General features: G+C 38.2%; 12 protein-coding genes and 3 long non-coding RNA genes across 27 annotated transcripts; 7 read left to right on the forward strand and 8 right to left on the reverse strand.

Moving 5' to 3' along the window:
• Window positions 1–33,121: 33,121 nt before the first annotated feature.
• npy8br (neuropeptide Y receptor Y8b) lies at window positions 33,122–52,863 on the forward strand. Its single transcript, XM_017467063.3, has 2 exons — window positions 33,122–33,299; window positions 45,989–52,863. Exon 2 carries the CDS (start codon window positions 46,112–46,114, stop codon window positions 47,243–47,245), a length of 1,134 nt encoding a protein of 377 aa, XP_017322552.1. The 5' UTR covers window positions 33,122–33,299; window positions 45,989–46,111; the 3' UTR covers window positions 47,246–52,863.
• A 21,679-nt stretch (window positions 52,864–74,542) lies between these two features.
• kctd9a (potassium channel tetramerization domain containing 9a) lies at window positions 74,543–83,632 on the forward strand. The gene is made up of 12 exons (XM_017468371.1): window positions 74,543–74,731; window positions 75,977–76,098; window positions 76,265–76,308; window positions 76,448–76,544; window positions 77,337–77,395; window positions 77,506–77,634; window positions 78,809–78,876; window positions 78,954–79,049; window positions 79,141–79,290; window positions 80,044–80,149; window positions 80,524–80,657; window positions 81,617–83,632. The coding sequence occupies exons 1-12, from the start codon at window positions 74,684–74,686 to the stop codon at window positions 81,731–81,733; spliced, it is 1,170 nt and encodes a 389-aa protein (XP_017323860.1). The 5' UTR covers window positions 74,543–74,683; the 3' UTR covers window positions 81,734–83,632.
• A 120-nt stretch (window positions 83,633–83,752) lies between these two features.
• On the forward strand, window positions 83,753–85,734 carry LOC108265734 (progonadoliberin-1). The gene is made up of 4 exons (XM_017468372.3): window positions 83,753–84,673; window positions 85,228–85,345; window positions 85,474–85,566; window positions 85,653–85,734. Exons 1-4 carry the CDS (start codon window positions 84,603–84,605, stop codon window positions 85,683–85,685), a joined length of 315 nt encoding a protein of 104 aa, XP_017323861.3. The 5' UTR covers window positions 83,753–84,602; the 3' UTR covers window positions 85,686–85,734.
• A 757-nt stretch (window positions 85,735–86,491) lies between these two features.
• On the reverse strand, window positions 86,492–103,083 carry LOC108265735 (fibroblast growth factor receptor 1-A). 2 transcript variants are annotated; one of them, XR_008396418.1, is made up of 14 exons: window positions 102,911–103,083; window positions 101,756–101,902; window positions 98,305–98,495; window positions 98,028–98,172; window positions 96,762–96,935; window positions 96,546–96,623; window positions 95,646–95,818; window positions 94,805–94,928; window positions 93,526–93,716; window positions 92,869–93,013; window positions 91,747–91,946; window positions 90,741–90,885; window positions 87,758–87,876; window positions 86,492–87,418 (listed from the first exon to the last, which is right to left on the reverse strand). XR_008396418.1 is itself a non-coding variant. In XM_017468370.3 (13 exons), the coding sequence occupies exons 4-13, from the start codon at window positions 98,140–98,142 to the stop codon at window positions 87,854–87,856; spliced, it is 1,368 nt and encodes a 455-aa protein (XP_017323859.1). In that variant the 5' UTR covers window positions 98,143–98,172; window positions 98,305–98,495; window positions 101,756–101,902; window positions 102,911–103,083; the 3' UTR covers window positions 87,638–87,853. The 2 variants fall into 2 exon arrangements, 1 of the variants encoding a protein (XP_017323859.1); XM_017468370.3 differs by lacking the exon at window positions 86,492–87,418 and having other exon boundaries at window positions 87,638–87,876.
• A 2,223-nt stretch (window positions 103,084–105,306) lies between these two features.
• LOC108265119 (uncharacterized) lies at window positions 105,307–108,377 on the reverse strand. Its single transcript, XR_006982525.2, has 5 exons — window positions 108,321–108,377; window positions 106,900–107,128; window positions 106,679–106,812; window positions 106,351–106,485; window positions 105,307–105,961 (listed from the first exon to the last, which is right to left on the reverse strand). It is a non-coding gene; the product is annotated as an uncharacterized LOC108265119 (long non-coding RNA).
• On the forward strand, window positions 107,236–108,744 carry LOC124628173 (uncharacterized). Its single transcript, XR_006982526.2, has 3 exons — window positions 107,236–107,555; window positions 108,274–108,475; window positions 108,551–108,744. It is a non-coding gene; the product is annotated as an uncharacterized LOC124628173 (long non-coding RNA).
• A 603-nt stretch (window positions 108,745–109,347) lies between these two features.
• Window positions 109,348–130,287, forward strand: kdm5c (lysine (K)-specific demethylase 5C). Of its 6 annotated transcripts, none has more exons than XM_053680137.1 (28): window positions 109,348–109,521; window positions 113,179–113,329; window positions 113,667–113,744; window positions 114,493–114,615; window positions 114,957–115,127; window positions 115,747–115,881; window positions 117,290–117,346; window positions 118,068–118,188; window positions 118,946–119,187; window positions 119,371–119,529; window positions 119,733–119,852; window positions 119,989–120,147; window positions 120,475–120,656; window positions 120,942–121,104; window positions 121,350–121,469; window positions 121,678–121,872; window positions 122,011–122,192; window positions 122,288–122,412; window positions 124,521–124,753; window positions 124,980–125,362; window positions 125,505–125,643; window positions 126,230–126,412; window positions 126,622–126,744; window positions 127,000–127,767; window positions 128,014–128,062; window positions 128,160–128,359; window positions 128,528–128,692; window positions 129,227–130,287. In XM_053680137.1, the coding sequence occupies exons 2-28, from the start codon at window positions 113,183–113,185 to the stop codon at window positions 129,233–129,235; spliced, it is 4,731 nt and encodes a 1,576-aa protein (XP_053536112.1). In that variant the 5' UTR covers window positions 109,348–109,521; window positions 113,179–113,182; the 3' UTR covers window positions 129,236–130,287. The 6 variants fall into 6 exon arrangements, with proteins under 6 accessions (XP_053536112.1, XP_053536111.1, XP_017323314.2 ...); XM_053680136.1 differs by lacking the exon at window positions 109,348–109,521 and adding an exon at window positions 109,577–110,031; XM_017467825.3 differs by lacking the exon at window positions 109,348–109,521 and adding an exon at window positions 109,577–110,031 and having other exon boundaries at window positions 126,233–126,412.
• A 1,531-nt stretch (window positions 130,288–131,818) lies between these two features.
• On the reverse strand, window positions 131,819–142,009 carry renbp (renin binding protein). 2 transcript variants are annotated; one of them, XM_053680141.1, is made up of 11 exons: window positions 140,669–140,822; window positions 140,269–140,374; window positions 138,832–138,907; window positions 138,489–138,564; window positions 137,950–138,128; window positions 136,749–136,973; window positions 136,433–136,514; window positions 135,324–135,499; window positions 133,860–133,991; window positions 133,549–133,636; window positions 131,819–133,309 (listed from the first exon to the last, which is right to left on the reverse strand). In XM_053680141.1, exons 1-11 carry the CDS (start codon window positions 140,769–140,771, stop codon window positions 133,233–133,235), a joined length of 1,320 nt encoding a protein of 439 aa, XP_053536116.1. In that variant the 5' UTR covers window positions 140,772–140,822; the 3' UTR covers window positions 131,819–133,232. The 2 variants fall into 2 exon arrangements, with proteins under 2 accessions (XP_053536116.1, XP_017323315.1); XM_017467826.3 differs by lacking the exon at window positions 140,669–140,822 and adding an exon at window positions 141,791–142,009 and having other exon boundaries at window positions 133,035–133,309.
• A 608-nt stretch (window positions 142,010–142,617) lies between these two features.
• On the reverse strand, window positions 142,618–144,416 carry LOC128632879 (uncharacterized). The gene is made up of 2 exons (XR_008396500.1): window positions 144,115–144,416; window positions 142,618–143,908 (listed from the first exon to the last, which is right to left on the reverse strand). It is a non-coding gene; the product is annotated as an uncharacterized LOC128632879 (long non-coding RNA).
• A 1,321-nt stretch (window positions 144,417–145,737) lies between these two features.
• Window positions 145,738–147,659, reverse strand: si:ch211-218o21.4 (uncharacterized). The gene is made up of 3 exons (XM_017467832.3): window positions 147,579–147,659; window positions 146,784–147,027; window positions 145,738–145,853 (listed from the first exon to the last, which is right to left on the reverse strand). Exons 2-3 carry the CDS (start codon window positions 147,016–147,018, stop codon window positions 145,738–145,740), a joined length of 351 nt encoding a protein of 116 aa, XP_017323321.2. The 5' UTR covers window positions 147,019–147,027; window positions 147,579–147,659.
• Window positions 147,660–150,340: 2,681 nt separating this feature from the next.
• zgc:162200 (uncharacterized protein LOC558638 homolog) lies at window positions 150,341–174,191 on the reverse strand. Its single transcript, XM_017467833.3, has 10 exons — window positions 173,959–174,191; window positions 172,510–172,784; window positions 164,942–165,154; window positions 163,471–163,623; window positions 162,019–162,480; window positions 160,071–160,922; window positions 158,654–158,827; window positions 156,510–156,661; window positions 154,648–154,990; window positions 150,341–152,814 (listed from the first exon to the last, which is right to left on the reverse strand). Exons 2-10 carry the CDS (start codon window positions 172,726–172,728, stop codon window positions 152,809–152,811), a joined length of 2,574 nt encoding a protein of 857 aa, XP_017323322.1. The 5' UTR covers window positions 172,729–172,784; window positions 173,959–174,191; the 3' UTR covers window positions 150,341–152,808.
• A 3,626-nt stretch (window positions 174,192–177,817) lies between these two features.
• ren (renin) lies at window positions 177,818–189,233 on the forward strand. Its single transcript, XM_017467268.3, has 9 exons — window positions 177,818–178,028; window positions 179,822–179,975; window positions 180,948–181,071; window positions 181,177–181,295; window positions 182,934–183,130; window positions 183,431–183,553; window positions 184,267–184,411; window positions 186,324–186,422; window positions 187,327–189,233. Exons 1-9 carry the CDS (start codon window positions 177,973–177,975, stop codon window positions 187,486–187,488), a joined length of 1,179 nt encoding a protein of 392 aa, XP_017322757.1. The 5' UTR covers window positions 177,818–177,972; the 3' UTR covers window positions 187,489–189,233.
• A 3,492-nt stretch (window positions 189,234–192,725) lies between these two features.
• On the forward strand, window positions 192,726–202,685 carry csf1b (colony stimulating factor 1b (macrophage)). 2 transcript variants are annotated; one of them, XM_017467060.3, is made up of 9 exons: window positions 192,726–192,818; window positions 192,921–193,029; window positions 195,863–195,976; window positions 197,282–197,344; window positions 198,349–198,519; window positions 200,489–200,687; window positions 200,947–201,083; window positions 201,692–201,735; window positions 202,230–202,685. In XM_017467060.3, exons 2-9 carry the CDS (start codon window positions 192,979–192,981, stop codon window positions 202,291–202,293), a joined length of 843 nt encoding a protein of 280 aa, XP_017322549.1. In that variant the 5' UTR covers window positions 192,726–192,818; window positions 192,921–192,978; the 3' UTR covers window positions 202,294–202,685. The 2 variants fall into 2 exon arrangements, with proteins under 2 accessions (XP_017322549.1, XP_017322550.1); XM_017467061.2 differs by lacking the exon at window positions 192,726–192,818 and having other exon boundaries at window positions 192,829–193,029.
• Window positions 202,686–203,501: 816 nt separating this feature from the next.
• Window positions 203,502–212,174, reverse strand: rbm39b (RNA binding motif protein 39b). 4 transcript variants are annotated; one of them, XM_053680144.1, is made up of 17 exons: window positions 211,853–212,172; window positions 210,895–210,952; window positions 210,615–210,684; window positions 209,569–209,855; window positions 209,399–209,448; window positions 209,124–209,309; window positions 208,700–208,753; window positions 208,415–208,532; window positions 208,135–208,287; window positions 207,909–208,052; window positions 207,689–207,754; window positions 206,470–206,674; window positions 206,211–206,291; window positions 205,126–205,222; window positions 204,919–205,024; window positions 204,737–204,815; window positions 203,502–203,947 (listed from the first exon to the last, which is right to left on the reverse strand). In XM_053680144.1, the coding sequence occupies exons 8-17, from the start codon at window positions 208,475–208,477 to the stop codon at window positions 203,847–203,849; spliced, it is 1,095 nt and encodes a 364-aa protein (XP_053536119.1). In that variant the 5' UTR covers window positions 208,478–208,532; window positions 208,700–208,753; window positions 209,124–209,309; window positions 209,399–209,448; window positions 209,569–209,855; window positions 210,615–210,684; window positions 210,895–210,952; window positions 211,853–212,172; the 3' UTR covers window positions 203,502–203,846. The 4 variants fall into 4 exon arrangements, with proteins under 4 accessions (XP_053536119.1, XP_053536118.1, XP_017323902.1 ...); XM_053680143.1 differs by having other exon boundaries at window positions 209,399–209,855; XM_017468413.3 differs by lacking the exons at window positions 209,569–209,855; window positions 210,615–210,684 and having other exon boundaries at window positions 211,853–212,174.
• Window positions 212,175–215,975: 3,801 nt separating this feature from the next.
• slc12a5b (solute carrier family 12 member 5b) lies at window positions 215,976–286,337 on the reverse strand. 2 transcript variants are annotated; one of them, XM_053680142.1, is made up of 27 exons: window positions 286,081–286,327; window positions 249,373–249,476; window positions 248,836–248,967; window positions 245,215–245,361; window positions 241,576–241,630; window positions 241,059–241,189; window positions 240,488–240,735; window positions 240,046–240,257; window positions 236,362–236,529; window positions 235,414–235,512; window positions 235,200–235,257; window positions 234,807–234,981; window positions 234,596–234,714; window positions 233,665–233,763; window positions 232,430–232,549; window positions 231,998–232,102; window positions 231,349–231,517; window positions 231,010–231,205; window positions 230,083–230,252; window positions 228,974–229,105; window positions 228,762–228,869; window positions 228,395–228,520; window positions 227,418–227,605; window positions 226,984–226,998; window positions 226,479–226,598; window positions 217,698–218,016; window positions 215,976–217,598 (listed from the first exon to the last, which is right to left on the reverse strand). In XM_053680142.1, exons 1-27 carry the CDS (start codon window positions 286,133–286,135, stop codon window positions 216,609–216,611), a joined length of 4,560 nt encoding a protein of 1,519 aa, XP_053536117.1. In that variant the 5' UTR covers window positions 286,136–286,327; the 3' UTR covers window positions 215,976–216,608. The 2 variants fall into 2 exon arrangements, with proteins under 2 accessions (XP_053536117.1, XP_017323900.2); XM_017468411.3 differs by lacking the exons at window positions 215,976–217,598; window positions 217,698–218,016 and adding an exon at window positions 221,587–225,879 and having other exon boundaries at window positions 226,465–226,598; window positions 286,081–286,337.
• Between the last annotated feature and the right edge of the window lie 2,021 nt (window positions 286,338–288,358).

Raw genomic sequence — 288,358 nt, forward strand, 5'->3', positions numbered from 1 at the left:
GACCCTGAATGACTTTCATATTAATCTTTGTAATTAACAGTGGCATCCAAGATTTATTTTGTAATGAAATTGCCTTTTTTTTCTTTCATCAGCATGCTGGTCTATTTTCACTACATTACCCACAATGCCATTTGACTACTTGCTGCTAATGGTGCCAGTAGGATTTAGCCCTCAAGTATTCACTATTTAAAGAGTGATACAGCAGAGCGTTAGAAACGCTTCTCTTTTTTCAGCCCATACAAGACTTCGTTTAGGTTTTTTTGTGATTGTTGCAGCCAAAAGTGCTTGATTTTGCTGTGCTTTAAAAAAAAAATTCGATGCAATTTGCAAAGTTTTTTTTTTTTTTGCTGAAAACTTGAATTGGCGAAATTGCAATTGCACGGAATTGTTTTACACAGTCTTTCACAGTGATGTTTGTTGGTAAATGAGACCTTTTTTTTATCTGTACTCATATTCGATACATGTCAATCAAATAGGTCTTTGGCTGAATGCACGTTGCGACGATGCATCTTGACCCAAATCTGTGGTAATTTTGAAAAATTGCAAGCTCCTCCAAATATTTTGAGTTCTTTTCTGTGATCGCAAAATCACAAAATCCAAAGGATCTGTTTTGTGTTGTCCTTGATGTTCGAGATTGTTAAAATTTTCTCCTATTAAACATCGTTGTAACTGTGCTAACAACGTCCTACGGTAACATCCGTGTGGCACACCAGCACTAACTTCTCACAGGAGTAACAGAAATACAGCACCAGTAAATTAACAATGTGGATCACTAATCACATAGTATATATTTCAGCATAAAAATATTTAATGTGTTTCAGGATGGACTTTTCCTTTGATGAGGCATCAGAGTTTGAAGTCTGGAGTATGTTCACAAACCACAGTTTCAAGTCTCTCATTAAAGTCTCCTCATGAACATCTTCACAGCAGAAGAGCAGCTAATTTGCCTCAAAATGCGACTCAAGAGAAAACAGTTCTGAATTAACTCTACGTGAGATGAAGCTTTATGAAGCATTGAAGCTTTCTAGTCAACTGTGTTGAAGCTATTTTAGATGACAGCACTGTTACAATGCCAAAGCTGATTATTTTCCAATAATAGCACAAAGCTTTATTCCACTTATACCACAGCAGTTTGCCAATAGTTACCATTTTTATTTTATTAATTATCACATCATGCTTTTTATATTGTTTATACGGTTGCATTTCATGTTGTGGAATGTCTGTTAAACTAGTTAGTTTCAATTATCACTGAGGTAAAGCAGCTGTAAAGAGTCGTTCCCTCACCAGCTTCTCTTTTATACTGACACTGGAGACTCCTTCCAAAAATGTTAAACACATGTCTCCATACAGAAAATGGTTATGCTTTACTTTTAGTCCCTGTGAATGGGCTGTTATTGATATAATCATGTCTGTAAGATTAATATTCACAAAAGAATAGTGTGCTTCATGTGGACCATGACAGTGAACAGGGCAGTAAGATTGAATAAGCTTGTACATTGTTGGAGTACAGACTATCTGAAACAACCTACCAAAACTAGGTCCATCCCTAAACGATGCTTCAAGTCAGGCTTCAGTCTGACTGTCTCTCTCTCCTGTCAGTCACAGCAAGACTAGTCAATCGTGGGCATCTGTGAGCTTATGTATGTGGAAGAGGGTAGATAGCACTTTCCTCCAAATGTGTTGCTGCATGACCAGGTAAAAAAAATTGCGATTGGCTGACTGCACATGTCTTGGCGGATGCACTGTGTTAGTCTTCATCCTCCTATGTTGAAAGCTGTATGATAGGAGAGAGCCGGGGGAAATTTTTTTGTGTGTTTATTAGGTAAACTTTGGTGAAAAATTGTCCAATTAAAAAAAAAAAGATTATGATACAATTTCACGGGACCGTGGCTTATTGGTTAGCATATTTGCCTTGCATCTCGAATCCTGACTCCGCCTTGTGTGTGTGGAGTTTGTATGTTCTCCTCGTGCTTCTGGGGTTATCTCTGGGTACTCCAGTTTCCTCCCCCAGTCCAAAGACATTTGTTGTAGGCTGACTGACATTTCCAAATTGTCCATAGTGTGTGAATGTGTGTGCGATTGTGCCATGCGATGGGTTGCCACTCCGTCCAGGTTGTCCCCTGCCTTGTGCCCAGAGTCCCTTCGAATAGGCTCCAGGCTCCCCATGACCCTGTGTAGGATAAGCAATATAGAAAATGGATAGATGGTTGGATGGAAACAATCTCAATATTTTTTGCAGTTATTATGGTTTATTCATTTATAAAACTTGGGTTGTACAGATGTCGTGAAGCATTTGAGGATAATCAAAAAAGTAAGCAAACATACCAAAATAGGCTCAGGGAGATCATTTCAATTGCCAAGTATAAAGGATTAATTAGTAAAGATAAATGAGAATGGTCTGAGTTCATTCAACAGGTTGCTCTGGCTCAATTTCAGTCAATCACCAAATACTTTATTGGAAACCTGTCACATTTTATAGCACCCTGATCACTTCCTATCCACATAACACTTCCCCATTAAAATGGCTTATTTGCTGCGTGTAATTTGATGTCTGTTAATTGTGTGTTATTGCAACCCATTTACTCTTAATTACTTCCAAACCATAATTTGTAATAACCAAAACCCCTTGTTTTTTTGTTTTTTAACCAGTATGACAGTTAGAAGCCTGTACTGATGTATATGATTATAGGATCTGATTGCAAACAATTTCAGCGAAAAGGTAAATATAGCCTGATCATTTATCTATCCATATTTTCCTCTCATCTGTATGCTGTCAAATGACCCTTTTTAAAGGAGAGTGGTGTCAACAGATTGAACAAAGACACTGGTACGCTGTGTAATGAGTTTTTACAAAGATAAGCATTGTGCTATTCTGTCCTACGTTAATGACCCAAGAGCTCATTGAATTAGCTCAGTCCATGGAGACTGTGCTCATAAAGGCAGAGGATAAAAAAACAAAAAAAAAAACTTTCAAACGGGTTAAGCAGCATCAGGAGAGTGTTATGTTTTTGTTCACGTCATCCTCTCACCCACGAATGAATGCTAGGCTAATTTTACATGTGACTAGCTGGCTGTTTGAACAAAAACTGCGAAACTGTTTTTCCAGTGGGTTTTTATTGTCTGACTGTCACTCGAGACAAATCTCGCTTCAATATTAACTTGGCCTCAGGCTTAAGAGCACCTTGTGAATCTTAATCTCTGTTTATTAGCATGCGGGAAGACTTTCCAGAGTGATACTGTCTTCTGTCTTTGTCCTGAAATGTAGGTAGCTCTTGGCTCTGGCTTTTTAGTTGATGCAACAGCTGTGATTAAATAGTTGCAACATTACTTCAGACACAGGTTTACTTCAGGCGCTAAAATTATTTGGCATACATGGTCCTGTTATGCAGCTGGAAATCTGCTTTATTGCTCCTGACTGACAGAAAACAGTCTGTTTTTTTCTCTCTTTGTTGGTACATTCCTGCAAATTGGACATCAGGGAATAGTAGCTAATGCATGCTACAGAACATTATTTATTGTTTTGCACTGTTTTGCAAGAGAGAGAGAGAGAGAGAGAGAGAAGAGAGAGAGAGATGCCAGAAATACTGTATATCATGATACTTTAAGACAAACAAATCATTACTTTAACATTATTACTTAAATAAATAAATAACACGAAAAAATGTTTTATGCATACAAATTGATTTCAACATGAAAACAAAGAAACCAATCCATCCTTTTTCTGCATAACTTATCCTACACAGGGTCGCGGGGAGCCTGGAGCCTATCCCAGAGGACTTTTGGCACAAGGTGGGGGGACCTCGTGGCCAATCCATCGCAGGGCACAATCGCACACACACACACATTCATACACCTCTTCACACACTATGGACAATTTGGGAATGCCAATCAGCCTACAATGCATGTGTTTGGACTGGGGGAGCAAACTGGAGTACCTGGAGGAATATAACTATATATATATATATATATATATATATATATATATATATATATATATATATATATATATATATATATATATATATTTTTTTTTTTTTTTTTCAGTAATTCAATCTAATCAGAAATCTAATCAGTCACTTGTAATCAGTAACAAAATGTGTGTGTGTGTGTGTGTGTGTTCAGCATAGGTCAGGGTACAGCAATCCACTATCCGGTACCACTCATCTTCCTCAGGCAGGAAGGCCGACACTTCTGTTTTTTATTATGACCTTAGATGAATTTATATGTTTCATGAACTCATAAAGTACAGCTTCCTACAATGCCCTTGGTACACCAGCGTATCAAACATATTTTATATGCTTCTGATGGGACTGGCAAAAAAACAACCGGGGACACAAGTCCCTTTTCACGTGTGATGGGGTTATAAATTCCTCTTTCACGTTAAACTGCTTTCGATTCACGCACACCCACTCCTCTGGACAGCCTGCACTCCTGTAATACATCACTAACCGGGATGTAATTGGTTTTAGATGGAGCTGGGCGATTACTTGTTCCAAACACTCTGGCAACTTCTTTCAAAAGCTCAGGTTCAATTGAGCAAACATGGAGAGATTTTGTTTTTTTTCCCCAGTGTTGAAACAATTGGACATTCTCTCCTGTAAGAGGATTTTTTTTTATTGGCATTATATTGCTGTTGATTTAATGTTGACAGATAAAATCAATACCCGACTCCCAGTTATCTTGAGACGTTGTCATGCTACACGTTTTCTTATATTGTAGGAATTCACAAGTATTAAAATCTAAAAGCAAACTCAGGAGTTAAACTATTCACTGATGCTTAAATGACAAAGCTTATATCCTTATTGTATGTCTAAATTTGACAATTTATATATGTTCATGTAGAATTAAATTCTAAAGCAGCCTAAATGTGTTGAATGTCCTCATTCTTAGCAGTTCTTGCTAACATCCACCAGACCCAGGGATTCAAATTCACAATTTGATTACAAAGCCCCACACAGTCAGAGTCTTTTGTTTAAAACTATTTTTAAATATTATATAAATACAATTTTTTTCAATCTATTTTTTAGTACCTGTTTTAAGAATAGTTCTCAAAACCCAGTATGAAGAGTTATTAAGAATTGTGTACAGCAGCTTTAAGATTAAGTATCTACCTGCTCTATTTTTTTTCTTCAGCAACACAATGTTACCTGTAGAAAACACATGACGTGAGTCGTGTTAATGTTACAGTGAAAGGGTGAATGATGCAGAAAACTACTTAAATGAATATCTTTCTCCACAGAGGTAATTTACACCACCTTGAATGAATGCCGTATACATAGCTGGAGAGGGACAGGAGCATTAGATAATAGCAGTCTTTATTGATATGTGCACATGGTTAATACTGACAAAGACTTGTGAATCTGAACCTGAAAAAGCAGCAGGTGAAACAGATGTCTCATGATGGTCTCCATTAAGAAAGAATGCGCATAATTAGGGGACAACAGCATTAATTAGCTCATAACCAGCATTGACAGTCATGATGGCCCAGGAGGTGCGCAGTTTCCATGCCAACTGTTCCTTCTGTCACAAGCTGAACCAGGGGGTCACCCAAGAAGGGAATGGCCTCGGGCCTGAAGACCTCGGCTGTCACGCCACTGATTATTTTAAGTTGGCGAAACAACGTGCTATAATAAGTGCTATCTTACCCGACAGCCACTCCTCATTTTCATTTTATCTCTCATTCGCATTTGATGAAGCAGGTGCCCTCGAGGGCATCCCGCTAAATCCAGAGCTGTATTAAAATCCTCATAAGTGCCTTGATCTGTTCATTTCTATTCATAAAAGTGGTTGTATTTAGGAAAAGGGTCCAGAGAATGGAATGGAAGGAAGTTGAATATACATAATACAATTAATTCAAGTTTAATTCAAAGTGAGGTTCTTTAGTCAACTATCCAGAATATGTCAAGTTTTTAAACTTGACATGTTTTCCTTCACATTTGGAAAATATTCTACACTAATAAAAATGGTTCCTTAAGGGTGGTGTGGATAGTTAGGGGTTCTGCGCTGCCTAAAGTGTTCTTTCACTTTCTTATCAGAAAAGGATTCTAGATTTGATCAACCCATAGTAATTATAGCCATGTATGAAAAACTAGTAAATAGAAATTATGATTGTTTGACGTTTCAGTATACACTCATAACACAATACAAACATAATTAGATGCTCCTTTACATCAGAATTTACAAAGAGTGTAATTAACATCTCGCTAATTACCGTGAGCTGTGTTTCTCTGATCCATCCCAATTTATCATCTTCCCACACATCATCTTCACTGATAACCGTCATGTTATCTCCCATTGATATTTGTGTTTCAAACACATTAAGCTTTCTATCGATTTACTGAGGCATTTATTACTGAGAGAAGCTATCTCATGGCCTCATGTTTACTGCACTAAAAGGGGCCACCAATTTTGCATCAATCTGCAGTGATGTTCAATTTTAAAGTATTGGAACAGCAAGGCTAATCCTATTATTTTTGGTATACATTGAAGACATTTGGGTTTGAGATCAAAAGATGAATATGAGACAACAGATCAGAATTTCAGCTTTCATTTCCTGATATTTACATCTAAATGTGTTAAACAAGTAAAAAAAATGGCACCTTTGGTGGCAGATAACTCAATTTGTAGATCAGAAAAATTAAAGGAACAGATAGTCTTCACGTAAATGAACGTAAATGTCCCTTGCTTGCAATAATTGCATCAAGCTGGTGACCCACTGACATCACCAAACATTTTTCTTTAGTGTGGTTTTTCCAGGCTGAACTGCAACTTCTTTCAGTTGCTGTTTGTTCAATGTCTGGCTGTTAGCACACCAGTGGTTTCCTTCTTTTTCAGGACATTCTCAATTGTTGTATTGGCTATGCCCAATGTTTGTGCAATGGCTCTGATGGATTTTCTCCTCTTTTTTCAGCTTCAAGATGGCTTGCCTTTCTCCCAAAGACAGCTCTCTGGTCTTCATGTTGGTTTATCCTTTTTAACAAGAAATACAGTCTTCACAGGTGAAACCTAGGGCTCAACAGAAAACAACAGAATTGGCCGTGCTGTTCCAGTACTTTTGGAGGAGACTGTACGCACTTAAATTAAATAAAATAATGTCAGATTTCTGATCCTGGTGCTTTCAAAGACAGATAAATGAAACATATTTGAAATCTCTTACATAAAAATCACATACGTTTCTCAAGTGATGATATGTTTTTCCTGTGTGATTATGTACGTAATATGTATTATGTATATTACACATGTATTACAAGTGTGTAAAGTACACACTTGTAACATCATGTGGCTAATATAATAACTAAAACCACATGTCCCAAATGTGAAAAATTAACATATGAAAATAAGTGATTCATGTGGGGAAAAGCACATGAGAAGATAAATCAATATTGTTAAAAAAATAGATGTGAAAATAAATTAATTGTGAATAAAAATCATGTGGAAAAGAAATTTTAATAAAGCATGTGAAAACAAAATCTTGTGTAAAAGAACACAAAATGAATCGCAAACAATCACATGAAATTAACGTGACTCGTGTAAAAAAAAATCACAGGTGGAAATAAATGACTCATTTGTAAAAAGTCACTTGTGAAGAGAGGAGAATGGTGAAAAAATCAAGATCAAATTAATCATGAAAAAATGGTGAAAATAAATGAATCATAAAAAAAATCAAATGTAAAAAATCTGTAGTATAAAAATGACAGGAGAATGAATGAAAAGTCTAAAATGGATTATGTAAAAAAAAAAAATCACGTGTAACAGATAAAAACACATGCACTAATGAATGAATGAAACAACATGTGAAGAGTCTATAAACCAAATGTGTAATGTTTGTGAGACTTTTCTGTCTTTCTGATTGGAATTTCAAAATATATTCCTACACGAAATGAAGCAGATGAGTCAGTTCAGAAGAGAACTGATTCGTTTTTGTGTTTGATTTTACTGCACTTTATTAATCATGTCAGGAGGTGGCCTTGATGGCCGAGTGACCCTGACATGATTTAGTTTCTGCTTTTCATCCAACACCACCGTGTGATCGATTTTCAGCAGCTGACAGGGGGAAAACTAAATGGTTACAGTTCGGAGAAGCTGACATTTGTCAAGGGTTCAATACTTAGTCTTTTCTGGCACTTTTATACCAACACGTAAGTCTTGCTTTCATAATGACTGACCAAAGATTTTATTTTTGCTCTGTTTTTTAAAGCCCCCATCTTCCTTTTATTAGGCTAGGCATGTTATTATCAAAAGCAGTAATCGCCAGTACTACCAGTTATGTTTATTACTGGACTGGGTTGAACGCAAAATATGTTTTTTTTTACAGGCGAATATGAAAATGATGAGCTTCCCAACAAAGGCTCGGGTAACCTCATGATAAAAATGCCAGAGGCAGAAGTGAAATGATCATCTCCACCCACAGAAAAGCTCTGATATTAAAATAATGGGCATGCAGTGGGTTGTTCCATGCTGTACTTCGATGCTGAAAAAGCTAAGCAGAGGTCGGGTAGTTCAGCTGTGTGTTCCAGCCTATTTAAAGACAATAGAAGAACAGTACAAAGACAAATACAGATCCTTCTGCATATCCCAGATGATCATTAGCTGTCTTGGAAAGCTATGATCTTAATCCTGAGATGCACATATGGTATTGTGGATCTACCCATCATGAACTTTCTAACATTCTGTAGTATTGTAACCTGGAACTAAAATGAGTTGGGATTAATTGTGATTATAGGTCAGGAATCTTTGCAAAATACACCATAATAGTTAAGTAGGGGGAGGTTATATACAGTTTAATATTATTTACAAATAAAAAATGTACAAATTGTGATTGCCTTAAATGCGTTCTTAAATTAGTTCCTAAATTATTGTGCAATTGATCACACACAAACTCACTCTACATACACCTATTGAAGGCTGGCAAAGTATCTATCTATCTATCTATCTATCTATCTATCTATATATATATATATATATATATGTGTGTGTGTGTGTGTGTGTGTGTGTGTGTGTGTGTTTTTATATATATATATATATATATATATATATATATATATATATATATATATATATACACATATACTTGTTCCTACCACCACCATGCTTCACTGTTCAATGCCAAGCCAATGAAGTCCATTTTTGTTCCAGGTTCTTACACTACTAAATATGGAAACATTTAAGCCGGAATATTATTATGCAAGCAAGTATTTAAAAAAAATCAAAAGACAGATAAATTAGTTTGAGACAAGGAAACACAACCTAATATTCAGTTTACAGGATCAGACGGTTCAGAGAACAATATTTTGTTTCAACAGTGTAGCTCCCTATTTATAGTGACAATTCACTTTGTGAATGATCATGAGTGTTATTAAAATTTTAATCCATTTACTGCCTCCTTTATGGTTATTGCAAATAATTACATAGCAAATTAAAGGCCTCTCTTGAATGAATTCAGTTCAGTCCGGTTCAGTTCACTCCTGTTCAGTCCTCAAAACGGCAGCGATTATACAATGTTTGCATACAGTAATTATGTAATTAGTAAGAAAAATGCAAAAAAAAAAAAAGCTACTGAGAACTATAATGAAATGACTACGATGAGCAGTGAAATGTATGTCTTTTGTAAGGCACAAAATCATGGCAGATCTATAACAAAATAAAAAATTCTCCAGGGTTGGGGGTTCGAGTTTGCATGTTCTCCCCATGCTTCGGGGGTTTCCACTGGGTACTCCGGTTTCTTCCCCCAGTCCAAAGACATGCATTGCAGGCTGATTGACATTTCTAAATTGTCCGTACTGTATGAATGGGTGTGTGAATGTGTATGTGATTGTGCCCTGCAATGGATTGGCACACCGTCCAGGGTGTCCCTCACCTTGTGCCCAATACTCCCTGGGATAGGCTCCAGGTTCCCCGGCACCCAGTAAGTATAAGCGGTACAGAAAATGGATGGATGGATGGATGATCATAGAGTAAACGATCATTGGTAAAAGATCGAATAACAAGTAAAAGATCACTGGTCAATAGAAAGAAACAGCACAGATATCAATAACCACCTGTCTGCTCTGTCTATGTGAATAATATTTCATCATTGTTGTTTAGGATATAAGAGCAAGCAGAAAATAAATTCCACATACTGTATAGTTAAGTTTTCTTATTTAATTACTAATATATATGGACCGTAGAAATAACAGTGATTTAGTTTTATACCATCTTTTTTGCAATCAGTAAGACACATGACTTACTTCCAGAGAGGCAGGGGACTGAGGTCTGACCGTGAGAGCTCTGGCCCTCTCTGTAAAGGCCAGGGTAATTAAGTAGGACACAAGAGCAGCAGAGGGGACTTTGGTAAATACCAGAGTCATTCTTAAGCGAGTCTCCTGACCACAGAAATACCACCACACAGAGTAGTGTTGTCAGGTATGAATAAGAAATGATTAATATGAAGTGGCTGTACAGCCAGTCAGCATAAGACCACTGTGTTTAAGAGTGGTGTGTATACTGACAACCGACATAAACCTCTATGTTAGAGATGTAATGTAATGACACTATTTGTGTCTGTATCTGTGTCTAATTCTGGCTCTGACAGTACCTCAGCTACATCAGTCTAGTTCATAATTGGTCTCAATTAGACAAGTGTGTGGGTTATTTTGTTTGTACTTGGCCACAATATTTTGAACGAAGCTAGTTGGTTCTATTTTCCAAAATACCAGGAAGAAACTAAGGATGAATGAGCATTCTTGTTAATGTTCATGGTCTTTGTTTGTTCCACAAGCTTATAGCTGCTATCTGATCACTTGCTCATGCTGGATTTCCCAAGGGAAAAAAAAATCTGAATAATGTATTTGTATTCGGTTAGATCCCTAATATGTAGCTTTATGAACTACCCTTAAGTAAGGTGTTACCCAGTTTCGTTTCCAAAATCTTCTACATAAGACAATTTGTTAATCTCGCAAACTTTGTTTGACTCTTTTATAGTCAGATAAATCTCTGCTGAACCAAGCACAGCTTTATTTGGACGTGTTTAAAATATGGCATGTAAAATGGATTTCACAATGGGAAAAAGATGATGATAATGATGCAGGCTACCTCAAAATATAATTTGGCATGGGCAGAATTGGGAAGCCAAAGCTCCATTACCTTCTTAATCATGCATATCTCCTTTAATATTCATAGAGCATAGCCTGGCTGGCAGTCGGACCCAGATTCATTTCTTACTCCCTCATCCCAACTTTCCAATGCTGATCCAATTATGAGAAAGCTCTGCACTATTCTGAGCTACTATCTATCTGTGGAGGTAAAGTAAACCAGACATGCCTTAACAGCCTTGTTAGCTGTGTTCCTCTACGTCCGTCACTTACTGTCTTCTCTGTAACTCGCCACTCATCAGGCTTCTGCCCTTTTTCCACTCTGGTCTGATTAGCTCAGATTTGAACTGTGGGGTTTAAGATTTGCCAGTGGCCCACTGATCTGAGTGTGCATTGTTCTGATTTATACAGTCGGTGGGAAGGACCCCTTCGAGGCTGGGTAGGTAATAGCATTTCCCCAGTGAAGGGAGAATGGGAATTAGAGCCAGGCTGATGCTGGGGTTTAACATGCTGTAAGCTGAGGATGGAGCATGGATCAGGCTTTCATATGGGAGTCTCTGGAGTTTCTGCTCGGCGAGGAAATATTGGCCGCTGGGAGGTTAACGACTCTGCAAGTGGGGTGTGCATGAATGAAAGTGGATGTGAAGGAATAAAACAGTGAGTGAGGCTCAAATCCATCTTTATACACAGCATTAAAACCACCTTCTCAGTGCACAAAAATAAAATCCTAACGGACAGGCCTCTGAAAATAAAAAAAAGCAGAAGAAGCAAAGAAGTCTCCGGTCCTAAATCCAATAGACACCTTGATCCAGTGTTATATTCAATCCTGCTGTTTGATCACAGGCTTATTTCAAGTATCCCTCAAACCTGCAGATGCATCAATAACTACTTTTCACAACAAATAGTGTGTATGTGTATAGCTATGTATAATAGAACAGCCAGTACTGTGCAAACACAGCATGGAGTCCGTTCTGTCAATTCCATCCAAAAGCAATAAAATGCTTTTTATTATTCAGAAGCTGTCCTATAATTCGGTCTGCTTCAAGCTTTTTACATTACATTATATTACCTGTCTTTCTGCACTACATGGTATTCAGGTTCTATTCAGGCCTCTGTCACAGCATCTCATCTAGATCCATGAGCTGTTGCAGCACATCTACTCCACCAAATGAAATCAGCTTTTAATAAGACTGTAGTAATGGCTGAGGCAGGCAGTAGCAGCACACCAGAGACTCTATCACGCTGGGATTTGTCCAGACACATAGGCCTGTTCCTGCAAGGCCATCAAATTTGACACTTTAATGCTAAAACAGATCCTAAGAGGTCTTTTACATGTGTGATCTGTTAACAGTTCGATATGTGTTGTATAAAATATTATAATGTTTTATATGCAAAGATTAGGTGGTACAATGGGTTTTAGCACATCTAGTTTCATGTGATCTCTGGATTTATTTTGACTGACAATTTAAAAGTGGTTAATGTAACCCAAAATGTTGTCGTTTTTTTTTTAATTATTATTGATTTGTTTTTTTTAATTTAGGGAATTAATTTGATTGTGCGGACTGGATAAAGTGTGAAAGTGCATCAGTTGTCTAAGGCTGCTTTCACATATGCAGCATTTAGTCCATTTGAGTGGACCCTAATGTGTTTTACCTCTCACTGTGGTTCTTTAGGCAGGTGAGAAAACAGCAGTTTCACTCAGACGTGGACCAAAGATACGACCCGAGAGCGTCTGAGCGAGGTGGTCCCGGTCTGCTTCCAAGTGAACTCTGGAGTCGTTCAATTGCAGCAAGAATACAGTTTGAGTTTCAATCAGCCAGACTGCGAGGAGTGAATTTAAAATGCGGTGTATTTTGGGTTGTGGGCTGCATTTTTTTGGTTGCTGCAAACTCCTAAAATTAGCCATGATACTGTTTTCAGCCCTACATACCCCTCAGCCAGTGTTTTAAAAAATATATATATTTATTTTTTTAATTTGCATTTTAGCTCCTTAAATTATGTGCAGTGTGAAACCAAAATAAATAGTAAACAAACCTAAAGTATACATTTTGCTCTGCTTCGGACTAATAGGTGTGAACATGACCAGTGAACAGGACGGATCTAAAAATTACTTGAGTTAATACTGGGCAGGCGATTGATGTAACAGATGAGTGTTATTGCATCATATAAGATAAGAGCCAATTGCATCCCAGTATGCAAATTCAGGCCATGCAACACCAGTTTACCAGGGGATATTTTCTCAATTCATCAACAGTATTTCAGTATTGAACATATAAAAATAGGATCTTAAAAATCATTACGTTTTATTCTAGGCTGATGGGTTTAGTAACTAGCTCTCATTATTATGAAATTCAGCATATTTTTGTGATGGAGTAGTGCTGGTTTGGATGCCTGAAAACCAAGCTCTTTAATAACTTTTTTCTTCTTGTTAACAACAAAGAATGCAACTAATGCTATTTTTGGACCTATCACTGGCTTTACAAAGGTTTGACTTTTGCTAGATTGTATAATTTTGGTACAATATCAGAACCATCATATCATATGATAAAAAACCACCTTACATTTGCTGAAGTCAATGAGGCCAGCATTTGTTTGTATTTTAACAACCTTTAATCTGCATTACCCTTGATGCACAAATTATGCAAATATGCAAATATAAATACATTTTCTATTTTACTCTGCTAGGCATCTCTTTCAGATTGAAGCTCATCACAGCTATTAAAAACAATCAGCACATTCAAACTGCATTTAAATATTATTATTATTGTTTTCACTTCTTTGTATGCCATTTGTATTCTGTTATGCCATTTGCTTAATCACCTGAAACTATTTATAAAGCAGGTGTTTCTCGCTTCATGCACATTACGAATTGCCTAACAGGGGAACAGCAACCTGATAAGTGTATCCTGCTCCTAAAATGGTAAGACGCTGCTAATTGATCACACAAACACACACTCTCTCGCTCCTTTCCACTCCTCTTCTTCTTTCAGCTAAGGTCTGCCTTCTTTCTCCTTGTAGGCTTCATAAAAGGAAAAATGCATCATCTTCTGTTCTATTTTAAATGTCTAAACCAGCACCAGTACATCTATGAAACATTGCTGTCATAGTGACTACTTTCAGCACATTGTCTGTTGGCCAATAATAAGATTTTGCTTCTCCATTAAAATGTCATTTGCAGTATGGTAAAGGATCCTGATTCAATTGCCTCCTTATGTGGTGGTCTCAGGCTCGGTGCAGAGAACGATTGGTACAAGTGCATCAAGAATGCTCAGTTTTCACAAACGCATTACTTTCACTGCTTAAGTGGTTCTGAGCGAAAGCAGAAAGGATGCAATAAATAAAGACATATGAACATAGAGAGAAAGAGAGAAAGAGCTAGCGCTATGCTTGTCTTTCATCTTCTTTACGTTGTATCCTATTAAACACTTCTGTGTTGTTCTCTAGGTTGTGCTTTGCTTTCAGACAATGGTTTTGAAATATTGAAAGCATCATGAGCTGAAAAACATGACCAATCACTACTACTGAAACTACGTTTTTCAATAGTAGTGATTGGTAATAATCAGTAGTAATTCAGTAATAATCACTACTGATAACTATTTGTTTTATTTCACCCTTCCTAACCATCAGGGGCGGTGAAACTCACATTAATATCTTCTTGTGCATGTGGGCACGCAGGCCAAGACTTTCCAATTGTAGCTTTCTTTGCCTTTCTTTTTCTCACCTCATTCAGTTCTGACCTCATGTACACCTTGGACCTATCTGCATGCTTAACAGCTTGTGACTACAATACTTGGTCCTCCAAAATTAGCGACAGTCTCCTATTCAAATCAATTCAATTCGGTTTTATTTGTATAGCGCTTTTAATAATGGACCTTTTCACAAAACAGCTTTACAGAAACATATCAATTAAAATTTTTTATATATTTATCCCAGAGTCGACACTGGTGAGGAAAACCTCCCTGTGACGACATGAGGAAGAAACCTTGAGAGGAACCAGACTCAAAAGGGAACTCGATTTTATCTAGTTTTTTCTTTTCCCTTGCATATAAAACAGTGTAAAAAAAAATCCATATTGTACAATAAACATTTTTGTAACCTCTTGACTGTAACAAAACACTGACACTGGAGACTCCTTCCAAAAATGTCCATAAATGTCTCCTTATAGAAAACTTCACCATACCAATGATTATACATGTCTTATAGTTATAATTGTGATTAAAAAAATTGTGTTATTAAAGAACATCATACGTTTTATCCTTTTATAGTTACAGTTAATGTTGTGGAATGCCTACAAAACAAATTTCCTATTATCACTTACATTACAGCAGCTATAAACAGTTGTTCTCACACCAGCGTCTTTTTTTCCCTCACAGAAAAAAAACCCAACACAACTTGTCATGTTATCGAGAAACCGCAAAGCACAAAGGAGAATTTATACACTGTGTCACACTGCTGACACCGGAGACTCTTTATATAAGTGTTAAAAAATAAAAGCCTCCTCATAAAAAATTAAAATGACAAATTACTTTTAGACAAATTAGACACTGTTTTTATGACTCAATGAATCTTGAGCTTCATGTAAAGGTTAACCTAATTCACAACTGCCACCAGCATTTTTCCATCTAGCGTAATTATGTGGCATATAATTTTTGGTCTGTCAGCTGGTCCCATTAGTAACTCTTCAGAAAGGGAATTCATTTAGTAATAATTGTAATACAAACGTCTGCCTTGAATGTTCTTCTTTCAAAGTCTGAGCAGGAATTAATTATAGAATGTCATTTGGACCACACCATTAATATTCAGAAACATGCTTACAGACATTTCACCTCAGGCATGATTTGTGATTAGACATACTTTATTTTTGATTCAGTTGGATCCAGGTTGATCTATGAAATTAAATTTGTGCTAAAAGTATTGTACATAACTTTTCAAGAAACAAAGAAAAATATACAAAGAGAAAGAATTAAAACACTCTGAAACTGAAAACAGTGAACCCAGTGGCAAAAATGTAACATGGTCTTCAAATAAACAGCATTCTTCATTAACAGTTTTCTAGCCTTTGTTTTCACTAATCATGGTCTATGAATGCGCTGCCAGAGTTTTCATTTACGCTTTCAAACTTTTGTTTATGCTAAGTAAGTTTACGTTTGCCATTCTGGTACAAACCTTACATGTGGGCAGGCTTCACTGTTTTCAGTTTTAGTGTAGTGTTTTTCTTCTTTCTCTTTGTATATTTTTGTTCATTTCTTGAAAAGTTACGTTCAATACCTTTGGCCCAAATCTAATCCCATACTGATCCACCCACTGTTCTCCCTGAAAATTACAAACTAAAACTTCACAATCTGAACTTGCCTTACAGCTATGTGAAAATAGTGTGACAGATTTTCTCATTCTTTTTAAAAAACATTTTCACAATTTTCAGGAGCTCAGTTATCAAGATGCGAATTCAAACCAAATATATAAAAGTACCTTATTTTCAAATATGTGGCTGTAATTTTGTTTATTTTTAATGTGCACGGTGTAATTGGTCACATGACCAAAATAGTTTACATGAGGTGTGTCCCTGAGAAGAATGTCATATGCATCAGAGCTCTATAGGTATGTAGGTATAGTGTCCTCTACTAGAATTGTCTTCATTGTTTAACCTTTTGATCTTTTGTTAAAAAAATTACAAAAAATACTCAGCTCTCATGGATACCAAACAACTGCAAATACAACACAAGATTATCTAAAAAATATATCTTTTTAAATATAGGTGTGCAACAATTATTGGCACCCCGTTGAATTCATATGAGGAAAAATATATTTGAAGTATATTCCCATTTATATTTGACATTTTTTAGTACATGTGGGTGACTAGGAACAGGAAAGTGTTCAATCGTGACTTCCTGTTTCACAGGGGTATAAATATGAGGTAACACATTGGCCAAAATCCCATTTATAACAATGGGTAAGACCAAGGAATATAGTTGTGATGTGCGGCAAAAGGATGTGTTGAGCTTCACAAAATGGGAAGTGCCTAAAAGAAAATTGCACAAGCATTGAAAATGCCTATTTCCACCATCAGGGCAATAATTAAGACGTTCCAGTCAACTGGAAATGTTATGAATCAACCTGGAATTGGACGCGTGTCTATATCGTCTCAACGCACTGTGAAGAGGATGGTTCGAGTGGCCAAAAAATCTCCACGGATCACAGCTGGAGAATTGCAGAAGTTAGTTGTGTCTTGTGGTCAGAAAGTCTCCAAAACTACAATCCGAAGTCACCTACATCACCACAAGTTGTTTGGAAGGGTTTCAAGAATAAAACCTCTACTCTCATCCAAAAACAAACTCAAGTGTCTTCAGTTAGCCAGACACTACTGGAACTTCAAATGAGATCGGGTTCTATAGTCAGATGAAACCAAAATAGAGTTTTTTGGCAATAAACACCAGAGGTGGTTTTGGTACACAGAGAGGTAGCCATATGGAAAAGTACCTCATACCAATGGTTAAATATAGTGGTGGCTCTTTAATGTTTTTGGGCTGTTTTTCTGCCAGAGGATCTGCACAATTTGTTAGGATACATTGCATCATGGACTCAAATATCAAATATCAACAGATGTTAAATGAAAAGCCTCTGCCAGAAACCTTAAAATGGGCCGTGGTTGGATCTTCCAGCAGGACAATGATCCAAAACATACATCAAAATCAACACAAAAATGGTTTACTGACCACAAAATCAAGGTCCTGCCATGGCCATCCCAGTCCCCTGACTTGAAACCCTTAGAAAACCTTTGAGGTGAACTGAAGAGTCCACCAGCATAGACTTTGAAATTTGAAGGATCTGGAGAGATTCTGTATGGAGGAATGGTCTCAGATCCCTTGTCATGTATTCTCCAACCTCATCAGACATTATAGGAGAAGACTCAGAGCTGTTATCTTGACAAAGGGAGGTAGGACAAAGTACTGACTAAAAGGGTGCCAATAATTGTTGCACACCTATATGTAACAAAGATTTTTTTTTTTTTATAAACCTGTGTTTTGTTTGCAACTGTTTGATATCCATGAGAGCAAAATAAAAGTATAATCTTTGATATGGTGAAGTTTACTGTAAGAAGACATTTAAAGCTGTAACTTTAAGCCTATCACCACAGGAAATGTTTTCAGGACAGAAGACTTTTGCGCTTCTCATATCCTTGGTAACAAAACAAGACGAATTTCTGTCTTATTAACTTTAAGAGAGAGAAAGAGAGAAAAGAAAGGGCGGTGAGCGAACAACACAAAGAAATGAGAACAAGAACTAACTTTTTTGCAGATGTTCCACAACATTAAAGGGATAAAATGTACATCATGACATTCATTACTGCTAACTTATGACCTTTGTTATGCCTGAAGCAACTTTTGTGAATCATGAACATACAATGTATATAGTTTATTCCACAGGGAGTACAATTCATTTTAATCCCAAATTTGGGATTAAATTAGTTAAACATAAACAGAGAGAGAGAGAGAGAGAGAGAGAGAGAGAGAGAGAGAACAGAGAGAAGAGTGGGACAGATACATGAGAGAAACAATAGAGAGGAAGAGACAGAGAAGGGAGAGAGAGAACAGAGAAGAGAGACAGACCAGTAAGCGCAAGCGAGAGAGGGAAAGAAGCTATTCAGAACTATCCAGGTGTAAAGGGCTGATGGGAAATTGAACACAAATGGAAGAAATTATTAAAAAAACCAGGAAGGAGTTTGGCTCTCAGCCAGTCAGTGATCTGGAGTACACTGACAGAGCAATGCTGAAGTGGGCAGGAGCAAAGGAACTAGATGTCCAGAAGTGGCCCCAAGTCCTGATAGTAAAAAATCTGTTTAACCTCGGTAGCAAAAGCTGATGATTTCTGTCCATCACCCCAAATAACTCAGCACAGCTTGTGCAATTGTGTAAGTACCAGATGGGCAGATGTCGTTCTATCTCGAGTAAATGGAGATTTAGGCAGAAAGACTGCTGGCAGAATGAGCTTCCAGATGGGTTTCATCAAAGGAGTGTGCTCGAAATTAAAGTTTTAGTGTTGTTATTATATTGTTTGTAATTGTTTTGCTTTTTTTTAAAAGTCTCTTAAGATGAATGCACCAGCTGTGGTTTATTAAAAGGACACATCATTTTTTAAATAATTTTTTTTTGTTTTCACTTGTTTTCTGTTTTGTTTGCTTTCTCTTACAGAAAATTCATGAGCTTCACATGATTCACATGTAACATTTACTTATATGGTGTTTAGACACTTCACCTGTTATGTTTCACATATTTTTTACCTGTAGGCATGTCACATGTAGTGCATGTATTTTTATTTTTCTATGTGAATTTATTTGATACATGATGAATTCATTTATTGTCGTGTGATTTTTTTGTTCACATTTTCACTGGATTCTTTTACACAATTTATTTATTTTCAAATGTTTGACATGGTAAATGGTAAATGGTCTGTACTTATATAGCGTTTTATTAACCTTAGCGGTTCCAAAGCGTTTTATATTGTGTCTCATTCACCCATCCACACACACACTCACACACCAATGGTAGCAGAGCTGCCATGCAAGGCACTAACTTGCCATCGGGAGCAACTTGGAGTTCATTGTCTTGCTAAAGGACACTTCGGCATGTGGAGACATCTGGGCCAGGAATCGAATCACCAACCCTACGATTAGTGGACAACCCGCTCTACCACCTGAGCCACAGCCACTCATGATTAATGATTACATGATTAATATTACATGTGATGACATGATTAATATTACATCTGACATTATTTTTTAAATCAACAGGTAATCAAAGGCAAAGTGCACACAGAATGTGTGTGTGTGTGTGTGTGTGTGTGTGTGTGTGTGTGTGTGTGTGTGTGTGTGTGTGTGCGTGTGTGTGTGTGTGTAGTATGCTCTATAAATTTTTATATAGAGAGCAGCATGGATGTCAACACTGTTTCTTCTGTTCATTGTTCAAAGTCAAATGTTTAACCTTTAGCCTGCTGTAATGGGACAGTGTGAGTCAGAGAGAAACATTCATCTCCTGACCTACCTTATTTTCTGTTTTATAAATCTTCTATACGCTATACATACCGATATATGTTAGTTTGTATTGTGCCACTTTGGATCTGAAAAATGAATTAATGAATGAATTGATGGATGGATGATGATGATGATGATGATGATAAGCATTGCCAAGCTGCCACCATTGGGCCCTTGAGCAAGGCCCTTACCTCTATCTACTCCAGGGGTGCCGGATCATGGCTGACCTTGCTCTCTGACTCCAAGTTCATAACAAGCTAGGATATGTGAAGAAAAGTATTTCACTGTACTGTAATGTATGTGTGAGAAATAAAGGCTTTTTCTTCTTCTTCTTCATGATGATGATGATGATGATTATAGTTATATGAATATGGATGAATTCATGGATGGATGGATGGATATGTGATGCCTGGCTGGCAGGATAAATTAATGGATGGATGAGTAGATGGATGGATCTATGGATTGATTAATTCATTGATTAATTAATTAATTAATGGATGATGATGATGATAGTCGTGGTAGATAGATGAGTTAATGTATGAATGGATGGATTAATGAATGGATGGATGGCAGATGGATGCATGTAAGTATGGATAGATAGACAGATTATGGTTGGATAGATGGATGCATGGGCAGATGGATGGTTGAATGATAATGTTTGTGATGATTAATGTAGGCTATGTTTGGATGGAGGGAGGGATGAATAGACAGAATTTCTAACATTTTTATAGTATGTTTTGTCAGCATGGTTTTTCCAACATATTCCATGCAGGGTTTGGGAAGTAAAATACTGTAGTTTCACTGACGACCTGTCCAAAACCATGATGAAATTATTTGGAAATGTGAAAATTATACAGCTATAAAGATCTACATTGTCCTGTTTTGTGACTATTTTAATGTGTGGTATATTATGGAGTACTTCCAGGTTTCAGTATCCCACCGGGTATTCAAATGGCACCTGCTGCTTCAGGCTGAAACACAAATCAGTAGGAGGACTCGCTCTGTCACATCCATCCCTGTGCCTACTCATGTGAGGACTGCAACAGACAGTAGGAAAAAAAAAGCTGCAAATATGCAACAAAGGGGAAAAAAGAAGTTCTTGAAATGCAATGATTTCTGAACCAGCAGAAAACATGGATGGATGAATGGATGGAAAGTTGAATGATGGTATATATCTGCATGGATATGTGTGATTTAGCTGGATGTATGGATTCATTTCTTAATGGATGGATGGATGGATAGAGGAATTGAGGAATGGATGGAAATGTGGATGGATCAGTGTCTGATAGATGGATAGATAGATGATGGTTGGATTGCTGGATGTATAGAGGATGGATGGATGATGGACTAATTTATAAGTGGATGGTTGGATGGCTTGCTGCTGGATAAGTGAGTGGATAGATTGCTGAATTATGGTAGTTGGATGGATGGATGGGTGAATGGATGTATATATGTATAGACAAATTACAATTAGCATTTAATAGTATATTTTTTCAGCATAGCTTTCCAAGTATATTTTCTTTCACATTGTGACTAAAAACTGTTTGACCTACAGAATACCTTGTTGCCAATTATAATTAGTCTGCATGCCTCACGAGAGAAATGAAAAATCGAAATGAACAAATGACTCGCTGAAAATAGGTGTAGAACATTTTTCACAGTCGTTATTGCCATTATTGTATTTAGTGGAGCGTAACTGAAGAGATGCAAATGTGTTGCTTCATTTCAGAGCCAGTGCACAGCTGTTCACTAAAATAAAACAGTGCAGAAAATAATGTGAGCTGACTGCTACAAATCTGAACTGGTCATCAAATTAAAAAAAAAAAAAGAAGAAGAAGAAGAAAAATTTTAGATAATGAAGTGTTTTAACCATGGATTAGTTTTACATACAATGTTAATATAACATTCTTATAGCATTTATTTTGCTCGAGTACATGCGTCACATTTATCTGACCTGACTATTTTGACCTTGAGCTCAACCCAAAACTCACTGGAGGTCCCCTGAGTTTGTTAGCAGATTACAGGGCTTCAGTCAAACTCCTGGGAGATACACGATCCAGTTCTGGGGAATAACAGGTTTCAAGTTGGATGTACACAGACTCTGCTATCTCACACAGTAATGTATGCATTTAAAAAACTAAATAATAAATTTATATAATATGAAAAACAGAAAGAAATACATTAGACAAACAATCACAATCATGATTAATGTCCCAGTGTAAGGAGAGAACCCCATTTCAAGGTTCTCAGAAGTTCATTCCAGGAATACGGAACAGGGTTTCCGAAAATCCTCAAATATTACAGTGTGTCAGACAGAGTTCAAGTATTGCCTTTGGTTGTGTGCCAAACTAAATGTCCTTCTTCACCAAAACTGATCTCACATCAGCAGCTGCACAAGACCTGTAATATGAATAACATAAAATCACCCATATAATCTCCAAATAATTGTAATGGAACTAAAGGTCTAAGGCATGTGCTTTTAAAACATTTGAGCACCTTAAAAGATTTTGTTTTTAAAACATCCAAACTGGTGTCTCTGTTGTTTACACAACCTGTCCGTGCACTTTCGTGCAGTCATAACATCAGTATCTTAGTTATTCTTTTGCGGCTCGTTTCCAGTGATAAATGGGGACCTCCAAGTGTAGAACAGGACAGTCGTTTAAGCTTTTGAGTTGCATCCAGTATAAAGATGCCTAATGATTATATCCTCTTTTGCTGCTTTTGTGAAAGTAAGCAGAACAGCATAAAAGTAAGAACAGTAGAAAAGTACAAGAAACATACAAATAAAGTGGTCGACTAGTCATCTTTACTATTGGTAAAACTGATTCAGGATATCACTATAACTGTCAAATTTCACATCAGTAAGCTATACAGCTATACAAAGGCTACAAATGAGATTTTCAGCTTTTTATACCACGCTGCTAACCTTCATTTAAAGGGCAAAATAGGATAATTTTTTTTACTAATCCAACTCAAGTCTTACTGTCCCATGGCACACCCGTGACTACTCAAATAATAGATCCATACATCAATCCATTTTTCACATCGTCAAATATTTCCACATCAAAATAAAGGCACCTGTATCGCTTGCCATGCTGGAAAATGCAGCGTGAGCTAAGGGGATTCATGACACTTCTATACATCCCCGAACTAAGCTTATGTGAAAATCGAGAGATGTGAATAAGACTAAAATACTTAAATTGTACTTTATAACCTGCACCAATATGTATAATCTCTTAATTATAAATCCCCTCCAGGCCGGTCCATCTCATAGTTCATAATTTTTTTGAGATAATACTATTAACAGTGCAAATAATCATAGAGAGACAGCAAAAACCATTTCCACTTCCATCCAAAGGGCTTTGAGGGCAGCCAGCTTGCTCTTGTCAAGACATGTTTATTACTAGCAAGTGGGTTGGTGACCTGAATGCTGAGCTCTGCAAAGTCCCTGTACTTAAATTAGAATGGCACACTAGATACAAATGACAGGTTGATGCTTTTATGAGTTGTAACTCCTCCCTGAGTACCAACCTTCAGTTGGAAAATCACTGTTTTGTTCCCTTCTGATTTAACTGAAGTGATGTGCTTTCAGTGGGCTTCCTTCCTTCTGTGTTATAAATAGTGCATTGATGCCTGGTGCGCTTTGTGCTTGTGTGCTTGTGTGTGTGTGTGTGTGTGTGTGTGTGTGTGTGTGTGTGTGTGTGTGTGTGCGTGTGTGTGTGCGTGTGTGTGTGTGTGTGCTGGCTGTGCTGTGTGGGAAGAAGGTGCCACAGTGCCAACTGTCAGCTCAAACTCTTCATTAGTGCTGCATTGATTTCTGCTGGTGAATAACAGTTGGGTGTTGGAACCAAACCCATCCCTTTCCAAACGATCATTCTGTCACACGCTTCCTTCTCTTCCTTTGGTTCCTGGCCCAATGTGACATTTTCATTCTCCAGGCAACAAGTCATACTCGCCATTACTATACTGATTGAACCAAAGTGAGATCAGCACAAGAGTGAGTCACAGAAAGAATCAACTCTATAATTTCCTCTGATTCAGTAATATCTTTTATGTACTAGCCAAAATTCTTGAAAAATACAGGAGTACTGATCAGTTTGTATGTAGTAAAGAAAGGCTCATTTGGTGTTATGAAGTTGCAATTAGTTACAAGGTGTAATTAATTTTTACACAATTTTCTCGCTTAACCTCCCCCATTACCCAACAGCCACTAATTCATGATAGGTGAGGGCCTATGTGTGGTTCATAAACATGAAAAGATGCCTTTGGATTGGCTACTAAATGAAGTAGGTTATCACTCCCACCCATGAAACCCTTAACTTGGTGAAATGTTAACATTTTCTCTGATATATAGTTTTGAAAACTAGTTTTGAAAACTAAAATATTCCAGGAACCCCCTCAGTACAGCTTTATTTAATAAACTATTTAAATATTAGGCATTACATTATTCAAATGTGTACAATAACATTCTGGACATTTATTGGAGCCATAAAGCTGTTTACTTCTGAAGCTTCCACTGAAAGAACACATTAGGTCCGAGTTGACATTATTTATAGGCTGACTTGTTTATTGAATTATTGAAGTTTGGATTGAAATAAATTGACCAGTCAAACACAATAATAAATATAAGCTTAATATAATATTTAAAATAGTGGTTTCATCTGGTGCAGCAAAATAATTAAAATAATAATAAAATTTAATAAATTAAAAAACACACAGACCTCATGGTTATCTTTTACGGAGCCCTGGGGATCCCAAGACCCCACTTTGAGAATTATGTGTTTAAGTTTTTGAGTTCGCTTGGCTTAGTCCTATCAATTAACTGATCACCTGACCCCTTTTTGACTTTCACTTTGTCTCTGCCTTTTGGATTTGTCTGTTTGGCCGGTAAACCTACATTTGCATCCAATCCCTTGTCCGTTAATGACATCTATAGTCACATATGTACTTATTTAGCCTCTTGAAGAGTTTCAGTCTAATAGTTTCTAATATATGTTAACATGTCAATGATAAAATGTAAAACTTGGGAACTACAAATTCTAACCGTCTACTCATGGTATTTGGAGCTTTTTAATATGACAGATTTCGATGATTGTTGTTCTATAATCTATTATAGTTTCTATAGTGTCATTCTTTAATAAATTAAAACTTACAAAAAGCTGCGGAGTAAGAGGAAGCACTTCAATACATGCTGTTATAGGAAGATAATCAACATCAGGTTGGTAATAGTAATGCTGCTCTACATCAAGCCATATCACACTGCCCTGTCATTGATTATTTCCCTATAACAGCACACCCCCAAGTGCTTTATTTCTTACACAGAAATAGCAGAATTTGTGGAAAATGACTGGCTGAAGAGCCAAGAAATGATATACCCTGGGACAATCTGAGTCTGTGAAATTGGAATATACAGCTGGTGAGTCGTGTCACTTAGGTCATAATCTCTTGTTTGGCTGAGAATTGTCAGAAGCAATTTTAGATGGAAGCTTTTATGGATGTCTGCTACCACATTTAGAGAAAGGGCAGAACAGATATCCTGTTGTTTAGACTGTGGTCAATATTATTTTGTCTGTGTTTCACCCTGATAGCTGATGCTTTTTCCACATTTATTTTCATCTCATACCTAGCTGTATGACACAATCTTTCCACATGTTTCTTAGAGAGAGAGAAAAAAAGATTTTGTTCTTTTAGCAAAGGTATAAAAGAATGGGTGATTTCTGGTGAAAACATTAGAGAAGACTAAGAGCAGACTGTGTTATAAGCAAGACAGACAGTTGAAATAATAAAATATGTATGATGACGATGATGATTTACTCATTTAGAAACCCCAGAACATAAAATTATAGCTTGATATGAGCACTCATGCAAAAAAAAAAAAATCTATCAGGCTACAGATGCAAAGCAATGCAAAGTTTTCTAATCTTCTCTCATGATGTTCCCTGCATTTATTTACAAGGTGAACAAGGGTCATTTTGAGAATCAGTGTCATTTCATGCTTCTCTCTTAAGTTTAAATCCAGGATTGAGGTTAGAAGAGCAGATAAATATTTATCTTGGGCTGCAATTTAAACTGTGAATATAGGGATTTGTGGTAAAGCCAGTCTACAACATGAACTATTTTTTTACATTCTCATGAAAACTTAGATAATTTCTCCATTTAACAGAAATCATCAAGGTGATCTTGCTTTCAAGGCTTCTAATAGAAAGTAAGAGATGAATGATGAAGTTGCATCTGTCTTGACAGCAAAATCGTTCTGAATATTGAATCCCTTACCTAATGTGACACTTTATTGACACACAATACCTTTGTCTTTCTGGAGAAACACAAAAACGTTCCGGATAGCAAGTTGATCCGAGAATCGTAGTGATTCCTGGGGGACCTGTTTCCCAAGTTTCCATCATGTGGAAAGAAGCCATTTCTCAGCAGTGGGAACTGAGTAGTCACAAGTCAGTCACAAGGTCAACTTCAAATAAACTGCTATAAAATATAATAATAGCTAACTTGAAGCAACTATTTAAAGCCTTTAATAAGAGGCTGCTAAAAAAATGCTACAGCTAACAATGGCATATTTCACAGCCACCTAACAGGGGTATACATATTTTCCTATGTTTTAGTGAATTTGATATATTTTGAATGCCATTTCAAAGAGCAAAGCAGTGTCTCTGCCTGCCTGTCTGTCAGTCATGCTGTTTCTTAGTTCAGAAAGCTCCTTCGCTTCCATTAGCATTCAGATGAACGTGTGCTTTGGAGGAATGGTTTTTCAGGGAGTTTGAGTTTCAAAACAGCTAGCAATTAGAGCTATCACTGCTATTGTAAGGGTTGAAAGGGTTGTTGTTCAATGGGTTGGAATAGAAGCTCAATAAATGAGAAAATGGTGTTCTTCATTTTGTCAGCCTTAAAACTAGTAATGGCTGGTCACAATATTGACTGGGAGGGCTAAAAGAAATTCTACGACAGTTTCATAATTCAGCAGTACTATTATGATACCATTATGGTTGAACTGAAAGATTGATAGACAACAGTATTCATCAAGTGTTTCAAGCTCAATTAATCAAGTAATCATGTCATGTCCATTTTGAAAAGCAAGCACAGTAAACCGAAAACAGCCCTTTGTGTAATCTGTACATTGATTGGACGATGTTTGCTTAATCTATTTACAGGCATTTTACAAAATCAGACACTACCATGTTCATGTTTATTATATGCTACTTAATTGCCAATGATGTGCTAAGGATATGCCAACAAAGCACACTTAAATAAATTAGCCCTGATCTACAGGGTGGATTCACACAGTGTAATCATTTGATTTGGCTGTCAATGATACACTGCATGTAGCTACAGACTGGGCTAGAAAAAAAAAAAAAATCAGTCCTCACTTCTACTTATAACTTATAACCCTTGTTGGTGCTGTTGTTCTTGGCTCTTGGCCATTTTTTAACAGCAAATAAGATGAATAATCAAATTGAGCTTTATTTTTATGTGCTTTAACATTAACGCCCAAATCCCCATTTCTCTTCCACTCAGATGGAGTCTCAATATTTTGAAAGCTGTGCAGTTTTTTGTTGGATACCCTAGGCCTTAGACTAGCATTCAGTAAGCCACTAAAACCCCGGCTCCAGGATTGCCAAATCTGTCTTTAACCCTGTTATGTCAGATCTCTGTGACTTTCTCATCTGTTACGCAAATTGAGAACGGATGAAACAATTACATGTCCTAATGGAGAAAAGGAGCAGTCCAGTGGCTGTTGCCAATTTTGCTGAAACCAGTGAATCAATGGGACAAAGCACAAGGACAGGAAATGTCAATTATAAGGGCACTTGTTTCACTTGAAGAATAGACTTTTCACTTAAATACACAGGTCAGCTCAATAACTTAAGGTAATTCTGCTGGAAAACACAGCAGGGCTTTATTCAGTAAGACTTGGTCATCAAATCGTATGCTACAAAGTTTCTTCAAGGGTTCTTTTGATAGTTAAGGTCTATTTGTATCATAAAGGGATCCAACTTGTAAAATGCTTGTAGGGAAATGTTGTTGCAGGGTGCTACATATGGTATCCCGAAAGGAACAAACCAAAGAACCCTGATTAGTTCTAGATTTAACATAAGTCAGTAATGTGACAGGAGGATTATCATTTTTGCCAGCTCTGCACCTAGAAAGGTACAAAGGGATTTGCAAAAATTAATCTATTTAAACATAATGTCAGATTTCATGACATCTCCAGTGATAAAAGTTATACAATGTTACACAAACCATTAAACAGATTAGTCTCTTTGTCTCGGAAAGTCATGTTTCATTCCAACTGTAACTAAAATGGAAAAGCTGGAAATTAAAATGAAAATTAACTGCCAAAAATCTTTAAGCGGAAGAAATAGATGACATTAAGGCAGAATTATATATATATATATATATTTTAAATCCTTGAATGAATTCCATGAAGCCCCTGGCAAAGCAATTTAATGAAAGTTTAATGAAAAAGACCAGGTGATGTTTTTCCAATCTTCCAATTTCAGTGAGCCTGTAGCCAAAGATTCATGTTCTTAAGAGTAGTAGAAACTGACCTGTTCTTTTGCACTTGTTGCCCATATGCCTCAAAAGTTTGTTATGTTGTGCATGGTATGATGCTTTTCTGCTCACCATGGTTTTAAAGAGTAGCTATTTTTGTGCATATTTCTAATGTCAGAGTGTTCTTCGACAGCAGCAAAATCAGGTAAGATTTAGGTCAACTCCACTTTGACTTCTCACTTCTAGCTAGTTTAAAAGGCTACACTGATCAGCAGAGCATGACAAAACGACACATACAGTATTCAATCTGGTTTAATAAGATAGATTCAAATGAGTTTTACTCATTTTATTCTTATTTAAGTGTCCACTAAACTGAAAAAAAAAAAAACTCGTTGAATTTACTTAATTCAAATGCATACATCGGTTCCACGTGATTGAATTGAGTTACATTAACATCATTTGTTTTCGTACATCCAACATGATTTGATCATGTATTTTCAGTGGCCTGAATAAAATCAAACTCCAAACTTCACCTGAAGGTCGAACCAAGGTTACCGGTATTCTACGACTGCTGCGCTATTCTACCACACACATTTCAATCATGTCAATTTAATTACTATAGCTATAGTACCTGTCAAGGTCAACATCCCCACAAGATTTCATAATGTAATTGATTTGTGTTAATACTATGTGAATTGATCACGCTCACTTTACATAATTCAATCTAACTAGTTAGAAATAAACTTAAATTAAGTTTAGCATAAGCAAATCACATTTAAATCACGTTTTGATGAGAAACAATATTTTTATGTAAACCATATGTAATATTTTTTCATGAATCTAAACGACCACATATTACTTTTTCTCAGTGTATCACATGGTTAGAGTTGTGAGTTTAGCAGTGATGCTTGGCAAAATCAGATTGTCATATTTTTCTATTTGTGACTTAAAAAAAATCATTTTGTTTCTATTATACATATGTGTTAACATGTTAATTTGATAAATACAGCTTGCCTAATTTTTTACACTACTACGTGTAGGTCATGATTATCTCAATTTTAGTTAATTCTCTCTCATATTTACCACTTTACCAACAACACAAACAAAAAACGTATGGTGAAACTATTACAATAGTTTATATGAGATTGTAACAATTTTAAACTAGATGCAGTTTTTCTCATAGAGGCCACATGAGCAGGTCCCTGTAATTTTGGTGGGTAAAAGGGCAGCCTACGTTAGCTGGTTGCAAATTTTGATTGGTACTCTGATTAGGAAACTTGATGTCACTTTTGCAGTTGACGGTAAATTCAGCACAGAAGCTATAGATAACAGTAAGCAGCTAATAATGAAGATGTGTTGACAGGATATTTAAATGAATATTAATATGAATACGCTACATATGATTTATTGAATGTGCTACACTTCCTGGTGTTAAGTCAGCTCTTTGTAGACAGACAGTAGCAGTTTGATACTCCTTCCAAAAAATAAACAAATATAATTTAGATTAATCCTATGTGAAATTCTACATGTGTACTATGTGTTCACATTTAAATGAGTTTTTTTTATACACTAAGGCCCTATATCAGATTTAATACTGTAGACAGTTAGACAAAAAAATGACAACCTATTTGAAGAGGTTAGCATATGGCCATTACACAGTCTTCACCTTTCAGTTATATTTGCTGTAAATCACAACTTATGTGACATTATTTAATACAGAGGTTTGGAAATACGTTGGGTTCTTGGAGAATGCTTCCTTCACTGTGACAGAAACCAGGATTTCCACAGGATTTAAGATATCTGTGGAATGACTAAATATTATACTTACAAGTGCTTTTGAAGATTAAGAGCTCAAATCAGCATGGCTTCAATTTGTTTATAATATATGGAGATATAAAACGTCTGGTTTAAAGGTGATTTCTAACAGCTACTATGTGAAATTAAAAGAGTCCAAATGGACTAAATGAAAGTTTCATTTATTTATTTATTTATTTATTTTACAGATTTTAAATTAAAAACCCCTGTTTTCGGTATCGGTTTAAGACTTACTACTTTATCTCAAGTAGAAGCTAAGAAAAGCTTCTATAGTTTGATTTGTTCTTAAGTAAAAAATGCCTGTAAGAGTTTTTATAAAGTTTCATTAAAAGTTCACAATATTATACTGTATTACATTTACTACAAATAGACTCTTATAATGGATTTATTAGATAATTCATTACTGTTTTTGTCTGTTAAACTAATTCTACCTCCAAAACTTTTTTGTGCAATGGACCATCATTTAAAGGTCTGTATGGCTGCATGATATTCAGCAATCACATAACATTAAAGAAACCAAGTGCTTAAAGTACCAGTTAAACCCTTCTTCTGGTCTTTTTTAATCCAAATGGACAGGAGTTTGACCTTGAGCAAGTAGATAATTTCCTGTCTTGATTTCTATAGTTGTTACAAAGTTACATGGAGAATTGGGTCCAATGTAAGGCATGATTGGTTTTGAGACAGGCATGAGTGTATATTCAAATATATTCATATATTCAAAGCCATGTGCACTTTGCTCTTTATGACTATAAAGTATGCCCAAAAGGTTGATTTTATGCCCGATATAACTTCCTCACAGTGATTGGGGTAAAATTTGCTCCTCCAGAGGAACGGTTATAGACAAAGACGTTTCACATGTCAATCTTAAGCCTTTTGATTTTGCAGACTGATCTGTTCTCGGAGAGTCCTTTTAAAGGCAGTAGATTAGCTCTGGGGTCTGGACTGTGGCTATGTCCAAAATGACACAAAGCATCGTCATGCTTCTTTTATGCACCCTACAAACTTCACTTATATTAGTTATTCACATTTTATACCACACTGCTGTGAATTCTGAATTCTGATTAGTCAGAAGGTGTTGATTATTATTATTTTTAATAACAGCAGCTCTGATAGTATTGCCAGCTATAATTCTAATGACAGTTTTCTATTAATGTGGTTGTTCTAATAGTTAGGATTTCTCAGCACATTAACAGAGGCTTGTATGGCAGATGTGCTACATAATCTAATACTAATAATAAATGTTTTTTTTTAAAAAAAAGGTTGTTATTTAACAAAGAAAAACATATAATCGTTGATATGGTGAAGCGGACTGAAGAGTCTTCAGGACAGATAGCAGTGTGCTTTCCACTTTCTTCGTAACATGATAAATTATGTTTGTTTTTGTCTTTCTTTTTATGTTCAAATGAGAAAGAAGTGAGGCTATAACAAGCCTTTGATTTAGATTTTGTCACTTGTAGACTGTTCAGAAGTCCTTTTTAAAGGCCGTATATTATCTCTGGGGTCTGGTGTAGCTACCTCCAAAATGACATGAATGTGGTGTGAACAATAGATCTGACTTCCCAGGGTCCCTCAGTGAAAAGGGCACTTTTGCATTTTCAAGAAGTGGGAAGGAGACCCACAGAGACAGGCATCATCATATGTCTTTTGTGCACCCTCCATACTTGTTATTCACATTTTATACCACAGCGTTGTTCAATGCTCAATTCTGATTAGTCCTAAACAGCTAAAACAGCTAAAAACGTAAGAATAGCTAAAATATAAGCCATGTGTTGTGGACATTTCGCAACTTTAAATGTAACTATAAATAGATTGTAAAAATATGGTGTCATTCTTTAATGATTAATAACTGCAATCATTGGCAAATTGCTGTGATATCTACAGTGAAGAAAAAACAAACAAACAAACAATAGAAACCCTCACAGAATGGTTTTAATAGTTATGATGTGAATTGTATTGGCTTTAATGGAAAGTGTAATGGTTCCTATGGGTCTCTACTGATAATGTGTATTTGTTATCTTTTATTGGTGGCATGTTATGTCTAGTGGATTCTATTAAGGCCCAATAATGGTAATGGTTTTAATGGTTAGCTGATGGTTTGTAAGGTGGGAATTGTAAGGGAAACCATTAGAATTTCTGTGATGGTTTCTATTGTCCCCCCACCCCCAGCAGGGACAAGAGGCATAAAATTCTTTTGGACATGCTGTTATTGGTAAGTAATCAACTTCAAGGAGGGTAATGCATCACTTCACCACATATTTGAATTATTTTACAAAATGGCACACACCCAAGTGTTTCATCGCTTACTCATGAGGCTTATTACATGCAATTTATTATGGTAGTATGAGATTTGGGCTTGAACCCAAGAGCCACCAGGACAGTAGGCATCAAGACAACATCCTCGACCAGCATGACTTGCAAAGATGCAGCTGTGAGACAGATTGCTCAGAGTGAGGCAGATCATTTCCCATTTAAAAACAGCTGCTCAGTTTTGGCTTCCTCCCACGTCAGGTTGCAATAATGGTCATTAACGACTTATCTTATTGATTCGATTCTATCTAATGAATCAGTTTCAATTTAGCAAGCCTACATGAGTTAGAAGTATTGTGTAGGTTTACATTTTGACCACAGTCCAAATACCACGTGTAAGACGAGTAAATTAAAACGAAAACAAACAAACAAACAAAAAGGAGCCAACGTCGATTCGTTAGTGCTTGAGAATCGATTCGCCCGAATGACTCTCTTAAAAGGAGTCGTTCAAACAAAACGATTCGTTCACGAATCTCTTGATAAAGCGCTTTCCGTTTCGAGCGCGCGCTGCTGCAAAACATATCACTACCCCAGGACACAGAGGAGAGAGGACTGACTACCTGTCCGAGAGGTGAATGGTAAGGAAAAGGGAATGAATCTTATCTTTTATTTTCTTTTACATGCATATATATTTGGTCTACATACAGGCAACAGAATGATGATAGTTTTTATGTCGGTAAAACGGTGCACGAGAGCGTGTGCATTTCTGATAGATATATAGAGACAGATTTATTTTTTGAATGTACAGGTTAGATGTTCATCTGTGCACACACGTGATGTTTTAGCAACGACTTGTGGGTTTACAGTGTGCATGTGTTTTGGAATTCATGCAGACATCTGACAGAAATAGGATTTGGTCGCGCGCAAATGTTATGTCTCATTTGATGTCTACAAATATAACGTTTTGCATAACAATTCAAAATAAATAAATAAATAAATAAGCTTGGTAAACCGTACTAATAAATAAAATAGAATAAAAAAAAAGTTAATGCACACATCTCAGGCTTAATAACTTCTCAGGCTCAAGTTTTATAACCAAAATACTGTACAGAACCTAACATGTTTTTGTTTCCTATGCATACAATACAGATGGTTGGTCATTTTTTGTATTGTATATTAGTTTGCATCACATACCTTGGTAATATGAAAATGCATCCATGGAGGACTGCATAGAAACCCCCCATCCACCTTTAACTTACAAATTTGTCAAATGCATAGCTTAAAATGAGCAGAAATTCATGCTTAGTTGTGGCAATCTATTGCATGTGTTGATGATGAATATGACTCATATACTGTACACACACACACACACACACACATACAAACAAATGGCTTTTTCATTACAGCTTCCAGTTTTCAGAGTATTTTTGTTTTGTTTCCTGCACCTAGAACACATTATTCCCTCCACTTACAGAAAATCGCTAATAAAACCAGTCATTAAAGCGAGAACAAGAAGTTTGAGGGATGCAACAACACAGGCTTTGATTCACACTTGATGCCTTCACACGTCCTTGTGGAAGAAAGTGAGAGAGACAGTGTTTGACAGGAGCATCATTTCACGCAGCGTCTCGGCTTGTTACAAACCAACACACAGACACACACACACACACACACACACACACACACACACACACACACACACAAACATGCAAAAAATTATGCCATGCTGCGCCACATAAAACTGAAAACAAAATCTGACGCATGCTCCAGGAAGCAACCATCAGCCATCTTGACAAGAACCGCAGAAGATAAAGCAAAATTTACTAAGTCAATTAGCCTTGTTGGTATTGTTACAGTGGACATATGGCTTCATTACTGTTATTTACTTAACCAGATACATTAAAAAAAAATCTCCCTTAGCTCTCTTTGTACACCTTATGTGCTGATAGATCTGTTTGAACTGGGGTTGCTTATCACACATTAACAGGTGTGGACATATGCCCTTGCTTCAGATTTCAGAATTATGTCTTTTATCCTTTTGTGTGCATGACCAAATGCAGCAGCTCCTAAAATCTATATATTTTTTTTCTCACAAGGGAGCCAAGGCCACTTGTCAAGAGGGCAGCGGTACGGCCAAGGCTTCAATCTGAACCTATAAAGCAGATTTTTCAATGGATTAACCTTAATATGGCAGTGTGAGGGTCTTTAGGCCTTTAGTGACATTTCTGTCTAAGGTGAAAAAGCGGTCTTTTATCATTCAGCTGGAAATCTGGTGAACGATGTGATGAGGTGGTAATGGCATGATTGCAGGAATTATGTTAATGCCAATACTAGATTATCTGTGACAGCTAATCTAGACTAAAAAAAAAAATAATAATAAAAAAAACATAACCGTGCACTCTCAGCACTCTCAGTTAGAAAATCTATCAAATTGATGGAAGAAAGGATACACTGCTTTAGAAATGATGAGATGTGGTAATATATTTCCATTCAAATTTCGACTGGGAATCCATTCATTGACTAACAGCTTTACAGTCTGCTTTTTGGTTAGGACCAAGGTATAGATTTGGCTGGAGTGGATGTAATTGGTGGTGATCGACAAAAGGAAGCAGTAAATCCTTCCTCTTTATATACAATACCTAGATTGATGATGGCTCAGAAAGCTTTAGACTCCACAAAGCCAAATTTTGTGTTCATATTTCTAGTTAGGTGTATAATTAAATTTAGTGATGCATGGATGGCGATCTGGATGCATTTCATGATTAACGATGACTAATAGAGTAAATCAGACTCTAAACTGTGCTCTGTGGATATCACGAGAATGTGCTACTGAATCTTCCTACAATAAAGCAACCTGATAAACCCGTATGGCGTTTAGACAGTATCTTTAATACAGAGTGTGAGGGTGGCTGAGTGTGGTCATTAGAAATGAGTGCATGCTGGCGTGAAAAGGTACACAAAGTTTTCACGAGTGCAGAGCAGTGAAGTAAGTGCACAGAGATACTGTGTCACATGAGAGCACTTCAGTTCTGCGAGCACTGAACACTAAGACATGCACACTTCCGTAAGCCAGGGTCTACATTCTACACATATACTAATAACTTGGTGGAAATTGTAAATGCTTTTAAAGCTGTCCTCAAGGATTTCTTGGGCAGTTTAGGGTTCTGTCTCTCAAAAGGAATACTACACGGTGTTCCACAAGTCTCCGTATATAGGGGAGTATGTTTGCCAGCACCATGTCGGTTGTGCCTTCATCAGTGGATGTTCGGGGACGTCCACTTCTCAGTTGGTCCGCAACACTTCCAGACTTTTTGAATTTGTTAATAAGTTTGGTAGCAGTGTCGTGTTTGATGTGCTTGCCATGTTTTCTGTTAAAGTCCATCGCGACTTTGCGACAGCTTCCGGATCCAGCCATGAGAATGATTTCAGTGCGTTCTTCTTTTGTCAAAAGGCGTTCTTAAAGGCTATAAACCTTGTGATACAAGAACAACACTATCTTCTTGCTCTGGTAGGAAAACATGGTTTGCATGTGGTCTTGTGTTGCTGTAACTGAAAGCAGAGAAGGCTTTTTTTTTGCGCTGTTCCTCTAGAAGTTTGGTTAAGATCGCCATGTTGTATTTTTGGCAAAATGTCACTTAAAAACAATTTTGTCCTGTTAATAACAAACCAAATTACGTTCCGGGGCTTCAAAAAGTATGTCCCGAAAAACAGGAAATAACGTAAAGGCGTAGAAAGTGTGAAAAACACATCAGACAGAACTTTGACTCTAGTTTAAGAGTTTGCCTTGTATACCACGCTTTTTGTGTATTGCTGTTTGTGTAAGTCATTATTATGGTTAAACTGCACTAACAGCCAATTTTTGTTACAAGAGCTAAATGTTTGAATTGTGCATATAACTATGTATATGTAACTCATATATCATGCTAGAAATGATGACACTGAAGGGTACTGTAACAAGAATATGAACTCTAATAAGAAAATGAATTGTTATGATATGAAAATGCATATTTTATACGAAGTCTGCAGTCTGTTTATTTGTTCTGTAGTGTCCTCAGGGAGAAAAAAAAGCAAAGAATGAGTTTCCCAAAATTAACCCCAACACACCACTTCCTCCATTCAAAAAGATTTATGGGAGACATGTGTGACTTATGCTTTGTTCTGAGGCTGAGAACAGGACAAATATATATATATATATATATATATATATATATATATATATATATATATATATATATATATATATATATACTATGACGATATGAAGGTTTAACATCTCTCATTAAAGTCTCATTTATTTTAAATTTGAACATGTACCAGAGGGTTTCTATTGTTACCTTAGACAGCAGATCTGCTTGCTTGGCTTCAGCTACTGTACACAAACACAACACATTACCAGTAATGTGTCTCAATCCTTCAACTCTCAGTGGTGCTGTTCATTCCTCACACTTTATGGTTTGCATCGATGCTGACTCTTGTCTTCTCTCAGTGATGGACACAATCAAAAGCGAAGGCTTATAAGCTCATTATGCAATCTGCAATCATTAAAGGCATCTCATAGCCATTGCAATAATTTTAAAAAACATTTTATATTTATGAAGGCTTCTGTGCTTTATGGCAGCTCTAAAGAGAAAAATGTGGAATTTACTGCGGGGTTTACGGCATGCTGCATTTTGAAATATGGACAGGGTGCCAATCCATGAGCAGGACACAATCATATAGGCTAAACACCCATTCATACACTACGGACATTCCAATCAGCCTGCCATGCATGTCTTTGGACTCAGGGAGGAAACCCCTGTAGTACGGGTAAAACATGCAAACTCCACGATCTCAGGGCAGTGGTGGAAATCGAACCACCAACCCTGGAGGTGTGAGGCAAATGTCCTAACCACTAAGCACCCTGCCATGTTATAGAGAAACCACAAAATGAAAGGTGCTCTGCCTTGAAGACTTGCTCATGGTGGAAACCGTTCGGTTTACCTCAGCTGTTACAAAGTGCTGACACTGGAGACTCCTTGCAAAAATGTTCAATAAAACATCTCCTCACAGAAAACAGTTAGTGCAGCATTCACTATACAAGTCAAAGCTACTGTTATAGAAAATTATTCAACACCTTCTGAGCAGTCAGAATTGACTGTGGTACAATTATTAAACATTATAAAAACACAACAGCCAATCATGCTCCAATATGAAAATGCTGTCGCTCCCTTCAAGATGAGTTTACCAGGGCAAGGGGGTGGGGCTTATAACTGTGGGGGCATTTTACATTTAAAGCATTTGGCAGACGCCCTTATCCAGAGCGACTTACATTTGATCTCATTTATACAACTGAGCAGTTGAGTGTTAAGGGCTTTGCTCAAGGGCTCAGCGGTGGCAGCTTGGTGGTGCTAGGAGTAAAACTCACAACCTTCTGATTGATCACTACTGAGCTACCACCACCACTTTTTTTTAAATTTGCATAATTAGAGGAATGTGATTTCTTGATGAGGATTAAAAAGTAAAGGTGCTTCTGTTACCAGTTTTCTTTAGTAAGCATTTGTCATTGCCTCGGATGACACGTAATTGTTGCCACCTCAGTAAACTTGACAGGCCTCAAGGAAAGTCAGTTGATTCTGGCTGTGGTTTAGTCATTTTATACTGTAATTAATAGCATGGCATGGACCTTTTTTTCCAGACATAGTCATGCATCTTTGGCCCCTTTACAGGTTATTTCTTTAAGTCAAGGACTGTGGTGAGACAACAGAAGACAAGAGAAACTAGCAGCATTCCAGGCTTATCCTCCTCATATTTGGATGAGCTTCTTGAGTTTGATGGATTTGTAATGGATTCACTCGCATCCAGTGTGCTTGTTAATCTTGTTATCTGCTGCCTGATAGACGTTTCGCGTTTAGCGATGTCATGAATTTAAATTTCTGGGAGAAGATGGATCAGAAAATGTCCTCATTTGTTCCAAATGTCGGCATTTTGTTCCATCTGCTCATTATAATGGAACGTTTATGCACATTAGCATTAATGTTAGTGTCAGGATTCGTTTTAGAGATAAATGAAAATATTCATCTTCATAATTAACTAGCCTAATAGAATGAAATGTTAAATATGCACTCACTGGCCACTTTAGGGGGCGCACGTTCGCCTCACACCTCCAGGGTCGGGGGTTCGATTCCCAACGTGACCCTATGTGTGCGGAGTTTGCATGTTCTCCCAGTGCTGCGGAGGTTTCCTCCGGGTACTCCGGTTTCCTCCCCCAGTCCAAAGACATGCATGGTAGGCTGATTGGCATGTCCAAAGTGTCCGTAGTGTATGAATGGGTGTGAATGTGTATGTGAGTGTGCTCTGCGATGGATTGGCACACTGTCCAGGGTGTACTCTGCCTTGTGCCCGATGCTCCCTGGGATAGGCTTCAGGTTTCCCCGTGACCCTGAAGGAAGGATAAGCGGTATATAAGATGGATGGATGGCCACTTTAGGAATAATGCTGAGTCATGAAATTATCCAAACAGCCAATCATGTAGTAGCAACACAATGTATAAAATCATGTAGATACAGGTCAAGAGCTTGAGTTAATGTGATCTTAGTGACTTTGACCGTTGGTGCCAGACGAGCTGGTCTGGGTATTTCAGAGACTTCTTATCTCCTGCGATTTTCATATAGGAGTGTCTAGATTTGAGTGCTGTGAAAAACAAAACAAAAAAAAAATCAAGTGAGTGTCTGAAGATGGACATGCCTTTTTGATGAGCGAGATCAGAGGAGAAAAGCCGGACTGGCTTGAGGTGACAGGAAGGCTATGGTAACTCAAGTAACCACTCTTTACAACCACGGTGAGCAGAAAAGCATCTCAGAATGCACAACACATCAAAGCTTGAGGTGGATGAGCTACAACAGCAGAAGACCACATTATTAGAAGATTACATTTCTGTCAACCAAGATCAGGAATCTGAGGCTTCACTAGGCACATGTGCACAAAAACTCTACAGTTGAAGATTTGAAAAAGCCATGTTTTTCCCCCCTAATCCCAGAAGATCAGCAGTTTCCAAAATACTTAAACCAGCCTGTCTGACACCAACAACCATGCCACGGTCAAAGTTACTGAGATCACATTTTCCCCATTCTGATGTTTGATGTGAACATTAATTGAAGCTTTTGACCTGCCTGATTTATGCTGCTACATGATTGGCTGATGAAATAACTGCATGTGTACAAAAGTTTCTATTAAAGTGGATGGTGACTAGATTTTAGCAGAGTAACTCCATGAATAATTCATAGAAGATAATTATCGTTATTATCATCAGGGTGTTAATGTAATGAATTAGATTTGATGTTGCACACACCAGCTTGGGAAATGTTACATTATGAATGCCCGTAGCATTGCCCATTCCTGCGGGGATGTTTTTTTCTCTTACGCTCACGCACACACACACACGCACAATTTGCAGTCTCTAAAAGGCTAAAAGGTGTCCGTTTAAATGCAAATTCCAATGTGTGGTTTGTCATGTGGACACCAATTCTGCAAGGACTCTACAAGCGATGCAATAAATCACAAGTTCAGGACACACCATCTCATTAAGGCAAGGTGTATGGACGTTTCATGAGAATTTGAATACGTCCTTAGGGATCCTGTGAATGTAGGATAAATTTAGATTCCTGTCCAGCATCAAACTATCTTCCTTAAACCACTTATCACCTGCTGATGTTTTAGCATAGCACTGCAGAGCACTTTGTTTTTCCCCAAGTTGTTCTTGCTTAGTGTGTTTTTTTTTTTTTTTTCTTCTTATAGAATTCAAGTTTAAATTACTCTTACACAGAGGCAGGGAACTGCAGGTTTCCTTGAACTGATTTCATTATCTATGAACTTCACATTCAAAAAGGGAAAGAGGGATTAGAGAGAAAGAGTAAGAGAGTAGATTAAAGAGAGCAGAGTCCCAGCTGAATGAACTGGCCCTCCACGCTGATTATAAGGAGTGATGCGTTTAAACTTCGATCCTCGGCTTTGGACTTCACAGCTGTCACACTTACACAAAGGATTCTCAAGGAAAACTCTATACTAAGTCTAAATCCTAAGACTCATATCAACATGACTTTATTGATCCGTCTTCAGTTTGCTGTTATTTAAAATCTGAATGCAGGAGAACTAATTTGGAAAAATAAAAATTAAATCCCTGTTCTGTTACAATAAAATATGACCATATAAGAAAATGACTTTCAGCAAGACTAATATCAGCAGATTGGACATTACATTTTACATTGTTATTCTTCAAAAATCTAAAACAACCGATGCTGAGTTTTTTAGGGTTTGTTCTGGCCAAAAATACTTGATTTGGCTGCAGATTTTAAATTTTTTTTGTGTAAAACTAATTGAATTGTTGAAATTGCAATTACACAAAATTGTCTTTCGCAATCATGTTTGTTGGTAAATGAGACCTTTTAGCTGTACTCATGCTCGAAGCACGTGAATCGAAGAGGCTTTGACTGAATGAGCGTTGTGATTGCGTCACATGACGTGTCAAGGCCCAAAGCTGTGGAAAATCTGCGGTAATTTTGAACAGTTGCGAGAATTTGCTTGATTTTGCCTTAATTTCTGCAATCGGAAAATCCTGGAGGGGCTGATAGACATTTTCAGAATTTCTGATTTAATTGAAGGATTTTTAAAAAATCTGCAGCTGTAAAGTCATTTCACTTGACAACCCATGTATTTTTATGACATCTTGTGCTTTCATCACCAATCACGTGTTATGAGTTCCGTATTGAATTAATGCTGGGAACATTGGACAGCTGTACCCCTGTCTATTTGTTAAAACATTTCTATAAGGCAAGACAGAATGAGCGAAGGCTTTAGCATTTGGCAAAGGCTAAATATCTCTCTAATTATGCACATTTTAAAATGACTGACATCTATAAAAAAAAAAAAATTATTTCCTTTTATAAATAATTGGCAATCATACTGAAAATAAATACAGTTATATAGCAGCTTTTTTAAACCCATGTTCACTTTAGAATTCGTGGGGGGGGGGGGGGGGGGGTAGGATTCAACGGCATGAATAGTGACCAAAGTCAAGCAAATAGGCCATTGTTCATAATAAACTCTGTATCGTGAAAAGCATTAAGCATAGGGGGGTATTGTAATAACACAATCTGTATCCCTTTCTTCTTCTTTCAGCTGTTCCCATTAGGGGTCGCCACAGCGGGTCATCCATCTCCATTGTGGAAATATGTTTTATGATCTACATTTGATTTTGCACAGATTTTACACTAGATTCCCTTCCTGACGCAACCCTCCGTTTTTATCCAGGCTTGACACTGGCACTGAGACTGCACTAGCCAGTCCCTCCAGGATTTTGTGAACATAGAAATTAACACAAAATCTACTCTGCAATATTCTGAGGAGCTTGAAATTTTTCAAAATTGCCACAGATTTTCTGCAGATTTGGGCTAAGACGCGTCATGTGACATCATCACAACGCGCATTTGCTTCAAAAGCCCTCTTTTCTTCAAGTGTGTTGAACATGAGCACAGCTAAAAGGTCTCATTGACCAACAAACATCACTAGGAAAGTCAGTCGCGCAATTGCGATTTTGCCAAATTCAAGTAGTTTCCCGTAAAAAAAAAAAAAAAACACAAAGAACTTCGCAAGTTGCATCGCAACATTTGAAAAAAGCCACCGCAAAATCAAGCATTTTTGGACACTACAATCACAAAAAAAACTCTGTGAAATCCTGTACGGACTGATTAGCCTTTTCAACCCCAATGGCTTGACTGGGTTTGGTGCCCAGTGTCACGGCAAACTAGTGACTGCATTTCCCAGAATGCACCGTAAACTACAAACATGGTCGACAACTACAGCTCTCAGAGCTACACACAGACACGTCACCTTATCCTGAGGACTAATCAGACACACCTGTTCCCAATTACACACTCAATCACACCACACATAAAAGAGACTACTCATTCACTAGATTTTCATGAAGTATTATGCTCAGTTGCTATTAATCTCTGTCATTTACCAAGCCTTGATTACATGTTGTTATTCTGGTTTTGACTTTGTTTACTTTATTGACCTTGCTTCTCTGCCTTGCCTGTTTTGTACTGTGTGCCTGATTGTGTGACCCATACCTGTTTTGATTTCTGGCTATACCTTTGGATTTGTTTGCTGATTAAACTGCCATACCTGCAATTGTTTCCATCTCATCCACCATTACGTGACACCCAACATGAGGCTCAAACCCACGATCTTGAGATTTAAAGTCTCACGCTCTACCAACTGATCTGAGGTGGGTGTGGCCTAAACCTGAAGGTTAAAAAAATAATAAAAATTATTAATTAATTTAAAATATGAACCCTACCATTATGGTCCAGGAACACAGAAAAACACCTAAATGTTAGCAGTGTCAATATGGTCTGTGACTCAGCTACATCACACAAGATGTTTTTAATCCTGCTCATGCAGTTATTTTTGTTTTTCCTGTAGTGCTTAATGTTTACAGTACGGGTGGTTTACCGTATTGTCCATTTCATAGATTTGATTCTGTTGGGGTTTTGTTTTGTTTGTTTTTTGACAAATGACTGAAGTCTCATGTTGTCCCTTGTTAATTGTAGAACCATGATTCTGGGGATCTGTATTTTGTTCCTAATGTTACAGCTGTATGTGATGAAAGCACTGGCAATATAGCCTATTCAAGCTTGCATGAAAGTATGTCATCCATCTGTAGGATGTTGAGTGTACTGTATGGTGGGTGGTTTCTTTGTAACCGCGAACATGCTCAAGCCTGTGAGTTTATAATGGTTAACTTGCAGAATGACAACTTGTAATTATTGTTTTTGTTGTTTTTTTGTTTTTTTAATCACATGTCAGTTTTACTGGCATACTGAGCTTGATAAAGCCTTGTATCAGCAAGAAAGGCTGAGTAGAAAAAGCAAGATATCAAGACATTGCTATTTCTCTCTGCTGAATACTTGATGGGTTGAAGAATATGAAACTACATTGAGTTGCAAATCACATTTATTGTCTTTTGCACGACTCTCTCGTTACTCCCTGCTGTATGCCTCTAGACTGTGTCTAATAATTTATGATATTGTGTTTCTTCCTTCAATTCACCCGTAACCATATCTGTACAATGTGAAAGAACAAAGGGAAAAAAATCTTCGCAACCTGAAAAAGAGCCAAGTCTAGTTTTCTATCAGTGCTACATTAATTGGAAAATTCTCTTTATGGCCAGATGTGATCTTAAGACTATTCAGGAGATATCAAAAGAAAACGATTTAATTGGATTTCACATAAATGAAGTTGTAATAAAACCTACAACCACCAACACGGCCCTTCACTATAAACGTAACCTTTCATGACCACACTTTCAATAGTGATATGGCAAGTAATTCTGGACTGTAAAAGGGAGAATAATGAGAACTTGGTCTGGACTTTCTTCAGCTTTGTACTAGATAGCCAGCAAACTACTGGGAATAGCTAGTCTGGAAGTCTCTGTGCATCTGATACCATATCTTTTCTGGCCACAAGAAAAGATGTTCAGAATCTTTCATTGCAATCTGATAGGCTATTTGCATTTCCATGTAAACACACCTCTGTGTAGTGGTTTTTGACAAGAAAACAACGTTTAAACACTAACACAATTTCCATTGTTAAAAGGTATAAACAGTACGTGGTCATCAACCGGTGGACTGTGGTCCAGATGTGGACCAGCAAAGACTTTGAGTTGTTCAGCAACTTGTTTTCCAAATATGCACCATCACGTGCATTTATATTCATTATTTAGCTGAAGGCAACTCATCGAACCAAAACCTCGCTACAGGGCTAGAGACATTAGCTCAGTGTAAGCAATGATGACCAAGTATGCTTTTCATTTTTCTGCGTCACAATTAAAACAAATGTGTCTCATCTGTTCAGAGCCCTTGCCCCTAGTCAAAACTGGTAACATAAATCGCCACTTTGACTTGTCTTTTTTATAGTCAAAAACAAATCATTAACTGATAATTCAATTTTTACCTTTTAAAACCTTATGTTATGTTAGTTGCACTGAATATGATCTAACAGGACCTTTACAAATTGTAGTTGAATGAGTGACTAGTAGGAAGGGGCCAGGAAGGTAGGAAAACTGGGAGAGAAGGGAATTTATAAGCTATCTAGACGAAATAAATTTATTTCAGAACTTATTTATTGAAACTGCAGTGTCTTTGGAAAATAAAGTGCATTTATATCCAGGTGGTTTTACAGTCTCAACAACCAATATTGAGTTCTGTTACTGAATTTGTAGACCGCCTTCTGTCAGGCCATTGGCCATTGGGAGAATTCCTGGTGGCTTGACAACTGATTTGGCCCACTGCCCTGCCGTTTTTTTAAATGTTTTTTTAATGTATTTATTATTTTATATTATTCCGTGTCCTTTGTACTCAAGTGACGCTTTTCCGACTTCGAAATTTTATAATAAATCAATAATAAATCATGAACTTGTTCATTTTGACTTGCAACGGTACCATTCTCCTCAGCCGTGGAGAATGGTTTCGAACAGAGTCATCATTGCACAGAGCGAGGATGGAGAGGAGGCGGCCAGGTGGAGAAGAGAGGGAAAAGGCACCCAAAAAGAAAGGTTTAAACATTTGTTGTGGGTGTATGGGGTGGCTTGGATGAGTGTGAGACTCCCGGCCTGAACTTACGTCCCAGTTGGGCCATGCCTTCTGTAAGCCCTCCACATACTCTCCCCAAAGTGTTTTTCCCACCAAATTTATGGGTATGTTCAAAATAAAATTGTTCTTAGTCTTGTTTGCAGCAATGATATTTGATGTCCGTCTGACGCAAATCAGTGCTTGAATGACAATTACTGTCTCTCTTGTCAAGTGTTTTGGAGACAGATTGTAATAAGAAGATATTCTCACATCCAGAGAAGGTGTTATTCTGTCAAGTCTAGTTTATGATGTTGAGGAAATAACAAAACAAAACTTTCAAAACGTTGGGCTATTTGGTGGAAAATACCTTGGAGTGGCTTATGGGAGATAAAATTAATGGAGAAAGCGAGATAGTGGGAATGGAAAAGTACATTACAATATGACAAAGAAAGGATTTAAGTACAAAACAATAGAACAGTCAGACATTGTTCCTGAGATCCTGTAAAGGTCTGATTCTTTTGCAAGCTTAATTTAGCATAAGGGTAAAATAGACAGTGCTTTTGGGTCATTCTGTCATATTTCAAGTTTCCTGCTCTGGTTAATAATCTGTACACCTTCTGTCCCTGTCTGACTTCCTCTGTTAGTGAGATCTCATGCTTTAATCATGTCATAGATCATCCTTTTGCTGCATACGCTAATAATCTTTTCTCTTACTCCAGATCGCTCCAGTGTTCTGTCAAGGACTTCAAAATGAGACGTCTTGGGAACTGCGATTAAATTAGATCACGAGAACAAGAACTGCATATACTGTTTGGTATTTGATTTGGATCAGCGTGTGTGGTATGGATGAACAGTTGGTGATGGAGGGTGCTCACAACATCACGCAGCCCTGGTTGGGGTGGGAGGAGGTTTGCTCACTCTCGCTGGGTGGCACCACCTTCCTGATCATGGCCTACAGCACCATGCTGGCTGTGGGTCTCGTGGGAAACACCTGCGTTGTCCTGGTTATCCTGCGCCAGAAGGAGATGCACAACGTGACTAACATCTTCATTGCCAACCTTTCCTGCTCCGACATCCTCGTGTGCCTCATATGCCTGCCCAGCACCATCACCTACACACTGATGGACAGGTGGATTCTAGGTGTGGCTCTTTGCAAATTGACTTCGTTCGTCCAATGTCTGTCCATCACGGTCTCCATCTACACCTTGGTGCTGATCACACTGGAGCGGCATCAGCTCATCATCCACCCTACTGGTTGGAAGCCAGTGCTTGGACACTCGTACCTGGCTGTGGCTGTCACCTGGATTATGGGATGCTTCGTCTCGCTGCCCTTCTTTTCCTTCACCTTGTTGGTTGACTTTAAATCCCAGAACCTCAGCATTCCGATGAATCCCTCCGATTCTCACCTGGTCTGCATGGAAAAATGGCCATCGGAGGGGAACCGCTTAGCGTACACAACATCACTGCTGGTGTTCCAATACTGCCTGCCTCTTATACTCATCAGCATCTGCTACTTGCGCATTTTTCTGCGCCTCAGTCACCGCAAAGACATTATCGAGAGGACACGGGATGCACGTCAACGAAACGCTAAACACTTCAAGCGTATCAACGCCATGCTAGCCTCCATTGTGGCCCTGTTCGCCCTCTGCTGGCTGCCGCTGTACGTGTTCAACGCCATTTTCGACTGGAACCATGAGGCAATCACATGGTGCCACGATGCTGTCTTTTCAGTGTGTCACCTCACAGCAATGGCTTCCACATGCGTCAACCCCATCATCTACGGCTTTCTAAACAACAACTTTCAGAAAGAGCTGAAGTCACTGCTGTATCAGTGCCGATGCTCGGGAGTTCCCCAGAACTATGAGAGCTTCCCGCTGTCTACCGTCAGCACCGATGTGACGAAAGGCTCCATTCTCAGCAATGGCTCTGACACCATCGCTGTCTCACCGCAACAGCAAGAGAAAGAGTGTTTGTAAATAAGCACCTCAGACATGTGCATTAGACTGAGTTACAGTTGTTGGCTACATATGCTCAGTTCTAATCAATAAGTCATCATCAGCCAACTGCTGGGTCGGATTTGAAGATGATTGGTAGCAAACCAGCATTTATTTTGAACAGACCTCACGTTCAAAATAATGTAACCCTTATGATTTGAGGGCACTGTGTAAATATTGAAGATTATTTTTTTCTTGGCTAGATGACATATCTCTCTCTAACTTTGGTATTAAGTATATAAAGGCCTTAAAAGGTAACTTTCACCCGCTAGTCACAAGGTAATGCACCATACACTAAAGTAGGTTATGTATCACATGTACCTCAGAAATACACTGTACATATGTGTGATCTTGAACACATATTTACAGAAAAGTTGGCAGAGGGGTTCCTTCTCAGTTTTGGGGTGAGTCAGTGTGACTGCTGGAAACATGTCTGTCATCTGAAGACAGTAACATTACAAGAAAAAAGGAAAGGAAAACACATTCATGACATCCAGTGGTGGAAATTTATGGACCAATCAAGAGGATGTGTTCATATTGGAGAGACAATTTTCACAGTGGAGTTGGGAGTTCACATAATATGCTGCGTTGGTGTTACTTGACTGGTAAGCAACAGTGTTAAGTTACGGGGTGTGGCTAAACATCAAAACGAAGTTCTCTGCATGAGTCAAGTATACAAAGCAGCTTTCTAAAAGATTTCTGAGGGGCCTTTATGTCAGGCCTTGATGAAAAACACAACAAAAATGTGAATGTAAACAAAAGCCACATTTGTTTTATTTCAAAACTATGTTAATTCCCTTTAAGTCTGCTTCACCTCTTTTACTTTGCACAGTGCGTGACACTCGCAGTAACACTCGCAGATTAGTAGATGCCTCCAAGGTCACAAGGTCAAATGTGAAGCTAAACTGTAAATAGTGACGCATGCCATTAGCTGTAATTAGAATATTTTTGATACATGTAGACGGATTGTTAATACTGTAATAACATTTAGTCCCCCGAAATAAAAGAGCTCTGTTTGTTCTTTAAGTGATAGTGAAAGTTGAAATAGTGAAAGCCCTTATTTATTTTTTGAATCCAGAGTGTCCACATTGCAAGGTGACCAAATCTGATTTGTTTGTTTGCATTGTAATCACATTTGCTTGAATATTCAACATTGGGTTTTGTGGTAATGGAGCAGGAGTTCGAGTAGTCTGGGAGAGAGGAAAGTTAGCTACTTAGCTTGTTAACACCAGATTTCAGTGTGGATTTAGTTTTCCATAATGTGCAATGGGGCTCATTTATCAATCTTTTAGTAACTTTGTGTGTAAATGTTTCCATAGGCCAAACCAAACTAAAACATCCTGCCAGATTTACAAAAGCTTCAGTAACGATGATTTTCTTAGCAGTTGCCTGTGTATAGCCACGCCCACAAACCTCAAGAAAAAGCAAAGAGCTGAAAATCACAAAATGGCTGTTAAACAGTGAAAGAGTACCTCCTAAGCACAGCATCCACTAAATCTTGCAGTAATGCAGCGTGTCGTTTACCGCAGACACAAACTAACTCGTTCTGATTTTATAGGTCGCCATTAATTTCGTCCTAAATGAGTATCTAGTCTTATTTTTTTGTCTTAATTTATGGATTTGTTTTGGAATGCTTTCTTTCAAGTCATTAATATCAAACAACCAACAAGTGTCACAAAATGTTCAGCAAATTTGTGCACACGATTGAAATAAATATGCGGTTTAAACTTGCGATGTTTATATAAAATTGCAGCTACTCACCAATTATAGATTATGATTTGAAGCCAGTCGATTGGAGTCCACATTAATGCGTCTCCTTATACGTAAACTTTACACAAACACAGGGGGTCTCAAAGGATGCACATATTTTTCTGGATTTTCAGAAAAATGAATACATTCGTTCATATCCCGTTTGTTAAATGAGGCCCAATGATTCTTGTTGCTTTCGCTGCGTCCATATTGTTGTTCTTTCAAATTTCTAATGATAAGAAGGGCCACGCTGAATGATAAAAAAAAAAATTATCCTATTTTTCAGTTAAGCAAAAATGTAATATTTGAAAAAATGTTAATTATCATTCTTAAATTAGGAAAAATGTTATATTTGATGTCGTAATGGTTTAAAAAAACGAGCTGTAAAATGTGAACCAAACATAAATAATGCAAATTATAACATCCAAGAACCTGTAAGCACATTATATATTTGTTTAGACAAAAAATACCTGTATTTTTTAATAAGGAAATATGTTCAGTTGGAGTGGCACACTCCTGGGCTTTTGGTTTGAGCCTGAGCTTGGGTTACTGTCTGCATGGAGGCTTTACTCCATTTTCTCTGAAAAAGGTGGTGTCTCACCTCCCAAAAAATGGCAGTAGGTAGACTGGTTACTTTAAATTACTTCATGCACTGTGATGGATTGGCGTTTCATCTAGAGTGTATAGGGAGACGTGTATATGTTAAGACAAAAGCATAGCAGTTCTGTTAGAGCGTTTATGAGATTATAGTTTTATTGAGCATAGAGAATAAGCTGTCGAAAAAAAGAAACATTGATAACAGTAATTGCCTGCTGGCTGCTCTGCTGTATGTGAAGTATATTTTAATTGTACTTAATTGTAATTGCCTTTATAGTGCTTAAACATAAATGTTATAATATTGGGGGGAGATATAACACATTATGCCCCATCTAGGGTCTTCAATATTATTCATGCATACACCTGTTCACTCTCATGATTAATTCACCATTTAAATCTGCATTATTTTTCTTTATCCATACTTATTTGGTGTCTGTGTGTGTCTGTGTGTGTCTGTGTGTGTCTGTGTGTGTCTGTGTGTGTCTGTGTGTGTCTGTGTGTGTGTGTCTGTGTGTGTCTGTGTGTGTCTGTGTGTGTCTGTGTGTGTCTGTGTAATCTGCCCACTGCTTGTATCACAAATCTCTGGAGTCGATCGGGCACATCTGTCGGCTGAGATGGATCATAAATGGTGTGCAGTCCTTTAATGCACTCATTAATTTGCCACCCTGTCATTCATGCGCTGGTTATTTTTGGTTATAAAACTTATTTTTATGCACAAGCCACATTCCCTCACACACAGGCCCTGCCAAAAAACAAATACGGCCCTGGTCCCTGCACACCACTTGAAACAGCCACGTTCTCAGGATGGACTCTGGATCCACCATGACCCTGAAAACGTGATTACTGAAGAGTAATGGAATTGATTTACAAAATGCTTTTTACGAATGCTGCAGTATAGCTACCACAAGACTAGATTCCTGTACTAGTTAACAGGAACAGTAGTTTACAGTAGTTGTGGTATATTGAATATAATATAATGTGTGTAATATTAAACTGAATGTTGTATTAATAATAATAATAATAATAATAATAATAATAAAAATAAAAGAAGCTGCCTAGAAGTAGAAAGCGCCACTTGGCATGGGCGATATGACAAAAGTATGATAGCACGTCTCTCAAAGACTTTTCTACGATATACGATATGCTTTGCATTGTTGTGTAGATTTGGTAGATGTACTGTGTTATATTTCGATATAAATGTTTTATTATTTATGTTTTATGTGTTAAGATACTATGATATAATTTATCACAATATCGATATTATATCAGCATATCACCCAGCCCTAGTGTGAAGCTTGGTACTGCCATTTTCTATACAGTCCAGATATCTTTTCAGACATATGTATTCAAACAGACATGACTTTAGACTGGCTCGATTCAGCTCTTGACAGGAGAGGAGGAAACAGTGTGTGTGTGTGTGTGTTAGAGTCTGTGTGCGCGCGTGCGTGCGCGCGTGTGTGTGTATTCACTTAATGCGAGTGAGTGAAAGATCAGGTCTATTTCATTGCGGTGCTTTGAAATATTTCTGTGCATTAACAATTTATGTGCCTGCTTATCATGGACAGATATCTTATTTAGCCTGACTCAGTCTTTCTGTGTGCAAACATAGGTGTGTGTGTGTGTTGCTATACTTGTGAGGTATACACTGAATGTGAATAAAACCTACTTATACCTACTTTTTTGTACCATAGCTCACCAAGCATGTGTTTTCTCCACGAATCCCCATGATATAACGCATTGCTCAACTCCAATAATTTCAACGTCAAGCTGTTGATAGATACATTTTAGCTCTCCATCTAATATCTAGTAAAGTTCCGATTTTGATCGTTAGGTTTTGGTTACGTATAAGGTCCAAGTGAAACTAGAGATATTTATAGTGTCAGTGGTGTAGTTTCAGAGGTTTATTTTCCCCCGGAAATATTTGATGACAGTTCCAAATGGTTATTTATGGCTGGTTTACAAAACACCATACATACAGTGCAGGATTAACCAATCAGGATTGTTCCCATTTCTGTTCGTAAGCTAATTCTCTGCATTATTCCCAGGATACTTCCCAGATCCCATGTACAAATAAAATAAAAATAAAAGACTTGAAAGAACAAACTACACAGCACCATGAGGAAAAAACCTGACATTAACGAATAACGTTGCTCTCTAAGCTCTGGGAAAGTGTTGTCGGAGAAGTACTGGAGTTTTACTGCAGGAGGAGAAAAAGCTAAGATATATCCATCCATCCATCCATCTTCTATACCGCTTATCCTCTTCAGGGTCACGGGGGAACCTGGAGCCTATCCCAGGGAGCTACGGGCACAAGACAGGGTACACCCTGGACAGGGTGGCTAAGATATAATTTCCCCTTATTACTACTGCAGAATGTTATTTGAAACATTTTCAGTAGAACTGTCATTAAGATATAGTAACATTATTAATATGCCAAGATTGGTTGACAGGACATGGTGCTTTTTATAGAATTAAACAACAAATTCTGAATCCCATCACCGCTCCTACTGTTGTCTGGCATCCTCCCAAAGTACATGAGCACATCGTTATCAATTCAGTTGCACATTTCCTTATCCTCCCCTGAAATGAATTCCTGGCTACACCACTGTAGTGTATACAGCATATTATCAGAAGTATAGTAATGCAAGTATGTGTGTGTGTGTGTGTGTGTGTGTGTGTGTGTCTTTAGTAGTCATTATAGTAGTCATTATGTCAGCAAAATTCATAGTAGTCATTATGTCAGCAAAATTCAAAAGACATTTATACGTTACACAGTGAAATTGTACAAAACATATGATTCCGAAACTCCATATAGATATCAAATATATTGTGCAAAAACGTTGGTTGTTCATTTGTCAAATATGAGCAGATCTCTTCCATAATGCAGCTCTCACATCAACTAATTATAAATATGCGTCATTCTGTGGTGATTTCTTTGAGGCCTCCATGTAAAATTTGGATGTATGCATGAATGGTGAAACAGCATTTGTTGTTAATATGCTTTGTGATACATGTGACTAATATAATTCATCATTATTGCTGGATTTGTGTCTGGAATTTTTTTTTCTCAATAATCATGTCATGTGACAACTGGTAGAAAGGCCTTATTGTGTAGGTATCATCATCATCTGTACTATGAAATATTCCAGAGAGTGTATATAATATAATGAAAAAGACCCCATTTTGTAATGTCCTGTGCTGATGGCTTTGATTCTTTAATGTGCTTAAGTGTTTATTAAAATGGCTGACCGCGATTGATTTTTTTATCCCTCTTGAATTCTTTCAATTCGCCATTTTTAAAGCGCTGACATTCTGAAATGACCGTGGCTGACTAATGCGACATTTCCTGCACTGTTTCCTAAGCCCGGAAGGTGTAGAGCGCAAAGCAGTCAAGCAGCTAATACTTAAAACAACCTAACATTGAACTTCCAGACAAATATTAGCCATCACAGCCGGAATGCTTCAATCCGAACAAACACACAATGCTCTCTTGGATATTAAACTGGATGAAAGCATTTATTGCAAATAAGCCCTTTTTTCCCCCCTTGTGTATCTTGTAATATGCAATTTATCCAAACATACCCTAGAGCAATACACAACCGCAAAACCATGGGACGACTCAGATGTATTGGACAAGGAAATGTACCGGAACATTCTGGCTTCTCAAATATTTTGTTGCACAGATTAACTTTATGCAAATAATAGACATTTTTTCAAGTATTAGCCACATTAGGTAAATATGTACCACTATGTTTCTTGATTTTCACCCACAGATCCAAAACCAGTCACACTGTGTTTAAAGATTCAAACTGTTTTGTATCATATTAATGGCACTTTTCCTTTTCTTAAGCTTTTTATTAGACCCACTTAATCAAAATGGACTTGATTAGGCGTATAACTAAATAAGTTAGAATAACCTATCCATGCATCCAGCATAGTTGTGCCCTACATCTACACATCTACCTTAAAATATAAAAATTCAGTCCTGTAAAAGTCTAGTTATTTGTTGGCAGTAACGCGTGGATCCATATAACATCTCGTGCCTGATGCTCCTTTTCCATTATAGGTTATTAAAAATGTACATTTTAGTTCAGCATACACTCGATCTTATTATCTGAACACATACACCCCATGAAGGTCACATGCTCAACAGGAAGTTGCATCATCCAAATTTGCTGAAGATGCTGGGAAGAAGAAAAGTAAGTTCTCTCTCTTTTTTTCATTTTCAATGATATTGCGATATTGATTGATAAGGTCACTTTGAAATACAACTCTGTTATGCAAATTATGGCTTGAATGTCCATTGTTAATTTATATACATTTGTTAATTTTATTAGCTGATGCTAATGCTAAAAAAAAATGAAATGCTGTTGTCTGAAATGGTTTAAAATATTCTGAATGTTTAAATGCATTTTTTTTTAGATCCAATACTGAAACAACTACATTAGTGGAATCACCCAACTACTGTCTCATTTAGTCTAACAAACAGCCACACTTTGTTGAAATGGGCTGATTCCTGTTGATTAGTGGTGTGGACAGGAAGCTCCAGGTCCAATGTACTTATGAAGATTTTGTGGCTCCAAAAAATAGCTTGAAAAGAACCTTCTTGAAGTGGCACATAAACCTGACGTTGAAATCCAATATGGCGGGTCACACCTCACCATACCTCACCCGACCTCACTCTCATATTCACATCTCCTCTCTATCAGTTACACTGTAGATCCTGAATAGAATTTTTTAAGATATACACTTTATGGCAAAAAAATTGTGGACACCTGACCATGACACTACGTGCTTATTGAACATCCCATTTCAGATTTAGTCCCCTCTTTGCTGTTTTAATAACCTCCATTCTTCAAGGAAAGCGTGGCTGTGGGGATTTGTGTTCATTCAGCCACAAGAGCATTAATGAGGTCAGGCACTGATGTTGGGTGAGGAGGTCTGGTGCACAGTTGGTGTTCCAGTTCATCCCAAAGGTGTTCAGTGGGGTTGAGGTCAGGGCTCTGTGCAGGACACTCGAGTTCTTCTACTCAGACCTGGGCAAATCATGTCTACATGGAGCTGGCTTTGTGCACAGGGGCATTGTGATGCTGGAACAGGTTTGGGCCTCTTTGCTCTGGGGAAGGGAAATTGCAATTCTACAGCATACATAGAGGTTCTAGATAATTTTGTGGCAACAGTTTAGGAAAGAATCACATATGAGTGTGATGAACAGGTGTCCATATACTTTTGGCCATATAGTGTAGTTGACAATAGCCAGGTAAAAGTTTGGTCTGAGTGTTTTTGTTTGTTTGTTTGTTTTTTAAATAATTAGCAGTTATGGTTATGCTTAATAATGAACAGTTATGGGACATGGTTTCTACTGGCTCATGCCCAGGGTCTATTCCCACCATGACCATGACCATGACCCTGACCAGGATAAAGTGGTTACAGAAGATGAATGAATTAATCAGTGCAATAGGCACACAAACTTGTATTTGTCTTATAACCAGAGGTCATAAAAACAAGGAAACAAAAAGCAAAATAAAGATCTGCAAAATATGCAAGCCAAAATGCGTGGACGTGTCGGCATTTCACAGCTCAACATCCAGCTTGTGGAAACGTGTATAGGTAAGCCCTTAGCTAGCAGAGTGAGGTAGACTAGCTGGTCAGACATTTAGTTGTTTTACAGTATAAGATTTAACATGTCACTTCAATGTTAAGTAGCGATTTGCTGTTGTGTTAAATATATCTCAGGATAATGTGTAAGACGCTTATTGTTTACCTCTTTGCTAGATAGCTAAGTAATGTCTGTAGCTTGAAATGAACATTACCTAGCTAGCTAAGGAACCTACTAAGCCAGAGGTTCCCAAACTTTTCCACGGCAAGGCCCCGACAAATGGCATTAACATTTCACCGAGGCCCTCCTTTTGCAAGATGTCTTTAAAACACATTAAAAATACAGGCTTCTGAAGATATCCCCCTTTTTTATTATTAATAATTACATCATACATCTTTACAGTACATTAGGAATTGAGTGTGTGTGTGTGTGTGTGTGTGTGTGTGTGTGTGTGTGTGTGTGTGTGTGTGTGTGTGTGTGTGTGTGTGTGGTTGTCTGAGAGTGAGAATTTATTTTTCATACCAAATTGTTGAGGCCCCCGGGCCCCCCCTTTGAAAACCACTGTACTATGCTACAGAAACACCAACTGCATTTGTCTAATTTAGCTAGCATGCTAACTTCACCTTTGGTTATATTCTGTTGATAATGGAGGTGGTGTTTACTTCAGTGGCACTCACTTCGTTAGTTACTATAAGAAAGGAATATAAAATATGAAAACATTTCCAGATTAGCCGTGTCCATTGTAGACATATGAAAAAGTAATTCTTAAGTAAGTTTTCAGCAGATGACATTTATTCTTACTTGAGAAATTTCCTTGACTTTCCTTTCCTTGACCCATTTATCTCTGATTATCATTTTTAAAAATCATTTATCTCTGTAAACATTTATCTTTCTTTTTACCATCCAAGTACCCCTGTCACTCATAAATAAGGCACTCATTTAGAGTCCCATTAGGACCTGAGTAGCTATCCCCAGTCCACAAATACTTCGAGCTCTTTTTGAGGAACACCTGTTTACTCTTTTTCTTATTTAATCGCCATTCTGCACCTTTTTGCTTTTTTCGTCTGTGGTGTTAAATGTGATTTCACTCGGATAAAAAGTCCAGGCGTTTAAAAACCTGGCCTGGCAGTGTATCAATCATATCTCAGACCTCTAACATCTTTCTTTGTCTTTATTCATTTCCACCAAGCAATTATAAAGATGACCGATAGACTGGTGGCCTCATTTTCAATCTCTAATGCAGCTCAGAAATGTTTTCAAACATCATTAAATAACTGCATACTCAGAATTCCTGATAGATCTGAGGCAGCAGAGAGAGAAACAACTGTGGGCTTGAAGTGTCGAATAATTAAGATGCTGCGATGCAGAAGAGCTCTGAGAGGGAGAGAGAGAGAGAGAGAGGAAGGGGAGAGCAGGGTGAGATGACACACATATCCTGATTTGCGAGACCCCCGCTGTGACTCAGATCTCTTATACACAAAGCAGAAGAGCTGCAGGTGTCTGCTACATCAAAAAAGAGAGGAACACCCCAACACACACACACACACACACACACACACACACACACACACACACACGCACAAACAAACAGGAGACTGTGCTGATTTTTTACTGCAGTTACAGTGCTGTTTAACAGCAGAAAAAAAGTTAACAAAAATAAGGGCTACCAATCAGGTTTTGCTGTTAACTCCTAAAAACAAAACTTCTGTTCTGACTCACCGTTTTTCAGCAGTGTTCGATGTCATATTAATGAGAAATGCGATATAGAAGTAGAAGTAAAGACTGCAAATACTAGACTCAAACTTCCAGAATGCAGAGCAGAGTGTACAGATGAGGAGATGAGAGAGCTGGACACACTAAAGGACTAAAGCGCTGCTGCATCACTCTCTTTAGATAATGATGAAGTGAGGACTAATGCTGTGTTCGACTGAATCTTGTAACTCAGAATTTCCAACTAGGAAAACCCAAAGAAACATAACTGCATCTCGGAATTCCTACTCAGAAAGTCAAGCAGGTCTCGTCAACCCCCCCATGTTCAGGAACTGACATCAGTTAAACATGGCTGCTGAGTTATACCTCATTATATGACATATTAGCTCGTTAAATCTATAACACTGACTGTACAGTTCACTGTTTTGAGGAGATAAATATATATCATGCATCACAGTTAGCTGCTTAGATCGTCAAGGCGTCTGTGTCTTTTCCGACTTTGTAGCTCAAGGTCAGAAATGACGTAAAAGTTTTGACTTCCCACTTGTGAGTTAAGTTAAAGATAGCATTAATCCCACTGGCATCGCTATGAGCAGGCAGTCAAATGGTATTGTGGGTAATATAGAGAAAAAAAATACTCAACACCATTGAAGATGAGATCTATCCATTTTCCAGACTGCTTATCCTACACAGGTGAGTCTGGAGCCTATCCAAGGAAACTCAGGGCACAAGGTGGGGGACACCCTCGACCAAACCACCGCAGGGTACAATCTCACACACACTCAGTCACACACCTCAGACAATTTGGAAATGCCGATCAGCCTACAGCGCGTCTTTGGACCTGGGGAGGAAACCTGAGTACCTGGAGGAAACCTCTGAAGCACAGGGAGAACATGCAAACTCCACGCACACAGGAAGGAGACGGGATTCAAACCCCCAACCCCAGAGGTGCGTTGCAAACATGCTCACCACTAACCCACCATGAACCCCTTGAAGATTGCACGTCAAACACATACATACACACACAAAGTGTGTAAACTCTCATCAGGCAGCAGGGAACATGTTTTGAAGTGGACACTCGCTCCTAATGAGTGTAAAGACGGCTTCAGCAACCCTCTGTAAACCACCGGCGCAGCAATCAGACACAGACTTGTGAGATGATACAGCGATTCGCTAAAGCAGAAACAGTAAGGTGTGATGAATTAATCAGGTCTTGTGTCGTCCCACTCTTTCTCTCTCTCTCTCTCTCTCTCTCTCTCTCTCTCTCTCTCTCTCTCTCTCTCTCTCTCTCTCTCTCTGGCTGTGCTCAGCTACTGCCTACTGCCCGTCTGTCCGCCTGCATCTTTTTCTCTCCTTTCCTTTCCTTTCCTTCTCACACCATTTGCTGTCACTCTCTTCAGAGTCATTTCACTTCAGAGTGCATTAATCCTCATTGTTGAATCCCTCAGCCATTGCCAAAGAAGGCAATGCTTCAATAATACACAAATCTATGCTGTGAACTAAGCAATTTTATTGCTAATCTATAAAAATTCTCCAGGTATTTATCAAAGTGTCAGGATTATCACCTGCAAGGCTTCCTGGAACATGTCTGCTGTAAAATCTAACTACTGACTCTGCACTTGTATTTGACAGGAATTGTGTGGTGTGTGTGTGTTTTCTTCGTGATAAAATGAAAGAGTGATACAGTGGTAGGCTTTTCTAACAGCACAGTTCAGCAGTTATGCTGGATAATGAGCAAAAAAAAAAAAACCAAGCTGGCTAATGCTAATACAGCAAAAATACTTTTAAAAGGCTGAGGCTAAAAATTAACATGAAACCCAGACCCATAAAACATCACAGAAAGATTATACATGCAGTTCTCCCTCTCTCCAGTGGCTAGGATAATCATATTGTTGCGCTGCTCTTGGTAAATAAGCCCTCTTCATTTTGCATAAGATTATGTAAACTAGCTAATTTTCTTCACATCCTCACAGAAGGCAAACCAAATTGAACACAAGGCAAATCTAAATCATGAACAGAAAAAGAATGCATACTTCAAACTTGTTGAGGGACATTTTCCCAAGTGCAGTATCATTCATAGAGCAAGCTATTATAAAAGACATACAGTCCCCTCCAAAATTATCGGAACAACAAGGCCAATTAATTAGTTTTTGCTGTAGACTGAAGACATTTGGGTTTGAGATCAAAAGATGAGTATAAGAAGAGATTTGAGAATTTCCTGGTATTTATATGTAGATGTTAAACGACATAGAAAATAATACATTTTATTATGTTACATAAGAAAACCAAATTTTTAGGCGAACAAAAATATTGAAACGTGACTGACAGGTGTTTCTTGTTACCCAGCTGTTTTCTGTTAGATTGACTGTTTAAACAATAAATAGCTCTGAAAGTCTACACATAGTTTTAGCCATCAGTTTCACATGCGAAGACTGCATTTGTTGTTAAAATAAGAAAAACAATAAGCCAACATGAAGATCAGAGAGCTGTCTGTGGTAGAAAAACAAGCCAATTTGAAGTTGAGAAAAGAGAAAAAGGAAAATCAATCAGAGGCATTGCACAAACATTGCGCATTGCCAGTACAACAATTTGGAATGTTCTGGAAAAGAAAGAAACCCCTTTTGTACTTAGCAATAGACACTGAATGGGTCGGCCAAGGTAAAGAACAACAGCTGATGACAAGCATTGTGAGAGCTGTGAAGAAAACCCCCAAAACATCAGGGTGAAGGTATCACAATCTACCGTTTAAAGAAGACTTTGAGAGCAGAAGTATAAAGGCCATGTAACAAGATGGAAACCTCTAAGAATCAGAAAGCCAGACTGGAATTCCCAAGAAATAGAGAGATGAACCACAAAAGTTTAATGAACTTTTAATTAACTTCTACCAAAGTGATGGAAAGGTCAACGTGTGGAGAAAGAAAGGATCTGCTCATGATCCAAAACACACAAGCTCATCTGTGAAGCACAGTGGAGATAGTGTCATGGCTTGGGCTTACAAGGCTGCTTCTGGAACAGGCTCACTAATCTTTATTGATGATGTAACTCATGAGGTAGCAGCAGAATGAATTCAGAAGTTTACAGGAACATTTTCACTATGTAGTGTATTTCCGTAGGTTTTTTTAATTATTATTTGATAGGTTTTTGAAAGTAATGTGAAAGTAAAGTAATTAGTAATCTGATCAGTAACGTAATCAAATGTTAAACATAATAACATATAATACAATGTTAAAGTAGGAGTTAGTAATCTGTAGTGGATTACTTTTTTAGAGTAACTTACCCAACACTGCAAATAAGGAAATGAATTACAATTAAAAATGAAAAAAGGAAAAGCTATTAAATTAACAAAGCCTTAAAAATATGCACTGTAGAGCTGAATACTTTTGAGGATGGAGACTAAAAATAGTACTTCCACCTGGAAACAATTTCCGTAGCACTGTTATATAACTGTGCTTAGTGAAGAAGAAGCTCTTGAATGTGATTAATTAATAATGTAGCTACATCTAGCATTCTGAAGGGTTCTTCAGTTTGTCTCTTTGGAATAACGATTTAAAGAACCCTTTAAGAGAAGAATTCCCTTTCAGAAAAAAAGTAAAGACTTTCTTTTCACCCTTTCATGCATAGTGCCCACACTTATGGACAGTCAATTTAAGGCTCGTTTTAATGTTTTATACAAATATACAATGTAAATCAAAACAGCATTAATGTAAATTAGCATAAACTAAATAAATTACAGAAAAATTTAAGTAACGAAATAAAGTTTTCGTATCAGACTCTACTTAGATTTATTAAAAACTAATTTTTGTTTGTTTTTAATGTGTTTTTTATTTTTTATTTTTATCTCCTTGCATCATGCAACAGTCCTAAACTGTGTAAATATTGTATCTTCAGAAAATACTTTTTTTTAAATTAAATAAAACTTTCTCTCTTCAACAGTATATATTTAAGATAACATTTTTTTATTATTTCAGGCATACTGTCTTAGCATTTTTTACTCATGGACAATCCATTTACTTTTTGATATAAGTAATATTTAGACAGAAACTAAATTCATACATTATACAAGTTCAAGTAAAACAAAAAAAGAGAATATATAAAAGAATCTAGATATGCGTATACATAATTTATGCAGGAAAGTGTTCAAAGGATAAAACCATTAACCTTTTAAAGAACCAGTGAGGAACTATTATTTCTATATGTGTGTTTTTTTTTATTACAATTTAAATTTTATGTCCCTTTTGTTATATGTCCTTCCACATTGTTTTATCCATGTTGTCTGCCCAAGACGTTGTCTTCAGCTGATACAACACTAATGTACTAACTGCTACTCTTAATTCTTATCAAAACGATGCAGAACTTCTATTTTACTTTGATATTCTCTGTTTTTTATTGATTGATTGATTGATTGATTGATTGATTGATTGATTGATTGATCGATTGATTGATTGATTGATTGATTGATTTTAGAAGCAGGCTACCCTGTATTAAAAGAAGACTTTGTTATTTATACCACAATGCTGCTGAATTCTTGAATCTGATTGTTCAGAAGGTGTTGGTTAATTTTCAGCAGTCTGACAGTAGTTCTGGTTGCAAGGCAAATCACAGGTTTATATTAGGTTTGTATGAAGGTGCTCGTACTAATGCGTTATCTTTTCTAAAATAACAGGTAATACACAGTGGCTTGTATTTTTTGCAGCAACTCTGTTGTTGATTATTTTCCTTTAAGCCCATCCATACATTTTCTGTACTGCTTATACTACACAGGGTTGCGTGGAGCCTGGATCCTATCCCAAAGGACTTGGGGCTCAAGGTGGGGGACACCATGGACGGGGTTCCAAACCATCACAGGGCACACTCACACTCTACGGACAATTTGAATATGCATGTCTTCAGACTGGGGGAAGAAACCAGACTACCTGGAGGAAACCCGTGAAGCACAGAGAGAATACGCAAACTCTGCACACACATCATGGCGGTGGGAATCAAACCCCCAACCCCAACATTAATTATGGCATCATCTATAAAAAAAATAATATAGAACTATTTTAGATACTGGAATCTGGAATGTTATCTAACACCAAGATGCTCCAAAGCAGTTTGAAGATCTAACTAAGAATTGTCTTGTTTATAGTGTTCTTTTTTGGGGCCCTTCTAATAAGAACTTAGTCTGGCTGTGATATTAAATATTCATGAGAAGTCTGTAACACTGCATGGGGTGCCAAATTCAGCTGGCATTTATTTGCTGAAATCCCAATTAGCCAGTTGGGATATGAAATGGGGGGGGTGTTTGTTTTTTAGATAGAATAGAAAGAATTTGGACTAATGAAAGGATTTGTTTTGAGTCTGCAATTAACCTATAATCCCCCAACAACTCTTATAGGTCACATTCTGGAAATCGTTTGCTATTGATTGCTGCCTGAAAGGGTATGTCATGACATCTCTCATCTCTCACACACTTACTCATAAAAATGTCCATGTCAAAAAATGTCAATTTCCTTGCTTTCCACAGTTTCAGACCATCCATTTGAGACTTTCTACTGTGTCTCACCTGACAGGCTGAATTCAACATTTCTTATCTTGAGGGTATTCTCAGGAGACTGAAATGATTTACTTCCATGATTTACTTCTCTGACCAGAATACAAATCCAGGCATTACAAAATACCCAAAGCAATCTGCTGAATTTGAAAATCTCCCATTGCCTTCAATCCTCATGGTCCAAACCATACCCACTTACTAAATCGGCATTTATTTTTTAACCCACCTGTGCAGAAATGACTTTTTACATGATGGTGTAGGAGTGTAAATTTTGTGAGCTGGGGATAATAAGGTTCTCTTCTGTGTTTTGAGATATCAGGCATCATCTTGACTCGGGTAATCCTAGGATAATACGGGCACACTTCACTTTTAGACTTGCAGCTGGGAACTATTATCAGAGATGCTGCTATAGAAAATGAATCATTAATAAAGCCTTAATGGCCAATCAGTGCTGTGGTATGACAGCTTCTATAAAATGGGTAAAACAAAAATAGGTTTATGTGCACTACATTTAAGTTAATAATCTAATATTAGAAGTAGAAATCCCAGTTGGTGGGATAGGAATATGAAGAGCGGGTTATAATGTCATATAGTATTAATAGCATCCTTTAATATCTTGGCCGTGTTGTGGATAAGCAGCAGCTCGTTCTTGACAGATGTTTTGGAAAATTAAGATAAGAGAAGGAGAGACACACTTTATCATTTATCTCTGGAGGCATTCATCTGTAGCTGACAGTTTGCACATTAGATAAGATGGATGGAAGTGTATTTGGCTTATAAGATTAGGAACGAATGTTTCCTGAAGACTGTTAAACGTGAGCCCACTGTGATTGATTTGAACCACTGTGCAAAATACTGGACTTAGTTTCAGTTTCTCAAGTAAATCTTTTTTTGTCTTGCAAAATCCCCGGATGACTCTGCTGTTGTGAATAGGATTTAGATTTTTGGAAAGGAGTGTATGTGCCCTGCAATGGGTTATCACTCCGTCCAGGATGTCCCCCACCTCATGCACCAAGTCCCCTAGGATAGGCTCCTGGTTTCCCGTGACCCTGTGTAGGATAAGTGGTAGAGAAACCGGTGGATGAATGGATGGATGGGTGGAAAGGAGTGTATTTGTTCCTTTAGATTTCAAGGCTGAACACCTCAAAGGGTTATCCATAACGGTTGTATAGAAACGGTCACATGGTGGACATATGGATTAGAATTTGGATATCACATAAGCTATGTCAATACGTCCTTGTAAATGTGCTTGAAAAATATGCTTTGCGACCTTGCAAATGAAGGTGCTGGGTAAGTTACTCAGAAAAAAGTAATTCCCGAAAGATGACTAATTACTACTTTAACATTGTAACTTGATTACGTTACTGATTACTGCATATAAAAAGTCATCAGATTACTAATTACTTTACTTTCACATTATTTGCAAAACCTATCAAACCTACAAAAATACACTATAAAGTGAAACTCAGAGTTCTTTCAGTAACTTTAGCGCGTGTCAATGTATGACATGATCAGAAAAAGTCGGATTTATCATAAAATTTGCCTTGGGTGTTGTCACTGTTTGTAGGATTACCAGACCGATAAAATATAAAAATTTTCTAACTATGCTAGTTTGGTGTCTCGGGCCAAGGGAAGGAACAATTAAGCTGTCATTGTATGGGTTTAGCTGCTACAGTGCCATGAAGAGTACATTATCTTTCCTTATGTTCTGCTCATATCACGTTCACGTAAACTGGAACTCATATAGGTGTGGAACTCACACCTTTTTTTCCTGCTCAGCATCAGAGGATGTTACTGTTTCAGTTTCCCCTTTACCGATTAAAAAAAAAGCCATATATCCATTACACACGTATACACACTGAATGTGTGAGCTAGCATTTGGCAGAATTGAGAGCTGTCAGCCAATAAGACACGAGTATCTCCACATATTTTCCTGTAAACCCTGTCTGATTGGTCTCGTCTCCATTGACTGAAGATATAAAATTACAGGCTGTCTTCTTTTACGGACGTTCAGTTACGTAGTGACATACCGCTCCAAGTGGAGAATTACTCGGGTCTAAAGAAAAAATCTTCGGGGCAAAACGTGATTTATTTTTAAAATGCATTTTATTTAACATTGTTTTCATAACAATAAATGTGTAATGCAAGTAACGTAATTTTATTGACATCAGTAAGTGTAATCAAATTACATAAATTCAAAATGTAATGCGTTACATTACTGCATTATCAAAAAAAGTCATTAGATTACAGTAACGTGCCACTTTGTAACACGTTATACCCAACTCTGGCAATTGACCAACACAAGTTGTATGATACCACACCTTTGAATTTTATGGTCTCCGCCTTTCCATGCTTACCCTGTTTAAAGGCAATAAAAGAAAAATAAAGGCCCTTCGATTTATGATGTTCCTGGTGGATGAGAAAACAAACCTCCCAAAGCATACAGTTTTATGGGTATTACATAAACCACATTTTGTTTATTAATAATGACCGTGACACAGTTTATTTGTAGGAATTCTAAAGAGAAAGTTTTGTAAGAAAACCTGAGATGGGTAAACTCAGCCCTTCACCCTACTATAAATATTTGTAAAATTCTATGTTGCATTGCTTGGTGTAAATGATGAATTTATGCTTTTATAATAGTGAGATGATGCACTCATTTCCGGTTCTGATAAGTTCCTTGCAGGAATCTCTACAATCTTGGCCTTAGTGAGTGCCAAAGATGTAGGTCATTGTTCATTAAAGTCAATATTAATAAAAGAATAAAGTCAATAACAATAAAGGAATAAAACACTGTTTCTTCCTCAAGGTTTCTACCTCTTAACATCTTAGGGTGTTTTTCCTTGCCACCGTTGCCACTGGCTTGCTCAATTGGGATTAATCCACACACTTAAAATCTGTATCCTGTATTTATATATTTCTGTAAAGCTGCTTTGAGACAATAACTATTGTAAAAAGCGCTATACAAATAAAATTGAATTGAAATTGAATTGAATTGAACTGTGAGGCATGCTGTTATAAGAAAATAACAGATTAGTGATGTCATCCATCCATCCATGTTCTGCCTGGACAGGGGGTGCAGGGTGCAGTCACACACATATTCACACACTACGGACAATTTGGAAATGCCAGTCAGCCTACAGCGCATGTCTTTGGACTCGAGGAGGAAACCGGAGGCACGGGAAGAACATGCAAACTCTGTGCACACAGGGCAGAGGTAGGATTCAAACCCCCAACCCCACAAGTTTGAGGCAAACATGATGAAAAATACTTTGTTACTATATTTATTTCATAAATATTATTTTGCTGCATTTATTTTCTCTAGCTTATTGAAATTGAATACTTACTTAATTACATTTCTTTATATTTTTATTTTTATTTTTATTTCGTACTTGTTACAAATCTCAAACCTTTCTTCTTCTCCCCTCCAGCCAATGACTGAATATTATACATAGAATGTGCATTTGATTATACATTTCAGCTTAAAGCATCCAGTTCATCAGTGAAGACAAAAATGGCAAGAATAGTGACAATTCTTCATCTGCGGTGACCTTCTCATGCTAGATAATGTAGCTAGCATTATAGCTAGCCATGTGTGTTTGATTATGGAAAAGCCACCAGACTGCAGTGTGGAACTTGAGGATGAATGCCCCTGGCCCTACCTCATAAAATGGTGTCTCTTTTGCCTCCTTAGAAGGCATGACCTCCATGTAATTTGAAAAATCAAGCTGAGGCATGTTTCACTAAATTTGCTAACATTAACTGGCTATAGTTAACTAAGTTAGTCTGTTTTCTTTGCTAATGGCAGGCTGTTCCAGTAGCGAACATAATTGGCTAGGCAGCTAATCAAATACTAGCTAATGGTAAATATTGGTTATTTACAGGGTATTTTACTTCTGGATTAATTCATTAATCATGCATATGACCAGCAAACTTACTTGGCGAAGTTGCTTTTCACATTTAAACATGACATTACTTCAATTTCATGAGCTATAAAGCTACATTTTACTTTTTAATACTTAAATACATTTATGGCCCTACAGTCTTAGCTATAGGCAGGGACAAACTGCCTTGTCTCTTTGACTGAGACTGCTGTAGTATTTATTTATTTCTTTTTTTCTGACAGATGGGAGATGTGTGCGCAGTGTAGATTTTCTCTCATCCCTAAAGCAAGTTGAGATACCTGAAATATTGATCATAGTCTCTAACTGACAGGGCAAACAGAACTGACAGTGAAGATGAAACATGGAAAAGATCCAAACATTGAATGAATAATAACTAATGCATTAGCCTTAATCACTGTCATATCAGCATTTCTTTACCAGCTTGTAAACCAGCTTGTGTTAACGTTTTACAAGCAAAGTATTGTTGTTTTTTTGTTTTTGGAGAGTCCTAAACCTCGATGAACAGCAGCGATTTTTTTTTAATAGTGTTGACCTTTACACGGTGTTCAAAAAAACATACATCTTTCATCCACCTTCAGTAAGCGCTTTATCCTGTAAGGCAGGAAGGGATGCTGGGTGGGACGACAATCCATCACAGCACATCACACGCATGCATAAATATCATTTTCACACTCATTCACACTTTTTACAGTCACCAAACCATGAACCAGCATGTTTTTGGGAGGAAAACAGAGAAACCAGAGGAAACATATGTGGGATGGGGTGTAATGCAATGCCAGTATCGGTAACAGGTTTCAAGTGTTTCAAATATCAAATTCAACTATGTGTATCTATATTCAGATTTAAACCTGAAGTGGGCATGGCCTAAACCGGAAAGTCGTCCCCCCCTCCCCTTTTCCTACCACTATACTAGCACAAACCCTGAAAACTGTGAGGTACAAATGGCAGCATTGTTAGCATGGTGTCTGATTTCTACCTGTGACAGTTCTTTAACCTCAACTACATCATTGAAGTTCATAATTCATCTCAACTATAGCCGTTTTTATTCCCGCTCCTGCAGTTCTTATTTCTGTACGTATATGTCCACAATATATTCTAATGAATTAGTTGGTATTTTAACGATTCTTTGAACAATAGTCGCTTTTATTTCTGACAAATGTAAACAAACTAGTAGCTTAATTTTAACTTGGGATGAATCGAACACCGTAAATGCATTGTGCAGGTTATTATGTTAATTAAAGTGGTCTTTCGTTGTCCCATGAGCTTCATATCAGACCATTCACCTGGCCCTTGTGAAAGTAAAACTCTCTTATTTAAGCAACTTTTTTGGCCTGAGGCATACCAAATAACTTAACCAATGATCTGTGAACCTGTGAAAAAAAGAAATAGTGTGCCTCCTGTTTCTATTTGTATTTGTTCACACCAAATAATGTATTCATATTGCCTAACATGGACATGCACAACATCAATGACTTGAGCTCAGGATTCGAACCCCAGACCCTGGACCTGCACCACCCTGCCTCAAAGATCAATGTTTAATAACAATTTGTTGCGTATGATCACATTGACTGTGAATCCACCCATCCATTTTCTATACCGCTTATCCTACAGGGTCGCAGGGAACCTGGAGCCTATCCCAGGGAGCACAAGGCGGGGTACACCCTGAACAGGGTGCCAATCCATCACAGGGCACAATCACATACACATTTACACACCCATTCATACACTATGGACACTTTGGACATGTCAATCAGCCTATGTATGTCTTTGGACTGAGGGAGGACACAGGAGTACCCAGAGGAAACCCCTGCAGCACGGGGAGAACATGCAAACTCGACACACAGGGCAATGGTGGGAATCTAACCCCCAACCCTGGAGCAAGATTATGGTCTGGTGCCCTTTCTGATATCACCCTCTCTCCATCTGTCTTTCCTATCTCCCCATCTATTTCCTCTATCATGTATTCTCCTTCTCCTCTCTCTCAGTCTTTCTCTGGAAATGTACCCAATTTCCTCACTTCTCACCTAACCGAGTTGCATCTATTATTTATCCACTTCGTTTTATTTCACAGAGGTCCTAAAAAAAAGGCAGCAGTGGCCCTCCGTGATGCTTTATTCATAAAGCTGTGGTTTGCCATCATCGATGTTTCTAGTCATGGAAGACCAATTGCTGTTTCAGGGGCTGCCCCCGCACACCATTTCACACTTTCTGAATGTTGCAGGGAAGCTGCACTGTGACTTTTCCCATCAGCTGCCTAATATTGTTGCTTTATCTGATTAAAAAGTCAATGAGGTATTTGGCTTTTATCTCTTTGTTTTGTCCATACACATACAGTTGCCTAGTAACAACTTAAACCAATGAGCACACACTCCAAACACCTGGTGAATACTCCACACTTCCCCTGCTAGAATCCTCCATATTGCATAAATGATAAGGCAATAAGAGTATACTTCAGGCTCTATCATGAAATTCTGGGAAGTATGTCTATAGAGTGTTTCAGTAGTGGTTTTAGCATTAATGTCTCCTCATAATGTCAACAAATTCAAGTTAATAACCACTAAAATAAATTTTCAGCCAAAAAAATAGTGTAGCTTAAGCAATTGTCTTGCCAATGCGTACTGTTTGTTTTCCTCAAAAATGTAAGCATCTAACCAAATCTGAATAGATTGTTCAGATAATGTGTTCTAAACAGATATAAATACTAAGTTTTTTTTGTTTTTTGTTTTTTTTCATGCGGGTTTTGTTCAGTATAAACAGCGGGAGTCATGCCGATCACATAAAACAACACCATATGTTTATGTATAACTATCTGTGTGACTTCTTGCCTATGCAGAACTTCCCAAGTGAATTTGGTTTGCTCTGGGGAGTAAAGAGGGATTATTGCTGCAATATGGTTTCTCACTCACAACCTTTCTCGTCTCCCAGAGTCAAATTGAAAGAGGGAGAGACGTTTCAGTTTTATGACTGAAGTAGCAAAGAGATCTATCACACCAGCTGTCAAACTCAATCTTTATCAAAGTAACAGCTATTGGGTTTGGCATTTTCCCTCCAACAGATTAACTAGGGGTATGGCATGATGACATTCCATGAGAAAGAAATCTATACTGATAATTAAGTCAGAAAAATATTGTCTCAGAGTTTGTCTGCACTGCATGTAGATTTAGGAGAAAATCAGAACAGTATTTTAAATAATAATTCAAGTAGTTTCTACAAGTGACTACATGCAGAGATTGTCATTTATCTTCATTCTTTTAATAATAATATAAAAATATGAAAAGGAAATATTGTGAAATCCTGTAAAGTATCGCCTTGGGGGACACAATTCAACTCCAATATCAACCCATACTCTTTCAGTAGGCTCTCTAAACTTGCTAGAATGCTCTAGTTGAATAGCGATTTTCTTGGGCCAAAGTAGGCCTAAACTAAAGGCCCCATGTATAACCAGGTACAGAAGAGGCTGAGACACATGTTATATTGTGAGCTTCAACCTGACTCCAATGCAGCAGGGCATCAAGAGCCCAATCCTGATGTTCCTCTGACTGAAGGCTTCTTAGTGAGACCTCTTCTATGCGCTGGGTTGAATGGATAATTCAGAAGGGCTGTTAATCACTCCACTGTTTGGCATGGCCAGGGTTTGTAAGATCTCTCACCATTCAAATGCTCTCTCTATAAACCCTGACATCAAGATGAAAACCATATCATTTTCAGGAAGAATGATAACCAATCAACAGCTTAGGTCTCTTTTAATCTAGAATCTGGGCCAGTATCTCTTGAGATGCTCTAAAACTCCATTGCTGGATTTTTTTTTTTTCATTACTTAAGGATCCACTATGCAACATGCAGTCTTACATAACACTCAGAAGCAGGAGAGATAGTCCATCCATCCATTTTCCATATCGCTTATCCAACACAGTGTCACGGGGAGCCTGGAGCCTATCCCAGGGAACTTGGGGCACAAGGCAGGGGCACCCAACCCACCGCAGGGCACAATCGCACACACATTCACACACTACAGACAATTTGGAAATGCCAATCAGCCTACAATGCATGTCTTTGGACTGGAGGAAACCAGAGTATCTGGAGGCAAAAGTCAACCACTAAGCTGACTTGTCCCCTTGAGATAGTCCTCATTAAAAATGTATTAGTAACCAGCCCAAAATCTCCAATATGGGAGACAAGCATGACAGAACAGAAAAAGACAGAGGTCATAAAAAGTGCAGATAAAGCATTGCAGGGATTCCAGAAATTAAAAGACTAAGGGAGGCAAGGAAGATTAAATAGCAAAAGGCAAATCAGGGCTTTACAATGAAGAACCAAATCAAAACTGTTTAAACACACCAAGAAAAACCACAAATTAATTAAAAATAAATTTTAATTAATGGCAAGTAAGGAAATTAGAAGGCCAAGGAGGTCAAAAAAGGCATGTCGAACATGGGAAGCCATGCGAGTCAAAACATGGGATTTTTAATCTTGCTAGGAGAATGCTTCTCTGAATTAAGCTCATTGAAATACTATGCTTTTTAGTCCATGGATCATTTGTATACCTGTTTTCCAACATTAACCATAGCATAAAGAATAGCTCATTTTTAAATACAGTGAAATGCCACAGCTGGCAATATGAACATGCTTTTTTTTGGTTAATATTCAGCTATTATCTATTCCAGAATTGTTGGAACCATTCATTAAAACCAACAAACCAGCAAATACATTATTGTATTTATGTACAAATAATAATTCTCATGAGAATTTTTTCATAAAAAATCTATTGTCTGTTGGGATTTTTTTTTTGTTTTTTTTTTTTGTTGTTGTTGTTTTTTACCTGCACACAACAGATTTGGCAGAAACTGGGCACCTAAGCAATTGAAGGGAGATTTATGGTATCATGAAGATATAATTTATGGAATTAAGATTTTTTTTTAGCCAAAAATCTGGTTACCGCTTCCAAAAAGTCAAGCTATAGATGGATCTTAGAAATTAGACATTTTCTAATTTCTTAGATATTAGAAAGCTTAAAATGTTCGGCATGGAGGAATTCAATATCCTTTTACGAGTATCCTAAACCTTCTTAGACACTGAGGAAACGGCTCAATGCTGTTATTCTCTTTAGGGAAGGGTTCACCAGATGTTCACTGTGTGGTGCCATTTTTTTTTTTTTTTTTTTGCTCAAAAGAACACATTTTTACTAAAAGACACAATTTATTTCTAAGATAATATTTAAATAAAACTATACAGCCTCCTCATATTTTCAACATCATTGCATGTGTTCATGTATTAATTTTTGCTCATTTACTTCAAAGGTGCCAATCATTTTCTAATTGACAATAGATGATGTGAGTAGGTTAAGTAGGTTTATTTAATATCACATGTTGTTTAAGAAGGGGACCTGGCTTCATTGGAATAGATTCATTAGATTCAGCCAGGGCCATTTCAATGTTTGGCTGAGCATTTATGGGAAGGGAGGGCTGTGGATGTGCCAGGAATTCACGTACACACTCTTATCTGCTCTGATAATTGCTATAAACTGTTTCGAAGAGCATTATGAAGATGTTCCAAGATGAATTTTTTATTAAGGTAATTTCTACACTAATATTGAATTCATGCGAAATCCACTGTTGTTCCATGTTGTTCTAAACTTAGATCATTTAAGCCAATGGGGGAAAAAGTGATACATGATACATGAAGACAATTTACTCCATGCTGAGTTACCATGGTATTAAATGCACACTGTAAGAGTTAATCAACAACACCATGTTTCGCTGTCTAACAAAAGATTTTAGAACCATTTGAGCGGTCCAGCGCTAAACCCAGCTTGCAAACGGGTCAGTCAGAAGCCTTTTTCTTGGCACACCATTTGTCCATGGATCACCTTATCTAATTTATTCTTCAAAAACATAATACTCGGCCCTCGTTACCCAAACATGGAGACATGCACAATGGGAAACTTCCCTACATCTGGTGGCCAAATTGTCAACAATGTACACAGACGTGCGATTATCGGCTCCCTGTGTTTGCAGACCATGTGAGCAGTCACAGACATGAAGTGACATTTTGAAAAGCAACATTTTTTTAGCAGAAGATAAGATTATGGTCACTATGTAAGACTCACTCAGCTGTAAACAGGATATTATCACTCGTTGCCTGTTTAAAGTCTTTCATTAACTCGATTTCAGTTTGTCAAAAAAGTGTGTGTGTGTGTGTGGTGGTGGTGGGGGGGGGGGGTTGGGGGGTTGGCAGCATAAGTGCAAACAGTCTTGTTTGACATTTAATTAGCTTATTAGTTGTGGCTTATCTGGAACATGTTATTAGGCCAAATGGCCATTGGGTAATGGGGAACTACACCTGGAAGCAGAAGTGCAGTCGTGGGTGGAATTGTGTAAAAATTGCAGCACTTTGATATCTCATGACTTACACAATGCTTTGGAAATATTAGAGTTTAATGATTTATGCAGAAATTAATTTTCCCCTGTTATAATATTGTGTCACCAGTTGCTTTCTTCATTTGAGCAATAAAATCACAAGCTATGGCTTTTAAAAAAAATTTTTTACATTTGTATCACTACACCCATCGACCTTGTCCACTACGGTGCTGCAAGCAAAGAATTAGATGTAGTTTACCTTTCTTTTTTTAACAATACCCAGTATTTTGAATTTACGTAGGCTTTCATGGAAACTCTAACCTAGCTGTAAACTTCATAATGATTTATGGGATGTTTAAATAAAATCAGCCTATACACAAAGCCTATGTGGACAAAATGCAATGTTTAACTAAGCAAAGATGAGATGTTTTTCTTCCTTTGGCACTGAATAACAAAAATGGGATGTTTCACTGAGAATTTATGGTGAGACTGAACAGTACCCTAAGCCTATTCTAGTTCTTTATATTCTCTTCCCTGTGTGTGTAAAAGCCTTTCCTGCTCCAAAACACTTAATATTACTCAAGTCTGATTCAAGCCTTCATGAGGTGTTTTTTTTTTTCCATAAGGATAAAGTAGGCTGTGCAAATTGAGCAGAGCAGTTTGAAAAGAGAGTGCTGGTCAATAATATGTTCCCATCTGCCATCTACTGGAGAAAACCCCCTGTTTTGCTTGATGTCTAATAGTACTGGGTAATTATAACATTATTGCATCATTATTATACCACAGAGCTGTTGAATTCTCAAATCTGATCAGCCAGAAGGTGTTGATTCATTTTCTACAACAGCAGTAGTTCCCACTGTAATGTTTATATTAATGTGCTCGTTCTAATATGTTACAACTCTAAAGATATTAATAAATGGATTTAAAAAAATTGTGTAACATGCAAAGTCCTCTGTCTTGAAGACTCTTGAAAACTAACTGTTATAAAGCACATAATAAACCATGTTTTTTTTTTTTTTTTTTTTTTTGTCTTATTTACACCGAGAGCAAAAAATTGAGGCTTGTGAGGTAACCACTGTTTATAGCTGTTATAATTCTGAAGTGACAACAGAAAACAACATTATTTAGCAGATGTTCCACTACATTAGATGTAACTATAAATTGATTTTTAAAAAAGTCTAGTAGGCCATTCATTTATTTTATTTTATTTTTAATGTCAACTTGCTGTGGTTTGGGACGTGCAGTTATTGGAAAAGAATCAGTTTTGGGGTAACAAGTTCCCTAGCTCAACCACCACACCAGCACATAGCTGATTATTTTCCTAGAACAACATACCCCTGCATGGTTTATGCCTTACTTATGACTGAAAATCTTCATAACTGTTAATGACTCATGCTCCTGTATGTGATTCGACATATTCAGTGACTTGTTTTCATACAGCATACCTATTTTTCACTTTTTAACCAAACAAAATAAGGTAACTCATAACTTGTTTTGGTTTTCTTCATGGCACTGTACCCCAGTAAGCCTTATTATTTTGATATTATTCCCTATTTATTAACTGTATTTTGAGGATTGTGTTGTGAATTCTTCTCCCACTATACTAATTCCCCATTCAATATCCGTGTAGCGTTAAGAAACAGAGGAAAAACCGGCTGAACCACCACTCCCACACTGAACAAAACTATTTCCCTTGCAAATTCCTCACGAGTGAAGTTATACCACAATTGTGTCTGATTGGTTGGCGTAGCACTTCCGGCTACGAAATGTTGCATTGTCATTGGTGCGCTGTTTACCTCGGTAACTATGCGAGCGCTCTGATTGGACTGCCGCCTCGTAATCGGAATACATGTAGGTTGTTGCTGTGAGTTTTTTCGTCTTCAATAGGGATGAGTTTACAGTAGCGAACTCGTAGATGATAAATTGTCCGTGTATTCTGAAGACAACCGTGTAAATCATTTCACGCAAATAATGCGAAGGGTTACGCTTTTTGTCAATGGGACCTCCAAAAACGGCAAGGTGAGTTAGCTGTAAATTTCAAGTTCATTCTTAGCGGGCTCTTAGAGTTAGCTTAGCACTTAAACTAGCACTAGCACGTCTGTGTTTGGTTAAGTATACTGAAATGCACCAGCTTTTCTGTCTATATTATGGGTGTGAATACGGTTTAATTTTCCAGTTCGCCCATTTGGGAAAATGATGGGCTATGTCCTGGTTTAAGTAATGGCACCTTTAATGGCTAACTGGCTTAATCACGTGATTGTGATAACCAAGCCTGTTAGCATAATCAACGTGCGTGACTTTTTTCTTTCTAAATGTTTCCAAAATGTCTCCACTGTCCTCCGAATTAAACCAGCTACACGCCTTCCTTACCTACGTACCTTTTTTGTTTTGCCTGTTTTATAGCTGTTAGCTAGCTAGCTAGCTATCTGGGTAACAGGCAAGAGCTCATTTTGTGAAATCTCGGGAGATTTAAATAGACGTTGGCCGAGAGTCACGTTCCCTTAGCAATACATTCCCTGTATATGGATTACTCCTTGACGCATACTTCCGTACTAAATAGTACTCCAGTAGGTAGGTTCCCATAGAGTGTTGAACATTTTTGGAAGGAGTCTCCAGTGTCAGCGCTTTGTAAGAGTCAACTTAGTTTTCCGTCACGTGAAAGTCTTCAGGGTGGAAGGATATGAGTTTTGCTTTTTTTTTTTTTTTTTTTTTTATTTAAACATTTTTTTTACTCTAACCTACAGAGATTAAAGAGAGGATGTTGAGAAAACAAATGTTATATCGTACGTGATAACAGGAATTAATTTGTTTAATTCAACATTTTCTTCTTTAATATAACTTCTTTAAAAGCGATATTGTTGTGGTATAAGACACCAGAGTAAGACACTTCGACAAGCTGTTCTAGGAGAACTTCGGGGTGGTTATAGCAATTCACTTGTCATTGTGCCACATCACGATGATTACAGAACGTCGTTGTTTTGTTTTTGTTGTTTTTTTCTTCTCTCGATAACATCCTGTCGGTACATATAGCACTGTTTTTAAGTAAGTAACTCAATTGGGTTATTTATCAACGTGAAGGTTAAAATTTTACTGGCAGGGATTCTTATTGCATTTGTTTACATTAAAATAACGCTTAGCTATAGATACTTCACGGTGAGAATAGTTTTGGAGGTGTCGTGAGATTTAAGTTTATCTGTGCAGCTCAGAGTGAAGAAAAGCGTTCCCCGTCTTTGATTTTGACTCGGACTTTTCTCTTTTCCACAGGTTGTAGCAGTGTACGGGACTCTGTCTGATCTCTTATCTGTTGCCAGCAATAAACTGGGAATCAGGGCCACGAGTTTGTACAACGGGAAGGGTGGCCTCATCGACGACATCACCCTAATCAGGTAAGAACCTTAGATGTGGAAGATTTCCCAAACTTTACTGTTCTGCTCATAAAGTAAAAAAAAAAAAAAAAAGTCCTTGTTTTTCTTATCTGCTCTACTTCTTTACAGACATGAATGTATGATAAGTTTATAACTAAATATTTGCTACTTTTTGTTTTGGTTATAGAGATGATGATGTGTTATATGTGTCAGAGGGCGATGCCTTCGTCGGTAAGTCGTCATGATTACTCTCTCCTGTTCCCTTTTTTAATCATCTTTCTCCTTTTGTATAAGCTGAAACCATAATGTGTTCACTGAAAGTGATGTCCTAATGTCAAGATGTTCTTGTTTGTGCGTTTGTACATTTCAGATCCTCAAAGTGAGGGGAGGGCTGCTGATGACCGCTCAGGTTCCCACAGCGATTGGCTGACTTTGAATATCGGTGGGCGGCTTTTCACAACTACACGGTACAGAGTTTTTTCCTAACGACATGTAAGGAATGGAGTGGTGTGATGCGACCCAGTGCAAAGCACAGTTGCTGTTACCGGCCCAGAGTTGTTTTAAATAACAGCATGCCCCAAAGTATTGTGTACCTCTTATATTGAGGAATTTCCTCTTGAAAGTAATAAGACACCAAAATGCAGTAGATTTTTTTTTTCTGTGGCAGAATGCACAGCTTTACCTCTTACCATTATGAAGTGCAGACACTGGAGACGCTTTCCAAAAAATGTTTACTTAATATCTCCTTATAGAAAGCTTCACCATATCATTATATCATTTTTTTTATATATATAATTTTAATATATAATATATTTTTTTTTTGTTAAATAACTTTCTCTCTACAAGTTATTATGAACTAGCTGTTACTATAGAATCTATAAAGAATTTGAATGTGTGCATTTATATAAACCTATGATAGAAAATTTATCAACACCTTCTGACCAATCAGATTTTGAGAATTCAGCAGGCTTGTTTGTATAAGATTTCACATAAGCTGGAAAGATAGATGCGTTCAGATAGGGATTAAAGTTGGGACTCAAGGATTTGAGGATGTAAAGCCCAAAGCTCAAAACCAAAACTCTCCTCCATTTTGGATCTGATTCGGTTTTCGGTAATTAGGCCTCAGATATGTCACAATGATGAAATTAAATAAATAAATAGAGAATTGTGTTTGTGTGTCAGTTCCTCCACTGGATAATGTCTACTATATAGTGTTTGAGGTTTATTGTTAATAACCTTATCCGTTTTGCTCACTTTAGGAGTACGCTTGTGAGTAAGGAGCCTGACAGCATGCTGGCGCACATGTTTAGGGGGAACGGTAAGGCTTTCACACGTTTCAGTATAAGTGTCTGTCTTTTATGGAGTTTTCAAATATGAGTTTACACACATACAATCGTCACTGCACTTCCCTCCTCTGCGCCAGTGTAGATGTGTGGGGTAACAAGCGAGATGAGCGAGGCGCTTACCTCATCGATCGCAGTCCCGAGTACTTTGAGCCCATCCTGAACTACCTACGACACGGCCAGCTTATCGTCAACGAAGGAATTAACTTACTAGGTACGTGTGTGTTATCGATCAGGTCACTGTGTACACAATATAATACTGAATGAAGTCATAAAGCCATTTTTGTTGGCTGTCAAAATACCAGCATTTTGGCTTCGATACCAAAACGGTATCAACCTTCTGAATATTTATTGCACAGAAAAATCTTCAGCCTTTTTTAATCTTTTTTTTTTTTAAATTTATTTATTTTTATTTTTTTTACACTATACAAAAACATTTCAGTGCAAATGAATAACTAGGAGCTAAACTATGATTTAACTTCTCATGACTTTCACTGTAAGTATAAGGCCACTTATATGCTGCTACAGTAAAAAAAACCTTTTTTATGATTCGAACATCAATATTTATGCAAGCCGCTTTAAAATTAGGTGGCACATTTGCTAAGACCAATCAGTTTGCGTAGGCATTTAGTCTCCGTGAATTGTTCAATCATGAAGAAGTACATATGGTATCACAAGAAGCAGAACACACCCCATATTAAGATGTGTTGGAAGTTGAGTATTTGAGTAAAAAAGTAGAAATTAGCTGCTTCTTTTTTTTTTAACCAGAGGCCAAAAAATGGAATTTGTGCCTGTTTTTGCGGTCCCCGTGTTCAGTATTGAATTTATTTGTATTGGTTAATGACTCATGAAAGTAGACACTCAGGGCTTTGCAGTTTTTCCACAAGTATTTCTATTTTTTCCTAGCCTACTAGGTTTAAATGTTCTAATTTAATTGTGACAGTTGTATACGGCTTTTTACCACCAAAAACTTTAGTTCTGTTGTCTGTTTTCTCTCTATATGAGTGTTATTGTGGAGAGGTGTGAATTGTTTGCCCAGCAGGGGGCTCACACCCCTCCCGTTTCCCATCCCCCTGCTCACCAGCAGTTAAACACAGAGTCACGATACTCTACACACAGAAACCCAACAGCATCCTGGCGTTCTTATAATATAATTCACTTGTTTATACCGATTGAAAAAACTTTGCCAGGTTAAGAAGTAGAGTTAAGGGTATACCTCAGGGGAAGGATGCTCTCTATCATTTGTGGGGTTTGAATTTTCTGGTCACTAGTACAGAGCAGGATCTACAGGAACTGGTCAGTCATATAGTCATGTAAATGGTGGTGTTGATGCATTGAGTGTTTGTTTTTTGTTTTGTTAATTCTGAATGTGTGTGTGTGTGTGGCAGGTGTACTGGAAGAAGCTCGTTTCTTTGGAATCGAGCAACTTGCTGAGCAGATAGAAGTTGCCATTAAGGTAAAGACACGATCTGGTTGCCCGAGAGTCTTGTCAGTTCCTCTCTGTGTGTTTTTATGAGTTTAACATCCTCACAGAACTCCCATCCACCCGAGGACCACTCGCCCATCTCCCGGAAAGAGTTTGTACGGTTTCTGCTCGCCACGCCGACCAAGTCAGAGCTGCGCTGTCAGGTACAGGCATTTCCACCAGGCTGTGTGTTTGTAACCACCTTAGAAAGAGAGAGTTGTCTAAGCTGCCTCTCCATCTCTCATGTACACCCAGGGGCTGAATTTCAGTGGGGCAGACCTGTCTCGGCTGGACCTGCGCTACATCAATTTCAAGATGGCCAACTTGAGCCGCTGCAACCTCACCTGCGCCAACCTGTGCTGCTCGAACCTGGAGAGGGCCGACCTCTCTGGGGCCAACCTGGATGTATGTATCTCGCTTTAGTGTATCTTAGCCTTAAAACCACACCCTGTTCATTATAATTATTTCTTCTTCTTTCTTTTTTTTCTTAGATGAGCTGGGACAATTTATGAATAATCATTGAGCATGTCTATAACAGCACACCAAGTGCTTGTGCCTTAAGCCAAATGTTTCTGATGTTACTATAAAGGTGCAATAGTCTTTTTTTATTTTTTATTTTTATTTATTTATTTTTTAAATTTATTTCTTGGTTGTACAAATAACAGTGGAAGATAAAACTGTGAATTAAGTCGTGGTCTTAGCAAAAGTGTTTTAAGTCGCTGAATTCTAGTCCATAATTCTTGTTTTTTGTTCGGATACGCCTCCTGTCAGTCAATTTATCGAGACTATATGGGCCACCGTAGATCCTGTGGGAGGAGCTTCATGAATATGGACGGGAACCATTCAAATATCATACCGACTGTTAGAGACCCAATCTTAGTTGGGGGTGCTAATCTTACCTAATGCTCCTTTTTAATGGAAAACCTTCACAATGTAATTTATGAGCATGTTGCATAGGGTTATTCTGTGTATCATGGGTACCCTATAGCCACTCGGCTTTATTGTTGCGTCCATGAGTCAGTGTTTATTCTTCTTCAGTTTAGTGAATTGAAGTCTAATTGCTGGATTTCGGTTGTTGTTACACACTCTACACTCTCATTGTTCCCGTTTGATCCATGTACTGTCTTAAATTGCTTGAATGTGCAATGTATTTTTCAGGGTGCAAACCTGCAGGGCGTTAAGATGCTGTGTTCTAATGCCGAGGGCGCATCACTGAGAGGCTGTAACTTCGAAGACCCATCAGGACTCAAAGCCAACCTGGAGGGTATATACATTTTTACAGCATGTACCTTTTCTTTCAATCTGAGCTTGACATTATTTTTTATTTGTGTGTGCTGAGTCCTGGCCTGTTAATGTGTTCGAAGTGTTTTGGGCCAAAATGTTAAGGTTGAGTCATTCCCAATTATTCCCAAATCTGATCAAACTCTAGTAAATACTGTACTCAGGAAATACTGCAGAACATGATCATGTCTACATGCTCTGGTTGCCTACATACTTAATTAATATCTCTACAAAAAATGGTGCTTTCATGGATATATTGATGCCCGGGCGTGCTGTTATGGGAATATACCCCCGAAGACAGTGCTGTCGTATAACCAGTCTGATATTAAGTGTCATAATTTAGTCTGTATGTGGTAGGTGCCAATCTGAAGGGTGTGGATATGGAGGGCAGTCAGATGACTGGGATAAACCTGCGTGTGGCTACGCTGAAGAACGCCAAGCTGAAGAATTGTAATCTGCGAGGAGCAACTCTGGCGGGCACTGATCTAGAGGTGAGCCTGTAATGGTAAAATGTGGGGAGAAGTCAATACAGTTTGCAAAATTAAAATACAGATAAAGATGTAAAAGTTGTGATTGCGTATGTATTCACCCGCAATGCTGTGAAACTAGAGGGCAACAGATTGATATCGGTAAAAATCCACACAGATGGGTGTTCTCAGTTGCGTCCTCTGTCATTATACAGCACGAGAGCGGCCTCTAGAGGTGCTGACGCATTTTGTTGTTATTTGAAGTGTTTTTTGATCCGTTTTGGACGTCTCTTTTTATTTGTTATTTGGAGTGCTACTTTTTGGTACAGTTAGGATGTATATGTTTTGTTTACTGTAATATTTATTAATAGTTAATGTATAAATATTTCATTTTTAGAAAGTACAGTACATTTTCATGGTACAGTCAGTACTGTTTATTTTTGTAATAAAGCTCAGCAATATTTTGCTCTGGGTGTTATGCTTTCATTCAGCATAATTTTTTAAAAAAAACTATCGGTTGATTTAATCGGTTAACGGCAGGTAGCGCCCAGCTTAACATTGGTAAAATCCACTATCATTCGACGTCCATGTGAAGCCCCTAAATTAGTTCTGTTGCAACCAATTATCTAGCTAATTCCCTCTTTACTCATTCACTACGTTACATATGTGAATACTTATGCAAGCCACTGTATATATTTATAGAAAAAGATGTAATTTTATATCTTATAATGTATTCCTTTAACACCTATTTGTTGTTAACTTATTCTAGAGTAATAAATTCAACAAACTAAGTGAGGTTGTTTAATCGTGTAACATAACAGTTCTTAGTTAACACTCTTTGTACTGTAGGTGTTTAGTATTTTTGTTATCCACGCTTCCTTAAAACGGTATTAAAATCTGGTTCATGGCTTATGGGATTATCTACTTGAATAGTAGCTTCATATTTTATTAATTGCCCATCCTTATTTTTTCTCCATATTCAGAACTGTGATTTATCCGGCTGTGACCTCCAAGAAGCCAACCTCCGTGGCTCAAACGTAAAGGGAGCCATCTTCGAGGAGATGTTGACGCCGCTGCACATGTCTCAGAGCGTGAGATAACCAATCACGAGGCTCCTGCCCGAGCAGCCTATCGCAGCCGCTCCCTTACGAGTGTTAAACGCCCCCATCGGACCTGTATGCAATATCGGCAATCCGTGTCCTCACCCCACAGCTTTACTCTCTTGCACTAGTGCACATGCAGGATGCAGGGTGTTTATATTAGGATTACCAGTACACATATGTAATTGTCCATCTTGACCGATTTGTTATACCAAACCTAGTTTATGTATGTGTTAATTTATGTTTATGTTGGATCTAATCCACAATAAGTGTTGACTTCCTGTATCAGCGATGATGTTCTGCTGAATTATCCTGTTTAGTCTGGAGGCTTAAATGATATCTGGGGGTGCGGCTGAAGATTAGTGAATGTATCCGTTTCTGATCACCAAATGTGGAAGTCGCGATGGTGAACACAACCAAATATGTGTTATGTTTGAGTGTATTACTCAGCTCCTTAAGTGTAAAGTGGTTTCTTCAGTCTCGGCGACATCCAATGGGTTTTTCCAGGCCGACACACAAATATGAAGAAGTTTCTGCTTTGGTACTTAGTGGAATTGCTAGAGTTTGACTCTGAAATCTGAAGGAGGAGCCATTTTTAAAGCTCTTCTGCTTTTCTTTAGCAATTCCGTACCATATCATATATATTTATATATATGCATGCTTAAAAAGACAAACGTATTGCTACCTATATCCCATATATAACAGGTGATAAGCTTATTGAACTATTTTAAAGTTAGGTATAAAATTACATATGCAATGTAAATGTATGTTTCTTAGCTCCTTGTGTGCGCTGTTCAAACGGAAACAGGATTTTTCTTTCGCTTACCGATTTTTATTTCAGATCTACCTCCCATAACAAAACTGACTTTTGCTCTCGTCAATCCTGTGGATTTCTTTCAGATCCTCATGAGAAGGCTCGAATACCCTGCTGAAATAAACAACCACGGAAATTTGAATGGTTTCCTCTACAAATACCATTACAAACTATCAGAGAACCATTAAAACCATTATCATTATTGGTCTTCAATGGTATCCACCGGACATAACATGTCACCAATAGAAAGCAACAAATTATCAGTAGAATTCCCATTAAAACCATTACAATTCCCATTAAAACCATTACAAATTCTATGAGGGTTTCTATTGGTATTCTATTTTTTTTTATCTTTTTCAGCAGGGTAGATAGAAATAAGGATGCTGAATGAAAGACGGTTTACCAAAATGCAGTCGTGCCTAAAAAAAAAAAAAAAAAAGATTGTGTAGTGATGCAACCAGTAGCAAGATCACACTGGTTTGAATGCATTCATTATTCGTAATTCATTATTGTGTGATTGTTTGTCATCAGACATCTCATGATTCCTTATTGTTGTGACATTTTTTGAAAGTTGTTTGACACCAAAAAGGGTTAAAAGGGTGCTTTACTTCATCTAGTGCTTCCCTATGCATTAGTGTGTGTATGTATGTATGTATGTATGTATAGTGTGTATATATAATATACACACACACAAGCTGTCGTTCCCTACTTAGCACTTTTGTGTATAGCGTATTTGTTGTAGTACATAAGTCACCATTTCTCGTGTCGTCTGTATCATTAATATCGACCCAGATTAATGCTGCATGGTCAAACACTTGACTGGTTCAGTTGGAAATAATTTCTGACTAACAATATGCTGTTATTTCTCTTAGATGTAATCGGAGGTACTCATTAAATGAAGGCAATCCGAAGCACACTTTTCAGTGCGATTCTCTGATTATCAGACCCTCACTGAAAGGGCACAGGCTATTTATTTATGTATGTAAGCAGGCTGTATTTACGTAAGGTGTAATCGAAGAGGATTCGTCTCCTCTCCACTCACTGTTACGGAAGTGTATTTCCATAAACAGACTGTTATAAACAAATCAAGTTGTTCTGCGTGGTTGATTTTTGTTGTTGCATTTATTTCACATAGTACAAATGTCGCGAAAGAGCTGGAGACGCTGTAGCACTATAGCACGCTGACCTATTCAGGAAATGTTTTCGCAAAATTTATGGATATTCTGTTGTCAGAGTGAAAGAGACTTGAGACAACAAATGTGAGCCCAGGACTATCTGTGTCCTGATTGTGTGCATGTGTTGCTTCCCAAGCACCATAACTCTACCTGCTGAAGTAGGAGGAGTTTGGAGGTCTCCCAAAATTTTTGGATTGAGTAACCTCTGTAACTGTAAAATAAATACCACACCCCGTCAGTACAGAATTATTTTATCAACTTGATTTATTATTCCATTTATAATTTAATTCAAGTAGTAGGTTTATGATTTTAACTTACGATTTAATAATATTCCGACTATTAATTGGCGCTTTTGAGGTTTTATTCCTGATCTTTACACTAATGTAATCTATTCGAATTAATTTGACGTTATTTATAGCCCTACTCGTTTATCAGTTATTGAGCTTTGTGATCAGTAAAACAGGCTAATAATGTATAACTAATCAATAAAGGAAAAAATAACTTTGAAATGACTTTGATCCCACTTTGAGAACCACTATTTTAAGCTTTAGTGGACACACAGAGAGCAAACTTTCACTTACTGGCTACCCAGGCACCAAAACAGCAGTGTGTGCCAATACTTTAATCTTTAGCTTAGCTTTTGAAAGCAGAAGTGGCACTTAGAGCTCACTAAATCCCCTTTCTCATCTTTTTAATACGCACGCATGGCGATTTTCCGACTTAACAGATTAATGTTAAGTGGTAAAGATGCTCAGCATCATTCTGCTTTTAGTCTCCTGCAGTGCAAGGTTGGACAAAGGTAAGTAAAGTGTTTGTGTGAGAGAGATAGAAAGGGGGTGGGGTGGGGGGAGTGCTATAAAAGGCCTGCTGTTGAGAGAAAATGCATCAGACTGTAGAGATCAACATTGTGAAGAGCAGAAGAACTGTCTGCAGGGCGACTGATCAAGGAAGGTACATGCAAGCTGTGGAACATATAACTATATAATATATACGTATTTTCAAACTGGTGTTTGGTTTTCCGTGAGCATAAAGATTTTCAGAGAGGCAGCAGACAAGTGCTGTGTGTAATGGAATGGCTGAGCAGTTACCTGAGTGAATGTAACTCGGTTGGATTAAATGGTGAGAGAGTGAGAGAAAGACAGAAACAGATTAAGGCAGAAAGAGAGGAACAGAAGCAAAGAGAGAGGAAGAAATGAGTCCATGTGGGTTTCCTCTGGGTGCTCTGGTTTCCACCTACCTTCTGGTAAGATACCACTGTTGAAGTGTGAATGTCTTGCGATATCCTTGTATTCCATCCAGAGTGTGTTCCCAGTATCGGCTCCAGATCCATCGCAACCCTGACCAAGATAAAGCTCTTAGTGAAGAAGAATAAATGAATGTTGTACTATACCATACTCACCTCACAGCGTGTGAATCCAGGACTTACTGCACAACTTTTATTAGATAATACTATTTACATGCTTAAGGTAAGTATGGATGCTGTCTTTGTTTTCCTGTTTCTTTAGGATGTGTGTGAAGCGAGCACTCTGGTGGATGGTGGTGTGTGTTGTGGTGCTGCAGGTGAGCTCTCAGCACTGGTCTCATGGCCTTAATCCTGGAGGAAAGCGTGCAGCGTTGCAGGAGGTAACGGCCACTAAAGTAAACAATGTCTAAACTCAATGATATTGTTCTGCTAAGCTGAGCTACCAAACCTATACACTTTATTCGTTTTAAATGTGTGTTTGACTGACTTTTTTTTCCCCCCTCCCGAGACTGTTGAAGAAATGCCGAGGACCTCCGGCTACGTGTGTGATTACGTAGATGTTTCACCTCGGAATAAACTCTACAGGCTGAAAGATCTGCTGGTGCACAGCTCATAATTTTCTTTTTGCTCGTAAGCCAACAAATTGAAGGCAGTGTCTTGATGTTTATCTTTTGTCTTCTCTTATAGACCAGTGTTGCTGAGCGAGAAATTGGACAGTAAGACAAATAACAAAACTGATCAAGAGCTTCAATAAAATGCTTTGCCTTTATTTCGTGTGGGTTTATTTTTTTATTACCGAAACACTTTCGCTTTTTTTTTTTTAACGTACTGCTTTTATGTTGCACATTGTTATTCTCACAATTTATTAGGAATACAGTATTAATAAAATGTGTTATAATTAAGTAATACCACACACACAAGAGTGCTGCTCAGCACGGCTGGGATTTTGCCGCAGGTAATCCAGGCGGGTGTGAGCACTGGGTATCCATAGGACCCCTTTAAAAAAGTTTTTATTCTCATGCAGGTGGTTGCAGACAGTCATTTATTTCTCATGCATATGTCGTATTCATCCTAATCCTCACTCTATCTCCATCAGCATCCCTATCCTCACTCCATCCCTATCCCCGACCTTATCCTCATCTTCAACCCCATCTCCATCCCTTTCCTCATCAACAGCATCTTCATTTTTGTTCTCATCTCCAAAATGGCCTTTTCTGATCATACTGTATGTGACGTGAATCAAGATTCCAAGCAGCTAAAAATGTTCACGTGATGTAAGATGTCCCTAGTTATCTTACCCCAGCATGTATCATCTGAGCCATCAACAGCTGTCTGTATACACATCTCCTTGTACTGAATTCCATTGGAAAAGATATGAATTTCCTGAATCTGTTATAATTCATGTTACATTTATAATTGAATTACATCCAAAAGTTCAAAAAATTCTGGACATATCGATAACAACTTCACAATAGATGCCATGGCTGAGTATTTTTTTAATTATAAAAATGATTCTATTCTATACAGTAAAGATTTATATAATATTAATAACATTCTTTTGCGTTTGCGAGCCTATTAAAAAATGAGAATTCATGCCATGCCATGATATTGTGTCATGCAGCTTAATATACATCAGTGGTTTCGTTCTGGAAGATTCTGGAATGAGGACAAAAATGGATTGCGTTTGCCACAAGAAGGATTTTTTCCCCCGCTTTTTAAGATTCACATCTTACAAAATGCTCTTCTTTGAAATTTGAATTCTTCTACATGGAGCTATGGCCAAGGAACTTAAAAGGTATGTCCATCTTGGTACCTCTGGTCACTCTAGATACGCCATGGAACCACAGACAAATTCTCAAATTCTAAGAAATGATATGATAATGTTATTCATTGAAGCAAAAAAGTTATCCAATGTCATCTGGGCCTGTGTGAAAATGTATTTGCCCCCATAGTTACTAATTCCCCAAATCTATGAAACGGCATTCGTAATGGGGTTCAGCTGGACTAGATGCAACCAGGCCTGATTACTGCTGGTAAAAGGTTAAAAGGTTTTACCCAGTACGACTCATCCAGGAAGCCACAAAAGAGCCAAGGACACCATCAAAGGAACTACAGGCCTCTCTTGCATCAATAAAGGTCACTGTTCATGACTCCACTCAGAAAGACACTGGGCAAAAATGGCAACCATGGAAGAGTGGTGAGGTGAAAACCACTGCTAACCCAGAAGAACATTAAGGTTCATCTGAATTTTGCCAAAACACACCTTGATGATCAAAATGAACACTGAAGTCTTAGTGTTGTTTGAGATGGTTCAAATGAGCCCCATGGTCGAAAGTCTGGGACCTCAGGGTCCCAAGAAACCAACCATGTGAGACCAACTGATTGTGACCAAGCTTCGATGCGCTCTCTTCGGCTTGCTTAAGCTTCCACCTGCCCCCTGGCTTTCTGGAGCTCTGGAATTGACACCTTCAAGTTAAATTAGGACAGTAAAAAAAAAAAAAACAGTACTTGAATGAAATATTATCTGAATGTAGTGGCTTGCCCTGTTGCTTTACAACATTCAGGACAGGAGTAATACTGTACATGGATTACCCTGCGGCTCCTGCTTTTTATTTTGGTAGCCTGTTTTGCTGAGGGCCCACTAGATAGAGTCAAGAGGCAATAGGCAAGTGTAGAGTAGAAATGCTGCGAAAATGACTTTAATTTGTTCACAGCTCACAAAGACACAGTTAAATTAAATCCACCTTATTTAGTGGCTCAAGCAATAAAATTTGACAATTTATTTTAAATACCATTTTGTCTTATGCATCTTCTCTCTTTGTTGATGGCAGCAGGTTTGTGAAGGTGATACCAGATACACAGGCTGGACTGTGTGAAATGTTGATGGATCAACTCTGTCTTCTGGGTCCCTCTGGGGTGGCAGAACACAAGGAGCAGAGTTAATAATGCTACAAAGATAGATTATAAATATCCTAACAAATCCCAATCTAACCACTGCATATACAGTGCTGTGAAAAAGTATTTGCCTGATTTTTGTTTTTGTGTACATCTCATACTACATTGTTTCAGAAATTTAAACAAAATTTTAGATAAAATAAAGGGGGGTGCACAATGGCTTAATGGTTAGCACTTTCACCTCACACCTACAGGGTCGGGGGTTCAATTCCCACCGTGGCCCTGTGTGTGCGGTGTTTGCATGTTCTCCCCATGCTTCGGGGGTTTTCTCCGGGTACTCCGGTTTCCTCCCCCAGTCTAAAGACATGCATAGTAGGTTGATTGGCATGTCCAAAGTGTCCGTAATGTATGAATGGGTGTGTGAATGTGTATGTGATTGTGCCCCCTGGCACCCTGTCCAGGGTGTACTCCGTCTCGTGCCCAGTGCTCCCTGGGATAGGCTCCATCTTTCCCTGTGACCCTGAAGGAAGGATAAGCAGTATAGAAGATGGATGGATGGATGGATCAAATAAAGGCAACCTGAGTAAACACAAAATACAGTCTGTAAATGATAATGATATTCAATGAAGCAAAAAAGTTATTCAATATGAACTGGGCCTGTGTGAAAATGTATTTGTAGTTACTGTAGTTACTAATTCCCAAAATCTATGAAACTGCATTCATAATGGGATTCAGCTGGACTAGACACAACCAGGCCTGATTACTGCAAACACTGTTCAATCACATCAACACTTAAATAGAACTTTTTCAACAGCATGAAGTTGGTTAAAAGGTCTTGCCCAGTAACACACTATGCTAAAATTGAAAGAAATTCCAGAACTGATGAGAAAGAAGGTGATTGAAATACATCAGTCTGGGAAGGGTTACAAAGCTATTTCAAAGGCTCTGGGACTCCAAAGAACCACAGTGAGAGCCATTATCTCCAAATGGAAAAACTCAGCACAGTAGTGAACCTTCCCAGAAGTGACTAACCTTCCAAAATTCCTCCAAGAGCAGAGCAACTACTCATCCAGCAAGTCACATCAAAGGACCTACAGGCCTCTCTTGCATCAATAAAGGTCACTGTTCATAACTCCACTATCAGAAAAACACTGGGCAAAAATGGTATCCATGGAAGAGTGGCGAGGTGAAAACCACTGCTAACCCAGAAGAACATTAAGGCTCGTCTGAATTTTGCCAAAACACACCTTGATGATCCTCAAACCTTTTGGGAGAATGTTCTGTGGACTGATGAGTTGAAAGTGGAATTGTTTGGAAGACAGGGGTCCCGTTACATCTGGCTTAAACCAAACACCGACTTCAACTGGATTATGCAGCAAGACAATGATCCAAAGTATAGGAGTAAGTCCTAATCCTAGAAGTAAGTGAAAGACTGATCTCCAGTTATCAGAAGCGTTTGGTTGCAGCTATTGCTGCTAGAGGTGGCACAACAAGATTTTAAGTTTAAGGTGGCAATTAGTTTTTCACATTAATGATAGGTGTTGGATAACTTTTTTTTTGGTTCAATAAAAAAATTGAATATTGTGTGTTTACTCAAGTTGTCTATGTTTTATGTTGTATTTCATTTGAAGAGCTAAAACTATTTAATACGAGATCTACACAAAAACAGGAAAAAGACTTTTTCACACCACTATACATACCTTACATACTCTATTTACTGGCATCCTTTGAAATCTCCCTTAAAGCTCTTGACATAGAGCACAGACACTCAGAAAAGACAGCTGTTTATTGCAGATTCGCGTACATGATAAGGTAAGAGGTAATTAGGAGCAGCGTAATTTTCGTTTATTGTGCGGTTTGCCTTTTGAAGCTTTTTTTTATTTTTACTTTTGTAGGGAACACAGAGAGAGAGAGAGAGAGAGAGAGAGAGAGAGAGAGAGAGATACCCTTATAATTCAAACAGGAAGGAGGAAAAACTTTCTTATTCTTTTCTTTAATAAGAAAGAAATAAAACAGACATTTGACCCTATGTGACCTTGACTTTGTTTGGATCAATTCCAAAATTTAATCAGCCCATTTGCTGATTAAAATGAACATTCTATATAAATCCTACAAACGTTCAGCCACTTGTTCTTGAGATATCGCGCTAATGAGAATCTCGGACGGACAGACAGACGGACATCTCTAAAACATAATGCCTCCACCAGCTACTGGTTCAAACTTGAGTATGTGTGTGTTGTTTTTGTGTGTGGCTTTGACTCCACCGTCTAACTTTCTGGCTCACAGCCCTTACTGAAGGAAAAACACAAACATCTCTCTGTTCAGAGCCAATGCTTGACCCCACCTCCCCTGCCACAGCTTGGCTTTTCACTTCATTTTTAACAGAGAGGGAGAGAAAAGTGGCTTTACCTTCCTTTCATACATCATTAAGGAGCAGCTGAATTATTCAGAGAAAGTACTGTAGCTTCCACACAGGATGGGATCTTTTCAGCGGTAAAGACCACCAAGGGGTATTGACGAAAGTTGTAGATTTGGCCAAAATAAAAAGCTATCAACAGTTTACTTTCGGTGACCGCATGATAAAAACCAACCCTTCTCTGAGTAATACATGAAGCTGCATCTATATAATTTCTTCATTAAAACCGTACAGTAATCAGAATGTTCTGGAATAGCACTAGACCAGATGCTAACACATGATAGCAATTTACTGTATTGTGCCTTTAGCAGATTCGGCTTACAACACTGTGCTGGCTTGTGGTTGTATCCTGCCAACTGCGACAAATCCTGAATCGTTTTTAATTACAGGAATATATAATGACCCCTTGTGTGAATGTGAGAGGGAAAAACCGAAAAATAAAGCACCAAAAGCACCGTAGATACCTTCATAGACAGTCAACCATGCAGAGTGATGAGAATGGCCGATAGAGTTGCCAGCCAAGCATGTGTACACCCCAACGTCCTCTAAAGACACATTCTTGAGCTGCAGCACTTGCATCTCCTTATCCGTGGTGTTCACGCCTGCCATCTAGAGACAAGAATCACAGGATGAGGCAGGAGAGCACCAGAAATAAATAAAGAAAAGTATGTGAAAAAAATGGATTGATCATGGAAAGAGACAGAAATCTACATGACTGTTCTTTAAAGATGACGCTGCAGTTGAACTGTCGCTTAGATATTTGTTAAGGTAGGAGAAATGCACTCGAACTACCAAGGAAATCCACACCTGTGGACAAGCAATCAATTGGTGGATAGAATGAGATAGACTACATGGAACTCCACCCAGATAGCAGAGAAGAAGCTCACAAAGAGCTGGACTAATGAAAACAAGACACGGTGACAATACAACCTAGAAGAAAGCACGCAGATGGGAAGAGTAGAAACATAAAATGGAAAATAGCATTGAGAAATAAGGAAGAAAGACAGATGGAGAAGTATGCTTTAGGACTGGAGAAAAAGTAGCAGAAGTGGGTGGTTTATACTCTCAAGTGGGAGAGAATGGATACAATACTGGTGGGACAAAAAAAGGCTGCATTATTATTATGGGAGTATAGTGGCTGTGGCCCTACACAATACATTTACAGTGTTCATTTATTTATCCTTGACTGCGTTATGCTGATTATTTGGAACACTGGTGTATATGAAAAGAAAGAAACAAGAACGAAAGACTCAGAGACAAGTTGCCTAAACTGATGAAAGAAGAAACAACACCACATACCTCATAAAGGTTAAGATCAAGTGGAAAAGCTTCTGAAGGCAAGCAAGCAAAATTAATTAGACAGAGGGCAAGAAATGTACAATTATTAGGAGGACACAGGGAAATCTTGAGGTGGAGAGGTTCAAATACTTCAAGTTGGCTCTGCTAAGTATTCGACAGGTTAATGATTACCTTTATGATTTTGATGTAGGGTAGACCATCTTCTCTCACTTTGCTGCCGTTGACCTCGATGTGTTTCAGCCACTGGATGTGTGCTGGCGGGTGACTACAGACTTTGCACTCGAACTCCACATCACTGCCCACCACTGCTGTACGATTAGCTGGCAGGCCGGGATGGAGGATGGGTCTGTGAGCCGAACGCTCTGGAACACCTGCACAAAAAGGTGAAAAACTGAGAGTCTGAAAAACACACTTTAACAATAATGACTTTTCCACTGTTATTCTATACTAACTTGAGAATTTCTATTACTTGGTTAAAGGTGGGCTGTAGAAAAAGGATGACAACATAAACAATACTTAGAGAGCACACCAGTCAAATTCCCTGCTACATTTAAGCATACACTACCATTAAAAATGTGGAATTACTCAGAAATTGCCTTGTTTTTGAAAGAAAATAACAATCAATCCATCCATCCATTTTCTGTACTGCTACATACTGTCCTACACATTGTCGCTGGAGCCTATCCCAGGGAACTCGGGTGGGCAACAATGCATTTCTTTGGACCAGAGGAGAATACCAGAGTAAGGCAGGTGTGCTAACCTCTAAGCCACTGTGCCCCCCCCCCGAAAATAACAATTTCTCTTTCAATGAAACTGAATTAGACTGATCAGAAATATCAGAAATGGTTAATGTTGTAAATGACTATTATAGCTGGAAACTGCTGTTTTTTAAAGGAATATCTACATATGCATACAAAGGCCATGTGGCAGTGGGCGCATGGTTGAACGTAAGCTGTGGACGGAGAGGAGGCGGGTCGAACTGCCAGGAGCTCGCGAGACATACACACGCCGCAGAGTACGAACTTGCACTCAACGGCACAAAAGCTGAGTTGAGTTCGTTGAAAGTGCGCTGAACAGTGTGGACCGAATAAACACGAGCCCAGAGCTTGGCTAAAATTCGACCTGCCTCCCGAATCTTCCTCCACACACTCAGACACTGGGGTTCTACAGTGGTGCCAAAACCCAGTTGCTGCTGTTATAGTGAGACTGGAGTTGTGTGGCTGATCATGACCCTTTTTGCGAGTGGGAGAGGGGACAACTGAAAAATAAAGCACCAAAAAGAACCGTAGATACCTTTATAGACAGTCAACAATGCAGATTGATGAGAAACGCCGATAGCATTGCCAGCCAAGCACGTGTACATCCCAGCGTCCTCTAAAGACACATTCTTGAGCTGCAGCACTTCCATCTCCTTATCCTTGGTTGTGAGGAATGATCTCTACAGAAAAAAAAATCATAGGATAAGGCAGGAGAGGACTGGAATAAGTAAAAAAAAAAAGCACGTGGAAAAAATGGATTTATCACAGAAACAGACAGAAACAGAACAGTTGGGTTTATGAGATTTGCAAATCATTGCATTCTGTTTATATTTACATTTTACACAGCGTCACAACTTTTTTAGAATTGGGGTTGTATATGAAAAGAAAGAAACAAGAATGAAAGACTCAGAGACAAGTTACCTAAACTGCTTGAAGGCTTCAGAAAAGCCTCTGAAGGCAAGCAAGCAAAACAAATTAGACAGTAAGAAGCGTACACTCATTAGGAGGGCACAGGGAAATCGTGAGGTGGAGAGGTTCAAATACTTTGAGTTGGCTCTGCTGGGTTTTTCCATGGCATCTATACCAGTAGGGAGGAAAATGAGAAGGAGAAGGAGATGTGTTTTCTAACTTCCTGTTAACCTCTTTATCTGTTTATCCATGTGGCTTAAGTATACAGCGGGTTACTGTTTACTTGTAAGACTTTGACATAGGGCAGACCATCTTCTCCCATTTTTCTGCCATTGACCTCGATGTGTTTCAGCCACTGGATGTGTGTTGGCAAGTCACCATAGACTTTGCACTCAAACTCCACATCGCTGCCCACCACTGCTGTACGATTAGCAGGCAGGCCAGCTTGGAGGATGGGCCTGCGAGGCGAACGCTCTGAAACACACACACACAATGGTGAAAAACTGAGAGTCTGAAAAACACACTTTAACAATAATGACTTTTCCTCGGTTGTTCTATGGCTACTGTTGTTTTGAGAAATAAAGGCTATTCCATGTGAAAAAATTCACAAGAAACTGAAAATATCGTACAAAAGGTGTATACTACTCCTTTCATGGAACAGCACACACTGGCTCTAAGTGGAATAGAATAAGAAGGGGGAGGGCAGGAGAATAAAACCGTCAGAGTCTCTATTTTGAGAAACAGATGCCTCACAGGTCAATAGCTAACAGCTTTATTAAACAGTACCCTCAAAACACCTTCAACAGTGAAGAAGTGACTTCAGGACTTCAGAGCATTTGTGAGATGCAGAGCAAAGATGCTGGAGGAGTGCTTGACGCCATCGGTCGAGCATGGTGGAGGAAATGTGATGGTCTGGGTGTGCTTTGATGCTGTTAACAGGATATTTCTACAGAGTAAAAGGAAATCTTAAACAAAGAAGGCCATACAATACAATTTGCATGGTGCTTGATTGGCGCCACTTTCCTCCTACAACAAGACAATAAGCCAAAGCACTCCTACAAATTATCCATCCAGCCATCTTACACTTACAACCCATCGCAGATAGTCAATATATATATATATATATATATATATATATATATATATATATATATATATATATATATATAAAATTTAACTTTGCAATTTATTTGATGAATAAAAATAGTCTTCATGGAAAAAAGTGATTCCAATCTTTTAGTAGTATACATTACTCTGATCAATTATCCACACAGGTACACATCTACACAGTCTACTTGGACACCATCAATTCAAAATGCCTTTGCGCTAAGGGTGCCAGTGAAAACTGTAGACAATATAACAAACTTCCCTTACACGGCTTATGCTAAAGGAGGAGAAGTTGCTAGGTTCTGCATCTGGAGCACCAAGATGGGTTTAGAGTGCCTGTTTTTATTCTCACTGCGCACTTTGGCACAGCAGATTAGTCTCAAAAACAGACTTAACGAGCAGTAAAGAAAGGAATAAGCATGGATATCGAAGGTGAGGAAAACAGGTAAACTCACCAGCAATGTCTAGCTGATAGGTGTGGTCGATGCTGCCATACTTATTTTCCGCCACACAGGTGTAGTTACCGCTGTCTGAGGGCACCACCGATTCCATTACGATCGACCATGAGTTCTTTTGTACCTGCGAAAAGAAAGCCATTCGTTTGTTTTATTTCATTGCTAATTATTTGTACATTTAATCTCTGTAAAAGGGATGAATGCAGAAAGCAGCAGAAATATGCAAAGGATAGAATGTTACACATGATCAGGAACTAACAACATGCTGCTGAATCATCCAAAGCTAAATCTGTTTAACAGGAGGAATTTTGCAATAGACCTAGATGAAATCTCTCCAATAGCTGATGAAGCCTAATTGGTGGCAAGTACCTAAACTATGCTATGGAAAACAGCTATTTCTACCAATGCAGAACCTTATTAATGTCTCAAAACGTATTTCTTATTTTAGGATATTGTTAAAGCTCCATCATATAATGTCTGTATTGTTTTTTGATTAGCCGCTGCAAAGATCGGTTCTTGTTTCCAATTTCTTATTAGGGAGAAAGCTTTGGAGCATTTTGGACTATTCTGTTTAAATGGGAGTTATAGCAGCTTCAGCTGCATGATCCCAGATGTGGTCGGTTGTATCAAACTGTAGCTTGATGCTTCCAGGTCAGTTCTGCATTGAAACCTGTATATTAAAGAACCCAATGCATCTGTGTGTGGGGACAGGTGTTAACTTTCAACCGGTGCTAGTGTAAATTAGGATTAAAAAAAAAAAAACCCAAACATTTATACACTTTCAGATATTTAAGGAATACTTTGAATCTGATAGTGAGTGCAGCATACACTCTGTTCTCACCTTAAAGCCTCCCATGCGCTGGTCTTCCTTAAACTCCCTGCCGTTCTTCAGCCACTTGAGCATGGGTGTGGGGTTTCCGATGGCCATACAGTATAATTTGACGGTATTGCTGGCTCCAACCATGCGGAGCTTCTTCTCCATCTTCTCAGGCTGAGCCCACTCCGGAGCCTTTGCTGAAATGACGAGGGGTGTAAAGGAAAGGGAGATAACGATGTGAAACCAAAAGAAATGGTGAAGAATGCGAACAATTTTAGAGACAGGCAAATTTCACAGAGAGTCGTCTGGGGCATATTCAGTGATAAATTAGAGTTACTGAGTTCTTACTTTTTATCCATTTATAGTTACCGTGGCGTGGTTTAACGGGAGTCTGCAGCAGGAGTGCTGGCAAATGTTCAAATGAATGTGGCACACCTGATACCTGAATATACGTGCTACATATATAAACAAAGGTCTCTCTGTCTCTCTTTCTCTTTCTCTATCTATCTAGTCAGAACACTTGCTAACTGTTACAAAGTGTTGACACTAGAGAATGCTTCCAAAAATGTTAATTAAATGTCTCCTCACAGAAAACTTGACCAAATCAACAACTGCAAAATTATGTAGAGTGTCCACCATCCAAATCATTGTATAAGTTATTACTATAGAAACAATACTGTATTAGAACGAGCACACTAATATAAACTTTGCAGTTGGTGCTACAGTCAGAGCTGCTGTTATAAAAAATTAATCACCATCTCCTGACCAGTCCGAACTGAGATTTCAACAACACTGTCGCATCACAATCACATAATTTACAGATGGTGTAATAAATCAAAATCAAAGTAGGAAGAGTGCTAATTTAGAGTTCATTCATGTAACAGTGTATATATTTATGGGTCTACAGAGTGCTATCACACTCACGTGATAGCTCTTGGCCACTGGAATGCTTCACTTTCTCTGAAGAAGAATCGTCGTCGTTGTCATCTTCAAACGCAAATGCTAAGAAATATTTTTTAAAAAAACACACACACACACACACACACACACACACACACACACACACACACACACAGCTCAGAAAGTGTTCAACAGCTAGACAAGCTTATGAGGTCTTGTTATACTACAAAACTAGCAGACCTGAGTCAGCTAGTTCCACTCCCTCGATGTCTAGCTGACCATTGCGTTGATGAGTGTGTTCCCCATCAGCAAGGGGAACTTGGTCCTTGGTCCAGCTCACTTCTTGAGGCTTTTCTATGCTCATACACTTCAGATATAGGTTATCTTCCTCACGCAGGGTGTGTGCAGCCGTTTCTAGCAGGGCAATTCCACACAACACACACAAGATAGATAAATAGTATACAAAGAGGATGGCAAAAGAACTGGATGACAGGAAAACTATTCCACTTTTTTTAACATTTACATCAAAATCAATGCAGGAAGAGTGCCAATAAATTTGTAACAGTGTCACAGGATGTAAAATATAGTAAGAACCCGTCAACACATCAAGACTAATCTACCAATCGCTTTCTAATCCCTTTCCAGAACCTTCAAACTGACTGTCCCCCACTGGTGGAATGAACTTCCAACCTCAGTCCAGGCAGCACAATCTGTCACTATCTTCAAAAAACAGCTAATGACCCACCTCTTCCGTGAACACTTAACTAACCCCTAACTTGCCCCCATATACAGTGGCAAGAAAAAGTATGTGAACCTTTTGGAATTCCATGGTTTTCTGATTAAATTTGTCATAAAATGTGATCTGATCTTCTTCTAAGTCAAGGGTACTGACAAATATAATGTGTCTAAAAAAATAAAATAATAACACAAAAAAAATCTGATCCCTCATGTCTTTATTGAGAAGAACAAAAAAAAAAACTCATAGTGCTTGTGGAAAAAGTATGTGAACACTTGAGTTAATGACCTCAAAAAAGCTAATTGGAGTCTTCTTAAGAAAATGAGTTTGGAGGTGTGGACTATAGCTACTTTGACTGATAAAAACCCCTCAAACCTTTGGAGTTTGCTCTGCACAAGAAGCACACGCTTATGTGAGCCATGCCTCGCCACAAAGAGCTTTTCAGAGGATCTACGATCAAGAATTGTTGATTTACATAAAGCTGGCAAAGGTTACAAAGTTATTTCAAAGACTTTAGAAATTCACCAGTCTACAGTTTGGCAAACATTCTACAAACGGAGACACTTTGGGACTGTTGCTACTGTACCAAGAATTGGGCGCCCAGTCAAAATGACACCAAGAGCACAATGAAGACTCATCAATGAGGTAAAGAAACAACCCCGAATGACAGCCAAAGCTTTGAAGGCATCCTTGGAACTGGCTAACATCTCTGTTCATGAGTGGGAGAGGGGACAACTGAAAAATAAAGCACCAAAAAGAACCGTAGATACCTTTATAGACAGTCAACAATGCAGAGTGATGAGAAATGCCGATAGCATTGCCAGCCAAGCACGTGTACACCCCAGCGTCCTCTAAAGACACATTTTTGAGCTGCAGCACTTCCATCTCCTTATCCGTGGTTGTGACGAATGATCTCTACAGAAAAAAAAAAATCATAGGATAAGGCAGGAGAGGATTGGAATAAGTAAAAAAAAAGCATGTGGAAAAAATGGATTTATCACAGAAATTTATCCATGTGGCTTAAGTATACAACGGGTTACTGTTTACTTGTAAGACTTTGACATAGGGCAGACCATCTTCTCAAATTTTTCTGCCATTGACCTCGATGTGTTTCAGCCACTGGATGTGTGTTGGCAATTCACCATAGACTTTGCACTCAAACTCCACATCGCTGCCCACCACTGCTTTACGATTAGCAGGCAGGCCGGCTTGGAGGATGGGTCTGTGAGGTGAACGCTCTGAAACACATGCAAACATTGGTGAAAAACTGAGAGTCTGAAAAACACACTTTAACAATAATGACTTTTCGACTGTTATTCTATGCTAACTTGAGAATTTCTATTACTTGCTTAAAGGTGGGCTGTAGGAAGGGGTGAAAAGCTGAGAGGCTTAAAAAACATACTTTAACAGCACCATAATGACTTTAACCAACATCAGATTAGAGTCTGCCCAAATGCTTCTAGGGCAACTTGAGAACTTCTGCTACTCAGTGGTTAAAGCTGGGCTGTGTGAGGAGGCGACTGCATAAACAAGTGCTTATATAAATGACACCGAATTGTAAGGGGCGTAAGAGTGAAAGTGTGTGCATGCATGTGCGTACCTGTATATGTGCAGTTATGTGGCCTAATTTAAAATGATCCCACCTTGCATCTGATTAAATCCACCTGATATAATGTCTACAGATTTGGCCTTTTCTTTAGACCTTTTCTTTTCTCTAAACTGACGAAATTGATCTGGTGATTTAAAAGCTAAAGACAGGATTTAACATGGTTAACATACAAACATGTTCAAAGCATGTAGTAAATATACAATTAACTAATCCTGCAACGAGCATGTAAAAGACAGGAATAAGCATGGATGTCAAAGGTGAAGAAAACAGGTGAACCTATATCAACAACGTCCAGCTGATTGGTGTGGTTGATGCTGCCGTGCTTATTTTCCACCACGCAGGTGTAGTTGCCGCTGTCTGAGGGCACCACCGATTCCATTACGATTGACCACAAGCTCTCTCGCAGCTGCACGTAAAGAAAGTCATTCCTTTCGTATTTGTGTTCACAGCGTATTATCTGTAACTTTAATCTCTGTGCACAAGGGTTGAATGTAAGACTTTCATAGACCTTATTTTACTGTGACAAACAACTTAAAAGAAAGGGATTTAATACGAACGTTGAGAGAGAGAGAGAGAGAGAGAGAGAGAGAGAGAAAGAGAGAGAGAGAGAGAGAGAGTGTTCAGGAAGGCCATTTTAACATCATTAGAAATCAGCAGCAGAAATATGCAAAGGATAGAATGTTACACATGATCAGGAAATAACGACAAACATCAGAAGCTGAATATGTTTAACATTAAGGCCAATAGACATTAAGGCCAATCAACATATCCAATGAAACCTAACTAGTTACATATACTTAAACTATACTATGAGAAGAAATGATTTGTCTAGATTCAGAAACTAGTCTTCTTGAAAAAAATTCTTATTTCTTATTAGATATTGTTCAGATTATTTTAGATATTGTACAGCTCCATCTTGTTTATTTTATTAGCCAATTCAAAGCCAGGCCAAACATCAGTTGTGCTTCCAAAGTTCTTATTAAGGGAAACGATAAAGGGCATTTTGGACGACCCCAAGCAGTGCAGCCTGGAGATTGCTGAGGATGGTGCAACTTGAAGTACCATGGAAATGGTAAGCATGGTGACCCCCAGTAGGGCCCAGTTAAATTATTTCCTACTTTAATCCTGACAGGATTTACCCTGGAAACTTCACCCTGGGGCTAATCCATGTAAAACCACTGGAGGCCTCCTGTCTGACCATCTCAGATTTGCTTCACACTTTCCGGAAATAATCTCGCTATTCCCAAGAAATAATGTGCCAAATTTCAATTTTGAATCTGCATTATTTTATGAGCTATACAGGCTTTAATAAAGGACCTGTTAAAAGGACCTGTAAAATCAAGTGCGACAGCAAAAGTTACAAAGTTCCATAAGTCATTTCTTTTGAACAATTCATGCTAGATTCTGTTCTCTAGTATAGGATGTCTTTAACTTCCACAGTTCCACAGTTGCATATTTGTCACATTTCCCATCCTGCACTGCGGCCTACAAACATGACCGCCATGGACTACACTTCCCAGAACATTCACATTCATGCTAATCACGCACACCTGCATCAATTTTACAGTACTCACAACCACAATATAAAAGGACTGTTTGAACACTATGACTTTGCGTAGTATTGAGTTTTACTCACTTACCAAGCGGTTGTCCTTTGTTCTCGTTTATCGTTTCTTGACTCTGATTATTGCCTCGCCCTATTTATGCCTGTTTGCCGATCGTCTGACCTTTTGCATGTTTTGACCACGTTTTGGATTACCGATTTGGATTTGTCTGCCTTTTGTCTCCTTTAATAAAACTGCTTAACTGCACTTGCATCCGTCCTAATCTCCATTACGTGAGTATCGTGACATTCATGAAGTGTTAGAAATAAATAAATAAATAATTTAAAAATCACACCTATATTTCGAATGCATATTGCCCATGTATGACAAGGTCTACCATTTAAAAAATACCACTTGAAAGAGTAAGGAGATCCACAGAATATGACTTTCATGAAAAGTTTGTCAAATAAAATTTGAGCTCTAACGATAACTGATTAATGGACTATAATACAATCCTTTGATTCCAAGATGGGATTAAATTGGATCAAACATCCATTTATTTATTTTTATTTTTATTTTATTTATTTATTTACTTATTTATTTAAAAAGGAGCCTGAGGGGAATGGATGCGCTCCTCATACTCACTTCAAGCCATTTGCCATTATGAATGACTGACATGCCCGGAAGTCACGTTAATAATATCAGATTATGACAGGAAGTTGCTTTGTTTCTGTACTTGTCACAAATGTGTAACGGCACAGTGGTACTGTACTGATTGTTGATGGTGTGAGCAGTCATACTGATATGACTCTTGGTTAATTCCTGACTTTCAGAGTAGGGGGTTTGTTTGTTTTTTGTCCAGTCAGAACTCAGACATACCAAGGTACAAGCTTTAGTCAGATGGAACATCATTCAAATTAGATAAAGGTAAAGCTAAACAGGAGAAAAGCTTCAAACAGGCTTCTGATTACTAGCTATGGATTCTACTCTGCATCCGTCAGGGAATTAAAGAACAAATGAATACAGGAGTGTCAAAAGCAAAAATGTGGACATGTTGGGTGTCTGGAGGTGTCTGTGTTGACATGCACCACATAAAATGACTAAAGCAAGTACTGAAAAGCTAGGGTTTAATTACATTCCCCAAAAAACTAAATGCAGGCCTTAATTAATATATTTTAAAAAAGGTCTACTTTTACTCCTACAAGTTTTAGACAACCTTCCAAAGCAAAGTTTAAATCCACTCAGGCACACTGCATGTATTTGATAAGGTAAAACATTTATAAAGGGGTTCCTCACTTCATGTATAGGGTTGTTTGATGTTTTTTTGATTATGTAAGTTCCTCACCTTGCTCTGGGCTGGCCGGCCTGGTGTGACCCTGCAGAGGTTGGGTTAGAAGAACCGAGAACAGTAGCAGCATGACCTTCATTGTGTTCTTCATCATGCTCCAGTACAGCAGAGCTCGTTGCCTGGTGTAGCTCTTCATACACACAGCTAGGACATCGCACACAGTATTAGACACTACATATTCTACCTAATGCATAAGAGAACTGAACGTTCTTTTACCAGGGTAAAGTGGTCACTGAAAGTAAGTGAGTGATGTGCTGGCACTGTGTGAAGCTGAAGAGAAAATGTACACTATAAAACCCTCAGTGGTGTGGTCTGATTTAGGAATATCACAGAACAAAAAAATGTCCCAACCATTTTGCCACAACTTATGTTGAAATATTACAGCATTTGAAGTTGACACAGGAACATACATTATATGGTCAAAAGTATGTGGACACCTGACCTTCACACCCAAGTGGTTCTTCACTAAACTGTTGCCACAACTGTGCATAAAGCCAGCTCCAGGAACACATGGTTTACCAAAGCTGGAGTTGAAGAACGTGAGTATCTTGCACAGAGCCCTGATCTCAAGCCCACTGAACACCTTTAAGATGAACTGAAATGCTGACTGCACCCTAGATCTCCTCGCCTGACATCAGTGCGTGACTTCACGTGTGGCTGAACGAGCACAAATCCCCACAGTCATGCTCCAAAATCTATTGGAAAGCCTTCCCTGAAGAGTGGAGGTTATTATACAGTAACAGCAAACACATATGGGTGTGATGGTCAGATGTCCACAAACGTTTGCCAATATAGTAGTATAGTATGCCTGTAAAAGTTTGGCCAATTCGTTCCATAATTAAATAAATAAATAATATAGATATAAACCTGTTTTTATTTAGACTACAAAATAGGCTAAAATTATTCTAACCATGTCTAAGGTCAGTTATACTTCATATATATAACATATACAGTATGTTACTATATACTACATGAGGTAAACATATTAAGTAACCTAGTAAACTAAATAAACTTTATTTATTTATTTATTTTTGCTTGAGCACCACATAGCTAACAGTTTTTGTCCTGATCATTTATCTACCACATATGAATGTATTTATTTATTCATTAACTAGCACATTTTAGCTTAAACATGTCACCTGAGGTACTCACCTGTGAAAGAATTTATATTGCTTTACTTCCTCGGTGTGAATCTTTTCTAAAAGTGAGACTCCAGAGTTGCGCGCGAGCCGCTCCGCTACAACGCTGGGAAGACGCCAGCGCGCGCTCTCAGGCACGCATACGCATACACACGCGCGCGAGCGAGCGCGCGCTTTTGCGCTTGCTTCGACTGTCTAACCCTGGCAGCACCGCAGCACTTCCAGCTTCTCCAGGAGGTGCATTGTAGGGTTGTAGTTTTAAGAGGCGCACTGTTTATTTATTTGTATTTTATTTAATGTATTTATTTTTAAAGAAAGCTTGTCAGAATGACACACATGGCATCTGGTTCAGACTAAAGGGACTGGGATGAGCACTAGGATCCCACAAGAAGCAACAAAAGCAGAAGGTTTTTAATTTCATAAGAGCGATCAGATATGAAGCGCAGATCCAGGCTGAAAGCACATTATGTGGCGTTTCTTAGAAACTGCCTGGTCAACATATTGCGTGCAGGTGCAAACAGTGCAGTAGATGGGGCACGGTGGCTGACTGGAATAAAGTTGGTTTGACGCTGGACGTTCGATATTCGCAGATATGCGGAAATTAAGGGACCGTCTGTAAAGTTACATACGACATTATTGTACACGTTTCTAACTTCAATAACATTTGAAGGGAATGACTTACAGTCATATAACCAACTGTAAAAGGTTCGTGTAGGTGTCAGCTATAACGCACACCTTTTAGATTTTTGATATTTAATAAAACAAACTATTAAATCTCACGTCGATTTGACGTGTTACATTACTGAATGGGCTCATAAGCAAAATATACCATTATTTAAAGCTCAATAGCATTTGAAGGGAATGACTTACAGTCACAAAACCAACTATAAAGTGTTCATCTAGGTGTCAGGTATGACGCACCAGATTTTTTATATTTAACCCTACAATGCATGAACAAAAAAAACCTACACAATTGCGTACCTACGTACTGGACTGAATGGTTTTCTTCAAAAAATAGATGTCCTATTAATTAAACAATTAAAAGAACTGATGATACACATTTTTTTTTTATATTTCAAACATTTTTATTTGTTTTCTTTTAATTCTGAAAGACTTAAGAATTCTTAAGACTGAACTAAATCAACATTCTGCTCCACAAATTTATAAGAACTGTGTCCGAGTTTATTATAAGACCTTGTTTTTGTCTTTGTCGTACAATTTAATGAGGAAATAAAACCTGCATGACAAACACTCCACAGCTGTACCAGTCCTATTGTGTGGAATGGTTAATTTGTCCTCTATTCCATTTTATGTCAACCCAGTCACATTTACTGAGACAGTTACTTCTCATCATGAAGTACTCTCTAGGCCAGGGGTGTCAAACTCATTTTAGTTCAGGGGCCACATACAGCCTAATTAGATGTCAAGTGGGCCGGGCCAGTAAAATCATAGCATAATTACCTATAAATAACCATAAGTCCGTGTTTTTCCCTTTGTTTTCATGCAAAGAAGTACAAATACATTAGTAAAATCTTAATATTTAATGAAATATCCTTTTACAAAACATCATGAACAACCTCAGATTTCTTAAGACAAACATGTGCAATTTGCTTCTGATTATCATTTACATGTGTGCATTACAAATGGTCACAGTGTAATAACAAACAGCAGAAGGCGCATTGCTACCATCTGCTGTTCGGTCTGAGATCCAGGGTTGTGTCGCGTCTTCTACTCTGAATAAATCAGTGCGCCCCTAGCGGATAATTTAGGAATAGCATTTAATTAAAAATTTCTAGTTCGTGTCTAGAGTCTAGGCAGTGTACATAAAGAAAATCATGAACATTCTTCATGTAAATGACCTATTTATTTGTTAATTCTTTGTTGAGTCTAAATGTAGAGAAAGATGACAAATCAATTGCTTTTCTCCTACAGTGAAGGGTTCATTTCCCAGCTCATAGGGTATTTTCCCGATCACACCCCCACACTTCTATCCTATATTGCCTTGTCAATTTTCTACTATCCCTACCAAAATAAAGCAAAAAAGGCCCCAAAACCAATAAAAACACATTCGTGTTATTTAAACTACTTTAAGGTTCTTTTTTACAACCATATGTTTACCAAATGTTAGTACAAACTCCAAACAATAAATGTTGTTGTGAATCTTTTTTATTTAAGAGACCCACTGTGTTAGTCAATTTAAATGAATGTTCTGCATTGTGCTCTCCGTTCTCTTTACAGGTCATATAAATATAATTATATTATTAGAAAGGCAACATTATCCATTTTGCTTTAGTGCATAAAACACTGAATGTGTGGGGGGAAAAAAAGTGTGTTAAGCGAATCAAAATGATTGACAGGATAACATTAAGTGTTAAAACATTATTGCCTACTCATTTCCTATATATGTAGTATATTTTTATATGTAGTATAATTATTGTCTTTACATATCTCACTCACTTTACACTTAACAATTATTGTGAATTGCTTGCTACTTACAGTAAAAGTTAATAAGTAAAATTATTGTAAGGATTTGACAGCATTAAAAAAAAAACCTTATGAGAAGACTAGTATACTTACACAATGTAAAAGACTCGAAGACTGTCATTTTATTCTTACGAAAATAATCGTTAAGGATCCAGAGATCTGCAAGATCTATGCCAAGTCTCTGGAACACCAACAGGAGGGATAGAACATACATTTTTCAAAATATATTTCAAAATGTTTACATTTTCAAGATGATACTGGAGAGCACTGACAAACAGTTTGGTCCAAAATCTAATTTTTGTTTAATTTTACTAAAGATCTGGTGATAGAAAAGAACACAGCATATCATTCACCATTCAATACCCCGTGACAAGAAAACACACCAAAAAGAAGTGGGCCTCTTCACACTAGGGGCTAAGCATTCATGCTTTTTTTAAATTTGTAACCCATCTTTGTAAGCACAGTATATAACAAGCAAAAAATATTACTGAAATCTAGTGGCTGCATGCATGGATTTTGCGTCTTCATTATGTACTGCTGGGTCTACAACAAACACCTGGCTGGATGCTGCATGGAGATACTGTACAAGATAAAAATAGATGAAACTAGAATTAAACTACAAAACAAAGTTTTGTAGAAAAACTTTGAGGTTGGTTTGAAAAAGTCTGGCCTGAAAGTTAAAATTATGGATGGATGGATGGATGGATGGATTAATGAATGAATGAATGAATTCATTCATTCATTCAACTACTCCAGACTCTTGTGGGTGGTGTAGACACAAAGCATATGGCCTTGTACGGGATAGTTTATAATTTAATTTGGATAGTTGGTGTTTGAATAGACTTGGCTCATCTGAACATTTATTCAATATGATTTTTCAAGCCAACAAAATTATGAACATCCTCTATAGAATAGAGTAATATAACAGTGTCTCATGTATATTAAAAAAGGACTATAAAATGTATTCACCAAAAATATCCAATGATTCCCGTTGACATTCAGGAAACTTATCATTCCTTCGTAGTCATCAAAGTGATCTAGTATAAAAATCCTGTGTCCCTGGTCTCTGTTATTCACCACCACTTCAAAATAGCATTGGATTGTCTAAGAACAAAAGATAAAAAATAAATTATAGTTACCTCATCCAGTACTTCATTAACATTGATTCAATATACTCAACAATGGCTTAACATTGGCATCTTTACATAAGCTAATATATTCCTCTATGTTCACAGATTATTTTTTAATTGTCATAAGAGCAAAGCATTTCCCAAAGGTATGAATAATTTTTTCTTACCTCCCCCACCAGCCATTTATGTGGCTGGAGTGTTTTCAGCTCTGAATGATGCAGGATATAAGACCTTTTTTTTCCTTTGACTGTGTGACGGCAATGACTATCTCACATGCTTTCTTAGACCACAGAGCATGGATCTGCAATGGGATATTTGAATATAATATAAAAGGTGGTATGAATTAATGTGAACAAAAGCTTTATGAAGATTGAGAACTGCATAATACCTGGATGTGTCCTCTGAATGATCCTCAGATGTTTGCTTTTTCTTGTGTCTTTTTGGTTGGGGCACTGCTTCTGGTGGATCAAAATACTTTGAATGATGCTTTGCTGGTCTTTGAGATAGGGATCTCTTGGCCCATTGCTCAGGTCAGAATCTGCTCAGGTCCCCAAGCAATATGCCACTCCAAAGGGGGAAAATGCCCATGTAGTTGCTCATGAGGACATTAATGATCCCTGTGCAGTAGAATTAATTATTTTTGCCACTCTCTATCTGTGTACACCTGGTCTTCTCTACAACACCACTAAATAAATGTGTGAAGGGAGATTTGACACATATTGTCTTGATGTTGCTGCTCCTCTCCATGTCTTCTACATATGGTGGAAGTGTTTCATCTATAGTAGTAGGCTTGGACTTCAGAATTTTTTGGTCCAGTGTGTTTTTTGCTGCCATAACCCCATTGGAATTGTTTGCTGACATGAACAACATAGACATATCCTGAAAGAGGTTAAGTGCTTCTTGTAGGGTGGTGCTGTTAAGAAGAAGCCCAAAACAGTAGGTGGCATATTCCTTTACAGCATTTTTTGGCTGACAATTAGATGTGCTCTGTTTATATCTTTCTTTATTGAAGGCCAGGAGGACACTTCCGTTGGTTGTGTGACTGTAAGTCATTCCCTTCAAATGCTTTTGAGCTTTAAATTATGGTATACTTTGTGTATGAGCAGCCTTCTTTGCTCATATTTACTAAGGGTGCTAATATTAATGGATGGCACTATATGTAAAGGAAATGGTCTGTTACAGAGTACAATGAAATTCTTTACTCTGCGAATCCTTCCAGAAACATACTTTAAACAGGACATAAGTAGAACACAAAAACATAAATTACAAATAGTGCAAAGAAGAATAAGTAGGGGGAAAAAAACAATATACATACATGTGCATGTTGAAATTGCATTAAGAAGAAAGAATAAGCATCCACCAAATGAGTAAATGTACTGGATTGTGTTATTTTATACTATATAGGATATTATAGTACTTTAGTACTGTAAATACAGTTGTTTACTTTAAATTTTAAAGTACTTTCCATTACAGTAATATCAGCCTCAGATACTATCAACATTGTTGTAGTTCTATATTTAGGTATTATAATCCTGTCTGCTCAGTTGAGATGTAAATTTTTATTCTTAAACTCAATGAATGAATCTAACTTCCATTTAAGTAAAACTGCAAATGTTGTGTTAACATAGTGCAAAATGTTCATAGCATTCATTTTTAATGATTTGGTTTCTCTGAGTGAAAAGTTAAGGAATGAAAAGCTCCAAGAAATAAATTTCTGCTTAATGCGGATTTTTTGTTTATTTATTTTGTTTTAACTTGAAAGGGCTTTTAGCTGCATAAAATCTGAGAAAACGCTACTCATGAACTCACACGTAGACGATGGCGTCGCCGAAGATGATTTCTGCAGTGCGCATGCGTAAAGTCTCAACGACCCCTATTGGTTCGCTGAACTTCCGGGTGGCACGAGTGACCACGCCCCCCGCGCTAATGCACCGGAGAGATGGCGCTACGTCGTAGTCGTACAGGTATGCATTGCATACATGCATTAAAAGATGCATTTAAAATCTGCCTACTAAAGAATTGTTCTTTAAACTCCCCAGCTGAATTTCTGCAGTATGGACCGCAGGGGAAGCAGAAACTCCGATCTCTTCCAGTTTATCCGCAGATGAGAAATAGTCTAAATAATAATAATAATAATAATAATAATAATAATAATAATAATAATAATAATACAACACGTGCCTTTGTGTTCAGTTACATATTTATCGATCATCTTAACTTTGAGTAAATAAATGTGTTTCTGTACAAATCTTCCTTGCATTATTATTATTATTATTATTATTATTATTATTATTATTATTATTATTATTATTATGCAAACCACAGAATAATATATTTGGTGACAGGAAAAAAAACAAAAACAAGCTCGTCCACAACTGCATGAATGTAGCCTGTACTTGGATTTGGATTAAATAATAATGCATCTGTCTTTGTATTAATTTACAATAGTTAGTTTTCCTTAAAATAATCTTTAGATTTTAACTGGATGTCACAGTTTAATGCATGTTAGAGGAGATAAAATAACCTATGTATGCATCTGATTATGGCCAAATAAAGCTATATAAATAATACATTTATTAAATGAAAAAAATATATATACATATATACAGAAAGCTATATAATAAAGTAGTATAGCACATGATGATTTGATAATTGTCGCATACTACTACAAAGAATGGTGTGTAGTATACAGGAAATAATGATATCTTGATGTGTAGTATAGAGGAAATAATGATTACTTGTGTACTTGTGTACTATAGAAGTATGCCAATGCTGGTCGTCTGCGCAAACGCTAATTTCCGGAACTACTTTCTCAAAGACGAGCGTGTGAAATCCTTGTTAGTAATACTCCGCGTCACCTCCGTGGGTCTACCTGCGATGTTTGATGAACTTTAGCCTACGTCTTATTCGATATTGTTAAAAGCCCAGTGTGTTTCCAGCCCCACATCCTCGTGCACACTTATATTATCACAAAAGAGACCATCCCGGTTAATTCATCACGTTTTAAGGGGTAAGTTAAAGGACTATGTATAACTCGCGCGTGGAAGGAAGGCACGGCGGTATCCAGTCAACGCCAAGCATGGATGTTGAGGGTTGTGCTTAGGTCGTGATGAAAACCAAAATGGCGTTTAGCTTGGACAGGACGAACGGGGGATAGTTGGAGAAACTGGTCACTAGTAAGACGTCTTTGTGCCTGTTTACGTTTCAGGTCAAGTAATAAAAAGTGCCAACATTTAGTTTAGACTTTTGGGGGGGGATTTGCGAGAAAAGGATAAGAAGTGTTCACCGAGAATTCGGTCCTGAGAGTCGCGGAGTGTCGGAGCGCTGGGATGGGCTGAGAGAGAGCGCAGGCCGCAGAGGTGCAGCCACCCAGAGAGAGTGACCCACTGGCGAACAATAGAGCCTGTGATCAGCCGAGGCATTCACACAGACAGGACTTTTTCTCCTCTCTAGCCTTGGTTCAATATTCAGCAGAAGCAGAGCGTATTTGAAGAAGTACGCACACACCAAGTGGCGGAATGTAAGATCATGTGGCCAACAAATGTTTCAACAATCTAACCTTAAGTTTGCTCGTTAGCTCTAGCTTTGTAATCAGGTCTTAACAATGGCCTTGCACATCATCTAGTTTGGAAAACACACCGTTTTGTTTTATGATTTTAATATCTTGTTATTTTCATACAAACAATAGACATTTGCTAGATTAATAGTTTACCTAACTGTTTCACTATGTTGGGTTTAATTTACACTCAGCTGTGTGCGTGAATTAAGTGACTCCAAAACAAATATACACTAGCCAAGTAAATACATATCGTGTACACTGGTACACGAACAGCAGTAAATATCCGTAATTTAACATGACTTGACTATCTTTCTTGAACATGTTTGATTTTTTTTGTTTTGTTTTGATGTTTTCTGTTTTTGGTCACATCATTAAGCTCTTATCCAGGGTGCTTGAAGCTTGGTGTTTTCTAACATGCTAATGTTTTGATAGCTAGCCAGAGCGGCTAATGACTGCCTTCATCTCATTCAGCTCATATTTGACCTGCGAGTGAAGTCTAAACAGCAGCAGATAGCTAGTTTAGTTAGATAACTGGTGCTTTTAAGGGTGTTAACGAACACGGTTTGAATTTTTTTTGGTCACAAGTTTCTGACAGTATAACTATTCCAAATATCCGCACAGAACAGTCCATGTAAGCTGTGAGCCGAGCTAACGCTAGCTGAGCTAATATCACGAATTTGTTTTGATTAGCGGCGCTTGTGTAACTTGTGATGCAGCTCTGAGGCTTAGATTCCGGAAGCCATGAAACTCAGGATGTGGGGGAAAATGTCAAGTGCCATGTCATTATTTCGACGTAATATCTCGTTATGTAAACATAGCATACCAGTATTTTAACTTAATGTCTCGTTATTTCGACGTAATAAGTTATTTCAAGCGCCTATCTTATTTCGACGTGTTATCTCGTCATTTCGACTCTATCTCGTTTTTTCAATATAGTGTACCATGTATTCTTACTTAATGTCTCATTCAAGCTACTAAATCTGTATTTTAACTTAATATCTCGTTATTTCACATCAGCATCTCGTTATTTCATTATAATGCATCATTATTTTACCTTCAAATTTTGTTATTTTGACTTAAATATCTTATTTCACTCTAGTATCTCGTTATGTAAACATAGCGTACCAATATTTTAACTTAATATCTTGTTATTTTGACACAACTCATTAGTTCACGCTTGAATCTTCTTATTTTTGCTTGGTATATCATTTTTCATTATGGTACATCGTTATTTTAACTTATCTTGTTCATTCAACATATATATTACCTTAGCATATCATTTTTTGACCTTATCTCAGTTTTGACTATCTCTTTATTTTAACTTCATGTCTCATAGTATATTGCTTTTTATTTATTTACTTCAAAAAGGGGACAGTGTACATTAATCAACATTCATAAATGTTAAATGTACCCAAGTTAGCCTGAGGGCTAATTTTCATTGGTTGTTCCTTTGCCAGATGTTATTAGGCATAAAACAATAATAATACAACCAGAAATTATAAACACTGTAATATACAGTTAAACAGTGCATTTGTTATACAATAAATTATAAAAAAAAGACATGTATAAAGTATTGATGTGGGTTTTAAAAAATTATTATAATAATAATTATATTATAATTACTTTAAAAAATAATTGTAATTTCTTATCTTAATATTTCAAGTTCTTGCCATTTTAACATATTTTAAGTTCAACTTTAATGTGTTAGATTGTGGGGTGTTACCACAACTATCAACAAGACTAGCTTGTTGAATATTTATACTTATAGTAATAATAATAATCATCCCATATGCTGTTTTTGAGATAGTACTGAAGCCAGACACTGCTTAGTGAAATTCAAAATACTTGGAGCTGAGTAATATTTGATTAATTTAAGATTACAGGTGATGAGTTGAATCCAGCCAGCATTAGAACAACAGCATGATATGCGACTAAATTATAGATTTGTTTACACTTGAACTTAGTAATTCTTAACATCTTGGCATTCATTGTCATATCTTTGTTTCACAAACGCGGGACGACTGAATGATGTAATGTCCTGCAGACAAGATGACCATTTTTGTTGTTGTGTATCTCTCAAACACAGCAAAATTATATAGTTTTCATGCATCATGTCTCCTTATAAGCTCTTGTTAGAGCCCATAATCAGTGTTGTGTGTATATATTTTGCCCATATTTGTTTAATCGATGTCTTCTTGTTCGCTGTTGTTTTTAAGTTCAGAAAACAAGAGGAAATGTTGAACAGGATATGTATTTGATGACTCTTTAGTGTGCTAGATGCCTAGTAACTTCGGCAGCTGACCTGATTTACTGACTGGAACACAATAAAGGCTTCACATTTTTATCTCACGTTTTGATAAGGCATAAGAAGAATGTGTGAACAATTACCATATTGATCTGAGAGGAAATGTGGAAAAACATAGAATTACACATACTAAACCCAATATAAGTACACGCTACCTTTGTAGAAACCACAATACTGTGTTTTAGTCCCTTTGATTTATAATGTGCAGCCCAAATTCATTCTCACCACTGGCCATATGTTCATAAATCCTATTGTTTAGGAGCAACACTCCAAAGCTGTACACAATTGAACTTTTTTTTTTTTTGACGAACATGTTAGAAAGCATTGTTAGCATAGGTGCATTGTATTAAACATTTCACATAATAAGACATGATCAGCACTAAAGAAAATAATGGCACTCTACCAGTAGAGTTTTTAACTTGGTTGATTTTGTGCTTTCCAAAGGACACGTTTCTCCATTTGATTTAGGTATTTACAGCTGATTTTAGCTTATTATACCCATTAATTTTACTGCAGTGACACTTAGATGTAGGCAGAGCCTTAGTGAGTCTTTTTCTGCTCTGTGAAGTGTGAATAAATTGTCTATTAACGAATGTAATACCATTTAGTAACTATGCACAAAGGATGATTTTACATCTTCAGTAGCCAATTAGCTTATTCAGCATGTTTATTGACAGTAGTGCATAGCATATAAAGATAGGATTAGCTATCAGTGAGATATTAAAGCCTGCATGGCTGCTGATATTAATGTTTATAAGTGCTTTATGTATGCCTTCAAACCTAACCTCTGAAATTTCTTTCAGGGCAATGGAGGCTGGGGATGAGTTTATTCCGCCTCCAGAGTGTCCCGTGTTCGAGCCTTCGTGGGAGGAGTTTGCCGATCCACTCGGGTACATTGCCAAGATCCGTCCAATCGCAGAGAAGTCTGGAATATGCAAGATTCGTCCTCCACCAGTAAGCCTTAACCTCTCTTGGTGAAATTTTTATACTGACAGGAACGTACGAAACACAACTAGTGACCTGTCTAGTGTGGTTTCATTTCTTCTTTCAGGTTTCAGTATATACGGTTCCTCTGCTTGTTTTTTAAAATTTGTCCTGTTACAGAGAAGCCAGTCGGGTTTATGCAAATTTGACAGTCACATCGTGTTCTCAAAATGTCTAACCAGTTTTCAGGTTTCTAGTCTTGGTGTGCTTCCGCCAACCCAAAAAATATGGCATTTGTGCGTTTCTGTTTGTTTTTGTTTTTTTGGGACAGTAAATTCATCTGTTCATTAAGTTTCTTTATTCGCAGGACTGGCAGCCACCTTTTGCTGTGGAGGTGGACAATTTCCGTTTTACACCCCGTATCCAGAGACTAAATGAACTAGAGGTGTGTGCTTGTAGAACTTATTTATTTATTTAAGTTGTATAACACACATTTGGCACCACCCACTTACACTATATGGCTAAAAATCTGGACACCTGATTGTTGCATTCATGTGTGATTCTTGCACAGACCATGAATTTGGAAGCACACAGTTGTGTAGGATGTCTTTGTATGCTGTAGTGTTGCAGTTTCCGTTCACTGGAACCAAGAGGCACAAACATGTTCCAGCATGACAATACCTCTGTGAACAAAGCGAGCTCCATGAAGACATGGTTTGCCAAGGGTGGAGTGGAGGAACTCGAGTGTCCTGCACAAAGCTCAACACCTCCCATTGAACACCTCTGGGATGAACTGGAACGCTGACTGCACCCCAGACCTCAGTGCCTGACCTCAGTAATGCTCTTGTGGATGAATGAGCAAAACTCCCCACAGCCATGCCCCAAAATCTAGTGGCAAGCCTTCCCAGAAGAATGGAGGTTATTACAGTGAAGAGGGACTAAATCTGAAATGGAATGTTAAACAAGCACATATGAATATGATGGTCAGGTGTCCACAAAATTTTGTCGATATTGTGTAATTGGACTTTAAATGCTGGGAGCATTAGAATTGTTTCTAATGCATGCTGTATGTGAAAAGGGTTTCTTCTTAAACACATTGTTCTTTTGAATTGCTCTGTGTGTAATCTGTTTGAGGAATAGAAGAGCATGTAGTGTGCACAACGTCAACTTTTTATTTTTGCCTTTTGCCTCAGGCTGAGACGAGAGTGAAGCTGAATTATCTGGACCGAATAGCCAAATTCTGGGAGATCCAGGGGTCTTCACTCAAAATCCCCAACATAGAGCGACGCATTCTCGATCTGTTCAGCTTGTCCAAGGTATGGGATGGACATCAGAAAATATCACCACAAATAAGCTACTTGTCAATTCTGTTTCCTAAATCGTTGTGCACTGAATCTCTTTTTTGTTATTATTGGTTTTTTATTTACTTATTCAGGAAATGCGCACACATTCCACTTCCTTTCACTAGGATAAGAAATGTGTCGTTGCTGTGTCATTCGTACTGGTCCTAAAAACAGCAGACATTGCATGAAGGCTGTGAATAATTTAAAAGTCCTTTCTAACAACAATTGAGGAAACTGATCTGTGATGGACTTTGACCTTAACTTTGCAGATCTTTTGGGGTGTGACTGTAATCTAATTGTCATTCATTTCACAGATTGTCACAGAAGAAGGGGGCTTCGAGACGGTCAGTAAGGAGAGGCGATGGGCTCGAGTAGCCCAGAAGCTCGGCTACCCACCGGGCAAAAATATTGGCTCCCTGCTGCGGTCGCACTACGAGAGGATCGTCTATCCTTTTGAGATGTTCCACTCTGGTGCTAGCTTACCGGTACATGTTACTGCTGCGCTGTTTGTATTTTAAAACCTGCCTTTCATTTTCAGTTGGTTTTGTTCATCCGCTAGATGAAGAAATTAAATGTCAAGATTTGACTGCAGGGGTTGACAAATCGATAGCATGGCTCCTGGGACAAGCAGATTTTGTGTCCGTGATATTAGGATTTTTATTTCTTTATTTTTTGGCAGCTGTCTGCCAGAGAAGCAGTTTTAACTTGCTTGTATTTTTTGTAAGGAGTGCAAACAGGACATGCTACATTAAAAGCAAATTGTAGCAGATTATAATGATTGTTTTGTATTAATGCTGTTAACTAGCGCACTAGCTCACCGTGTTATCACATTGACAACCAGTCAGTTAAGTTTGCAGGCAACAATACATCAGACACTGGAGCTTTTACTTGTCCAGTGGGTTCGATCATCAGTTTATGATTTGTTCCGCTTCTCGACTATTTACCTTGTTTCATTTTGGCAAGTTACCAAAGCATGATGAAGTGTTCTCTCTTGTCTGTTTGTTATGGAAACATTAGTGTAATACTATTACTGTGACTAATGCAATTGGAATTTAAAAACACAGTTCATCTCTGTATAAGACAAATGCGTATACATGTGTGCAGCCATGTAAGCCCAGGCCATATGAAAGTGACGACGTGGATAAGGAGTACAAGCCCCACTCCATCCCCCTTCGCCAGTCGGTGCAGCCTTCAAAGACCAGCAGTTACGGACGACGAGCCAACCGCCTGCAACCTGAGGTGAGCATTGTGTCTGGTGGGTTGTACAGATAAGTGTTATTTGCTCATATTTTTGAGATCAGTCACATAGGGAGCCAGTGCCGCCCCCCCCCCCCCCCCCCCCCCCATGGATTTGAGGTTTCTGGGATCTTTTTTCTCACAGAGATTTTTCTTTATATGTTTTAAATTCAAAATGTTACACTATTGTCAGGAAGTTCCCCTGATATCAAAGCAATCCGTGTTAGCAAGGCTCATATATTGTACGTATACGTGTTGGTCTGCACAATCAATTTGGTACAAAATGGCAGGAGAGGGAAATGCCCCATGTAAATAAACATTAAGGAATTGTGCCTTGCCCATTGCGTTCCGGGGATTGTAGCTTCTTGATCACCATCATGCCTGCAATAACATGACTAGCCAAAATAAGCATCCTGATGTGTGTTGTGGTGTGAACCAGATGCAAACCTGTATAACCGCTATTTTTTTTTTTATTTTTTTTTTTGGCTAATCATACAGCCACATTGGATTTAAAAAATGTCAGCATGTTTTCAACTTTATAGCAGTGTACAGTAGATTCCTTAGCATAATGTAGATGCACATTAAAACTATGCTTCGATAATAATTGCTTTTAACTATCATGTAAACCAATTCTTAACCTTGAATATGTCCCAACATTAAAGCCAGCCTTTAAATGGATCCACTCGCTCACACAAATGTGAGGGATTGAGTTAAATAAGCAGAAAATTTGAAAAGTCTAGATGCAGTGCATGTAAATATTACACAATATTACTTCTCTCTGGTTCTTGTGTGTTTCTGGCTAATCCGCAGGCAGGATAAGCGCTCCAGCATGCTGTGCACCCTGGGTTGAAAAACATATCTTGCTGCTTCTGTTGCTTTTTCCTGAACGCATTATTCCTATTCCTCATGCTTTTTGCCCTACACACTTTTAAAATATTTTATACTTCCCTGTTTGTCTCCTTTCATGCCTGAAGCTTTTCCATTTAGCACTGCCCTAAATTCCTCATCCTGAGCAATTCAATATGTTAATAGTAGGTCTTGTTGCCATTTTCATCTTCACGCATTGTTAAAGCTGCATTTCATGACATGCCTTTATGTTTACACAATTACACTGGCTTTTGTTTTTACGCCTCCTCATTAGCTTGATTGACATTTTATATAAAAGTAATCTTTGGACATAATCTCGCAATTACTTACTTGAATTTTAAATTAAGCTGAATTTATTTTCAATTATTCAACCATCCAAAAGAGCCCAACACACAAATGCGCGCGTGTGCACGCACACACACACACACACCCTGTCCTTGTTTCTTCCTGCTCCGTACTGTCAATTCATTGATGTTTTGTTTTCCTGTCGCCCCCTTTTTGTCTCTGGAGTCTGTTTTGTTACGGTTGTTGTCTCCCCATGCAGGGTCCAGAGGATCCGACTCTCCACCCTCTTACCACTGGCTCTCAACACAGCTCCTCGGTACTGCCTCTTGCTGGCCCTCGCTCTCCTCCTCTCTGCTTTATTCTCTTCCTTTCCACTTAAACTCATTAACGCCTTTCTTTCTCCCGCACACTTTCTCATGTCTCGCCCCTGCTGACGTGCAGTTCTTGTGCAGTTTTGCACAAACTGTGCTGGCTCACCTAAGCCTATGTGTGTGCTGCTAATCTTTGCTGTGAATAAGCTGGAAAGCAATCTCACTAAAAATTAGCACTAAAAAAACCATATTGTGCTCTTCTTGCCATTTCTGTAACATTGCTGGCTTGTTTGTGTCTTCCTCGTGGATGGTGGTGTTCCTCTTGAGTCCCCTGTTTTAGATTGCTTACTGCTATCAGTCTCACCTGTGGGATTTCTGCTAGTCTCTAACGCTTTTACTCCTTTAGCTTGGCTGCTGCTTTTCCTGCGTTCACCCTCTCTGATTTGTATGACTGCAAACTTCCTATGTATTGCAGTCAGTGTACAGCTTGTTTTGTTTTTGTACTGATGACTGACTAACAGATTACATGTAGATGCATAAATGGATACATCAGTGGCATGAACAGTGTTTCAGTTTTAGACAGAAGAGCCAGGGCCATTTAACATTTATCTCCAGGTTAGGAGTAGATATTAACAGAAATCAGACTGACCCAGATCCAGTGTTCTTGTGAATATGTGAATTTGTCTCTTCGGTTGCTAATTTTACGTTTTAACGGCTTGTCTTCAGCCGGAGCCCACCGAGGAGGACATAGAGAAGAACCCAGAGCTGAAGAAGCTGCAGATCTATGGCGCCGGACCCAAAATGATGGGACTCGGCCTGGTGGCTCGAGACAAGGCTAGGAAGAAAGGTAAATGTGAGGCACAATAAACACTATCGGAGTTGGAGTGGGAGATTATATTTGAATCTTTGTTTGGCAAAGGCATATATCTGTATAGCTGCATTTCGAATCTTAAGACTCTATGGCGCTGTGGGCAGTGGTAGCTCAGTGGTTAAGGAAGGTCAGGAGTTAAAATCCCAGCACCACTAAACTGATGCTCTTGGGCCCTTGAGCAAGGCCTTTAACCCCCGACTACTCGGTTGTATAAATGTGATAAATGTAAGTCACTTTGGATAAGGGTGCTTGCCAAATACTGTAAATGTACATCAGATCTGCTAAGCTTCATGAATTTTGCAACCCCCAACAAATAAGCCTGTCAGCATATGAATCTGGAAAAACTGACAGTTGCACAGATGTTTTGAACAGATGTTTGCTCCGTCCACTTCCACGCATCTTATTAGTAATTTTTTGGCCAGTGTTCTTGATTGATTTGACTTTCCAGCTAGAAAGATTCTTTGATACAGCGCACTTGCTTTCTGTCACAGTAAATATATTTAAAATATATTTATAATATATTCCCCTTCTTGGGCCTGATTATTCTTCTTTGGGGTTGGCAGGTCTGCTACAGGATTTTATTTTCAGTTATATTATCTGAAAAATATTAATATTGTGTGTATATAGTATTAACCAGTTTGCCAACTTGTATCTTGTCTATACTAGCACATCAATACACTACTACAACAGAGCACTCAACATGCATAACTCAGTCCTGCTCTCTTTCTCTCAGATGAACTCCCCCAGACTGTAATAGTTAAGGACAGCAGTATTAAAGAAGAACCTGGAGAGATGTTAATCACAAAGTCAGAACCGGACATCCCCCCGCCGCCCCCAAACCTCATCGTTAAAGATGAAGTGAAGAAAAAGGAAGAGGATGAGGGCCGTGCAGTAGACGTGAAGGATCCTATTAAAGATGAACCCTGCACCAAGATGACCATGAGGCTGAGACGCAACCACAGCAGCTCACAGTTTGTAAGTATGCATGTTCCTGTGTGTAACAGGAAGGTGGTGGGGGGCATCTTTATATAAATTACTGCTCAGTTTAGCAAGTTGAGAGCCTGTCTGGGAACATGTTGCACTCTTTACATTCAACCACAATTCAAAGTCCAACGTATTTGCACATGTTCTCTAAACCAGAACGGCTTGTTTTCCCAGGTGGACTCGTTTGTGTGCCGCATGTGTGGCCGTGGGGACGAGGACGAGAAGCTGCTGCTATGTGATGGTTGCGATGATAATTACCACACTTTCTGTCTCCTGCCTCCCCTCACAGACCCTCCCAAGGGCAACTGGCGCTGTCCCAAATGTGTAGCAGAGGTGAGGTGACACCTAAAACAAAAATGGCCAGGTTACATTTAACACGGCACGTTGCAGCAAAAGACTGATGTTGAATCAGATTAGAGAAATATGAAGTGCTGTGCTAAAATGTACAGGAGTGTGTTATCGTCATCAAAGTTTTGTTTTTACGCACAATCAGCATTCTGCTTTTATCAATTTAAACGGGACTTTAATATTTGTAGGAGTGCAAGAAACCTGCAGAAGCATTTGGTTTTGAACAGGCTACACGAGAATACACGTTACAGAGTTTCGGTGAGATGGCCGACACGTTCAAGGCCGATTACTTCAACATGCCTGTCCATGTGAGTGCTTTTGCGTGAATGCAAACAAATCAGGGGTGGGAATAAAAGGGGCCATTTGAATTGGGAAAACATCAAGGCCCTTAGAGGTCGCTGTTAAGCTCCGTAAAAAATCGTGCATATGTGGTTATTGTTTTAGATGGTCCCAACAGAGCTGGTTGAGAAGGAGTTTTGGCGATTGGTCAGTAGTATTGAAGAGGATGTGACCGTCGAATACGGTGCAGACATTCACTCCAAAGAGTTTGGGAGCGGTTTCCCTGTCAACAATGGCAAGAGACATTTAACCGAAGAAGAGGAGGTTTGCATCGTTTACCCTCTCCAAATAGTTAATCTTGCTTCACTCTTCTTTGTTCTTCATGACTTTTATTCTTTCTCTTTTCCTCTTAATTTCTCTTGTTCCTTCTCTCTCTCTCTCTCTCTCTCTCTCTCTGTCTCTGTCTCTCTGTGTGTGTGTGTGTGTGTGTGTGTGTGTGTGTGTGTGTGTGTGTGTGTGTGTGTGTTGCAATTTTGTTCCTGTTTTTCACATTCAAATGATGCTTTGCAACAATGTATGTTACACATGAGCCTCTCTTTATTTGTACACAGCAGTGAAACTGTATTACAGTAAACATTTGTTCCCTTTCAGGCATATGCACGCAGTGGCTGGAACCTGAATGTGATGCCAGTGTTGGAGCAGTCAGTGTTGTGCCATATCAATGCCGACATCTCAGGCATGAAGGTACCGTGGCTGTATGTGGGCATGGTTTTTTCTGCCTTCTGCTGGCACATCGAGGACCACTGGAGTTACTCCATCAACTACTTACACTGGTAATGATTTCACATTAGCCACGCTAGATACTTTTCTCTTATTCTGTTTGTTGCTTCTGTTACAAAATGTAAATGAAATGTGCATTTCTGCCTAATGTGCATAATATGCTACTGCTTTCTGAGAACACTTTGTGTTCTATCTCCCAACATTTAAGGTTACATACATTGTTTAAGTTTAATGCATGTTCAAGATGCCATTAAACATACAGTACATTCATTACTAAAAAAGGAGGTCCTGAGGAAGTAGATGGAAAAATGACTGCAATAAAATCATTTCTAATTCAGGGGGGAGCCCAAAACATGGTATGGTGTTCCTTCAGTAGCAGCAGAAAAGCTGGAGGAAGTGATGAAGAAGCTCACTCCTGAACTCTTTGAGTTCCAGCCAGATCTGCTTCATCAACTCGTCACAATCATGAACCCTAATATACTCATGGGCCATGGAGTGCCGGTCAGTAACACACACCAGGCTCAATATTTGTGTAGATTTCTGCGTTAAGCTTTCTCAACACCAGTCTCGTGACGCAAACGAGGCGATTTAATACTTGACAAATGTGTTGCGCTCACTGTTTATTGTTTTGTCAAAACTGACACTAAATGGTGCCTCATGCATGGATATACATTTGTTTCAGTTTTCCTATAACGTGTAAACGGAGATCGTTTAAGTTTTGTAATCGGGCTCTCTGTGATTGGCAGGTTGTGCGTACGAATCAGTGTGCTGGAGAGTTTGTAATCACTTTCCCTCGAGCCTATCACAGTGGCTTCAATCAGGGATATAATTTTGCTGAAGCCGTCAACTTCTGCACTGCAGATTGGGTAAGTCCAAAAAAAATCAACGGATATTTTTTTTTATCTCATAAACCTGAGTTTCAGATGAGTTTTAAAAAAAAATTTATTAATTTTTTTTATTTTAAATTTGATTAAAGGTTTCCTTAATACAGTTTACTATCAACATGAATGTTTAACTATTACGTGGAAAGTTGATGTGGTTTTCATTATCTCTCTTTTTCCCTCTCTGCATTAGCTGCCCTTAGGGCGGTCATGCATTGAGCATTACAGAGTCCTCAGACGCTACTGCGTGTTCTCGCATGAGGAGCTCACCTGCAAAATGGCCGCCTGCCCAGAGAAGCTGGACCTGAACATGGCTGCAGCCACGCACAGAGAAATGTTCATTATTGTCCAAGAGGAGAGGAAACTCCGCAAGGCCCTGCTGGAGAAGGTGAGTCAGAGAGAGAGGAGAGATCTACAGACAATAATCTAATAGTCTAAAACAATACCGTTGTAGTATAGCTGTACCTAATCTATGTACTGCCAGTAAGCTCACTTCTCGATGAGTAATGCTAAGATGTGCTCACAGGGTATAACGGAGGCAGAGCGGGAGGCATTTGAGTTGTTGCCTGACGATGAGAGGCAGTGTGATAAGTGTAAGACTACCTGCTTCCTGTCTGCCCTGGCTTGCACCAACTGCTCTGAGAGCCTTGTCTGCCTCTACCACACACAAGACCTCTGCTCCTGCCCCACAGACAAACTCTACCTCAGGTACACACGTCGGCTGCTTCTTCTTCACGTCAGACACTGATTTGTAGTCATATGGCAGACATAAATTGAACTTCACTCTCCTGCCTTCTTCGCAGGTATCGCTACACTCTGGATGAGCTATTGGCCATGTTGTATCGGTTGAAGGTTCGGGCCGAGTCCTTTGACTCTTGGGCTAACAGAGTGAAAGAAGCACTTGAGCAGGAGGAGGGCAACAAAATAGGTTAGCTGGAAACTTGGGTTGTATTAGTAATACAAGTCCAACTAAATTCTGACTTTTAACATTGGCTATAATTTATTTTGCTCAATATTTCAAAAAGGTATCAAAATTATTTAGAACATCACAATTTTATTGCATGTTTCATCACTTTAAATCAACCGCACCTTTTTTTCACATCACGCACAAGTCACAGGAAGAAATCCATGTAGCAGTACTAAGGGGCAGTCACACTATACATCCAGCGAGCGAATTTCCCATTGACTTCTGTTCATATGCGTGTGAATGCTGGAGACCGGAAACGCAAGATTCATGTGAAGAAGTTTCACATTTGACTGCGTTCCAAAGGTCAAGTTTGGTGACCTGCAAATTTGTATCACGTGACTGTGTGTAACCAATAGAAGATCAACATGTCATGGCGTGACCTCAGATGGTATATTTTAATACACACAATATTTGTAAAATTATTTTTAAAAATCCCAACGCCTTGGTGCGTGATGTCATAAGAGGTTGCCGCCCATATTCACAGCGATCTCCGAAGAAATTTCACATGCTGAAATTCAAGTGTGACGGCCCCTTTTATTCTGATTTACATTGAGTTCCTCTATTAAATACTACATAGACAGTTAAACATGCCTATGGGTAGATTTGGTGTTTTAATGCACCAGACAAATGCAGCTTTTGCACAGTAGTGCTTGAAAGTTTAGACATTTCTATATATCTGCATAAATATGACATAAAACATGTTTTCACACAAGTCCTAAAAGTAGACAAAGAGAACCCAATTAAACAAATGAGATAAATATTATAGTTGGTTAATTTATTTATTGGGGAAAATGATCCAATATTACATATCTGTGAGTGGTAAAAGTATGTGAACCTCTAGGATTAGCAGGTAATTTGAAGGTGAAATTAGTGTCAGGTGTTTTTCAATCAATGGGATGACACTCCGGTGGAGTTGTTGCCCTGTTTTATTTAAAGAACAGGGATCTATCAGTGTCTAAGCTTCAAAACACATTTGTGGAAGTGTATCACTACATGAACAAAGGAAATTTCTGAGCTGCTCAAAAAGAGAGTTGTTGATGCTTGCCGGGCTGGAAAAGGTTACAAAACTCATAAAAACATATCTCTAAAGAGTTTTGACTCCAACAATCCACAGTCAGACAGATTGTGTACAAATGTAGGAAATTTAAGACCATTGTTATCCTCCCTAGGAGTGGTTGACCAACAAAGATCACGCCAAGAGCAAGACGTGTAATAGTCCAAGTCTAAGCAACTAAAGGCCTCGCTCACATTGGCTAATGTTCATGAGTCCACCATCAGGAGAACACTGAACAACAGTGATGAGCATGGCAGGGTTGCAAGGAGAAAGCCACTGCTCTCCAGAAAGAACATTGCTGCCCGTCTGCAGTTTGCTAAAGATCACGTGAACAAGCCAGAAAGCTATTGGAAAAATGTTTTGTGGACGGATGAGACCAAAATAGAATTTTTGGTTTAAATGAGCGGTGTCATGTTTGGCGAAAGGAAAACAGTGCATTCCAACATTCTGTGAAATGTGGTGGTAGTATCATTGGTTGGGTATCCTGGAATGTCCAAGTCAAAGTCCTGATCTTAATCCACCAGAAATGTTGTGGAAAGACATGAAGCAAGCAGTTCATGTGAGGAAACCTAATAACATCCCAGAGTTGAAGCTGTTCTGTACTGAGTAACGGGCTAAAATTCCTCCGAGCCGATGTGCAGGACTGATCAACAGTTACTGGAAATATTTAGTTGCAGTTATTGCTGCACAAGGGGGTCCCACCAGATACTGAAAGCAAAGGGTCACATACTTTTGCCACTCACAGATATGTAACATTGGATCAATTTCCACAATAAATAAATAAATGGCCAAGCATAATATTTTGGTCTCATTTGTTTAATTGGGTTCTCTTTATCTACTTTTAGGACTTGAGTGAAAATGTAATGTCTTGTATCCTGTAATGCAGAAATACAGAAAATTCTAAAGAGTTCACAAACTTTCAAGCCTCACTGTACATGACATATGTACATATAATTTCTCTGTAACGTTTTCAATGCCTTTTGAACTCCCAGTCTTTCTTTTTCCACCCTTGAAGACATTAAAAATCTGGTGGCACTGAAGGAGGAGGCGGCAGAACGTAAATTTCCAGACAACGAGCTGCTCCAACGGCTCACGGTTGTATTGGATGATATGCAGAGGTGCCAGAGCAGGAGCACAGCGCTTATTAATGGTAACCAAGGCAGTAAGATGAGTCTCGAGGAGCTCCGGACTCTGGTGGACACCATGCAAAACCTTCCTTGTGTAATGGAGCAGCTGGGGGAGGTGCAGGTGTGTTAGAGGAGTATTTTACCCAAACACTAAACATGTGTATGTGCTTTAAAGCCTCAGTTTCAACTATTGTACTTAAGGCTTGTCACTGATATGCTGGCACCAGTGGTAAATTCAAGAAATATAGAACTATTAATCGTAGCAAAAGTCCAACATTTCTTCTGATCAGAAGGAAGTCAACATAAGAGAACCCACACATTCATACCCCCACCCTCGACTCTCTCAGGTTGTGCTACAGAAGGTGGAGGAGTTTGAGTCACGTGCCCAGGCCATAGTGAGCAGCAGTGCTGGTGAGTGGAAACAGTCCTCCGCTCCCTCAGAAGAGGATGTGCAGGCTCTGTTAGAGGAGGGGTCTGCACTGCCGGCTGTAGCCCCAGCCTGCGGGCTCCTGTCTGGCCTGCAGGAACAGAGACGCTGGCTAGAGCAGGTGCGCAGGACAATTGGGCCTGGGGGTGGAGTGGTGACTCTGGCCGTTCTGAGAAATTTGATGGAGGCCGGCTGCAACGTGTTGCAGAGTGTCAGCGTCGAGACCGCCATGGCAGAGCTGCAGGAGCTGCTGACCATCGCAGAGCGTTGGGAAGAGAAGGCCCAGATCTGCCTCGAAGACCGGTAAAACAGGGTTGCACACACATCCACGCATACCCATACTTAATCCAAGTTTCCTAACCTTTAATTGCATATCTCTGTCACTCAGTAATTTGGTATGCTCTCTCTTGCTTTTAACACCTTTTCCCGATCTTTATCTGAGCAGACAGAAGCATCCTCTCTCCACATTGGAGGCCATAGTGAATGAAGCCCAGCTGATCCCCGTGCAGTTGCCCAACATCTTGGCCCTCCAGGCCTGCCTGAGTCGAGCCCGTGCCTGGGTCACAGACCTAGAGGAGATCCAGGCAAGAGTGGTTTTATTTATGGATGTCATAAAATATAGATTATTGATCAGCATGTTGTTTTCTTGATTCGTCTTTGAGACATTGATGGTTTAAAATGACATTTAAATGGGCAATTTGCATTTGCCAGCTATTTCACACTGTAGTCTATAAGACTACAATTTAATATTGCCTGGCAAAATGGCTTTGAGATAACAGATCCTGTAGATGTTATTGTTCACTAACCTTTTGATGTTTAATACGGCTCAAGCTAGTGGGTCTTCCAATATTAAAACCTCACTGGCGGTGTCATAGTATACATGTAGGTCTACACTATGCGTTCAAGGAATGTGCTAGGGCAGTCCGTATCTATATTTGAAAATGACTAAAAATAATCATCAGGAAACTGTCACGTTTATTGATATGTGACAAAAGCCTAGTCCTCCTATTGCCTGTTTTCCAACGTTAAAATTGCAAAATATTACAAACAAAAAAGCTAAAATCTAGCTACTTTTTTATCCATTTTCTTAAAATCCTGTAAAGCCTTTAAAATCTTACCCAGTGCGTTTCTCTCCCTCTACATCTCCTTTCTGTGTCCTATATCTCACAGCAGAATGGAGAGCACTACCCATGTCTGGATGACCTGGAGGGTCTGGTGGCAATTGGCCGTGACCTTCCTGTGAGGATGGAGGAGCTGCGGCAGCTCGAGCTGCAGGTGGCCAGTGCTCACTCCTGGAGGGAAAAGGCCAGCAAGACCTTCCTGAAGAAGAACAGTCAGCACAGCCTGCTGGAGGTAAGGGCTTGATAGCTCTGATAACCGTTAGGATGCAGAATGGAAGGATAGGGGGGAATGGTGCTGTTTCTCAATGAGGAAATCCACATTTCTCCTAGATTACTACTCAAGAAGCATAGGCTGGTCTCTGACTCCGTTAAGAATCTAGATTAGTGTTATTTAGGAGCTGCGAGAGGTGCATGTGGTGGTCTATCTCTTGCTCTGTGTAGGTGTTATGTCCATGTGTGGAGAAGAGGAAGAAGAGGGAGGAAGACTCTCTGAGCTCAGAAGCAGACTCTGATGTTGACGTGTTGGGGCTCACTGCTCAGGACCTCCGAGACCCAGGAGCCATTGTGAGTTAGAGCACACAGCATGCACCTAAGCCTAATTTAAACCGGGTTGAACCTCACAGTGAGGTCTGCTATAAAACGTTTGAGTGTCTCTCCAGGGATCGATTCAGATAGCTGTCTCTGTGTAAAACAAGTGGTGTCCATATAAGCCTGTAAATTAGATATGATGTCTGTTGTGTTTTGTCAAGACGTATTTGTCCAATGCATATACTTACCTTAATGATGTTTAATATTTACTGTACGTTGTAACTTGTCCAGGTAATGGCATTCAAGGAGGGAGAACAGCATGAGAAAGAGGCTCTGCTGCGTATGCGACAGCTGAACCTGGCCAAGCCCGGCCTGGAGAACATACCCAAGGAGGCACAGGCTATGCACATCAAACAAGAGCAGAGGCTGAGTGAGTCAATGGATACAGACACGCCTGTGTCCTCAGAAAACGGCTCACAACAGAATGGAGGCTCCACCCACTCCCACACAGTCAGCCAGTCTGTGTGTGTGTGCGGTGGCCAACCCCACCCTCTGTTCCACCGCTGCCATCTGTGCAGAGACTGGTTCCATGGAGGCTGTGTGCCCTTCCCTTCTGTACTGGGCCCTACTGATGTGCCACTTGTAAACCCACTTTGTTGGTGGGACTGGGACACGCGCTTCCTGTGCCCACGGTGCCAGAGAACACGGCGTCCACGGCTAGAAATCATTCTAGCGTTGTTAGTGGCGTTACAGAAGCTGCCTGTGCGACTGCCAGAGGGTGAGGCCCTGCAGTGTCTCACAGAGAGAGCGATTAACTGGCAGGGCAGAGCCAAACAAGCCCTGGATTCTCCTGAGCTGCAAGGGGCACTGCAGAGGCTTCAGGAACTGAAAGAAACACAGAGCAGGGAGAAGGACGAGCAGGCGGATGAAAAGAAAGGGAATTCGGAGGAGGTGATTGTGCTGTCGGACTCTGAGGAGCCGGAGGAGAGCGTGATCGATCTGACTGAGGAGAGTGACATGGCGAAAAGCAACAGAGAGAAAGCTGCTAACGGAGTACAGGTGTGGAATGTCTACCTTTTGCATAAAAAAAAACATTCGCACGCTACACATTTTCTCAGATAAATATTCCAGTAAATACCACCATGTGTGGAACAGTAATAGATATATGTGGAGGACTTAATGGAACATCATTCCAATGCAGAATTTTCATATACTTACACATACTGTACACAAACCATATCATGAATAAATTCTTATACTGTCCACATGGTCATTTTTTTGTGAAAACTGGTTATTCTTCCACAGTCTGGCTGTGAAAATGGCATTAAGAAGCCAGATGTTGAAAATGTAACAGGTTAGTACTTTTGGAAATTTAAAAATGGCAAATAATTTAAAACATTTGCAGCTCAGCATTTATTTAAATTTCTGAACCCTATATTCTCTCTTTTAAGGGGTGGAGTCTCTGGTGCCATTGATTCCGTATCTTAAAGGGCCAGTCATCGAATTATCCACTTCAACCAGAGCTCATTTAGAGGAGCTACAGCTAGAAGGTGACCTGCTGGAGGTTACTCTTGATCAGACGCACACCATCTACCGACTTCTGCAAGCAGCATCTAAGCCACCACGCCAGACTCTGCACACGCTTATACAGGTGAGAGAATCGAAAGCATATGGAAGCATAAACAGATGATCTTTTCTATTCACTGGTTGAGTTTGTATTAGGTTTTAATCAAACTGCATGTGATTTGAGTTAGTGTGGAGCTCTTTGCTTTTTGGCATGGTTTAACTGGCTTTTTTTTCTGCAAACTTTCCCCGTCAGATCGAGTTGCAGGAGCAGAATCGCTCAGGTCGCGGCAGCAGGACAAAGGAGTCCAAGAGGAAGAGGAAAAGTCAGAGATCTGAAGGAGGTGCAAAGTCCAGAGAGGCCTCAGAGTCAAAGAAGACACGAGCTGTTAACCACACGCCTGTACAGCAACAAGAAGAGGCATGGCTCTTTTAAATAGTTATCCGTTTCTAATAATATTTGTGTATGTAAACGGGGAAAATGTACATATTTGAATGTTTGATGCATGACAAGTACATCATAACGTTTTTAAGACTTCATGGTAAAATGGCCCTTTACTTGATGGTTTTTGTTTTTTTGCTTGTTGTGGATGATGGAGTTTTTAAAAAAAAAAAAAAAAAAAAAAAAAAAGTGATTTTCAGCAAGGACATTTTTAGTCTTCACTGTACCTTTATGCCCTCTATACTCCATGTAGCGAGCATTTGAATTAAATTGGAGTCCAGTGGTGTGTCTGGTCAGTGGTGCTGGAGGGGTTTAAATAAAAGGAATTATTAAAGTTTATGCTAGTGATTTAAAGAAAAAAAAAAACATGTAAGGAAGCAATATGTTCCCTGTGTGATCTTAAAATTATGCACTTATTAATATTTCAGTACAAAATATTTTAGGTTATTGATAGTTTTCAATTATTTTATCTAATGAGATAATAATGAGATCTCTCTCTCTCTCTCATATCAGGTTTTGTGATGTTTTGTTGGAAACACGTGAAGGAGAAAATGGCAGAGAAAGTGACCCACAGAGTACCGACTCTAAAATCATTCTGGGCCCAAAAAACCGCACCCAGACAGTAGAGGAGATTTCATGGAGGTTCTACTTAATAAGCTCACACACTGCTCCTTTCTTCTTTTTTCCCTATTTGCACATACTCACTCCCTCTCGTTGGTGCCTGTTGTTGGCGCTGCACTCCCTTCTTGTTTCTGGATGGCATTAGCGTCATGTCTGTCCTCTTTCACTCAGACTTCTTGTTCCTCCACTGTTGTGTCGTGTGCCGATCTGTTCATAGCGACCTTCTGCTGCTTTACACTGGCCATTACTGAAAACTCACACTGCTGTCAGTCTGTCTGTACCATTAAAGTGTAGCACACAGTGCTGAACTCCCCAAATGCCAACTTGCTCTTCAACATAATGTGATATAGTTCAGCCACACACACACACACACACACACACACACACGATGGTTCGGTAGAGCTGGACATTAGAAACGGAAACGTGGCCCAGATGCCATGAAAATGACTTGTATTTTTTATGTAGAGTCTCGTGTTTTGTTGACGCTGTTGAGACTCTCCGTTTTGAATGAACTAATAAAAATTTTGGGGAGGGAAAAAACCGGCATTTGAGTTTTGGTGCTACTTTCCCAAAATAGGTCACTGTACATTTACCCTTCTACTGTCTATTGACCTTTAATTTGAAACAGCTTACTTTTCCCTTTTCCACATTTGATTTTGTTTACTGTTCTGTTGCTCTTTTTTTCCTCTCCTGTCTCTTGCTCTCATCCTGACGTCCAAGGAACTGTACAAAACACTTCACTGTAACTCACTTTTTTCCTTTTTGTTTTGTCCTGGGTTCTAATAAATACATTGTTGTTATTATTGTTATTATTATTATTATTATTATTATTATTATTATTATTCTTGGTATTGCAGACAAGCAACTTGTGAGTTTGTGTATAAACTTTCATTTCAATGTTGCCTTTGTTTCTTTTCACTTTTGTTAGAGAATAAAAGTTTAGAATTGTTTTATGAGGCTGTGGATGTGTTCTCACTCTTAAACTCTCTCAGCAAAATCCTGGCATGTACATTTAACATTTATACTACAGCACTGTCAAATTCTTCGTTCAGATGTTGATTCGTTTTCTGTAACTCCATTCGAACTTGCAGCAGTCCCTTTTCTGACATGGGGAAGTCTTCAGGAGGAAGGGATTTATACAGTATCTCACAAGTGAGTACACCCCTCACATTTTTGTAGCTATTTAATTATATCTTTTCATGTGACAACAGCGAAGAAATGACACTTTGCTACAATGTAAAGAAGTGAGTGTACAGCTTGTGTAACTGTAAATTTGCTGTCCCTTCAAAATAACTCAACACACAGCCATTAATGTCTAAACCGCTGGCAACAAAAGTGAGAATGTCCAAATTGGGCCCAAAGTGTCAATATTTTGTGTGGCCACCATTATTTTCCAGCACTGCCTTAACCCACTTGGGCATGGAGTTCACCAGAGCTTCACAGGTTGCCACTGGAGTCCTCTTCCACTCCTTCGTGACGACATCACGGAGCTGTTGGATGTTAGAGACCTTGTGCTCCTCCACCTTCCATTTGAGGATGCCCCACAGATGCTCAATAGGGTTTAGGTCTGGAGACATGCTTGGCCAGTCCATCACCTTCACCCTCAGCTTCTTTAGCAAGACAGTGGTCGTCTTGGAGGCGTGTTTGGGGTCGTTATCATGCTGGAATACTGCATACTGATCATGCTCTGCTTCAGTATGTCACAGTACATGTTGGCATTCATGGTTCCCTCAATGAAGTGTAGCTCCCCAGTGCCGGCAGCACTCATGCAGCCACAGACCATGACTCTCCCACTACCATGCTTGACACCATCTGAATCGAATAAATTTATCTTGGTCTCGTCAGACCACATGACATGGTTCTAGTAATCCATGTCCTTAGTCTGCTTGTCTTCAGCAAACTGTTTGCGGGCTTTCTTGTGCATCATCTTTAGAAGAGGCTTCCTTCTGGGATGACAGCCATGCAGACCAATTTGATGCAGTGTATGGTTTGAGCACTGACAGGATGACCCCCCACCCCTTCAACCTCTGCAGCAATGCTGGCACCACTCATACATCTATTTCCCAAACACAACCTCTGGATATGATGCTGAGCACATGCACTCAGTTTCTTTGGTCGATCATGGCGGGGCCTGTTCTGAGTGGAACCTGTCCTGTTAAAAAGTAGGACATGACGTTCATTAACTAATTTAAAAAAAAAAAGCAACCACTGACAAATTGCTGTGGTAGAAAAGGAATAAAAGACTGGGACATGCTGTTCTAGGAAAATAATCAACTTCACGGTGGAACAGTAAGTGTGTTAGGCTGCATCACACCTGCCTGCTTATCGACTGTTCTGAACAGCATGCCCCAAAGGGTCTTTATCACGAATGGTTTTGCCAGCATAAAAATGATGGGAAATTAGACCTTTTAGATATTACCTGTACCAAACCCAGTTCACTTCCGCCAGTGAGGAACAAACCCTGACCCCAACAATCACAACCACTGTCTGTAATGCTTTCTTTAATTCTTGAATATGAATGATATTTTCCTAACACAAATTGACATAAATGTTGAAATCAGTGTTTCGATTTAGACATTCAAGTATACTTTCACAATTTTCTCAGAGGAGCATTTGCTGAACTACATAACACATGACCAGTGGTGAAATGTGAAGCCGACAAGCAGTCTCAGTAATTGACTAATATGAATGACATCTTATGAGGAAAAAAAATATGACGAGTAAATACATTTAAACAAATCATATAATTAGTAGAGTAAAAGACCTGAATGTTTAAGCACATGGATAATGGGTTAAATGTATAATTAGGGATCAGACATATAGATTTTTGTCAGTATTACTCTCTGGAGTGGCCAAATATGCCAGAAATGGAGTGCTTAACATTCCTCACTGAAATGTAGTAAATAAAAATCAGTTGATATGTGCAATAAACAGCATGTAAAGGCACGTGTACAAAGTGACGATAGGAGTTTGAACAGGATATATTACTAGAGCTGAAATATGTATGAATAAACTGGCCATGATTCAGTAAAGCAGCATGGATTCTGTAGCAGAAATGTTTTTTGGTTTTTATTTTTTTTTAATCAAATGCATTTATGTAAATTATTTACCTGAAAGCAGCTCATCAGACCAGAATCTAGCTCCAGGGCTAAAGACATCAACTCACACATGGAACAATTTCCAAATATCTTCAGAGACCTTTCCATTTTTTTAGTCTCTCTGGATTGATTATCAAATGTACTTAAAACATAGCTCATTTGCAGCTGTAAACTAATCATCAGTGATGGAGCATTAAAAGGAAACAGTTGTCACCACTGTTCTGTGGTCTAGCTGAACAACTGAGAAAATCAGATAGTACACAATGTCATGCGTAGCCCTGAGTTGCTTATGACCCGTTTGCATTGCCTTACTGAGTACTATAAAGAAAATATGTAATGCTCTTAACATTACAATATCAGGGAATGCATCTGTTCTTCTGCTTCCACTTGAGGTCAGTGGCATTTAAGAAATGTAGTTTTGATTGAACATGCTACATAAAATGAGTTGGTTTCCAGGACACAAGCTTTTTTTATTAAACCTAAGTCTTCTGTTCCTCTGCTGCTAACTCATAAACTGGCTTTAGTGTGTGCATGAATTCAGTATACAGCGATTAACTGTCCAGAGAAGCGTTTATAAAAGAAAAAAAAAAAAAAAAAAAAAAAAAACTGCTCCCTTTACGATTTCTATTAAAAAAAAAAAACCCTGCTCCCTTTACCATTTCTATTAAGAAAAGAAAAAAAACAACTCCTCTGTGACACTTACATTATATAGACTTGTTACTGATTTGGAGTGTAAGCATGTACAGTATGTATGCTGTAGCAGAAACATTAAAATGTCATCCATCAGTTTGTGGTTACGTTTAGGATTCAAGTGTTGTGAGCAGATGATCCAGCATCTTCTCACACATGTAGAGGCATCGAGGGACATGGAAGAACCCTGGATAAAATCAAATGCATTTTTGAAAAAAACTTGTTTTCCACAATATCTGGCAGATCCTTATTTCCCTATTAATATACACCAAGGTATTTAATGATAGTTTGTAGTACTTCCAGAAGAACAGGAAGAGCAAGGAGTTTCCAAGCTGAATTACAAACTACAGAGTAAAGGACATCTGAGGCATATTCAGTGCATGAAAACTTGGTAAAAGCTCTTCTGCCTTTATTAACAGCACTCACCTTTGAAAGGTCCCCCTTTAAAATCCAGCACCACTTTCCCCTGTTGACTCAGATATCCGAACCACTCACCGTGCTCTTCGTCAGGAAACTGAGAGAGAGAGAGAGAGAAACAGGTCACCAGTCAGCCTTATTGATATTATGTTTACACCTATGTGGTCATACGTCTACATTTATAAAGAGGAACCTTTGAGACCGAACAGGCGATGGCAGCCAACACAAATGTTGAAAATTCCCAGTGTAAAAGATTAGAAAAACTTTAGTTATATTAAAATGTTGACTGAAGGTATGGTAATTCTGGTAATGTGACTCACGTGTGTGAAAGTGTAATCGTAGACTTGCGTGAATCTCTCCAGCATTGCAGGATCTCTGAAGTGATCGTAGGCCATTAGATAAGAGATGAGAGCTTCACAGTGAGGCCACCACAGCTTCATGTTCCACTCCAGCTACACAACAAAACCAGAGAACAGAGTCCATCTATCCATCCATTTTCTGTACCGATTATTCTACACAGGGTCGCAGAGCCTGGACCCTATCCCAGGGAACTCGAGGCACGAGGCGGGGGACACCCTAGACAAGGTACCAAGCCATCGCAGGACACAATAACACACTCGCACACACATTCACATTATGGACGATTATGAAATGCCAATGACCCTACAACACATGGAATCGAACCCCCAACCCTGGAGGTGCTAGGAAAACATGCTAACCACTAAGCCACCATGCTCCAAGCTGTTTTATTTTTGAATGCACGATCATTACTGGTTTCTAACGAATATATCGACATGCAGTCTGTGTACAATGCGTCATATCCTCCTTCTTTGGGTCATTAGTTCAGAACTGAGCAGCGTTTCACACCATGCATCATCTTTTGAGATACTGGGAACTAGAGGGAAGACCATCTCTGGCCCCTGTATGCTAGCATGCTATTATTCCTGTTAGTGGCATCCAGGTAACTTCACTGAATTTGACTTACTAAAGGAGAGATGATCCCGGTGACTCCTGGCGGTGAAATACAACAGCACTTATGGAAATTACAGTTCTTTTCAGTGAGTCAGATCATTTGGCCCAGCTCACCAATTGGCTCATTGCCATTTTTTCATAAAGTGAACAATATTTGCAATATTCTGATCAGCGATCGTTCTTCTTATGGCCGAAATTGTTTCCTATAAATTCATAAATAAAATAACACTAGTTTGCATTGGATCTTATATAAAGTTGTTCTTTTTTCGGCTGCTCCTCCTATTAGGGATCGCGATAGCGGATCATTGGTCTGCATATTTGATTTGGATGGCCTTTCTGAAGCAACCCTCCCATATTATACGGTACTGAGAGAGTTCACAGGCTTGTGCAACCCCCAGTGGCAGGACGCGGGATCTTTACTCATTTCGTGACTACTCATCTGCCACATGCACACTGTTGAGAGACAAATGCACCAGCTTCATGCTAACAGCAGAGATGTTAAAAAGAGGGTTCCATCGGAGCATTTTGAATAAACTACACTGCAAGTGTTACAACACTGCCTACATCTACAAATGAGAGGAAAATGGCTTTTCTGTATATGTAATTGACTCTGACTTTTTAAAAAAAAAAGTCAGCTCGAAGAGTTGTTCATGAACGAGACATCGCTAGTGAATAGCTGAATATGAGTTGCAGAAAAGAAAAGAGTAAGAAACAAATGAGGAGAAATCAGTAATAAAAAGCAGAGGCACATCTCTAGTTTTATACTGTATACTTGATAATTGAATTGAATTGTACTGAGTTATCATTTGAACCTGGGTGGGACAGTGACCATCAGCATCTAGGAAGTAGAAGAGTCCTCCATGTTCTTTGTCCCAGCCGGTGAGGAAGGGAACCTCCATGAACTTCTGCACAGCCACATTCTGCAGCTCTGCAGCACCTCGTGCCTTGGCGTACTGCAGCAGGAACCAGCCAGCCTCCAGGGCATGACCTGGGTCAGACAAATATATTTCCGAGTACCAAACAGAGAAAAAAAAATACAACACTGCAACAGAGGCGATAAAAGTATAAAAAAAAAACCTGGCTGCTGTTCAGGGACTATAGTTTTCAAAACATGAACCAGTACTGCTTCTGCAGCAGATCTTCTGCTTCAGTTGATCCGATCACACATATTTATGTAAACTATGTAGATAAAGGCATCTCATCAGAGCAGAGACTAGCTACAGGACTAGAGGTATTAGCTAATAACAGACAGAGTTCTCACAGGCTTTTGGAGATTTTTCAGTTTATTTAATTCTTTGGTCTGATTAGAGAACTGTTGGCATGGCTTGTTAAGAAAATGGACGGAGAAGTATGAGTTTAATCTCCCCTCTAGAGAACAAAATCTAACCACTTCGACTTGTCGTATTTATAGCCATGAACTAATCACTAATGATAAAGCACTCAAAAGCAATATTCACTCCTGTTTTTCCACTTATCCAGGCCTTTACAAGCAAGGACATTTTTGCAACTAGAGCTATACACATTAGTTGAATACATCTGCCTTGGACATTCATTATAAGTGAAGATTTACATTATTTTCTCAGTACATGGAAATGTATTCAAATAACATTCTTGTTTGTGGTAGGCTACATGTGTGGTGGATAGAGATTAGGCAGAAACACTGGAGTATTCTTTTAATTAAAAAGGTCACCAATTCCTGAAAGGACTTAGCTGGAAAGAAATACTTTGGTGTTTGGCTGCACACTTAAAATTGAAATTCTTTTTGGCCAAAACTTTCTTTATAAAATATAAATATTGCAATGTTGTAGCAAGGCACATTAGCAAAACTAATCTATGTATATTTGAATAAATAAATAAATAAATAAAACAGGATTTGAAAAATTGTTGAAAAGACTGGAAATTCTAGTCCTTGGGAACTAACCTGGGTTCTGCAAACGTCCCTGACAGCCAGGCAGCTCCTTTCCCTCCAGTGACACATTTTCAAGAATGACCTTTCCATCTCTCTAATGAGAGAACAAGGTGTTTTACAGAGCACTAAACCAGCAACATAAGGATTCTTACATAATGTATAAATCAAATACAGAATCAAGTCAGACACAGAAAAGCAAAATGTAATCTGCTACTCTACATGTCAACATTTACAGAATCTGCATCTGTTTAAAAAAAAGAAAAGAAAAAAAAGAAAAGAAAAAAAAGTTTCACAATTTGTCATTATGTACCCTACACACTTCACACACCTGTACATGCTGCAGTATCTGAGAGACACACCAGTCACCCAGCTCTCTGTATTTCTCTGCAAGCTCCGCCCTACCCTCGGTCAGCTGATCCACCAGGCACAGGAGCATCATGGGAACCGCCATGCTGTTAACAGGAATATCACCAGGAAGCTGAGGACGACCCAGACCTGACGAGTCAACCCGGACCCAGTGGACCAACTGATCCATCATGCTCTCTGCGTCGGACTGTGAAGAACGAAAGGCAGCACATCACACACCACTTTTATTAGTAGTAGTGCAATTTCAGCACAAGTGTACTTACTGCAATGATGGGTTTAAGTCAGACAATAGCAGAAAAATCCATCCATCCATCCATCCATCCCTCTTTATCAAATGTATTTATTTATTTCTATGATTATTTATTTATTCATTCATTTGTATTATTACAATTAAAACTATGCTTGCTTAACTTATTTTATATATAATATAAACATATTTTAGGATTCATAATATGATTAAATGATTCATAATTATGATGCATGATCATTCTCATAGATTTACACAGTTAATTCATGTGTGACATTAAAGAACCAGTGTATACAGTTAACAAGAGTTCTTTAATGTGCTTTATCATATATACCCTGTTTTGGCATCATCATCTTGCAAGCTGTGTATATGTTTTGTGAGAGTTCTTCATGAGTCCCTTGTTTGCCCTGAGCAGTTAAACTGCCCACTGTTCTTCAGAAAAATCTTCCAGGTCTTACACATTCTTTGCTTTTCCAGCATCTTCTGCATATTTGGCCCCTTTCCAACAGCGGCTATATGGTTTTCAGATCCATCTTTTCACACTAAGGACAACTGAGGGACTCATACACGACTATTACAAAAAGTGCGAACGTTCATTGATACATTAAGAGGCAGCACAATAACACGATACATTCAGTGCCAGGGGGTGTAAACTTTTGAACAAAATGATAGTTGTAAAACTATTTTTTTTTAAATTTAGTACTGCCCTTCAGAAGCTAAATAAGATATTAACATGCTTCCCAGAAGACAAAATAATAACAATTTACACCGGTCATCCTGTTCAAAAGTTTGTGTTGCCTTCCTGAGCATATGATATTGTGATATGCATACCGTGCATCATTACATGATAGTATTACTATCTCACTCACTTCTACCATGTACAATATAAAGCATGACTTTAAATTCCCATTTTCACCTGCATCTCTTTGTCTCCTATAACCCTGGAAAGTTCATCCATGGCCATGACGTAGAAACACTCGCTGAAGATGGTCCTCTGAACTTTTACTGCTCGACCGTCCCTCGTCAGACAGAACGCGCACTTTCCTGGACCGTCTGAGGCATGCTCTTTAGCAAATCTCTGGAGAAACGCACCACCTGAATAACAAAGCCCAAGTATCACAAGCAGCTTCCTTTCAGCACTTTAACCTTCTAATAACACGTGCTACTAATATATGGTGAGATTAAGCGGTATAATGAAGTGACAAGACACTGTTTAACTAATAACTCCTCTTATTTATTATCCATGTTTTAGTGAGCTCTAATGGACACAATCATAGTATTAACAATATTAAAGGCTTACGGAAGTTCATTATCCCATAATATTTAGGATGATTTTTTTTTTTAATTTTCCCAAATTGAAATCAAGCACAAATAACTAGAAAATAGGCAGAATGGGCAGTTTTGCTTTCTTGTAGTTATGTACATCTGTACTATTTATAAAGCAAATTGTTACACCTGATTTTGCAGCTTGAAGAATGTCCGGCTTGTGAAACCTCGGAACAGTGCGATACAACCTGCAGTACATCCACACCTGCAATAGCATTTACAGCTTTAGCATCATAATCCAGTACAACATCAGAACAATTATCCATAAGCTCATTCATTCATCCTCAATAAGCACTTTTTCCTGATGTAAGGTTCTTGGTGGATCCGGAGTCTATCCTAGGAATTCACACCTGGGGCATTTTATATTCACACCTCCACTTATCAGCATGTTTTTGGGAGGTGGGAGGTAAACAAAATAACCCATTAACCATCAATAATACATGAGAATTTTGGAATATTTAAATATTCTTACTTGTCTGCCCTGTAACCACACATACTTGAGCTCATCATAGATCTTCCCATCTTTTCCAATGCAGGTAAAAAACCCACTGTGTCAGAGAGGAAGAGGCAAAGTTTAGAAACAGCCTGTCAGAATTATTAGTGAAGTGTTAACAAACAGATTGTAAATAAAAATGAGCTTATATTCATTAAGCTACAGTAACAGCTGAAATAGCAACTTCTGTATTGGTTGATTGATTGATTTTAATGTTAAAAATAAAAGCAAAAAATCAAGTCTTAGAAGATAAAGCAGACAGCAATATTAGCCTTTGGAGGAAATGGTCCTAAGCTGAGCATACTTCCATGCTCTCTGGTCCTGGAACCTGAAACATTCAGTATGCTAGAGGCAGGAAAATGTTGAACTTTACACTGTTACATGAGTAGAAATGGGATCGCTGGCATTAGGAAAGACCAGCACAATGTTTTCATTTTTGTTTGTTTATATCCATATTTATGGATATATACTCAGCAAAAAAAAAAAAAAAGTCCTCTCACATTCAACTGCATTTATTTCCAGCAAATTTCTTAACATGTGTAAATATTTGTATTAACATAAAAATATTCAACAACGGAGACATAAACTGAACAAGTTTCACAGACAGTTGACGAACAGAAATGGAATAATGAGTCCCTGAACAACGGGGGGGTCAATATTAAAAGTAACAGTCAGTATCTGGTGTTCACCAGAGGCTTGAAGTACTACAGTGCATCTCATCCTCATGGACTGCACCAGATTTGTCAGTTCTTGCTGTGAGCTGTTACTCCACTCTTCCACTAAGGCATTTGCAAGTTCTCGATCACGTCTGGGGGACACACGGTTACATGTAATTTTCCACTATAAGGACGATCATCTGTCCTTCCTGTCTCCCTGTAGCACTGTCTTATGCGTCTTACATTACAGACACTGCAGTATATTGCTCTGGCCAGATCTGCAGTCCTCATGCCTCCCTGCAGCAGGTCTATGGCATGTTCACACAGGTGAGCAGGAACCCTAGACATCTTTCTTCTGATGTTTTTCAGAGTCAGTAGAAAGGTCTCTTTAGTGTCCTAAGTTATTGTAACTGTGACCTTAATTGCCTACTGCCTGTAAACTTAAGGACTGTTCCATAGGTGCATGTGCATTAATTGTTTATTATTCATTGAACAAGCATGAAAAACATTGTTTAAACCCTTTCCAATAAAGATCTGTAAAGCTTATTTGGATTTTACAAAATGACCTTTAAAATACAGTCTCCTTTAAAAGGACGTTTCTTTTTAGCTGAGTATGTATGCCATGGATCACCAACAGTAAGATAACACAAATGTGCCATTTTGTTTTTAGGCCATTTATATATAAGCCATTGATAATGACGTTTTACATTACGAGCTTAACATTAAGCAGAAATTAATTAAGCACGACACGTTATTTCACCCATATTGCTCGTCGTGAGAGTATTTCAGCCAGAAATCCACAACTCTGTCCAGCTCAGTGCGTATTCTGTCACGATACTGCTTCAACAACGCCGCCATCTTTGTGCCTGAAAACACAAAGGCTACACATTAGTATGATGTTATGTACACACATGTAGATGTCTTCTTAACAAAGGCATGTTTTAGAAAAGACGTGATTTACAGAGGCTTAAAGCTGCAGTGCACTGTGTGTTCTAACACCTATCATAGCCAGCATGAACTTTTTTTTAGCAATTTGTGCTACAATAACACTTCTCTGGGATTGGACTGTACAGGCTAGCTTTTGCTCCCCACACACATCAGTGAGCCCATGACCCTGTCGCTGGTTGTCCTTCCTTGGACCACTTTTGGTAGGTACTAACCACTGCATACTGGGAACATCCCACAAGACCTGCCGTTTAGGAGATGCTCTGACCCAGTCATCCAGCCATCACAATCTGGCCCTTTTTCCTGCTTCCAACACATCAACTTCAAGAACTAGCTGTTGACTTGCTGCCTAATATAATCCAACCCTTTGACAGGTGCCACTGGAATGGGATAATCAATGTTATTCACATCACCGGTCAGTGGTTTTAACATTATGGCTGATCAGTGTATACATATAACAATAGCTTTCACATGTGTGACTTTCTGAATTTGACATTACTAATCTACAATAACGTTTTAATGACCTTCAATGACCACTTACATATCCTCTGAACAGATCAAGTCTGACAATACCTTGCCACTGATATTAATAAACTTTTTTTTCCCCTGCAGATTTTGCAAGACAGTTATCTAAAATCAGCAGGAATACAATCATTCCTACTTTTCATATGTAACTTTCTGAAATTCGTTGTAAACAGAAGTGCAATTTAACTCTTTATATGTGCATGTATCTACAATTAAAGTACTATATACAAATGAGCAAAGAGTCGCAATTTGATAGCAGGATGTTTCAATGAATGTCTTTAAAAAAATATGATGAGAGTATCTGTCACACATCTGTTGAACAGGAGGGTCGGACATGTTGAGTCAGGAATCGGGAATTCCTAAAACTGTTGCATCATCATGTTATTTAATACATGGGTAAAGGTCACCACCATGGGTAAAAAAAAATATACTGATCCACTACAGGGGTTAAGAGGCTTCTTTGGCAACTAATATTATGATACCATCTCCTTATTAACTTGTTTAACCTCTCCATCTAAACTTGTTTTCAGGAAAGTCCTGGAAAAACCAGATAAAACAGACTAATGAAGCCTTTCAGCCTCATTGTTCAGCAAACAGCATTAACACAACTCAATACACTGAGATCCAGAAGCAAAAAAAAAAAGTGCACTAATGTGATGTCTTTCCAATACATTACACACACACACACACACACACACACACACACACACACACACACACACACACACACACACACACACACCTCAGTGACTGCCTTAACACGTCACATCAGTGACAGTCTTTTAACCAAGTTTTATATTTTGAACACTTACCTGCTCAGTAAAAACACACTAAATGCTTCGTTCGTTCGTTCGTTCGTTCGTTCGTTCGTTCGTTCGTTCGTTCTCTCTCTCTCTCTCTCTCTCTCTCTCTCTCTCTCTCTCTCTCAATCTCTCTCGCTCGCTCTCTTTAAAAAAAAGTCAGCCTTTTCTTCAATTCTGCAGTTTAAAAAGCAGCTGTACCAGCAAGCCGCACAACACACATCATATGACCAAGACACCACCTGCTCACGTGTCCAACACCCTCTGCTCTCATTGGTCACTGGGACTCCCGCTACCCAATCAGATGAGAGCACAAGTGATCGCGGTGTGTTTGGAAGCGTCGAGGAAGCGCTCGAATTGCGCATATCTTCTGTTTTAATTCGCTGTGCATTGTTTTTTCTTCTTCTTTTCATTTCCCCCCACATCATAATTCGTGTTAATTATACAGTTAACACTGTATTTTCTCCACTTTATTTCAAATACAGGTGCAAAAAAAGAAGTTATATTTAACACCCACAGCTTAGAACAAAAGTAAACAGACCAACAGTATCTTCAAAGTTGAATATTAAGGAAAACTTTAAAACTTGAAACACACTAAATATGCTTATATTGAAATGTGTGTGGTGTGCTTAGTGATTGCAGTGCTACTTTGTTGGTTGGTGGGGTATTTACGTTATCCTGTGAGTAATGGTTATGTGTTGTTCTGACGTAACAAAGGGACTTTAATAGTTATGCTGTGTTTGTAGTGCCTTCAGTTGTAACTGGCAATTTTCAAGTTGTAATAACCTAATTTCCCACATTCTACATTCAAGTGGAAAAATAAAACATGGACGCCTCCACGAAAGCATGTCTTTTATTTGCTCTGTTCGAGCACGTACGTTCGAGCTCATCCAATGCTACTTTAACCGCATTTTTACAGTTATCGGCCTGAGTGGCTATTGGTACTGTTCTACTATAGTGAACATCAAAATTCATGCAACCTTTTGGACTGAAATTGCAGCACACCAACAACAAACAGTTTTTATCAGCTGTAGGTAGGGAATTACAAGTCGCAACTTCACCTCTTGCTGTTGCAGCGTGTAATTCCCGACCTCCAACCAGGAAAAGCAAAAGAAAACACCCCCTTAACTTGAAATTCCTACTCGTCAACCTGGGGTAGTCTTCACAACTTGCAGTTCCTTCCCAACCTACTGAAAAAAAAAAGAAACTCTCATAGAATTTGTAATGGTTTTAATGGAAACTGTAATGGTCCCTGTGGGTCTCTACTGGTAATTTGTTGCCTTCTATTGGTGGCATTATATGTCTAATGGATACCATTAAGGATCAATTATGGTAATGGTTTTAATGGTTAACAGTTGATGGTTTGTAATGGTATGTGTAGTGGAAACCATTAGAATTTCTTTGATGTTTCGATAGTTTTTTTCAGCAGGGCAGTTTACGAACATGCAGGCACCCATGTAATTTTTCCACTTTGTATGTCAAAAGGCACCTAGAGTGAAAATGGCATCATTCCAACCTGTGAATTTCCCCTTAGTCGAATGCAGCACACTGACACCACCATCAACAGGTATTCAGACATCACTGTAGGTAATGTAGGAAAAACGTTAACCAAATTGGAAGAAGACCAACGTGTCAATGAAAAAAGTTGAAACTAAAAAAAAGTCAAATCAGAATTCCATTACAAAATAAATCTTGGATGACACTGAAGATCACGTGTCAAGTGTAAAGATTAAAATGCAACTCTTCAAGGTGGATTTTTCCTTTAAACAAATCATATGCGTTGCTCTAAAACCTAGGAGTTCTAAGCTAGAGCTACATTAGGTTGCTGCATTAGGATTTTGAAAAAATACATCTCGACACAGAGGGACAAACACAAACACAAGGTTTTCAGCTACAGTGGTATTCAAAATGCAAAACTCCCATTCGGTCCTGTTCAAGGTTATTCCGAGTGGTTTTGGGGGCTACAGCAGATTTCTGTGTCCTGCCACAGACTGCCTTTGATGTGGCTGATATTCAGGAGTTGGTGTTCTTGTGTAGCGCTGAATGCACTTTTTTCAAATTCTGTCTCACTCTGACAAACTCCAGAAGCTGTATCTCATGCTGTATCTTCTCTTCCTGTTCCTTTTCCCTCTGTTAGATGGAAAAGGACGCACCAAAAAGCACACACACACACACACACACACACACACACACACACACACACACACACACACACACTTTGTGATTCTTTCATTTATATTAGGTTAACTTATTTTCTCCAACAAAAAGAAACCAATCAGTGAAATATATAATATATCATTTAGAGCGAGGACTAGAGAGAGGAAAGTGGTGCTGACCATCACCTCCTGCTGCTTCTGTTGGCGTTGGAGGAGGACCTGCTCCAGCGGGCTTCTGCACTGTTCCCCCTCCTCTCTCTGGGTCTGCTCCTTCTTCCTCCTCTCCAGAACCATCTGCAGCTCGGGTTTACAGCACACTGCCAGACCCCTGCCCTCCCCAAAAGAGACAAAACACAACCAGGCATACTAGAAGCATTACAGAAAGAAAGAGAAAATAACCTACTAAAGGTTTCACGCCGCCATCTTCCTGCTCAGCGTAGGAGCCAAAACATGAGGAAAATATCAAACAAACTGAATATCATTTCCATATATTCATTTGGCAGGCTCTTAATCCAGCTGTTTACAATTGAGACGTGATAAAATCCATGGGTTTGAATGAACTTTTTTTTTAATTTTCAACCAGTAGCGTGTATCCATAACCACTGAGAACATAACCACAGACCTAGATATTGAATTCTCTGTCATTAAAAAAAAAAAAAAAAAAAAAGAATTGTTTGGTTCATCTTAACAGTTTAAACAAGTGAGATTAGAGATGTGGAAGCAAGAGCAGATGTCAAACCATGTTTTAAAAACATTTACGTTAAATTCTCTGCAATCAAGAACACCAAGCAGTGCTTGAGAACACATTATGAAAATGCATTATTAAAGCTATGTTAAGTAAGAAATAAAATACATGAGGCTGTGTTGTTATATCTGCTTTACCTGTTTATAGTTCTGCTTAATGTTGTGGAATGATAGTTCACTTCGGTTTTAGCGACAGTCGTTCCCTCACCACCCTCTCTTTTTACCTCTCTTGTGATGTTAATAAGACAAAAATGCAACTTGTCATTTTACAGCGAAAGCCCTCTGCAATGAAGACTTTTCCGTGGCAGTTACCGCTTTACCTCTGGCTGTTTCCCTAAATGTTAAATAAAAGTCTACTCCTTAGAAACTTTTTTGCCATATTTACAATCCATTTAAATTGAGCGTCTGCTGTACAAATCCCTGGGAATGAGCTGTTACTATAGAAACAAAAATGCATTAGAACGAGCGCTTTAATATGATAAACCAATGATTCGTCTTGCAGTTGGCACTACTGTCCGTGTTGCAGTTATAGAAAATGTATCAACATATTCTGACCAATCAGAATCGATATGTTGGCAGTGCTGTTAGTTAGTGTCATTGCAGGAGAGTAGCTGTTACTTGTCACTTGTTATAGTTGTATTACACCATGACTGTTACAATTTAATTGCTTATGCCATTCTGTGGCCAAGGCTAAACTGAGCACTGGTTTTAACCAATCCAGTGTCTCAGCTGTCCGTATGATATCTCAGTGCTGTAAAGAAGAGCTATCCAGTAAGGTGCATGTCTATCGTTACAGTGCCTGACACAGCGCTCATGTGAGACGGTGTACGATTGCAGTCCGTGTGGCCAAGCGTAGTTTGTGTGACACAAAAGACGAGAGAGAGAGAGCGAGAGAGAGAACGAGACTGTCATCAATTTTTAACAGACCTCGATTCACTGCTTCTGCGATTTATGAAAAGGTAGCAGTTCCTTTCTAACGGACCTGGTTGGGTCAGCATCAGTGTCGCTTGCGATATTTCTCCATATAGAGATGACAAACTGAGATGAAGAGTACTGCTCTTACTTCCTGTGGGCCATTAGCAGCTCTCTGTGCAGCTCCTGATGGCTCCTCGAGACCTTCACTGGGTTGTTTAGATTCCTTGGACTCTCACCAGTATTTTGTTTATCTGCATGTTCTGGGATAAAATGAAATATATAGATTTTTTTTTTTAGGTCATCCTGCTCTTTTTAACAAATTCTGTTTTAACTTTATATGGTTTCTATTTATTATATTGTTTTATTATCTAATTTTGTGCTATATTAAAGGTGCACTCTGTAATTTTTTAAATATACTTATACACAATATCCTAATAATTACATAACACCAAAAATATGTTCAAAGCTGCAATCTGCAATATTGCTATGCAGTAAATCTAATTTCCTTTACTTCAGGTTTCCGTTTGGGGGGGAGGGGGGGTCCTTCAGCCTAGAAGCTGTATTAGCTCTTATTTAGCTATAGCTTTTATAATTATATTGTAATTTACTCCCTTAAATTAATTATATTGTATAAAATATTTCAAATATTAAATAAATTATATTTAGCCTCATACATGTTATTTCCAGATTATTTGGGCTGTATTATAGGGGCAATTTGTACATTTTATAAAATATATTATTATACCTTATTAAGCATGTAATTTGAAAAATATCTTTAAAGCTGCAATTTGCAATATTGTCATGACGCAAGTACACGTGTAATTTAATTTATTTCCGGCTTTCATTTTTCTAGCCTGGAAATGAGCTTTGCCCCAAGCCCAAACAGAGCTGCTCCTTTTCCTTCAAATGCAACTCACAAAGCACCCATGGTTTCAGCTGAGGATGTGTGTTCGGTTGTGTGACGAGAAAGGCTGTCATGTGTCACTGGAATTGCAATTCACCCCACAGCCAGCAGAGGACTCTAAATATGACAGACTGCTTCTTTAACTCTCTTTTTCCCTTTAAAACCGTGGCATTTAATAACAAAACAAATTTTTACATTCTGCAAATGTGTATATAGTAAGTTTTTGAGTGTAGTGATATTTTATGAGTACTCATCTCACATATAAAAAGTTATAACACAAACTCACCTCTGTTATGGCCATGTGGAAACCCATGACTGTTGATAAACGTGCCATTTGTCATCCGTGTCCTGAGGTGTGTTGGTCTCAGTGAGCTGCCATCACTGGAGGACAGAGCGTTCTTCAGCTCGTGTTCATACGGTGGTGGAGGGAGCGGGTGCAAGGCTGCTGCCCTCATTGCACACACTGCTTTCAGGGAGGCGATCACCTGAGATTTGGCCCTGAGCCACAGCTCCTGCTGCATGCTGGGAAACTGCAGGGGGTCAGGTGTGTGTGTGTGAGAGAGAGAGGTGATGTTTTGGGGTTGCCAATGAATGTAAAAGAGAGAGCGAGAAGAGTGGAGAGATTAAGTTTCACCTAAGTGGGAGATGTATAATTCATCTAGCACTAATGATTCATGAGTTATCTCAGGTAAATATGTGCAGCAAATCTGATTCAACATGCAAAATATAGCTGATTATTAAACTCATTAAACTGTATCACTGGATTTAATAACAGACATAGGACACAAGTATATGTAAGTGTCTTCTGCATTGTTAAATTGTCAAGTTGCAATAATAATAAAAACTTAAATATGTGACATTAGAATTAATGGCATAGTAAATGACTTCTTTCATAAGAGCATCATCGTATGAAACCTGAACAGAGAAAACACAATGTAAAGCATGATTCAGAGCATCTGTTGTACACCAGTGCACAAGTTTACACTAACAGCTTCTACAAAATGTTTACCTTGCAGTTATTTCTGCGTCATTCCCTTGCTAGCTCAGTTTACTCAAAGTATTGTTGTTAATATAAACTCACCTGAAGTGTGTCACTCCATGAGCGAGCTGTCCTCCTCAGTGAGCAGCAGCAGCTCTCAGATTAACACAGCATACATGTCAGAAAGCCGAGTGTTTATCTGAGCCTCTCATCTAAAGAGAAATTCCTGTTTCTACCACAAGAGGGCGGTGTGGAGCAGCATGGACCTGCTGCTGCTGCACAAAAAAAAAACCAAAAAAAAACAACCCCACAATAACAACAAACACGTCTCTTGAAGTAAACCACACCGGAAGTTGTTTATTAAATATTGTTGTCGGTGCTTTCCGAATAAATAAAGTAATTTAAACCCTACAAATATAATGATATATTTTCTGTCTCACACATTTCTCTCTCATTCGACTTTTAAGACTTGGTCCAGTTTGAGTTTAATGGTATTTCTGGACGATTCCATGATTGCGACGCCTTTTAGCATGTGAAACTCTTTATTATTATTTTCATTAAAGAATCAGGGATATCTTTAACGCTTCAAAAATGTGTTAACCCATCTCAGACAACAGTACAATATTTTAAATAAAGGTTTTATGCTGACAAATTCCTCTTAATAATGGCAGATTTTTTTGTTTGTTTTGTTTTGAGCATAGAATTAGCAAAGAAAATGTGGTCAACTAGCATCCATGCTAATGGCAGGAGGACATTAAAAACATTCCAACGATTTTCTTTCATTTAAATGAAAGAAAATCGTTGGAATGTTTTTAATGTCCTCCTGCCATTAGCATGGATGCTAGTCCATGCACACAACAACACATTCACAATACTATTGAATGAGAGCTCATTTTTCTTCTTCTCATGGTCTTGAGGAAATTCAGATGATGCATCATCCTGTTGAACATGCCTCTACTGTCCATCCATCCATCTTCTATACCGCTTATCCTTTTCAGGGTCAAAGGGAACCCGGAGCCTCTCCCAGGGAGCATCGGGCACAAGGCGGGGTACACCCTGGACGGGGTGCCAATCCATCGCAGGGCACAATCACATACACATTCACACACCCATTCATACACTACGGACACTTTGGACATGCCAATCAGCCTACCATGCATGTCTTTGGACTGGGGGAGGAAACCGGAGTACCCGGAGGAAACCCCCATAGTACTAAATACTAAGAATCTTTGAATTTCATTTTCACTCAGCCTGTTATGCTGATAATATAATTTGTAATGAAAAATGTGGTATTCAATTAGAAAAGTAAATAAAATAGAAGTATTTAGACCCCACTATACTGTATGAGCATATAATTATACCGTATATCAGCAGAGTGAGCAGAGATAACAGCTCAATTTCCCTGATTGAGAGAGCAAGCCGAATCAAAAACAGATCTGCTCTCTCCTAAACCTCTCTGATCCACCAGTGTAACTGGAGAACAGACATACCGAGCTCAGGGATCTTTTTACCTGAACGTAATTAGAAAAAGTTTTAGGTTGTTTTTTTTTACCCTGTTTTTTTTTTTTTAATGCCTTTACAAGCTCCTCATTCTCTTAGCTACGAAACGTAAACTCAGTCAGCATAAAACACTCACAAACCAACTCCTGACTGGATCAGAACATGTGATATCCAAAACACACACACACACACACACACACACACACACACACACATATATATATATATATATATCTCAGTTGAATCAGATGTGTTAGAGCAGGGAAGATGTTAAAATCATGTGGAATAGGTGGTATTCCAGGACCTGGTTTGGGGACTTGTGGTCTAAAAATATTCTGGTGAAGCAACTCCCTGAAACTCAGCATTCAGTTTTAAACATATGTATTTCTTGTGTCAGTCGTTTCCACTAAGCCAAGATCGTTCCAGATATAACAAACATTGATACACCAGGTACAATTTGTGAACAAGTATGCAATTTTGTGTGTGTGTGTGTGTGTGTGTGTGTGTGTGTGTGTGTGTGTGTGTGTGTGTGTGTGTGTGTGTGTGTGTGTGTGTGTGTGTGTGTGTGTGTGTGTGTGTGTGTGTGTATTGCCCAGTGATGGAGTGGCATCCTATGCAGAGTGTATTCCTGCTTTAAATTCAGGGTTGCTCTAAAAGGCTTCAGATCCACCACTAACCTGAACCATGAATAAAACAATTCGCTTTATAAGATCATATACTGTACACTGGTCATACAGGTTTATAATGACCTCACAGTCAGTAGAGAAATTAATTCATCATTCCTACAAACAATACTTGCAAATAGAAAGCATTGTGGATCAGAAGAGGCATTGCATGTGTTGAATCAGTTCTAGGACCAGGGTCTGTGAAGCACAGCCAGGGGGTGCGTTAATATTTAAATTTAGTTACAGTGGTGGAAATCACAACCCGACATTACAAAATTATTGCATTTTTATTATTAAATTCTTATATTTATGACGGGATTGATCCAAACCTCAATACATATTTGAATGTTATGCCATTTAAATTTTAATAAAAATGTATTCTACTGGTGGAAAGATCAGGAACAAAAAGGTCTAGGACTCATATAAATAGACAAAATAGTATTGTGCACATTTGAATAATTAACCTAGTACTTGAAGAGTTGGATTAGGTTAATAAAATACATCTATACTGAGAGACATATGTTTAAGAAATTTATTTCATTTTATATTTTTTTTAACAGTTAAAGGGGTTTCCTGAACTAGAATGTGTTTAAATTCCTAAACCTCTCACTTACTATACGAAACAGTTAACATTACCCCATCACCCATCCTTTCATTTTTTAAGCCAGACGCTGAACAGAAATAAACCAGTACAACAAGGACACTTAAGTTACTTTTATTCTATACTACACATTTCACAAAACAGTGACTGCCATATGAAAATTACAGCTTTGTGTTAAAATGAAATGCTCAGTGAAAAAAACAGGAAAGCAGTGGATTAAAACTGTGAGGGAGGGGATTTCAGAGGTCAAAACAAATTTCAGACCAGTCTCAAGACAAAAGTAACAAGTTACTTTTTGTCTTTTTTTTTTTTTTGAACAAGGAAATGTATGATTTATGGAGATTTCACTACAATTTGTGATAAAGCAAACATACTTATAAGCCACAATATTGTTTATACACACAGTAATAATGCAGGTCACGTCCAGTGGTGTGGGGGAAAAATATCAGAATCATGGTGTCAGTGAACATTTTTAATAAATAGGGTAACTTGGGAAGTATGTACTAGTTAGAATTTTTCTGTGTGTAAAGATCATGTTTGATTAGTCTTAAATAATGTAATGAAGCACATTATTATTTTAGAAATAAAAGTCTTTGACGCAAAGTTAGAGCTTTGTTTCAGTTGGGAGCTTCATCCCAAAATATTTTCTTTCTATGATTCCATTATTTTAATCACACCACTGTCCGGTTAAGCATCCCATATACAGGAACATGGTTTAAGCATGCACTGGCATGTAGCTGACCAACATGTGCCGATCAACTACAAAATATGAATCATATTATATACATATATAAACAAAATCACTGCTCTGATAAGAACAGCGATATGTTTATGCTACCAAGTCCTGCTAGTTATGGTCAAAATCAAGGAGCTTAGAACAATTTGTAGGTACACAGTAAAGCAAACAACAAAAACAAAACAAAAACACTATTCAACAAACAAAATTATGTACAAGTACCTACAAAGTCTGAAGACAAATTTCCTAAAAATCAGTCAACTCGGCAAATAATTAAGGCACTGTCCCAGATCCTGTTTCTCTCACCTGATGTGTTCCCTTCAGCATAAACACTAGTGCCTTATTGCTTTGATAAATAATAAAGAAGAACTACACATGGCTTTGCTTGTACTTGTAACAGAGTAGTAATTGTTTTAACAGTGCTTTGTGTTTAACCCTGTGTAAAAAGATTGCAAAACTGGCAGTAGTTCTGACAGGACAATATTGACAGTCCTTTTTAAAAAATTTTTTTTTTTTTTTTTTAAACACTTGCTCTAGGTAGCAGCGAGACCTCCAGACCTCTGCACAGAACTTCATTTATTCATTACGATGCTGAGTAGGGGTGTTACGGTTCATAGTATGATATTTTAAAACTAGGTTATCACTGAATTGACAGACCATATAAAAAAACCAAAAAAACACGAGCAGGTGGTGAAAATTAAAGAAAAATATTTGACGAAAAATTGTGTATAAAATCCTTGCATACAAAAACCTATGGGGGGAAAAAAAAGCATCAAATCCCAATAGAAAAATATTTATGAGAATAATTTTTCCATAAAATCTCTGACACAGTCAGTATTTATTGTTATAAGCTGCTTGGTGAAAATAGTTGTTTAATTTAGCTCTGGTCAGCAACATCATGTTCTTCTGTGCGTTGTGTATGATAAAGTTAGAAACACTAGTTATTATGGTTTAAGGTGAGTCCTGAAGGAGGGGGTTGCCGCAGTTAGACACACAAAGGATGAAAACCACTTGACTGGGTAAAAAAAACAAATAAACAAACGGGTAGACAGTAATAAGAAGTCATTTCATACTGTGAAACCGTAACAACCATACTGAATGTACAGTACAGCAGATGAAAAGTGTTCCTATTAATCTGTTTTTCCAATAAAGATGGTCTTTCTAGTTTAAGCATACAGAAGTCTGAAGGACAAAGCTTCGGAAGCAGTGCATTATAGATGAAGTATGAAATGGAACACACTTGAAAATTAAGCTCACAAACATCATTCTGAACATGCCTCAGCTGTGCACTAATACTGTCGGACTGTCAGTCATTCTAGGTAGTAGAACAATTGACAAAGCAGGGTCTAATTTCCTTCATACATAACTCTCTCTGAAGACAGCAGCTAAATACAAGACAGGAATTTTTATTTATTTTTTGTTAAATGCACACTGGTCTTTTGGGATGGGTGTGGTGTGTTACAATGTCCATGAGACTAAAAGCAAGTTTCATAACTTGCCTTGCTTCAGAAAGCTCATCATGAAATGAGATGAGGCTCCGGTGAGCTTTCAGTTCCTCAAAGCTGTGCAACACTTGAGCAAACCAACAAGACAGTGAGAGGAGAAATAGAAAAAGTGAGGTAGAGGACATGAAAAACGGACAATAAGACAGAAACAGAAAAATAGACGAGACGAGACGAGAATAAGCACAAGAGGAGCCCAATGCGTTTTGGAGTGGGATGAAGTGGATGTCGGATCGGGTCGGGTCGGGTCTGGAGGGTTAAGGGTGGATCTGAGCTGGGCATGAACACGGTCCACACACACTGGAGCAGGACAGGAGGAATGGAGCATTCACCGCTGTAAAAACAGGCCGGAAAACACAAATCAATCGCATGACAGTGACAAAAATGCACAATCAGAGAATTAGGGGTGTTCTAGCTGCATGAATTAAAATGTGCAATTAGGCCAAATTTCACATTAAGGTGCATGGCTATTATGTGGCAGATGGTCATAAAACTATAAAGGCATTCATCAAGAGAGCAAAAAACAATAACAAAAAAACAGCACAATGACCATGGCACATTTTAAAAAAAGGTACCTATTATGTTACACACAGTTTATTATAATAGAAATGTTAAGTTACTCTGACCACATTAATACTTTTTTTCCTTTCAAGCATATTTTACAAACATTAAAGATTTTTTAAAAATGAATTCCAATTTATTTTTCATTGTCTCTGCTCATCAACTGTTAATCTATAGTTAATCTATCAGTTTGCTAAATTTCTGTCTTTTGTTCTGCATCAGTGGCAGCAGATCTGATACCAAGATTTCTAAAGTGCTCAAATTTGTATAGAAAAATCAATATATGATGCAATATTAAAACTGTGATGATAAAATGTGCTTTTTCTGAGATAGAGGGTGTTGTCAGTATAAAGTAGCTGGTTGAAAGTTAAACGTCTATTTTCATTCCATTTCCTTTTTATGCTGAATAGATTATGCTTTAAAAATGATTTAAAATGTGGCATTTTTTTTTCTTTTTTTATTGACACACTACCAGTCAAATTTTTTTTGTAAATAGAATGCTAGTTTTCTAATAAAAGAAATGAATATGTTGGCACAATCATATTTTTGTCTACAACACCGATTTCAAACATTTAATCATACACCTTCAGATCAAAAGGGTTTTAGGATCATAAACATTTCAGTCGAGTGTCTCCAAACTTTTGACCGGTAATGTATATGTAGGTATTTTCATAACACCTTGTATATCATAGGAGATTTTTCCATTATTAGCCTGAGTGGAAATGAGTTATTATTTTTATTTGGTATGTTTATGTTGACGACTACTGGAACGGCTATTTGACTCTGAACTTCGTTTGTTATGTGCAGGTTTGCGATTTGTATCAGCGCCTGTGTGCTGCTTTTTCAGTGCATCCTGCTGCTTTCTGTTCTCTTGGCTTGGAACAAAAAATGCCTCCTCCACGTTATTACAACGCGAGTTTGACCGACTCTTCACTCTAGAAGCTGATCTTGCACTACTACTACTACTAGTGAGAGAAGATTTTTGGGGTTTATTAAACTGACTAGACTGAGCAGTTTGACCACTAGAGGATGCTACACTCAAGCATCTCTGAGCTGGTGGAGCTTTGGATGAGGAGGTGGATGGTGCGCTTGTACTAGAAAACCGTTTTACACTAGTTGCCTCGACAGAGTGTGATTTGGAGATGCCGGATTGCTTTTTGGGAACTACACTATGCTCAACAGTAGATTTCGAATGGGTTCTTGCATCCAGATCCTCTTTCACTCGGCCTCTTGTGTCTGACCTGGTGGCAGTGTAGACACTGGATCTAAAGGTGAGGTTTTCTACGGATCGTGAAGGGGATGTTGTTGACCTACTGGCTGGTAAAGATGCCCGGCGCACTTTGATAAATGTATTATCACGGCACGGCCCTGAGACTCGAATGCTTTTGGTCGGTGTCTCAGTAGCCCTTGGCTGTAATGAAAGTGTGGCAAAAGGCCCCAAGCCTTTCGTGTCATCTAATGAACGAGACAAATTTGATCCACGACTACGAATGAATGTAGCGTCACGCGCAACACACACAGACACCAGACTTTGTGTGGAAGTGGATGGCAGAGGCTGATTGACAAACGAGGAAGAGGATGAGGAAGAAGATGACACGGGTCTTACAGGGCTGCCATGGAGGCTGCGTGAATGCACCCTCAGATGCCCGCTCGTGCCCTGAGGGCCTGATGATGATGATACCAACACAGGACTGGCACGTGGACTACTTCTCATGGGGCTCCGTGGCGCTCTTCCCGATTTGGTGGCCAGCTGCTTGGCACGGGAGCGTCTTGGGCTGCTTCCATTACTGTGGGCATGCAGTGGAGCCTCCAGGTCCTCTAACCGCTGAGTCAGGGCTAGCTTCTGTTGGATGGCCATGCGCAGGAGTGAATTGAGTGTCTTCTTTTCGTCCTCCGCAACAGCGAGCTGTCTCTGCATCTCATCTAATTGAGTAACATACTGGTCACATCTGAGTGAGAAAGACGTGATCAAATTAGCATAAAAAAAACAAACAAACAAAAAACAAACAAACAAACAAACATTTGTCTAAAATCAATTACCAAGAAAACAGCACAGCATATCTAAACAAATGCTACATTAGAAGTCAATGAAATGGTGATTGCTCTGCTTGGAACGTGTAATCTTTCTATGCAGCAATACTAGTCTATATGACCCAAAGGAAAAGGAGCCTGACTGACTGACTGCATTTGGGTCAATGGGAAACTATTAAAGACTGATCACTGGAAATGCCTTTTAGCTCTCTAATAATTGCTCACAAAGCTCTGTTCATTATCCATTTACATCTGTTGAAGGCTGAAATAAGAAGAAATAAATAAATATAAGGCTCTGAAAGCAAAATGGGTTTTAACCTAATCTCAATGAAGACAACTGTGTGTTTCAACTGAAACATCAACCCACATAATGCAAGCCAAACACAATTACGATGGTGGATATCTGATTAAGAGCTATAATCCAATATAACCTCCAAATATTACACAACTGAAAGAAAGCGGTATTCTTCCAGATTTTCCATAAATGTTTAAAGATGTATTACAATAGTTTATTTGTACTACACATATAGTGTGTAAAAAGTACTACTAGGGTTCCTCTTTAACCACATTAACAGCAATACCTAAAATACCAATGTTATTAAATGTAAAATCTTTTCCTCTTGTCTCAGGACATTTTCCTCAACACTGTCCCTACTAGGGGTGTAAAGATCTGTCGATATGTATTGACGTATCGATCAAATAACCAACGATCCGATGCACTGATGTAATGCGTAAACATTGATGCATGTATAATTTTTAAGATGGACCATAGCTGGAGTCGGGAATCAGGAGAATCACGAGGAGGGGGGGGAAAGGGGAGAGAAAAAAAAAAAAAAAGAAAAAAAAAGAAAGGGTCCCACTCTGGCCCAGAGATGGGCCTTTATTTATCCAGCCACTTCCCTAAATTCCAGCCACATCCTTATTGGCACTGAAATATCTAGTATCTCATAGTGGAAAAAAACTCAGGAAAAGTTTCTAAATATATTTTGGTTGCATCTGTGATTTAACAGAAATGTTACTGATTGTGTGAAATAGACGCATCGGTTAATATCGATTGCAGGCCCCTGAATCAACCGAATCGAGGCAGTTACTGAGGTATCGGCAAATATCGACTCGCTGGATAAAAGAATCAATATTAGATCGTATTGTCATGAAACTTGTAATTTACACTCCTAGTCCCGACACTGTCATTTGCAGTCTAAACCATGGGACCTCAAGTGTGGCTAGAAGGAGAAAGGAATTGTGCACGTTAATCTGCATGTGAGCTGAGCTCGCTGGGAGACGAGAGGTTAGGATTATAATCCGATTATCTAGTTCCTCAGACAAAATAATTGAAAGCAGAGACTGACTAATCTCTGCAGCTTTCCACTCTTGTCCCGTCATCATCACGAGTGTCTGAAACCTTAAGCTTCTCAGGAGTGGGCATATGTACTGTACCTGCTCGCAAACATGACCCGCAGCGAGGAGAAAGTAGCAGCGTCTTCCTTCAGAGCCTTGAGCTCGTTTCTCAGCTTTAGCATGGTCTCAGACACCACAGTCTTCTCAGTCTCGTACTTGGTCTTCAGGTTGCTCAGAGCCAGCTCAGCAGTCTGAAATAGAATAATTTGATCATAAAATTTAATGTTTAATAAAGTACGTAAATAATAGAAAAACAACCTAATGTTTGTTTGTCGCGGATATTTAGCTAGATATTACATTTCCTGTGACCAAAGTGCTCCAACCATGGGCCACAGAGTGTGTGGTATTTTCTGTACACTTTTCAGGCCACATGCTTCAGGGTCTTGAAGATCCTGTCAATCTGACTGGCTGTATATCTGTGTATACATGGGAAAAACAAGCTTTTGAACACTAGCAATGACCTTTTGGAAGCAAGATATAGTCACTGGACTAGATCAAACTCCTGTCTTTTAAAGTTATTAAAGATTCTCACGTTTGCCGAAGGGCTGTGGGAAAAAGGTGTGATTGGACATCTGTCATATTAGTTAAATCATCATCTTCTGTGAAATCATCATCTTCTTTTGTCCATGATTACTGACTAAACATACCAAACTAAATAGCAAACTTGTGAGACACCAGGGAAATATGATTGACAAACCACACAGAGCCATTGTCGATGGATTTTAATTGCAAGATTACGAGGTTATAAGATAAGAAAAGAAAACAGGAGAAAATAGCAGAAAATGTACAAGTTGCAAATGTTAAAGGCTCTCTGTATGTGTGCTGGAGCAGAACAATATATTGCCTCCCTGGTGCAATAGTACTACTATCAAAATAATGCAATCCCTAGAGGAAATGAACTGCTGTGAGCACCCTGGTTCATCCTTCATAAACACATTCCTGGGAAGTTTGAATTCATTAAACTGTTTAAGAAAAATAACTATCAATAACAAAGGTTAATCTTTATCTATTTTATGATGACAGTATTATGTCATACAGTTCTATATTGTGTGTTAATGAATACTGATGCTTGTAGTTCAACAAATGATCAAAGTGCTCCTTCAGATAAAATCATGCCAACAATGGGAAAGATCAGTGACCGAAAAAGGTCGCATAGCGCATTCTTACAAAGACGACCACACACTGTAAAACTTGCAGAACGAGCTCTCATGCCCGCGGAGTTTGCTCAAGGCGATGACTTTCAAAAGACCTCGACATGGTGGTATTGAAAAGTGAATGCGTGCTTACTAAATACTTTCCATAACATAGCAAACAAAAAAAAAGAAAAACTATCAAGTTTCAATGACAAATGGATCCGATGTGCACATTACAACACATTAACCCAATATTTTTTAATTATATATATATATATATATATATATATATATATATATATATATATATATATATATATATATATATATATATATATATATATATATATATATATAACAGCATTGAGCACCTGCAGAAAGGCAGTATGAGCATCATGATAAGTTTCAACTGACAGGTTTATTGATCCACCACCAACTGGCAAGTGTTGACTCACATTGCTTTGAAGTGTCAGATTTCCTAGGCATTGCTTCTGATGCTTTATACTGCTTCTGATGCTGGGTCAGACATTTGGTACGAATTAGGCTTGTGTGATATAATGATTTTATCATCCTCACACAATTTCACACTGCCATGATATGCAGTTATGTTTATTTCAATTATTCTGTATTAACAGGTCTAGCAACCTTTAGGCAAATAGTATAATGAGCTCTGCAATTTACAATCAGACTACGCTATTATGCTTAGGCCACTCAAAAACATGCCAAAAGAGCATTATTTTCTCCCCCCAAAAAAGCAGTCAATCAACATATAAACCTGGACTGATTTGTGCAGGTGAACACTGCCTGAAAGCACCCCCCCCGCCCATGTTCTTAAGTGAACTCTTGCAGGTGCCCTCACTTTCTGACAACCAAACCAAAAACAGTATTTCCTTTATCCACCCAATGAAACAGACATTATAGTGGATTAATCCCACAATGCATCTTGACAATGCATTCTAAACCCTACATACATGTACCAACATATTCCAGTATTCAACAGGTAACGGTGTTTAGTGGAAGCCAGTCAGACATCAGACATCACCTGCGTACCTGTTTGTTTGCCTTTAGGACAGTCCTGAGTGTGGCGATCTGCTCTCTCTTGGTGCTTAGAAGAGACTTGAGCTTCAGCACCTCCTCGAGCAGAGCTTCACGGTCAGATTCAGTGCTGCCCCCTAATGCAGAGGAGGGTAAGCCACCACGCTGCCTGCACAGGTCAACGGCCACCTGAAAAAACAAAAGATTTATATATTTAAAAAAAAAAAAAAAAAAGTTTCCCTCTTTTCAGTTGGCAATACAGGCTTAACAAAACGCTCCATTTAAAAAAGTGTCAGGACACTTCTCAATCTCACAATCTCAAATAACCAGTTAAATAAGCTAGAAGAGTTAAAAAATAGAACTGAATGCAAACTCAATGCAAAACTGCATTAATGAATATCGTAACAACCAGTATTTTCATAACAGCACTCATGTGGGTTCCAACATGTGGTGTAAACACAAATATACTTGTATTTAACCTTAGCCCTATTACAACAAGCGACACTGTGCAATGGCACATGGACTACCAGGGTCAAACAGCTGAGAGCTTGAGAGTGTCGTGCACTGGTAGGAAACAGGAAGACAAGCAATACGTTCCTCTTCCTTACTCAAAATACAAACAATGATGTGTTCAGAGCCAGAAAACACCTCATTGCTGCACTCCACCAGCCAAGACATTGACCTGTATCCCAGGACCCCGACATAAAACATATTTTCCACACAAACACTTATATCATTGTTAGTGCTTTCATTAAGCGGATACATTTGTGTTTATATTAATGTTTATTGTAGCAACTGCTTTGACGCTGTCCCTGCGTGCAGTTTAGTACATCTTATGTCACATTACTGATTACAAGGATGCTTTCCCACTTTTAAACTCCCCCCCCACCCCAATCTGGTACATTTGACTGATTGTTTTTGTACCCAGGTGCAGTTCAGGGAGGAATTCACTGCTTGGCTGATGAACAGTGTTCCACAGCACACATCTATCCCAGCTGACTGCTTCAACTGGTCACAGTACTTCATGTTGCATGAGCTGTGTTCTCAATGGTTAAACAAAGCGAACAAGGCTTAAAAGCAAGTGACTAACTGAATAACTGTTGGTCACAGAATACCTGAATACGATTTTGAAGAGATGTATAAACATCAATTAGCAACTGTGAAGGAATTTGTCTGCGTGATCAGTCCTGGTTATGGATATGAGTATTTGGGCCTAGGTGCTCCAACATGAGCTAGGCTTATGAGATCATGTACAATATGCCATCTCCTTGTCATGCCCTTTAACTATGACAGACTGACTATTGTATTGCTAGTGGCTTTGGAGTGGTGTAGGCTACAGTGGTGCTGATTCAGAGGAGAAGGAGGTATATCCAGAAATACACAATGTGAGCTGTGTACACATTACCTCGATGCATACTGTCGTCATGCTTACCTGGAGGTGTTTAATCTGGCAGCGAATAACAGCCACCAGGTTGCGCACGTTGGTGGGGTCCCTGAAGTCCAGTGTTGGAGAGCTGGGGCCACTTCCACAGTTTGTCGAGGCGTCTCCATTCGCTGTAGTGATGTCCAACTCTACGCTATGTGCTCCTTTCCCCAGCGCCTCTCCTGACCTCCTCTGCTTCCGGAACGATCCATGGTGGTGCCTTCTCCCGCCTCGTGCTCCATCACGGTAGTAGTCCAGTGTGACGCGACGTGGTGTGAGGTTGTTGCACATGCAAACGTGGTGGTAGAGGTTGGCCAACTCTTCAGAAAAGGCCAGCAGCTCCTCCTGTGTGGCACTCAGGTGGCATTCGGAGTCGCTGGCGACACGTCGTGTGGCTCCGATCTCAAGCTCCAGCTGACCGATGCGTTCCTGGTCATGGCGGCTGGCGGCAATGCACTGGCGGATCTTGTCGGCCAGTTCCTGTGCCTCGGCTCTCCAGCGCTCCTTCTCCAGCAGGTGGCGCTCTTCCAGGGCCCGGCAGCGCTCGCCTGCCTCCTTCAGCTCGTCGCGCAGCTGCATAAGCTCAGCATTGGCTGCACGCATGCGCTTCTCAAGCACCTCTGCACTCTTGGCATCCAGCTCCAGATCATCCTCATTCACTGGCTCATTGTTTCCATTCTGCTCCTGGGTTTTTGTCCCAGACAGGGGGTTGGAAGAAGTGGAGCAACCTTGCAGGACCTCCAAACGCTGCGAGAGCTGCTCCACCTTCACTTTGTGCTCATCCAGAGCCACTTTAGACTGGGCCAGTGACTCCTGTAGGTCCTGGACCGAACTGGCCAGAACTGCTTTCTCCCTCTCCACCTGCAGTGACAAAAACATGCTATCATAGTGACGCAGGACAAACGTATGTTGACTTCTTTCATAAAATTCCACAATTTTTAAAGATTATAGGATACTTTTGTTTTACTGACCTGTATTTCATGGTTGGTTTAGTGTTATGAGATGCATTAAAGTAAATTTTGTAAAATGTTATCATCGCAGCGTGGTCAAAATGCAAAAACAGCCACTACAGCTGTTTTTGCACAAACAGGCACCGAAAGTTTGCCAAGTGAAGGAGGTGAGCACATGTGTTGGGGTGTTTCCAATTTGCACATTCATTGTTTGAAGAGGTAAAAATGTAGGTGCCTCAGTGCCCTTTCTGTTATCTAATAACATTTTTGTGGAAATGACATGTAAATTCTATATAGAAGAAACCGATTCAGTTGTAACATCATAAGTAGACATCTGTAGAAGCTGTCTAGAGGGCTACATAATATTAACCAAAAAAGCCGCCGATTGTTTAAAGAAATAAACAAAAAAAAAAACCTAGCCTGGCTAATCTTGCTTCTCATCCATCCATCTATTGAAAAGAGCAGATGGTTATAAGCTATTTCAAAGCACTTTCAAGGCCTGTTAAGAGCCTTCCGTGTACAAGATCTTGAACAGGATGTGGTTTAAAGACGGGAAGCAGATTTCAAGCCTCATAAAGTCACGAAAGGCAATGGGCTTAAACAGCTGAAGACTCTTTAAATCACTTTTGCTTTGATTTGAGAAAGGAAAAAAAAAGTGAGATTTGGTTGCGGAAAAGGTCCTCTTATAGCTTATAAACAGCTTAAATGAAGCGTGTATAATTTGCACATGCAAAAATACTTTTTTGCTATGTCAATTTTCTCTGTTTATGTCACAACATAAGCATTTTAAATATGGTGTGTGCGCGCGCATTTGTGTAGGGGGAGGCTTCTTTATTTCTTTTGACAGTTTGGTTCATTGCCAGCTAAGACAGAAATCCAGCTTTACAAAACAACAATGTACGAGTGTATCCAACCCTCAAAAGGTTCCAACATACCTAGTGGCAGTTAAGGATGTTAAGGAAAGTGATTCAATATCCTTCCTTGTGAAATTTTAATGTGTGGCCCACCTGCAGCAGCTGCTGTTTTAGCTTCTGAGTGTCGGACAGATGGAGTTCGCTCAGCAGGTCAGCCACCAGTCCTGGAGCCTGAGGCCGAAGGAACACATCACGGTTCCTGGGAGTAGAGCAACGCTGCTTCTCGCTTCCTTTCGAGTGGTTGTAGCCACTGTCCTGCTCTTCTTCCTCTTTATCTCCCCGCTCCTTCTCCTCTGCAGTCCGATCTCCATCCAGGCTGTCGTCCATCTGCAGGTCCAGGTGCACCACAGAGTCAAACGGGTTGAGCGTGTGAGCAGCTAGCTCCCGTTTTAAACTGTTCTTCTGCTCACGCTCATCCTTTAGGGCCTCAAGGGCCTCGTCCAGCTGCCTCTCAGCAATCTCGCGCAGCCGCCCAGCTTCCTCCAGCTGCGCTCGCAGAAGCTCCTGTTCCTCATCCTTCTGTGAGAGCTCCACCTTCAGTGCCTCAAACTCCACCTGAGGGCAGATGAGAACTAGATCAATTCACTGTGTATGCTTACTTGGATGAGCAGAGGGGGAAAAAATTATAATTAGTGAATCACTGATCAGTCAGTCATTAGTCTGCTCTGCCCATGGGGTCTTTTGTACACTTTTCTGGCCATCATCGTAAAAGGTTGTATTCTCATCAACTTCTGGGAAAACAAAAACTTTTTTAAAAAATGTATGCGAGACTACACACTAACTAGCATAACTCCAGGGTCATCATACAAAACTTGGCATAATGGAAAATCTACTCTGACTCAAAACATTTCAGAATGTCCGTTGCCCTGAAATAATGATCACAGCTTTGGCTTTATCAAACTCCCTATTCAAGTTTCCAGAGAGATCAGACATAAACCCATATCACACTTGTTTTATAGTCTGACTGTTCTAGACTGTTTTTCTAGTCTAACCAGTTTTACCCTGAGTGCACTGAAACGGTGATGTTAAGAAGTGCTAATGTGAAGAGAGTCTTCGGGTGAGGTCGCGTCTGTGAGCCTGACAGTTAGAAAAAAATATCCTTTCCGTTATGCAGACAAACTGAGTAGAGGGCTATTCTCAGTAAGAGCTGAGAACACAGCTCCTACAATAGGAGCAGTTGTGATGCCCTGATTAGTGAGGACTACATACATACATACACACACACACACACACACACACACACACACACACACACACACACACACACACACACACACACACACACACACACACACACACACACACACACACACACACACACACACACACACACACACACACACTGACTAACTGTCACAAGACACCTCTCGCCAATCCCTCTCAACAAAGGCTGACTTCATGGAGCAAAGACGAGGAGACAACTTGCGGCACTGCCCACAGTTACACAGCAACTTCCCAGCTTCAAGTCTCTTGAGTATCACACATTAGGTGACAGCTGCATATCAAAGCAAGTGTTCTAACACCCAGCCCACAACACACACACACCTGGTTCTCTTTGAGCACAGAGACTTGTTTCTGTAAGGAGATGTTCTCTTCCTCCAGTTCAGTGTTGTCCTGAAGCTGCTGCAGTTCGCGAACCTTAAATTCCTTCAACTCCTCTCTGACACGAGTCTTCTCAGCCTCCAAACCATCACACTCCTACAGCAAGAGAGACACACAAAAAAACAAACCCAGTCAGATTAATACTGAGGATACAGATCTTACAAGACTGCCAGCCCCTTGAATAATGCTATATTTTTATTATATCATATCCTCTATCTATTTCTCTCTCTCTCTCTCTCTCTCTCTCTCTCTCTCTCTCTCTCTCTCTATATATATATATATATATATATATATATATATATATATAAAAATATAAAAAACACACACACACACACACACACACATATTACACACACACACACATATATATATAGACCCCTCATATTTTACACTCTCTATTTTAGCATTTTGATCAAAATCAAGTTTTTCTCCCTACACGGACACCTCTACTTTAAGAAACCATAAATGTATTTCACCACAACAATGTGTACATGTTTTCATTTACTTTTTAAACCAGGTTGCCTGCAAAGATCAGAGCAGGCCAGTTAAACAGATTAGACATCTGAATTCGGTCCAAAACCTTGTTAGCGAAATGTGATTTCCTCACCTAATGAATCTCAAGCTTTGATCAAGTTGTTGGATATCTATGTGCCATACTGAAATCCAATCCACTCAAGCCTCATCAGTTCAGCATGTAATCGGATATTGGCTGTCAAAATGACCGCAATTCTCCTGCATCATCACATCGTGATCAAAACAGAAACGATGTCTTCTTTGACAATTCACCATTATACTGACCATTATAAAAAGTTATACTGTGAATGCTTCACTACTATTTGAGATATATGCAAAAGAGAAACACATTTCAATAGTATCAGAACCACATACAGATAAAAATGTCAAAATTTCAGCATGTGGGGGATTTCCCAGGTCAACACACATATGCGGTCACACACATCATGCTCCCTACCGGAGCTTAAAGTGGTGGAGTGTGAGTTCAACCATATACAACTAACACCATCTGTGCAAAGAAACACTTTTCTCTTAAAGCTGCCAAGTCAGCTGTGAGTGACCTTGATCTCTTATTCCAGCAGAAACTGAAACTGAGCCTGGGTTTGAATTACAATACCTGTAAAAGACACACCTACGATCAGATCTCATTCCCTCTCACACCATGTGATTTGTCAGAGGCACTTTTACAAGCATTTCTGCTCTTTTTTGCAGACCTGAACATCTGAAAATCTGACTTGGACTGAGCAGAGACTGCTACAACAATTCCACATTCATGGAAAGAAAAAAGGTATAAGCACTAAAGATATAAATGATCAAATGGAAATCATTTTATTGTGTGATCCAAATGTGAGCTTTGGGGGGGGACAAAACTACTGAGTAACATCAGATGCATGTGTGTCACCTTCTTCAGCTGAGCAGAGAGCCCGCCCAACCTCTCATTTTCAGCAGTGCTGTTGGCCAGCGCCATTCGGGCCTGCTTAAGCTCCGTATGCAGCTCCTCCATCCGCGTTGCCATGGCAGCCTCCTTACTGGCAGTCTCCTGAAGCAGATTCTCCTCTCGACACTGCCCATCTGCTGTTGCACGCTTATGGCTGCTCACCGTGTCGACCAGTGCCTGCGCAAACACACACACATATATATGTTACACACAGACACACACAGTACTGTGCAAAAGTTTTAGGCACCCTATTTTTTTGTTTTTTGTTTTTTTTTTTTGTTGTTTTTTTTAAAAAAAAATTTTAAGTACAAACTTTGTTATAGATGTTTGTTAAATTCCCAACCATTAGTTTTCCAGCACAAAATTAAATGCTACAGAAAAATGTTTGTATGTCAGTAAAGAAAGTAGCATATTATGCAAGAGACCACTTTTCAGTCAAAGACATAAAGAAAGCTGCTGGGTTTTGCTGCAAAAATAAGGAGCAAGTGCGACAGTCAAAATCTCCAGAAGAACCGTGGCTGGTTCTGCAAGATGCTTAGTAAAACATTCAGCTCTTTTCCTTATAAAACTGCACTAATTCTACCCTATTTTTTTTTAAATCAAAGGGTCGTCACAACAAATACTGATTTCATTTCAGTTTCATTTATTACTGTTTACTGCTCTTTATATAGTATTTTATTTTTGTTTGTGTGTTTATTTTGTTATTATTTTATATTTTGTTTAATGGAAAATCATTTCATTTCATTATTTTTAAGCCATCTTTGCTCTACAGCATTTCTTTGTATTTGCATAAGACCTTTGCACAATACTGTACATATACATGTACTAGTACATTTACAAGCATGAATAACTGATTTCATAATTAGTCAACTCGACCACCTTCTCTGCAGTGCAACTGAAATCAGAAAAATAATAAAATTGTGCCACTAGCTGCAAGAACCCAAAAAATTCTCAACAAGATTTCAAACAATGAGAATACATGTCCAACAAAGAAAACAAAACCATGCATTCGGACTTGCTGAAGAGAGTCTCCCTGTTACTCCTGTGACCGCACATTCTCAATCCACTGACAACTAAGGAACCGTAGGATCTCAGGATCACATGATCCAACAACAAGGTCTCTCTTGAACTCGACACGAACAAATTTACACCATAACACTGTGATGTATTACTATGGACTGAATTGGGTCTGAATAGGTCAGGCATTATAAACCCTGTCCCATTCTTTTCTCAACATGCAGGACAAACCTTGAGTGAGAGAAATGTGGTAAAAACAGGTTAAGAGTGGCGCCTTTAGAATGAATGGCTCAGACATTGAGAAAAGGAGGAGAAAGCTCAGCTGATCTGGTGCCTTGTCTTTATGGCTTAATGTTCCAAGCCATTTAACACAGACATGCTGCCCTTCTACCACGTCCCACTTACAGGAACATTTCTCTGTACTACTTTCTAGATTTCATGCTCTGGTAATCACCACTACTATCCACCCTTTATTCAATTCACATAATTCAGTCATTTAACTGTAAACACTACTATAGACAGCATACCCTTTACTTGGAATAGGTATGAGAGACAGGTCTTGAAAACATGCCTATAAATTTGCTATCCTGTGAGATTGATGATATAGTTGATGACATGTTTGGCAATGGGCATCGCGCACACACAGAACAAGAACAAGCATGGCGGAAGGCGGAGATCCAACCCTAGACGTTTAAGAATTAATCCCCAAAAAAGGAGCTTCCTCCATAATATGGAAGCGGTTCAGATACAACATTTCCATTTGTTTTTCTTGGGGTTAGATTATGAATCCTGCGAGTACTTGCATTTCCATTGGAATTTTAATTTGAGAATAAAATGCATATTCTATTTTTTAGCCTACTTAATTGGTATAGTTTAGTATTTGATGATGGCCAGGATTAAGTTGTACTTTTTTGGATCAATGTCTGTGTTTGCACTAGAACCGAGAACCGATACTTCGGTATCAAGTCAGTACCAACATTGTTAAAACGTACTTGTTTTTCTGCAGTAGCGTAGGTACCGTTCTTAATGAAGTTACTGAGGTTGCAATTCTTCCAGAACTGAAAGGGGCAGCAAATACGCACAAGTGTTTTAGTTGGTCCACAAGTGGTAAAGAAGGAGAATGCCTACACACATGGGAAAAACTACAGAAGATGGTGACAAGTTCAGGTCCGCCCTGACTTGTTGAGAGGAAAGGTGGTAAGGGTCAAATATGGAAATACTTCACATTCGAGGCAGATGAAAACAAACATAATTGATGCTCTGAAGCCGGTGTGCAACCGCTGCTATCGTTCATTTCAAACAAAGCGAGGAAACACATCGAATTTGGCGAAGTACCTGAAAGATGGGCCCTATATTATGTTTGTTTGAGGCAGCTGGCATTGTGGCCGTGAAACCAGCTAACGTTATGCTCCATGTAATGTTAGCGATAGCCAGTTATTTGTTAACAACAAAATCGCATTGCAGTGTTATAAACTACCTCGTAATGGGTCACCATGCAACGCCATTCAGCCCGTATCCTGTCCGCAACATGTAACCTTGCATTCAGAGTATAAAGGGGTGTGTGTGTGTGTGTTTAGTAGTGCACCTTAGCGCTTGTGGCCGCCACTGTTTTATTAGTCATTGTCAGACAGTGTTTGATAACTAAAATATCCCCCCTCTCTCTCTTTTTGCCAGTATTAGCCAGAGGAGGATGTCCACAAGGAATTTTTGATGATTTTTAAAAAAAATGTTTAATTGTATGTTTAATGTATAATTTTTTTTTAAAACCACACTGTGGTATCGACTTTGGTATCGAGTATCGTGTACTTTTGATGGTATCGATACTAACTACTAGATTTTTGGTATCGGGACATCCCTAGTTTGCACGGCTCTCAGGACTGTATGCTGATGCTGTATGCTCTCAAGATTAAATGTTGATGTGTTACTATTGAATGTTACCAATTTCACATTGACAAATGTGGTTACCAAAAAAAAAAAAATACCTTGAAATATTGTGATATAGTTTTAAGTCTAGATCACCAATCCCTAGTCGTTCCCTCACCTGCCTCGCGTTCTTATTCTCTTTCTTGAAGTTAATGAAACAAAAAAACAAACAAACGTCATGTTACCAAAAAAACAGCAAAAATCTCTGAAGATTCTCCCGTGACATAAAATTTTGAGCTTCGTAGCAGAGGTGAAGCTGTAACTATGACAATGCAGACTCCTTCCAAAAATGGTAAACAAATCTATAAATAAATCTCCAGACAAAAAACATCACTATATTAACAATTACATGTTTTTAAGAAATCTGTTTATGCGGCGCGTCCACCATATAAATCACCATGTAAATAGTTTCTATAGAAACTATAATGGATTAGAACGAGCATATTAATATAAACCAGTGAACTGACTTGCAGATAGAACTACAGTCAGAGCTCCTGTTAGAGAAAATTAATCAACAGCTTCTGATCAATCAGATTTGAGAATTCAACAGTACTGTGGTACAAATATCACTTTAACACAAAAGTATTTGGGCATGTACTACAATTCCACTGCTGATGGGTCACTGTTAAACTGCGTTTACAATTCCACATTGTATTACACATTTATTTCATACCATTCTCTATGAGGGAGGTGATGGAATGACGAGAAACTTCCGCTCCTTGCCCAACCCTATGAATGCCATCTTGGCTCATTTTAGGGAGGTTCAAAATTGTTCTATGACATATGAATGCACAAGCTAGGATATTCTAAACAGGCTGCCCATCATTCCATCAACAGACTTTATGACGTCAACTGCCTTGTTTTAGTCTGCGAGTTTATTTAGAATTCATTAGGCTCTATAAACCTGGCGAATGACGAGAGCAATTTAAAAATTCAACTTGTGCAAGAAACTGAGAGAAGGATGAGAAAGCAAGTTTGCTGGAGTCCTGTAATGCAGTTTGATAAATAATTGTTAGCACAAATAGGACAGATATCATGACCTGTGTCCATCTGCAGGATAATAAAATCATAGGAAAACCTGTCTAGGACACGTCATCCGTTGACAAACACCAAAATCCACCTTTAGACAGTGAGACAGCGAAACACGTTTTTTTTTTGTGTGTAAATTGAGCTGGTGATATAATATACAGTGCCCTCCACTAATATTGACACCCTTGGTAAATATGAGCAAAGAAGGCTGCGAAAAACTACTTTTTAACCTTTTGTTAAAAAAAAAATAAAAATTCACAAAAATACTCTACTCTCCTGGATATCAAACAAAACAGGTTTACAAAAAAAGAAAATCTTTGTTAAATATGAATTCATATGAGAAAAATATATTTGAAGTATATTTCCATTGATATTTTACATTTTTTAGTATATCTGGGTGACGAGGAACAGGAAATTCCTGTTTCACAGGGGTATAAATATGAGGTAACACATAGGCCAAATTCCCTTAGTCATTCATACCTATGGGTAAGACCAAGGAATACAGCTGTGATGTGCAGCAAAAGGTTGTTGAGCTTCCCAAAATGGGAAGTGCCTATAAGAAAACAGCACAAGCATTTAAAATGCCCATTTCCATAATCAGGGCAATAATTAGGATGTTCCAGTCAACTGGAATTGTTATGAATCAACCTGGAATTGGATGAGTGTCTATATCGTCTCAACACACTGTGAAGAGGATGGTTCAAGTGGCCAAAAAATCTCCAGTCTTAGTTGCGTCTTGGGGTCAGAAAGTCTCCAAAACTACAATCCGAAGTCTCCTACATCACCACAAGTTGTTTGGAAGGCTTTCAAGAAAAAGAAAAAAAACCTCTACTCTCATCCAAAAACAAACTCAAGCATCTTCAGTTTGCCAGACACTACTGGAACTTCAAATGGGATCGGGTTCTATGGTCCGATGAAACCAAAATAGAGTTTTTTTGGCAATAAACACCAGAGGTGGTTTTGGTGCACACAGAGGTAGCCATATGGAAAAGTACCTCATGCCCATGGTTAAATATGGTGGTGGCTCTTTAATTTTTTGGGGCTGTTTTACTGCCAGAGGTCCTGGACATTTTATTAGGATACATGGCATCATGGACTATCAAATATCTACAGATATTAAATGAAAACCTGACTGCATCTGCTAGAAAGCTGAAAATGGGGCGTAGTTGATTCTTCCAGAGGGACAATGATCCAAAACATACATCAAAATCAACACAAAAATGGTTTACTGACCACAAAATCAAGGTCCTGCCATGGCCACCCCAGTCCCTTGACTTAAAACCCATAGAAAATTTGTGGGGTGAACTGAAGAGGAGAGTCCTTGGAAATTTGAAGGATCTGGAGAGATTCTGTATGGAGGAATGGTCTCAGATCACTTACCATGTATTCTCCAACCTCATCAGGCATTATAGGAGAAGACTTAGAGATGTTATCTTGGCAAAGTGAGGTAGCACCAAGTATTGACTAAAAGGGTACCAATAACTGTTGCACACCTATATTTAACAAAGATTTATATATATATATATATATATATATATATATATATATATATATATATATATATATATATATATATATATATATATATATATAAAGATGTGTTTTGCTTGCAATTGATTGATATCTATGAGAGTAAAGTATTTTCGTGAATTCTTTTTTTAACAAAAGAGCAAAAGGTTAAAACAAAGACAATTTTTCACAGACTTCTTTGCTCACATTTACCAAGGGTGCCAATATTAGTGGAGGGCACTGTAATATCAGGCTTTGACATGAGGAAAGGCCATATCATGACAATATGAACTGGCCAGAAACTTTCATCAAAATGCTATAACACCATGCTAAATTAAACTGGCACTGGGGTTGACTTATGTTGAACAGGTATTAATGCAGTCTGAATATTGGCATCAATACACAGTTCTCTGAAATATGATTATGATAACTGAAACGTAATTATGTGTACAGTCTTTACAAACTGGGACAGCACAATTGCGAACAAAATATCATACTGTGATTGTACTGCTACATACAGAGTTTGAAACATGCCTTGGAATACAAAATGTTCTTGAACGCATTTTTTTTAAAAACATTTTATTAATGTTCCATCAAATACCTGAATCTTTGTATTTAAGAACTTAGTCATCCTCTCAGACTTTAAATGAGGGCTTTATTAAAGGCGAGTGCACTTGTCTGGTGAAGCAGGTACAGTAGATTTGTCTTACAGTTGATATTAAACAATATTAGTAGGTTGGTTTATATCCATTACTTAGTTTTACTATTTCTGCATGAAGTTTAACCAAAAATGTTAATACTATTTAAAACTTGTGACTGGCTCTTAATGTATCGTGTTGCCTTCTTGAGCATCAGTGAATTTTTGCACCTTATGTAATAGTTGTGTACGAGTCCCTCAGTTGTCCTCAGCGTGAAAAGATGGGTCTCAACATAATCTAGCCGCTGTTGGAAAGGGGTCAAATGTACTCAAAAGAAGATGCTGGAAAAGCAAAAGAATGTGCAGGACCTGGAGGATTTTTCTGAAGAACAGTGGGCAGTTTAACTGCTCAGGATAAACAAAGGACTCATGAACAACTATCACAACACAAACAAACAGTCGTGGATCATCTAGAAAACGACATGCAGTATTAAAGAATCAAGGGTACGTAAACTTTTGAACTGGGTAATCTTTATAAATTCAGCTATTATCTTGTCTTGTGGACTATATGTAAACATTCTTTATGTGAAATAGCTTATTCAACAACGTGGAAAAACAATATAAACAAGCTAATTTCAGTTATCAATTACGATAGGGCAGCTATAAACAAAGTCGTTCCATCACCAGCCTCTCTTTCTTTCTCTTTTAAAGTTAATGCAGCATGTCCTCTCTCCTAAAGAGAAACTTTCATGTGTCGAATGTTATAGATTTATCTCTGAATGTTATTAAAGCACCAACATTAGAGCCTCCATCTGAATACTAGATAAACAACAATTAAACACTTTTTAAATCTTTTTTTTTTTTTAAATCCCTTTATGCGGGGTGTCCGCCATTCAAGTTCCTGTGTAAGTAGCCACTATAGAAATGTAAACATACTATAACGAGTGCATTAATATAAACGTGTCATTTGACCAATCAGAAAAGAGAATTCAACAGCGCTTTTATATGCAAGGTTTGTTACATTACTCTTAGTGGGAACGTCTCACATCAGTCAGTCAGCTCACAGCAGATCATTTTTAATTATAAGTACTTGTACACACAATGTCGTTTCCAAAACAGCAGTTAGCCATCATGTTAAAAAAATAAGTATTGAGCAATAAATAAATAGAAAAGAATAAAAGCATGCCGAGTATGTGAACATGACATTCACACATGTTAGAGCGACTGTAATCTTGGCAATCTGTTTAAATTCTGCCAGACGGCCACTGAAGGAGTCCAGCTGTTCCCTTTAGATCCACACCCTTTCTGCAAAACCCCTCCCTGGAGCCACAAACACCATCTGTCTAGCTCTTTCCCAATTTTACAGATCGCTTTGTTCCCCATCTCCCATGCCCATTCGGGGTGTGTGTGAACTGACCTCACGGAGCTGCTGGACCTCCAGTTTGAGGGTCTCGTGCTCCTCCTCCAGCTGGCTGTGTTTGGTCTTGAGAGCGGCGCTCTCCTCTAACACGGCCAGGCCGTAGCGTGCAGCCTGCAGCTTCTCCTCATTGGCCTCCTGGAGCTCGGCAGAGAGCCGCTCCACTTCAGCCATGAGGCTCGCTCCTCTGGTCGCCTCCATGTCCTCCTCCTCCTGCATCCTCCTCCTTACACAGTACTCCGGGACACTCTGGTCACGCCTGCTCCCTCATGGCCCTGCCATGCGACAGAGGGTTTACTGTAAGACTCGCCTGCATGCACGAGGCTCATGTAATCATCTTACAAGGTCATTTATAAAAAAAAAAAAAAAAATTAAAAAAAGCCTATATTACACATACACACCGCAGGAATGTATCAGTTTAGTAGGAAGGTAAATACTTGCGACTATCGAGAGCATTTTATCACACGGTCTCCTTTATCACGGATTTACAGAATAGGATTTCATTTAGCAGCTTAAAAGACTTTCAGTTACTTTCACTGGGATGTTCTCAATGGACTGCCAAATGGACGTTCAAGTGCAAAAGTTTGGGCACCCTTAAGTAAATGATGCAACCAACAAGGCATTTATTACAGTTTCAAATTAAACACAATCTTACTTGAGCAGGTTAAGAGTAACGTACATATTAATAACGACTCTTATTCGACTTATTATTATTATATTGATATATCATTCCTCCTCCTCTAAAGCTCTGTCATAATATTTTCTTTCATGGCTGTCATTCTCCTGGGAGTAAAAGTCTGTTTTAAACCTTGCACTTTAAATAAGATCTTAAGTGAGCATAGTGACATTTTACTATTGAAACAAGCTAAGCAGTGTTATTTACAGCTTTAGTCAGGTAGCTAAACGTTAGCTCAAAATGGATGCGCTTTTCTAATAGAAGGCAAAAATAAATGACATTACAATTAGCAAGATATAACATAACATTAACTGTTATGTGATAGACAGCTGAGCTACTGGTCTGTGGTTGTGTTAGGACAAACTGGGGCATCATCTGGGTGTTAGCCATGTGATATCGCGGGCTCCTTCTTAGCAATGAAGCTAATCAGGATACATACAGGCATACTGCTGGTGGTGGTACAGTAGCAGTTAGCACGCTAGCTTTGTAATGAATTATTGTCAGCAAGATGAAATGACAGTCTGAGGGTGTAATGTGTAATTAGTCGAGCTTAACCTAATAAAACAAAATAAAATATCTACGTTCGCTATTTTAAACAAGCTAATGTTGAATATCGAATAAACGCTAGCTGCGATGCTATGCACCAGACATAAGCCGTTTTTAATATAAGACACCCACCCAAACAGTTAGCTAGCAGGTCTGGATGCTACTCTTAACCAGCTAGTTAGCTACGATATATAATTCATTAGTGACCCAGTTAACCGGATTCTTACCCGTCTGAAATTCGTCCTCAGCGTTTACAAACTCCTCTAACGTGTAAAAATATGACAGGCTGTAGATATTTCCAAAGCTATATACAACAAGAGCCGGACTTTATAAAGCGAAGGATGAGAAATATTCCTGTTAAATTCACAGCCCCTGCTCTCCACCTCCTCCTCCTCCTTCGCGCGCACCGAGCTGCAGTTCAATAGTGAATGACCGGCTCTTTCTTCCTTCAGCGCTTCCTTGACAACGTCAGAGCCGTAATCCAATCCTATTGGACAGACAGTGCACTAGTTAGAATGGAAGAACTATTATCTTTTGCCTTGTACAGCGCACCTATTTAGGAAGTAAGGAGTGATATGAGACTAAACCAGAGCGCCCTTTTCGGTGGGAAGGCAAAGTAAAGTGTTTTAACCGGAATGAAGACTTCAAGAAATATCTAAACAAAGCGACGTGAATCATTTCCCGTGCCATAATAAAAACTATGTATAAAACCGAAATCTTCAAATGAGCCGTGAATAGACTTAAAGGCAAAAAACGACTGGTTAATAAGGGTAACTTTTTAAAGCAAGGTTAATTAGGTAATTATTATTTTTTTAAATAACATTTTAATAACATTAAAAAAGCAATATATATCGCACAAAATCTTTGCCATTTGTTTTCTAATATTCTTACAAATATTTCTTGTATTGTAAGTGTTTCTAAAGTAAATTAATATAGATACATTTGCTTACACACACACAGACACACACACACAAATCAGTGTTTTAATGTTTTTAGAATAAAAATATTTATTTAACCTTGAAGACACATTTATTATTATTTTATTATAGTTACTATTATGATTATTATGATTATGATTATTATTAATAATAATGATAACGCCGATAATAATAATAATAATAATAATAATAATAATAATAATAATAATAATAATAATAATAAATGTGAATTATAATTTTGATTTTCCTCCAGGTTGAAAACCAGTGGGCCCATGGAAAGGAAAGAAAGAAAGAAAGAAAGAAAGATGGATGGATGAACACGCTTCAGTAATTGAAATCATAGGTTATGTGTATCTCACCACCATGTGGTCACTAAAAGTAAGTGCACTCAACCTGCTCACCAACTTCCCAAACTTTCCCATCCACTGAAGTCATTACGCACAGAGCTGCAGTAGAAAAACACAAAGGCCACAAGAAGCAAAGCCGCCAAAACCAAGCGTAGGATGTAAATTATTATGACATCAAAAGTGATATGTGGAGTTCCCATGCCCATTAAAGCCAGAAAAACAGCAAGCAGGGAGATGAAGCGAGATCAAGACCTCCCTCTAGTGTGGGAAACTCAGTGCCAGGCATCCACACAACCCCCCAAGTTTAAAGGTCAGGGGTCACATGGAGCTGCCTGCCGTCACGATTAGGCCAAGAGCGTCAGTGTGAAGCCAGAGAGGTGCAATGATGCAACTAAAATATAAAGTATTCATGTCATTCCAGGAGGCACCAATAACATGTGGTGACACACAGTTAGACATTTACGTAATATTGTGAACATGAATTCCATATTCATGTGTGTAATAACAAAGGAGGATTTAAAAAAAAAAAAAACATATGCAAATGCTTTGTGGGGGATTGTTTGGGGAAATGAGCTTGTGCTTCTGAATTAGTTTCCTAGCAACTATCAAATCCAGGGAATGAATTAAGCGGTAACCTTTAACCTGAGACTGACGTTAGCAGTGCTATCTGACTCCACTACAGTGCTGCTGTTATGACACTGTGGGAACAAATACGCTCCCATCTCACATTCTAGTCTAGATACTCTTTTAGCAGGTGTTAGGCTTGAATACACAGATCCACAAGTCTCACAAAAAACAAATTCGTATCAAAACATTGTGTGTAAGGAGATATGAGGTGATAAGACAAAAGAGGAAAATCCAATCCATGCATAGCAGCTGTTAAAGGAAGAGTTTGGAGAGGGATCACTCGTTTGTCTTTCATATTTGCCTTATCCTGGTCAGGGTAGCAGTGAAAATGGAGCCTGTCCCAGGAACACTGAACATGAAGAGGGAATATACCCTGGATGGGATGACAGTTCACCACATGGCACCACACACATATTCACACTTTTTGGCAATTTAACATAGCCAATTCACCTAACAGCATGTTTTTGGGAAATAGGAGGAAACCCGGGCAGACATAAGCACAATTGATGAATCAGCTTCAGCCACATGGATGCAAGGTCTTATATTTATATGTCATATGCATAGGACACACCCCAGATTATCCCCTATTTGCATATAATTTACACAGAACACCCTAACACACCCTAATTTATTTAGGTGTTGCAATAGTGAGCCAATTAAAGGAAAGCATTGGGCAAACAATGAAACAATTAGCTATTCAAATCACAGAGGATAAAAATACATTTCAATGAACACAAATTAGAAGTGCTTTTGTCCAAAGTTAACAAAAATAAAAAAACAGTTTGAGAAGTGTCTTCTTTTTTTAATATATATTCACTGTCCACTTTATTAGGAACACCTGTACATTCATGCAGTTATCTAATCAGAAAGAATGAAGAAAAAATTGTGATCTCTGTGACTGTGATTATGGCATGGTTGTTGGTGCCAGATGAGCTGGTTTGAGTATTTCAGAAACTGTTGATCTAATACGATTTTCACAAGCAACAGTCTCTATAGTTTGCAACAGAATGGTGCAAAAACATGCTGTGAGTAGAGAGTCTACAGGCTGAAACACCTTGTTGATGAGAGAGATCACAGGAGTATGACCAGAATGGTCATAGCTGACAGGAAGTCTATAGTAACTCAAATGAAGTAACTCAGTAAAGTAAACTCTATAAAGTAACATTTCAGAATGGACAAAACATCAAACCTTGAGGTGGATGGGGTACAACAGCAGAAGACCACATCAGGTTACACTCCTGTTAGACAAGAACAGAAATCTGAGCCTATCATGGGCACAGACTCACCCACACTAGACAGTTGAAGCCTGGAAAAAGACCAGGTAATTTTATATCTACTCTTCAACTGTCCAGTTTGGGTGAGTTATTAAATATTTTTCAGATTTTCTAATATTAAATTTATGAATACTCTGACTAGACATGAATTTTATAATACAGATACTCCAAAGATGATATCAATAAATAAGGAGGCTGTCGGTGGAATTTAAGTGCACTACTTTTACACTGGGTTTGACTTGACATAAAGATGTATAAGGTAATCCAAATTACATTTGTGGTAAGTTGGAAAATTGTATAAGCATATTTTGTGGTAAATTATTCCTTTGAGCAGGGTTCCTGAAACTCTGTGTACCTAGGTTCAACTTTAAGTGTAAAATATATTCCATGATCATTTCATGAATTTGATTTAAATGTGTACAGTAATATTTTGTCTATGCATTGCAGTATATATCCATTTTAATATTGATTCCCCCAACTGTTATAAGATTTATAAAAATCACTTACTCCCTGCTATGCTTCATGTACCCCACATTGAAACGCACTACTTTAAAAGTAGTTGAGTGCCACAAGACTTTTCCAACAACTGATTAAAAGCAAGTGTGACCTAATTTAAGGAGAGTCACAGGGAGAGTTTTTAATGATCGATTTTAATCCTATTAGAATTAGATTGTGTTTAGATTATACCTAATATTTCCACAGTGGGTTTCTACCACCCAAAGGTTTTATTATAATATTATGCAATTAAGGAATATCTGGGCTGAGCTGTGTGGTTTATTCTACAGAAATCTACATGACCTCCTGAAGGGTAAAAGGTCACTCATCAGGGGAGCACTTAATCAGGGAAGAACAGGATGGCAGAGAGAGTGAGAGAGAGATGGAGATAGAGAGATAAATAGAGAGAGGATTGCAGGAAGAAGTTAGTATTACTATTAAAACGGACAAGGAAGGACAGTTTCTCAGTTAAAGGCTGTAAACTACAGAAGCCATCATCAGAGTACAGGGTTAACAGGTTCTCATAGCCATCTGCTCAGTTATTAACTGCATTTGGAGCGATGAAAGCGTGGGCCCTTCTGTTGTCGCTGTGTGTGACTGCACAGGCCTTACGGAGGTATGTCCATACAACTTTTTATTATTATAAAAAACTAGGTGATCATGTCTGTTTGAAGGATTTGAAGCGTGACTGGTTGTTGTGTGATAAACTTTCAGAAAAGTGTGCAGCCTCTTTTTTTCATTGCTGTACTATCATCTCTATACCATGCTTTTAGCTTTATGGTTTTCTTAGACACCCACCTATTTATAGTAGCCTGAACATATGTGTTTTTTTTTTTCTTTTTTTTTTTTTCCTGTTTCTACTTCTCTAAGTTGCTGGATAAAGGTATAAGCACATATGCTATATCTGGTAAATATAACATGTAATAAAGCAAAAACTAATTACTGAAGGAAGGCAAAAAATATAAATCTTCTCTGGGTGGAAGTGCAACATGCCAAATCAAGTCATAACAATAAAGAAGCATGACATTTTTTAAAGGCAATCATTTCCAGAACTTGATATATATTGAAATTCAAAATATGTTTGGTAAAAAGGATGAATAATCTATCAAAGAAAGACTTGAGACCCCGCTGTCTTTAGACATTACCTTACTTTCTGCACTGCATTTCTAAAATCTATCACATTTCATGTTTTCAAGACATAATTAATGACCATTAAAATTAACACCAAAACAAAGTTTGAAAAAAGTCTTGCAAAAGCCTGGAAACGTATCCATGTCCCACTGAACATGAAACTTATATCCAAATTTTTGTGTTAGCCAAATAATATATGTGCAGATGGTTTCATATACAGTATAAGTGGTTTATGTCATTATGATACTGTACAGAAAAGCAATGTGAAGTGTAGTTCATTTTCATAATTTAATCTGTTGTGACCATGGAATAAGGGGGTGTGCTGCTATAGGAAAATAATGAACAAAATTAATTTCTTGCCAACAAGGGCACATCCTGTACCTGTTATACCCCATCATTTTGCAAGCGTTAACAATTTTTATTGATTAAAGAATGACAAGCCATACTTTTTCTCCATTTAGAGTTACATTTAATGTTGTGGAACATCTGCAAAACAAGTTAGTTCTTGTTCTCACTTATATCAACTAGAAACAGTCATTCCCTCATCTCTCTCTCTTTTGTTCTTTCATTTGAAGTTAATAAGACAAAAACACAGCTTGTGATGTTAATTTGAAACTGCAAAGCCCTCTGTCCTGAAGAACTTTCCTGTGTAGGGAATCTATATTGAACCTCTGAGTGTTACAAAGCGCTGACACATCTCGGAAACAGAAAACTACACCATTTCATGGAGTTCCATATAAATGGATTTGTTAAAAAATGTTTGAAAACTGAAAAAATGTTGATATGGTGAAGCTTTCTGTAACAGCAGGGGGGCATGGTAGCTTAGTGGTTAACACATTTGCCTCACACCTCCAGAGTTGAGGGTTTGATTCCCGCTGCAGCCCTGTGTGTGCGGAGTTTGCATGTTCTCCCCATGCTTCGGTGGTTTCCTCCCAGTACTCTGGTTTCCCCTCCTGGTCCAAAGACATGCACTGTAGGCTGACTGGCATGTCCAAAAGTGTCTGTAGTGTATGAATGGGTGTGTGATTGTGTGTGTGATTGTGTGTGTGATTGTGTGTGATTGTGTGTGTGATTGTGCCCTGCAATGGATTAACACCCCATCCAGGGTGTCCCTCGCCTTGTGCCCGATGCCCCCTGGAATAGGTTCCAGGTTCACCACCACCCAGTCAGGATAAGCGGTACAGAATATGGATGGATTGATGGATGGAAGTAACAGCCACAGGTAATGCAATAACGTTATATATTTTTTTGTGTATTAACCCTATGTCACCTAAATAGGATCACTCTGAAGAAAATGCCCTCCATTCGAGAGACTCTTAAGGAGACAGGGGTTACACCAGCAGAAGTGTTTGCAGAACTTGCACCAAAGTTGGATGCCAGTCCTTCACTTCACAATGGCACGGCCACAACACCTCTAACCAACTATCTGGATGTGAGCGTTAAAACTGTTATTTATATAAAAATGCTTTTAAACTGAGAACTGAGTAAAAACCGAAACATAAGTTAATAACAGTCCCCTGAACTTTTCCATTTTTTGTAGTCATACAACCTGGAACTGAAATGGACTTAATTGTGATTATGCCATGAATCTCAATAATCAATATAGATGCTAAATTATTTCTAAATCAAAAATCTAAAGTTGTGATTGTATAAGTATTAATCCCCGTTGTGAAATTCCTAAATTATTTGCCATAATGCACCATATAATTTGCCGAAGGGAGACAACCTGTGTACAGTTAAAGTTTCACATGAACACAATATGAATATACCTGTTCCTGCAAGGCCCAAGGAAGTTTGTTAGAGAACAATCCTAAATCAACAGCATCAGGAAGACCAAGAAGTTATCAAAAAATGTTTAAAAAAAAAAGAAAAAAAAAAAGAGTATCAAACAGGGTTTGGTTATTAACATGTTTTCCAAAACTCTGAACTTCTAGCAGAGCACCAATAAATATATTATTAAAGAATGGAAAGAATATGGCACAATCTATGTATAGAGGAAGCAAAAATGTGGAAAAAGGTTCCTTGGTGTGATAAGACCAAAACAGAACATTGTTTCCCTTGGCACGAAGTACTACATTTGACAGAAACCCAACAATGCTCATCAACCTGAGTAAACCATCTCCAGAGTGAAACATGGTGGTGGTAGCATCATAGTGTAGGGGACTGGGAAAGTGTTCATAATAAAATCTCAATTAAGTCCATTTCAATTCCAATTTCAATTTCAATGTATCAAGTTTTGATACAGAAAACAAAGACCATTCATCTTTTACCTAAATAGAAATGATGAAGGGTTTCAAATGAGTTATTAAATGTCATCAAAATATTAACAAGTCACATTTTGTGATTCAGAAACCTGAAAACCTTATATAGCTGATGTAATATTCTCACTCCCTGTCTCTGTCAGACTCAGTACTTTGGGGAGATAAGTATTGGTACACCAGCACAGATGTTCAACGTTGTGTTTGATACCGGTTCTGCCAACCTTTGGGTTCCTTCGCAGAGCTGTTCTCCACTATACACAGCATGCTGTAAGTGATTCAATTACCACACATACTCACTCACGCACATGTACAGTATGCTCAATTTAAGCTTCTGTCTGTCTTTAATTTTGCTTTTCACTCTTTCTTTACCAGTTATTCATAACAGATATGATGCCTCTAAATCTCACACACATATTCAAAATGGAACAGGATTCTCCATCCAGTATGCTTCTGGAAACGTGCGGGGATTTCTGAGCGAGGATATAGTTGTGGTAAGTATAAAATAGTAACATTATGAACATTAATATGAAAAATGGTTATAATTTGACTTTGTACCAAGGTACTATTGAATTCTCAAATCTAACTGGTCAGAATGTTTTGATTAATTTTCAATATAGTTGTGTGGCGGATGCTCACACAACTGACGCCTAATAATAAACAAATTTAAAAGCATGTTATTTAAAGCTGCAGTACTGAACTTTTTCCTCCCTCTCTATCACCATCTCTGTTTGAAACATAAAACTGCAAGATACTGGGGTTGTGCTTCGGCACAGCTCCTCTGCATGGATGAATCTGGTTTGAGGTATATGTATGGGTTGTATATTAGCACCAATACTTGACAGTGGAGGTGGTGTCGGATACGGTTTTCATGGAGTAGAGGTGAGTCGCTCTCTCTCATAGCTAGCAGAAAATAAGTGCTATTTTCCAAATTGAACATATCAAAACAAAACTAAACAAAAAGAAAAAACTCATAGGAAACTCGATACCTAGCTGAATCAAGTGAACAAGTGCATTAATGTTAGATAGATAGCTTTGAGCCAAGGAAATGTTTTACCTGATCAGCAGAAAAAAAACATCTCTGCTTCAGTCTTCAATCCCTTCAGATCTCCGAGTTTTCACCACCTCTCAAAAGCCATGCCGATATTTGTTCTCGTTTTAGCATGGGCTCTATCGCATTCCATTTTTAACGGCAGGCTCTCCGCAGTTCGAGGCTTCTTCGTTTTGACAACAGCTGATTACCCAGATGTCAATGATGATTGCGCTTAGAAAAATCCATATTAAAAGCAGCCATCTAGGTAACAAGTTTAAATTCTAAGCTACAAACACTCCACCATCCTCAGCCCGCTCACACGCAATTTAGAAGTCGTTTCTTCTTCTTTCTGTTTACATGCGTTAAAGGCCACGCAAATGACATCAAACTGAAGTTTCCTGCAAAATCCGACGCGACAGCTCAAATTATAAATCATTATTATAAGCTTACCATTGAGAATCAAGATAAGGTCAGTTTTCAGACAGTTTTGAACACTGATTTTTTTACGTACTGGCTTTATTGTTTAACCAACAATTTCAATACTGCAGCTTTAATGGAAAAAAACCTCCATATAATTGTTGATGTTTACGTAACAATTATGGAAGGAGTCTCCAGTGTCAGTAGTTTGTAACAGTCAGAAGAAAAGCTATAACTTTAGGTATTCCACCATGGGAGAGTTTTCAGGCTGGGGGGCTTTGTGTTTCTCATAAACACGACAGGCTGCATCTTAGTAACAAAGCAAGGCTGGTGAGAAATCGACTGTTTATAGCTGCTTTAACATACATGTGATAACAGGAAATGACTTGTTTCAGTGCCATTCAACATCAAACATCAAATGTAAATATAAATGGATAAAAAGTATTAAATGTTCTTTATTGGCAAATTGCTATGCTATATGAGGAATAAAATACTTTGGAACGTGTTGTTATTGTATATAATAATAATCATCAAATTTAAGTGGTAAAACTAACTAAGTTTTGCTCTGGGTCATATCACACAACCCTATCCTTGATTATTTTCCTATAACAGCACACCCCATAGTGATTTATTCCTTCCTTAGATTCTGCTATGATTTGACCAGTGATGTTGCCATCCACAGGTGAGTGGTATCCCAGTGGTGCAAGTGTTTGCAGAGGCCACAGCTCTCCCAGCCATCCCATTCATCTTTGCAAAGTTTGATGGCGTGCTGGGAATGGGTTATCCAGAGGCAGCTATTGATGGCATTACACCAGTGTTTGATCGTATTATGTCTCAGGGCGTGCTGAAAGAGGACATTTTCTCCGTGTATTACAGCAGGTGAGAAGCACAAAGCAAAGTGGTGTCCCAAATGAAGCTATGGGACCTTATATAGAATACTAAAAAATAAGTTGTTTTTTTTCTGAGATCAGGAAATATCTGGACCAGAACAGGTTTATCTTAATCTAAAGCCAAGGTACAAGCATCTTAGGTTCTGTCCTGCGTATTTTCTTATTGTACAATACTGACATATATTACTCTTAAAACTATGAAGTTTAATCTTCTCATTTTTAAAGCCTATATTATTAACATTATTATGTTTCCCAATCTCAACTGTAAGCATATATATTTTTGCATCAGAGACCCAGAACACATCCCAGGAGGAGAACTGGTTTTGGGCGGCACTGATCCGAATTACTACACAGGACTCTTCCACTACATCAGCACCAAGGGCGAGGGCAAGTGGGAGGTCATAATGAAGGGGTAAGTACTTCGGCATTATCATTACGAATGTTGTAGAAGTTTTAGAATCTGTTCCTACCAAGCCTAAGTACTGAAGGTACTCTTTCCATTTATTATACATCTATTAAATAAAATATAACATTTAAGAATTAGCTTTGGATATAAATCACAGGACTATAAGGAATAAAACAAGCAAAGTACGTTTATTTTAATAGTTTATATGATTATTATATGGGGTTGAAGGAGAAATGTGGAAAATAGTTTGCAAACTAATTTTAAAAATGCTTAAACAATAAATAGCTTTAATAAATAAATAGCTAAACACCATATTGAGACCTTGCAATTACAATTATATGACCAATCATTCTGGGATTTTGAGATATTGAGACATATTTAACCAACTGCATTTAAACAACTCAACAGCAAAATAGTTTCAAAATTTCAATAGTAAAATATTTATTAATATCTTACTTCACAAATTAAATTAATTAATTATTTGCCATCTACAATTTGTAACCCATGCAGAACACCACCTTACATTAAAGTGATATTCCCATGTATAGTATTTATTTTTAAATTGGGCTTAGAAGTGACTTCTAATCTATCTTGCCTTAACAGTAAGAAATAATATCAAATGAATCTAACTACATACTGTATTAGTATTTACCACTCACATTTTTAAAAATTACAAAAGTTTTCTTTTTAATACAAAATGTAAACTTTCTTTCTTACAGTGTATCCGTGGGTAAAGATACGTTGTTCTGTACAGAAGGCTGTAATACTATGATTGACACAGGCTCCTCCTACATCACTGGCCCCGCCTCTTCTGTGTCAATTCTGATGAAGACGATTGGTGCTGTGGAGCTGGCAGAGGGAGGAGTAAGTTCTGTTCATGTCATGAAACTGTCCAAGTCTGTTATTTACATTTCCTTGTTGATGTCCCACACAAAGTATGACACACAGTTGATCACTTGCATCATAAGACGAACAACCTTGGCAGCAAGAACAGTGTAGTTTATAGCAATTTGTGCTGTCTGTTTATTTGAATGGTCTACAGTCAGATCTATTTAATAATTAGCTAGAGTGTTCACTACATGGCTAGTTATTTTGCTAAGTAGCTATCAGAATAAGTTCAATTGGCTACATGCTGTAAAACAGCATGGTTTTGATCCCTGAGGCCACAAAGGGCTCATCTCACAAAGAAACAGTCATTAAGGGGCATTAGGGATTCCTTTAAAGAAAGTCCAAAATAGAATCAACAGAACAAAAGTAACACATTAACAGTAACACTCAATACGTCTTTTATTAAAATAGTATGCCATAATTCAAGATTAAAACGAAACACTGAAAAGAGTTCAAAAGTGGATAGTTAAAAACATTAAAAGGTTATGAAGTACACTAGTTGAAACTTACTACTGTGGACAGATGTACACACTGGTTCCTATCAAAGACCGATTGGCTTATAAGGCCTGTGAATGCAAAATTTATTTGACAATTGATATTTATAGTACAGATGCCATTTGGAAACAACTTGTAATCAAAATCAATGTCAAAAACCACACATCTCTATGGAGCATTGTCTTCTACCAACTGTGTGGTTACTTTTCCCTGGAAGAATGTCCCAGCATTCCCTAGAAATTGTTGAAAATATGGATTAAATAAATCTGAGAAGGGCAGCACTGCTCTGAGACCAAAATGATCCCCTGTTTCTGAATATATGAAGGTTTTTGTAAGCTCTCCATTGTTTAATAACCCACTGTATTGCACAGACTGTAGCAATGGCTAAACTACATTACCTTAAAAATGAAATATGCCAAAAGGCCGTCAAGAGGTCAAAAAATACAATCCATTTCATGGTGGTTGAAGAAGTTTTTGTAATATTAAAATGTTCTCTAAGTCTTCAGGTGTTTCTTGAAAGTTTTGAAATTAGTTCAGCACCTGAAGAGTGACAAGTGAACAAGGAGAGGTCTAAATGAATTTATGATCCATCATGAGATTGTTCATTTAATCATTTAACATAACTGCCATTGGTAACCATCACATCACACTATCATGATAACATTTTGGTTCCTGTTGAAGGCCATAATTTTAAAGAATGACACTAACATTGAACTCAAATTACATTTGAAAACTTTTAACTTTTAAAAGATTTAAATATCTTTACTGAGATCACTTCTTGTTTTAAAGTGCTACAAGACTACATTTTGCTGTGTTCTGGCTACACTGACAAGTTTATAAGAAAGTCATACACCTACATATACACAATTTTTGTAATTTTGCATCTGTACACCACCAAAATGGATTTGAAATGAAGCAATCAAGCTGTGATTGAAGTGTAGACTTTCAGCTTTAAATCCAGGGGTTTAACACAAATATTGTATTAACTGTTTAGGAATTAGAGCCTTTTATTTTTACATAGTCCCTCGATTTTCACAGGCTCAAAAGTAATTGGATAATTTACTAATGAGTAGTTTCATGGTCAAGTGTGGCCTCTTTCCTCATTATTTCATGAGAAGTTAAGGAGATAAAAGGTCTCGAGTTGATTCCAGGTGTTGAAATTGCATTTGGTAGCTGTTCATGGGAACTCTCAATATGCAGTCCAAAGAGATGTCTATGCAAATGAAGGAGGCATATTAGCATGTATATTAGTGTATCTTAGCATTAGGTGATTTGAACCAGGTTCCTTAACATACACACACATCATTTTCTGTTAAAATTAATGGATGAACATATTTTGCTACACAGACAGATTTTGTATTGTTTGTTCTCAATTCTGTCTTACTCTGTTTAGTATACCGTGAACTGTGACCTGGTGATGTCCTTACCCAGTGTGACCTTTCATCTTGGTGATCAAGAGTATCCTCTGACACAGGAAGACTATGTTCTCTGGGTACGCTGGCCTCAATGTCAATATTTTAGGAGCAAATACAAATGACATGTTTCTTGATACTGCATCAGTCAATCAACCGTATAAACCATGTAGCATCATTTCTTTCTTTTTTTTTTTTTTTTTACATCATTATAATCATCATTATATATCATTATAATCATCTCTAGGCTTAAAGTGTTATTAACAATATTATCTATTATCTATTATTTATGTAAGTGATAAAACAGGACAGGGCAGAAGTGTTGTATTCTGCTTATACCAAAGAAGTTAGCTAGCGACTATATTTTTAAAATCAATTAAATATTCAAGAATGACACATCATACTTTTTTTTAATCAATTTATAGTTAAAATTGTAGTTACATCACCAGCCACTTTATACCATACCATTCGATACCATACTATACCATCCCTTTTAATTCCTTACCATACCATACCACACTGTGCAATATCTTACTGTATCATACCATGCCATACCATTGCCATACAATACCATGAAACAAGGTAGTGGCAAAAAAAATAGGCTGACATGTACAAAGCACTGAAACTGGAGACTCAATCCATATACGTTAAATAAACACACTTTATTTAATGGAATAGAAAACGTATAGAAAATGTCACCATATCAACATGGATGATTAATCAATGCCCTCTGTTCAATCAGAATGGTGAAGTCAACACCACTGTGGTACAAAATATTATTAGGACATGGCATTGAAAAATGTTCACCTGAAGCTCTACACAGATTTTTAAACTATGAAGGAACCACGCATCATTACATTTGTTTATTCAAGATCACTCACTAATTTCTTGGCTTACATTAATGGAATGGTAGTGTTGGTCATTTGATGTGTCTGTGATCTCCTTCCTTCATTATCTCCTTTCCCATTCATTTCCCATCTACAGCAGTCACAGTTTGGGGAGGACATCTGCACTGTGACATTCAGAGAGCTGGACCTTCCACCTCCTGCTGGTCCTGTTTGGATACTGGGGGCTAAATTCATTTCGCGATATTACACAGTGTTCGACCGAAAAAACAACCGCATTGGCTTTGCTCATGCAGTGTGACACTCCAGATATTACTATACTATAACATACCATACCACACCGTCACACCATACCACACCCTACCATACCACACTATACCACACCACACCCTACAATATCACACCACACTACACCATCACAACATACCATACAACACCACAACATACCACACCCTAACATATCACACCATTCCACACCACACCATACCACACCCTAACATATCACACCATACTATACCACACCCTACCATATCACACCATTCCACACCATACTATACCACACCCTACCCTATCACACCATTCCACACCATACTATACCACACAATACCATATCACACCATTCCACAACATACTATACCATACCATACCACACCATTACACCATACCATACCACACCACACCATTCCACACCACACCATACCACACCATTCCACACCATACTATACCACGCCCTACCATATCACACCATACCACACCATACTATACCACACCCTAAAATTTCACACCATTCCACACCATACTATACCATACCATACCATACCATACCATACCACACCATTACACGATACCATTTCATATCACACAATATCACACCATATCACACAGTTCCACACCATACCACACCATATCACACCATACCACACCACACCATACCCGACCATAGCACACCACACTTTACCATACCACACCACACCACACCCTATCATATCACACCATAGATTTTTTAACTTGAAAAATAAATTTCTTTAAGCCAAATACACTTAAATATAAAATAAATTTAACTCAAACTTTGTAATTTAAGTGTATTTGGCTTAAAGAAATTTATTTTTCAAGTTAAACATTTTGAGGTAATTAGTTTCCTCAAATTTTTTTAGTTAAATGAACTTTTCGGTTTTACAGTGTACCATAACATGCCATATTACACCACACCACACTACACCCTAAAATACCACACCATACCACAAGAAAGTCTCACAATTTAAAACATCAATTTTGGCCAAAACTGAGCCCTCAGAAACTAAATGAAATACCTTTTCAGCAAATTGTTAGTAGCACTTTGTTGTCAGCATTTTTTTGTTCCTGTCACATGAAGTTCTGCAAAGACAGTGTCTGGGTGTCAGTATCCAAAAGCACTTTGACAGACAGCAACTAAAATTGTAAATACAGTTTTATATATTTATGTGTGTTTCTGCCAGAACCTATATCGAAAAGCATTTGGAAAGTGTCTAAATGAAATTCCAACTGACTTGTCTTACTCAAAAGTATAAATGTGCCATTTTTGCACAGGTCAGGTGATAGATTGCCTAGAAACTGTGCCACAAACCTTTGAGTGATTTGAGTCAAGTTATAAAGTCTAGTTTTGGAGTTTATCATAAACAACCACAGCCTTATTACTGGAGGTTTTAATTTTAAAATCCCTCGATACCCCAAAGTTCAATATTAATTTTGATTGTCAGACTGGGATTTCTTAAAAAACAACCAAACAAAAAAAAAAAACCCTGTTTATGGAAAACTCACCAAATGTCCTACTGATACTCTAAAAAAAACCCCCAACTAAAAATCTAGGCCACTTTAAAAAGCATAAACATAATTTCGGGCATGAAACTAGTGCACAATTTCAGTATCAGCTATCTGCTATATACTATACTTCAGTATACACAAAAACTGTCACAGTTACTGTTACAGACCTTTGGTATATCTGTGACCATCTTATTTTAATAATTATCCTTCATGAATGGCTATTTGCTAGTTTGCACTTTAAAGGGGGGCCATACATAATTATAAGCCTCGGCTCACTCTAGCACAGACTTCTTGGCATTGCTTTTAATGTGCTCCTTATTTAAAATTTTATTCTTATTTTTCACCACATTGTTCCATCTCTTTTGATATCATTAGCCTTTCTGCTTTAATCCTTTAAGGATATTTAATAAGTTCATTTGAATTATGACTGTTATGTTTTTCTGTGATTTATGTTGCTTTACTGTATTAATAAAGTGAGGAACTGAGTGATTTGAATTGTGATTCAACTGAATGATTCTGTGAAGAGACTATTTAGCATTTGTAATTCTTATCTTCATTTTTTTTAAGGGGTCTCCAGTGTCAGCACTGGTAGAGCTGCAACTAAGTTTTCTGAGTGGGAACATTACAATGTTTTGTCTTATTAGCTTCAAAAAGGAGAAAAGAGAGCCTGGTACTCCTATATCGTAAGTGATAACAGGACGTAACTTGTTTCATGGACGCTCCACAACATTAAACGTTTCTCTAAACCAATATAAGTATGTGCCATTTATTAAAAATGTAATCATAGGCAAATTTCTGTGGTATAAAAGGAATAAAACCTTTGGGATGTGTTGTTGTACTGTGGGGTGGTAATGGCATCGTGTCAACCCGTTATTCATTATTATCCTGTAAAGCATTTTTCTTTACAGGACGCATTGTTAAAAATGCATATTCAACACCCATTAATACTGTATATTTAAAAAGCTCCCTATATAAATGACCTAACTATGACTATATATAACCCAGCACAAGCGAACAGATGTCATAAAATGAATTAATAACAATGAAAAGTTCTGTTAATTATTTTTAAAACACAACTAGAACAAACAACTACTGGGCCTTTTTCAAGGTGTGTATTTTTTTTTATACAATTGGCAAACATATGAGTCATGTAATTTATTTTCTCTAATTGCTTAGCTTATACAATGACAATTTCTGATAGACATAAACAGAGTCCATTAGTCCTATAAAGAAAAGTTTACCAGTTACTGCTGGTTATTGATGCTCAAAAAGTTGCCAGTTTATCCATAGTGCCACAGTGGTTCATTCAGCTTTAAAAATGGCAATAGTGTTCGCAATAGAAGTCTGTAACAGCAGCTGAAAACTGATGAGCCAAAAGATAATTATTAAACTGAGACACAAGGGTAAAAAAAATGCACTGAGAAATTATACTTAAGTTAAAGTATAGATAATGTGTTTAAGTATCCGGCCAAAAAATGTACTCACATGAAAGTAAAAAGTTGCTACTTTTAAATGTACTCAAGTATAGAAAAGTTCGAATTAAAAATATTTAACTGATGAAAGCAAGTAAATGTAATGTTTTCATGTCTAAAGTCAATATTATTACTTGTATTAGTTATAAACTGTTAAAAGATTATTTTCATTTTAAAGCAGCTATGTCATTTTGCTTGAAACTGATTTAATCTCTCTAAGTTTGCATTACTAACGTTTTACATTTTGCTAATGAATTAATCACAAGTGAAATATTCTGTAAATACCCCCTAATCAAATATGTTAGCTATGAATCGATGCTAGTCTAAACTGGCATTAGCAATCAAAACAAGTTAGCTTAGTTAAATATAGCCAGCTAATGGCAGCAAATTAGAAAAACATACCTTCTTACCTACCTTAAAAACTTATGTACCTATTGCTTACTCCAAGTAGGGCCAGGTGGCTCAGCCTCAATTTCAACACTGCACTCCAGTGGCTTATCCATATTCAGACACACACAGATAGATGATGAATTGCCATGATTCTTGAATGTTTGGTAAGAGTACAAGTATTCAAAGTACTTAAGTAAAGTATAAATACAGCAAAACAATACTTAGGAAGAGTAACTATATACAATTACTCAAGTATTTTTCACCCTTCTTGAAAGGAACTTCAAATTCAGTAAAGAACGTTCAAAATACAAAATAATATCAGAGCATGACCAAGATTAAAGCAAAACTGAGTCTAAAAGATGAATGAGATGACTAAGAAGAGGTTTTTTTTTCTCGTTCAATTTCTATTATTTAATATGATATATCTGTTGAAAGGTTGCAGTTATCTTTCTCTACTTCTGCAGTATGAGATACAATAACAAATGTTAAAGGTCTTTCCATCATGAACAATGACAGGAAAGACAACACTTTCAGCCTGTATTCTCTTGATCACGAATAAAAACTGAAACCAACTTCAGAAGAGGTCGAGTTCATCCCCATGGTAAAACATGCCAGAGGTTTGCACTGTGAATGTCCTTGGTGAACCTTTGGTTTCAGTGACAAACCCAGCAAAGGCATAAATACAGATATGTATCATGAATGTGGTTATTCTGTTTGGTTGGGAAAATCCACTGGAATGGGCAGTTGGTAAGGAGTGAAAACAGCACCTTGTCATGCGGTGGCCTTTTGCATGTATCAGCAGATATTTCAACACATCCTTCCTTTGTCCTTTCACTTTGGCACAAACACTATAAAAGGTCAAAACACATATCTTTGGAATGATTGAGCGAAAAAAAAAAAATACTACTACTTTTACAGAAAATGCCCACAGAAAGGAGGTCTGGCTATATTTAGCATGTGATGATACCCTAGAGATGGTTGATTTAATGTTCAGGGGCAGAAGTATATAAATTACATGGTTGCACTGTATATATCAGATTTAACATTCTAGCTTTCTGAGAAATAAAAAAGAAAAACTGTTTACTGGAATGAAAAATTAAGAGATGCTACTGAATTCTGTCAATAAACATTTCAAATACACCACTAACACAAATTCAAAACTGCACAATGACAGAAAATCCTTCGTTCCTATGTAGTTTATACTAGTGTTGAAATATTTATTCTGATTGGTCATAAATTGTTGATTCATTTTCTATAACAGCAGCTTTGACAATAGTTGCTGCCATTCAATTGTATAAATGGACTTGACTTATGGTCACTCCAACTAAAGTGGTCCAATAATTGTAAAGTTGGTTGCTTCTGAGTGATTACTTCTATTTATTGACATTTCAAACCACCATTTAAAAAAAAAATATTTTTATTTCTTTGTGTCATGGCACACAACAGATTTTGGTTATACAGCTGTTTATAGAAACCTCAGTCTTTTTATTGTAAGGCTTAGAGTAGGTGGATGAGCCTGTGAATGAGTTCTTACTATAGAAATTATAATGTATTAGAATATGCACATCAATATAAATATATATTATATATATATATATATATATATATATATATATATATATATATATATATATATATATATATATATATATATATATATATATATAATATATATATACAGCTGGCATTAATGTTATTTAGTCATTTATTAGGAATAAAGAATTTCTTCAACAAGTAACAACAAGATTCCTAGCCTATTTCAATTATAAAGTTGACATAATAATAATACTAAGCAAATCCCCAACAATGTCTATAATAGAAGTTCTACAGTGAGACAGTGAGAGAGAGAGAGAGAGAGAGAGAGAGAGAGAGAGAGAGAGAGAGAGAGAGAGAATGATGGGGTAGGAGGGTGAAATTCCGAAACAAGGCAGGAAGAATGACAGAATTTGTAGTCTTGTATCTGTGGATTGTAAGTCTTCTCTGCTCTCATATGGACTAAAACTTTAACAGTCAATTGCTCTGAGCTTCAAAAATGTAAAAATTGTCTTTTCTTTGACTTGAAACTCAACAGGTTTTCAATGTGCTCAAATGCATCTAAGTGAAGAATGTAAATTTCATCTGCTGGATCCATGAGCCAGATGAACCTTTACACATCTGCCCACATTCTCCACCAAATCCAGGTACGTATAGAGAGTATCTGAATGGAAAGAGAACTGAAGTTAGTGATAAATTAAAGAACTGGTACTTTTGCAGATGCACCAGGTTTTAGGGATGAACACCGTGGAAGAAGCCACAAGAATAGAGTAACTTATTGTTTTCTCTTAAAACTGGGAAAATTAGTTAGCAAATGGAAATTTATATGAGACAGATTGTTTCCACATACCACAGCTCTGTTGAATGGTTGATTCTGATTGGTCAGAAAGTGTTGATAAAATTTCTGTAACAGCAACTCTGATAATAAAGCAAATACAGGTTTATATTAATATGCTTATTCTTATACATTATCATATCTATAGTAACAACTCATTCAGATTAAAAAAAAAATTAATAAAAAATAACCTATAGTTGTTGATGTGGTGAAGTTTTCAGTGAGTTTATTTAGCATTTTTGGAAGGAGTCTCCAGGGCCAGTGCTTTGTAATGCACTGAGGTAAAGTTGTGACATGAGACAGTCTTCAGGACAGAGGACAGTTTCTCTGTACCATAACAAGCTGCACGTTTTGTCTTAATAACTTTAATAGAGAGAAAAAGAGCGGCAGGTGAAGGAATATTTACATACCAACGTTTCTATATGCTACAATGTAAGTGATAAGAACAAACTTGTTTTGATGACATTCTATAACATTAAATGTAACTATAAATGAATTAAAAAAAATAACAAGTGACATACTTTAATAAAGAAAAGAATTGTAAATTGGTATATTGCTTTGACATAAGAGGAATAAAACACTCTGGGATGTCCAGTTATTGGAAAATAACCCATCACAATCATAATCTATCTGTTGTTATATACGCTTTGTATTCATTGAGGCAGTTTGTATTGTAACAGCTGGCTTTTAGAATTCAACTTCTTTGTGTCATCAGAGAGATTAGGAATAAAACTGGTGTAATAATTTACCATCAGTGATAAAATCAGTGTGTGATACGAATTTCTTGTACTTTTATTTGAGTGAAGAATTTGAAGCTGTACTCCAGCTTTTACCAAAGTATCTTATTTAGATAAGTTCTTGTACTTTTTCTTGAGTAAAGATTTTAATACTTTGCATAGAAAACTATCATCTGCAAATAAATACATCTGGAGAAGCCATCATCTTGACTCTTTTCACTTGTGGTTTTGCAGTGACATGCAAGCTCAAGCGCTGTCCATTCTACAAATTCTTAAAATCTTACACTTGTTTTTGGTCAGTGGTGGAAACTTGTGGCTTTTGTATCACTGCCAGCTCAATCCACAGTTCTATGCTTACATTGTATTGTACACCCCTGTCCTGGCTTGTTCAAACCAGTTACAAGCTGCAAAAACACAGGCTGAGCTGGTCATGCTGGTAGACCAACTTTATCAGCTGGTAAGGTACAGTGAATGAAAAAAGTACAAACAGCCCTGTTAACATTGCAGGTTTTTGTGATACAAAAACAAATTAAACCAAGTCCAATCATGTCAGATCTTTTTCCACCTTTAATGTGGTAGAGCAGCCAACAAAATTCAAGTGAAAAACAAGTAGGTTGCATAAGTGTGCACATCCTTTTATAATGGGGCATGTGACTGTGCTCAGAATTAACCAATCACATTCAAACTCATATTCAAAAGTAATTATCGTACATTTGTCAACAATGAAATTATTCTGATTAACCCCAAATAAAGAACCGCTCTTTCTGTAGGATATTATTGACATCTTGATTTCATCCCACTGCTAAATCCATGGTCCGCCAAAAGCTTACAAATTATGTTCAGGATCAAAAGGTATTGATCAGGAGATGGGTACACAACACTGTGAAGGCCATCATCAACAAGTGGAAAAAATGTGGCACCATAGTGACATCACCGAGAACAGGACGTCACTCCAAAACAAAAGGACACAATGATTATCAGGGAGGCTTTCATGAGACCTAGGACAACATTAAAGGAGTCTCTTTGAATGTGACAACAGTCTCTCATGTTCTTTACGTCTGGGCTATGGAGAAAGTTTGCTATATGGAAACGATTTATCACAATAAAAAAAACAAAACATTTGTTCAAAATGTGGTATGGTCTGATGAGACCAAGTTAGAACCTTTTGGGTATAATTCTAAAAGGTATATTTGTTGCAAAAATAAAAAGACAGCTTTTCACCAAAAGAACACCACACCCAAGGTGAAGCCTGGTGGTGGCAGCATCATGCTATGGGGATGCTTCTGTTCAGTTGGAACTGTGGCTAGATAGGCAGAACCACTGATTGCTCCAAATACCAATCTACTTTGCCACAAATCCTGCAAGCCTCTGTTAGACAACTGAACATGAAGGAAATTATCACATTCTAGCATGATAATGACATAAAAGTACAAATCCAAATCAACAAAGGAATGGCTTCAGAAAAAGAAAAGTAATGTTTTGGGATGGTCCAGCCAGAGCCCCGATCTAACTTGAAGAGGGCTGTACACATGATTCACTTGCAATTATGAAGCATGTGCTAAGTTGGTAGAATCTTACCCAGAAAAGACTGTACTGTATTGTGCTGTATTACAAGCAAAAGTATTAATTAAAGGGGTGTGCACACTTATGCAACAGTTTTACAGTTTTTTCTTTCTTTTTTCCCCCCAAAAATGTCTTTTCACTTGAATTTTGTTGGTTGCTATACCACATTAAAGATGGAAAAAGTTTTGAAATGATTGATCTTGGTTTCCTTACTTACATTTAAAAAAACTAATTTTTTAACAAAGTGTGTAGACTTTTATATCCACTGTATTTTCAAGCTGTTATTATAAATGTTTCAGATTTGCTGATTGGCTTACTGTTGTTATTTCCTTAAAATTTGTCCAGGTGAAGAGTGTGTGTGTTCTTGTGCTCCTGTATATTCCTCTGTCTATGATGCACATCCCTGGACCATGCAGGCACTCCATAACCAATGATCACCTGCTCCAGATAAATCATCTTGTGAGTGGAAATGATTTTGCATCTTTATTCATTGCAATATGTGACAATAATATTCATACTCATGCACAAGTCAACTTGCAGATGCAGACCTACTCTTTCATTCATGCTCTTAAATGATTCAACTAATGGAGGTACTGGTCAAATTCTGAATACACTAGGAGAGAAAAACACTGCCATTGGCCTTTATAGGCTTTTTTTTTTGGTAAAATGTCTTGACTGGTTGTATCAGCAAAAGTCTACTAAATAATGTTTAAGACAGGATGGCACAGTCATTGCAAATACATTGCTACAAGGCTCATCAAAGTTTCAGTAATGTCTGCTTTTATTGACAGTAATCTGTGCTTTATCAAGTGTTCACAATATGTGTACAAAAAAATCTTCTGTCATATTAGATGTGTTTCTACACTCTAAAAATCAATGGATTAAAAACAACCCAAATTGGGTTATTTTTAGCCCAACGGCTAGACAAATATAGGTCAGAACACATTTTGGGCGAAACTAACCCATCAAGTTTAGTTGTTAATTTTAACCCAGGGGTTAAAATGAACCTTTTGGGTTGTTTTTCATCCCAAAGGATGGTTTCATTTTTACAAAAACACTGGGTTAAATTTATTTCATAAATAGGTTAATATTTTCAGGATTATTTTTACCCTTTGAAAATGTCAAATATACCACATTACAAACAAATATGTCAACATGGTTTCTCCTTTATTTATACACAAGAAGGTGTTCAGAAATGTATTGCTAGAGCTGCTAAAATAGTGTTTATATATAGACTTTGAAGTAAATGACTTAAATAAGTCATTATTTAAGATGAAAACGTCAGATTCTGATCAAAGGAGACGTGTAAAACATCTAAAAAAACTGAGCAACCAACTTATGATCCAGTGGGCATTACAAACAACTAAGTCAAAGCTAACAAAGATAGCATTTTTGCTTTTTCTAGTGTACAGTAATGGTTTTATTGGTAAATATATTGATACGAACCTTGTTTTTCCAAATAAATCGAACAGTCTGTCAGTGTGAAAACCACTACATCCACCTGAGGTGAATTCAAACAGTCCACGCTGAGTTGATCTGACCCAAGGAGCAGGACTGACGCGTCGGGGTGGGGGAGGGGTGCATTGATTCAACTGTCAGTGGAAATGACCCAGCCACTATCCCAGCAGTTGTGTTACACAAAACTACACCAAAACTACCCAAGACTGAGAAAATAACCCAATTAAATGACCCAAAAGGCTCAACCCAGCATTTTTATTAGAGTGTATGATGTGTTAATGTCAGCTAATATTTACACTGTTCCAGATCAATAACCATTTGAGGAATGGATGTTCAATATCCTACGTGTTCATCGAGAAAAGACATCTGGTAAGACTATTCACATTCAACAAAGATGTAGTTTTTAGTTTGTTGTTTAGTTTTAGTCTGATTCTGCAAAGGGAATTATATGTTCTATCTTCTTGACAAAGTGGAATTAGGATTAAACAGTGTTCCTCTGAGGACACTCTGGTTCCCCGCTCCTGTTTTTGAAGCTATTAGCATACAACCGTTTCCTACTAAAGGATTTCTTTAACTGACACTTGCCAGTTTGTGAAGAGACTCACAGCAAGTATTGCAAAAAGCGCTCTCACTTAAAAATAACTGCCTATTCAACAGCCATTCATGTCTAGAAGCCAAAGGAGCTAAATTGACCATGCTCTCTGGGTGGGAGGGATGGTATTACTCTCTCTCCCATGTCAATCCCAGTGACACTAGACAATTGTGGACATCTGTGTATGCGGAAAGGGGTAGATAGTGCTCTCCTCCGAGTGTGTTATACTGCCATATGGTGCAGCATAAGCAGCGGTTTGAAAAGATGAGTTTGGCTGGCTTTATGTGGCTCAGAGTACAGCATGAAAGGGCTGGCCATTTTCAAGATCAGATTCAGTGAAGAGCATTGGTTTAGGGCAATTCGGATTAATACAATTTTATTTGTATAGTGATTTTAACAATAGATATAGTAACAAAGTAGCGTTACAGAAAATACAAATGTACAGATGAGCAAGCCATAGGTGACAGTGGCAAGGAAGAACTCTATGAGATGACAGGAGGAAGAAACCTTGAGAGGAATCAGACTCAGAAGGGATGCCAACTTGCCACAGTTGTAGAAGGAAAACATTAAGTGTGCTGATGGTCAGTATGAACAGAATGTGAATAACGGGGATAAGCATAGGACAATATTTATGATTACACCATTTCTTAAGTACAAATTTTCAGTATCCAGTTATGCACTGAAGCAAGGGTGAGTCAGAGTAATGTTCAAATGACAGACTCAAACATGACTTATAACCAGGCTACCAAGAGTCCTCACAACTTGCCTGTCTGTCTTTCAGAGCTCAGTGTGTTATGTGAAGGCAGCTCTGCCGCGTGTGCTGGACTTGCTGAGCGTCCACTTCAGATACTCCCGAGGCTCCGAGAGCGCTCTGTCAGTCCGCTCTCTACAAAACCTCATCCATAACATCTACTCACAGCGCTGTGTGCCACCTCTTAATGAACAACTCGAGGTTTGTGCATGTGTGTCTGAGGGTGTGTATGTATTTCTGATTGTTTACATGCAGATGAGTGCAAATGTTTGCGTACCCTTAAGACAAAATGTAGATCTCACATATGTTGCATCATTAACCCTAGTAACCAAAAACTGTTTAACTCATAAAATATTCCAACAGTTTCCTCAATTAAATATAGATAATTAATGTTACAGTTGTTTCACAAGGCAGTCTCACATTATTACAAAAGCAGTGATGTAAGTCAGATCTTGACTCTTTGAGGTGAACATTGGGAGCTGATCAGATCTAACCTGATGTTCTGGTGACTGGGTATCGCAGAAATTATGGCCAAAGTCATAATTTATTTGGGAAAAAACCCTCCACTGGTCAAAGGTACATAACAAAAATTTACCAGTTGGGCTATCAAATGTTTCTTCAAACAATCCCTAATTGTTTATGGATTTTTCTCTAGGCTATACTGTACTATTATGTTCTTAAAACATAGAATAGGATTTTTCTCAGCCCATAATGTGCTTGATTGAGGAGAATTGGATGCTATATCAGGAAGGCATAAACATGTGCAGAATACATTGCATCCCCTGAACCACTGCAGCTCTGGTTCACCACCTTCAATGCTTACACAATTAAATGGGTTCACTCCAACCACAAAATGACCTCAAGGAGACACGGTGTAATCTAAATATCATCTGGTGTTTACTGTGCCTCGATCCACAATTGTCTCATGAGCACCAAACTCTCAACAACTCTGACATATTTATGAAAAATATGACCTTTTTTCGAGTGCCATTTTTAAGCTCAAGCAAAACATGTTGGTATTCAACACCTTGGGAAAAAGGATTGCGCATGGAGAGATGAGACATTTTATTTGGTGTTATTCTTCAACCTGATGAATGTCAAGTAATGTTTGCTAGTGGTTCCAGCACTTGCATCACTGTCTCTTCTTTAACAGATAGACAGGATTGAGTTCTGCCACACTTGTTACTTTCACCACAGTAATCCACAAAAAGAACCTCTTTTTATGTCAGATATACCCAAGTCACCATTTTAGAAAAGCTGGTGCTAAAACAATATCAAGACCTCAATTTCTACATCTTTGTTTAAAACATTCAACAGCATACACAGTGTAAACATATATCATATATCATAAATCATAAATCATAAGTCATAAATCTAGCCAAGTGTGTTCAAGTGTATGCTCTAATGTGCTGCCCAGTCCCATGTTTTGTTGCCTGGATACCTAACTGACTAAACTAAACAAAAAAAATAGTAGCTAAATTAATGTAATAAAGTAAGGGTGAGCTAGTTGAGTACATTAAAGTGCACCTATTATAGTTTTGAAACGTGCCTAATTTTGTTTTAAAGGTCTCATACAATAGATTCACATGCATCCAAGTTCAAAAAACATTTCAATGTGCTCATAATTTAAATTGCAGCATTACCTTTACGAACACGCTGCTTTTTCGTGTTTTTCGTTTATACTTTCAGAGTTTTCATTTACACTCTGCAAGTTTGTGTTCGCCAATCTGGCACAAACCTCTCATGTGGGTGGGCTTAACAGCGATTTACTCCCATTGGCTAGTGAGATTTGGATTGATAACTCGAGGAGGAGGATGACGACGATGATTATGATGATAACGAGAGCTCCTGAGAGCTCCTCTCGAAAAAAAAAATGTTGTATGAGACTATCCAAACCTCAAGTATTACTTACAAAATAATATACTGACTAAGCAAGTAAGTAATTTCCACTACAAAGTACAAACACTATAACCATATAGTGAACCGCATCCAGAACACCCTCCAAATTTTGTGCCACTCAAGTCTCTACTTCCTCATCAGGAAGTTTCGATTCAAATCTCACTAGCCAATGGGAGTAAATCGCTGTTAAGCCCCGCAATCTACTTATAAAGGGTTCCGCAAAGGGAAGTGTCAAATCCAGAGAAATATAACAGCATCACTTTTTCTCCAGGAGGACCCAGTGGTGTTTCTGAAGCAGTTCACAGATTCCCCTATTCAAGCCTTACAGCGAGCCAAGGAGGTTCTGGATATCTACCTACAGCTCATCACACAAACACACACAAACACATCTGTGGACTGGAGCTGCGCAATGGAATACAGCAACTACACAACTGTTGTCATTACAGAGCTGCCCAGAACACATAGAACAGGTACACACTAGACAAACTGACTACAGGTATATGTTTTGGCACGTTATACCATAGCGCTATTGGATTCTTGATTGTGATTGGTCAGAAGGTGTTCATCTGCGTTGAGGGCAGTGCCAGAAGCAAGGCAAACCACATATTTATATTAATACGCTCATTCTTACTGTATGTCATCATTTCTATAGTAACAGGTAATTCAAAATGGATGCACCACATGAGCTGGAAAACAGTGTGATTAAAGTGCTGTGTGTATTTTCCTCAGAGGCCACACAAGCGATGCTGGGACAGATTGAGCAGGACTCCTCTGATTTGAGTTTCTATAAACTGGGCTTCATCGTGTTAGCAGTGAGTGGGGGAATCTTCCTGCTTATCACTGTCTCTTGCCTCATACACAGAAAGGTAGGTCTTCCTGAAGTCTTTGGTTGCCAAATGTGTTATATGTAAACTCAACTTTAGAGCATTAGAAGATCATGATGATCATGTCTAACCTTCTACACACTGTTCACACTGATGTTGAGCTGTGGTAAGAGATAGTCTTTAGCTAATATGCACCAAACTATCTGACTTTAATGATAGACCTACAGTTGTTATTGGTTTAGAAACAGGTTGGTTTTGCAAAATCCCACTAGTAGAAAGTTTGATTAATGAAATAAGGTATTAAGGAGAGCTAAACAGATAAGACCATGAACAATGTTTTCTTATGTTTATGAGAAAAACAAATAATACTTATAACTAATTTCTCCTAGACTCCAATAATAATCACAGCTTCAGAATAATCATTAATATGTATAACATTATACAACACTGAATAATTTTTTTGGTTATGCCAACAATGTTTACTTAAAGCTGCTGTAGGTAACTTTTGAAAAAAAAAAAAAATTGAGACCCCTCTGGTAAAAATGAAAAAATAAAAAACTCATTAGTACAACATTTTTGTTGTTGCAGTTTCTCCTGTACATACTACAGTTACATACTACAGCTTTAATTTCATTTTTGTTCCCTAACAGAGATTTCATCAGCTTAGAAGACAAGACATGGAATTAGACACATGGTAATTTTACCTTCATTCTTTTGTAATCAGAAGGTGTTGATTAATTTTCTATAACATGAGCTCTTACAACAGTGCTGGCTGCAAAGCAAATCACAGGTTTATACTGCAGGCTTATAATGCACGAGTTACTATAGTAACGGCTCATTCAGAAGGACATGTACGGTGGATGCACAACATACTCCATGGTTAATAATGAAGCGATTAAAAATGTTATTTAACAAAGAATGACATTTAATAGGTGATATGGTGAAAGTTTTCCGCCACAAAGAAGTCTTCAGGACAGAGAAATCTGCGCTTTCCGGTTTCTCTGTAACATGATAAGCTGTAAAACACGTTTCACAATGTGATAAATCCACCAAAGACATAAATTACCTTAATTTTTTTTTTTTTACCCTGTGGTATGTACTGCTCAAATGGCTAAACGGTAAAAACATATAGAATGGAATGAAAGGTGGTCAAGGTGCTGATCATTCATCTCTCTCATTCTTCTCCAGGTCTGATGTCAGTCACATAGGGTTCTGCTCAACAGCTTTTAATCGAATGGATCTGATAATCTGAAGATTTTGTCAACTCCAAACTACACCATGTTTTCACAAAAGACAAAAAAAAACCCTGAAAGTGTATTTCTTTACATAATCAAAACCACACTTTAATGGTCATTGTATACATGTAAATGTTCACAGTTCATGTTCACAGTACCTTTCACATGTATAAACGACAGTACATTCAAACCATCTTTCTAATGTTGTAGAAATCTTTATAATACTTCATCGTTAATCGATGAATGCTGTTCTATTATAAACCTGTTTTCAAATAATTATATATTTATTACTGCTAGACCATATTTTTGCAAGAACCTTGCCACATTTTGCATAGTGACTTTTTTTTTGTGGTTCTGTATCTGAAGACTTGTAAAAAAATATATAAATAAATAAACCTGCTTTCACTGATTTTTTTCCCATGTCTTTTTCTTCTTTAAAGAAAAGAAAAAAAGCACTAAAAACTCACTCCAGAGATAATCTCTTATGCAGCAATCTGATAAATAGCCTGAAGGTTATGAGAAATGCCTGAAAACTTGCTGACAAAAAACTACTACAGACAGAAAATGCTAACCTCCCTATTAGCAAGGTTCACAATCGGTTGCATTTTGAGTCACAGTTAAATATAGTAGGGTAATCAGGGTAGGGTAATCACACAACCCAGCCATTATGGGACAAGAGCAATGTCACATGAGTGACCCCATATCCTGTTTCAGTTTATAGTTTACAAGAAGTCATCCATTTAGAGTCAATAGACACCCCCCCTACCCCCCCTATTAAAAACCACTACAGGACATGTGTTACTGAAGTTTCTCCAGGAATATTAGTAGGCAGAATGTAAAAGAATCTATTCCATGATTTATAGTGTATTACTTTGGTTTAAAATGTATTTTATGAATACAGTAATATAAAGCTACACAAATTCACAAAATCCTTAAACCGTGCACATTTCAGTTTAAGAACTTTTAATATTCGAGGATTTGGGTGGGGGAGGAACGACCTTTGAGATTTAATGAATGACCTGTAAAAGTACAGCTACATAGTGAAGGTGTTTTTCCATTCTTATAGATTATTCAAATGCTGCGTTTGTCGACGAAGTGGATGTGACAAACAGGAAACAATTTCCTGGTTCAAATGGGAAAGCGAAGATGTGTACATCCATTGTACTGTGTTGCATTAAAATTGCATTTTATAACACTACACCAGAAATGACAAACAAAAGACTGCTTATTTTTAAAGCCATTTTAATTGCAGAGTTCTTTACAAAATGAAAGTGTGATTACAAAAAAGCTAAAAACAAAGTGATCCCAGACAGCTGAATACAACCAGGTTGACTGCCCAGGGCCTTTATTATCATCATCATCAACATTTTTTTTTTTTTTGCTAACCTAGTCCAGCCAGCTTTTATCTACATCCTCAGGCAACAGTGCACCTCTGAGATCTAGAATGTGCTATGGACCTCCAGGGACAGACAGCAGCTGTCCTAAAAAGGACAGGCTGATGTTTGCATCTCCGGGTTATGCAGAGACCGAGAGAAGTCAGAAGAATTGGACTGTGCAGCAGAAGTGTGGATCACCGGCGTGTGGGTCTCAGCAGCTGTATGGCTGTGACTGAGTCAGGAAACAGGTTGTGGTAGGTTGGGAGGGGTACATAGGCAGCGGTGATCATTTTGCCTGTCAGAACAAAAACAAGACGAGATACATGTTAGTGCTTACTAAGATTAACATACTAAACTTCAATATATGATGTATTAAAATGTACCTCTAGTTTTGTGCCGGCATGGACAGAACAGATATTTGCAGTAGTGCTACACAATGCATCATTATTGCATTAAATACAATTGTGAAAACTTATTTTCACATTAGTGCTTTACCAACAGTAAGGTTTCTTGGATATAAATGGATATTTTGCCAAGTGTTTTCATTTTTCAAGCCAAGACTGTCAACTGCCATTTCTTCAATGCAATTCAACATTTAAACAGAATCCTTCACAGTATATGTGCACCACACAGTGAGGACCACAGTGCCGCTCTTAACACAACACAGTGCACTACAAAACTATAAGACGACTGTTAAAAATTTAGCCGTGGAATGAACAGCTTTACATGTGGGACGTGATAACTGTTCGTCTCCCTATTCATTATCAATGAGAAGCGCGCACAGCCGCCTGCCTCGCGAGTTCCCAAATTTTGTGGCTGCAATCTGAGAGTCACGTCGACATTGGGTAATATTTCCACTCTCGCTAGCAAACATGACTGACACAGAAAAAGAAAGTTTTCATAATGATGTGATTTTAGAAAGCAATTAAAATCAATGATACAACAAAACTAGCTAGACATGTTTCAATAGATTTAATATCAGGATTCGAGAAATTCATTCCGACAGCCGTAGCATATACTATGGAACATGTCTATGCACTGGACTCACTCAGGAGACATTCGTTAGAGCAAAGACTGATCTTACCTGCGAACCAGCGTCCATGTAGGGCACTGACAGCAGCCATGGCGGCCGGAATAGACGGACACTTCACGTACACGTTACCCTGTGAGAGTAAAAGAAGAACCCATTGAAAGCTAGAAAGGCACCAGAGGATACAAGTACAAATGTTAGAAACTGACTCTAGCCAGCAAGTTCGCAAAGCTTACTTGAGTGGAGTTCTTGTCTACATATATATGAACAACGCCTCCATGTTTATTGCACTCTTCAATGACATCATCCTGAATCTCTATATCCCAGCCAGGCTCGTTTTCTCTGATGGGGAGAAAAAACAGACAGAGAATCACAATAAACAAACACTTCAACACAAACACATACACACACTTGAAGATAGGCAGAGTGTTGGAAAGACTCACCCCTGTGGGCTGAACATGTTGGAAAGCTGTAGGCAGTGAGTTGCCAGGGGTTGGGTGGGGAGGTTCATGGCCTGGTTCATGCTTGGTGCAGAGATCACTGTAACAGAAATCATTTATAGTTGAATATCTTGAGTACATAGTATAAACATTATTTCATTTTCAATAATTGCTTAATCCTGTCAGGGCTTTCGCATAGTGTTCCTGGGGATGGAACAAAACATGCTACATTTGATTTTAATAGTGGAATAAATGATTATGCTGCTACATCTAATTTCCGTGTGGGTTGCAATACCTTTATAAAAAAAATAAAATAAAAAAAGGGGGGGGGCGGGGGGGCGGCCTGCCTTACACTGAAAAAAAAATGTGTGTCTTGATTAAGTCATGATTCATGTACACTCAAACACATGTCCAACATTCTGCAGTCTCAGCAACACATCCAACGTCCTGCAGAGTCAACAATACAAAGGCTAATATTGCAATAATGATTAACATGCGATATCATGAAGTCTTACGTTGAACCAAACAGAAACTGCGATTGTAGCCTGCAAGCCATGAAACCTAACAAAATTTAAACACCTTATAAATAACTGCATGATTTCTAGAGCAGACTGTAACTTTATGAACATAATCACAAAAGGTGCAGAGCACAATGCACTGAAGCAAGAACGGTGTTCTACCGAAGCATAAGACAATGCAGAATTGCCCTGATAAGGGCCGGGGGGAAAAAAAGGGGGTGATGCAACACTTCAACCTTACGAAAGCAACTGTGGAAGATTGAACGTTTTATTACCCATGACCATATCTCTGTTTGCACAATGTCCTAGGTTGTTACATGTATAATACCAGCCAAAAGTTTAGAAGCATTTTTTCTTATACCTATACCCCCCCCACATTGTAGAATAATTAAGAAGTCATCAAAACTCTGGAATAACACAAATGGGAATTACATTGTAATCAAAAATAAAAATCATTTAATATTTTAGCCTCCTCAAAGTAGACACCCTTTTTGCCCAGAATTTTCAGAGATGTATTCTTCACATTTTCTCAACCAATTTCCTGATAAACAAAAAACACAAGATCCCTACCTCCAGGAAGGTTACCAAACGGGATAGAGCCGCTCATCTGCAGAGCGTGCTTTGCGGCTGGAGGAATCTGCAGCCCTGTACCTATTTAAAAATAAATAAATAAGCAAGCAAGCACACACACACAATTATAATTGTTGAAAATTTCCTTGGAAATTAAATCATAGCAGGAAACATCAAACGCATTAATATTTCATTATGACACCTAAATGCAGACCGTCAAAACAGACTCCAACACACGGTTTAACACTCTGATCCCTACCTTCTGCAAGTCGGGCCATCAGCTGCAAGCGGCCCGTGGTGCCCAAGTCGATGCCTGTTCTCTCCAGCTCATCGTTGTCCAAGAAAGAGCTGGCTGATGAGCCATCTGAGCGCTCCGTCACATGACCCACCTTCATGGGCCGGCCAGCCAGCTCAAAACCGTTCAGCTGCTCTAGGGCCCTCTTGGCACATTCAGCATCTGCAAACTACAAATCAACGGAGCAGGTTTCCGATTAGCTTAAAAGACATTTTAAATCCTGAAATCCAGTTGTCACTAATGAACAGTGTACAAGAATCATACATTTTAATTATACTGCTTTCATTTAATATGTAACATTTAACGGAGAGCTCAGGAGAATAAAAAGATTTTTTTCCCCCTCAACAATGTTCTTGCCAGTCCTACCTAGTATCAGTGAGTTAACCAATATTAGTAAGTAATAAATATAAATAAATAAATAAAAAGTTTGGTTTGATTCTAACGATGAGGAAGTTGCTTGCCTTTGATCGGCCTGGTCACATAGCCAAGTTGTTATTTTTTATTCAATTGTAATGTTGACATAGTGGTCATGCAAAATTTTATCTCCAACAGTAATCTCCTAATATCTACTGACTACCAAGACATTTTTTTTCCACCAGCTCTTGTCCGCCATGCTGGTTTTCTCCTTCTAAAAAAATAAATAAAATAAAAATCAAGCACTCTTGAGGTCACTTGACCTTTTCTGAAAAGTTGTGACCAAAAAAAATGCCGGTGGCTGCATTCTGCCCACATGTTTAAAAAATAAATAAATAAAATAAAAATCATGCACTGTAAATGACTATGCGAAGGCTACCTTAATCATATGATGAAACTTCTCATTTTATTGAATCAAACTGAGCAAGATGATAAAATTTAAACCTTATAAAAGAACCATATTGCTATTGAGATGACAGTTACTCTGGCTGACGCACATGCTCATTATGTAAAACTCACCTGCAGCTTTAGAATAATTAGTCATTGCAAGCTTTAATTCTGCGCTAAGAGAAACAGCATACTCCTTCCCCAAAGACATACTTGCTATGGTTCAATATTATAAAACAATGTCCAACAGAAGCAAGCAAAAACTGGTGCGGTGTGGAAATGTGCAGAGACAATGCACAAGCAGGCATATAGAGTTACAGTACATATATATAATGCAATTTAGTCACTGTGTGTTTATTGGTTCCTGTAAAAAGTCTCTTACCGATATAAAGCCATAACCTTTTGACCTGCCCGTCTCGCTGTCCATGATCAACTGGATGCTTTCAATCTAGGTAAGAAAATCAGACCTGGGATTGAGTGAGCGCTCATAACTACTTTGCATTACTAGAATTTCATGCTGAAAGTGGCACTCAAAAGCCCATGTGGTGTCTCATACATCTGCATCAGTGTGAGCACAGAAATAATGCCGTAATCAGTCTCACCCTCCCAAATGGCTCGAATATGCCTCTGAGCATTTCCTCGGTGATGTTGAAGTGCAGGGAACCCACATAGAGCCGCATTGGCCCCGCGTTGCCTTTCTGCAAGTTAAGGGCTGCTGCCGCCGCCGCTGCTCTGTTTTTTTCAGCCTAGATGAGACAATGATACAGACTTAGACAACACATACAATAAGCTGAAACAGGAAGACTGTTAGTATGTGATTATAGACACCTGCGAGGCCTGAACAATGATCGGCACTCCCAGCAACCTCTGCCCCGTCAGTCCAATAGCCAGGGGCACGGAGGTGGCCTCCACAAACTCAATATATGCAATACCCTTAGATCTGCGAGAGTTTCTGTCCGAAATCATCCTCACATCACGCACCTTTAGCAAGGAGGAGGAGGAAAAAAAAAAAAAAAAAAAGTCAAACCACATTAAAAAAAGGAGAAGAAAAATACATAAATAAATAAATAAACAAATAAAATAAAAAAAGGGCGGTGGGGGCACTTACTTTGCCCACAGCAGAGAAGAATTCCTCCAGGTCTCTGGGTCTGATTCTGGCAGCCAGCTGCATGCAGAATACTGTGCGGGCATCTCTCTCCTCCGCACTCAGATTATCAATAGGTTTCCTGTGGTAGAAAGTAGCTAATACATTTCTTTACTGAGGCTTAACATTAAGGTTTAGTTCTGATTATAAAATAAATGTCCACATTATTCACAATAACATCAATAGCCAATAAATATAATTCATATTGCAGTGAATGAACAAAACGAAAAAGTAGTATAGTTATGTTACCTTATTGGACTCTTCTCTTTCTTAAATGGGCTCTTGCTTCGAGAGCGTTTGCGGCTGTAATGTAGAAAAAGAAAAAAAGTGGTTTGAGATTATCTGTTTATTTTCCAGGGGTGTTCACAGGTATTCAAATACCTGGTTATGTATTTGCAGTGCCACTACACGAATACTGAATCATTATTCAGATATTCTTATGCCCTACGTCCACATTAACTGAGATAATAATAACAAAAATTGTGTCTGCTAATACTTGATTCAGAAAACAGCACAGTTGTGGTGCGCCAGTTAGACGCATGCCGTATATTGGGATGGCAAAATCTCAGCAGTTTATATGCTCTTATGGGCCTGAGCAGGCAGCCAGATATGAACATCAGATCTTGCACATCGAGTACGCATCGAGTGCGTGATGAGAGGCTGCAATACTCACTGGGGGCTTTTGTGACCTCTATAACGTCCATGCCTTTCATGACTTCGAGAAGGGTGCTGCTCTCTGCTACGTGATCGCTTCTTCTCCCGGCTGCGGCTCTTACGCTTGTCTCTGCCCTTCTTGCGCTCTCTGCTCCTACTCCTGCGGCGTTCGGCACTCGGGCTTCGACTCCGACTGTGCCTTTTCCTATGTAGTGATTGAAAAAAAATTTATTACAAGTGTACAGCATGTGGACTGTCACCACAATGATGAGTAAAGAAAGAACAGTTACTCACTTCCTGCTGTGCTCCTCATAGCCATTTGCACTATAGGACTTGCTGTCACCCTAAGCAGGGTTGATAGAAGAACATCGTGAGGATGGACAGGATACATAGCAAGTCGTCAAGGGAATGGGGGAGGGGGACAAGAGAAAATACAGAATATATTGATTTAGAAAAACAGTTACATTTCATGTTGCCTGCGATGACCTTGGTGCTCTGCCGCCTAAAATCAAATCTTTGCCCCCCCAAAAAAGGAGCAACAGGTTACATGATAGCAAAAGGACCATGGTGCTTAATGGAGACTCAGCTCTAGAATCTGACAGTAACCTGCTATTTTAAACCTAAAGCTTGCTGCTAAGGACATGGTCGCTAAACGGGTTTCCACAGTGGAGGCGGTCATTCGGTGAGATCTTCCCCCATTTGTGCGGTTGGACTGTGTGAGTGCGATGCCATCTCTGTCTTACATCTCGTCCTGAAGCAGACAGGAATTTACACGGCTTAGTCAGAACGGCTCCCATGTGACATGGCATCAAATTAACACCAAAAAAACAAGAGAAAACCCTCACCCTTTTTTTTTAAAACATCAATTTCTTTTTTTAATACCTACAACCAAGCCAACTTGGGAAGTTTACTGCATGTGTGATAAATAAGGCCAAATATAGTTTCTTGATTATGCTTTTAATGGATCACAAAAGATACCTAAAAGCAAATGGCAAAATAAAAATGGATTAAGGAGAAGCTTAAAAATGAGGAGCATGCAAAAAAAAAACAAAACAAAACAAAAAACCCTCAAGATGTTGACTTATCTGAGACCTTCTCTAGAGAATGGCTTGGGAGACAGTATTCATATTCTGGAACAATCCGTTTAATATTGTAACAACAAGCAAAAGTACAGGTGCTCTAATGAACTCCCAAAGAACACCACTTCTTCATGAAACTATACATTAGAGTCTTTAAGAACAACTGCGTAATCCATGTAGCTGAGATGATCTGCCAGGTAGCATGATCTCAATAAAAGCTACTACTTATGATGCCAGCGTTTGCAGTACAAAGATCAACCATGTATGTAGTAAAAATGTGAATACTGTCTCCAATTCATGTCAGGTTCTATCCCTGTTTCATCCACTGTCATTCATCTTGTTGACACCAGACAGGTGACAGGATGAGAGTCTTTTGGTATTTGACCTAAGGGAACACAGTACATCAATATATGCCGCAATGACGACCTTACTTTTTTCACACTTCACACTGGAATCAAAGGTGTATTCAGGGAAGTAGAGATGAGATATCATTAGGCAAGTCTATAAAGAGAGATAGATGGGCATTTATTTGTAATTCAGATCATTTGCTGAAGCATCATACATCACATCATTCTCTCTACCACTGAGACAGACTTGTGAGACATTTAATCAAATACTCATCTTCTGAGTTGCTTTATTTCAACAGCTACTCAGGCATGTGCAAAAGAGTCAATTCATGTTAAGTGAAACAGCCATGTTCAGGTCACCCACCTTCCTGTAAGGCGCTTCAAGCATCGCCTCGATATCAAAGTCGTCTGCCATTGGAGACCTGTCCAATTGAAGGCATGGAAATAAGTATTGTTAAAAGATAAATACAAGAGAAAATATTACAGGACAATCCACTTATAATCACTGTGGTGTTCTACTATGAAAATTTAACTTGAGTTGACCTTTTTTAATTCACTGACTTTGACTAATGGGGGATTCATCTCTACCTAAATAGAGCAATGCAGCAGAGCTTTAGTACTTTAATCTGCCAAGCTATCTCACCTCACCGCCCCCCTCCCCCATCTGTTCATTCAATATTACTGAAAAAAGTGAGTGAGAAACGAAGCAATTGCTCTTTTGTTTTTCAGGACGTAACAGAAATCACTCATGCTTGAATTAAAATAAGTATCACAAAATATATCGAAAGTATTTCAATACAAACTTATTCAATGAGTTTAAGGTGAGAGTTTTCCTTGAAAACCTAAGTAAACTAACTTCATGTCGTTCTTAGTGTGTTTTTAATTAGTGTATTGAGAAAATACAGGGAATAAATCTTAACCAAAATAACGGGATTAAAAAAGGATTAAAACTGTTCGGGGGTAATTATCCATGCGTCTCTCTTTCGACTGACCCGAGTTATATAACGTTCTTATCAAAACACATCATAAAAACCTGAGATAAAAATCTTATTTGGTGCAAGCCTCTGTAATAAACACACCGCTAATGTCTTTACACGTTAAATTCTTCACTCTTTGGTTTGGACTTGGACAAAACAGTTTCTCAGGCCTTCGACGGTAAAACCTTTATTTAGTTAGCAACCCACAAGCTACCTCGTACACTTTCGTATATATTGCCCTGGGCTAGAGAGTTAATAAACTCTTAAAAACAATTAATTACAAATAATAATAATAATAATAATAATAATAATAATAATAATAATAACCCGAACCAGTCCGATTACCTGCACGCTTGCTGTTGTATCTGTGGAAATCGTCGCGATATTGATGCAAACTAGCTCGCTAGTAACATACGAGACAAATAATGCTAGCTATGTAACTAGCTATGGTTTCCTCTTCAAATTCCGGTAACCAAATCTACGTGGTGTTAGCTGTAATTATTAAACACCATATACAAAAATCAATAGGCAAAAAATATTATTACTATCCTCCACACTCGAAAAGAGAAATACGCTAGCTATCTGAGGTAGTTTGCTAGCTAGACTTGTTTATAAGTTCACCTTCTGTATACCACTTCCGGGATGTCTTACAAAATGGCGGTCAAACGGGGTTTCTCGGTCAAAAGTGCACGGACTTCCTTCGCACATCAATGGCCATTGAGTGTAATTTGTACCGTTAGCAAGGCTATTATTTAAGGAACCACTGAGGTGACATGGTGGTTACTTTTTAATAAGGTGGCCACAAATTAATGTATTAATTATGTCTTTCAATACTCCTATAACTAAACAATATTTGGGAAGTTTACTGTATATCTGTTAAATAAGGCCAAATAAGCAAAAAAAAAAAAAAAAAAAAAAAAAAAAAGAAAGATTATGTTTCACACGAGTCTAAAGAAAAACTTTAAGCAAATGGTACAAATAAAATAGATTAAGGAAAAGCTAAAGAAGAACAATATTTGGCCAAAAAGAGAGAGAGAAAAAACGTACACTAGCTCTTACACCCCTACTCTGCGCACTTTGCTTCTCTAGAACTCAATTAAAAATCTTGTATTGTTCTCCACTTGATATATCGTTTTGCTTGTATTTCCTAATGTGTAAGTAATTTTGGATAAAAGCGTCTGATAAATGTAAAATGTTTGTTGACACCTGACCAAAACACTCATATAGTTCCTTTTGCTCTGGTCACACCATGTGTGACTCTCCAAATTAATATAACGAGCCTACAAAATATATTAAGACAATGAGTTAAGTTTCTTGACCTCTATTTTGTCACTACAGAGTACTTAAATTGTGGCAGCTATTGTATTTTAATATGAAAGACAGATTGGATTAGACCATTGTGATAACAGCAACTTAAGTACGAGGATAACCTTGCTGAAACCCTAAAAGAATTTGTAATGGTTATAATGGAATTTGTATTGGTTATATGGAAACTGTAATGGTCCCTGTGGGTCTCTATTGGTAATTTGTTGCTTTCTTTTGGTGGTATGTTATGTCTAGTGGATACCATTAAGGATCAATAATGGTAAAGGTAATGGTCTTAATTTTGTAATGATATTTGTAGTGGAAACCATTAGAATTTATTTGATGGTTTCTATTTTTTTTCCATAGGGAAGTGATAATATTGCACTTTAATAAAATCTCGGAATGACACATAAAGACATATAGTCACTGGTGTTGCGACAGGGATATACCATTAGCCTACATCATGTTAAGTGAATTCTCAAAGAAATTAGACTTTTTCTACTATTTCCATCAAATAATTAACTGGGGGCCATGTATTAATAATGACATACCCACAATATTATGTCTTGGGCTCAAGTTACACAAACATAATTATAATTATTTCACCTATATTTGGCTACACTTTGAAATGGTTGAGTTGGATAGGTTTTAACCTGGGATTAGGTTTAACGGACATTCAGTCTAGCAACTCTGATTTCTAAATGGAAATTAAAAAAAAAAAATCCATCAGGAATTTGAGCCCTTGGGAAAGGATTGTGAAGGTGTCATGTGGAAATGTACGCTCCACTAACCGCCATCACCTCTGTTGTCAAGTATTTGAATTTATATACAACACTTGCAAATACCTCAGTGTTGCCAAGTCTCATGAGACAAATTAGCAACTGCAGCTTCAAAAACAAGCTCAATATTATAGCCTGTTACAGCCTCAAAGTAAACAGACTCAATAAATGAGCCTGAAACATATTAAACTAAAACCACTCACAGTTTGAAAAGCAAAAACAGAATTTATTTAATAATAATAATAATAAAAAGAAATCATCAAATGGCAACAAAGTTTAATGGGAGAACAGGCACTACCCACTCACCTCTGATCACCTGTGAGCAGAATATGAATGGAGAGATGGAAAAGGAGAATACATTAGAACCATATATATGAGAATATTACGCTTGTTTTTTTTTTTGTTTTTTTTTTAATAACCTGTAATAATTGTGGGACGGCGAAATACACTATAGCTGTGATATTAATTTAAGGCTGTGTGCAGACAGTGTCAATGCACGGGAAAACTGCAACTATAAATGTAAAAAAACAAAGTCACATGTCAGATTTTCCTAACAAGCAACCATATTTTTCAAAACAAGCCCCAAAAACCTTGTGAATTTTTCAAGTGACTTCAGAAAAAAAGAAGTCCAAAGTCGGACATATGCGGACTTGGCAACTCTGATAAGGACACCTCAAACCATCAGATTAATCTGTGCAGAGAATTTGTGTCAAAGCACAACCCACACACACACACACACACACATATATATATATATATATATATATATATGTATATATATATACACACACACACACACACACACACATATATATATATATATATATATATATATATATATATATATATATATATATATATATATATATATATATATATATATATATATATATATATATATAAAATCTGCAAATAACTCACAATTTTATGTTTCAAACAGAGATGGTGATAGAGATGCAAAACTTCAGTACTACAGCTTTAAAGTATATTATTGGCATAAAAACAATGTATCAGTATCATTGTGATGTCAAAACTAGATTTTCTGTTATTTTTCTGATTTTCTGTCTGTTTCCCAGAGTGCCATGACACACAATGGTTTTTAGATCACCACACATAAGTAGATTTTTTTTATTACCACAGAACTGAGCACAGAGAGGTCAATTACAGTTCATTTCAGCAATTATAGCCTAGATATTATTATTATCTGGGTGTTATCTTAGATAACACAAATCCCTAGGACACATTCACACTAAAATCTGTATTCTACTGGAAGAGCCAACCTTTGTTAACATTGCAAACTCTGGACAATAAAAGAGACAACATATGAGTCTGAGCAACATATACACTGACTGTCCACCTATTAAGAACACCTGTACAACTGCACATTCATGCACTTATCAATCATGTGGCAGGAGTACAATGCATAAAATCATGCAGATACAGGTGAGCTTCAGTTAATGTTCACATAAAACATCAGTATGAAGAAAAGTGTGATCTCTGTGACTTTGATCGTGGCATGGATGTTGGTACCAGGAGTGCTGGATTAAGTATTTCATAAAGGACAGTTGAAGACTGGAAAAAGAGCAGGTGATCTCCAACTGTTCAGTTTGGGTGTGTCTGTGCCCACGATATCTTCAGATTCATGTTCTTGGCTGACAGGACTGGAACCTAATGAGGTCGTCTCCTGTTGTAGCCCAGCTGCCTCAAGGTATGATGTGTTGTGCATTCTGAGATGCTTTTCTGCTCACCACGGTTGTAAAGAGTGATTATTTGAGTTACTGTATCCAACCTAGCAGCTCAAATCAATTTGGCCATTTATCTCTGACCTCTCTTATCAACAAGGTGTTTCCACATACTGAACTGTTGCTCATGTAAAGTTTTTTTTTTTTCCACACCATACTGTGTAAACTCTCGAGATGGTTGTGTGTGAAATAACCAGTAGATCAGCAGTTTATGAAATACTTAAATAATATCTTATTCAGTATCTTTATCAGATTAGTGCATTTAACTAGCTACAAACAATACAGTTTATGGCTGTAGTTCACCTATAAAGATCCATTAATTGATATTCCTTTTGAACTTTTTTACTTGGTACAGCTGAAGGATTCATCTATGCTGTTCTCTAACATAAACACTAATATAAATAAAATCCGTATGTGCAAACAAACTGAAATCCAACTAAAATAACATCTCATAGAAACATTTTTTCCCTATGGATAAGTCAAAGTTTTCTTTCTTGACTCTCACAGACATTAACTAAATTATTACTGTTTAAGTGTACCAATCGTACTCTTGTAAACTTTTTACAGTTAGTAAATAAATAAATAAATAAATAAATCACAGACCCCCTGAGCACAGATGTATTTAATCCTTTATTTTACCAGGGTAGTGCCATTGAGATATAAAACCTCTTCTTCCAGGGAGTCCTGGCCAAAATGGTGGCACAAATAGTTTCACATAATAGTTCTGCACAAACTATTTTTTTAAAATAGGCAAATTATTTAAATGTATGTAATAAAATTTGTGCATAATACAAGTGCATATATACAATAGTTAATGTAGCCAGAGAGGAGTTTTTTTATTTCTGAAATTTCCACCCATAGGATTCATTTTCATTCAAATAGTTATTAGATTCCAGTTGACATTATTTATAGCCATAAAAAAGTATCATTTGTGGGTTGTGCGGTGCATCACTGTAAAAAACAAACAAACAAACAAACAAAACTATGCGTCATGGGATTGTGAGTTTATTAGTGAGTGAGAGACTGCAAATAACTCAACTTGTGGTATCATGTTACATAATCACCTTGAAAAAAGAATATTGCATGTTGGCGAGAGAGGTATGTTTAATCTAACTTTAAGCTAACGTTAGCTAAATCTATGAGGATCTGATTACAAGATGAAAATGGCAAACAGTTACAACACGTTTTCTACCAAAGGGTTATTACCTTGTAGCAAAAAAAAAAAAAAAAGAAGTGCTTTATTTGAATTGAAATGGTTTTATTATCATTGAGACATCATGGTATATTTGGTATGTCTAAATGTTCTAGTGACATATCTATCTTAGTCTCAGTTATAAATGCCTGATCTGGAGGAATGTTAAAGAAAGGCTCATCATCAAAGCAGGAAACATCAGTCGGGGAGGCCAGATATGGCAGCCTGAGCACGAGTCCTGTCAGCACACCCCCCACTATGGCTATCGCAATAGTGCTTCCCAGTGCAGCCACTTGGTACAAGGCTTGTTCTTGTGCAGTGCGTCCAAGACCTCCCTCCAATCCTGGGATCAGTTTCTGCAATTCCTCCAACCGAGGATCTCCAACTTGGGGTGCACGATATGAAAAGGTCTGGTAGAGGCTAGGGCCATATGTTTCCTCACTGCCCAAGAGAATGGCACAAATAGAAGCTAGAGTTGAGATAAGCCCAGTTAATCCATGGAGATTGTGGATGCCACACTGGTCCTGCACATGCAATCTTTTTGCCAGGAAAGGGCTAAGGTACTTATAGCCTAGCATGCAAGCCATGCCACCCAGCATCCCTAGCACATAAGCGGCAACAGGTGAGATCATCATGTCAACTGAGGCACCAACGGTGACCCCACCAGCCAGGGTTACATTCTGTACATCAGCCATGCTGAACTTGCCATTTTTGTTGAGCATGGCAGAGAGGGCAAAGGCAGTTAGTGTGGAGGCACTCAGCCCTATGAAAGTATGAAGAATGGCACGATGTTGGTCATCCCCCTTCAGGGTCAAGGCACAATTAAAGGAAGGCCAGAATACCCAAAGGAACAGGGTACCTAGCACAGAAAGCAAGTCAGAATGATAGCTGGTTACCTCATTTGGATGGCAGTCATTCAGATTTGGTCTATACAAGATGAAGGTGACACCCAGACCAAAGTAGCAGGCAAACAGATGGATGAGTATGGAGCCCCCAGCATCATTGATCTTCAGATACGTAACGACTATCCATTCTGCAACACCAAAGATTGGAACCTCCAACAAGGCCATGATCTATAGATGACACATTAGCTCTTAGTGACACATCTAAAATTAAAACGAATTGACTTACAGAATGTGGGATAAAAGAAATAATACAATAACCAAACTTACTAATAGCTGCACAGGACTAGTCTTCCCCAGCACTGCCCCGAATGAGATCAGTACAACAGCACACGCAAACTCCGCATTGATCAGGTTTATCACTCCCAGATGAATCTTTCCATCATTGTAGAAACTGAAAAAACCCTGTACCAAAATGGCCCATTGAATAGAAAATGTAGCAGTCAGGAAGTTAAAAACCATCCCACCAAATCCATAACGCCTAAAGAAGGCTAGAAGGCAGCCAAATCCGATGAAAATCATCACCTGGATATCGGCAAAGAAGGTATAGTCTTGGTACACAGCATTCTCTGTATGATCTGTCATATTATTCTGTAGTAGTGCATTGGTATGATCATCATAAGTCACAAAGAGAGCATATAAGACCACAATCAGGACTTCCAGGGCAAATACAAGGGCAGGAAGCCGCACTCTCAAATTTGTAGAATTTTTCTTCATTTTGTTAGTTTCTGAGATAACACTCCCTTTACTTGCTGTGCTCGATCCTTTTGTGTTACTGTCTATCTTAGCAAGACTGATTGTGTTTTTATATCCTTTAGTCAGATAAGAAATGCAGTGGCTATTGGCTGAGAACACAATGTATGCTGTCAGTCTCTACGGTCCAGCAATGGGCACCTGTACTTTGGCCCCTTGTAACAAAGTTTATGAACACTCAGCAGCTTTTGAGCACCAGAATAGAGTGTAATATATACTGTACTTACATGTATTATATTGATTCTAAAACCCCAATTCCAAAAAAGTTGGGATGCTGTGTAAAATGTAAATAAAAACAGAATGTAATGATTTGCAGATCTCAGAAACCCATATGTTCTTCACATAGAAAACATAACAAATGTTTAAACTGAGTAAATGTACCATTTTATGAAAAAAATTAGGCAATTTTGAATTTGATGAGCGCAACACGTCTCAAAAAATTTGGGACAGGGCAACAAAAGGCTGGAAAAGTGTTGCTAAAAAGAAACAGCTAGAGGTTAATTGGCAACAGGTCAGTAAAATGATTGGGTATAAAAAGAGTATCTTAGTGAGGCAGAGTCTTTCAGAAGTAAAGATGGGCAGAGGTTCACCAATCTATGAAAAACTGTGTCTACAATTTGTGGAACAATTTCAGAATAATGTTCCTCAACATAAAATTGCAAAGTCGATGAATATCTCATCATCTAAAGTACATAATATCATCAAACGATTCAGAGAATCCCAGCATCCCAACTTTTTTGGAATTGGGGTTGTACTACATATGTAGTAAGGTGTGAAGATTGAGACTAGGTGTAAAGGTAGCTAATCTTTCACTTTGATTGACTGATAGCATTTATTATTCAATGTGAAAACTGTTCATTCATCATCATATGAGCAATTTGTCTAGCCACATATTTGCCTTTTAACCTGAAGCGTGTGTACTTCATAGTCTCAGTAAGCTTGAAAAGAGGACATACGACTGATGAACTTGCAAGAGCAATATGTTATGATAAAAACATTTTGTCTACGTTTGATAAAAGATGAATAACAAAAATACGCGTGTGTCTGGTCTTATGTTAAATAATGTATTATTACATAACATATTTATAACATATTCATAGTTATACAGTTTAACAGTATATATAATTTGAGTATTGTGATTATGGGATTATTTTCTGTTTTTTCATGATTATGTGATGAAGATTAATTATTGTGTATTTTTGATTTCCTGATTCATGGAAAGTTTGCGTGCATAAAAACATGCAATCTTGATAACAACACAAACTTGTGAGCATGATTTACTAACGGTCTATGGAGGACTGTATCTTTCTAATGCAAAATGCAAATTTGCAATTTTGTCCTAAAGAATATGCCATGTGGGGGGTTTCTCTTTCAATATATAAAGGGCATTGTCAGTGCAAATATATTCCATTAGTACTCACAATGTGAATTTCTAAACCTGACAGTCACTTTAAAAACAGCAATTGCATGTGCAAATTAATACAATGAGTGGCAGATATTCACTATGTGGAGACTTGTTTTTGACAGTTGAGGACAAAAGTATGTCATTTACTATTTATTAATTTCAATGAAATTTTACCTTGGTATCTATGATCAGGTTCGTAAAATGATGTCTTTATTTTGTATAATTTGGGCTCACCACTTCCTACCCACCATCCAGCTCTCCCCTATTATATGACACCTACAAACCGCGAGTGTGGGGCAAAATTGTGCTTCCTCTGAGACATGTGAATGCAGCCAGCTGCATATTTCTATCTCCTATTCATGTTGTGTCACAGGGCAGCTCAACACACTCAGGGAAAAGCGTTAACTGCCCGCTTTTGCATACAGAGGCTCACAGACACCCATGATTGGCTCATGTCATTGTGATTAACAGGGGAGAGAGCATGACCTCCAATCCACCCGGGGAGCATGGCCAGTTTTGCTTTCTTAACCTCCAGCCATGGTTGGCTGTGGCAATGTATTTTTTCTTTATTTTATTCATGAAAGCAACATCAAACCTAACCATAAACCTGGAAATATAATGGGTCGCTAAAAAAGAATGAATGAATTAACTAATTAATGAACAGTCATTATGTTGCTGTTTAGGTGCTGAATTCTTTCCATACACCGACTATCCTGGATCCTGTCTTCCTAATCTTTTACATTATCTTAAGGTTTTTTTTTTTTGACTATCATTGATGGTAACAGATTCATTTTGTGCATGTTTTTGTAAATATGTTTAAAATAGTGAAAAGTTGTCATTTAAAAACAGTCATTCAACTCTGTGTTAATGTCTGATGTCGTTTTGTATTTCTCACTTCCAACTAATATCGCTGGAAAGCAAAGCAGTGATTTTCAACAAAAGGCAGCCACAACAATATGTGTAATAAAACGACAATTTATTGCATTTGTGCAGACAACTCTATAAAATGGTCCAGAGAAACCATTAGCCATGTAATAGCGAAGCATTTGAGAAGGTAAAACAATAATCTCAGTTATGTTTCTTTTAAAATATGTTATCATTGAACACAATAGAGAATACACATTTCTGCATTTTCTTTAAAATATTAGACTTGCATGTACACGGAAATAAAACAGCTATACTAGGATATATAACTCTTTAATATTTTTCAGTATTTACAAAAATTAAACACCACCACTGAGCTTTTCTTATTTCTTATAGAAGTACAACGCATACACACACACACACACACACACACACACACACACACACACACACACACACACACACACACACACACCTTCATGCCCTTTCTGTCTCTATCCTTCTTTCTCACATATGCACTCACACACAATTTGTGAGTCCTCACTCAAAGGATAGAGAATTGTAACAGAGAACATAAAACACATATAACATCGAACCTAAATCATGTGTGCATTAGACTACTATACAAAACGTATCACTACTCTTCTAAGAATAGAACACAAATGCCAATTGTATAGAAATGCAAATTCTCTTTCTGACTGTTTTTTTTTTTGTTTGTTTGTTTGTTTTTTTTGTTTTTTTTGCTGGGTGAGGACTTTAAGAAAATGTTGTTGTTTTTTAGAATTCATAATGTGTGTGTCTACAAAACTAAATGTTAGATTACACTAAGAAAGTTGCGGATGAATAGGGCCTGGTAGAATCCTGCTGTAAGCACCAACCCAAGGCTCAAACAGATATTTAAAGTTTTCTTTTTTTTTTAAATTAAATAACAAATTCTTTATTAGTCCATAATTTGAGCATAGTGGTTCATGACCATTCAAAAAACCTAGGAATATTTATCCTAATTAGAACAAGAGATAATATAAGAGATAATCTAATGGGCCGTTTCTAACAGATTAAATTGATGTGGAGAACTGCAGAGTCCAGTGTTGAGGTTCTAACCCAAGCAAATAAAGTTACAGTGACTCCAAACTGATGATCCATCAGATCTTGCTGAAAAATCTATCCTCTAAGAGGAAGCCCCGGGTTTTTATTATACTCATTATTGCATTTGTGTAGTATTTGTGACTCCTGAGCCGCACACCGCTTTTCTACACCATACATTTGTTAGGCTACATCCTCCTCTGGCAATGAATATCTCTAACTTACTCCTTATAAATTTTCTGTCTTAAATGATATTCTCGCATTTCCACAACAATCATGCATAAGTTTATAGCACCTTCTGAAAAAACCTGCAGTTTTAATTAAAGTAACTCTAATTAACCGGTCTCTTTATCGACCTTGCTGGACTACCAGTAGAAAACTTTAACGCTCTCGTTGCAAAAAGGCTACAAGTCAACATTGCATAATTAGCATGAGCTGAGATTCAAGCTGTAAGTTTCAGAATATATTTAGAATGCTCTGTTCCCTAAAGGCAATTTCACAGCGCAAGACAAGCGTGGGGGGAAATTGTGTGTGTGTGTGTGTGTGTGTACGTGTGTGTGTGGGAGGGGGGGGGGTTGGGGGGGTGTAACTGCAATATAAAAAGCAAATGGGACAATGAAACCATCTCTTACATGCACCAGAAAAGATCTGAAATAATATTTGACTGTGACATGACAGTGCTAACATTTGTTCTACTTTGTTGTTACAGAACGAAGCATTTCGTTAAAGAAAAGATTTTCAGTTTTACATTTTTTTGTGTGTGTTTTTTTTTTTGTTTTAGTCCAGAACTACTCTTGATCTCTGTCCAGCCCTGTAAGTGCAGTCCTAGTAAATAACATATGTAATTTATTAGCATGGAATGATATTGGAGAGCCCTTAACATCACTGTGAATTGAAATTATTTCCAAATATTCCATACCCAACTTTGGTAACTCTTTCCAAATGACATTAGAAAAGTAAGGTTAATAGTGTCTTACATCTTACCTAGAATTAGTATTTTAAAAGTTTCAAACTTTATACAATAATTATTCATGTTGTTATTAGTTATAAAGGTTGTGCATAAGAGCACATGGCATTATAATGAATAGTGACACTTGCATTACAACATGATTATTCTGGAATTATTTATAGCAAATTATTAGGGCTTTATGAGGCATTATTAAAATATTAGGAGAATCATTCTCAACTTTTATGTGTCATGAATATGGGTTACATAGAAAGTGTTACCAAAACATTTGTTTTTACTTTAGAAATGGTGATTCAGTTTGAAATAAAGTACTATGCAAGAAACTAAATAAATAAAAAAACAAACAAACAAAAAAACCCACAATGCTCAACACACAAATTCAAGAGGCTGAATTTGAAAATGTTAAACTGTTAAGTAAGAAATGGCAAGCTACTACACAACAGCACTTAACTCCTCAATCTAGCTATGTAAATCACGTCCTTGCTATTAGATAGCTTAAAGTAGCTTAGATAGTTCAAATTATGTTTAAATAAATCTAGCAAACATACTAAAGAAATCTTCAGGGAAGGTGATGAAAATTTCTGAAATGGTGTCCAAGTTTCTCCTATTAATATAACTGTACACTGTACTCTTATGTTAGGTAGTTTGATAGCAACATGTACTGTTAGTGTTGTTTCACAAAGAAATCACCTGTAAGTTAATGTGTCCAAAAACGCCTATAATTTAAGTGCCAAAAACCCTGTATAACCACCACAGAGAGATTTCCCACCCTTACAAAAAAGTCACAAGAATTTCACATGTGAAATTTACACATTTGGGTTTTTAGACACTTCACATGTTATGTTTCACACATTTTACACATGTAATGCAATTATTTTCTATTTTCACATGCAATTTTTTCCTCAAATATTAATCTTTTTACGTGATATTTTTTTTCACAGCCTATGTGAGCATAGATTTCACAAGATTGATTTCTTTTTTTATATTTTCTCACATGCTGATCTATTCTCACTTGATTTATTCACAAATCACTTATTTTCACATGATTTTTTCCCCACACAATTAATTTTTCACGTGATTTCCCCAACAAGAATTAAATTATTTTGACATGATTAAGTTATTTTCAGATGTGAATTTTGTCACGATGAATTTATTTTCACACATTTTTTTTCACAAAAAAAAAATCACTTGATTATTTTAGAAATCATGCATTTGCACATGTAATTCTTTCACAATTAATTATATGTTCACATGTGATCTGTTCTGTATGATTAATTTATCCACACGTGATGAAGTTTTTCATTTGTGCTTTTTTTTCTTTTTTTTTTTTTTTACAGGTGATTTTTTTCCCCACAAGGTTAATTTATTTTCATGTGATTTCTTTTACCCAATTTATTTATTTTCACATGCAATTTTTTTTAAACACATGATTAATTTATTTTCATTTGATTGTCTCACATGACTCAGTCATGTAAATTATTCACATTTAGAGCATGTGGTTTAATTTTCACATGTAAAATCATATTATTATTATTTTTGCGATGTCACATTTACGTGATGTCAAATCCGTGAAAAGAACATAATAACATGAACAAAAAACATATGATCACTTGTGAAAAGTGTGTGAGTTTTCAGTAAGGGCCGATAAGTGAGACCTACTCATACGTTAACTTATCACTGTTAATACATTTCTCCAATGCATACACTAGACAAAAGTGAGCTTACATGAAAAAGCACAGTCAGGGCAGTGCTCTTAATGTTAACCAGCTTCCTGCCTCATTTACGTAGCCTGCGGTTGGTGTGAATCTTATATATACATGTGTGAGGAAAAACAGAATCCTCACTGCAATTGGATTCTAGTTTCTCCTTCATTTTCACAATTACACAAGACAGCAGAATTATGTTTTTTTTTCACTAGTCTACTCAGTAAACATTTTCATAATTTTACAAAAAAAAGAGGATATATGGATATATATAGATTTCATATAATCTACTTCTACTCTAAGTAAACATAGAATATCTGTGAGTTGCTCTTATATATAGAATATTTGACTAATGTAACATAACGCTTTTAAAAATAGAGAGTTCACTGTACAATGTAATTAGGTTTTGTGAGAATATGTTTGGTGCATTATTTAAACAATACAAAATGAATGAAGGCCAGGGAAAGTGCCTCGTTAGCTTATTATAGGAATATAGTCAATGTTCTTTCTTCACCTATTTACGTTTAAAGAGAAAAGTTCTATTTAACAAAGTCTTTTTTTGTCCGTATGGCACACATTGCACATTTTAGTGTTTGGCAAAAGCTGGTGATCATCATGGTAGAGTTTCAAAATTGCTGATGATGTCATAAACTTTTGTGTAGATAAATATTCACAATATGCATATAGTTTAACATTTTCTATTCCTTTAGAATATTTTCTACTTTTTTAAATGCTGTATACTGTATATAATTTAATTGATAAAGCTTTCACATAATACTTTTTTTTTAGCAATAATATTTATATCTATACTACAATATGCACATATCCCTATTTGATATGCTGATGCGTATCATTATTGTTCACATATTATCTCAATTTGTCATCAGTGTAAATACTATACTATGAACTGAAGTAGAGGTTTGTGTGTTAAAAATTTTCCAAGTTTTCAAGAATCTCACAGCCCTGTTATTTTTTTTTTAAGCTTCAATATATTAAAAGCGACTACTCATTACACACACATACGCATCTCAGCACCATCACTTTTCTATATTCAGACACGTCCATGGCATGGACACATGGACAGCTACAAGTTTTGGCTCTCCTAGCAGTCAAGCCGATCAAACACACGCACACACGCATCCTGTGGTTTTGATTCAAAGTGTCTCTCGGGCCATAAGACAATACACTGGAAGACATTTTCATAAACGGATAGTTAAACCTACTCTTCTTCAGCTTTACGGTATCAGTATCAAAGTGTTTGACTGCTTCTAACTTTGGGATATCAGTCTTCTGAGAGTCAACTACCTATCTGTGCAATGCATGCACTGTCAAAAATCAGTAAAAATGGCCGAGAGTTTGCAGTTCATTAACTTAAGAAGAGAGAAAAATAAACGAATAGAGATAATAATGCTGAGTGATGGTTAAGCTGGTGTAATAAGGAGGTCTCTGATTATGTAGTGCAAAGTAGTCTGATATGTGCTGGGGCTCTAATGCTCATGGCAGAGTCTGGGAATACTAGAATGTTCAGTCTATGAACGAGCAACATGGCATGAGAAAGACTTCAGAGGGAGGATGTGTTTGTCTATTAAGAGTAGATGGTGATGACCTCACGTCCACCACCACGCACGAGGAGGACTCGATTGAGACCCTCAGTCAGGACCTCAAGGAACTCCATGTCTGTAAAACGACTAAGTCAAAGAGTACAACTTCTAGAACAGGACAAAAATATTCCAACAATGTCTTTCCATTAAGTCAAAGTGCCCAAAACTGTGTGTAACCCAGAATTGCAATGTTATGCTTAAATACAGATATACTAGATGACCAGACTGATAATATGTCTGCTAAGTAATGTTACCAGAGGACATCTGTAATTCACACTGGAAAAGTGATCTCTGCATAAATCACATTAGTAGTGTCTTCAGTGCGTTTGGATTTTAATATAGCTGGACTCTTTAAAGTAGAAAATGGACAAAGTCATAGAAATTTATTATTTTGTTGATTCCATCCATCCATTTTCTATACCGTTTTCTATACAGAGGTGTGAGGCAGATGTGCTCCCACTGTTGTGTATTTGCACTTTATGTAGTCTTGTGTATGTGTTGCACCATGGTCCTGTAGAAACAACTTTTCATTCTGACGTATACAGTACTAGCCATATAGAGGAATGACAATAAAAAACTCACTTAACTTGACTTGACCTATATTTTTCATAACCATCTGTTCCAATGTGAGCAAATTGGAAGAAGATAAGAGAAAGGATACAGTTCTCTTCTCCTGTGCAGTTTTTGGGAGGCCCAGGCATGTTTAGCAGGACTAGTTTTGCATTTTGCGACTTTCTCACAATCACTTCATTAAGCTTTTGCGCATGGTGCATGCGCCTCACGTTGAACTGGTTCCTGCAAAAGACACGATGGGGAGAATGCAATCATAATGCTGTGCTGTTTTCTAAAAATCAGAAGCCTTAAAGGTAATAATGTCTAAACATTAATGGAAGGACAATAACATTGAACTTCAGATATCCAAAGCTTACATTGTATATCTATTACTAGGAATTATGCCTGGTTGGCTTTCAAAGTTTTTAGCATAAAATGCTTCTCATATGATAAAAGTAAAAGCCTTGGGAAGTGCTTTGAAAGCAAACTGTAATAAATCCTAAATCCTCTGTAATAAATCCTAATATTTATTACAGATACTCATCTCTGTATTCTGTTAATTTGGTCATAAATCACATTGTATACATAAAAGGGGTGTGTGAGTGTGTTAATATGAGAGAGTACTCACAGATTTTCCCATTCCCTGAAGCATGACCAGAAGAGAACAACAAGCTCATTACATAATATATCTTAAATACTAGCTACCTGGCAATACAAGTATTTAAAACACTGGGTCTGATTAAAGTTAAAAACCTACACATATTCTCAAACACTTGTATATTATGTAATATTAAATTATTTTACGTAAATCATTACAGTCATTGCTGCAGGTTAATTCTATTCCGGTGCAGCATTTGACTGGCGTTTTAGTTTTTTCTTTTCCCTTATTTGTGATTGACAGACTGGAGCCATACCATATACCACTGTTTTCAGCTACCCATAACATAACATTAAGTCATTCTGTGTCATAAACAGCATTAGCAAATCCCTGTGTCATTACTTAGATTAAGGCAGATTTTTTTTTTTTACCAATAAATGATTTTGGCTGAGAGATCAACTCACGGTTTAATGTTAAACAGGTCTTTAGTGGTCTCTGGATTAGCCACGGATGGATTCTTGGAATTGTCTAAGTCATCACTCCAGGTCATTTGCACCTCTTCACTGGGGCTCATGGCCCCTTTGTCTACAGGAGTCGGGGAGAGAGGGCTTGTCGGGGTGGGCGTGGCATTCTTACCTTGGATGAGCTGTACCTGTCGGGAACAGGAGAGATGGACAGACTGAGAGAGAGGAACAAGGAGTGAAGAAGGGTTCAGTGGGGGGGGGGGGGATGGGACTTATTAGTTCCTGGATGTTACTATTATAAAACCATTATGGTAGATCCTTTCAGCATGGCATTTCATCATTGATAACACGATTATCTATACACATAGGAACACACTCAGTGAAAGGCAGATTCCTGTTTCAAGTCCATAATAATCTCTTCTGAATAGGAAGCATTCTACCCACATAAAGCATACAGTGCTGCCATTTGGCCCTTTGTTTAATTTGTACTTTGGATTAGATAATTGCTTAGTCTAATTAATTCTAGCTTCTGCACCAAAGGCATTTTGAGCAGTCGGTGATTGAGAAAATAACCCACCTCCTTCATGTTCATTACACCATATGTGCCTTCTCAATCACTACATTCAAATAGAATCTTCAGTCTGGGCTAGAAAGAAATCAGCCGCAGCTATTAACTCTGAGTTTTCGTTTTAGCATCAGAAAATAAGTTGTCAGACTGATAGAACTGAAAGTAATATGATTACTCCTTTTCTGGACCATTTATTTATCATTACAGTGTCAGTTGTTCTCATGTTTAACCATTAGCGTAAGAACATCAAACTGTTTAGGTCTTATTTTAGTGGTGGTCGTGTGAATAACTACAGTTGTTGTCAAGCCCTGCTCATCATCAGTGCTCCCTTCCAGAGTTAGAGATTAGGCCCAGTTTCAGAACTAGTGCTATCACTTTGTTGGTGGAACATCATTTTAAACAGGGCTACCTCTTCTTCTGGTTTCTCCTCGGTACTGCCCCCTGCAGGCTCCTCAGTGATGTTCTTCTGCGGATGAAGGTTAGATGGGTTCTTCCGGCGGATGGAGCCACGGGACACGTCTGTGATGCTCTGAATCTGGAAAGAAAAAAAAATATATATATTTTACACTCAAACTTTATGAGTTGAAACATTTGCTTTCTGTTTCCTAGAAACAGAACTACACTACACTACACTAGAGAATCACAAGCTTTTAGGGATTAAAAGCTTGTGTACACCCAGCTGCTTAGAAACTAGCCCAATATTTGATATCTGATCAGTGGAAACAGTTAAAAGACAGACAGACACTACAATGTATAAAACTGCGGAAGCACCATACCTCTCTCTCCCACTCGTTCTTGGTAAGGTGCATCTCTTTAAGGATCTGTGACCTCTGTTCCATTACCAGAGTCTTCTCATAGGTGTAGGCTGAGATATCACTGTCATGCTTTGGGCACAGGGTGACAAGAGGTCAGTGTGTATCTGTGTGTGTGTGTGTGTGTGTGTGTGTGTGTGTGTGTATGTGTAGATGTGTAGAGTTGTGAATCTCACCATCTCCACCACTTCCACCTCAGCATCGAATCGCAGGTGATAGAGGAAGGTCATCAGGTCCTTCTTCATCTGAATGCTGTTGTCATCCATCTGAGCCACGGTAAAGATGCGCATTTTGCACTTCCTCCAAACCTAAACGCGTGCACACACACACACACACACACACACACACACACACACACACACACACACACACACACAGACGCACACACACGCACACACAAGCAATATTTAAAGCAATATGAACCCAACCTATAACTCATTCATTGTGTTAAGGTTGTGATGATACATTCAGTTGTTAATGAGCATTAAATCACTGGGCTTTTGACACTGAAAAATTCCAGTTTTTCAACACTGGAAAGTCTTCATAATTCAATTTCTCAGTAGCATGAAACAAGCTACATTTTTGTATCATATTTACTAGAAAAAAGAGAGGCTTGGTAAGAAAACAACTGTTTATAGCTGTAAGTGATAACAGGAACTAGCTTGTTTCACAGATGTTCCATAACATGACTATAAATAGATAAAGCATATCATGTCATTCATATGCCATTCATCATTAATAAAGAAAAAGCACTAGAAGTGGTAATTTTATGTAGTTTAAGATGAATAAACACTTCAACTCATGCAGTTATTGGAAAAGAATCAACTTCAGGGTGGAAACAGTAACTCTGCTTCGCATAATGTTATTATTTTTCTGAATACACCCAAGTGTTTTATTCCTTACTAGATGTTATTTTATACAGTTATACACAATGACCTTATTAGTTCATGACCCTGGTCAAATAGATTCTAAACATCTTCTGATTTTTAATTAAATCCCCATGCAGGTTTGGGCAGGGAAATAAAATAACATTAGATAATAATATCATGTCACGTTTTACCTCGCTCTCCGTTAAACTCAGCTATCATCAAGCAATAAATTGGAGCCTGCTTTATTCAGAAAAACACCATGGCAATGATGAGAAATGCTTCATAGCAAAAGTGAAAGTCAGAAAACAACATAATTCTAATAATTCCAGACTGTGAAATGATTTAATGTCAAAATATGGAGGTCTAAGAGGATCAACTGGTATAGTGAAAACCATGATAGCAGGCTGCATAAGCACCTTGTGCTGGCGCAGCAAAAAAGGCAGGAGCATAAGCATTCCTCCATCGTGGACAATCCACCAGACATCGATGTGGCCCTCAGTGAAGCGCTCGCCATTGGATGGATAAGCAGCTATGTTCTTTGGCACCAGAAGAGCCAATTGAGCTGCCGTGGTCTCCCTCACAACCTCTAAAAGAGGTAAAAAGAAACAAACAAAACAAAATAAAACAAAAAAACACACCAATGCACTTTGTAATGACCTGGATCTGCCAAATGACAAACTACAGAATTCTATTTATTAAAAACAAAAAAGTCTTCTCTTTTCTAGATAGAAACAGTCCATCGCTTTAAATTTGCAGCAAATTATGAAATGTGTTTTAATGGATCTCATTTTCATCAAGAAATATTTTCTATTTTTAGTTTAAAAAAATCAATTGGATAATTTTTAAAGGAATACTGGTTGCATATACATTTTGGTAATTTTTGGTAAGCTTTGGTAATGGTAACTTCTGGTAAGTCTTGGTAATGGTAACTTTTGGTAAGCCTTGGTTTGGTAAGCGTTGTTAATGGTAGTTTTTTGTAAGTCTTGGTAATGATAACTTTTGGTAAGTCTTGGTAATGGTAACTTTTGGTAAGCCTTGGTAATGATAACTTTTGGTAAGTCTTGATAATGGTAGCTTTTGGTAAGCCTTGGTAATGGTAACTTTTGGTAAGTCTTGGTAATGGTAGCTTTTGAAAAGCCTTGGTAATGGTAACTTTTGGTAAGTCTTGGTAATGGTAACTTTTGGTAAGCCTTAGTAACTTTTACAGTCAACATCATTCATAAAAGCGAAATTGTAACAGACTTTCTTCTCAATATCAGTTGTTTTGTATTGTATACTGTGTTTCTCAGAATAAGAACATGGTGCTAGTATAAACTCTACACCTCAGAGGCTCAGTGTCGTACCAATGAAATTCCTTAGCTGCCGGTTGTCCTCATGCTGCTTCCAGTTCTTCGGGAAGCTGATGACCACAGTGTTGTGGCGTAAGCCACCGAGTCCTCCGGCTTGGATCAGATGAGATGTGGCATCACGCAGGTTGGAAGAGATCACCACCTGACTGAAGCCCTTCACCCTCTCTGTCTCCATCAGCTTCCTCACGGACTGAGAGGCAGAAGCAGAGAATTTGATTTACTGTGATCTTTTCTTAGATTAGTGTGTGTGTGTGTGTGTGTGTGTGTGTGTGTGTGTGTGTGTGTGTGTGTGTGTGTGTGTGTGTGTGTGTGTGTATGCATTTACATGCTGACCTGTTCTGCTTTCTGTGCTTGTGTGTGGTTGTTAAGGTATGTGCCCTCAACACAAGCTCCCACGATGGTCAAGCCCTTGCCTGCCTTCAGCTGATTGGTCAGTGAGAGGAGACGTGGCTGCTCCACGTTCTGCTCTCCATCCAAACCAACCAGCACCATGATCTGAGGCCTGGGAAAGACAAGAAGTGAAAAGAGAGGGAGAGAGAGAGATTTATTAAAAATTAGGGACATCCCCACAGCATTAGTCAACATCCAATTTATGCAGGAACATCAAAATGACATTCTGGAAACTTTCAGAATGATCCTGTATATGTTTTAAATGACTACAGTATAACATTGAGTGAACAACAATATATTCGCTTCCCTGTTGGTCTTACATATTGCAAATTTTTCTATATTTACAGAAAGATTCATCATTGAAAAGGATGCCACATGTACCATTTTCTGGTCCCTTGCAACTTTTGTTAGCTAGAGTTAATACCATGTTTTTTTTGTAAAACATTGATCTCTTATAAGTTTCTAATTATTGAGAGAATCTGAGATCACTTGTTAAAAATTAGGTCTGCGTATGTATCTTTTCAATCTAAGGTACTGCTGAATGAGTGGATGAGTGTATTGTTGGTGCATGGCTAACAGGTGTGTTCCTCACCTCCAATTTTTGGTGTGCGGTGGTCCTTCCTCCAACCTCATCAGCGCGTAACGGGCAGCGCTGAGAGAGATGCCGCGTATCCCATCACCCCACTCTTTCTCCGCCCTGAAACAGAAAAGCCCTTAAGATTCAAGGTGCCTTCATTAATAGCAATTCTAATTCCTTTGTCCTTATCCAATATCTTAATGGCATCTCGTACTGTACACACTGCAGTGATTTTACACCACAGTAAATTGCATTAAATAACAGAGCGCAGCATATTGATCCAACGGCTGTTAAAACAAAGGCAAGAGCAAAACTGCCAACCTGGTCCAAAAGAGTGGATAATAATAACACTTTGCCAAGTAAGAGGCTCTGTATAGGATCTGTTGTGTGGTGATGCCTCAGGCTTCGTGTCTGCTTGTGTTCCCAGGGGCTTTTATGCCTGCTTACCCACAGAACTCTATGTATTTGTAGATGCAGCCAGCAATGACCATGGCCACGATGGCATAGTACCAGGAGCAGATGAACATCAGAGAGAGACACAAGCTCATACCCAGAAAGGACAGCGCCCTGGATAAAAGAAAATACAGCAGAGTGAATGTTGATATTTATGTCCGGACAGAGAAATCACAAAACACTGCTGGGCTTTGGCCATATATGTCTTTAGATTTAGAGCCTCTTGTTGAATTCTCGAATCTGATGGATGGAGACTTTTCTGTGTTCTAATTTCTCGGTAGCTTGACTAACTGCTTTTGTATGTCTTATTAACTTCGAGAGAGAAAGAGAAAAAAAGGCTTGTGGCAGGAACAACTGTTCATAGCTGCAATAACATAAGTGATGACAGGAACTAACTTGTTTGGTGGACATTCCACAACATTAACTGTAACTATAAATGGCTAAATATACATCATATCACTGTAACTCAACAGTTGTGCTGTTATAGGAAAATAGTCAACATTGGCATGGTAGCAGTAACTCCATTTCATGTCTGGCCACATCCCCGTTTTAAATAATTTTCCCACAACAGTGCACCCGGTAGTGTTTTATTCCTTACTTATTGGTTATGATGTTTTTATTAAGGGCACAATTTTCTAAAACCCAACTTACTGTAGCTTTAAATTGAAAAAAAAAGAAGAAACTAAAATCTATATTACATTTCTGAGTGTAAAACTCAGTCTACTGCTTCATGGAAGTGATTGCAATAGATCATTTAAATTGGCCTCATTCAATTAGCGATATTTAATAACAGCCCATTAGGGGTAAAACTTTTAAACCTAGTAATGATATACAGCTCACTCTTAAACGATAACTGCAATTAATATTATTTATGTGGCATTAGCACTGACAAATGGAGTCAAAAGTTCATTCATTCATTGTATGGGTTCATCATGGGTAGCTGTGTTATCCTGGTCAGAGTCGTGATGAATCCTGGGTGTGAGGTGGGAATACTCTCTGTCCTGAACCCCTTTGTCTCCCTAGGCCCCACTTTGAGAAACTACTGACATAGAGTATAGTAAGATTTTTATATTCAAATAAAAAAAGAAGATGGAAGAACCCTCTGTTATTATGTGTAGTCTGTTCAAGAATGTTGTTACTGTCCGTTCTTTGGCCTTATTATTCATATTTGTCCTGCAGGCTTCTTTATTTGTGGAACTTTAACAATGTGAGTTTGAGGTTGCACCAACCAGTGGTAGAATTTGAAGCGTGGCCTCCAGTTTGGCGTTCTGAGGAGCGTCTGCAGAGCACAGGCCAGGTTCACGAACATGTAGCACATCAAGAAAAACCTGTGCAAAAGGAATAACATGAAATTACAGGACTGTACACAGCTATAACAAGCCTAATATATAAAAAACAAGACAAATAACAGTACTGTAAATAACAATACAATTGCAGAAATGAGGTCATTCTCGTAGTTATTAATATATCAGGCCGACATCAGTGAAATGGGGTTATGAAATAATTGAAGTTTGTGAGACCATGCCTGAACATCCATTAAATTTCCATCTCCCTCTTTCTCAATGAGTGATGAAGTTTGCACATGATGGGCCTTTGTGGCAATTGCACCAAATGCAAACACTTTTGTACTAGATGTCTTCCTTTTTGGCTTGATAATTGACACATCAGATGACGAGCTTTCCGGTGATCAGCCTTTGCCCTCTTAATTTATCCCAAACCTTGATGCCATTCCATCACTAACACACTAACTCTGTGATTAACATCAAAAAGGTCTTTAATTGGATTGCTTCATGCTTCCTCCAAGGAGTTCATCTACAGCTACATCTGAAAACAAGATGTATGACCTTGGAAAGACAGACAAGATACAGCATACATCAATTTAACTTGGAATTCTTTGGCAGTAGAAGAATAAGCCACCCAGAACTTGAGTCTGAGTTTGAGAGTTCTCTTCATTTTTTACAATTCCACAAACACTCTTCATGCCATTTATTTAAATGTGGTCTGCACTCACAAAATAAAGCTTAAAACTAATATTCCATAATGCATCGTTTATGAGATTCATTCAAATCAAAGGAAATGTGTATGAGAGCTACACTAGGGTCAGTGCTAATGAGATGAGATAAATATGCATAATGCATCGAAGGTATTAGCTTTACGTACATAGAGAGGATGGGTGCGACAGCATCCAGAGAGGCAATAAGGATACCAATCTCACATATGGTAGCTGTCAGAAGTAAAGCCCATGTGGGCTCACCGTTAGCCTTCCCATGACCAAATACCTGCCGAACAGTGTATATAGAGTGTACACATAATTAAAATAGCATATAAAAGAAACAGCTTTTCATTCCATATCTATGTTTGTTACACTTACCCTGAGGAAGGGGATAATCCCGTCTCGCGCGATGGCCTGTAAGAGACGAGGCGCTCCTGTCAAACTCTGAAGCCCCGCCCCGCAGGTGGAGAAGAATGAACCAAACACGATGACCCAAGGGGAGGGCCATGCAAGTGTACCAATGACCAGATTCCCATTAACACCCTCACCGAACCTGTGCATAGCATAATGACAAGATATTTTTATATTTAAATTTGAAGCTGATATGTACATCCAAATAAGTCAACTAGAAAGAGTCAGAATCAGGAATGAGAACATTTTGAGTGGCCACTTGCATGCAGTGAAGAGTAAAATAAGAAAAAGTGTTATGTATACACATATTACGTATAAAGTATAGTAGTTAAGTATGGTATGTTTAAGTAAGTTCCTCACTTGTCTCTCAGCACCACTCCCTCGACACAGGCCCCAAACAGAATCACAGAGGACATGTCTGACAGAGCCAGGGTTCAGGAGAATGAAACTGACACTCAAACTATCATCACTATTAAAAGTGATAAACAGGAAGCTTAATATCAATTCCAAAACACACAGATTTCATTTGCTGCAAGGTCCTGCAAGTGCAGGATCGTAGGCTATTGAAGGATACATATAGTGGAGGTGGTGGAGATGGCCAGGATGGTGCCAATTGGGATGGACTTCTGAGCGTCCTGCAGGTCACCAGAGCGGTTGGAGCCAGCCATGATACCTATGATGTACACAGACAAAAAATCAGCTTGTCATGTTACTGAGAAACCAGAAAGTGCAAACTTCTTTAGACTGAAAACTTTCTTACAGCAGAAAATTTACTGACACAGGAGACTCCTTCCATAAATGAAAAAAGCTCGCTTACAGAAAACTTCACCATATGATTGATTACATGGTTTTCTTTGGTAAATAGCAACACACTTATAAATCTGTTTATTATTAGGCTTAGGTTATGTGAGCATCAACCATATAAGTCCCTTTGAATGAGTTGTTACTATAGAAACGATAACAATTGCATTAGTAGAAACCTGTGATTTGAATCACAGCTGACACTGTTGTTAGAGCTACTGCAATAGAAATTGGATAAACACCTTTGAGAATTGAACAGTGGTATAAATTGTATTATCATCTACTACACAGTTTACACATCAGATTTGCTGCAGATTGTGTGTGTGCATGCTGTGTGCATGCTGTGTATGTGTGCGTGTGTGTGTGTGTGTGTGTGTGTGTGTGTGTGTGTGTGTGTGTGTGTGTGTGTGTGTGTGTGTGTGTGTGTGTGTGTGTGTGACAGGCAGAGGTCATGAAAACCACTGTAATCTTGTCAAGTTGTGCTGATGCAGTGCTGCATGGATCACAGCTCAACAGTTCACTGCTGTCATGATGAAGCTAAAACCTAAAACACACCAAAAGCCATTCTTTCAAGGCTTTAATGTAAGGGATTAATCCGTTGTTTGATATGTGAGAAGAAGAAAAAAAACAAATATGGAATATTAATAAAGCACTTGTTTCATAAATTCCACTCTTCACTAACAAAGCATCTATCTCTAATCAGTGATGAAGTGGTACTGACCTGTGACAGAGGGGAAATAGATGCCCACCAGCAGAGTGAAGAAGCTGGTGATGTCTGCTAGTACATAGCGGTTAGTGTTTGTTACTGGAGCATCGGGGTCAACCACGGCAGGAAGACCTCGCTTCTCTAAGAAGTCATTCTTATTCATGATGGTGCTAAAGAGATTCTCTGAGAGAAACATTTTCATTTTCAGTACATTTCTTATCTAGATATTCATTTGTTCAAATGTCCCATCAACTAACACATGACATTTTGAATACTTTATAAATATGCTAGCTGGGCCAAGCCATAAATCTTTCAAAGATAAAAAGACATCAGTGTAATCATAATCATCAAACTGCATGGTGTTAACAAATGTGGAAGCAAGCATAGCAGCACCAAAAGCGTTCATAAGAAAACCACGAAGAATGGTTTAAAGAAGCAAGAAGTGAGGCTGCACTTCACTTCATTCTAGCCAAGACTGTAGATTCAGCCTACAGTGGTGTTTGAAAGTTTGTGAACCCGTTTGAAATTTCTAAATTTGTGCATAAAATATGACCTAAAACATCATCAGATTTTCACACAAATCGTAAAGAGAACCCAATTAAACAAATGAGACAAATATATTATACTTGGTGACTTATTTATTGAGGAAAATGATCTAATATTACACTGTGAGTGGTAAAAATATGAATCTTAAAGCTAAGAACCTTTGCTTTCGGTATCTGGTGTGACCCCCTTGTGCAGAAATAACTGCAGCTAAACATTTCTGGTAACTGTTGATCAGTCCTGCACATCAGCTTGGAGGAATTTTAACCCGTTCCTCAGTACAGACAGCTTCAGTGTTGGTGGGTTTCCTCACATGAACCGCTTGCTTCAGACCCTTCCACAACATTTCTATGGGATTAAGGCCAGGACTTGTTGGCAAGGCCATTCCAAAACATTAACTTTATACTTCTTTAACCATTCTTTGGTAAAATGACTTATGTGTTTAGGATCGTTGTCTTGCTGCATCACTCAGGTTCTCTTGAGATTCAGCTCATGGACGGATGTCCTGACATTTTCTTTTAGAATTCACTGAAATACTACTACCACCAGCATATTTCACAGATGACACAATCTGTTTGAATGTGGATTGGTGGAGTCCAACTATTTAGAGATGCTTTTGTAACATTTTCCTGTCTGATGAGCATCAACAACTATTTTTCTGAGGTCCTCAAAAATCTCCTTTGTTCATACCATGATACACTTCCAGAAACGTGTGTTGTGAAGATCAGACTCTGATAGATCCCTGTTCTTTAAATAAAACAGGGCACTCATGCACACCTGATTGTCAACCCATTGATTGAAAACACCTGACTCTAAGTTCACCTTCAAATTAACCACTAATCCTAGAGGTTCACATAGTTTTTCCACTCATAGATATATAGATATGTAATAATGGATCATTTCCCCAATAAATAAATGACCAAGTATAATATTTTTGTCTCATTTGTTTAATTGGGTTCTCTTGTTCAACTTTTAGGACTTGTGTGAAAAACTGATGATGTTTTAGTCATATTTATGCAGATATATAGAAACTTCTAAAGGTTTCACAAACTCTCATGCACCACTGCATCAGTAACAGTTGTGTCAGGTAATTACCCTGAGTTTAATGTCCCCTTATTTTGATCTCCATTTAGACTGACATTTTCCTGCTGACAGATCAAATGCTTAAACCACTGCACCAGTCAGAATCCCCATACCATTTATCTTGCTTTAATATAATCAACAATATATTACAACTAGTGCTGCTGAACTATACTCAGCAAAAAAAAGAAATGTCCTCTTACATTCAACTGGTTTTATTTCCAGTAGATTCCTTAACATGTGTAAATATTTGTATTAATATTAAATAAATTCAACAACTGAGACAAGTTTCACAGACAGTTGACGAACAGAAATGGAATAATGAGTCTCTGAACAAAGGGTGGGGGTCGATATCAAAAGTAACAGTCAGTATCTGGTGGCCACCAGCTGCTTTAAGAATTATAGTGCATCTCATCCTCATTGACTGCACCAGATTTGTCAGTTCTTGCTGTGAGCTGTTACACCACTCTTCCACCAAGGCGTTTGCCAGTTCTCGATCATGTCTGGGGGACATATGGTTACATGTAATTTTCCACTGCAAGGACGATCAGCTGTCCTTCCTGTCTCCCCGTAGCACTGTCATTGCAGTATATTGCTCTGGCCACATCTGCAGTCCTCATGCCTAACTGCAGCAGGCCTATGGCATATTCATGCAGGTGAGCAGGCACCCTAGGCATCTTTCTTCTGGTGTTTTTCAGTCAGTAGAAAGTTCTCTTTAGTGTCCTAAGTTATTGTAATTGTGACCTTAAGTGCCAACTGCCTGTAAACTGTTAGTGTCTTAAGGACTGTTTCACAGGTGCATGTACAATATTGTTTATGGTTCATTGAACAAGCATGAAAAACATCGTTTGAACCCTTTCCAATAAAGATTTGTAAGCTTATTTTCATTTTACAAAATTATCTTTAAAATATAGTCTCCTGAAAAAGGACGTTTCTTTTTTTGCTGAGTATAGTAATTGACTACAGCACAAAAGAAGAAGTGTGAGCTATGATGTCAGTATGCTGTCAGTAGCGTTGGGTTTAAGACCCCCTAAGGTGAGACCAAATCAAGACCAATCGAGTCTGAGTCAAGACAGAGTATGATAGGGAGGCGAGACTAAGATGAAACCACCTAATATGACCAGGTCCAAGTCAAGACTGAGACCAGATGCTCAGATGTGTTAAATTGCTGGTTGTAGTATCTTCCTAACCTGACACGAAATTAAACAATTATTGAATTAACTAAAATAAACCATCTATTTTGTTATTATCATTTTGTACAAATACATACACAAGACATGCATAGGATATGTTGAGCATAACCAATTTTTCTAGCAAGTTCTGCAGTGTAATCTTATTTGATATCAATGCTACATAAAACACTCACTGGGGGGAGGTAGTGTGTGTGTGTGTGGGGGGGGGGGGGGGGGGGGGGGGGGGGGGGCTAAGGGTGAGGAGGTGTTTGTGGTCAGGGGGCATGTGTGACATAAATGAAATGACAGAATTTGCTAGTTATACAGTACTAGTTATGCTAGTTAAGACCCCCCCCCCCTTTTTTTAAAGAAATGCAACAGGAAGCAGTACAGCACATGTAAGGATCAAGCACATTTCCTTTGATATAACCACATGGCAGGTAAATAAAATGCATTAAAACTAGAATTTGTTTAGGCTCATATAACTTTCTGAGACCAAATACAGCTGTGAATTACAAGTACTTTGTATTTATAATTATAAAGTACTAATTTATAAGTACTAAGTATTTGAAATTATATGCTATATATATATTTATGTTTCAAAATACTTCATCCTCTTATGTTCAAAATGATATATCATTTTTAACATGAGAGGATGAAGTATTTTGAAACATAGTCACTGTATAGGCATGCAGAGATTAACATTTTGTACTGTAAAGAGAACATCACAAAGTACTTGTTCATGAAAAATGATGTTCTGGTATCGGGTACTGTCGAAATTTTTTTTTCGAATATTTGTAGGCCGAGATTAATGCAAGACCAAGTTAAATTTATGGCAAGATTGAGACCAATGATTTGTGTTCTAGAGTACCAGAACACCAGCATCTTCACACAGCATTCTTACCTGCCAGGATGCCACTGGTGACACCGGGAATGCCCTGCACCTGAGAAACGTTGTTGTTGGTGAAATATTCGTCACAGGTGGCGTTGAGGAACTCAGAGTCACAGAAAAGTCTCCACAGTTTGGTGGTAAATGTACCGTTGCCTAACTCAATGGTTTTTGCACAGATATCAATGCCCTTAGACATCAGAGTCCGATTACCAAGCACACATATCCTACAAGGAGCAAGGAGCTCAGTTAGTGGGGTAAAATATATAAAATATCTAAATGTCTCATTTATTATCTAACACAGATAATACTTATTATTCAAGAACTACAGCTAAGACAAATGTATTTGATCTGCTTTAGAAACATTGTGTTATAATTCCTTCTTTTACTTTATATGTAGTAAGTGGTAATGCAGAGTTCATGTGCCTCTGTAATGAAGTACAGTGAACAAGCTTACGGGAAGTATGGCGGGTCGAAAGCGCTTTTGATCACTCCCGCATAAACAGCCAGAATAGAGAGGATGACGCAGGCGAGGAAAACCAGCGCCAACTTGTTGACATACTTCACGCCGACAAACACCACCAGAGCCATGAAGGTGAGAACGATGCTTCCATACACACGCATGTTGTTGAGCATTGCAGCTTCAGCTTCGGGGCCGTCCAGGCCTTCCATGCGAAATATAGCCGCGTGTGGAGCTATGTAGATCTACAGCACAGAAAAGAGTGGAAAAGTCTCAAAATTACAGATCGTGTACACTTTAAAAATGTCATTATTGGTAATATATGCATTTTTGCATTAGATACACAGAAAGCATAACTAGTTTACAAACTATGACAATTCGGATTTAAGTAAATGGTGAACAAACATTTGTCCAAAGCTATTAATAAATGATATCATGTTATGCGCTGATTGATATGCATTCATTGTGCAATTATTAACCCTGACTGCTGTTCTTAATGAGTTACTCTTAGTCAGTATTGTATAAAAACACTGTAAAAAGCCATTCAGAACACAGTGTTTGCTCGTACCAGGAGAATCTCAATGCAGCCGAGTATATACATGGCTCCAGCAAAAGTGGTTCCCAAATAGAAACAGATGCCCACTGCTCCGCCAAACTCCGGCCCCAGTGAGCGGGAGATCATATAGTAGGAACCACCAGCTAAAACAAATGAACAGTAATTACTTACTTCCACAGGGCTTATATATATTTTATACATGACTATGCTAACTTTTTAAGAGTTTATGTTTATCTCAGTCTCTCCCTCACTCACGCTCCTAACACTAGCACACATATAATGGCACAAATACGCATCGCTAAAAGACAGGAGCTGAACTCAGCTCACTGGGGAACTGTACTGTGTACTGTGACTAACTGCCCATAAAGAACACGAGGACAGCCATCCTCTGGGCGTACTTAAACACACACACACACACATACACACACACACACACACACACACACACACACACACACTCACACACACACACACACACACACACACACACACACACAGAGACAGACAGGGGCCATTGCATTTTGCTTACCTGGCACTACTCCATTTGTAGCAATTGCACTCATTGAAATGGCTGTCAGCATAGTCTGCAAACAGATATAAACACAGACTTAAATACCTATACATCAGTTCCTGAATTACTGACACCTTTAACTGAAAGGACAATAGTAAGGACAATGTGTTTCAAAGTGTTTCAAAGACTAAATTACAGACACCACTAACAATTTCAAATGATTGCAATCTATGGCACATGTTCAGAAGTGGTGACTTAAGTTAGCAATTTAAGTTCAAAAGGTGTGTCAATATGTAAGTTCCACATAGTCATGTTATGCATGTCAACCTGCAAGTCTATTTTGTGGGCTCAGCATTCAGATTATTAAAATAATCCACATTTCACTTATTTCTTTGACAATACGATCAATTAATTAACTAACAGTGTCATATTTATGTCTTTAATATTGCCTTGGATTGTATTTCATACTTTTTTTGAGTGAATTTCCAGCCCAAAACATACATTTCCATGTGACACAATGTGGTTACATCAAATTGTCAGACAGTGGTGATGGACTTTTTTTCATGGGAGACTCTGAGTAGGATGCAAATCAACTCTGAATGCACCCCAATGTCATGCTTTAAACAAATCTACAATTTTTTTTATGTTGCCGTCTCAGTTTGAAATCTCAGTCTACAAAAAATATTTCCATCCATCCAATATTTCTATCTGCCAGTAAAATAGAGTGAAATTCATTAATGTGAAAGTGAATGATGCAATTCAGCAATGCATTTAGAGATCATTTATTAATCCCCATTATCTGCCTACTTTTCAAAAAAAAAAAATTTTCTTCTCACCATTTTCAAAATAAACCTATAATCCTTCAAATGACAAGTCTTTGAATCCCAATGAAACTGTACATCAATTGATTGGACCTATTAAATGCTTTATAAATATCAATATAATTACACACTGAACAAACAAAAAAAGCTAAACCAACCCCCCTGAGATTAGACACACAACCCTGATGTACTGCACTACAATCAATAAAAGAAATGTATAACATTACCTCCATTACCTACCATTACTCCATTAGCTAACCTTATTGAAGCTTACCAATATCACAGTCAATTACTGAAGAATTTGTGATCATGATTAAAAATTGCGATCATGATTAAAATATAATTAATTATACAGCCCTAATGCACACTAGACAAATTCAGACACAACAGTAGAGCACAGAGCCATAGCTAAGCTGTGGGATCATGGCCCTGCACACAACTCGGAGAAAGAGATGGGGGATTAAGAGTGCAGGGGAGAGGACTACAGGCTTTGTAAACATTACTTTAAAAAGTCTTTTTCCCCAAAACAGGAGACCTTTCAGTAAGAAGCAGATAAATGACCAAGCTCACTGAAACTGCACCGTTGAAAATTGGAAAAACATTGCATGTGACCACTGTAGCCTCAGATTCTGGTTCTTGGCTGACAGGAGCGGAACCCCAGGTGGACTTCTGCAAGTTTCAATGGGTTGTGAATTCTGAGATGCTTTTCTGCTCACCACAGTTGTAAAGAGTAGTTATTTGAGATAACATAGTCTTCCTGTAAGCTTGAACCAGTCTGGCCATTCTTCTCTGACTTCTCTCATCAACAAAACATTTTCGCCCACAGAACTGGTTGCATGTTTTTCCTCAACATTCTGTGTAAACTCTAGAGATTGTTGAACATGAAAATCCAACAGCATCAGCATCCATGCCGTGGCCCACCTAATGGCTGGATTAACATTAACTTTGTTTACATGGAATTTGGCAATATTCTAATTAGTATTGAGTCATGTAAATGCCAAAATCCAATTGTCTGATTCAGATAAAGGCAATATTCTGATTCCCCTCCCTGGAATATGCCTGTTTTGAAAATCTGAAAATTGTAAACATTCATGTATTCACTGAAAGGCGATACAGTATATGCGCATGCTCAGTCCACAAGGAATTGTGGGTGCTAACAGATGCTTAGCTGTAGGCTAGGTATTTAGGAATGGCACCTCAGACATACTTACAACAACATGGCTGCAATATGGCTGCAGCCCGAATATAGACCTAAAACGGACCCTAAACTTAGTCACTGAGGCAAATTGCAGGCTTGTTTGGAGTTTAAATAACACTATATGGATGAGAATTGATTAGTATTAGTAATAGTATTATACTAATACTAGTACTAGTATAAATTGTATTATTATTATTATTATTATTATTATTAGTAGTAGTAGTAGTAGTAGTAGTAGTAGTAGTAGTACAGAACACTAATATGCAGTATTTATGAATATAGTCACACAAAATCTTTCAAAACTATGTTTGCAAAACTGCCATGCCATGGGGCTTGTTAGTGTCTTAATTGAGCTTTTTTTATGAACCAGTAAGTAGCCAAACTCTGTCCCCTTTCCTTAAAGGCATATTTTCTTTCTACATACAGTCATGTGAAAAAATAGTACACCCCATGATAAGTACATCAAATGAAAATTGTTGGTTTTTTTTTTTTTTACATATTTGGACAAGCAAACATTTGATACTCTTTAAAACAGTGCCTATTAATATTTAAGTTGATACACATATCAAATAAAACATAAAATTAATATTTTGTAGTAATTTTTACAAAAAACAGATCAGTCACATGCAAAAAGTAAGTAAAAGGTGTTCAAGATTGGGTGCCAGTGATCAGAACCTGTTTAGGGAATGCAGGTGGAAGCTGTCTTATTCAAAGCTCTCACATCTAGTGTCTAGAGTTCCCTTTGTTATTGAGGTGTGTGGTGTCATCATACCAAGATCTAAAGAGTTCTATAAGGCCTTCAGAAAAAAGGTTGAGGATGCCTATGAATCTGGCATGGGATTTAAGAAGATCTCCAAATTATTTGAATCCTTCTCCTGTCAGGAAAATCATCTACAAGTAGCACAGATTTCAAATGACTGCCAATCTGTCCAGGACTGGCACGGTGGTGGAAATGTCATGGTTTGGGGTTGCTTCGCTGCCTCAGGTTCTAGACAGCTTGCATACACTGATTCACCTATGAATTCTGCATCATATCAAAGAGTGCTTGAAGATAATGTGAGGCCATCTGTCCAAAAGTTGAAGCTGAACCAAAACTGGACCTTTCAACAGGATAATATTGAAAGAATATCAACAGAAGAATATCACATCTATTGATATTTCTGTTGTATGAATGATTGAAAAGGCTATTTTTCCTTGTGGTTTTGTTTATATATCATCAAAATTGATCAACTTTATTAATAGCCACTGTTTCAATGATGATCAAATGTTTGCTTGTACAAATATGTCAAAAAAGCCAACGATTTCCATGGGGTGTTCTTATCTTTTCATATGACTGTATATAGAAAAAGAGGAAAGGTTAGACTTTACATCATTTAATCACAATTGCAATTTGCCTCTCAGACAGCAGGAGGCTCTTAAAATTACAAGAGAATTCTTTAACTCTTTTATTACACCTTCCTATGTCACCTTATTAAATGACAAAAGTCTATTTTGTGTAATATTAAGCAGATTATTCTAACAGAAATCTTGTTTATTTAAAAAGTTCAACATCTAAATGGGACAGTGTAACCTGAGCAGTACAGACATACCATAACTGCATGCGTTTAAGAGGGATCAAAAAAAGGTTAAGAGACACACCGTTGAGCAACACATGAAGACGATGAGGAAGGTGCCCAAGACTCCTCCAATACCCACAAGCCACGTCATCCTGAGGAAGAGGATCACACCCAGGATGTTCTGCATGCATGGCAGATAGACACCCATCACCGTGCCCATACGAGGAGCCTGACAAAACCATATCAATAAACAATAATCAGTAACCACACAGCAGTATCAATGGAGATAGCAAATCAATTAAATGATTTTTTAATCAGTGTGTGTGTTAATAATGAATGCAGCCAGTCATTCAAAAATCACAGACCATTATACATGATAAATCACTTAGTGGGTGAAGAAATGATCTACGCAAAGAGGTAGGTCAAATCCATTAAAGGAAAGATGCACAGAATGTACTGACAACTGTAAGATCTAAAAAATTTTTTGGTTGTGGCGGTGGGCCTGCAGCCCACATGCGTTGTGCAGATCACGGTCTTTGCACAACTGCCAAGGAGGGGCGGCAGAAACACACACGACTGGCTGCGGATGATTAGAGCAGCTTCTCTTCACCGTTTGAGAGAAGAGGAGTAGATATAAAAGGGCACAGAAGACCGGGGTGGTGAACTTGTTTTCCCGAAACACGGCAAGTGATTCATCTCTCTTTCTCTCTTTTATTTACAGATGTGGATGATGATGAGGCCGAGTGCAGAGTAGAAGCTCCCCGGCTGTGCTGCACGTCCCACCAGTACCCTCGACCTCAGCCAAGCCTCCGGGTTCCCGCTTCATGGTTGATCCAGCCCATTCTCACATCCCACTCTAGGATGACAGCGATCCACCCTCACACACTCAAACCTTTGCACCTGAGCCCATCCTGCCTTGGGAGAGCCCAGGAACCAATCCTGCCTTGGGAGAGAAGACTGCAGGAAAGCTGCCCCACCTATGGGGCACCCATGAACAAGCCCATGCCCACTGAGCCAGACCCAGCCTTCCTATACCATGTCGTTAAGCCCAGGCTGGTGGGCTGTGCTCTACATGCTGCTTTGCCTCTAGATGCCCCAACCATGGCCATAAGGGTGAACGGCAAACCAGTCACAGCCCTCCTCGATTCAAGGAGCACAGTAACCCTGAACCACCCAACCGCCCTCGGCCAGCTGCCTGAACCCACAGGATACCTCCTGGTGTCTTGCATCCACAGAGACATCCGGGAGGTCCTTGCAACAAAAGTCACTGTCTTTGCACTGACCAACAACTGGCCGCTCCTCGTCAGGCTGATTCTTGAGCTCCTGGTGCCACTACTGCTTGGTCGGGACTGGCCAGGGTTTCCCACGCAGCCAACCCAGAGAAGCCACTGCCGATGATGCCAGCCTACAAGACCCAAGGAGACAGGGATGCCACCGGACGAGTTTCCTCAGGTGAGACACTCACACCCTCTAACCCAGTCTGCTCTGTGTTTCACAAGGTCGCTCGGGAGGGGAACCTTGGGCTCGAACAGAAAGAGGAACTGGAGCAGCATCCCCCAGCCACCTAGTTCCTGGTGTCCAATGACCTCCTCTACTTCCGGGCAGAGTGCTGAGGCCAGCCTTGTGACCTCCGGGTCATCCCTCATACCAAGACTCAGCCTCTGATGCATCTGGTCCACAGCCATACACTCGGCGTCCACCTTGGGGCCCGCAACACGCTGGCCAAGCTGCGGGAATGGTTCCTGTGGTTCCTATGGATTCCGACTTCCAGGCCTTCCGTCAGCAGTACCCCCAGTGCCGACGGATGTCACCCCAGCCACGAAAGTTCCAACCAGCTGCTCCTGCTGCTCACAAACGCCGCCTGTATGTTCCTGGCCCACTGACAGTGCCCCTACACAGTCCTCGAGAGGGTGGGCCTAGTGAATTACTGACTGCAACAGCCCATTAAGCATGCACACACCCAGTTTAACCTGCTGAAAAAATGGGTCCAGCCTGCCCCAGTGCTTTCCGCCATTTCAGTTGTTCATTTAGAGCCCGAGTTCCTTTAGAGCATACCTTGGTCTATCGAGGGGAAGAGCTTATGCCCACACAGTGCCAAGAGCTGACAGAACTAGTGTACCAGTTCATCGACATCTTCTTGTCCGACCCATCTGGTCCACCATGAAAATAAAACACCGCTGCCTTTGCAACGACTTCCAGAGGCTCAACCAGGTCTCTGAGTTTGATAGCTACCCCCTTCCCTGAATTGATGACCTGATAGAGTGTTTGGGAAGGGCCTGGTTTATCTTCACCCCGGACCCGACAAAGGGCTGCTGGCAAGTCAACCTGGCACCAGAAGAAACTGCCCAAAACACCTTCAGCACAACCAGCTGCAACTGGCAGTATTGGGTTCTCTCCTTCAGCCTCCACAGAGCACCAGCATCTTCCCAATGGACAGTTTGTGGCTGCCTACTAGGACAATCTCGTCATCTACTCCTCCACCTGGGATGACCACCTCTATCACCTTGGGGAAGTCCTCAGAAACGTCTGGAAGGCTGGGCTGATGGCCAACCTGAAGAAATGCCACCTGGGGCTAACAGAGGGTTGCTGAAGCCATAAGAGTAGAAGCTGGAGGCAGTAAGAGGGTACTCCCGGCTCACATAAAAAAACAGTTATGTGCCTTTCTGGGGCTGGCAGGGTACTACAGGAGATTTATACCTAACTTCTCCTCTCTAACTTCCCCCCTCTCAGACCTAACCAAGAAAGGCCAACCGGACCAGGTGCAGTGGACCAAGAAAGCAGAGCAGGCATTCCAGGCCCTCAAGCAAGCCCTCACCAGCTTGCCGGTCCTCCGGAATCCAAACTTCTCTCTAACATTCACCATACACACGGACGCTTCGGAGACTGGACTGAGGGCTGTCCTGTCTTAAACCTTCAATGGCAAAAAGCACCTGGTCCTGTAAATCAACAAGAAGCCCTTGCAATAAAGTGGGCCACAGAGGAACTGCGATACTACCTGGTGGGACGGCACTTCACCCTGGTAACCGAACACACCCCCCTGTGGTGGATGGCTTGGGCCAAAGACCTCAAATGCCAGGGTGACTCAATGGTTCCTCTCATTGCAGGACTTCTTGTCCCAGGTCCAGCACCGGGCAGGGGCCCAACATGGAAACATCCGATGGTATAACAAAGGTATGCCTCTGGCCCCAATGCACACCGACAGTAGGCTCAGCGCTGTGGGGGGGTACTGTGATGGCGGGCCTGCAGCCCCCACACACAACGCACATCACGCTCCTCACGCGTTTGCAGGTGGGGTGCTGAATGGACAGCGCCATTTCAGCGCACCGATTATTTTGGACAGCAAGAGCGCGCATGGCTGCGAGGCGGGACGGCAGAAACACACATGGCTGGCAGTGGATGATCGGAGCAGCTTCTCCTCACTGTCTGAGAGAAGAAGAGTGGATGTAAAAGAACATAAAATATATTTTTTTTATAACAGCACAGCTGTTTAACAATTTAGTATTATATTTATGTAATTTACATTATGTTTATAGTTACAACATTCACAAGACCAGTAAGTTTCACTTATGACTTACTTTCATCATTCAGAAGTTACAAACAGTCATTCTTTCACTAGTCTCTCTTTTTTAATCTAGTTTGTGACTTTAATAAGACAAAAAAAAAAAACCCTGCAGCTTGCCGGGTAAACATGTTGTATGTTTACCTGCACCGGTTTCTTGCGGGCCTCTTCGTTATTCTCGGCCTCCTCATGCTCCTTGCTGCCCTGTGGCAGGTTGGAGTAGTTGGCAAGGCTGCTGAGCAAAGAGGACACCATGGGACTTGTGTCCATCTCCTCCTACAACACACACACACACAGGAACACGCTCATCAACAAACGGTAAACAACTTCATTTTAACTGTAAGTCAATGTTCAACATTTATCTCAGAGTTTTTATTATATGCAGTATTTTACACGCTATTTGTGCATTGGATTTGAACCAGAAAATGTTATGGTGTTTGGAGACTTTTAATCAAAAAAGATAACATGTACAAAAACTAAAGTGTCTCAATATTTGTAATAAATAAATAAATAAATAAATAATAAAAAGGATAAAAGGAAAACAAGAAAAAAAAGTAATTATTTTAATAAAAAAGAAATAATAATAATAATAATAATAATAATAATAATAATAAACCATGCCATGGTTAAAGGCCATAGGAAACAATGATTTTTCTAATGTCGGATCTGAAAAAACTGTACCTCAAACAAGGCCATGTGCTTGCCATCATATTGCTGGCTTTTCTCAATGTCAATGCTGCTACTGCTGTTGATAAAAGGGCTGCTCTCTTTGGGGTTTCCATCTCCTGTGAACACACATAAAGACTCACTAATGAGGATGCAGTATCATCAGTTTGTAGTATTCACCCCCTTAATCAGTAAAAGACTGCATCCAACATATTTTCAACCAATCCATCCAATTTTTCAGACTACTGGTACCACAAAAAAAAATCTGCACTGCCGTATATTATTGTCAGTCTCCAATGACACACTTGCATAAGCTACAGCAAACATTTTTGCCCCAATTAGTTTGCATAAGAAGTGATCCAGTGCATATAAAATGCGAAGCTGTTTAATTAATCTGGGATGAATTGGGATGAATAGTATGACATTGTGATGTGCTATTTTCATTTCCCTTCAGCCATGATGAGCTCCAACATCATCTTCAGTCACATGACATACAATGCAGCAATGGCCAGAATGTCAAAGTTGTCCTGCAGTACCTCCAGTCAATATCGCAAGAATCACCTGTGACACTTATTAGTCCTTCTAGGATTTAGCGATTTTGCTAGTGCAGAAATTAATGCAAACTCAAGCAAACTATTCAGTAATATTCAGAGGAGCTTGCAATTTTAAAAAAAAATAAAGATTTTCTGTAGATTTGAGCCAAGATGCATCAGGTGATGTCATCGCAACGCGCATTCAGCCAAAGCCCTCTGCGAATTCATGTGCGTCGTACATGAGTACAGCTACAAGGCCTCATTTACCAACAAGCATCAGTGCGAAAGACCGTGCAAAGCAGTTTCTTGCAATTGCAATTTCACCAATTCAAGTAGTTTTCCACAAAAAGCACAAAATACTCTGTAAATTTTGAAAATTCAAATATTTTTGGCTGCAACAGTCACAAAAAATACACTATGGACTATGGACTGACTTATGCATGATAAATACATTAAAACCAGTAAAAACAATAATTTTGCTTTACTAAAGAATCTTAGACCAGTATTAATAAATTTTACTCACTTCAGGAGCACAATATGATAAATAGCTAGTATTTAAAAGGTACGTGTGTGGTAAATAAGAACTAAAACACAATGCTGTTATAGGAAAATCATCAACGAACATTTAAACACATCCCAAAGTGTTTTATTATTTGAGAGAGAGATAGATAGATAGATAGATAGATAGATAGATAGATAGATATAGATAAAGATATATGGGATTATAGGTTTGTTAAATATAATTATAATAGCTGCATCATCACAGAGTTCCTGCATAAACACCCCGGTTAAGGCAGTATACACATGTGCATTTGAGCTGCACATATGGTTGCTGGTACACCAGCCTGAAGTATTTCAGTGAGCTTCACACAGACACACAGTGTTAGCGTGTGTATTTTTATATGCTGAATTGTATTTAGCGTGGCAGAGGTAGAGTGAGAGAAATAAATAGACTGAGATTAAATGAGTGCTAAAATAGAGAAGAGCACTTTAAAAGAAAACACACTCAAAAAGCTGAACATCAGTGTGTGTGTGTGTATGTGTGTGTGTATGTGTGTGTTTACTATCTTATTAGCAGCAGTGTTCTCCATGGCAACAACCCAATACTGAGCCTATTTCCATCCCATACTTCAAATCGACCTTAAGTATTTTGAGTAAATAGATTAACCCTTTAGGAGACGGCAGGTTGTTTTAAGCCTTAGTGAGTTCTGCTTCTAAATACAATAACCTGATTGTTTTTGGAAAAGAAAAAATATATAAAAATGGTAAAGTGACAACTAGCAATGCAAACAGACATGTAATTAGTGCAATGTCCATTGTGGTGTCCTGCCTATACTGTACATTCTGTATATATTAATGTATATATTACAATATATATTACAGTATATGTTAGTATATATAGGGCGCACGGTGGCTTAGTGGTTAGCATGTTCGCCTTACACCTCCGAGGTTCGATTCCCGCCAGGGCCATGTGTGTGCAGAGTTTGCATGTTCTCCCTGTGCTGCGGGGGTTTCCTCCAGGTGCTCCGGTTTCCTCCCCTCCCCCTTTCCTTTACTGTAGCTGACAGGATGGTTACAGTAACTCAAATAAGCACTCTTTACATGAACGGGCTACAATAGCAGAAGATCATGTCAGATTCCACTTCTTTAAGACAAGAACTGGAGTCTGAGCCTACAGTGGGCACAGGCAGATTCTGAAATGCTCAAATCAGCCCATCTGGCACGTTCAACCATGCCACGGTTAAACATCACTGAGATCATGTTTGCTGTGAACAATAACCTAAGCTCTTGAGCTCTCTCTACATGATTTTATGCACTGCCCTGTTGCCTGCCGCAAGATTGGTTATTGGATAATTACATGAATGAGTGTGTGTGGGGTGGGGTGGGGGGGGACGTGTTCCCTATTAAGTGGATGCTCAGTGTATATTAATATGATTTCAGAAGCTTTTTCTGGTACAAAACTAACCTGTTATGGTGCCTTTCATCTGTGTGACTGAACTGCCAGTTTATTAGGTATCAAACAAATGTAATGAAACACCCATATATGTGGTAGAATATTTATATTTCTTATAGTTCTTTTCCTTGGTTTATTAAATAAATGGCAAAATCCCACCCAAGGTTAATATTATCCCAGTATCTCATTACCAACCGCTTTTCTCTGTTGCATTTGACTGGCTGTAGTGCTACATAGATATGAATCTATAAATCCTGTGAAGGTCAAGGAGACTGAACACAATGGGGGCAGTGGTGATGATCACAACTGGTGTCCTATTAAATCTCTCCCAGCTCTACACAACACACACACACACACACACACACACACACACACACACACACACACACACACACACACACACACACAGGGTCTTCCCAAAGATGTTAACCATGTCTTGACCAGATCTTTCACCATATAATAGTGTGTCAGTAGATTCAATCTGTATGACTCAAGGACATTAAAACCACCCACAAACATATAAAATGGGGAAGTGGGGACGTGACAGTATATTGATATTAATGGTTTACTGAAATAAGGTAATCTGACATAGTTATAACATTAATGGTACACAGGCATTCCTTTATAGATAATAATATAATTTAAAAGAATGCAATCATTTACTTCAATATATGAAAGCAATAAGTCGCTCAAGGGCATGTGTTCCTGTGATATTAACATGGATAAAAGTGTTCTTAGGCATGACACAAAGCACAGTGTCTAAAACCATCTTGCCCATGCTCAAATCACTGTAATGCACATCCTCGAGTGGCTTATTGCTTTTATCAAATGGTGGCCAAAACAATATGATAAAATCCGATGTTCAATAAAATATATTTTAATAAACAATTCTTCCATCATGCAATGTAATCTTTTAACAGTAAGCTAGGGTTGCTAAGCAACATAGTGGACAAAGATTAGGGTATTCTATGAACAAAACAGTCACTGTAGTGTAAGATTTTTTATTCTTTTTTGTTGTAATACAGAATTTTATGTAATGCAGTATTTAATTATTGTCATCCAGTCACAGATGTTTGTTTGATTTTTTCTCAGATGATTTTTCAGTGACTTCAAACGTATCTAGACATTTTCTGATACAAAAATAACCTGCTTTTCTTTTATGTCATTCCTTGTCTGCTGCTATCTTTTTAACACCAAGGTGGCAGTTTATTAATTACACAGGTCTAGTACATTTATCATGTACATGTTGCACAGTAGAATCCCTAGTGTTGAATTAACACCCAGAGTGTTCATTTGTGTCCAATGGACTTATATAAACACTGTAGAGTGTGCATTCAACACTCTGGGTGTTAAATCAACACTGGGGATTTTGCTGTGTGTGTTGGCAGTTTATTAGATACTATCCAAAAACCTTTAACATTGCATTAAATGAAAAAAAAAAGTGAAGGAGCACTTTAAGTAGGAGATACTGAAAAAAGTTGACAGTGGGTTGCAAGATCTGTTATTTATTTTACAGTTTGACCTCTAACTGAAACCATTTATGTGCCTCATCCTGATATATGTATTGTAGATAATGTGCACCTTCCATCTAAGCTGTGTATCTAAAACCAGTAGTTTTAAAAAATGGTGCTTTTCTAAAATGGGTAATTACATTAATGATAATTGCCTATTAATTTTCTGGGTATTAATTATATATAAGGGCACGTCCACTATGTGGCTAGTTGGCTAATAAGGACGATTTAATCTAATGCATTCATGTTTAATTAATGACTGACTGATGACTGAGCAGTGCGTGTTTTAGTTTCCATATTTCCAGTGTTTCAGTTATGACCCACTGACTTTGAAATATGCAGATTAAGTGAGCTTAAATGAATAAAGAGTTATTAACTTGCTTATTTGTTCTTTACCTAAGAGAATTTGGTTAACAAGCCACAACTTGTAAAAACAGAACTTTAAGCAAATGAAATAAATGACCATGCCTTTAGGGTCAGTTCGTAATTACTATAAGCAAGAGGTAAAATAACCTGGACACACACACACACACACACACACACACACACACACACACACACACACACACACACACACACCCACGAACACGCTCATCAATAAACGGTAAACAACTTCAGCTCAATTTTATTTTAACTGTAAGTCAGAGTCAAGAGTTTTTACTATATTCAGTATTATTTTACACATAGAACAACTCTGAACATAAAGTCTTTAATAAGGTTCTGGTCCACTACTAGCCACCAAAACCATTTGATTCTACAAGTCTCTGAAACTGTTCTAGTGTTATAGTATTTCTACCTGAGGGTTTTGTAACACAGTATACATTTTAAATTTGATAACCCGAGACAGACTTTGTAGAAATAATCTGCTTGTAGAAGTAATCTGCTTTTGAATTATTCATGTTCTCATACATTTTTTTCTTCTCTCAGGGCTCTTGCATTTGTGTGTTTTGCAGCCACAGTGCTTGTTGCACCAATATTACACAACATCATCCATGATTTATGAACTGCTCTGTTCTCTAGTATCTAAGAACTGATGAGTTCAGAGCAGTAGGTGGCCTTAAAAAGGAAACCATAACACATTTTTCTTTCACATTACATATTTCTGATTGAAACAGGATTTTTTTTCGGAAGGGAATAGTCCTTCAGTATTTGATTGGATTGTGAAAAATGGCTGTTGGATGATTACTCAAAAAATGTAAGATTATGGAACAGAGCAGGATTTGATCCATATAGGTGAGCATCAGTATTTTAAATCTGATTTGGACAGCTATAGGAAGCTAGTGGAGAGAACATATCAGTGGTGTGATACTTTAGGACATATCAAGTGTAAACTCAAAGCAGGTATAGAAGGAAAAAAGAAGGGGACCAAGCACTGAGCCTGGCAGGACTACAGTCAATAGACTGCATAGAGCAGATTGATATTGAGAACCGTGCTGGAACATACATTAACAAATTTAAAAATATTGGTGTTTAAGGTCAATGGCCCTTTGAAGCTTGTCTGTTTAGTTTACTCTTGCTTTTCTGGAGGTCAGCCATGAGATGATTGTCACAGCATCTGTCTAATTGGTGAGAGTGTGTGTGTGTGTGTGTGTGTGTGTGTGTGTGTGTGTGTGTGTGTGTGTGTGTGTGTGTGTGTGCAATAAGCAAACAGAGTAGACTGATTTTGCACTGATTTATAAAACAAACAGTTTATACACATTTATACAAATAACATAGAAAATATAATTAACAAAAACACATAATTTATCATGTTGGGTGAATTAACCATCAATTCTATGAGGCTCTTTTTTTTTTTTAACATCTCATCACGACGTGAAGAAAGTTTGCTTTGGAAAGAGTTAATCCCATCACTATATTCTACTGATCCCCCCCCCCCCCCCAGCCCCCCTTGTTTTTCCAACAACAGCCCTAATCTCCACTCCTCATAATACACTTGACATGAATGCTCTCAAGAGATTAAATTGATTCCTTCACTTTACTTCGGCCTGGGCTTCAGCCAATGTTCTTTAACTGCTTTCATGCAGCTTCCATGAGGCTGCAGCGCCACCGAATTTTAAAATTAACTGTCTGGTTCAGCAAAGAAGCCCAATGTTCACTTTGACTATTGCAGCAGTGACTTTAAAAAAAGGGCTCTCTATTTCTAACGACGCACTTGGGTAAGCTACGCCACACATTATACACCCTCCTCCAGTTAGCTTATATAAGAAATGACGCAGTGCATATAAAATGTGGGGTTCCATCTGGAGTGAATTACATAGTGTGACATTGTGCTTCTATTCTTTATGTCCCTTTGGCCACAACAAGCTCTAACACCATCTTTCTCATCACAACACAACTCAATGCAGCACCGTTGACCTTTGGGACCAGAGCAAATGTGATGAAACCTGTGAAAACTGTCCCTCAACCAGAAAAAAAAGGTGACTGTTTTAACTGTGAGCTTCAACATCAGCCACAGCAACAGGAGGACAGATAACACAGCAGATTTTTTTTTTTTTTTTAAATGTGGAAGCTTTTTTGACCATATTTTTCTGATGTAAAATGCAAATGTGTGTCAACAGCAGTCATGTCTAAAAGGGTGATAATGCAGCTGAACAGCTTGGCATGCTGATGTCTAAAAACTTGTACATTACATCCATCTTTAAGCAGAGTGTGCAGAAATGATGTAATATGGGCGGGGGGGGGGGGGGGGGTGGAAAAAATGTTGCTTCACTAGAAGTGATGAGCTCAACACTTGATGTAATAGTCCGAAAAAGGGATGAGTAGAAAGTGTGAGATTAAGAGAAACAGTGAAAGTGCAAAAAAGCTTGGAAAATATTGAGCTAAATTTTCACATTAGACACTCTCATCCAAAGCTGCTTACAAGTAAAAACAGAGTACAATCCATAAAGCAGAGAAATTGAGGTTTACGGGCTTAACTTAAGGGTATTTGAACTCACAACTTTTTGGTGACTAGTGTACAATCCTACTCACTGAGTTCAGTATAGAGCTATAATAACACTCTTATTGAGATAAGAAGACATTCACACCTTTAAACTTATTAAAAACCTAAAAACCTATGTACAAATGTTGTTGTGGGGATTTGCCTTATAGACGTGAAAGTGTATGTTTGAATGATCCCACATCCAAGGTAGCAAAAATTGGCTGTGATCTCTGTGTGAGAGGGATGGCATGTACTCTCTCCCCCCTGTCAGCAGTGACACTAGCCAATCGCAAGCATCTGTGAGCTCATGTATGCAGAATAGCGCAAATAGGGCATGTGGGTTATACTGGCCTGTGACACAGCTTGAGCACCAGTTTGAGAAGATGCAATTGGCTATTTTCATGTGTCTCAGAGGAAGCCTTGGTTGCTGTCGCACGATAAGTGGAATTGTCTGGTGACCAAATTGGGGTAAAATGGAGATGAAAATTTGTTGAGGAGTCAAATCCTAATTTCTAGATTGCAGCAAAAGCAAAGTCTATAGTCACCTAAAACATTGGTATTGATGCACAAATCCTCTAAGCTGTGTGTGTGTGAACATCCTCACTTTAAACCCTTGTGTCCCTTCAACAGAGGCTTCCATTGTGATTTTTTGTTTGCTGAATACTGCTGCACTGGCACAGGGAGTTTATGAAGCAGTGTGATCAAGGATAATGGCATTAAACCCATTATAATCTGCTAGAATAACTACAGTGATATATGAACAGCAGAGTACAAGGACAAAGGGTCATATTCAGAGTTTAGTTAAGCTCACACTGGTATTCAGACCTCAGACATGAGTATAGACTTTGTGACTAATTGCTATGCGCAATTCTGTCTTTAAACTTAAGTCATTTTATTGGCTTGAGCAAGAAACAGCATTTAATCCAGCACCGTTGTCTGACAGCTTGATGTAACCATAACATTCACCTTGAAACCAATTTTGGACAATATCTACTAAACACAAAAATGTAATAATATTAAATGTATAGTTATTACATTTATTAATGGCTCAGTAGAGGGTTTTTTTTTTAATTTGGTGTACACACATGGGAGACAGGATTTTAATCAGAGACAATACTTATGCCAAGTATCAACTTTAAAATGGCACATTGATTAGTCTCAGATTTCTCAGGACTGAAGTATAATAGGATTGATGTTGTGCAGAAACCGAGGTATACACAGGGACATAGCTGGAACTATATTTCCTATTGTCATAGCTGGATTGTAAATACAAGTGTGTGCTCACAGTGTAGCAGCATAGTAGCAAAGGTGGTACTTCATCTCAGAGTCTGATTGCTGTATTTCACCCACCACATCTCCCAACTCCCACTGCCTTTCCCTCTCATTCATTCGGTTCTCTCTATGTCTTTATCTTCTCCTCCCTCTGTCTCAGTAACTCTTGCGGAGTCTCTAAGCTATTGCTTTCTGCGGTCTGCTAGCAGTGTAACTTTTCAAAATGTCAAAACTGCTTTTAAAAGTCATTTGTCTTCCACATAGTACATAGACAGCGAACAGGACATTTTGGAATGACACACTACTGTATCTCTTGCTGGGGGAAAATAATTCACTGTCACCTCATATTCCTGAATGTTACTGACCTGAAATGATCAAAGGAAATGCAAACATTCAGCTGCCATAACTGTGTAAAGAAAATATACTGCTAATGGAAACAAGTGAAACATTGAGAAACAAGTGAAACATTGCTAGAAAATGTTAAATTAATTGCCTTAAAACAATATGTACTGGTCAAGCTAACACCAAACAGATAACCAACCTAAAGACACAGGCACACAGCATACCATTAAAGACAAGTGAAGACACTTCTTTGCTTGCAGTTACATGGAATCTAGAAAATATAATTACCGTGTCAGGTTTTCTGTTCCCCCCCCCCCTCTCAGTCAGAATAAAGCCTTATATGGACTGGATTTGTTTTACGTGCGGAGGTGGGGTAATATAATTATTATCTGTGAATCTCTGGGGTTTTGGTTCCATCTCAATCCATCATATCAGTCATTTTTACAGACTGCTTGTTCATGTATCGAGAAAGATTACACGTTATAAAAAGGACCTTTCGAAATAATCCCAGGTAATATACTGTATATCAGATCCAAACTGATATATCTGTAAAGATTCTGTGAATATCATTTTATATCCAGTGCTTAATATAATCACATAGAGTGTGTAGAGTATGTAATATAATTATGTAGAGGGAGTACAGTGTGTAATACAATTATGTAAAGGGAGTACAGAGTTTAATATAAATATGTAGAGGGGGTACAATGTGCAACATAACTAGCCTATGTAGAGGGAGTACCGTATGTAATGTAACTATGTAGAGGGAGTACAATGTATAATATAACTATGTAGAGGGAGTGCAGTGTGTACTATAATTATGTAGAAGGAATACAGTATGTAGTATAATAACATAGAGGGAGTACAGTGCATAGTATAATTAGCCTATGTAGAGAGAGTACAGTATGTAATATAACTATGTAGAGGGAGTACAGTGTGTGATATAATTATAGAGGGAGTACAGTGTATTATGTAATTATGCAGAAGGAATACAGTATGTAGTATAATAACATAGAGGGAGTACAGTGTGTAATATAATAATGTAGATGGAGCACAGTGTGTAATATAATTATGCAGAGGGAGTACACTGTGTAATATAATTATGTAGCGGGAGTACTGTGTGTAATATAACATAGAGGGAGTACAGTGTGTGATATAATTATCAAGAAGCAGTACAGTGTGTAATATAGTTATGAAGAGCGTGTACAGTATGTAATATAATTATGTAGAGGGAGTACAGAGTGTAATAAAATCACACAGAGTAAGAAGTTTTCTGTGTTCCCTTAGTGAAACATACTTTAGCAATGTCCCTTCACTACACAAAACTGTAACTTCCATCATGTGACATTAAATTACATAAAAGTTTATTATTTGTCCTATTTGTCATTGTAAAGTCATTGTACTCCAACTATATTTGTTTTTGGTTTAAAAAAAAAAAGCTCATAAGTAATGAGATAGAGAGAGAGAGAAAGAGAGAGAGAGAGTCCTCTTTTTTAAACTACTAGAACAGGGTGTGTTGTGATATGACCTAGATAAGGAAGGCAGAGTGAGAAAGACAGAGAGCTGCTTCTCCCATAATCCTTTGCCTGAAGTAAAATCGTGACTTCTTCTGTCTCAGGATGGCAAACCATGATGTAGCATCTCTTCTCTATACAGTCATCTAATAAGTTAACATAGCGAGCATTTGGAGCACTCTGCTCTAAAACAATGCAATTGCTTTAAAGGACGATCTCCTTTAGGAATTCATCCCTGACCTGTACCATCCATATACCTGCAGCTGTGTGAGAACACACACTCAAACATACACACACATTTCCTTTCACACTTCTGGGAAATCCTCACATCTGCGTGTGTGCACATCCCCCGGGAAGATTTGGGATACTATTTCTAATTCATTTACAGACTCATGTGCATTACACACAGAGCCAGGTGGTTTGGAATCCTGATGTAGCATCATATCCAGAGTGTTGTTGGTACAGGATCAGAACCATGGACAGCAACCCTGGAGACACTACAACAATAGTGCTGAAGCGGCACCAAACCCAATCGCCCGTGGCAAAAAACACCCAGCTGCCAACTCACATCAAGACCAGACAGAAGAGCTGAATGCCAGGGAAAAGGATGGAGATAATAAATCCATTGTTCAAAGCCAAATACACTTGTTCTGGCCTATAGACTCTCAGAGGAAATTGTCCTCCAGCCCACCAGTAAGGACACACACAACATTTGCACACCAACCTGCTCAAATCCCTCCCAGGTCTCCAAATGAGCTCTAGGTGCCTAATTCCTTCCTATTGCCATTATTACCTTCTTCTCTTTGCCATTACTATATCACAAGATATGCAGTCACAAAAAGATGGAAACCACTTGCATGTACAGTTCATTTTTGTTGACATTATTTAAAATAACTCGGTCTTGGCTTCCACTACTGTAACAAAAATAGAAAATAGTGGACCCCTTGGCTACGCATCCTGGACTCCAATAGGACACTGTGGAAAATATCTTTAGGCAAATTATTAAACTACATATCATAGTGTGATCACAATTGTCTTCTTTAAACAAATCAGGCAAAATGGACCAGAAAAGATAACCCCCAAAGACAATAAACACATAAAGGTGGTATGTAGAAACTGGTTGTTTTGAAACTCAAAATCCAAAGCTTGTTCCATTAATATAAAATAAAAAAGGAAGGAGTAAAAAGTATGTTTTTTTCTCTTGGAAATTTCCTTGAGTAAGATACAAGTAAATACAAATCTTCCAAGCTTAAGTGCTGTAACAAAGAACAATTACTCAAGTATTCTCCACCCCTGTATTTAGTTCTTTATTACATTTTTTTTCAGTGAATGAGTGATTCCAGTTTTGTTTTTCAGTTCCTCAGAATAGTTTTCTCGGCAATGCTTAGTGTGAAGATGCATTCTGCTTTTCTTAGTGATATTAATTTCTGATGTGTTTATGAGCAGATAGCGTGATGGAGATAGTGGGATGGGGTGGCTCAGCAGGAGGGAAAATTGATTGGTGGCTTGTTGTCACAAATGTTTAATGGGTGTGTAGTACCATATGGCATGTATGTAGTTTGGGGAATTTTCTGTCGAATGCACACAGATTCCATGGCATAAACTGACTCAAGATGCCAATACGATATGGGTAGCTATTAGAGAGCATATTCCTTAGTAAAGGTAGTTAGTCACAGAGGACAGGGAGCAGGCTTCAACATAAAAAAATAATGGAGTGAAATAATGTTTAAATAAGGATACTGTATGATATTGGTACTATTAACATATGTATTAAATTGTAAGAATGAAGCTAAATTAGACCTACATCTAGCATACAACCATTCAGTGGAAAGTATATAAAATAAGGCAGCTTATTATGGGAACATCAAAATGTATATATTTTACCCTTCGTACATTTAAGAAAACTAGACATTTATTGAAGTAATGAATATATAAAAATGAAAATATTCACTGTTGTCTCATGAAATTTGCAGTGACAATATTCATTGGAATTATGATACATTTAGGTTTAAAGCCTGCATAGTGTCCTCTCTCTCTCTCTTTCTCTCTCTCTTTCTCTCTGTCTTCCTCTCTTTTCTGTCTGACCTACATAGTTGAACGATGCTGCCGGATTGTGCAAGCAGCTGCCACACTCAAATCCGATCAAATACACACACAGTTTCTGGAACAGATGCACATCCACAGTAAAAAGGAATACATCAGACCTGCCATATGCATATAACTAAGATCTATGAGAATAGTTTAGCAGCAAAACAGTATTCGTTTAGTTATCTCCAAAACTGTGATCGTGAACACATGGTACTATGCTGCAGTGCGTTTCTCTATTTAGTGCTTTTTAGTCTTTGTTTCTGCAAAACTACAAGCTTTATTTACAAGGACATTTTATTTCCTCCAGAATACCTCATGTTCCTGATGGCCACTACCATGAATACATTTACATATGACTGCATATATTTACATATACAGTATGATCACCTCTTCAGCCTTCAGGAGCTCAGGTTTAAGTAATAAAGTAGTTCTATTCCTGGAACAGAGGATACAAGGAAAAGATTTTGTGCTGTTCCTGGCTTTTTCCCCTTTGTGTAGCCTTTCAAAAGATTAAGACATCACAAAGCAGAGGCTGAATTCTTTTTTTCATGACACACCTGAGGATTTCAGTCCAAGCTTAAGAGTTTGCTCAGCACATTTCAGCCCAGATACAATACAGTGCAGACTTTGTCAGAAAAAGAAAAAGGTACTGTTGAAGAATCTGTCAATTATACTAAGCTGGAGCTGGTAGAAAAACCCTGTGTCATGGCTATTCACATTGTGCAACCTGATAGCTATACTAGTCTAACATGTACTAGTCAATTAGTCAACTAATACATTCACTATTGCAATGGGGATGTTCACTCGCCTGGAGGTGCAAAACCTAGTATGGCAGATGGTAAAGAAAGCAGACTAACTGTACTTTGCTAGTCAGAAAATATTTACCACTCCCAAAGGACTTCCTCCCTCAGTTACATATGTTGTCCTTTAAAGCTAATTAAAATGTAATAAAATGTGGCAGAGTGAATTCCACTGTGACCAGAGATAAGCGAAATAACAATATAAGAGCCGCAAGTTGAACATCACTATCCAATCCCACTCAGCTAGCTTAGAGTTAGATCAGTGATGCAGATCCAGATATAGAGGCTAGCGATATATGAGTATAGAACAGGGTAGAAAAATCTTCCAGATAATGCTGTAGACATCACATTCCTCCAATCATCACTGCGGTAAAAATTTATCATCATTATGCTATCAGGAGCTGCCATGCAGTTTCAGAATCAATTATTTCAGCTGAGCCGCCTTCTCATCCACATGAAGAACACATGAAGAACATGTAGAACAGTCTAAAAATAACAATGTCCTCTAACTATGGAACTTTGGAACTTTTTGAATTACTGGATAAAATGAGTAGCTTCTCTTTCTTGTTAATGTACAACATCATCGTTAGAACTGGAGTGCAAAACTAAAGAAGAAAACTATTGTCACCAAATATATTTGGGTTGACTAACAAGTTTAGTTCTATTATATTATCCAATGATTGCCAAACTGTGTTATCTATGTTATTGCCCGTTTTTACACTTATAAATGTCTCCATTTTTTGCAGTTCTGAGAATGAGTTTGGATAAAATAACTATGCCTTCTGGATGAATTCTGCTCCTAGTCTCTACACTGATACGGACCTGATGGGCCACCAAACCGTCATGTATTAAACTTCATTCGAGTTAATGAGGTATAGAAATAACTATTAAGATGGTGACAAGAATTCCCCAGGGGAAGTGGAAAAGTGGAAAGGGAAAGTGGAAAGCAGGGCGAGGTTTTTCCTGTTCATATTTTATAATATTTTCTGGTATTGACCTGTATTGCATTGAATGTGGATTAGCCTGTGAAACTGTCTGCTTGTGCTGATGGATATTGACCTTGATTTTGTGAAACAGCCTCAATAAAGACACTTCAGCACATCCTGCTGCATTTGACTCGGGTGCTTTACAATAAAGCAGTCAGTCTCATGGGAATAACATGAGAAAAATACTGCAATGACCAAAAAAAATTGCAACATAATCATTAAAAACATATTTTCAGCAATTTTTTTGTGTTTCAGGGTGGATTTTTCCTTAAAATGTAGATATACAAATACAATATGTGCAATGGACTGCAGGCTGTGTATACTTGAGCTATAAATACAAGAAATGTACACTTAATGATCACTAAGAACAGTCACTAGTGATTTCTGAAGAGTCAATGTTTAATAATATTACATCCAGGGAAAATTAAATGTATAGGTCATCTGGGCTCACCAACCTGAGTCTTTAGAGTCCTCAGACTTATTATTGTTGCCTTCTTATGTATTCCCTACCGCAACACAAATGCTCCCACGCAGCAAGTAATTATCAAGCACTTCATGGACTGAGTTAAGTGCATCTCCACTACCTAACAAAAAGAAGGTGAGGGGGCAGGATAGAGAAAAATAAAGAACGATTGAGAGATAGATTAAAGAAAGTTATTTCGCATTGACTGGTACATCCTGTACCACTGGCAGGAACAGCATCTTCTTACTTCTCTGAGGCAGAAGTATTATCTACTCAATAGTCATGAACTTCCATCCAAGTGCAGAATAGGATGTAGAAGTCGTGACCTGCGTCTGCTAAAATTGCATTTTTTTTGCAGCCAATCAGCCCCACTGTCTAGAAAACCTCTGTGTAAGTTACTGAGCCTTGTTTTACAGTTTCTGTCATTTATTTTTTGCAGCTGTGCTCCACTGTAAATGAAGACGTGTTCCCAATGTCTTTGGTCAAATTTAAATTAATGAAATATAATGAAAGCCCCATTTCCAAAAAACATAGATCATTGAAACAGCATGTTGGTCTGTCTCTATTTTGGTTTATAAAGCTTATTTCACTGCTTTGAATGCTTTGGGGGGGGCATGGTGGCTTAGTGCTTAGCCTCACACCTCCAGGGTTCGGGGTTTGACTGTGTGTGCACGGAGTTTGCACATTCTCCCCAAGCTTCGTGGGTTTCCCCCAGGTACTCCAGTTTCCTCCCCCAGTCATGCGTTGTAGGCTGATTGGCATTTCCAAATTGTCCACAGTGCGTGAATGTTTGTGTGGTTGTGCCCTGCAATCGGTTGGCACCCCATCCAGGGTGTCCCCCACCTCGTGCCCCAAGTCCCCTGGGATAGGCTCCAGGCTCTCTGCAACCCTCTGTAGGATAATCGGTACAGAAAATGGATGGATGGATTTCAGTGCAGAGTGAATGGTAATGCAATGATTTATGAAAGCATGAGCATATGGCAACATGGTAGTCAAACTCATTTTCCTGATTAGTTATTGATACTGGCATGCTATTTGAAAGCATATATAGAGGTCTATTAAGGCAACCATGTTTTAAATTTCTGCTGATGGTTATTGGTCATTTATTTATATACAGTAGTGTCCAAATTGTGAAAATACTTGTTTTCTAATTTAATAGAAACTTTTCATTACAGATTATCAGCAACAATCTGAGTGCAAAGTAGGATTTTCAGAGTTTCTTAATTTTCAGATGTTCTTAAATTTTAATAGCAACCAAGAATCAAGATATTGATTTGTTTGAGACAAATTTTAAACAATATTTTTATTTCCAGTTTTTAAAAAAATCCTTTTCAGTCTCAGACACAATATATATTTATACACACACACACACACACACACACACACATATATATATATATATATATATATATATATATATATATATATATATATATATATATATATACATATATATGTCTGTGTGTGCATTAGCATAATATATTCCATAATGGATTGAAATTCTGTTTATGTTGGGTTTTTTTTTTTACCTGTTACATTGCAATATAAAAATTCTCACATAGCAGTCAAAAGTTAAAATAGGACGAGGTTCACAATGTACACATTAAAGCCCTATTTTGCCATTATTAATTTGTCAGACGAAAATACATATTTACTAAAATTATTTCATGTCTCATCCATGATAAACGGCTTACATCTGGGTGTATATGTGTATATTGAAGTTTGAGTACCAACTAGGAATATGATCACATTACTACATAATGAATTTATAGAATATGTTAGAACAATGCGGTTGTGGCAGATGCAAACATTAAGTGAGACTTTATACTGGCTGTAATAGCATAATGTGATATGATCCTGGACATGGCATTTCAGAACACTTGGCATTTGTGTGTGTAGGAGAGATGAGATAACTAGTTTATCCCAGGTACTGACTGTTTTTTCAATGGTAGAAGCTTGTAAAAATTTGAGAATATCTCTCTGGATGACACAAGAAGTATGCAAAGTAGTAGTATTAAAGTATTAAAAGAAGTATTAAAAAACAAGAAGTATTAAAAAACACTACCAATCTGGATGGAAATAAAATCACCTGCGAAAGAGAAAACAATAATAATAATAACAACAACAACAACAAGTATGATTATGCTTATTCTTTTAGCAAAAATGTTTGTCCGCAAAAGTCTATCAGTATCAGTGAATGAGTGCCATGGCTGCACATTACCAGGAAACAGAAGGATCCTTTAGACCACACACAGGAAACTGAAACAGGTACTCAATATAACACACATGCAGTGCACTGACCTCTATTTTCCCCAGTCCAGTGCAGACAGACCGTGTGTGTGTGTGTGTGTGTGTGTGTGTCCTGTGGACATGCCAGAGATGATTATTTCCCCTATATGTATCTCTATCTCTTTTATTTACACAAGATTTTGCAATGCTGGTCACACTCCTTATTGCTCTTTAAACTTTACTTACCCTCTATAAAACTTAAACTCCCGTCCCTTACCAAAAAACGGCCTCTACTGATAGTGATGTGCAGAGCAGGAACAGCTGGCCATCACAGTTTAGCAAAGCCATCAGTCATTGCCGAATACATCAGCGGGATTACAGCAGGACGCCACATTAAAATCCTAGATGTGCCATTAAGAGACAGAGCTTATATAACGCCACACTCTCTTCGGCAATGACATAATACTCGACCAATTATATAAGAAGTACTGCCTCAACCCATAACCAACAAAAATGCCACAAGGCCATGTTCAGAATGCACAAAGAAAAACAAAGGGCAGTCATCACACAGAGACCTGGACGTCTTGGGTTAAAGTGCAGAATTTTTCTCAATAGCTGTGTCTCAAATAACATACTAACACCTCGTATTTAATACTACTACATACGCCTGGCATGTTACTGATACCACCCAGCAGTTGATTATTTTCTTATAACAGCATGTCCTGAAGTGTTTTATTCCTCTAATATAACACAGCAAATTGCCCATTATTATTTTTCTTTAATTTATTAAAGAGTGAGATATTTTTTTTATCTGTTTATAGTTACAGTTAATGGTGTGCAAAGTCAACAAGTTCCTGTTATTACAAGTTCGTGGTATTATGTCATAGCAGCTATAAACTGTCACTGCCTCACCAGCTTCTTTTGTTTCTCTCCTGACACCTTTCGACAAAAAAAATGCAGCTTGTCATATTACAGACAAACCAAAACGTTCAAAGTTCCCCACCCTAAAGACTGTCCTGTGGTCAACAGGACACAGGAACAGCTTTATCACTGACTGCTGACACTGGAGACTCCTACCAAAAATGTCAAATAAATGTCTCCTTACAGAAAGCTTCATTGATTATATACATATAATTTATAATTTACATATAATTTATTATATACATATAATTAATTATTAGGCTTAGATTATGTGGAGTGTGCACCATGCAAGTCTTTGTAAATAAGCTGTTAGAACATATTAGCAAGAGTCCATAAATTTAAACCTGTGATTTGTATCTGCTATAAAAAAAAAAAGTCATCAACACCTTTGGTCTAATCAGAATCGAAAATTCAACTGTGCTGTGGTATAAAATCAAATGCTGGGTATTTTATACTTAAGTGAAATTACATCAACAATGCAATTTAAAATTCAAACTAAATTTAGAAGCTTCCACATCTACATCTGCTACATGCTCTTGTCATTAGCTAGCTCACTTTGGTTGTCCTATGTGTATTATTCACTTTAATGTGACAATTAACAAAAACAGAAGCCGGGATCCAAACACGACTCTCTCCTGTCTCTTTTATGTGATGAGACAAATTGATGCAGTTATATGCTTCAGTTATGCAGCAAATATGGTACATCAACCAAGGTTTTTACTTTAATATACTTTGCTATACTCTATTTGTTTCTATATAAACTCACCATCCACTTTATTAGGAACACCTGTATATCTGCACATTCATACAGTTATCTAATCATTCAATCATGTGACATTTGCAGATTGGAAAAAGTCCAGAAGACCAGATTTTAAACTGTCCAGTTTGGTTGAGTCTGTGCCCATGCTAGCCTCAGATTCCTGTTCTTGGCTGATAGGAGAGGAACCTGATGTGGTCTTCTGCTGTTGTAGCCCATCCACCTCAAGGTCGATGTTCTGTGCATGCTGAGATGCTTTTCTTCTCACCATGGTTGTAAGAATGATTATTAGAGTTACTATATTTCATTTTCCTCTTTTATCAACAAGGTGTTTCCATCCACAGAACTGTCGCTCACTCGATATTTTTGTTTTTTTACACCATTCTGTGTAAACTCTAAAGACTTTTATGTGTGAAAATCCCAGGACATCATCGGTTTCTGAGATACTCAAACCAGCCCATCTGGTACCAACATCCATGCCAAAGTCACAGGGATCACTCTTTTTTCGTTCTGATGTTTGATGTGAACATTAACTGTAGCTTTGGACCTGTATCTGCATGATGTTTTGCATTGCACTGCTGTCACATGATTGACTGATTATATATCTACATGAATGTACAGGTGTACAATTGGTCCTATTAAAGTGGATAGTGAGTGTATATTTAGCAGGTAGTATTGCTGCATCACGGCTCCTGGGTTTGAAGTTCGATCTTTCGAACCTAGAATATTACAACTCTCTGGTCTATGAATATATCTGTTGCATCGCTTGCTCCTGACCTCCTAGGCTGATTACTATCCGCATCTGTTTCTACTTAATGTTCTCATTATATTTAATTACACAGTGTAAAGTAATGGCTCGGGGTGGGGGCAGGAAAGTGGTGGGGTGGTCAGGGTTGTTGTACGTGACAGTTTCACCTGAAAAACAGTTATGATTTCTAAATTAAAGCTCTTAATTAGATCTATGTAGAGCCAAAACATCAATGAATCTCTACTACGAACTATGAGTGATTCAGTATCTGCCATGAGACTAATAGGAAATGTATGAGAATGAGAAACAATCATTTTGCACCCACTGATTTCAAGGGTTCAGCATTCGGCATGTCACAGCTGTAATCAACGTGCTGGAGTGGATGAGACAAGCCTGATGATGAAGACCCCATTAAGCTACTGCTTTAATTCACTGAATAGTGTTTACAGCAGTGTATGATGCTTTTAGACACAATGTTACTATGTGTGTGCATGTGTGTTTTAGGGTGTGGATGACCTCCAGGCCAGTCTAATTCAAGGAAAGTACTGCTCTGCTTTAATCCCCCAGCATGTGTGGCATCAAAAACTGGTTTGTACCATCTGTCCCCGATGTTCATTTGACTTATGACGGGCATCAACAAAAAGCCGAGCAGTTATCACTTTCTGATTTGATCTCTCTCCTGCTTTTTCAACAAGCAAAACTGCTAAAGCCGACAATATATTTTGTGCCTACTTCTGCAGAATTTCATTGTGAAGTTATATATCAGGGGCCAGGCACCACTTAAAATGCTTCACACAGATAATAAAGTAAGTCATTAAAAAATTCCAAGTCACTGTGACTATCAAAAATATTAAAGGGCTTGTATACAGTAGACGAAAATTTAATCATTCTCCCACTGTCTGTGTGCGTGTGTGTGTGTGTGTGTGTGCGTGTGATTGTGCATTTGAGTCTTGCTCTTGCTGTGCTGTTAAGTGTTGAGGTGATCGATGACTCACATTGCTCATGGGTACCTGGACTATATCAAAATGCTTCCCAAAGGTCTGAAGTATCTTTATACCACGGTGCTTTTGAATTCTAAAACATTATGGGTCAGAAGGTGTTGAGTAATTTTCTATAACAGCAGCTCTGACAGCAGTGCCAGCTGCAATACAAATCCCATTTCTGCAGTAACATCTTACAGCGGCTTGTATGGTGGATGCTCCATATAGTCTACGTCCACTAATTAACAGATTTTAAAAAACCATCCTCATATTTAGCAACAGCATTTGCAAAGAAGCATCCAATCATTGATATGGTGAAACTTCTTATATGGAGATATTAAAATAAGATTTATGAAAGGAGCCTCATGACTTTACTCTTTATAGTTTTTTTCAGTAACAAAAAACTTACAGTAAGTGATAACATTTTGTGGACATTCAACAGAATTAAGTGTCACTATAAACTGATAAAAAATAATGGCTTGTTGCTTATATGAACAAAAATGTAATCATTGGCAAATTGCTGTGGTATAAGAGGAATAAAGTATTGCGGAATGTTATTTTCCTATACCAGTGTGCACTGCCATGTTTGGGTAAAAGTCTATGAGAGAGGCACATCTTGACTCTTCCCAGTCTTTCTTGCAAAAACATTCTAGATCCATCAAATTGTAAGGGCATCTGCTATGCACAACCTGCTTCAGGTCACCCCAACGATTTTTAGTTGAATTCAGGTCTGGGCTCTGGCTAATTCATTCCATAACGTTGATCTTCTTTTGATTAAGCCATTCCTTTGTTGATTTGGATGCATGCTTTGGGTCATTGTCATGCTGAAAGCTGAAATTCCTTTTAATCATCAGCTTACTATCAAACACCTGAAGGGTTTGCACTAAAATCAACTTGTACTTGTAGCTACTCATGATTCCCTCTACCTTGATAAAAGTCCCAGTCCAAGCTGAAGAAAAGCAACCCTAAAGCATAATACTGCCAGGACCATGCTGCACCGTGGGCATGGTGTACTGTTGGTAATTTACACCAAACATACCTTCAGAATTATGGAATTATTATACCTTTTGGAAATGGTTTCATCACACCACAACACATTTTGCCGCATTTAGATGAGATTAGATATTTTTCTGTGAGAAAGGGCTTCCATCTAGCCACCCTACTGCATAGCCAAGACTTGTGATCTGAAGAATATGAGAGCTTGGTGTCACATGCAGAAAGTAATCAATACTTGTCAGATATTCCTGCAGCTCCTTTAATGTTGCCATTGGTCTAGGGACATCCTGTTCTTGGTGATGTCAATGCCATGCCCCATTTTCTCCACTTGTTGATGATGGCCTTCACAGTGTTCCACAGTACATCTAATATTTTGGAAAAATGTTTGTACTCTCCTAACTGATTCCTTTTGACAAGTGGGATACCATGCATACTTTGTAAGCTCTTTGCAGACCATGGCCTCAGCAGTCAGATGAAACCAAGAGGATATGAAGAAAATCCTACAGAAACAGCTGATCTTTGTTTGGGGTTCTTATCTTCTCTATTTGGGGTTAATCAGAATAATTTAATCGATGACAGCTGTACGATAATTACTTTTGAACATGAGATTGAATGTGATTGGATCATTCTGAACACAGCCACATCCCTAATTATAAAAGGGTGTCCACATTAATGCAACAAGGTTATTGTAATTTTTTTTTAATTTTCCTGTTTTTCCCTAAAATGTTTCTGATCGTTTTTGACTCATTTTGTATCCGTTGTAATTTCACACTGAGGGTGAAAAAAGTTCTGAAATGATTGATCTTGGTTTAATTTTTTTCATCATAAAAACTGCCATTGTAACAGGGGTATGTAGCGGGGTATTTTATATCCAGTGTAGCGCTCCTGATCAGTAGTACTTACTCCAACCCTTAAAACAGTTTGTGTCACTTTTTTCTCCTTCACCAGCTCTATTATCAAAATCTCACACTACATGCTTCACATCATGGTTCCCATGGCAACAGCGGCAGGTGCTTTTATTTTCTGTTTCGGTCTTGTCTCCATCAGTGTGTCTTCAGTGGTTCATTTTGTAGATTGTTTTCACAGATCTTTTGTTTTCCCTGATTAGTTTATTCATTTAACTTTCATTCCCCTGTCTTTTTGCAAAAAAAAAAATCTTGTCATGCATCAAGCCTACAATACTAAGCAATATTATCTCTGTGGGTTTTCAAAGGAAATTTATTTCCTGGTTTGAATCTATGCGTGTTTGCCTAGTCTGGCTGTATATTGACCCCCTGCTTTCGATATTTCTTCTTTTTCTTATTTTGTATTCTGTAAATTCTTTGTTATACAAATGCCTACCAAAGGATGCTCTATCGACCATTTATATAAAAAATGACTCATTTATCACATTGGCATAAAAATGTCATGACCTCTTTGTCAAGCAAGCTGGTGGTAAATGATTTCTACTGGCAAGTCCAATCATCTGCCAACCTGTTGCATGAAAAATTCAAAATAAAATATTCAGGCAAAAACCTACAAAATAATTGTATATTCTAGAGCAAAGGCTGTCCATTGATAAAGTGCTGTCCATTTGTCTCCATTTACCAGTCACTCTCAGGCAATGTGCACTTCCAAAAAAATCTCCAAAAAGCCCAATGACAGCATGTCAAAAACTTTTTATGTCAAATGATGGATAATGTGAAGAATATGTGACATTGAGATGGAACTACTACTTAATGTTACACTTGGGTCTTTGTAGGGCCTGAGAAGTAGATTTAGGTGCAGTACAGCATATTGTGCAGTGCACCACGTTCTTGCCCCTCCGCATGTGGGTCTATTAATTAAAAAAGTGAAATTAAATTGCAAACACATTATAAAATATGTAATTGCAGATCACAAAGTAACATCCTGGTCATCAGCCATGATAAACCATGCATTCTAGCACATTTAAAGCATGCACAAACCTGCATTGGGCATGTGCAGGTTGACGCTGTGAGGTCAGTGTTTTCAATAAGCTTTTTTCATGTAAAAGCAGAGTTTTAACATTTCCTCCAATAATTCAAAATCCTGCATATTCAGTGACTCGACAGACTGTATAGATAGGAGGCCAAAATACAGAGAAAATACTAAGGGTGTAAAGCTGTAGCTTCTACATGTTATGGCACAATTTTGATTCATAAGGCAATCTGCTAAATTTATTTAGAAGCCTAACAAACTTCATTTATAATCTGGAGTAGGCATATCATTCATGAACGATGATTTGGATGATTTGATGAAAAGGACAGTTTTAAGCATCAGAGTTATGGGTAAACTGCCTTGCTAGGCTATTTGCACATCTTTTAAAAAAAGGAATATTTTTTTTTTACACACCAGTTGTCTGCACTTTTTCAAAAGGAAAAAAGACATTTCTAATCAGTTATAATATGCTGATAATACATTTATAATTGTTGCTCAGTTTATTTCAGTTGTTGCCTTTCCTTGATGCATCAATTCAAATCGTCTGATCTGTACACCCATAGACAATACTACATTTTTAAAAATATCCTTATAGGTGTGGGCGGGGCCTCGGAAACAGTAAGTCACATGTCTTTATTTCCTGGATTTTTATTTGAAAATTGCTTATCAATTGTCCTTTTTAAGAATATAAATGTCAAGTTATTTCTATTTAGAAGAAGTTAAACTGACTGTATTTTCAAATTCTAAAAAATATTTGAATACTTGAACACTCTCTTGAATATTTGAACACTCTCTTCAATACAGTTGCTGGTGAGTATTACTATTCTGACAAGTCGTGTTTAAAAACAAACACAAGTAGTGTCAAATGTATTCAACTGAGAGAAAAGAATGAGAGTGTACACGTATAATTATAGAATTCTACTCAGTGCTGTATAATTATAACATTATAGTGTAATGTATAACACTGTATTATGTAATAGCTATGAGAATGTAATTAAGCCATTACATCTACACAATTGCATTCCTTATTCTCTTCTATTCGCATTACCTTTTTATCCTTTTACTGTATTATAATGTTTCCAGAAAAAAGACACTGAATGTGACATATAAAGAGATTACAATGAAATAAATGTTAAAGTTAGATGTGCAATGGTTGGAGGAAGATTAACGTAACAACGAGTCTTGATGATTTAGGAAAACAGTAGTTCATAGATTTAGGTTCAATATGGAAATACCTTAACTTCAGAGGAAGGTGCATAGTATAGTGTGTGTGTGTGTGTGTGTGTGTGTGTGTGTGTGTGTGTGTGTGTGTGTGTGTGTGTGTGTGTACGTGTGTGTGTGTGTGTGTGTGTGTGTGTGTGTGCATGTGTATGCATACCAAATAAGCACCGGTCACTCTCCATCCATCCACAGCTCAACACTAATTTCTCTTTTTGCTGACACAACTGCAATCAGATTAACAGGAAAGTGTGTGTGTGTGTGTGTGTGTGTGTGTGTGTGTGTGTGTGTGTGTGTTTTCAGAATAATAATAGAAAAGTAATTATAGTGAAATGCACACAGGGGAATCATGCACACACCACCACTGCAGCCTGACACACCATACACACTTTACACATACACTCACACTCAGACACACACACACACACACACACACACACACACACACACACACACACACACACATAATCTTAGATTCAGAGCAGTGATGAATTGCTCTAATTAAGGCTGATATTAATCAACTAGAGCAGGCTTTCTTGCTATCGCACTAGCTGTTGTTATCTGGCTTTATCTGCAATAGATGTTAATTCGCACAGATGCAATGAGTCTTCTCCTCTCACGGATAGCAATCTGACTGCCAAAGCCACTGTAAATTTACCCAACAAATCATTTGCAGTTTGTCTCTCTCTCTCCCACTCTCACACATACACAAAAACAGTTCCTGATTGCATCACTGTCTTGTATAGCAAGCTACCTAGGCAATAACATCTATCAGAAAACATTTGTTTGGGTTTGGGTTAATGGATATGTGCTGCTGATGACACACACATTATGCAGCTAAACAGTGGTTTCTACAAGAAGCTGTCATTAACCCAGCATGTGCCTCCTACTGCTTTCTCTGCAATGGATTGGCTTATGGTTTATATTTATTTTTAATAAATAAAGTTTAATAAAGCATAACTATTGACATTGAAACTAATTGTAAAAGATGTTCTGAACATGGCCCTGGAAGTGGTATGAGTAGTCAAGCAAGCTTATAACTCTTATAAATCATCCATCCATTTACCATACCGCTTATCCAAGACAGGGTCGCAGGAGAGCCTAGAGCCTATCCCAGTGAACTCGGGGCACAATCGCACACACATTCATACACTACAGACAATTTGGAAACATAAACCAGCCTACAATGTATGTCTTTGGACTGGCGGAGGAAACCAGAGTACCCAAAGGAAACCCACAAAGCACAGGGAGAACATGCAAACTCAGCTCACACAGGGCAGAGGTGGGATTCAAACCTCCAACCCCAGAGGTGTGAGGCTAACCGCTAAGTCGCCATGCCCCCCAGCTCATATAAATGTATACGTATAAATATATAATAGCTTTCATATGTAAATATAATAGTTTTCTTTAAAAAATAAAAATAAAAAATAGAACTATGGTTATGCTTTATGTATCCTACTTTGAGAGCCCTGGGTTTAAAGGATACAGTTCATAAACTGTGACATATGGGAATGAAAAAGTTATTGATTGTTGTTAGGTTATTGATAAAATGATAATGACACTGAGTCACCTCACTTTCCTGTGTTACCCTCGGTCGCCAGAGAGGTATGTTGCTAGCATTTTGAATAGTCAGTTGTCAGTTGTTTTGTGTGCTGTATTGTAGCCAGCGTTGGGTAAGTTACTCAAAAAAAAAAGTAATCCACTACAGATTACTAATTACTACTTCAAAATTGTAATCTGATTACTTTACTTTAATTCAGTAATTTTAGCGCATCAATATATGACATGATCAGAAAAAGTCGGATTTATCATGACACTTGTCTCAGGTGTTGTCACTGTTTGTAGGACTACCAGACCGATAAAATATAAAAAATATTCTAACTAGGCTAGAATGGTGTCGCTAGCCAAGGGGAGGCACAGCTAAGGTATCATTGTATGGGTTTAGCTGCTACAGTGCCATGCAAAGCACATTATCTTTCCTTATGCTCTGCTCATATCACGTTCACGTAAACTGGAACTCATATAGACATTTACACACCTTGTTTTCCTTCAGCATCAGAGGATGTTACTGTTCCAGTTTCCCCTTTACTGCTAAAATAATAAAATCGGCTTATATCCATTTTCCCTCACACACTGACTGTGTGAGGTAGTGTTTGGCAGAATTGAGAGCTGTCAGCCAATAAGACACGAGTATTTCCACGTATTTTCGTGTAAACTCTGTCTGATTGTTCTCGCCTCCGTTCACTGAAGATATAAAATTACAACACCGCCGTCTTCTTTTACTGATGTTCAGTTATGTAGTGACATACCGCTCCAAGAGAAGAATTATTCAGGTCTAAAGAAAAAATCTTCGGGGCAAAACGTGATTTGTTTAAAAAATTTATTTTACTTAATATTGCTTTCATAACAATAAACTTGTAACGCAAGTAACATAATTTTATTGACATCAGTAACTGTAATGAAATTACATACATTTAAAATGTAATGCGTTACATTACTGCATTATCAGAAAAACTCATTAGAATACAGTAATGTGTTACTTTGTAACGTGTTATACCCAACTCTGATTGTAGTTTTGATTCTGTTTGTTCTCAACTCCGATTTTCTGCCCTTCCAATTCCAGTCTGTTCGTTTGAATGACTGACCCTTGCCTGACTACTGTTTATGATTTTGCTCTATAATTTGGTTTTTGACATTTCATTAAAGCTGCCTTACCTGCAGTTGCTTCCGTCTGATCCTCCATTACATGACACATGTATTATTGGCCTATCGGAAGTATTGATTATTCATCCTTATTATCCATGATGGAGTGGGAGATGGGGACTGATTCAGATAATGAGGAAACCAATTACCCATGGCCATTTTTGTCAAAGTTAATGTGCCATAAGTAATCAAATAATAAATCTTACACCTTTATATGTAATCTTTGCAAACCAAAGATTAAAATACTTTATCCAATACTTCGAGAATAATACGATTTCCAAGAGTTCAAGCACAAATTTAAGGACGCATATAGAAATTAACGCGATTGTCATGTGAAATTGATGAATAGCCTAATGTTCACATTGTAAATTCGTAATTGTTCTGAATTATTTTTCAATTGTGTTTAATTTCTTTATGCAGAATTATACACAGTTATTCATAAGCTGATTCACAATCATGACATAGCAAAAATGTTGCCTATTTAAGTAGCTTCAGTGTAGTTAGCTACTTTTTCTTAGTAACTTGTAGTGTATCTAATTACTTTTTTAAAAGGGTAACTTGACTGTAGCTTAACTACTTCACACTATGAGTAGCTTGTAGCTTGAAAAACTACAGTTTCCCTAACGATGCTGACATCACATCACAGCTGTTGTCTTTAACTTGTGTGTATGGTGATTTTGTGAGATGATGTTGCAGTTATTAATCAGGATTTTAGCAGTGCAGAGCAGCAGCTTGTAAGTGGTTTGGAAGTGACTGCTGATTAACATGTAGTCTTAATGTGCTGCATTTCAGTCACTATTTCATACTCGTTCTGTTGTCTAACAGAAACAGAAAAATATGTAAATGAGAACAGCTTTACAGGGAATTCGGTTTAAAAATATATTTTAAAATACAGTATGTGACCACAAAGAGTAGGAAAGAAGCAAACAGATTTAAAGGGCTGACAATGGGTAGAATGCAAATACGACGCAATGACGTAATGAAATGCTAATTAGCGCAGGACATAATCTAGCGACATTTAACGACTTTCCATTGAAAGTTGTTACTACATTGACATTATGGTGAAGATGAAGCAATGCATGGGAAATGCAAATTTAGTCCAGCATGGCTGGAAAAGGTTCCATATAAAAATTGGTTGTGTTTTATTATTATAATTATTAAATTTTATTTTATTTTAAAAGAAGAAATAAAGAATATGTTTGAATGACAGCTCTTGTATAGTTCTTGAAAACAAAAAATAGTGCTTGGAAAAGTCCTGGAATTTTATTATGAAGCATCTGGATGAACCCTATCTAGTGTTCCCAAAACAGGCACAGTGCCCTGTTCAGGATAAAGTGGTTATTGAAAGTTAATATTCATTCTAATGCAGTCCCTGGTGAAAAAAATCCTTTCTGATTATTTTTGACCTAATGACTTGAAGTTTTCTCAGTGAACCCTTCTCATTTTTGGATATACTGTTATTATTTTTTCTTTGTTTTTTTAGTTTCTTTTTTTCCTAGTTCCATGCCTTGGTTCTAGTTTTGCTGGTATTGACCGGCTTTTCCTATTTAACCCTTGTCAATCTTGGGCATCTCTGAGGTCATGTATGCAGAAGAGGGCAGATTTGCTTTTGAAGGGCACTTTCCTTCAAGCGTTTGGCTACCCTGTGATACAGCCTGAGTGACAATTTGAAAATAATGCAGTTGGCTGGTTTCACATGTTTTGGAGGACAGCCTTTACCTTCCCTGGTTTGTAGCTGTACTATGATTGGGGAAAGCTGGTTTGTGGGTGTGTGGCAAGTGAGCGAATTGGGGAGGGAAAAAAAGTCCTGCTTACAATGCACACTGTAAAACCTGTGCCAAGAAAAACCCTTCTCAGTGATGGACAGATCTAAAATAGGGTTTGCTCCAATTAACACCAACATTGTCTGGCAGAGAAACATGTCCATAGAGGCTGAGACAGTGAACTTTAAAATGGACACTGGATCTGTAGCCAACATGCTGACTCAGATTAAATAAACCCCCAGTAACTTTCATACTGTTCTAATAGCCTGTTGAGATGCTTGCATTAAGCTACAGGAAGTAGTGATGATACATGTGCACACTGCACACAAACAAGCAAATTGGGAATTCTTTGTAATCTGGTACATCCCTGTTGGGCCAACATCCATGTGTGAGTGTGAGGTTAGATCTCATCGGCATCTTCTGCTCCAGTGACCAAGATAAGCTGCTGAAATTGCTGGGATATATATATATATATATATATATATATATATATATATATATATATATATATATATATATATATATATATATATATATATATATATATATATATATATATATATATATATATATATATATATATATATATATATATATATATAGGAATGCAGTGTTGCATTCCTAGTGTTCAGCCACTCCTGAACCAGAGACAATGTCAGAAGCATCTTACCTGAGCTAAGGAGGAAAGAACTGTACCGTTGCTCAGTCGTTCAAAGTCCTCTTTTCAGATGAAAGTAAATGTTGCATTTCGTTTGGAAATCAAGGTTCCAGAGTCTGGAGGAAGAGTGGAGAGGATCAGAATCCAAGTTGTTTGAAGTCCAGTGTGAAGTTTCCACAGTCAGTGATGATTTGGGGTGCCATGTCATCTGCTGATGTTGGTCCACTGTGTTTTCTCAAGTCGAGAGTCGATGCAGCACCTACCAGGAGATTTTAGAGCACTTCATGCTTCCATCTGCTGACAAGCTTTATGGAGATGCTGATTTCCTTTTCTTGCAGGACTTGGCACTTGCCCACAGTGCCAAAACTACTAGTAACTGGTTTGCTGAGCATGGTATTACTGTGCTTGATTGGCCAGCCAACTCGCCTGACCTGAACCCCATAGAGAATCTATGAGAGACACCAGACCCTACAATACAGACGAGCTGAAGGCCGCTATCAAAGCAACCTGAGCTTCCATAACGCCTCAGCAGTGCCACAGGCTGATTGCCTCCATGCCACGCTGCATCGATGTAGTAATTCTTGCAAAAGGATTAAAGCCCTGACCAAGTACTGAGTGCATAAATTAACATACTTTTCAGAAGATTTACATTTCTGTATTATAAGTTCTTTATTCTAATATTTTGAGATAATTTATTTTTTTGATTTCCATGAGCTGTAAGCCATAATCAAGATTAAAACAAGAAAAGGCTTGAAAATTTTCACTTTATGTGTCCAATAGGAATGGTGGGTAAGCATATTTTAGGCCTTTACGCTAAAATGGACTGGCTGAAGTGGTGGCACACAACACAACAAGGAATATAAATAATGCCAAAGATGCCAAATCCTTCATCAACTTCACTCAAATAGGGATGAGTGATGCTGCATGCAGAATCATAGCATGTCATAGCATTTATGCAGCATTTCAACAGGAAAATATTGCTTTTAATTGGGGACTATTTCTCCAAATATCCTAAGGGCAGTGCTTGGCACAGTGACACCTTGGGATTTCAAGTTGAAGTTGACATGTTTAAGTTTTTATGGACAATTTACACTCATAATGAACTCAGATGTAGTACAGGTGTAGTTGCTTCTGGTAGCTTATCATTGGTCATAGATTCTACCTTCTACCCCTGTGTATGTTCAGTAGGCTATTAAACAGTGGGAGTTACGGAAGAAAATGTCCAAGGACAGAACTGCAGCACTATTTAATTGGTTCTAGTGGAGAGTGAGTAAACATGACAATGTGTTATAATCCTGGGTCAAGCCTACCAGGTAATTTTTTAGACCCATGAAGAAATACAGCAATGAGTGAAAATTTGAACCACCCGATTCCAGCAGCTAAGGTGCAAAACTCAAGGAAAACAGGTGAACAAGAGGAAATCTGTGTGATAGGCTTCCGGATTCTACATGAAAAAAACATGCATTTTTAAGGCCACATCTGTACACCTGCTTCTTTTCTATTGGTAGGGTGATGAAACACGTAGCAATAATGTCTGCATAATGTCGCCCTCTATCATCCAGACAATCATTGGCCCATTCAAGTGCTTTCCCAGTGAGCCATGAGATGAGCTGGGCTACATTGTCTTTATCAAACTTGATCTCTTGAGAGGAGAAGTACACTGAACACTGTAGTTGGAAAACTGGGCATGTCATACTTGTCAGGAGAAACTTGTTACCTGACGTGGGCACCAACATGACGGTACTGGAATTCATCATTTTTTGAAGCTGACTGGGAAGACTTCCTAGTGTTGCATAGATGGCAATGAGTTACTGTTGCTGTTTACTGACTACACTCCCATGAGCAGAGAGAGTTGGTGGAATTCGATGGAGCCATTCTTCGTCCATGTTTTTACCAAAGTCTTCTATCATGAAGCAGAAAGACGGATACTAGTGCAGGTTTTCTGGTACAAATAACACTACGTTATGACATCTTCTAGTAACTATTCTTTGTAAAGCAGCTTGTTGGCACATTGGATAGCACAGTGTCCAGAGCTTGCGCTACTGGAATTTTACACATTCTCCCCCTGGTGGGTTTTCCGCTGGGTTCCGCAATTTACTTCTACCCACAAAAACATATCTATACATGGTTTGGCAACTCTAAATTGAGAATGCGTGTATGCATGTTGCTCTGTTATTGAATAGTGGCCCATTCAGGGTGTATTTCTATTCTTGTGCTTACATTTGCATTAACATGTATTCATTTGCATACACTTTTATCCAAAGTGACTTACAGCTGAACTGACAAATGAAGGTCTTGCTCAAAGGCGTAACAGTGACATCTTGGCAGTACTAGGCAACTAGTGTTTCTGGGATAGGCTCTGCTGGACCCTGATCAGGATAAAGTGGTTACAGAAAATCTCCTGCTCTGGTTCTAGCTTTGATGGTATTGTCCAGGTTTACCTATTTTTCTATAACAGAGGTTGGAAGAGACAGTGAAAAGACTGCTTTGGGACAGCTTTACTAATGTTGGCTCACTTATAGGATTATCAGTTCAAATCTCATGACTGTCATAGAGACATATTTCGCCCTTTGAGGAAGAATATTATTAATTATTAATTATCTTCACTTATAAGTCGATTTGCACAAAAGCATCAGGAAAATCACAAAAAAGTGTGTCTGCATATGTTCTGGCCCCTGCCATGGAGTATGACTATGATTAATGTTTGGTGTTGTACTGCTCTATTATCCCATTCAAGGGTAAAACTGCTATAGGTCACTGCTCTACTTCTGAAGTCAATCATCACTTTCCTTCCATTTAATATTCTACCTAATCCAGAACCTCATCTACAGAGAAATGTCAAGAGGTGGTAAAACTCATCAGAAAGATCTTCATCCCAGCAGGAGGAGGACCTTCAGCCAAAAAGGAGTCTGGCAAAAGCATAAATTGGCATGCTTGAGTGTCAGACACTTTGAAGTATGTGCTAAAATATGTGTGTGCTCGTTATGTTAGTCAGAAACTGCTCACACTCTGCTCATTGATTTGTAATGTTTATGTTCCTGAATCATGTGACGTTACTTAATACATTTCCAGGTTCTTGAGGTTCTTCATTGATGCTTAATCCCAAAAATTAGTATGATATTTGACTGCAAGAAATCTGCCGTTCAGTCACAGCTTTATTTCTATCAAAGATGTAACTGAATACAAATACAAGTAGGCAGAGGCACACTTGCCAGAAAGATTCATAGGGCATCTGGTTGAGACAAGAGGTGTGCATTGGCACTGGGATCCCATGGGACGCAACAGAAAAGATGCACGAGTTGTTTTTTTTTTACATTCATGCAGATGCAGGAACCACTGAGTGTTCAGATATTTATTTACAGCTTCATTCATTAATCCTTAACAATTGCCTGGTCAGGGTCATGGTGGTTTAAATTAAGTTACTAGTTTGTTTATATTTTGGGAAGTAGAACCATAAAATTTGTTAGAAAATATTGCAGGCAGGTACAAAGATCAGAAATGCATGAGTGGGATTTAAAGAACAGTCCTCCATAAACCTATAGTTGTGACCAGTTATAGTCATGTGAAAAAGTAAGTACTCCCCATGGAAATTGTTCGGGTTTTTTGACATATTTGGACAAGCAAACATTTTATCCTTTTTGAAACAGTGCCTATTATGTGTAATAAAGGTGACATATAAAATTGACATTTTGTAGTCATTGTAACAATTTAAATGAACAAAAAACAGATTATTCATATGGAAAAAAGTGAGTACACCTCTAAATTTATCACACCTTCAAATCCATCTAGTGTCTGGAGTTCCCTTTGTTATTGAGGTGTGTGTTGACATCATGTCAAGATCCAAAGAGTTTTATAAGGCCTTCATTTAAAAAAAGGTTATGGATGCCTATGAGTCTGGCAAGGGATTTAAAAAGATTTAAATGATTTGAAATTCATAATTCCACTTTAAGGAAAATCATCTACAAGTGGAACAGATTTCAAATGACTGCGAATTTGTCCAGGACTGGCCATCCCAACAAATTCAACCCAAGAGCAGAACATCTGATTCAAAACGAAGTCTCCAAGAACCCCAAAATATCATCACAGGATCTGCTAGTAAGTCGTGCAACTGGTGGTGTCAAAGTGCAAGCTTCTACAATCAGAATGTGATTGCACAAATTTGAACTGCCAGTAGGTGTACCAGGAAAAAGCCTTTGCTGTCTAAAAAGAACATTAAAGCAAGACTACAGCTTGCCAATGAGCATATAGGCAAAGACCAGGCCTTTTGGAATAATGTGCTCTGGACAGATGAATCAAAGATAGAGTCTAAAGCTGAATAAAGACAGATTTTCAGCAGAAGCAGCTTATACTAACTGTGAAGCACGGTGGTGGAAATGTTATGGTTTGGGTTTGCTTCGCTGTCTGAGGGATTGGACAGCTTGCATTCATTGATTCAAATGTGAATTCTGCATCATATCAAAGAGTGCTTGAAGATAATGTGAGGTCATCTGTCCAAAAGTTGAAGCTTTCAACAGGATAATGATCCTAAGCACGCTAGCAAATCCACCAAAGAATGGCTCAAAAAGAAGAAATGGAGGGTTATGGAATGGCCTCGTCAAAGTCCGGATTTGAATCCCACTGAAATGTTGTGGGGGGATTTGAAATGGGCAGTACATGCAAGAAAACTCGCAAACAGGTTGCAACTGAAAGAATATTGCATGGAAGAGTGCTCAAAAATTCCACACATGTCAGAGACTGGTGGACAATCACGCAAAATGCCTACAAGAAGTTAATACTGCTAAAGGGGGTAATACTAGTTTCCGAGGCCAAGGGTGCACTTACGTTTTCCACAGAAGAATATCACATCTATTGATAATTCTGTTGAATAAATAATTGAAAAAGCTACTTTTCCTTGTGCTTTTGCTCAAGTATATCAACTTTATTAAGAGGCACTGTTTCAAAGATGATCAAATCTTTGCTTGTCAAAATATGTCAAAAAAGATAACAATTTCCATGAGGTGCACTTATTTTTTCACAAGACTGTATGCACTTATGATGTAGCTGAGGTTGCACTCAACAGATACAGATAGTGGCACTGCATTACACTACACATTTTTATGATTGATATCACTTGTTAATTAGAGAAAAAAAAGCATTTGTTACTCTATATAATTACATCCTACATATCCTCACATATATCTTCAGTTTGTCCAGATATTTGGCAAGATTTTCATGAAACCGTATGTATGGAAACTCTAACTCAGACATATACCCTTACAATATAGTAGAGATGTTCTGATTTGGACTTTTCTGTGCTTGGAAAGTCTTGGAAGTGTTTGTGATTGAAAATAAAATGTCAAGGACCAAACCTGAATCCATTTTCAATAGCAGAATAGCGGTGGCATTTTGTTAATATGCTGCAATTGAGTTATCCTACATGACTCTGTGTGGGTAGGATTTTAGAGAATTTTGGCCTTCATTTCTAAATGGGTATTCAGTGCCATTTATTATTGTCTGACGACAAAGATGAAATGATGGTAATAACATGCATGTGAAGAAGCTTTTAAGGGGATCTAACATCTCTTTTGTATATTATGATCTCATCACCCAACGTTAATGTAGTCTGATAGAGAATGAAGGAGACAACACAGTGACTGTATTGGCACAGCTTTAGTGAACAAATCCCTAAGCTTGGTGACCAAATGGGTAGCAGCACTGCAGCACTGTCCCAATTCCCCATAAAAAAGAAAAGAGGGGGCGACAGCAAGTGAGATCTAAAAGCCAGTCATCACTGGATGCTGGAGCAAAAACGAAATCATTTTCAGTGCTTAAAATAACAAATAGGTAATATACATATATATATATATATATATATATATATATATATATATATATATATATATATATATATATATATATATATATATATATATATATATTCATTCTATAGGTCATGAAATTAATTGAAAAAATAATTAATGTACATATAAGAGGTAATGCCACTGCAGTTTCTTTTGTTGTTGCTATACAGGAAAAAGTGCTCCTACCAGTGTTATTATTAGTATGTCAGATATCCTATAATAAGACATTAGATCACTGAAATATTTAAGACCAAGACAGTTTAATTCTCTGTACATCAGAATTGGATATTAGAGTCAGTGTTATGTTTAATACAAAGATAAAAGGAAAATAAACTAAAGCACTGCAGACCTTTTAGCACAGACCAGATCCAGACAGACCAGACCTGCAGTGCTCCTCTAAAGCAGAGCATTAGAGATAGATGAACACTAGAAAATTCAATATCCAGATCAAGATTTTAAAAATAGAATTTTTTGATGAGTAATGGAGCACAGGCATATGTTAATTTAGATGAGGCAGCAACAGTATTTTTGGATTTGGGTTTTTGTTTTAAGTCCCCAATAAGAGTATAGCACACACATACACACATCAAAGAATTTCATTCAATCCTAAGATATCTTGCAAGGAAAAGCAAATCATTTTTTATTAAAAATCATTTTATGCAGCTCAATTCATTCCACATATGAACTTATGATTGTCAAGTTCTTATCATCTGTCTCTGCCTATCATCTCCTCATCCCTTGATCATCAGAGTTGCAAACAGACAGATCCTTGCTCCTGCGCTACTGCAGAGGGTCCATGAAATGTCCATGAGCCTGTACTGAAATAAAGCAGCCTGATACCACTCTATTTCATCTTACTGTCTCTCTTTAAAGCCTCACAGAAAAGAAAACATGTGCTCATGCATATGAGACAGATGAATGTCAGAAACACCTCGGAGCTCCAGGCACAACACAGTCCGCAGCAGATATACCAAACACACTGCAGCGGAGGCTCACAGCAACACACACCTCAGTCACTTCAGTATGAAAGGTAGGATTAAAAGAGGGAGATGATGGGTGAGGAGGCAGAGAGGAAGAAGCCTGATGTGGGTTGATGAGACTATGCGTGTGTGGGACTTCTGTCACACATCCATCCATAACGCATCACGCATGCACTAGAAGTGCCGTACTGCCTGTCCTTCCTCAGTCAGGCAGAAAACATTATCATTCTCCTCACAGCAACCTTGCAGCGTGAGCTTGTGCCAAAACTCTCTCACCTCTCTCTCTCTCACCTCTCTCTCTCTCTCGCTCTCTCTCACACACACACACACACACTCACACTTACTCATTCCTTTCCCATATCTCAATTAATATTTCACTGTCGCCCTGGTTACTTCATGCGCAAGCACATACACACTTACTGTACAGGTACCAGGTCACACACAAGCACACTAGACAGGTATCAGGAACAGTGTCACACACTCGCACATTTGCACCAACGCCAGGTATCACTGCAGAGTTTATTTCAAGCTTTATCAAATACCATACCCCCTTGTCAGCACAGGTCAGCTCAAACACACATACACACACACATACATGTAGTTGCCACTCACCCTGGCTGTTGGTGCCCCCATCCCCCTCCTCGCAGTCGGTTAGGTTGTTGAGCATCTTCTGGGAGAGAGAGGACCAGAGCTCCCACTATCACTGCTGGTGCACTGCCTCTGCCTCCACTGCTGCTGCTGCACTGTCCAGCAAGAAGGAAGAAAAAACACACACACAGCAGTGAGAGAGAAAGAGAGACAGAGAGAGGGAAGGAGAGAGAGAGAGAGAGACAGAGAGAGTGCAAGGAGGAGGCGGAGGGAAAGCATGCAGCATTAACTCTCTCGCGCTCTCCTAAAGAAAAAGAGCAATAAAGCAGCCCTCTTGATGTTGCTTTGCATGTTGCACCTCTCTCTCTCTTTCTCTCTCTCTCTCTCCAGGAGGAGGGGAGTGTGTGTGAGAGAGAGAGCCTGCAGGGGAGTACATGATGGAATGCCTAAGAGCATGGCTTTTCTCACACATATCTCCCTAAAAAGTAAGTCTACATCTCTAAAATAAATGCATTATTTATAAATGATGAATTACTTTTGCTTTCTTCTCCCCATCTTATGTCCCTGTTTTAATCCACACACCAGAAATCTTGAAGAAAGGGGAAGACAGGTTCCTTGATGCATAAGAAATAAGAAGGTCCTCTTTAGAAGAAGAAATACGATGTTTCAGTGTCTCTACATTTTGTCAACTTACCATGTCAACATTTTGGTCCCACATGAATGAGACATGAATGACATTACAGCAGAATTCTGCTGTAATGTGGCCTGTAATATGCACTGTTAGTTACTGATCATGCAAATGGAAACATTAACATGAGAGCACTGAAGCATCCTTCAACAATGTATCCATCTTGAACATTCTCCATCCATTTATTCAATCTTTATTCATCCATTTTGGGAATCCTCGATCTATGCAATATCCTTCAATCCAACTGTCATACATACATTCTAGGCATTCTCCATCCTCTACGCTGAACATCTATCCATCTATCCATCCCCTTCATCCTAAGCATCTTCTATTTCTCTGTCTATCCTGAGGATCATGCTCCACCGATTACTCCTCCATTCTGAACATCAGCTATTTATTCATCCATCCTAAGTATCTGCTATTTCTCCATCCACCCTAAACATCCATCCATCCAACCGTCTATTCATCGATCCCTTTATTCTGAGCATAATCCAATCATCCATCTATCCATCCATCCATCCATCCATCCATCCTGAGCATCTGCTATTCCTTTATCCATGCCTCTATGAGGTGAGTTGTTACAATCCATCCCTTTATTCTGAGCATGATCCATACTTCCATCTTGAGCATCTGCTTTTTTTCCATCCATCCTGAATATTTATCCATCCATCTTGAGCAAGTGCTGTACCTTCATCCATCCATCCATCTCTCCATCCATCTTGCATGTGTATCTGCAATTCCTCCATCAATCCATGGATCCTAAGCATCTGCTATTTCTCCACCCATACATCCAGAACATTTGCTATACCACCATTCATCCTGAACATCCATCCATCCACTATCGACCATGCTGAGCACCTCTTGTTCTTTCATCCATCCTGAACATTGATCCATCCATCCATCCAGAGCATCTGCTATTCCTTTATCCATGCTGAACATCCTTCCATTCATTCTGAGCATGATCCATCAACCATCCATCCTGAGAATGTGCTATTCCTCCATCCATCCACCCATCCAGAGCATTTGCTATTCTTCCATTCATCCTGAACATCCATCCATCCACTAACAACCATGCTGAGCATCTCTTATATCTTCATCCATCCTGAACCCATCTGCTATTTCTCCATCTGCCCACAATATCCATCCATGCATCCTGAATATCTGCTATTCCTCTACCCATTCATCCACCCATCCATCCATTCCTCAATCCTGAACATTGAGCCATCCATCCATCCTGTGCATCTGCCATTCCTCCATCTACTCTGAATATCCAGCCATCCATCCATCACAACCACCTGCTATTCGTTCATCCATCCTGAACATCTATCCTTTCATCTTGAGCATCTGCTCTTCGTCCATCTGCCCTGACCATCCATTATCCATTATTAGCATCTGTTATTCATGCATCCATCCTGGACATCCATCCATCTTGAACATCCTGACCACACTGTACATCCTGAGCATTGTTTTCCAACCATCCCTCCTTTCTGAGCATGCATGCATGCATCCATCCATCAATCCATGTGGCATCCATCTATCATGTGTTTTTCATTAATCCTACCTTTCTCTTTATCTATTAATAGCTTGCATTCCATCCATTCTAAGCACCTGCGA

Source organism: Ictalurus punctatus, chromosome 5, assembly GCF_001660625.3.
Source record: "Ictalurus punctatus breed USDA103 chromosome 5, Coco_2.0, whole genome shotgun sequence".
NCBI lineage: Eukaryota > Metazoa > Chordata > Actinopteri > Siluriformes > Ictaluridae > Ictalurus > Ictalurus punctatus.

Coding starts and splice junctions, on each gene's coding strand:
- si:ch211-218o21.4 (XM_017467832.3), bottom strand. CDS start 147,018: ATGCAGCAGGAGCTGTGGCTCAGGGCCAAATCTCAGGTGATCGCCTCC. Junction 145,854..146,783: donor TCCACATGGCCATAACAGAG/GTGAGTTTGTGT, acceptor ATTTTATCCCAG/AACATGCAGATAAACAAAAT.
- renbp (XM_053680141.1), bottom strand. CDS start 140,771: ATGTGTTGGAAGCAGGAAAAAGGGCCAGATTGTGATGGCTGGATGACT. Junction 138,129..138,488: donor TCTTCAAGCTGCAAAATCAG/GTGTAACAATTT, acceptor TTTGTTATTCAG/GTGGTGCGTTTCTCCAGAGA. Junction 133,310..133,548: donor TAAAGGGGGACCTTTCAAAG/GTGAGTGCTGTT, acceptor GATTTTATCCAG/GGTTCTTCCATGTCCCTCGA.
- ren (XM_017467268.3), top strand. CDS start 177,973: ATGAAAGCGTGGGCCCTTCTGTTGTCGCTGTGTGTGACTGCACAGGCC. Junction 179,976..180,947: donor CTCTAACCAACTATCTGGAT/GTGAGCGTTAAA, acceptor TGTCTCTGTCAG/ACTCAGTACTTTGGGGAGAT. Junction 181,072..181,176: donor TCCACTATACACAGCATGCT/GTAAGTGATTCA, acceptor TTTCTTTACCAG/TTATTCATAACAGATATGAT.
- npy8br (XM_017467063.3), top strand. CDS start 46,112: ATGGATGAACAGTTGGTGATGGAGGGTGCTCACAACATCACGCAGCCC.
- LOC108265735 (XM_017468370.3), bottom strand. CDS start 98,142: ATGGAAGTGCTGCAGCTCAAAAATGTGTCTTTAGAGGACGCTGGGGTG. Junction 95,819..96,545: donor CAGTGGCCAAGAGCTATCAC/GTGAGTGTGATA, acceptor TCGTCATTTCAG/CAAAGGCTCCGGAGTGGGCT. Junction 94,929..95,645: donor AGCGCATGGGAGGCTTTAAG/GTGAGAACAGAG, acceptor TTCTTTTCGCAG/GTACAAAAGAACTCATGGTC.
- kctd9a (XM_017468371.1), top strand. CDS start 74,684: ATGCGAAGGGTTACGCTTTTTGTCAATGGGACCTCCAAAAACGGCAAG. Junction 76,309..76,447: donor AGAGGGCGATGCCTTCGTCG/GTAAGTCGTCAT, acceptor TGTACATTTCAG/ATCCTCAAAGTGAGGGGAGG. Junction 79,291..80,043: donor TCTCTGGGGCCAACCTGGAT/GTATGTATCTCG, acceptor TGTATTTTTCAG/GGTGCAAACCTGCAGGGCGT.
- rbm39b (XM_017468413.3), bottom strand. CDS start 210,945: ATGGCAGACGACTTTGATATCGAGGCGATGCTTGAAGCGCCTTACAGG. Junction 205,223..206,210: donor GTTTGGTAACCTTCCTGGAG/GTAGGGATCTTG, acceptor TTTCTGTTACAG/TGATCTCTGCACCAAGCATG. Junction 205,025..205,125: donor AACATGTTCAGCCCACAGGG/GTGAGTCTTTCC, acceptor TCTCCCCATCAG/AGAAAACGAGCCTGGCTGGG.
- LOC108265734 (XM_017468372.3), top strand. CDS start 84,603: ATGCATCAGACTGTAGAGATCAACATTGTGAAGAGCAGAAGAACTGTC. Junction 84,674..85,227: donor AGGGCGACTGATCAAGGAAG/GTACATGCAAGC, acceptor CTGTTTCTTTAG/GATGTGTGTGAAGCGAGCAC. Junction 85,346..85,473: donor AGCGTGCAGCGTTGCAGGAG/GTAACGGCCACT, acceptor CCCCCTCCCGAG/ACTGTTGAAGAAATGCCGAG.
- csf1b (XM_017467060.3), top strand. CDS start 192,979: ATGAGCCAGATGAACCTTTACACATCTGCCCACATTCTCCACCAAATC. Junction 195,977..197,281: donor TGCTCCAGATAAATCATCTT/GTGAGTGGAAAT, acceptor ACACTGTTCCAG/ATCAATAACCATTTGAGGAA. Junction 197,345..198,348: donor TCATCGAGAAAAGACATCTG/GTAAGACTATTC, acceptor TCTGTCTTTCAG/AGCTCAGTGTGTTATGTGAA.
- slc12a5b (XM_053680142.1), bottom strand. CDS start 286,135: ATGCTCAACAACCTAACCGACTGCGAGGAGGGGGATGGGGGCACCAAC. Junction 235,513..236,361: donor CTATTTCCCCTCTGTCACAG/GTCAGTACCACT, acceptor TGTACATCATAG/GTATCATGGCTGGCTCCAAC. Junction 232,103..232,429: donor AAATACATAGAGTTCTGTGG/GTAAGCAGGCAT, acceptor TTTCTGTTTCAG/GGCGGAGAAAGAGTGGGGTG.
- kdm5c (XM_053680136.1), top strand. Junction 117,347..118,067: donor GCTCTCAACACAGCTCCTCG/GTACTGCCTCTT, acceptor GCTTGTCTTCAG/CCGGAGCCCACCGAGGAGGA. Junction 126,745..126,999: donor TCCGAGACCCAGGAGCCATT/GTGAGTTAGAGC, acceptor TAACTTGTCCAG/GTAATGGCATTCAAGGAGGG.
- zgc:162200 (XM_017467833.3), bottom strand. CDS start 172,728: ATGCAGGAGGAGGAGGACATGGAGGCGACCAGAGGAGCGAGCCTCATG. Junction 165,155..172,509: donor AGGTCCAGCAGCTCCGTGAG/GTCAGTTCACAC, acceptor GTGTTTGCGCAG/GCACTGGTCGACACGGTGAG. Junction 158,828..160,070: donor GCCAGATTAAACACCTCCAG/GTAAGCATGACG, acceptor TTGTTTTTTCAG/GTGGCCGTTGACCTGTGCAG.